This window comes from Channa argus, chromosome 1 (genome assembly GCF_033026475.1).
Source record: "Channa argus isolate prfri chromosome 1, Channa argus male v1.0, whole genome shotgun sequence".
NCBI classification, from domain to species: Eukaryota; Metazoa; Chordata; class Actinopteri; order Anabantiformes; family Channidae; genus Channa; species Channa argus.
The window spans coordinates 21,519,287-21,785,970 of NC_090197.1; the positions used below are offsets into that span (position 1 = coordinate 21,519,287).

General features: G+C 39.6%; 7 protein-coding genes and 3 long non-coding RNA genes across 13 annotated transcripts; 5 read left to right on the forward strand and 5 right to left on the reverse strand.

Annotated features, from left to right (window-relative positions):
• Window positions 1-23,890: 23,890 nt before the first annotated feature.
• Window positions 23,891-26,604, reverse strand: LOC137128719 (uncharacterized). Its single transcript, XR_010914624.1, has 3 exons — window positions 26,511-26,604; window positions 26,092-26,329; window positions 23,891-24,294 (listed from the first exon to the last, which is right to left on the reverse strand). It is a non-coding gene; the product is annotated as an uncharacterized lncRNA (long non-coding RNA).
• A 92-nt stretch (window positions 26,605-26,696) lies between these two features.
• Window positions 26,697-30,581, forward strand: irx1b (iroquois homeobox 1b). Its single transcript, XM_067507163.1, has 5 exons — window positions 26,697-27,165; window positions 27,935-28,177; window positions 28,547-29,321; window positions 29,535-29,595; window positions 30,152-30,581. Exons 1-5 carry the CDS (start codon window positions 26,929-26,931, stop codon window positions 30,198-30,200), a joined length of 1,365 nt encoding a protein of 454 aa, XP_067363264.1. The 5' UTR covers window positions 26,697-26,928; the 3' UTR covers window positions 30,201-30,581.
• A 12,348-nt stretch (window positions 30,582-42,929) lies between these two features.
• Window positions 42,930-46,445, forward strand: irx4b (iroquois homeobox 4b). 2 transcript variants are annotated; one of them, XM_067507184.1, is made up of 6 exons: window positions 42,930-43,549; window positions 43,939-44,098; window positions 44,376-44,482; window positions 44,861-45,017; window positions 45,120-45,273; window positions 45,371-46,445. In XM_067507184.1, exons 1-6 carry the CDS (start codon window positions 43,443-43,445, stop codon window positions 45,952-45,954), a joined length of 1,269 nt encoding a protein of 422 aa, XP_067363285.1. In that variant the 5' UTR covers window positions 42,930-43,442; the 3' UTR covers window positions 45,955-46,445. The 2 variants fall into 2 exon arrangements, with proteins under 2 accessions (XP_067363285.1, XP_067363291.1); XM_067507190.1 differs by having other exon boundaries at window positions 42,956-43,549; window positions 43,910-44,098.
• A 5,029-nt stretch (window positions 46,446-51,474) lies between these two features.
• Window positions 51,475-52,830, reverse strand: ndufs6 (NADH:ubiquinone oxidoreductase subunit S6). 2 transcript variants are annotated; one of them, XM_067507204.1, is made up of 4 exons: window positions 52,649-52,823; window positions 52,275-52,328; window positions 51,909-52,031; window positions 51,475-51,610 (listed from the first exon to the last, which is right to left on the reverse strand). In XM_067507204.1, exons 1-4 carry the CDS (start codon window positions 52,790-52,792, stop codon window positions 51,542-51,544), a joined length of 390 nt encoding a protein of 129 aa, XP_067363305.1. In that variant the 5' UTR covers window positions 52,793-52,823; the 3' UTR covers window positions 51,475-51,541. The 2 variants fall into 2 exon arrangements, with proteins under 2 accessions (XP_067363305.1, XP_067363312.1); XM_067507211.1 differs by lacking the exon at window positions 52,275-52,328 and having other exon boundaries at window positions 52,649-52,830.
• A 1,107-nt stretch (window positions 52,831-53,937) lies between these two features.
• Window positions 53,938-54,318, forward strand: mrpl36 (mitochondrial ribosomal protein L36). Its single transcript, XM_067482572.1, has one exon. It carries the CDS (start codon window positions 53,938-53,940, stop codon window positions 54,316-54,318), a length of 381 nt encoding a protein of 126 aa, XP_067338673.1.
• Window positions 54,319-55,811: 1,493 nt separating this feature from the next.
• Window positions 55,812-77,663, forward strand: lpcat1 (lysophosphatidylcholine acyltransferase 1). The gene is made up of 14 exons (XM_067507224.1): window positions 55,812-56,080; window positions 64,139-64,278; window positions 64,671-64,885; window positions 65,052-65,164; window positions 65,352-65,412; window positions 69,193-69,251; window positions 72,591-72,625; window positions 73,350-73,404; window positions 73,568-73,650; window positions 73,784-73,909; window positions 75,278-75,431; window positions 75,684-75,782; window positions 75,867-76,008; window positions 76,495-77,663. Exons 1-14 carry the CDS (start codon window positions 55,994-55,996, stop codon window positions 76,626-76,628), a joined length of 1,503 nt encoding a protein of 500 aa, XP_067363325.1. The 5' UTR covers window positions 55,812-55,993; the 3' UTR covers window positions 76,629-77,663.
• A 14,559-nt stretch (window positions 77,664-92,222) lies between these two features.
• Window positions 92,223-100,911, reverse strand: nrsn1l (neurensin 1-like). 2 transcript variants are annotated; one of them, XM_067507235.1, is made up of 4 exons: window positions 100,778-100,911; window positions 98,621-98,699; window positions 96,033-96,185; window positions 92,227-94,676 (listed from the first exon to the last, which is right to left on the reverse strand). In XM_067507235.1, the coding sequence occupies exons 2-4, from the start codon at window positions 98,678-98,680 to the stop codon at window positions 94,287-94,289; spliced, it is 603 nt and encodes a 200-aa protein (XP_067363336.1). In that variant the 5' UTR covers window positions 98,681-98,699; window positions 100,778-100,911; the 3' UTR covers window positions 92,227-94,286. The 2 variants fall into 2 exon arrangements, with proteins under 2 accessions (XP_067363346.1, XP_067363336.1); XM_067507245.1 differs by lacking the exon at window positions 100,778-100,911 and having other exon boundaries at window positions 92,223-94,676; window positions 98,621-98,696.
• Window positions 100,912-109,533: 8,622 nt separating this feature from the next.
• Window positions 109,534-195,684, reverse strand: LOC137128760 (uncharacterized). Its single transcript, XR_010914641.1, has 4 exons — window positions 195,413-195,684; window positions 159,048-159,124; window positions 129,418-129,478; window positions 109,534-113,150 (listed from the first exon to the last, which is right to left on the reverse strand). It is a non-coding gene; the product is annotated as an uncharacterized lncRNA (long non-coding RNA).
• A 2,272-nt stretch (window positions 195,685-197,956) lies between these two features.
• Window positions 197,957-202,582, reverse strand: sox4a (SRY-box transcription factor 4a). The gene has a single exon (XM_067507295.1). The coding sequence runs from the start codon at window positions 201,041-201,043 to the stop codon at window positions 199,928-199,930; it is 1,116 nt and encodes a 371-aa protein (XP_067363396.1). The 5' UTR covers window positions 201,044-202,582; the 3' UTR covers window positions 197,957-199,927.
• A 3,724-nt stretch (window positions 202,583-206,306) lies between these two features.
• Window positions 206,307-224,917, forward strand: LOC137128779 (uncharacterized). Its single transcript, XR_010914644.1, has 3 exons — window positions 206,307-206,754; window positions 210,672-210,789; window positions 215,331-224,917. It is a non-coding gene; the product is annotated as an uncharacterized lncRNA (long non-coding RNA).
• The last annotated feature ends 41,767 nt before the right edge of the window (window positions 224,918-266,684 follow it).

Consider the following 266,684-nt stretch of genomic DNA (forward strand, 5'->3'; position numbering starts at 1 on the left):
TTTAAAGAATTTCAAGTAAATTATAAAAGTGGATTAGAAAGAAGACAATAATCAACTGCTATTTCTTTCATGTTCATTCCAAAATGTGCACAAAACTGTATTTTTTCTGTCATTTATGTAAAGCCACACAATTTAGGGTGGATAAAAATATAATCGACTTGTCAATTTTGTCTTTATATATTGGGAATATGACATGTCCTTCAAACAAATGTCTACACACTGGCAAATGTGTCAGGTTGACATTTATTCATGGGTTTCCGTACAGGTAATTACCTTGCAATAAAGTCATTTTGAATTATGGTGAGCAATTGATTTTTCAATTTTTGGCCAGAAAGGGCCTCAAGTCTTTCAAATCTGAGCCGAAGCAATAGAATGAGAAGGAGAGAGGAGGACAGAGAGACAGACAGAGATTGAAAGAGACAGAGAGGACTTATTGTACCAGTGTTAGCAGATGTACAGCAGTGGGATGTGTGACCAAAGCTCTGTCAAGCCTGCGGGTATCAACACAATGGGGACAGACTGTCATCCCCCCTGGCTATTAATATTACATTACTGTCACTTCAGACCAATCTCTCAGTTAAAGTCCTGTGTGTGTGTATTTGTGCGTTAGATGAGTGTAGGAGGCTTCAGTGTGTGTGTGAAAATTTAAAAAAAATAGAGTTAAATGTGCAGCTAAAGGTTTTGCTTTGATCCATTATGCAGGGAGGTAGGACCTGGGTCTCTAGAATTGACTGTTAATTTATGTAAAGCAGCGTGTGTGTGAGGGGAGAGACCTTCATGGAGAGGTGACTATCAGAGGTGCAGATCGGGTACAACATGATGGCGATGATGACATATATTGGCCTGTGAGGTCATGTCTGACTCTCAGGGAAGCCCCCAAAACACTTGAACGCCAGAAGGCATCATCTGGCCAACATGTGGATTTGGTTTAAAGCTGGATTACTGTCTGTCGCTGTGCTTATACACACTGTTTGTGTTTCCCTCTCATCTTAGTTAGTTTTTCTGTGTCATGTATTTTGCTGTTTTGTTGTGCATCTGCATTGTTACTAGTCTATCTGTGTTCTTTATTACGGTTAGGGTTATAGAATTTTGACACCAGTGTTTTTTAAGGAAGCTTCCCATGATTTTTGTCATACAACATTTGAATTTTTTAAATCTTCATTCTTACAATTAAAGTTATTCCCTCAAATACTTAATAGGGCTACTATTAGCCTATTAGCCTAGCAGACACTACTTTAGCCCAGACTCAGTACATGTGCATACATTTTAGTACCAATGCTCAGTACAATTACAAGTACTAAACTGGTTTGCATCTAGTATGAGCTGCTGGACAGTAAAATACTAATATTGCAGTAAAGCAAATCCTACCAGAACCACAATTTGTGCATTCTGGTAACTTTCTGAGTAACTGAGTAACTTTAACTGAAAAGAAAAGCAGAAAAGGAAATAAGATGAACAAAGCATGGACAACAAGGACTGTAGAGTCTATATAGGAATATGAAGGTAAAAAGATTTGTAAAACAAAGGGAACTTCAGAGAACAATCTAGTGACTAAATATTATCCTTGTTGTTGAAGAAGTCAAAAATAATCTTGAGAAACATGATTATGACTGTTAGTAACAAGATCTTAAGACTTTAGCACAGCAGAGCGTGCACTGGCTTTCCTTTTGTTATCATCAGTAATCCTACAACAGCTCTAAACCACATTTTTCCACCTCCATTTACCCATGGAGGCTAACATGGTGTCGAGCTTAGTATTGGAGAATCAGCCCTGATGCCCAATGTTGGTATCGGCATAGGGACATCTCTATCATTAAGTGAACAAAACATTACCATGGCTGTTATTAAACATGAACTGATTTCATCTAAACGTTACCTGGAGAACCTGTATATGATAATGCAATGATTAAATTAGTTGGACTGGATATTAAAGGACCTCATCCTGCCACCTCCTTTAAACAAAATTGTCAGGAGAATTTATAGGGAGCGTGTGGGCATATTGGTGATATTTCTATCTTGTGACTAAAGCAAAAGAACAAGGAACACAAACATCTGAGGTTGACAGCTGGGTACCAGACTCAAACACGGCGCCCAGACACTTGACTGAAAGTTGCCGGCGTTGTGTATAAGTCAAAAATGTTTGATTGCTTAAGGTTTTGCAGCATTGTGAGGCTCAGTGGCTCATCTGAACAAACTTTACTCCTTAATTTACATTGTGATAAAATAAAAATAAAAAAGTTAGTTAGGGGAGTTCAAAAGTACATCTTTTAACATTCACCCTCTTTGTGTGAGGATGAAAGAATTTTGTCTCACCATTTTTCTTTCGAGGATACCTAAACATGTCATCCACCAATGTATAATATAATAAGTGTACAACCCCAATGATCTTATAATGGGATCTTATATTTTAATTATAAGTGCCTGGGTTTCACCCATTGGAACTGGGTGCCCTAGTTCAAAGTACACTGGTGGTCTCTCAGAAGTTGAACCTTTTACCAAGCATCAGAACTTTTGAGGTAAATACTGTATATGTCTGTAAGCATTGGTTACAGAAGTCAACGAAGCAAACCTGCAACCTTTTAGCTGTGAGGCAGCAGCGTTATAAATGCATCTACAGTTCAGCTACAGTTCAGTACAGTTTTATTATAAATCTCAAGTGACTTCAAGTATGCATTCAGTTATTAATTGGCATACGTTTTATTGCACATAAATCACATTCATTAAAATTCAAGTATGGCTCATCACAGGTGTGACAAATCTCAAATGCATTGTACCTTTGCCTCCTGGTGCTCTCCTGCATCTTAGTCCATACTATAACAAAAGTCCATCACACACAGTGGGCGTGCTTGATATGGCCATTTAGCAAATCTTAAAAAATGTTAGCAGTTTCAAATCATAACTCTGCAATATCAAGTAATAAACTGAAAAAATTATATCAACTTTGTTTTTTATTTGCATAAGTTAAAATTAAGAAGTTATAATAATCTCTGGACTTATCCGCGACTTTGCGCTGATTTTTTCAGGTGATATAGACATCCATGGTATCATTATCTGACATGAGTTTCATAGCCCAAACTTCCGTGGTAACCTATAATCACCTCTAAAGTAGAACAGTGAGGCCAATTCCTTTTTTCTGTAGACCGAAGACATTTGGGTGTGACATCATGAGATGAATATGAGACAAGAGATCAACATTTCAGTTTTTTTTTCCCAGATATTAACATCTGGATTGAACACACAGCTTAGAAGATAGCACCCTTTGTTTGAACCCACCCATTTTTCATGTGAGCAAAAGTATTGGAATGATTAGACTTATATAGATCAAAGTTAATAAGACTTAATATTTAGTTGCAATGGCCGCATCAGGCCTATGACCCATTGACGTCGCCAAACATTTGAATTCTTCTTTTGGGATGCTTTTCCAGGCTTTCACCGCAGTCTCTTTTATGAGTTTGTTTTGGGGGGTTAATCCCTTCAGTCTCCTCTTTAGCAGGTAAATGGGGATTTACTTGGCCATTCTAAAACCTCCCACTTCTGGCCTTTCACCTGTCAATTTTAGGCTATACAGATATAAAAACCACAATGGAATAAAAAATAATGATAGAAAGAGTAACAACTTTCAAACAATCTTGTTTGTAGTTTGAGATGTACAGCCAGTTTTAGTAGAGATACAGACACTGTATCTCTACTTAATGCATCCCTCAGGGTTAAGAAAAAGGGTTAATTACATGAAGACGCCAATGAAAGACAGAAGAGAAAATGGAGAGAAGGCTTGGGAATTACTGTGAGTAATAGAATATGTCATGGAACAGCACAAGACTAATGATTTGTTAATGATTAAGTTTATTTTCACAACTTGCTTTTGAGTCATGTCCTGCCTCATGCATGCTCAACCAAGGACTTCCCCACTGCCTAAATGAAATAGTAATTTGTAGCTGCAATCAGAGCCTTAATTGTACAATGTGAAAGAAACTAAGATAAATGGATACTTTTAAAATAAAACTTTATATAGATACATTTATGATGTTGTTGGCAAACATGTGTAATTGTTGAAGACTAAACAGGCTATAGTGATGATGACTGATCTTTTAACCTTTGCAAAGATGCAGATACAGGTGGAACCATTTAACATTAACTGCACACATGGAACAAAGCCATTAATGTTATTAATTACACCTGTGCTTTTCTTTACATGACAAATTCAAATGCTCTGAAGTTTTTACTTTTCATATAAATACTCCTTCTATCCCTAGATCAATGGTTTGAGCAGAAATAAGGAAACTTTTGAACAAGCAAAACAAGTTTAAGAAGAGCAAGAGAGGCCACATCTCTCTTTAAGAATGTGGTGTATGTGCAGAGATTAATTAAACATGGTAAAATTATACTTGAGAGCAACTGATTGATAATATTAAGTGATAAAAATGCAAACACATACAACTTTCGGGGTTCTGCCAAAACTGGCACAACCAGAGCCACCTGATTCAGACTTTCTGGTAATTCATGACACACAGTGCGAAACGACTAACTTCTTTAATGATACTGATGTCATAGTGCACAACACAAGTTTCTTTAAGAAAATTGTTCCCACAGAACTTCCCACAGAAATCCCACTGATCTTTTAAGAAAGACATTACAACATGCACAAGTTTTCAAGAAAACTTGCAACACAGGATAAGCAAACAGACTGACAGGCACATGCACACATACACACACACACAAACTGAGCTTTGTGAGGAATATGGCTGGAATGTGAGATCGTCAACAGAGCATGTGGAAGGGAAGAGGAGGCAGCAGCTTGCCAGAGTGTTGTTATTCAGGTCCACACTCCTCGGCATCTGTGTCAGCTAATGAGAGAAACTCAGCTCTGTTTCATCTAGTCTCTCTGGACCAGGAATTAGCATCTCCAAAGACAGACGCAGCGAAAGGGACAGAGGGAGGGAGGAGAAAGAAAGAGGGGAGGAAGAGAGAAATCGAGGGAGAGAGAGAGAAAAATGTGGAGAAAAATATATGTGATCGACAGATAAATGGGGGGGCGGGGGATTGGGGAGAAGAGAGTGGCTTCCGAGACAGCGGGGTGAATATAAACATAAACTCTCTGTCTCCCTGTCCCTCACACACATGCTGTAGCATATTGACAAGGCAGAGTTAAGTGAGGTGGTGGAGTGTGAGACAGCCCTTAATCGGTCCCTGATGGACCCCCGAGATGAGAGGCCAGCCACTCAACACAGAGGTGGAAATGGGTGCAGGGGGAGTCGGGGGTTACAGGTCAGAGGTCAGCCGATCATTACACCCTCCCCAATGCACCACCACAACCACCCGTTCCTCTCCCACTTGACTGCGCAGTGCCTAATGATTATTAACACGTTAAAACACTTAAGGAGCGCTGGGAGCGAACGCACCCTAGAGAGAGACAGAGATGAGAGGAGAGGAGGGAGTAAAATGGGGAGAGGGATGTATGGTAATGATGTGCTTGCGCATGATTTGCCAAATAGATATCACTAATCACCTCATCCCTATGGTAACACCACTGGGACACACTCATTCTCTTCACTAATACATGCTATACTTTTACACTGTGCTATCAACCTAATAAATATTTCGCATTTACATTTTTATCAAAGAAATTGTGAATATTTAAAGGGGCTGCTCATTTCTGTCTGTGTTTCTGTGTGTGTGTGTGCGTGCGTGCATGCGTGTGTGTATATGTAAAGCATTTGATCTACACATGCACATGCAATTCCTGCCTGTACACATCAGTGTGTACAAATGTATTTCTGCACCCCCAAAAAACTTATTTCTCTTGTGCAGAACCATTTGTGCACCAGGTTCTGTGTGTGTGTGGTGCAGTGGGGAGCCCTCTCATCTGTACTTAGCCCAGTAAATGGTGGGTGATTGAAAGGTTTGATGTGGAGTGATTCAGCGGGGAGCTCGTCTGTCTGCGTTGAGCCCCACAGCTCATAATCCTGTGTAACGAAGCTCTTCATGATTGGGAAAGTGAAGCTGGCAGACATATTTTACAGATGCTGAAGATGAACTCAAACCAAAGAAACCACCCACATTGCTGAAATGGATGGTACCCTTTAGTGATGCAAAATGAGAAAATGAGATAAGAAACAGAAAAATTGACAGTCCATGATGAATATTTAGTTCCTGGGAGACAATCACTAATCAGAAATCAAAAATAATTCAAAAAGGGTGCCCACTAGATAAACATTGTTGTGGTTCACCTCTCTTTTGTAATTTGGTTGAGAAGTCAACCAGATCCACAGCACAACCAACACTGCAAGTCTTTTCCAGCTAACATAGTTTACTCATTAAATATGTTTACTGACAGCTCAGCTAACAACAAAATGGACAACTAGGGTCATTTGACTACAAGTTCAATCACACAATCAGCCCACATCCAAAAAAGCTGTTATGCAGTTATAATCAGGAGATACAAATCTGAGTAAAACTGAATAAGACTGAATAAGACTAAAATAAGATAATAATAATGATAATAAAATAATCAATTTATTATAAAACTATTGCCAATTTGTATTTTTTTTGTTCTTGTTGTTCATTCTAAGATTGCTACATTACCAGATGCAATCTCTAGCCTGTCTCTAGACCTGCAGTTTCACACCCCTGGACTCATGTGTCTCTTAATTCTAGGCCTGCTGACACCAGGAACTAATAAAGTGAAATGTATTCACATATCTTCATTAAATATTTGATGGTAGAAGCTTGGTCAATGGCCATTCATAGAGACTCCCGTAAACCTCTCATAAAGACAATATACAGTGTGCTGTCAGTGCCCCAAAAACCGCCAAGTGGGGCCCTTTCTAGCTACTGGGGCATCTCAATGGGTTTGTTTGCCTGAGGCGCCCCCATGCAATAGCCACCTAGGCTAACACTAGCCAGGCAGTATCTGTTTGAACGTCTCTATTCTCTCTTTTCTCCACTTTTTACTAAAATCTGGCATCCTATTTTGTCAAGCAGGTACACCATTTCAATTAACAAAGACTTTTTGAGGTAGAAAAATTATCTCTCGCTTTTAACGGTCAGACAGGAAGGCTCAAACCATATGTGTAGTTTATTTGTTTCACTGACTCATGAATCAAATCTGCCTGCAAACTGTGCCCATTTTGTAAAACATTTGTGACAGTTCACATGTTTTCCACTAGGGTCAACCCATTTCAGCTGACCTTCCTTTACTGCCCTCCCCTCGCCCAGGGTTAGACAGGGGTCAGACAATGCCCCAGACACTGGTGCTGCTACTGGTGGAGATTCAATAAAGGGAGACTTCACCAATTTTGAACTTGCTTTCTATGTCTTTAGTTTAGGGTGTAAATGTACATTAATGCATTTAATCTTCCCTCTGATTTCCCTATAATAAAAAATATTTCTCTGCTTCTAGCTGAACAGGTCCTCCAGATGACATCACCCGGAGTACTTTTTTATCATAAGAAGTTCAGATGATGTCATCTGGGGGAAAAGCAGGTTGACTATGATCACAATTTCATAGTATGAGCAACAAGTTGACAAAATCTGAATTAGAGGTTCCTCCAAGTGATGTCATCTAGAAGCTTTTTTCAGCTAGACGTAGAGAGATATTTTATTACAGGGAAATCAAAGGCAAGGTCAGTGAAAAAAATCAGTGAAGTCGTCCTTTAAATGATGCAGGCATCATTTAAACAACCCACTTACAGCTGCAAATTGATGATGGTGCAACTAAGATGGTGTCAGTGTCTTTTCCAAGGAACCACTAGGACTCATCAAGAGCTGCATGTGACAATATAAATCCCTAAATCAGTACACTTGGTCATTATATGAACCTTACCCTGCCAGTTTCGTATCGTATCTAAATCCACCCATGTGTGAATGTGCAGAGAATTTACAGAGAGCAAATGGACATGTTAAGCACATTCCCTTTCAGCAGTCTGCTCAGATGACACCAGAAAGTACTGTGCCATGATCACTGAACGAGAGAAGTAGGTGACAATACAAGAAAGTATGGAAAATGTTTCCTGTACCTTGAAGGGGCCCCATTTAAGGTGTGCAATATATAATAATAAATGTATAATTCTTTTATCCAAGTTTAGGGGTTTAAAGTAATCATTGCAAAACATCTGGGGCCATCTGGGGGCACCTTTTTACAAACTATCTTCTGGGGGGCCCCAAATATTTGATAGTACTTTTATTTGATTGATTGCCTCCGGTGACATTACGCTCCTGCTTCTGTTGTGTACTTGTATAAAGGTTGGGTACATGTATGAAGGAGCAACTCTTAACAATGTTGGACCTGGCGCCTCGGACATTGTCCAGAGTTCATGTGAGGAAATGGCTATACAGAATGATGATATGACAGGGTTTAATCCTGAAACTTAATTTGAACGGGGCAAAGGCTTTCAGCTGTCAGACTTCAACTGATTTGCTTATGGTGCTTACACTTAAATAGATGCTTCCAAACCCTCAGTGCTTACTTTACTCATCTACTTAAAATGTATCAGCTTCAGCTGATGCCACCTGCACACAATTAACAATTTTAAATTATTAAACCTGTTTACACTGTTAGCACACCATTTTCAGGATGAACAAAAACTCATTTCTTAAAAATAAAATAAAAGTCAGCATGATTTCCATGCTAAGCAGCCATGGTGAGTTTATATTTAAAGAGTTTGAGGGTTTAGTATATTAAGTGTATTATCCCTGTATGGAATAGTAACTAGAGTCATACAGTATTTGACTAATGGGTCACAGCTCCATCTGTCATACATAGTAACATGCAGCATTTCAGGACTACCACGAAGCAGTTTTGTGTATGTGCCTGTGTCCCAGAGGTGTATTGTGTGAGTGGGGGTCAGCTCAACGGCTGCTGGGGGAGGATCCACCAGTGAAGTGGTCAAGCAGCCCCAGATGGGTTTCTAATAGTCTTAATCCAACAGGTCACCGTAAGGGCTCTGCTTCGCTGCCACCTCTCACAAACCTGGTTTTCCTCTCCTTCTGCTTCCCCACGATCTCTTTCAACTCCCCTCTGCTTTATCTAGCACCCCGCCTTTCCCTCTCGGTCTCCCCCTCTCCTGTCTTGCTCTGCCTGTCTTTCCAGAAATGCTGCAAGAAGCTAATGAGGCTTGGCTGGCGTTTATCCAGCCATCTATCTGTGTGTGTGTGTGTGTGTGTGTGTGTGTGTGTGTGTGTGTGTGTGCGGGTGTGTAAGCACTCTTCAAACTATATTTATTACAGTCAGTCTGTATCAAAATATATACAAGCATGCACTTAACTCTTTCTATAGGTAAATTACACAGTAAAGAATTGATTGTGAAAAGGCCACCAGGACAATCTAAGAAAGAGCAGAAGTGGCTGGGGAGACTGCTCAGGAAACAGGTAGTCACAGACTGTTGGAAATGGGAATTCTAAGGTGGATTTTCAGCAGAGGAAGGAAGTATTTCCACTCCATTAAAACATTCACAGTGCATGAAGATGCACTCCATCCCAGATGTGACACTCTCCATATTTCTCTATGGAACAGACAGATGGAAAATCATTCCCATTTTTCCTGTGTCCATGAGGCACCTGCCTGTTTTCTGCACAGAGGGCCTCCCCTGAGAAACAAACACTACACAGACTCCTGGCACACGCTTTGATGCTGAAAGCTACCATTTTTTTTATCAACCTTAGAATATTCTCAGTACATCATTAACTTCCTATTGTTGAAAATTTGCAGACAGATCCGAGCTAATGAGACACATTTCAGAGAGTACATTTCAAAACCTGTTCACAGTTTGACAGACCACTACGGCGGTGGTTCACATTTGATATAATATACACAGAGCAGCAACAGATTGGAAGTGAGAGGCTGATGCTGCTGTGAGGATGGAGACGGAAAGGAGACCTGTCACACACATAGCAGCAGCAGTTATTAGTGCTAAGTGACAGTTTCTGGTGGCCCCTCAGTCAGTCGGGGGAAGCAGAGGAGAGAGCGAGACAGAGAGTGTGTTGGTGTGTGTCACAGAGGCGAGACAGCAGGATGTAGTGTATTATATCAACAACAGGTTCACTCCAGCACCCCTGCCAATGTGACAGTGTTAATATTGCAGGATTATTATTCAGCTGAGCTGAGCTGAAGGTGTGATGACCTGAGCAGGTGACGGTACTAATTAACCACCGTTTGACCCTACCTGCCTCAAATAGCTGCTCTGTGTGTGTGTGTGTGTGTGTGTGTGGGCACTGACGGTGAGCTTAAGAAGTGATTTTTCATTCCTCTGCCACTGAGGGTGAAGTAATTGTGCATGCGCATCCACTTGTCTGTCAACTGTTTCAGACATCAGATTTCAGGTGGTATCCCACACATGATTTCATTTGCATAGGAAACAAATTTAATGATCTCACAGCTGCTGGCAAAAATAATAGATTTTTGGTTCTAGGTTCTGAATTTAAGATACAAGATGAAATGAGGTGTTAAGAGGTAATGCTGTATTGGGCAGTCAGTCATCAGCAGGCAGGTGTCCATCAGCAGAGAACATTGAACGATGCTGCGACTTTGTTGTGGTTCAGGTTCAAAAGGGCTTGAAGGTGACAGCTTTGAGATGTCCATTTACATATTCTAATTCATTTTTTTCTATTGTAGAGTAGATAGTTTTCTCTAATGATTGGCAGAGAATAAAACGAAATAAATATGAGGGGTAAAAAAGTGACATGATAGAGATATAGATTTTATTATGAATAAAAATGTAAGCAAATAAATAGACAAATAAGTGCACAGCAAAGCCCAAAGGTGTTTTTTGTTTTTAAACATATTGCTATAGACATTGCCTCTTGCCCTATGACAGCTGGGATAGGCACCGGCCCCCCGCAACCCTAAACAGGATAAGCAGAATATTGATGGATGTATATTGTTGTTGAAAAGTCATATTGTTTTAAGATATCTGAAATAGAAAATTTTCTGGAGTTTAGAAACTGCATTACACGCAACTAATAGACATACTACACTTGATATTTTCAAAAAGCACTTTTTTAGACTTGAAGAGCTGGTATTATGGCACTTTTATTAATTCATTGTTATAAATACTAAGCACATTTCAAACATATCAATGATATTCATTTGGTCAAAGTTGTTCTGATGTCTTCAAATTCATCCTTTCAAATATATAAATTGCATTATTTATCAGTACATAGTCTAGTTTGGCTGGCGGTGCTTTAGTTCACTGATTCACCACATTATACATCACAAGCATTTTTAATTAGTAGGTTATTCTGTTATGTTGTCTAAAGCTGCTGCACACCAGCCCACAGTACTACGTACATTTGTGTCGATCATTTTTACAAATGAGCCCCCTTGCCAATAGGACAGTCTCTTTCCATGATTCTAGCTCTTTATTACAGTAGTAATGAAGACAGCAAATAATAATATTGAGTAATATTAAGCTCAAATCATATCAAATTTATTTGACACATTACCTACAATGAGTACATCTGAATAAAACAGAAACATAATAGTATAATTAAGTTTTAAGAGCAATATTTCAATTGCAATTTTTTGAGTTGTTAGTTATTATGCACTTTGCATACTTCATCACTGTGTCACTGTGTTTAGTGGCATTTTGTCTTCTCCTGTAAACTTTAATTTTAATGCCCTCAAAAACCTGAAGATTGTATGGCTTTGTAGTACTAAAATGTGTCTGCCGAGAGCACATATAGTTAGAGTAAAAGAGTCAAAGTCACCTATATAGTATTAAGCTAATTAACTCAGAATCAGCACCTGCTATTTGTTCCTAATAATTCAAATGCACCTCACATAGCAAAATGCCAAACTGTATTGTAGTAATGCTTGGGATAACTGAGGTGCTTGTTATTGGAGAACTGTTAGGAAAACTGGACAAAGTAGTTACTGACTGACCGAAAGTGGAGCTGAGTCATTCATGAGGTTTTCTTTGATTATCTCAGTCCAAATTCCAAGCAGCAACCTGTAAGAGAAACCAAAGCAGACACACACTGAGACTGAGTAAAATGGATTCTTGTGGGCCCCATATGCCCTGCACACTTTAATCTTTAATGACACAGTGATGATGGAGTACTCTTGACCTCCAGGTTTGCACACACAGACAGACACGCACACACATACCCAGCCACACACACTCTCTCTCGCACACACACCTTAAATTTCTGCAGCTCTTTCAGTCGAGTCATCTGTCGTGTCTTTTAACTTCTTAGCGTTCCTACAGATTGGTGACTTCCCCGGTTCAACTCTTTAACAATAGACAGGTCCTACCCAGAGCTGGGGAAAGCTGGCCTGCCTTTGTCCCAGCTGAAAGCCCAGTTATTCATTGCCCGTGAGTTAAAGAGCTGACCCCGGTGTAACACTGACGGAGCTGGCTAACCACACTGAGGCTCTTTGTCTGGCCCTGCCTCGTCTCTGATCACCCTGTAATGAACTGAGAGCTCTGTCGAAAATTTACAGCCTTCACCCTTATTCTCCCTTTCATCCCGCTCTTTGCCTTGTCTTCATTTTTAGGGCTCTTTTTCTTAGCAGACATCATTTTAAAGGGTACCCCTCCCACAAGAGCCCCTTATACAATAACAATGCTGACAATATGAGATGGGCCATTAATTTCCTCTCAATAGATCCCAGTTGTTTTCCCCTCTTCCCCTGTCTTGCCTACTTTTTTAGCTTGCTGTGTTTTGTTCACTTTCTCCAGTTCTATAGGAATAGGTGATGTGGTTTCTTCATCCCATAGGGGTCCAACTGACACACACACACACACACACACACACACACACACATAATACAAGTAGGGGAGAGTCCTAAATGAATCAACTCCCGCTGTTCTTATAATGGGGAGTTAAACGCTTTAAATGCTTTACGACATTTAATCATTACCTCACACAGCCAGTAGTCTTCCACACAAACATTCACACACACGCCAACCGCTGCCTCAAACACTCTTATCTGTTTAAAAATACATTCAGGATGTACTGTATGCAAAACTGTTTTAGGATCCAAGCAATACCCAGACAATTTTTTTAGTCTGGCTAATATCTTTTTTCCCTCAAAAATGTCCCTCAATCTGGAATTTGTGATGGATTTCTGTGAACTACAGATGGACCTACTGTAATAAATCCTCTCCTTGAAGTGTGTGTGAGCAAAAGTATGTGTATGTGTGTGTATTTTTATGTGTTTGTGAGGACCAGGATTTTTACACATTATGAGCGAGGTCATTTTGGGAAACTGAGGATATTTCTTAGTTTGTGACAGTCTTTCAAAGGGCTGGTTGAGGATTTTAGGGTGAAGGTTAGAATCAGTGTTAGGGTTGGAAAGGGTGTAGAAACTGTTCTTGCAAAGATAGCAGTGTGCGCGTGTCTGTGTTTGTGTACTTGTACTACACAAGTTGTAGGGATTTCAGCCTGTCAATAAAGTCACATTGTAGAAAAAAACTGAAGTCCCTAGAACATAATTCATTATATTTCTGGGTGAGGACAAATTGCCCTTTTCCACCACTTGGTATCAGCTCAACTTGACTCTACTCACCTTTTAGGATTGTGGACAGTACTTGGCACCTGGTTATTTTCTCAGTACGACTTACATTGAGGTTCTAAGCAGGCTGAGATAATACTATGTAGTGTTAACTATTCAGGGGATGTCAGTGCCATCTTTTGAGGATCCCACTGTCAGTGATGCTGCCATAGTAGATCAGTAGAAAATAGCTGCCTTTTACCCTTGTAAGTATGAGTCTAGACTGGCTTGTGATATAGCAGGTCTTACATGGAAAATGTATAATGTATGTACAGTATTATGTATTTATCTGTATTCGTTTTTCAGAATTTCCCATCTCCATCAAATTTGAATCTTTAAGCAGCTTTTTAGCTGAACAAAAGCTATGCAGGTGACCCATTCCACTTGAGCAAGCACAGGACCACATAGTCACAAGATGGCGCAGTTTACACTGTGTGATGTAACTTCACATTCTCTATATCTGAGGTAAAAAATTAATTATCTAGTACCAACAATTAGTTGAGTCAGGTCAAGTTGAGTTGAGATGATACCATCCAATGAAAAACCACTATTTGCTTAGGATTATATTTTGGTTTGGGTTAAGCAAGTTCTGGTTAGGTTTGTCAGTTTTATACTCGCTGAAGTGACGAAAAGAAAATAGTTTCTATGTTGAGGGTTGGGGTATATGGAATTTAGCTAGCGTACAAAGTAAGAATTCAGTTATGTCAACTGGGTCCTCACAACTATAGAGAAAGATGATTGTGTGTGTGTGTGCGTGTGTGTGCGTGTGTGTGAGTGAGTGTTATCCCAGGGTAAATTGTTTCCTCCAGGCTTTGAGAGGTGGGCATTCAACAGCCTGCCAAAAGAGCTATAGGCGATAATTAAATGATTCTATGCTTGAAAGGAGAAAGAAACAGACACAGAGAGTGAGAGGGTTAGAGAGAGAGATACTGAGAAAGAAAGGGATGGGGAAAGAAAGAGAGCTGAGCAGAGTGTGAGGAAAGGGAAAAAGAGAGAGAGAGAAAGAGGGATTTAGAAAGAGGAGTTTTTTTGCCCAAGTGTGGGATAGTACCACAGTCAATGGGCCAACACACTGTGGATCCAACCCAGTGCCTGATGCCAGTGTGGTGATAAAGCAACATCATTAATCAGCCATGTTGGAGGAGTTTAAATCAGAAAAGCTCCTGTCAAATGCCAAACAAACACATTTAATTCCAACTCTTTTTTTACCTTTATTTCTGCTGTCTTGTTCTGCAGCATCCTGCTTCAGATCACCATGTTTCAATTAGACTGAGAGATGAATGGTATGAACACAGTCACTAGGGCAGCCAGGGGTTCAGTGCCTTGCTCAAGGGCAACATAAAGGGGGGCGAATTTAAAAGGGGTACACCAGCCATTCCATGTAGCACAAAAAAGAAGTTGGGAGACTGCCTAGAGGTAGATTTATGTTGGAAAAGTAAATATTGCAGCAGCAGAGGTTGAGATACTTTTTGTTTCTAGTTTGGGGCCAAACATTTTGCCATAATGTATAATAATGATGTCCACACATTATGATGGAACATCTGTATTGTCCCAACCCAAGCTAAATAATGTCATTAGCGTTTCCTTTATCCAAACACAGCCAGGTAACTGGTTCTCAAAACCGTCTGTTGGAAAATGGACCAGAACCATTTGTTTTCAAAATAGGGACCCAAGCTGAGGACCGGCAGACCAGACAAAAACAGGCCTGGGATAATTAGACCTTATCCAAAATGTGTTCGGCCTCAGAATGAATTGAAAGTGACAGAAACTAATAATGCAATTCCTTTATATTTCAAAGACAAATGTGCAATATCTAGGTGAAAGTCCTATTCTCAACCTATGCACAGACCAATATGAAAATGGCATGGTCTATTTAATATCTGGGAATTGAGTTCATATAATTTTTGAGGGTGACTGGATATAAGTTGCTTCCATTCCCTTGTCAGGATAAAACTTTGGTGATATGTCAAGTTGTTTGATTCTGTCTTAGATCATGCATCACAGTAGATCCATTCAAGCACTGAACAGTTTGGCACATAGACTCAAGACCTTTGAAAACAAAAATAGATTTGACCCAACCACCTAAGCAGAATTTGAACCCAACCTGGAACCTCATAAGTGGGCCAAGTGAAGACATCTAAATTAACATTAACTTAAACATGAAGTTTAAGTCAATGGCAATAAGTTAAAAATGTTTTGCTTTCATGCAATGGCTGGCTTTTTCAATATTTAACCAAGACAACCACCTTTGTAATTTTAACCTGCTTTAGTTGCTGTGACGGCTCAATGTACTCCAACAGCAGATATTGGAACATAAACACTGAACATTTTGCAGATTACAGATGAAAATTCTACAACTTAACAAATATCATATTGTAACAATTTTTACAGTGTGTTGGTAAGGACATGTAATTGATATGGCATTATGGATATCAGCGTGTGTATCCCAGTGACAACACCTTAACTTTAGTGCCACATCATTAATTTCATTTGTATTTTGACCTGTAACAAAACTCTAGCTGCCAAGTTTGTCTTCATTTAACACAAAACTTGTTCCCATGATGCAGGAAAATTTGTCATACATACATCACATCCAATCCCACATTTTACCTTCTGTAACTTATATTACACGCTGCCTTTTTCTCAATTTCTCTCACCTTTTCTCAACCTCTTCTTCAATAAGCAAACCAGAGGTTTAGTATATGCTCATTTACATTCTGCAAGCTGTCACTCACAAACAGAGAAATTGTTGCTGTATATGCCAGTTTTTTTCAAGACTCAGAGCATTCAGTTCTCATCACTTGACACTCCAAGTTGTTCAGGTTTCAATGCTCAAACAGAAAAAAAAACTCTCTCTCTCCCTCTGTCTTATTCTCTGGCTTGCTCTGACAGTAGGTGTTGCATACTAATGTGTGTGTGTCTCAGGGGGCCGAGATGAGGAAGTCCTCTCCCATTACTCAGTGCCCACCAGCTGGGCAGGGGCAAGGGCTACAGCAGTCAGACAGATGGTACTGTCACCCCCTGCTCACACACACAAGAACATGCTCACACACAAGAACACGCACACACACACACACACACACATACACACAATAGTGTAGCAGTGAGAAGGAAGTCATTAGCTGGGAAAACCAGAAGATTCCTTATTGAACGGAGGGAGGAAGAGGGGTGAGGGAGATATAAAGAGCAAAAGACAGAGTGAGAGAGAGCAGTTTTATCCTAAACTCAGTTCTGCTGAGGCAATCTGTCATGGTTGAAGTAATTGCCCTCATCTTGCGTGAATGAAGTGATCTGTCATCGCCCACTGCATTACTGCATTAAGTATTGGTCTGACACACAAACACACACACACACACACACACACACACACACACACAGTCAGAAAGCCGTGACCCTCCTGAACGCTCCAACTAAGACGCACACAGCTGTGACATCTTGAATAAACCGCCCTTCAAAAAATTTTCGGGGGATGGGAGGAAAAACACCACATGGCAATCCTCTCTTCTTCCTCTCCATGTTTCATAATCACTCTTTGTCTTTAGAGAGACAAAGTCCAAGTGTCCAAGCCTGATTTTGTCTGTTTTATCAGTAAGCGCAGACTGGGTTTGGGTCTCATTAGGTGAATATCCCCTGGTTTTAAAAAGTGGCTTATATGGCTTGGTTGATACACTGTTGAATGAGAAAACAAAGGGGGGGAGAGGGTATAATTGCACTTAAACTGCTGCTATTGGACTAATATTTGTCTAAGTGGTGAAAAGAGACATTAGTCACATTGATTAGAGGTCATTACTGAACTGTGGAGTAGGTAATTGGGCTGAATAGCTGCACACATTGCATGAAAGACTATCAATGTGTACTGAGAGACAAAAAAAAGAAGAAATATGATAAAAACTTTTTGTTTGACAAATGTTTCAATAAAAAAAATAAAAATTTAAAAGACCTCATTAACAAAGTATATTGTTTGCATACTGTGTTTTACATAAGTTAAAACTAAACGGGTTGGCAAACAACACAATATTTGTAGGTTTTTAAGACATTACAATAAGTCAAATATTAGTGTTTTGCTGTTTTGCATTGATTCAACCTGAATATTTAAATATTTTTTCAATGCCAAATAGCCAAAATAAATACTTACTGATGGGTTAGAGATTTAAGGCAAACTCTTCATTGTCCTTCTTACCATGGATCAAAATCAACTCTTTCTTGGCTGTCGCCTTTAGCTTAGTTATAGAGGATGGTATTACAAAGGCAATTCTTACCATAGAACATCAGAGACAGCTTGTGTTTTTCTTAAGGCCAATATGGATATTTGGTGTCTCATAAAAGAAGTTGCTTCCACATCAGTTTTTATTGCAGCAGTTATCTAAGCAGGACCAACCACAAAGTCTGTATTTCAAAAAGTGGTTTGATGATAGTTTTTAAAGATAACTTTTGTGTATTTTGTCTAAATGGATGAATTGCAATGCTTGAGTTTCATTAGGTTCCACTATTTAATGTTGCAGCTAAGTAAAATACAACACACACTGCAGCATCACCATTTGACGTGCTTTTTGTGCACACTGGGTTTTCATTAATGCAGGAGATGTCAGCAGTAGCTGGGACATGCATGCTGTTGTTACAGAGGTCGAAGCTGGAAACCTACAACAATTGCCATCATTGTGTGCCACCTAATGTACATGGAAATTAATGGGTGGATCATAGATTGCTGGGGATTGGCAGACAAGATTTTGTGTCCCGTCAGGTTAGATGAATAAAGGTAAAATAAAATTTAATTTTAAAACATCTTTTAAGCTTTTAATTTTTCCTATATTCAAGAATAACTTAAAGCATTATTTGTTTTATCTACTGAACATTCAAATTCTATAGTTCAGTATGAAGATTAAGAAGCAGTCAGGTTAGCAAAGCTTAAACACTGAAGGCAGACAGGAAAGGGGGTTTAAAAAAATCCACATTACCACATTAATTAACATGCTATATAAGTGAAATTAGGTTGGTTTGGATGGATAGTTCTTTGACTGAGAGCAGTGACTTCCTGGAGCTTCTCACAAACTCAGTGTGTCTCTTTGGAAGAAGGGAATAGGTCTAATTCCCAAATGATCACATTATTACTTTAACCTCATGTAAACTTTTATTAACCTTAACTTTACTTGGCTTGTCTTGATTTTGTCCAGGGAATTAGTTCTGAAAGCAGTGGTACAGGGCATGATCTGAGATTTTACAGAGTTGTGTAAAGACAGAATGCTATTTCAGGTCACAAAATGCAAGGTGTGCTGCCTTTTTTTGTTGAAACCACTGAATCGTTTGCTGGATGATGGTTGCCTTTTTCAAGTTGAGTGGGACAGTGTGACAGGCTGCTGTCAATCATCCAGTTTTTAAATTTATCAGATTGGACAAAGAAAAAAAAACTAATGATGATGCTAATGATGTTGTTGAGGTACTTTTCTGCTTTGAGTTTAACCTTTTTGAACTGGAGGCATCCTGAGAAAAGGCTCAGAGAGCAGAGAAACGCAAGGTGCTATAGCAACACAAGGCAGCATGCAAACACTTCACTCTCATTGAAAAAAATTACAAAAAGCTGTCCCCAACTACTAAAATGTGTTGATTACAGCCTAATTTTGTTCATTTGCAAATTAGTTGTTATGTTCTTCTTTTAAGATACCTTCATTAACATAAATAACCATCTGTTGAAATATTTACCTTGTTAAGATTTTGCTCCTCAGAAAATCCATTCACATGAAGACGTATATAATCAAATGCAAAGCGAAACTCAGTGGAGCAATCCTATGGTAAGTTCTACATTTGTTAAGATTCAAATGTTCAGTTTTTGTTGACAGTGTCAGTCAAGTGTTAATCCAACTTTGTGGACATTTTGAGGAGTTTGTAGAGTTTTTGTAGTGAATAGCATATATTGTAAAGGTGTTAAGTGTCTGCCCCCTGTGCATACAGTACTGTATCTTAAATCTCACAGACCCAGACTCACACACAAACTCACTGCCTCCTCCATCACCTCCACACATGCACACTCGCACAAACAGACGGTCAAATAGACATACAGTCTGTCATATTTGCGGCTGGTAAACAAGCACTGAGAGGCTGTTAAAGCCGGCAAGCTGAGTAAACCAGAGACAACAGTGTGCTTAATGAACTGGGCTGCCTCCCAGCACAACATCTCATCATCACTTGGACTTAAACAAACCACTCAACTGCTAATTGGCCAAGCTGCATGGAGCCGCTGTGAGGAATGTACGCTCCCCACCTCCACTGTTGCTTCTCAAAGGCTTGACAGACAGCAGCAAGAGAGACTCTCTGTTATTGAGTCTTTGCACAGATATGTGACAGTCTGGCCTTCTGTTAGGCATCACTATGTATATCCGTGCATGCATTGAATCGTTCTGTAGTTTTGTGTATTTAGACATTTACACTGATTTAATTTAATATGTTTTAATTGCCAAAATTGCTGAAAAATTGACGTCCCAGACAGCACTTGTCAATCACACAGCAACCATTGCCGTGATAGCTTTTGCTTGAATTTTGTGATAAAATGATAAAAGGTGAGTTTCTGTAAGTATACCACTCTTTTCCTCATCTTTTCAGCTGTGGTGGCCATCGTGGGTAATGCTGACTACCCAGCTCTTCCTCTCGTGTTGATTGTGAGCAAACAATTGAAATCCACCACTTCCTGTGTGCCAGACTTTAGTCATGAAAACCCTACCAGACACCAGGTGTTTAGATTAGCAAATGCAAAGATTCATAAAGTGGGTATAAGCTGAATTATATTATTTGCAAACAAACATTTATTTATATGAAGTGTTTCATAGTATTCCTTATTTCTTGTCTGTGTTATATTCAATCTCTTTTGCAGCTGTACTGTCTCAAGTGACACCTTCTTTTATTATTATATTACAATATTAAACATTTTGGAAATGCACAGTTACATTAATATTTTAAATGATTGTATATTTTATATGTTGACCTAAATAAAAAAACAAAACATTTAAACACAATGGCTACTTATGCAGCAAGCAGTTTAAGCAATCTACAGGAAGGAGGAAGTTGATAAAGCTTAAGGGCAGGAAACACACCCGAAGTACTCGTGGTCAAAGCCAAAAAATGCCAACACACCTCTCCCGTTAGTTCAAGTTCATGTGTCTGTTTGCTTTACTATACCTTAGGTTTAGACAGGGAGTGTGCAGATAGTTGTGACAAGGATATGAATGATATTGATGCTGGAATGGATTTCAGTGCTGATGACGTACTTTAGAAAAAATTTTCATAGCTGGTAGTTTTTTCTGATATTTAATCTCACATACATTTCCATGCTCTGATGTGGCAGAAGTACACAATCTCAAAACTAATGTAAAAGTGCAATTATTTGCCTAAAAACATACAAAGTACTTCACGACTCCACATAGATGTACTGAATCATAATCTTTAATAAAGTCAAACGGCAAAGGTATATACTTTAAAATGTACTTAAAGTATACAAATATACACATATTCCACAAAGAAAACAATTTATTTTAAATAGAACTGAATCTGGTCTGTTGATAACATGAATGTAGAAATGTATTTCGGATCTATTAAACAAACTAAAGTTATTGTAATTATTTTAAACAAGGGTCAAAGCTACTAGCAGTTTAGTGTGGACCAGCAATGGTTGGTAAAGTTCCAGTAGAGGTATAATGCTTCAGTAAAAGTATGTAGCTATGCCAGAAATTCACACAAACTAAAGTAATAGTAGAGCTCTGTTTGTAAACATACCCTGACATAGTTTAATGTATTTGCAACAGACAACAAAACCACAATGTTTCCCTTACCTTAACCAAAGTGCTATAGGTGCCATAATGTAACACATGGGACTTTAGAACATGGGTCTGGGCTTTCTATACCCGCAATCCACCTCTTTGCGACTACATTCATTCAAAAACATGCTGCGCCACAACGTAATCCATCCAGTGCATAAAAACACAAACTTTAAAATTTAGTTAAAGACAAGTTACTTCTGAGGAAGCAGGGGTGCAGGAAGACAGGTGGTAGATCATGTTGGAATTGTTTAACACCACCTTTGATGACCATAATCTAGCAAGTAATATAACTCCTTACTGTTCCTCTTAATGATGTATTAACTTTTTCTAGCGACACATGAGAAATACTTGATTTTTAAGAACCTTATACAACACTGTTTTTCTGCATACCACTATGGGAGCGTAATAAAACGTTAAATTGCTGAATGGGGTTTGGTGCTATGTGAGCAAGCGATAACATTATTTTACTTATCCCGTTTGTATTGACAGGCCAGTGTGATATATAAGCCACAAGTATGTTTCATTTGGATGAAAGAGACACAGCCCCTCCCCATCTCCATCTCACTAGCAGTTAATAGGTGATTAAGCCCTGTTGCAGACAGTGGTCCACAGGGAGCCAATTGATCTGACCCTTAACCCTTCACTCTGATGGAGGAGGGTGGCTGGAGGTCAGGCCTGTAAGGGATACCCTCTTTATCCTTCTCACAGAGCAGGAGCTCAAAGCTGGAGGAGGCACCCGGCCAGGATCGGTGGGTCCCTGGGGCCCCCCACCACCAGCATCATGTTCATATGGTCAATATGGGTTAAAGAGCAAACACCTTGGTGCTCTACGGCCTCCATGATCCTTTGACCTGAACTGAGTATCTTTGATTTTCCCGAGGGTATTTTAGGCTTTGACACAAAACTCTGTTTAGAGAAGTGAACAGAGAAAATACTTCATGTGAAAAACAAGCAGTTGTATACCATAGCTGTCATGTGTGACAAGGTTTGATTAAATTCAGTCTTCTCAACTTGGTGATCACTGTCAGACCTGAAGTAAAGACTAAGCTTTTCCTTCTCTCAGTCAAGGACTTGTGGGGGATTTTCTGAGGAGAGAACTGTGTAATGCCACTTCTCTTTGAGGTATCCATTGAAGTCAGCACTATTGCATTAAGCTTACTAGTCTTGCTAAGGGCACCTTTTCATCACAACCCACACACAGCCACACACACACATCCCTTCCCTATACTCCCCCTTTTAAGTTGAAGTATTGTCTTTAACAGCATTATAACAGTATCAGTCTGCTCCCACTGTGAACAACAAAGACAAGAAACAGCAAATCCTAGAACGCAGCAATCTCTCTCTCTGTGTGTGTGTGTGTGTGCTCTTTAAAGCAATGCTAATGGGCTCTAAGAAGCATTAAAGTGACCCCTACTGTAACAAAAGAGTTAATAATCCGTTTAGAAAACAATCAGATCCCTGGCCATGAGAAAAGCCCCCTGCTAAGTCTTTCTGTAAAGAGGAGGAGGTGGGAATTCACCTTTTTCTTTTCAGTCAGCAATCTTGTTGAACATTGCTTGTTTTCATCGCTCTCTCTACAGGGAATGATGGAACTGTATTTAACGGCTGCTCCCAGCTTCAGTCGGCGAAAGAAAAGACAACGCAGTTGAGTTTCACAAGCGGAGCAACCATTTCGAGCGATTCAAAGTGACCCTTGCTGGAGGTCATGGTTTGTTATCAGGCCCATCCACTGTAAATGAGTCCCACTGGACTTCTAAAGGACCTATTAACAAGCAAATGCTGGCACGCCCGTTAATTGATAATGATAGGCTCTTTGTCTGGTGTTTCCCCTCTGGGTCAAAATGTTCTACCAACAGGATCACTCTCCAGGCAAGTGGCTGTCAGCTCACACTGTTGCTGTTATAATAGGTGATATAAACCATTAAGACTACGAATGACATGCCCCGTGCTGCATGTCAACTATCATGGTGATTAAAAAATGTTATTGAGGGTATGAATGATGAAGTAAGTACAAGCTCAGAGTGAGTGATCATAAAACTTTCGGTAGCTGAATGTATTACCTCAGGCCGGCAGGCTTATCTGTTATGCATCATAGTGATCCATCTGATTTAACATCAGGTCAGTGCTAAATCTATCACTGCTTATCTTTGCTGTCAAGTGGGTGAGGATAAGCATTTTTTCTTTATCTCTCTACTGTTTCTCCTTCCTTCCTTCCCTCCCTCGGGTCTGTCCACAGTCTCGACATCCTGGAAGCTGATCACAAGCCATGAAAAAGACAATTTATTTAGTGAAAATAATTACAAGTGAAGAAATGTGACAATGATAGGAGATCATTTTGCTTCTTTGCAAAGCAAATCAGCTCTTATCAAGTGTCATTTTCCTCACGGCTGAGTGGCCAGACTTGCTCTTCTGCTTTTCAGGAAATTAACAGTTGTTTCAGGAAAATACAGAAAAAACACAGAGAAAAGGAACGACGACTTCACATAATCATTACATTTTTTTATTCACTTTAAAAAACACGATCAGACTGAAGACTGAAAATATAAAACCTCTTTCAATCCTCTATACTTTACAAAATACACTTATTAAAGGGTCTAAATTTTGTGATAATAAAACGTCTTTATTGTTGGCTTAGCATTTCTTCAGGGACAATTATGACTTTTTGAATGTGATCCAAGTGAAGTCAGGATTTTTAAGGTGCACTTGCCCGTGGGCAAAGCTTGTAGACTGCCAACAATTTATGTCCATAAGTTGTCACTTTTTTCAGGTGTTTTGTGTTGTTTTTGGTGCTTTAACAACCCTAACAAGCTTCTTGCTTTACCACAAACATCTTTGTCTTAAGGTCAATCTCATGCTGAAATGAATGACTTCCTCCTAAAGTTGACTATTTCCCGCGGAGGTCAATAGTCTGCCGTCTTTGTCTGCAACCATGGTCTAGTAACGTACGTCTGCACTGGTCAACTTTCAGGTAAAGCAGTTGCTACTGAATAAATCTCTCTGCAAAGACAGTGAATAAGTCAACAGTTATTAGCCCACAATGTCATCACATTGGTCCAGCGTGTGACATATACACATAGTGTAATAAGTTACTGCCCGACAATTTCTTTATTTGAACTTTTTCATCAAAATTGCAAATTCAAGGTGGTATACACAACAAAAGTATTTATCGTTTTTATGAATGTCATATAAGTCAATTATTTAATCATTATTACATTGCTCCTTTCATCACTCTTTTGTTGAATTGTTAGCAAACACTAAAATAATCAGCTTTATGAGGTTTCTGTGTCTTAATTTACCTCACTGTAAATTACCCAGGAGGAAATGGCCAGTGAGAGTGGATTGTGGGACTTTATTCCAATGTTTCCTGCAGTAAGTTATTCCTTTGTCTGGACTGAGCTAATAGCAGGGAATTGGATTCAAATAGAGTCAAGCTGCCTCCTGAGATCCCTCAATCCACCGTCGCCATAAAAACAAGGTCTGAGGCCAGTCTAAATATTTGGTAGTCTTAGCAGGTTCATGTTAAAAGACACACACGCACAGCAAATGCACACACACACATACACATGCAGTGAATGCACAAGCAGGCCGAGGCTGTGAAGTTGAATGGCATAGCTCAAAGCCTTCCTCCCCCTATCCCTGCCTCTTTCTCTCTCTAAACCGCCAAACCATTCTCCCCCTTTCTCCAGCTCAGAGGAATTCATTAACTGCCTCTCCACAGAGACACTATGGAAATCAGGCAGCTACAAAGGCAGAGAGAGAGGGAGAGAGAGCGGAGGGAGGGGTGGTGGTGGTGAATGGGGCTATATTATCCTATTAGATGGTGGATATGTCTCGTTTCCCTCCCCTGCCATGAGAAAAACATTAATTTTAAGTGAGAAACGAGACAGAGGGAGGGAGAAAGGGAGACAGGGATGGAGAAAGAGAGGGAAATGGTGAGGGTCTTTAAGGTTGCTCTTTTATCGAGCTGAAATGGAGAGTCCCCTGGCTCCATTTACCTTGGCAATGAGGATAGAGCCGCTCTCCATGAATGCCATTTAAAATGCCATGGAGATTAAGCATCCTCTCTCCCTCTCTCTCTTCCCCTCTCTTTTCCTCCCTCGCTCTCTGTTTCTCACACTCACACACACACACACATAACACACAGTGGCAGCAGCGGTAGCGTGCTCATCATAATATGTGTTTAGGAAAACAGCTTTGAGATTCAGAAGTAAAGCCCTCTAGGTGACAGCGCCGAGGAGGGAAGAGAAGAGAAAAAGACAGAAAGGACCATCGCTTAGCCAGAGTGGGCCTTTAGCGCTGTAATTAAATCATTAGAAACCCCTTACCAGCACCAGCCCCACCACCTCCCACCTCTTCCTCTCTCCTCTCTCTCTCTCTCTCTTTCCTCTCCCAGCTCAGTCAGGCTCATCAGGGGCTCCAGTGTGAAATGATGAATCTGTATTTATGGGGATGGAGTAATTACACAGCTAACCTCTGCGGGAATCTGAGAGGGCCACAGGGCCACTGAGCAGGGCGCAGGGTTCTCAACCTCATTAGCACTGCCAGAGTATGTGCATATGTGTGTGACAGAGTGTGTGAGATGGTGTCTGAGTGGAGCAGAATTTTGAAAGTTAAATTGTCAACGAGGAAACAATCAGCATCCTTCCAAATATTAGGGTCCACTTTTGATAGATTGCAAGAAAATGATAGATTTTCTTGCACTTTTTATCGAAATATAAATAAGTAATTACCAAAAACGCTCTACAACAATAGTGACTTTGGGCTCTACAGAGTACAGTAGTCCATTCTTCTTACCAAACATCTGTCATTTTCCACTTCACAGCTCGTGTGTGCTCCATATCTCTGCTCATCTCTTATCCTCCTCAATCTCTGTCATTACCTCCAGTCTCCTTTATCTTTTCTGCTCTTAAAAAAATATGCTCCACTGATTTCCGTCAATAATCATGGACATTCCTGTCGGATCTGGTCGACCATATCGATGCCTCCTGGCCCATCTGCTGGCCAGAATGTGCCGGTATATCCTGCCAATCAGCTGTCAAAGCATGAAGGAAAAATAACTCTTAAAATAGAAAGGGATATGTTTAAATTGCAATAGTTGATCATCGCTTGTAGTATTGTTATTATTATTAACACAATATTGTTTTACAACTGAGGTGGTGCGTTAGTTAAATTAAGCCATATTGACCATAAAAAGACAGATTCACTCTACTCACATGCACACAGGTTTCCCTTCTGTACGAAGAAATTAAATCACAAACCCAAACACACACACACACACACACACACGACCTAGGCTAACCAATGCACTAATCGCCTGCCCCGGGCATAGGAGGAGCCTGGTGCTTAAGTAGGCTGCCAATCAGTCAGTCAGCTCCACATCCAGAAGCTCCTGCGGCCACACGTATCATTCCACACTCGAGGTGCCAAACTGCGGCTCTGAGATAACTCCTGGTTGGTGGAGAAGTGAGGAGGCTTGACAGTTTCGGGGGGAAAAAACGGGGTACTCTGGTGATTTAGACACCCCCTTCATCCTCTTCTTCTTCCTTGGGATCTCTACTTTGTGTATTTTTTCCTACCGTCTCTCGTTGTTGTGTGACTTTGGGAGAGATTTACTGTACACGTTCTCCGGACATGTCTTTCCCTCAGCTGGGGTATCCCCAGTTCCTCAGTGCCTCCCACGATGTGTACGGGGGCGAGCGGCCGGCCTCTGCACGGGAAGGAGGCACCGAGGGCGGCGTAAGCTCGTCCGCCACTGCCGCGGCTGTCGGCTCCATGCTGGGGATGTACGGGAGCCCATGGGCGGCTCATAACTATAGTGCCTTTCTGCCGTACAGCGGAGCCACAGACCTCGCCCTCATATCCCAGATGGTGAGGGTCCATACTTGTTCAGCAGCGCATTTGTTACAGTCACAGAGTTTAACTCCGCTTTTGTCAGGCTGGGCTTGTTTTTTGTTGCCTAATGCGCAAGTTAATAAACAGCTTCAAGTAATTAAGATATTTAAACTCTTGTTTACTGGAAAATTTGTAGGTTTGTATTTTTAAAGATCACTCTTTTTTTGTCAGAATTTCCAATTGTTCGTTCATTTTATTACCTTTATGTTTAAATTACAAATATGTACAGGGGTGTATTGAAAAGTAAGAGCTCTATCATCTTTGGTAGCTTAATGCTAAACTTTACAGCTTCAGATTTTCAAGTTAAAATGGATTGTTTTCTGTATATTTTACAAACCCCAAACGAAAAAAAAAACACTGGTAATTTAATCTTGAGCAGCAGCCTATGTTTTAGAAAAATCGGCGTTTATTTTTGGAAAACAAATTAATATTGCTGTCGCTCCTTAGATATTACGAGTATTATTTGTTCATTAAACTGAACCAAAAGCTGAAACATTTAATAAGCTATAATTAAAATAAAATAGTAGTTACATTCTATCTTCTGGTTTCAAGATATGTTTATTATAATCTGCCGTTTTGGTCTCAAACGTATGACTCACTGAAACTATAAAGAAAAAGCATTCGTTTTAAAAATACCCCCCCAAAATTTATAGATTTTTATGAAAACACGCTAAACCCGAAGAAAAAATATTGACAGCACACGTTCTTTCACAAGTTGCCAACTCTTCCTCCGATTACATTCCAGGGTTCCCAGTACGAACTGAAGGACAGTCCGGGGTCCCACCCAGCCTCCCTGCCTGTCCACGCTGCTCAAAGCTTCTACCCGTACGGGCAGTACCCGTATGGGGACCCGTCGAGGGCCAAGACTGCCACTCGGGAGACCACCAGCACCCTGAAGGCCTGGCTGCAGGAGCACCAGAAGAACCCCTACCCCACTAAAGGAGAGAAGATCATGCTTGCGATCATCACTAGGATGACACTCACACAGGTGGGTGTTATGTTTCAGCTGTGACCTGGCTGTAAAAATCTCGACAATTTAAACCAGTGTTTCAAAACTTTGGGGACGCAAAAGATGCACAACACTGCACATGATGCCCAACTCCGTCTTCGATAGTTTCTAAATTTATTTGTCACATCATATATTGTGATATTATTTGTGTGACTGACACGAATAAATCAACATTCTGGCTTGAAAGAAAAGTGTCCAGATATGTCTGTGTCAACTTTTTTATCAGTGACAGGGGTTTTGAACGAATTATTGAAACGTCTTTTACATGTTTAATCGCTTCATGTTAACAGCTGTTTTCTGAATGGTCAAACCAGTGCATCTGATTCGTAATGTGTAAACATTTTTCAGGTCTCGACGTGGTTTGCGAACGCCCGCAGACGCCTGAAGAAGGAGAACAAGGTAACCTGGGGCCGCAGCGCCGAGGACCGGGACGGCCGTATCTTCAGCAGCGACAACGAGGACGAGCACGGCAAGAACGGCAGCGAGGACGAAGACGAAGAGGAGGAAATTGATTTGGAGACAGTCGATATCGAGAGACCCGAGGAGCAGCGAGCAGGGCAGCAGCAGCAGAGCTCCGTGAAAGGGGAGGGAGACGCAGGCCTGTCCGCCAGAGAGCAGGCCTCAGAGCCGAAGAGCTCAGAGAGCAGCAGGACACTTTCTGTGGAGGGTCTCAATAAATCACCTGTTATCAAAAATGCAGTGGATCATTCACCTAGCAGACAGGAATGCCAGAGACCACAGCAGACCAAACCCAAAATCTGGTCCTTGGCTGAGACCGCCACAGCCCCCGACAGCTCTCCTCAGAAACCCTCACCCCAGACCCACGCTCATCACCCGGCTTTGGCCTCTGCCGGCCACCCGGCCTTACTCCCGGGTCATGGGATTTATACATGCCAAATTGGCAAGCTGCACAACTGGGCCAACGCAGCTTTTCTGAATGCCAACTCTCTTTTAAACATGAGGTCGCTTCTCGGAGGGGCGCCGGCCGGACACCTGCCTCTCCACGGCACAGTGCCGGATGCGCGTCATAACCCACGAGTGGCGGCGATGGGCCCAGGAACTTCTGGAACAGAGGATGACAGTGATGTAGAGTCGTCAGGAAGCTTCAGCCCAAAAAGAGATGGTATGGTTCATCTTTGACTGAACAACCTTCTCCAGTTAATTCATTTACTGATCAGGCCTCAGTAGAAGTACTTTTACACATAGGGCAAAACGATCAGAAGCAACAAAACAATTATCAACAGGAGACATAATTTTAATGAGCAATTTAAATTTGGAAACAAGTTCATTGTAACCAATAAAATGTTATTTAATGACCGCGTTTTTCTTTTTACAGAGGAAGACAGCGACCACAGGCCCGATTCCCTAAAGTCCCCTTTCCAGCTGATCACTGACAGGTAACCTCATGCATTTGAAATCAATTTGGCATTTTGACATTATCAACCTCAATTTCCTTTCACATGCCTTCTGCTAAATGAACCTTTAAGCAGAGGTAAACACTGTTACACCTGACTGAGCAGGAGGCAGAACTGGGCACATAAATCATGTGATAGAGTCCCCATTTTAACGCCCTGTCAGGCATCAACCGCCACCACTCCCCACCTATGTTATTTAAATAATCTGCTGCCATTTATTCACGCCCCCCCAGCTAATGTATGTCAAAGAAGCCGCTGATGGCAACATCATGAATGTAGTGGAGGGTGAAAAGACATAAAACAATTTACCTATAGTTGTTTTTAATTTACATAAATTGAGTTTAACACTGTTGTAAAAACTCAACTCGGTTAAAACTGTTTAATTGTTTTAAAATTTGAATAAATGATGACATGCTTTGTAATGGAGAAAGCATGAACACTTTCTGATTATTCTGAGTTTATATTACAGAAAGAATGCATTCCCCCATTTTATATAGCTGCACTTTTATTCACTTTTTTTTGTTCTCTCTCACATCAGACCTCACCATGGGACCGCAGCACAGCGAGTTCTGACTACAACATTATGAGAAGACAAAGAAAAATAAGAAGAAAGGAATAATTTTATTTAATGGAGAACAGTTTAAAGAAGGCTATTTTTTGATGGGGAAACCTGTCTTAGTATTACTGTTTAGCTTCTACTTGCAAAGCAGATTGTTTTTTGTCACATATTTGCTTGTATCTTTAAGTCCAATGTTTTTTCCCGCTCTTCTGTTGTGAATGGAAACTTTAAAATTTGTAAATACAGGATATGAATTTGTCTTTAAAGAGTATATTTTTGGGGAAATAAATAAATGTCATTATAGTCATTTATTATGAAAGACGTTTTCTCCCAGGATCTAATTAGACATTTTTCATGAAAAAGAAAACTGAAGGAAATGAGAGTGTGGAACAACAAGGATAAAGAAGTGGCTTAAACTTTAATTCAATTTTAAGAGAGTTAACTTCACTTTTATAGGTTGATCAACCTTTTTAGAATTTGAATTCATTATATATTTTATCATAATTAATCTGACCTAGAAATCATTTCTATTAAGAAATTCAGTGTTTAGTCAGTATTTGAATATTTAGGAGGAAATAACACATTTGTATCAACATAAATAATACATCACAGTGTATCTCCCTTTTAATTGACCCATTTGTCCCTCTGTTTAGTTTCACATTTTTCATGCCAGCTAAAACTTGCAGTGTCAGCCCTTTTTTTTAAGCAAAAGTCTGAAATCTGCACTCCTGCCAAAACCTACAGACGTATGCCAGTGGCTTCCAAGACACTGCAAATGCTGTGAAAATTGAAATAGAAGATTTCCAGGATATTATGCACCTGTGCCTGTGTTTTCAGCCCAGACCTCCTTGCTTTTATGTTGGATTATACCCCCTCAGCACCACCACTGCTGCCTCTGAAATATGGATCAGACGGCAGGAAAGGCCAAAGCCAGTATGGGGGCAGCAGCTCAGAGGGAGGTTGATGGGAGGGGGTAGGGGGTTGGGTTGTGTCACTCTGAGCTATCATTGACGTTCACAGGCCCAAAGATGGGGAAGAGAATGAGAGAAAACGAGAGAGGGAGAGAAGATAGTGGGGGGTCTCAGAGTTGTTAATAGTGAGTATTTCTCAAAGCTTTGCTCCTATGCTTGGGTTAACACCACATCATGCACTGCACGTAACATGGAGCCTGAAGAGCTTAAGGTTCATGTACAGACAATGTCTAGATTTAATACAAACTTAGTAATATTTTTTATAAACTCCTGGATTTATATGTAGCTGCTGACACATTTTATTTCAATAGTCCAGTGCTGATAGACCATAGCCACTTGACAGAAAGTTGACTATCAGTAATGGATTAGATCACAGAAATGCTTATAATTAAGTTAAAACAGATTGCCATTGTCTGCAAAGATGCAGTAAATGAGCATGTGGCTCTCAGGGTGAAGAGCCACATCCTGTCATGTGATAATTGGTCATCAATAGTTGCCAATGAAACTGAGGTGGTACATGTGTATTTGATGTAATTTGCTTAACTTGGCGATGAAATGGAAAATGGGGATATTGATAATGAAGAAGAGTATACAGTTACTTATACAGTTAAATGGGGATTTAAGGAGTCATCACACACGTAAAGACGAATTCAGATCCTTCAGTTTATGGCCCTGGGCGTGTGACTCAATGCTGCCACCTCACTCTCAGACAAAGTAGAGCAGTCTGAGAGTCAGCGTGTCTAAACATGACACAGACACAACACATTAAACACTTTCACCAGTCCTCTTTAACATGTCTCATTTTGTCTAAGTCGCCACATTATCTGCAATAATTTTAAACAGTTATTCAGTTTGCTCCATTTGCATATGGTTGCTGTCTATTGAAATGCATTTATCTTCACATCTGATTAAGTGTTATTTTGTGGATAATGAATGCAAAACATGATAAGCCATTGTCACTTTTCTCATCAAACATCAGTCAGCTGGAGATACTCAAGCTTCATGTGACAACATGACTCATTCAATCTACTTTGGTTTGAATCAAATGACTAACATATAAATCTAGTGCCAAGTCAGGCTTCATATACTGGCTTTATTGCTCATCCAGTTCTGCCTTAATTAATTGCATGGTGGTGTTTATTATGCCAGAATCTAATTTGTTTCTTAATGTAAGATCAAAACGTATATAGTCACTATCATGAAGGCCTAGACTGCACCTATGATGGTGCATCTGTGAAAAATGTGCAGCATTTCACAAAGTCTGCTGCTCCTCTAACTCTTAAATTGTGGCCACAACATTTGGTTTCATCATTCATAATTTACATTTGTTTACTATTTAATAACCTTGAACTTAAAAAGATTGGTATTTCTAAATGATATACCAGGCATACAGTATGGCTTACAAGCACTGTATTAGTTAAAGCAATTATTACAAAAATAATGGATGTTTTGATGGACAGGTGGCTATTTCCATGTGCTAATCAACAGCTGCACTTATTATTACACCAATGCATGAGTCACGCTTCCTTCTTTTCAAAGGCATTGTTTGGTTTAAATGAGGAGCTGGTGGCAGAAAATGTTACCTTTAGACTTTTTTTGCCTGGTGTTTCCTCCAGCATTAAGTCTAAAGTAAGCTAACAGGGGGCAGATGATTGAATCATATATACTGTAAAAACATGTGATATGGATCATCGCTGGGAAAACAATCCCCAAACTTTCTCTTTAAACCTGACACGTGTGGATGTGGTGTGGGAAAAACAATGTGGCTGTGATTGAGGTAGTGTTTTCATGTGCTAGAGATTTTCCCCTCACTCAAAGGTCTGTATATCTTAATTCATCCATCCATCTTTCTATTCTGCCACCCACGCACCCTTTCTCCAAGTAAGAAAGAGTCAGAAAACAAGAGTTAGAAAGAGCAAACTGGAGTCTAAAGAGAGCAAATGAGAGCGAGAGTGAGATGATGCAGTGAGGGCTGTCATTGATGTGAGAACAGCATGGAAAGAAGCCAGACACTTGAGGCCATTTTCACTTCCTCTGCCAGCTCTGACAGACTGCCATCAGCACCGCTGAGAAGAGTATCCGCCACTCTTTCTCTTATACACACACTTCGCTTTTTCTGCACTTCATCCCAGCCAGACCACACTACTGTTCTTCCAAGTACCCAGACAATATGTTATTCTTTCAAAGTTGGAAATCAGTGAGCTTAGCATGATGGAGCTGAAAATGACATCAAATGGCTGTTTAATCAGTAACACAGCGTGCCCAAAACATGTTTTGTTATAAAAGGAGCGGAAAAAGAGAGCAGATCCAAAATATGATTAGTGTTTTTTGGCGGATGCTTGCAGAAACTTCTTCTGAGTTTCAAGTTTAGGTTTCATGTTGCGTATCACCCAACCTGCCCCAAAACTTTTCTAAAATAAAACTAGTGCACACTGCAAAAAGCCATATGTGGGGAGAACAGCTATTATTAATACTTCTGAATAACACTCTTCTGTGCAGTTTTCAGAGTCGTATCAGCCCCTCAAACTCTCAGTGTGAATAAAGTCTTCATTGGTGCTTTGTTATTCTCTTTGGTGAGGTCTAATCCCTATTAAAGAGGCAGATTATGAAGGGGATTTGTCTTTGATTTCCCTGTCCCACTGCTCTTTTCTCTCACCATCTCACTCTCTCTGTATATCTTTGCCTCCTTCTTTTGCTCTCTGTTGTTCTGTCGTCTTGATGGGATGCTTAGGGATTGAACAATGATTGTCTCCATGTGTCATCCCCCTCACACTCCCACCTTTCAGCCATCCTCCTGTGATTATGGCCACATGTATGCGGGCCTCCGGTCACCTGAATAGATTTGTTAAAGGCTGGCTCCCAGTGGGTGAGAGAAATGCAGGCCCCATAGCCTGGCCCTCGTGTGCGCATCTATCCCCTTTCGAGGCACTCTGCATGGGGGTAAACTCCCTGCCAGTCTAAGCCCCTGCAGCGGTTACTCCTCCTACTCTTCTCCGCTCCTCCACCATGCAGAGATAATCAGGCTTATGTAAAGACGACGTGCTCTTTTGACAGTCATCAGCTCATCAGTGATCCAATCGAGCCCAAATCCACCATTGTTCGCCCCTCAAAGTGTCTCAAATCCGCTTGTGCAGAAGAGAGGGGCTTCGCTCTTTATCCTGCCAATCACTCCTGACATTCCTGTCACTGTTGCCATGGCCTGGGGGTCATAGGTCGTGAAAACAGAGAGCATGAGCTGACTCAAAGAAGAATGACAGAGTGCTAAAGGAGGGACTCTCCGTATGACGGGCCCATTGGTCAGCCAATGGAGGGGGTAAATGTAGACAAGTTAGAACTCTATAGCCCTGCTGGGAAGGCCAGCCGAACAGAAAGAGACAAGGAGGGGATGATGAGGCAGAGAAAAGGCCAAGAGAAGAGAAAGAGGGCAGGAGAGGTGTGTGTGAAGGAAGAAGGCAAAAGAGGGTTAGGGAAGGAGAGTGTTTGATTGCCAAATAGGCTTTACGGAGCTTGACCTCGAGGGGCTCAGAGAAGAGACGTTCTGACTCACAGCCAAAGAAATAATGAACATGTGAGTTAATATGTCTGGAATTTCTAATGGATTTCTGTACTTAAAATGTGGAAATTGAGTATTTTTCCACAGCAAAACAACTAGCAGTAATTAATTCTATAATAATCACCACAGTAGCCAACAAAAAATCATGATAGCAGCTGAGCTGCAATTTGAAATGTAAATGTACCTCCCAGCGCAATGAAGCTAATGCATGTCATTGCAGGATAAGCAGGGCACTGGGTTAAATCTGCTGAAATGTTGTGAAAAGAATAATTTTCTGTACCCAATGTATACGTAAGTGAGCAAATGTTTAGCCTAGACAAGATATCATAGGGAATTTACGCCATTCACTGTTCCTGCATAGGGATTAGTGGAATTAAGCATTTACACAAAAGAGAAGTATCAAAACTCATGGGTAATTCAACAAGCACCACAATACTAAGTTTACCGAGTGCTGCTTCTTAGCCTGCACTTATTGTCGTGCTGCAGGTGCGAGTTCCGTACAGACAAATGGCAAACATTGTCAATGTCTTTAAAAGGAGACAAATTTAATATACAGGGAAAATACACACAACAAATACTATGAAAGGGTGGGAGTGATAAGTCTTTTCTGTTGTTGTCTACTCATTCATTGCAATAATCTGAGGGAAGAAGCAGATTAGGGCAGAGGGAGGGTTTCGTGGTTGAGTGTTCGCATCGCTGGCTCCTTTCAGCCATTTTGAAACAATGTTTATCCATTGGTTTGTTATAGTGCAGCAGCAACTTAGCTTAGTGTACTGCTGTGAGAGTCCCGAGGGGGCTGACGACTCGCTGCGTCTTTGTTCAACTTCCATTGAGACAAACCGATGTGTTAGAGAGGAGTATGGAAAAGCTGGCAATATTTACCTCAATTTGTCTATTATTAAAGTCATGAAAATCCTGTTTTCTTAAAATACAACCCAAGGAGAAATAATCAGAACTTGATAGAAATGTCAATGTTACTTTAAAGAAAATGAAGTAAAAAATGAGAAGTAAAAAATTAAAAATGATAGTATTACAATAATGTAGCTTTTGATACTACTTTTGAGACTGATTTTTAGCCATACTAGCAGCATGGACTGAGGGAGGCAATGTTGTCATGTTGGTCAGCTCATCCACATTAGTCCAGACTGAAATATCTCGACAAACTTTGCAGGTCAATTTGTACTTTTCCTCGAGTGTTTCCAGCAGGTCAAAATTTTTACTTTTGCAACATTATTACATCTATCAGAACGGTATCCAAACTACTTCGGTGATTTGAAATGAAGTAGATGGATTAACTTGAATCCTGGTGCAGATATTTTGTAATTATAAATTTGGGAAGGGCCTTCATTGGGTCAAAAGATTTGAATTCATCCAAAACATAGAATTTAGTGTTTTTTTTTTTTTTTGTGAAAGAACACAAAAAGCAGGATCCTGCTTAAAATTATGACAAAATTATTAGTAGTTATAAAAAAATTCTCAAAATAAGTTGATTTGTATTGGAAATTGGCTCAAATTATTTCCTCATATTAGCAGATTTGGAACATGTTTTAGTAAAGTGACACTTTTTGGACTAAGCGTCGGCAATGAATAACAATGACACAATAAGATGGGGATTTTGGCAGTATACAGTAACCCAGAGAGAAAAAAACCCTCTGCTGCTTTTCACTTTGTGGCTAATGACAGATGACTCATGGGTCACATATCTTCACAGTGTAATTACACATGAGTTGTGTGCATGTGTGCATGCACATACACACACACATACAAACACACACACACACATTCACACATCATTCTTGCACACACACAGTTGCAGAGTAATGTGAGTCCTCATTCATCTGCCTAAGTCGTTTAGGGTAATAGAGCTTAATGGAGTATATTAACCCTGTCCAGCTTGCAACCCACTGTCAGATGTGTGTGTGTGTGTGTACTCATGCACATGCACAGGGAAAACAGAAACCTGCCAACTGGTTATCTGCAAGGGGGCAAACACACACACCAACACACGAAATCACTCACGCACACACACACTGAGGTAGTAGAGATCTGGTTTCCCACTGTCACAGATGCTTACCCGCCTCTCCATTAGTGATGTGATTGGAGTTGACATAGAAAACCAGCAGTCTTGCTCCCACAGGGGCAATCTGAGAAAATTACTGCCCCGCTCCTCTCTGGGGAATGTCAGTGCTCGAAAAAGAAGCACTTAATCGACTGCTATCACAATGCAACTCTCGGTAAACCACATAGCATGAGTTTTTAAGAATTTAGTGTAGATTAATGCTTTGTGGAATATTGTTTATATTGATGTGAGGTGCACAGGAACTGCAGGACTCTATGGATGTAGACAAGAAATAGATGAGACACTTAACAGCGTTTAGTGAAAAAGTAACGAATAAATGATCACTGGAGAATGAAGTTTCTGTTTCATACATGGAGAAAACCACGTGCTTAAATTTAATGTTTAAAGAACATTGCTATGTTAGCCTGGGCTGTTTTTACTGATTAATAATAAGGGATATGACAACAAATATACATTGTTATGATGTAACAAAATGCATTGAAACAATGGGTGTAACCTTTAGTGCAGACACTGCTGGTGGTCAAAAGTGCTGGGAGGTCCAGTCAGAAATGTAACATGAAATCTGTAGCCACGCCCGAGTGAGCGCATGCAGACAACCGGACCCACTGTGTTGTCTTTGGTCAGTCACAAAATTGTGGGTGACCTTTTCACCCTGGTCAATAACTACTGCAAGTTGAGCTGACTGATACTGGAGGCTCACACCACCACACACCCACTTCATCATAGCCAATAAGGTTGTAATTCTTTAAACCACCAGAGGATGGCACCTGCAGTCTGAGCAGTGGGGCTGCAGTTGCTGTGAAGCAGTGGGGGAAAATAAAAGAAGTTTAGAACATAAAAATACACGTTTTTAAGATGAAGTTTTATCCATTAACATATTATGAAATTATATGATGTTAATGCAGATGCAACAACATGTATGCAGAATTTAACAGCTGGATCTGGTCAAAGTAAACCTAATTTAATTATTTTAAATACAGTTACAAAGTTCAGTCCATTTTAATCAGTAAATTATAATATTCTAAAGGGAAAATGTGTAACTGCAATTAGTAGCCATTGTCGATATGACCCATTGTTTCAGGGTCACAAGCTATTATAGTTGAAAACCACTGGTACACTCATTAACAGTATCATGCAGTTAATAATGTCCTTGTTTGTTGTCTTTTTCTAAAGTTCTAGTCTGAAAAGTGACTGAATAGATAAGTTCAAAAGTGGCTGAAAAGAAAGTGAAGTGAAACTGTAGCTTGGGGAGCTCAGGAAATCATTAAGAGTAAGAATTTGCACTTAATTGCAGTACTTGTACTGCATTAAATACATTCAAGTTATTCTTGAGTTTGAATTCAGCATGGAAGTTACAAACCTCTCCAGTAGGTGAAGAAAAAGCTAATTTATCACGGTGAAGGTTTTCAGTCTTCCCGGTTTGGTTATCAAAAGGTTGAATCATTTCAACTGGACTTATTCTTCTGCTTGGTTGGAAACATTTTGCCACTCAACCAAACAGTTTTTGCACTGTCACCTCACAACTTTTTCTTTTTCTTCTTGCCTATAAATGCCATGTTTCAGCCTACTACAAGAAATAAAATATGTTAGACATTATCCTCTCTGAGCCTCTAAGACACTGTAAATCATAATTAAGTACAAGTGATTTTCATCTCCTGTATTTCAGGAATTATATAGATTTTTATGCTACTGAGGTTTTGTCAGGTTTATCTGGGACCTTAAAACTCTCTGTGGTCTTATTGGTAACTTTTTATATGTCCGTGAACAACTCCTGTGATATCACTGTTCATGCATAGCCCATCTTAAATATAAAAATACACGAGAACATTCAGTGCAATGCCAGTATTGGTAGTAACCAGTGGTAAAACTAATAGTAAACCAAAGAGCAGCAACACTTTTATTGGTTTTAATTAGGTCAGAAGAAAAACATACCCCATTAAAAACACAGTACATTTTGCAGTTATATTATCATTATTCACTTCAGTTGCCTCTGTGGTCACCCAAACAATGATGGTATAAAGACATGTGTTATAAAAACACATGGGTTTCATTAAAATAAATTGAAGAATCAATGTCAATGAAATTTAAAAACGTGGACCAAATGACTCTAAAGAACAGAGAGAGAGCAATGACTCTGTTTGTGATGAACAACAAATAAACAGAACAAAGATCAGTGGGAGAGTTAAGGTTAGTTTGTTAAAGGCTCTATCGGTCCCTGTGGACTGAGACTTGGCGAGCTGAATAATGTATGTGTGCTGCTGCAGTAATGAAGTGGAAATGATAGGGAAGAATACAGTTGGCCTCTAGGGGCTCAACGCAAACTGTACACACTCTTAAGAGCTGAGTGTAGCCTAAACCTCTCTCCCTCTCTGCCTGTGTCCATCCACCTCTTTTACACACACACACACACACACACACACACACACACACACACACTCACACTCACACACACACACACTCTCTCTCTCTCACACACACACACACACACACACACACACACACACACACACACACACACACACACACACACACACACACACACACACACACACACACACACTCTTCCACACAGACAGTGCAGCGGCTAAGAGGCTTAGCTTGTCTCTGTACCCGTGTCTTACATCATTGATGAGGAAGACCGGGACATTTATAGTATCCCACTCAGAGTTCAGCAGCTCCAGATCTTCCATGAAGTTCCTATTAGAAAGCAGATAACATGGCTTCTGCTCACTGGTCAGACAGGCACTCGGTCCTGGCAGCCTTGTTTGTGGATCAGATCTATCCTGGTTTGTACTTGTACTTGGTTGGTGCTTAACAAGAAGCAGCTGCTGTAGCTTGTGTCTTGGAGAGAAAAAGAAATTTCTCTTTTCTTTGCTCATGATCCATTTATTGCTTCCTCCCTCAGTCCTCTTCTCTCTTTCTGAATAGCTATGCTTTGTTCCACAGAGCAGAAGATGGAATAAAGGTGGAAAAGTTACTTTGTGCTCCCAGTGTGTTTATTTAGGTAAACCAAATGCGAGAAAATTAAGTCTAGGCTGGGAAAGGCATTTTTCCTAATTTTGTTTCACTTCACTTTAGAAACCCTTAATGTAGCCATTTCAATCAGATTTCAGAAAGAAGAACTTAGACAAAAATGGTATGTGAAGAAATTTGATATCGTTTGTTGTCGTCAAGCCTACAAAGATTTTAAAGGAAGTTGAACTTTAGATGTAACGATCAATTCCACTCTCATATTTGATAAATATAAAACAAGAGCTAGCAGTTGCATAGCTTAATTTAGCATATAGACCAGAAACAGCAAGCTTAAGAGTGGAACAAAATCCACCAATGAATACAAAAACCTTCAACAACCCAACCAAGACTTCCCATATCACATGTGATGCCATGGCTTCATCCATTTGTTGGCCAGGCACACCCACTTTAACGTTGCTTCTATTTTTACTCCTAAAGGCCGTAACACACCAAGCAGATGTGAAAGAAAAGGAACTGAATAGACATGCCTTTTGCCCGAGATAACAAGTGGCACTTGAACACACCACATATGTAGCATATGTTCTGCACTTGACCACATATGTATAACTATAAACAAACTATAACCGTACAATTTTTTTACACCACTCTTGCTCACCACTGACGGTACATAACTACTTCTAATTGTTCTAAATGTTTGATAAATTACAAATACTTGCATTGTTGTTAATTTGGTCTTTTTGACACCAATTTACTAAGGTGAACAATGCTGAATCTTCAATAAAGATGGAGATGGGGATCTGACTGGTGCAGGACACAACTCAAAAACTAGGTCAATAGCCAACAGTTGGCTTTCTGTGTCCTGGCTCCAATGCTAAGCTAGGTTGATTCGATGGTGGCTAAAACTTCATATTTAGCATAGAGACACAAAATTTTGATTTATCTTCTTATTTGTCTCTTGGCAAGTGCATGAAGTGCTTTTGTCTGAAAGCTTTACAGACTGTCTTATCCAAACAAAGCTCAAAAAACAATAAATCCATATTTCCACTCAGGTTTTTAAAAGCTCAAATTAGGCACTTCATCTCCAGACACTAAGGTGAAACAGATAAAACCAAACATGAAGGCTCAAAAAGCATCTACATGTTAAACAGTGATTAAAGTTGCATAAATTTCAGACTAGAAAATACTCAAATGCAGCGCGATGTGATTGAAAGACCTTGCGATTGGAGTTGTTTGGCCCTCTCTTCCGAACACTTGCAGCACCAATTCCTCCGCCTCCCCCTTCTACATTAACATGCTTCTATCATTAACCCTCGTGCCCCTTCTATTGTGTAATAGCTAGAGCTGGAAACAGGAAGAAGAGAATAAAAAAAATGTCAACCCTTTTACTCGTTGGAGCAACTTCAATAAATGATTCAGTGAGGGGACCAAGATCAGAAAGGTATAATCATGATCTAACGAATGCAGAGCCATAAAATATAGGACTGCCCATAAATTTATAAACACAACATATATTAATACATAAGTAGTCAATTGAATATCCAGAGAAGGGTATAACATATTGTATGCACCTTCATATGTAATGCATGCTTTATATTTATTGTCTTTACTAAGGAAGAAGGTAACAAATACGGGGGAAGTTAAATCTATACTCTCCAAGGTCTGCTCTTTCAACTATACCTCGATAGTTATTTTTCCCATAAACTTCTGTACATGAAAGCAAGATTAAACACAATCATGTTCATTGTCACTGGCTAAGCAAATTGCCATTCTCTTTGAGTGACATATGTTTTGTGTGAAGCCGTGCAACACAAGCATGGGGAGATAACTTCATTTCCAGGCTTTGAGCACAGATGAGGGAGAGACAGTTAGTTTGTGTTCAGTATATGAGCACCTTTCACGGGACAAATGGAATGTCAATCAAGTGCCGGTACACAGATGCCTTCTCCCCGCTGGGGCCTAAGATGTTTTCTGGTGATGCAGCTCTGTTGTTTCAGCCTTACTCTGGGTGCACTGGGAATATTTTGTCCTTTTACCCCTCCACATCCCCTTGCACCATTTCAGATCCCCCGACTCTTAATGATTTCCTCAGCTCCCCAAGTTTTCTCTTTGGGCTTTCCCTCTCGTCCACTTGATTTTCTTAATATTGGTTGTCTTATAAAGCTTTTTACCAAACACTCCTTTTGTTTTTTATTTCTTCATTCTCTCCTCTTCCAATATAAGAGAGAGTAAATAACTACTATTCCACTTACAATGTACAGTCACCAATGGGTTAAGTTTGATTCAAAGGCTTGTGATCAATAAGATCGATATTTCACACTGTTCACTAAAATGCTAGTTACGTACCAACAAACACACATAGTAACCTCTCAATTGAACATAACTTTGACTTTTGGGAAATTTTTGTTGGACAGGTGCACATGTTTGATAGTGTTGTTACAGAAATTGAACCCGCAGCACGGAGGTTTGTGGAAGACTACCAGATGAGTCAAAGTCCGCTCATATTTACATGCCAAGCTTTTATCGTACTGCATGTAATATTTGCTAAAATGGGTATTTGACATTGAAACAAAAAGCAATTTAAACAGGGTAAGAATATTTAAATACTTTAAAGCAACTGTAAACCCCTGCCACAAATTTTCCTACAGTTCATTGCTCCTTTCTCGCTGCCTCTTTTGTTTTTTTTGTAGAAATTGATATGAGGATGTTCAACACAATCTACTCTTTATTTGCCCATGTCTTTAACCGCTTAATCATAGAAATAAATAAAAACCTAAGGGTGTATTGAAAAAAAAATTAAACAAGTGTTTCCACTTCATCAGAACAGATTAAGACTGTTACAAAAACATGACAAGTTATTCAGTTGGTAAAGGTGCTTACTCAAGGGAATGCAGAGAGTGTTTATTCTTTGATTAATTTGCTTGGAGGATATCTGAAATTTCCCCTCTCATGAATATGTGGATGACAGGGAGATTTCTCTGTGGTGGCAACTTATCTAAACTGCAGTGCAAAACGATTATGTTAATATCAGGTTGTAGTCATCAATCATCCAGTGTCAATGTGGTGTCAACGCATCAGTTCCTGATCGTCCCCTCTGGCCATAGCGCTTTGTGTGCGTGCGTGTGTGAGAGAGTGTGTAGGAGTGTCTGTGTCTGTCTGCATGTTTGCAACCATGTGTTTATTTGAGAGAAGAGAGCTGATCATATTCTCATTATGCCTAGGGAGTACTGGGGTGGGGCGTGAAGCCCTTTTCCTGCAAACTGGAAAGGAATAAATTATGTGAACTTCTTCATCTAGATATGAACACCGAGCTAGAGAGTCCAGGCTGACGTCAGAGACACGCGCCTTAAAACCAAAGAGCGCATCCCAGGGAGCTGCATGGTTTGATCGCTCACACATGTACACACACGCGCGCACAGTCACGCACGCACTAAACTCGCTATGAATTGAAAGACAACAGAGACGCTACAGAATGCGGGAGCTTTAGGCGAGTGGGGTGGAACTGCAACGGAAGCCAAGAAGTTTGAAACTCCTAAAAGCTGTTAAACGTGATGCGTAAAAGTGGTGCGTAAATGTCTGCGTTTCTCCGTTTGGATACGGCGGTAGATGATATGCATCATTTTAAGACTGAAAAGGTGACAGGCAAACTAGTACTTCAGAACTAGTCTCAGAGGCAACGGTCTACTTTTGGCACGGATGCTTTGGATGTCGTCCCGAGTCTGCGCTCCTGGGTTTGCTTCTCTGATCTTGTTTGAGCCATGGCGTACTCACAGCTGGGATACACGTACTCCACCACACCGCAGGTACAGCCTATATCATTTTTCATGCCTATCGTACTTAGTTATGTTCACCGGATGTTCACCTAATTAAAAGAAATAAAGGATGAAGTTTTACTTCTAGAACAGCCAATATGTATAGTTTTACCTTTGCTGTCTTTATCAAATGTGACATGATGATAAGTTATTATTGTAAACGGTTTGATTTTCATGTATACATTTTTATTTTAAAAATCTATAACCCTGAAACAACATCAGTGTATAACAGCGTATAAACAGCCTTAAAGTTATTTTTATTTCACGCGGTTTTAAAAGACCTCATGGTTTCTATCTCAGTCGTGATCCATTGAGACAAATTAAGCTATGTTTGCGAATCTCTTGCCAAAGTTTTTGATGAGCTCCAGCTCTTTGGCCAGTTGTCTGGAGCCCGGATCTCCTCCGTCCCACCCGGTGCTGCGCTCGCCGGGTCATCAGCTCACCTCTGGCACCGGCATCGGGGTCTACAGCGGCCCTTTTCCAAAGAGCCAAGGTTACTATAATACCTGCACCAGCGACGCCGCGGCTCTCTATTCCAGAGTGAGTTTCACATTTCATCTTTTGTTCATTGTGAACTCTATAGCATTCTTTCAAAACTAGTCAATTGCTCACAAGTGCACTACTTTTGGTACTTTTGATGAAAAGTACCAACTAAGTGTTTGAAGAGCAGATACGTTTTACGATAAGATGGAAATATTATTTGTGAACTGTATACAAGATAATTTTCGAGCTAAAACCCCTTTGGAGTGCCAGCCAAGAGTGCTTATGGATTGTGATTAGCCAAGCATTTATACTAGTTTCTTGCCAATATTTTCAGGGTCCCCTAGATCCCAAAGACGAAGCTGCATCTTTGGGGACGTCTCAGACTCCTGCCTACTATGCTTACGAATACACTTTTGGACAATATCCCTATGACAGATTTGGGTAAGTCAGAGCCTGGGTCGATTGTGCCCTTATTTTGTTGATTTAAAATGTGAATATATTTATACCATGATACAAAGCACTGTTATCTCCAACTGTTATGAAAAATATTTCTAGTGTGTCTATAGCAACCTTGCAGTGACCTCATATTTTTCAGTGTCTTGGCGTTACTACAAGAGTATTAGATTACAGCTGTAATATCCTTACTGGGCTTTAGTTTCTGGAGCTGGTACAGGTTTTACAGCTGGATTTTCATTGCACTTACTCTTTGGGCTCCTATAACGTATGATTTCAGTATCAACAATTACTCATAAATTAGGAAAGTCTTTTTCATAGTAAATTAATTTCACGTGATATTATGTTGATTGTCATTTTGTTAAGGTATTCCTGCTCAGATGGTACTTCCCGTCGTAAAAATGCCACCCGAGAGACCACCAGCACCCTGAAGGCTTGGCTGCATGAGCACCAAAAGAATCCTTACCCCACAAAAGGAGAGAAGATAATGCTTGCTATTATTACCAGAATGACCCTTACACAGGTGAGAATCAATTAATTTTAGTTGCAAATGATTTAGATTTTCTTCTCCATTTCCTGTTATTTAATCTTCCTTCCTGACCTCCTTTTTTTTTTACTCTTTCAGGTGTCTACATGGTTTGCCAATGCTCGCAGGAGGCTTAAGAAGGAGAACAAGGTGACGTGGTCACCCCGGGCTTGTAAAAGCTCTGATGACCAAGGCCACGATGATGACAGGGAGGAAGTGGAGAAGCCATTGAAGAGTGACAAAGACCTTCCTGGTAAGTAGGGCCTAAAACTAAAACAACCTATCAGGACATGTTGCTCGAAGGTTTACTCAACGTTGCACATACTTATCTACATCATTCGTTATTGCAGATCAACAGTGTGCAGACTTGCAGAGCGATCTTGAGGACTTCGACCTGCTAGAGTCGGATGCTTCTGACTGTGAACCGAAACCAGAATTCCTCCAAGAGGACAATGACACAAAGCCGAGCACAGACATTCCACATGGGCACCTTACACACAACTCAGAACCACTGCATGGAAAAGACAGATTGTCCCCAGATTGTCCTAAACTCACGCCGGTTCAACATCGACACAACTCCTTCTATCCTAATGCAGACATTCGAAGCACAGAGACTAAGCCAAAAATCTGGTCTATTGCTCACACTGCAGCGTCTCTGGATGTCAGCTTACAGCCAGAATACCCATCATGTATGCTGTCGTCGACCGGGTCCTCCTCTCATGTGTACCCATCAAATATGGGACTCACGAAGGCAGAGGGGCAACAGGAATCACCAGTCACCACACTCAGAGAATGGGTGGATGGAGTTTTCCATGATTCCCCATTCCAACACCACAGAACAGCTGAGGTGTGGAATGGCTTAAGTGATGCTGCAACAGACAACAGAACATCTGGACAGTCCTTTGAAATGGTTAGATCTGCATCGTCTTTGTAGTCCAACCAATACATCCTCAATGGATTGTTTAGAGGACTTAAAATGTAAAACCTATATTTTGTTGTTGTGATTTGATCAGTTGACTGTTGACTAAGCCTGTCAAGCTTTCAAGCTAAATGATTGAAACTAAAGCAAAAAGTTGGCATCCACACTGCCGACCCATGTAACAGGCTCAAAAAAGACAACATCATCAAAACTCTTTAAATGCAGAGTATTACTTACATCAGTCTTGTCGACACTGCATCGGCAGGTGGAGGAACTGAAAGCTTGGCAGACCCGGTGTGCCCAGCTATAGTTCCTAAGCTATGATTGGACAAATGACGTTTGGAGGGAAGGGGTTTATCGAACGACAATTTACGTCAATTGAAACTCTATGTACCTATGTGGACACAGAGAGGCCCGTACTTCCTGACAGACTCTAATGGCCTGCATAATTAGTCAAATATGAGCAAACAACTGTCACCTTTTCTGCAGCAAGGTTCATACACTTATTCAATATTGTACACTTGCACTATAGCTTGAAGATGCACTGAGTCACGGAAATAAAAGGTGTAATCTATAGCATGGCAAAGTTCTCTGAGTGTGCTCTTACATTAGATGTCCACTGTGCTTAAACCACTAGTGGTGTCACCTTAGAATTTATAAATGGGGCAGCGGTGGACTATTGGTGACTGAAGGTTGGTAGTTTAATCTTGCTCCAGTGTGTGTGTGTGTATGTCTGTGTGTTTGTGTGTTAATGATCCAAACATTCTTGCAAAAGAGAGTGACTACCACAAGCAAATAAAGGTTTGAAAAAAAAAAAAAAGTCCGGCCGAGGAATTGTAGAATATACCTTTGCAGCATTGTGTGTGTATTTTGAGAAAGTGGAAAAGGGGAAGTGGGTGGTATTCAGCTGTGACTAATAGAAACACACAGAGGACGGTGCTGCTAAATTGTTAAATCGATGCCACTTCCACCTCGGCTCCAGATATAGCTGCAATCAGCGATGCGTCCCATTTCATTAGGTGAATTTTGACTTTGTCAACTTGGGACTGCAAGGAAATCCACCACCCACAAAATGCTTCATAAAACCTCTTAAGTAATTTCAAGCAAGTGTCACATCTTTATCCACTTCAGTGATTTACAAGCAATAATAAGAAACATAATTGAAATAAACAAAGACATGACGCTCATCAGGCCTAAATGTTTTATAAAAAATAAATTTCTAAAAACTTCAATTGTTTTAAAAAACTTCCCAAATGTAGCAAACAAAACATCTAAAAGAAAGCACAATATGAAATAATGAGAACATATTTTTTTCACTCCCATCTCTCTCCTCTTGTTTTCGATTTAGGAACAGTGATAAAGTATTTATCAGAACAGAGGAGGGATCTGCCTGGGCTTTGTATGGAATTAACCATTTCGGGTTAAATAATTCAGGATGAATTCAACCGAGAATTTCATTCTGTTTCTGGCTTATAAATAAGTAAGATTTAGGATGATAAATAATGACATCTGATTTTTTATTTCGGTAAAGTTCCTTTTTTCCACTCACTGTCAGACAGGATCTTACTTGGGTTGTATATATGTATTTTACTTTTTTCTTTGTTCAAACTGTCTAAAAACAGATACAATTGTGCTTCCTTTATGACAATCTTGAGGTGGATAGGACTTTAAAAGAAGAGGTGGTGGTGTCATGCAGGATATTCAGTAGAGTGGCAGTCAGATAAGACATAGGCCAAGTGCTGAGTGGGGTTAAGAGGTATAGGGCCAAGCTGGTTCTCCCTGTTAGCTGTTTGAGCAGTAACTCATCTGCTGAGTAGAGCTTGAGGACAATACCACATTATAGTGCACTTTAGTGTCAAACACTAAATTGAATCTATCTTCATTCCAGTTGTTAAAATAAGTATGGTTGTCTTTATTCCTTTTCTTTCAAAAATAATTGGATTTATTTTATAAATGTGAGGTTGTATTAAAAAGTTTTTGAGGGTATGTGGAGAAAGTGCAAAACACTCAAAAACTTTCAGAAGTAAATACGAATATCTGCACTGCTGCCAGTGCTGGTCAATTAGTCACAGTCACAGTAAAGCACCTCTCCACATTTGGAGCACATTTCTAGGAAAAACAAATATTCAAAAAGTCACATACGTTAACTTTAAAAAGGCAATAACGGATTGCAGGACATTTGAAGGTAAAAAAAAGCAAGACCACATTACAAACATTAACATTTACTGATGATCTAGTAAACTAAAAAAACTCCAGCAGGTGTGACGCGATTTTAAAAAGCTATGTTTTGGCCACCTAGTGAATAAAAGACTAAAATATTCATCTTCTTTTCTTCTGTTCTCATGTCTGTGAGCTGAATATCAGGCTCTATGCCTACTAAATTCTCCACTATGTTTACCATCATTACTATGAGTCTCAATTAAAAGATAAAGCTATAGTTACATGACAGAAAACCAAATTAAACCAAATAACAAATATTTGTTCTATTAAGTGGAAGATACAAACCTTCATATTATACATACTGAATTGCTAATATAATTAATTGCTAATTGCTAATATAAAAATATTGATTATAGCTGCTCTAAATCCCTGACATTTGTCAGTGTTCTCCAGAAAGTGTTTAATATCTTTATTAATAACACGTAAAATTGTTTTACATAAACTTCTAAAAAACATTTTGACTGTTTCATTTTAACAATCACACTGCAGGGTTTTCCGAATAGTTCCTCTTAGAGAAGGTTTAAAGACCAAAACTTATGACTTTAAACCACTTTTAACAAGTATTGTGTTGCAAAATCCAGCCAAAAGTAAGTATATGGCACAATTTTGTTGGTAATTTACATTTTTCTCTTGTGAGGATTCTGCACAATCGTCTCTCTTCACCTCAGTTTTTCACACTCTGTAACGTACTCTACTTAACTCTCCCACTGTTCTCCCCTCACTCCCCCAGCCATCACTCAGCTTCCCTTCCCTACTCGTTCCCTAACCCACATCTCTCTCATTCCCCATCCTCCAGACCCCCAACCCCCTCTTCTCCCCCTTTCCCTCCACTTGTCTCACCTCACCTCTGTCTGCTCTCGACAGACAAGTGAGCCACTCAACAGTCAGTCTGACACGAAGGCCCGCTCCCTCGGCCATATAATGTGATTAAGCCTCACTGTGTTGCTGTACTGGTCGGGCAATCTTAGACTCACTGTTTACTTGTCTGATTCACACCACCAGGAGTTATTTGGCTTTGTATGTGTTATGGAAGAACTGACATAAATTGGATCAGCAAAAGACTTTGTTCTGTGCAAAAAAGTAATGCATAAATATTTTTTTATAACATTTCGAATTGTGCATAAAATTATGTGAAACTATTTCTAAACCACTTTTATAATTTATCTTGGAATGTCTGTACAGGAAGTATTGACAACTTCAAATTACTCCTCTCTGCACCTTCTGTCTGACACCTATTTCCTTTCAACACTGTCTGTGTCTCTGTGGTATACTCAAACACACATACATGCACACACAGTTCTAAGTCTCTTGCCTCTTGTCACACACACTTTGGTTTTCTGGGGCTATCAAAGTGCTGAGTGCAAACTCTCTCCTCCAAAAACTGTCACATGTCGCCAGAGGTGTCTCGCTCCCTGCAGTAACCCTCTGAGCTCCTGGCACAAGAACAAGTCATTATTTCCATGGTAAAGGTCAGAAGCTCTGTCACCTGACTCTAAAGTGGAGCTGAGTGGAGTCGCCATGAGACAACGACCAAAGGTCAGTTTTCTGTTTTGCCTCTCATTCAGTAAGTAGGGATGTGAGAAAGATTTGCTGCTCCCAGATCTGCTGCTGAGGTCCTTTTGGTCTCTTTCGCTTCTAGACATGGAGGTTCAGATAATTGGCTGCAGGGAGCTCCATAATGAGCCTCAGGGTCTGTAATGTGACACATCTTCAAGGAGGAATATTTTAATAGGGCAATTAAAGCAACGAAGAGGATGTTATGTGTAGAGTGAGTGATTGTTGTGGAGGGGCATCGTGTTAAAGAATTCAATGGCATTTAACTCCATTATCTATTGTGTGGCTCAGTAGTAAGGAACTTTTTAATATAATTACAGTCTTATCTTTGTTTGAATGGTCTGACCCAACAGCGCAGGTCACATTATGCTTAAGAGTTGTATTTGCAATTATTATTTAATATTATGCAGTGAGTAAGTGGATAACTAGATGTAGCTGTAGACCCCAGTGGTGATTTGACAGTTTAAAAATGGAACCTAGGAATGAGTCTGTCCACAAATTGGTTCAGTCCAAATTTAAAATCTAAAGCTACCTGACATATATGATGTTAAAGAATACTCTATTACAATGAGCGGTGCATTTAAGACAAGTTAATAATTAAAGAGCACAGGTAAATCCCCCACAAAAACACACTGTTGTTTAATTCAACACAATTCATATGCTCAGTTTCATTTCAAGGTTTTGCCCCCGGCAAAGCCCCCATCTCAGCCAACCACCACCTCTGAACCACTCAGACCTATCAACCTCAAGACTAACCAGTGAGCTCTCTGACACTGACCCGGCTTGTCGGCTTCAGTTTAACAATGCACCTCTCTCCCCTTCAATCATCCAAAGTGGTCTGACTATAGATGAGGTTAACTACAGTATAAGCCCCACTTCCAGGAGTCACCAGGGCCAATTATATCAGCCTGACTACTCTTCCCGACCTGAGCTCCATGGTGTGGAAAATGCAGTTCCACTGGCTGCATCACTGGGGACAGAACAGGCTAGTGCTGTCTGGAGCCTGAGCCAAGCGCAGGCCAATTTGGCATGCAGAGGTCTATGGAGAATAAGCCTGATGAAATATATATATGATCTTCTTCAAACATGTATTGTTCAGCGCTGCTGTGTTTTATCAGCCTGGCTCCCTCCTGATGTTTTCCAGGCTTGGCAGAGTGACGCTCTACAGCACCGATTTTCGGAGGCCAATGCACAAAGAATGCTAAGTTTTTCTCAGTGGTTCTGATTGCAATCAAAAGCAATCAGTTATTCATGCAGAAGAGAAATATATCCTGTTCTTTGATACAGCAGTGGAGCTGATGACATACAGAAAACCCATTGTTTATCATCTGGCTTTTGATGGTGGCAAACTTTTACTGCAAACAGAGCCAGCAGTGTCACCTTAAACAAACAACTAGCTTTGGTGTGTTTGACAGGAAAAAAATCCGACACTTTGCTTAAATCTCCAAAGATTCTTTCGCTGTCTTTGTTTTACGCTGATCAATTCATACGTAGGTCGCTGCTGACCTCTGTCTGTCACAAGGAGAACTGCACTCAAGTATTCAAAACTCGTGCAAATGACACCGTTTAAAAAAAAAAATCACACTAATGCACCAGCAGGTGTTCTGCTATGGAAAAAAAAGTTTGATTGCACATAAAATCTTTACGTGTGATAAACTAACCATTATAAGTGGTTCGGACACTTCCTGAAACAGCAGTAGATACAGAGAAGATGTTGAAAGATGGATTTCAACACATGCTATTAAGAAGGATGCAGAGAAGCAGACAATATATAATTTATTAACCAATATGGCAATTTGTACAGGGAAGCAAAAACAGAAGAAATGTTTTAGTGATGATGCTTTTGCTTGAATTGTAATCCACAGTAGCCGCATGTGCCCACTTTTGTGTCTTTATCCTGGAGGTAGAGTTATTAGAAAAGAGAGTTAGAATCTTTTCACTTAGGACCTTTTAAAATAGCTGCTAAAGGTGATTACAGGAATAACTGAACAGTAAAAACACCACAATCACAAAAGGCTGAGGTTCAAAATGCTGAAAAATTTTGGTGGAAAATTGATTTTATAAACCTAGTTTGATTAATCAGAGCAGTTTGTATATATAGAGGCAGTGATTTATTTATTTTAAAAAATGTTTATTTTAATAAACTGACAGACGACTTTATTTAGTTGATCACTTTGAAGTGTGCAGGCCCTTACCAGGTTGATGTAGACTTTGGGATGGCCCAGAGCTCCTCCACCTCCATCACAGGACACAACTCTGTCCTCAATATCCTTTACTTGCTCCTCTGCCACCAACTTGATAGCAAAGTTCTTATTCACCTTGATAGATATAAGACAGTAATGGTCTACATGACTGAAGTTATGATGATGCTTATGTTCATCATCTATTCATTATTTTTTGCATATTGTTTTACCATTAAACTTGTCTTAATGTAACACACATAGTGTGACACCTGTTAGAATGTCATAATAACCAGTAAACATTAATTTGCTTAGAGTTTGCTAGATTACACTTAAATGTCATTTGAGATTTATCAAATTTTTTATTAAGTAACTTGTTACCTCTTTCTGTCTGCCAATGAATCTGGCTCTCCTAGGATCTTTTTCATCAAACACCTGATAGGAACACAGCGAAGTAGTGAATCGGAGTATAAACAACTGCGGCTCACAACACTGCGTTTCTTAATGCTTAACGACACTAACCTGTCGTTTTGCTAACGTTAACTGAAGTGAAAGCTAAATGCATTAGCTGCCCGCCCAGACAAAACCTCTTGCTATTTTGCACCGACAAAAACTTAAAAGGAAACTGGTGTCCGATAATGGCCATAATGGACCAATTGCGTGTGCTGCAATAACACAAAGCTAACGTTAGCTAACATTAAGCCACTCACGATTTCTAAAATCAAAAGGTTGAGGAAAACAACGTGTGAGCTTACCTGGCCGGTGTGAGTGATAGGCTCACCAGTTTTAGCAACCTCTAAGCTGTAACGGTGAGCAGGTACAGCAGACAACCTCGAAGGTGAAACAAGCAGCTTAGCATTTTTACTGAAGGACAGAACTCTACCCACCGTGGCCGCCATGTTTGCAACACTATTTTCCCGAACTGCCTTGCAGAGAACAGTTTTGCCATCTCTTTAAAAAACCCCGAGTTTCGTCTTAAGGGTTCATTTTCATCTATGCTATGTTATATAGCTCTAATATGTCTTTCAGTGAAGCTTTTTATGTTTAGATATTGGCTATAACTTTTATAAATAATACCTCGGTAATAGTGTAGTTACAATATTCCATTAGTTAGAGAGACTGGATTTGCCCAAAGTGAGAGGTAATCTGTCTGTGAGGCTAAACTGAGGGACCAACCATCCGGTACTACCGGAAGTTCCTGTAACCCACAAGCTAGAAAAGCATTGCTGCTGTGTTGTGGCGAATAAAACGCAACATTTTGTGATACAATCTCTGTTTTAAAACGTCAAGAAATTTCGGGAAAGGTTTGGTCACGTTCTTTGATTCTACGATACATTTGTGTCATGTGGGGGTCTTACTTGTGGCCCCCTTGTTTTTATAGCTGTGACGCTAACAGGTCAACGCTTGTCTCCTTGTCATGTTGAGTACTGTCACGTTAGCTATGTGTTTATAGTGGCGCCCACTGTAGTATTGAGCTAAACTTTATGTTACATACAAACAAAAATATTTTAAACTAATATCAAGGTTTCCTAGAGCATTGCATAAACGCGTACGTTTTTGTGGAATTTGGCGAAATAGGGCATGTTCCTAATACAAGAAACTGCGGAGCCATTTTTTCTTTTCGTTGATTAATTGTGTATAATCTTTTATGACCGGTACTGACAAATGCAGATACCAACATTTTCTGATATAGCATGTGCACTTTGAAATAACGTGTTATTTCTGTATGATATGTGTGACAGTATTTTATATATCTAAGGCCTATTGTCATTGTGGAGATTCATTTAGATGTGAGATTAGTTTCTGCCATCGTCCACAGAATATTTAATTTGCCACAGAGTTGAATAACTTGGCATGTATCTGTTTTCTCCCTGTGCTAATACATGTTATTGCATTTGAAGTACCTTTTGCATCTTTTGTGCATGAAAGTTGGCTTTGCTTAAAATATGTTATTAACCAAACCTTGTAATAAAAAATATTTTTTTATTATATCTACTTTTTAAAGTTGTAATTGTGTCTGTCCCCCTCTGCAGCTTTTGACACAATGGCACCCCTCCTGTTAAAGCACCTGGCTACCTCCCTGACTCACCAAGTGGCCCAGATGAGTCGGTTTAATCTGAGATTCTATTCACCGGCAGCTAGTGTTTACAGATGTCTCTGCACTCTCACCACACCTCGTCGCACATTGCTCCTTTCATCACCCAGAACCAACTCCATCCAGCCACCATACACTGGCTCCTTTGATCAGTGTGGCCCATCACTGTTGGGACATTGTGAGCATCTTCCCACCATCCAGCCTTCTGTTGGGATGAAAACCAAGTCTGCTCTAAAGAAGCGCTGTAAAGACTGTTTCTTTGTCAGACGAAGGGGACGTTTGTTTGTGTTCTGCAAGACAAATCCAAGACACAAGCAGAGGCAGGGCTAAATGTGACATACTGAAGAAGTACTAAAAAAAATAGTTTTGGAATTGTAGATATTCACAAGAACTGTGCTGCACTAATAAATTGTTTTACATAAAAACATTTGTAGCTCTTTGCAAATTTATTTTTTAAAATTGTTTTACCTGTGATGTCTCTGAATTGTATTATAGATTTTTACATTAGGTAATGTTGATCTAAAATTTTATTAACTATCATTTTCTTTGAGAGCCAGAATGTTAGGTGGTCAACCTAGGTAATGCAAGAATAGTTTACATTAGGTTTCCCACTTCCAAAACTATTTGTTTTTCCGTGGACAATTGCAAGGTTCAATTAGTAATTTTTAAATTTGAATAATTGAATCTTTTTTATACTCAGAATCACAATACACAGCATACATCTGATTGTAGCTGAAACGTTCTACTAGTTTGATCCTCTAGTTTTTAAAGTTATTACAGTGACTGTCTTGCTTGCCCCCTTGACAAATCATTAACTTCCAGGTATATTTTTTCACTCAAATATTTTCTTTTGTATCTTGGATTCTTTTCCAATGGTCTTCCACATGAGGGAGCCAAAGTTTACATGAAGACAGGATTACATTGGTTACTTGGGTTTCATCTGTCTTAACTAGTGTTACCTATGTGTTTAAACAACCCAGTGTTTTCTCAAAATTAGTCATTTTTACTAAATTATAATTAAATGACTTCATTCTAAAAGACATTAATTCCTCATCATTTTCAGAATTTTATTAAATTACTGTAGGTAGAAGGTTTGATTACCACAGTTTATATTTCCAGAAGCCATTATAAATTAGTGGACATACATTTTTAGTGTGGGGTAGATAAACCATGTCAGCCCAAGGAAACAAATATTTGGATTTGAAGGACAAGAGTGTTTAGACAGTAAATAGACAGTGGCTGTCATCTTGAAGTAAATGAAAACATAAATAAATGGGTGGATCAAGTGCAAAGGAAAGTACTTCAAATAGATAGTTAATCTTCATAAAGACAATCACTGCATCTCAAACTGACATTCCACAGGCTGCCTCCGAATTTTTATCATGTTATTGTTTTTTTACTATATCAGTCTGTTATTCTCAGTGCATTGTAGCTTGCATTTGTATCTTTTATTATAGGACTGAGAAGTCGCTTTAGGAATAACATCGGCGTGCGTGTGTTCGCGTGCGCGCGAGTTCCACCCAGTGCACATTCCCTTCAAAGTAAAAGCTGGAACTTCAAACCTACCGTATAGGTTAGCGTACATGAAATGTGGCCAACATTATGTACAAGTAAGAAAGAAAGGGAAATTGCGGGTTTGTATTGTATTCCAAAGTAACACTATTTTCAGTGAAAACATTTGAAGAACTTATTTAGATTTTTTCTAGTATTTAGACATAAAAAATAATATGTAATAATGGTAAGCCGCATTACCCTCACGATAATGAAGGAAATGCAACACACGGATTTTAGCGTGAAGGTATAACCGGAAGTCACGTCGGTGTATCGCAGCGATATCCAGCTCAGCTCGCTGCTCCCTGTCCAACATTAGGGGTGTGAGGCTCGGGCTGGACAAGGTACTTTTCTCCGGTTCAAGTCAACTCCGCTGTGGTTTCGGCGCATTGCGGGCACGAGCTTTTTTTGTTTTCGTTTTATCTTGACTGCATTGGGTGTCAGGTCGTCAGAAATGAAGCCGTCAAACAGTCGCCGCTCCGCTTTGGGTAGAAACCCCTTCGTCCACGAGCTGAAACTCACCGTGACAGAGAAAATAAAGGTAAGACAATTAAAATAATGAATAAAAAAAAAAGATCATCTATAAATAAACCTCTTTCTTCGGTGATCTAAAATTACTGCTAAACACATCGCCTATGTTGCAACTATATTAAGGGGAAACACATGTTTATTGTATCCAGCTGACTTCATTTCCAATCTTCTGATATAGGATGTAATCAGCATATAATAACTATTGGGACATGAGTCTTTATCTCATCTTGTTTATTTTTCTTTCACGCTGTTAACAACAATGGAGGAAGAGAGGCTGTCTCAAATGGGTAATCATAGGATAACAAACGACGTGTTCGCCAAATCTTTGATTCTCGCACTTCTATGAAGTCATTCCATATACTTTATATCATGTGATAGTCCACTTAATTGTTACATAAATACTTAATGTGGATTTACCTTGTTGTGTTTGCAGGGTTACACTTCCCTAGTTCTTCTTGAGTGCAGTGAAAATACTACCCCATTGATCCACGTGAAATCATAATCTCACTTTATATGTTTTTGTCACAAGAAACTTATACTGTAAAATAGAAATGTTTTAGTTTGGAAGTTATGACTATTTAAACTTCTGAGAAGTGACTACAACCATAGGGAAGAGCAGTGGCTGTGCAGTCCTACAATTAGCTTAGGTGCAGGAAGAAACCCAGTCTTTGCTTTATTCTTTTATTCTTTTTGTTGTTGTTGTTTTCGTCAGTCATTGCCAGTGTAGTATCTTTAGGGCTTTATTGTGAGTGTTAGACAACACTTGTGGTGTCATTATGGGACCAGCCACTATCCCACATTTTCCTGAATCAATCTGCAAAGCCTGAGTGGACTCTTGATTGAATTTGCATGTTAGCCATTTGCATTAGAGTTTGAACTTAGCACCTGGTGATAATGGGAAGTTCTTTTACAAAACAAACTGTGAACTACTCAAACCCACGCATTGTTTTTCTGTGTGCTGCTGAATTGTCATATTGATTCATGCTAATCAGGTTAACATGCACTTTACTTCCTCCCATACTTTCCCTAAGTCAGTCGACACTTCTGCTTTTAGTTTGTTTAACTCATCTCACTGAATGAGACTCTGGTTCTGCTATAGCTAGTATAGCTGTGGCTACATCTTAAATCAATCACTGAAATTGATTTAACTCCTCTGGTGGAGCACAACAGTCAGGCCGAAATGCCTTTACATCAGTCATTCTTAGTGAGTGGTGGGGTCTCTTGACAGCATGAATGACCTGGATACTTCTTTCTAATACATCTGGCTGTCAAGCTGTTGAATAGATGTCACCTTCTCCTAAGCAAACAGTCCATCTTAACTTGACTGCATGGAAACCTGAAACTAGTTAAATGCAATGAAAATAAGAGATTTCTGCAGCTAAACAATAAAACAGAATTGGAGATTGCACTTCCTCTGCTTACCAGGCTTTATATTTATTCCCAGTAGCCCTAAGCCCATAGGTATGTTCATTTATTCAGAGCAAACCACACAAAGTGCAAGGCACAGGAAACTGGCTTTTCTGTTGGCACTATTGGTTCCTGACAATTACATTCCACTGAGACAAGTGGTAAACCCTGACCTTTTCCCCTTTTTGGTTAACATGCTGTTAGACTTTGGGAAAACCTTCTAAACACTTCAGCTTGGCCTGCTGAATACTTAAACTGCATGTTTTTTCTTCCAGCATTGGTATTGCTGAAGAAATGTCTATATTAATACATATCTTTGTTAGTTCTTTCAAGTGCATTTGTAGTAGATTGTAAACAGCTGTGTGCCAGGCGACAACAGCAGACCAATGAATGTAAGCTGGAGCACGTGTCTCAATCAGTCAGGTTTGTTTTTCCACTTCATACATGTGTGTAGAGTCTCACGCAAACAGCTGTTCATGTAAACAACATTAGCACTAGCTTTAGAGCTATGTGCAGTACTGTATATGACTTCATGACATGAAATGACACTTCACACGAATCCCAAGCAAGTTAACCCCCCTGGCAATTTTTCTGCAAATATGTACCTTCCCTATACTTGATGAATAAGCACATTGCTGACCTTGGCCCTTGATCTTTCTGGAAATGTGTATTCTAACTTAAAACAAATTCGATCAGCAGCACTGTAGCCCAACAAGGTCAGCAAGTGAAACGGATGGACAATCCGTAGCACAAATTCAGCTGAGTCACACATTGTTGAACTGTGAGATTCACACAGATATGGCTGCCAAGCCTCCAGTTCACAGTCAAAATACCTGTCACATTTGATAAAGCTGCAGTTTAAAGAGACCGGAGTGATAACCTTCTCAAATACCAAGAAAAATCTCATGTAATTTTTCATGTAGTATTGAAATTCAGGGGCGTAATATCTGCTGCATGCTGAAAAAAAAAAAAAAAAAAAAAGTGGAAGGAAACATTTCCTCACATATTTTATCTTCAGGCAATATTTGCTACCAGATTTGATTTCGAGTACAAAATAGCTCATTTCCACTTAAAGGTTTATGGTAGAGTACTTTCCTTTGGTAGGAACAACACAACTTGGGGAAAAACCAGATCCACAGAATCTACATGAAAATGATGCAAAATTCTATTACATAATCAAATGGTAAACAAAAACAACATTATAATAATTAATACATGATTGTGAAAAAAAAGGAGCACTACCATGGCTGTCTGCCTTGCTGCAATGAATGTACTGCATGACTGACAGGAGTCACACAGTGTCACCTTCTCAGATCAAGGATGAAACAAGCAAATAATTCAAGATCAACTGTGTGGTAATGAAAGAAGAAAGTTCACAACCCAACTTGGCTGCAAATGGAAGGATTTGCACCCCGAACAAGTGAAAAGCTATTTTCAGCCAATTTCAATAGTGCTATAACTCACTGGTGCATCAAAAGTGTGGCGGTTGTTTCCTAGTATGGATACAGTGGGTTTTTACAAAATTCTCGTGTGTGTTGTGTGGTATTTACCCAGTCTGTAACGTGCAAGGATTCAAGCTTTCTGGATCTTGAGGAAGTACTACACTGGTCTGAGACATTTTTGGAGCGATAGAGCTATGCCCCCTGAACTAAATCTATACTGTGGTTCTGAAAATTTAGGTCGAGTAACTAAGCTACTTTTTCCCAGGACAAGGAACCTTTTTATGGGGTATTTTTCTGAATTTCACTGAAGAAAAAAATGCCAAAATTTTGTTCTGGGCCATAGTTTTACCCCTTAGAAAAGCCCCTAGTCTGGATGTAGTACTTAATGAAATTTCAGGTTGGGGTCTGCAGTGCTGTTTGGTGAGATAGCACCTAGCATTTTACACTTGGGCTGAGCTAGAAGGCCTTTTGTTTTTGCTTGCTACAATAAAACATTAACTGCTCAATAGCTTGTAGCTGCAGTGTTTTAAATAATTACAAATAGAGATAGTAGGGAATGAGTGAATGCATTTAGGTAAACTTAAGTCACCTGGTTAGCCATTTTGAAGGAACAGTGTTTACGTGGTAAATGGTCTGCACTTGTATATCGCTTTTCTTTTTGAACCTATTAGCACTCTCAGAGCTTTACACTGCTTCTTATTCACCCATTCGCACTCATAATCACATACACTTCTACATTGATGGGGGAGCTGCTATGCAGCTGGCCAACACTCACCGGGAGCAACTAAGTTGGGGTTCAGTGTCTTGCTCGAGGACACTTCAACATGTGATCGGAGGAGCCGGGTATCGAACCATGTGATATTGGTGGACAACCGCTTTACCTTCCTGCACCACGGTCGCATGTGTAACATGGTTACTGGTAATCCAGGTATACATGCAGCAGCAGAGTAATCTGATTTCTCCACCACCACCACCTCTAACTTATTTTGGAAGCATGGCTCAAAGATTTTAACTGTATAGTGAAAGAAATAACTGCTTTCTGATGTTTTTTGCAGTGTTTGTTTCTAGGCAGAGTGAATGTGCAGGGAGAGAGAATCAAAAGTCAGGGAAGAGAAAATCCTAATACACAGCACGGACTGTCTGAAATTAAAAAAGCGGTGGAAAAGTTACTCATACTCCTACAAGGCCCTTTGTGTTCATTTCATTTTCAGTACCACTTTAATGACAAATTAACTAAGCAGCATCGCTCTGTTAATGATCTATTTATTCAGTAATTTACTTATTTCCTTGTCCCGTCTGCAGCCTTTTTGTTATGTGCATAATTATTAGCATTTTCCCTCATCCTCTATCCTGATTTCGGAAACCAGCTTTCCCATTTAAATGACCGTTGAGAAATCAACTTTTACTAAGAAAGCCAACTTTAACATGGTTACTTAAGTGGTTGGAAAAGCACTGTGTCATGAGTGGAGTTAGTTGGAACTGTGGGGGGCTAACTTGTTTAATCTCCCAGGGACTTTGGTCCTGCTGTGAAATGCAGGTTACAGTGCACTGGATTGACATTTACCCTAAGCGTAGGTGCCAGAAATGATTTGGTAGACTCAGTTCAAAGGTTCATGACCCTCAGAAACTGTTCTTGCAGTGTAAATTAGCCTTGTGTTTGTATATGGTTTCACAGTGTTTTTTTTTAGGGTTGTTATTGCTCCGTGAAAGACGCACAGGTTAAATTTGTACACTTACAACATAATAACCTGTAGGGCACGGGCTGTTTCTTTAGGCTCCTATGTGAAAATTAGAGCATACTCTGAAGGTTTTAAATCTGTTTTTCAAAGTCATTTATTTTAATCAGTACAGTATTTTATACTTTGCAGAAGACATTTTCAGTAATTTTTCTTTAAAACATCAGAAAATTGTAAAATGTACTCATCACAATATCCATTAGACCAAGGTGATGTGAGGAAATTGACCAAGAATTATTTTATCAGAAAAAGTATCACAGAATCATGAGATGATTGATATATTTCTTGGAATATAATAATGCTTAATAGTTTATATGAACAATTCATGGGGCAGCATGGTGGTGGAGTGGTTGATGCTGCAGACTCGCAGCTAAAAGATCTCCTGTTTAAATCCCTGGCTGGCTGTCTGTGTGTGTGGAGTGTGGAAGATCTCTCCCTCCTTCCTTAACAGGTGACTCTTAATTGTCTGAAGGTTGTGAATGTGAATGGTTGTCTGCCTGTGTAAGTCTCTCTGTATTGGTCATGAGATGGACTGGTAACCTTTCCAGGGTGTACCCTGCCTCTCCTGTAATGCCAGATGTGATAGACTCCAGTCCTCTGCAACTTTGAACAGGATTAGCAGTTAAAATAATGGATGGCTGAACAAATCACCTGAGACAACCTATTGACTAATTGTTCAGCTACAGAAAATTACTATATAGCAGTTTTAGTTTTATCAGAATGGGCATTAAGAGTTTTGTGCAGGTGTCCAGTATGCGACTGAAACAAAAAGTAACCCTGATGACATAAATAGGATATCATGTGGCATACATGTCAGGAGACAAAAAAATCATCATGACCATTTAACAAAAGAATGGCCTCACAAGTCGATGAATCTTTCCCATCAGGCCAAAAGACATTAGTTGCTGTTTTGCTTGTATAACCATTAGAAGAAGACATTGGCACAATTTCATTGTGCCTTTTATACTTTTTCTGTTACATAAGTAATTACTGCTGTTCTGTAAACCGGGTGTCTCTTTATCACAGTTAAGTTTTAGACTTGCACAAAGTGACAAGTCAGTTATAGTATACATGTCTTTGGGAGTCACAAGTCCAGTGAAGAAAAAGGGAAGTTGCATAAATTATCAGTGGGAATAGTTGTGTTGTCTTATATAACTGAAATAAAACTTCATAGTTATGTGTCTTACCTGTATTTATTCACACACGACATTTCGTAATTTAATATTGAACACTTGGAGAATTTATTTTCGACTGCTTACAAAAAATCTGCAGAATTACAATATATTCTTGCATATACAATCCTATTATTTTCATTGTACTCGATACTATATAGGATGTTTAGCTTCATGAAGCCAATAATAGAATTTGCATATTAAAATGCATTATGGCTATAAAAATTTACTTTTGTTTTGTTTGTGTTTTTTTTTTGTTTGTTTGTTTGTTTTACCATGTTAAGTTTTATTCATCCTTTGTAGTCTGTTCATTCTCTCTGCTGGAGGTCCGCAGCCTGAGGCTACATTAGTAGCTATAACAATTATATAACTATAATTTATAAAAAACAAAAAAGGATTTTTATGGAGGGCTATAATGGTTCTGTTCGACTTTAGAAACAGTACCATAACAATGTTTTGAATTGAAAGAAAAGAAACCATTGTAGTAGATTAAAAATAAAGTGTAGTATAGGCGAGCCCAGCAATTCTGCTATATTTTTCCACTGCATATTTCTATTATTCAATCATGGAGTCATAGTAGTCTAATTTAAAACACATTTAAATAGGAAAAAAAACAAGATAAAATGCTTCCCTTTAACTAGCACAACTCATTCTCTTTCCATCTCCTGAGAAAATATCAGCAGATTCTCCCAGATGTATTCGCTAAGCTCTTACGTGTGCACTCTTTGTCAGGTATGGGGGATGGGGAGTCCATGAGAGGTGTCAAAGCATCATAAACCACTCCCATTACTGTTTATTTATTAATACAACCCTGCAGTGTGCACCTGGGCTCCTTCAGAGAGGGAAACAGACTAGAAAGAGATAACGGATGGGATAGGGAGGGAGGATGAGGTTAGATATGATTCCTCAGTCATGTCAAAAAGTGAATGGATGCAAAGTAGGAGAAACACAGCTGAAGAGACAGTGTCGTGATAAATGAAGGGGCAGCTGAGTAAATAGAGGGGACTAAAGAGTGATAGGTGGATAATTGAAGAGAGGAATTCCCCTGGGAATGGAGACTGCTTTAAGGCAAGCTGGTTGGTTGATGAGAAGGGAAAGAGGAGAGCGATCAAAGTGATGAAGAGATTGACAGGGGCTTGGACAAGGGGCTAGGAAGGAGCTTAAAGTGTCAAACTGTCTGAATTTACACTGGAGCCCATGACTCTTTGACCCTGTTGGTATACACATATACACACAAGCATCGCATCTCTTCTCTGGGCACAATGACTTTAAAAAAAGGTATTGACACTGTTTATACAATAAAAATAATGCAAAAGAGAAAGGCCTAGATACCAATTGATCAAAAACCGTTCAGGTTTATTGTCATTTTCACATATGCATCACATTTCAACAGGCAATTAAAATAAGGTTCCCCACATTAGCAGAACACAGGCAATACAATAGACAGACTAGAACTATTTGCAAAAAGATGAACCCATACAAACACTAACACTGTTTATTTGCTTACTCAATAGCACAGAAATTAACTTAAAACACTGAGAAATATCAGTGAAACTTTGTTTAAAACTAGAAAAAATGCAATTTATACAATTCTTTCTAAATATAAGGGGACTTGTATGAGAGATTTTAGCCGTAGCATGGCTGGACTGGAGTAGAATGGCTTTTCCACAGTCAGATAACACATGAATGTTAATTTAATTGGTGACTCCGAATTACCTGTAAGTGTAAATAGCTGTGTATGTCTTTCTGTGTTGGTCCTGACATAGAATGGCGACCTGTCCATGGTGTACCTGCCCCCCCATGACAGCTGGGACAAGCCCACACCCCCCACAACCCGAAAAAGGACATGCAGTTACAGATAATGGATAGATGGCTGCACCACTTTGAGTAATAATTCAAGTGTTTTAGTTTTTTAAACACAATCTAATCCATAGTGCTCCAGCCTTTTGTAGCTGCAGGTTACTAGTTTAGTGACAGATAAACATGTAGACACTAGTGAAAAGTGTGCGTGCGTTTGATAAAAGGTTGATTGTTGCTTCTTAAAGACACTTGATGTCTCTCTGTAGATGTCTCTCTTCTTCTTGACTCTGTAGAACATTCAGCATGTTAGTTTTTTTTTTTTCCCCTGCAGGATGGGAGTGTTCACTGTTACTAACAAGTTTTAATAGATGTTTGACAGCTAGAAACCCACAGGAATGTTGATTAATAGTTTGTGGAAGACCAGTAAAATGGAAACAGGGTTGGTATAACTTGTTTTTATCATCCTATAAGAGACTATACTGTATCTTTCTTGTGTTCTTTATCTTTCCAGATAGGACTGATGTCAGTTACAGTGTTTCCTGTTCGTTTGCTGCTGGTGTCCTTCTTCATGCTGCTGGCATGGCCCTTTGCTTTCACTGCCTCTCTGGGACGTTCAGAGTTTGTCATTGAGCCACAGACATGGTGGAGGAGGTACAGTACCTGTGTGTGCTACTAAGACGAATTACTACGAATTCTTCAAATTTCATAGGAACGTGTGAAAATTGCAGCATTGCAAAAACTGTTACAACAAATGAAGCTAAACAAACAAGCCTACTAATTGTTTTAGTGTCCACTAAAAATCATTTACATGTCTGCTAGAGTGTGTATATATTATTAAATTTTTTTTTCTTTTTTTTTAATAAACATAGTGTTTGTAGAGGTTATATGAACACATTTGAAGTGAGAATAATTTGATTAAAGCAACTAGATTGGATTAGGGATGATGGTGAGTAATACTACACAGGTTCGATCAGGTGACCTCTTTGGCTAAAAAGTTTTAAAAAGCTAAGCTTGGCTCCCACTTTCTGTGTGTCCTTGATCAGAATTATAGACCTGTGTTTAAGAGTGCTGATGCGGGCCATGTGGTTTTGTGGTGGTTTCCATTGGATCAAGGTAAAAGGCGAACGTGCATCGCCCTCTGAAGTTCCCATACTCACAGTGGCACCACATTCTTCCTACTTTGATGCCATCCCAGTCACCATGACCATGTGCTCCATAGTAGCAAAACTGGAGAGCAGGAGTGTTCCTGTCTGGGGCAGTGAGTAAACCACTTTGTCATTATCCCTACAGCCTACAGATTTTAAGAAATATAAGTAACAGTATAACATGCAGCATATCTTCCATTTAATGTAAACTGCGCAAAGTGGATTTATTCATGCTATATACTGTGCATCTAAAAATGTTCTTCATCATCATCCTGCCAGCTCTGATCAGCTACATCCGGCCAGTCTTTGTGTTTCGCTCAGACCAGAACTCCAGAAGAAAAACTGTAGATGAAATCAAGCGGCGAGCACAATCTGGAGGGAAGTGGCCTCAGGTAACCTACGTGAATATACACATAAAGGCAAACATACACACACAAGGAACTAAGTTTAGCTCAAACCCATGCGAAATGAAAGGTGATAGTATCAAAACGGTGACATATATGGGTTACATGGATCTGGGCCAAGTTATAATAATGAATCAAACGGTGTGTGTGTGTGTTTGTGTATTATTTTTTCCAGATCATGATATTCTCGGAGGGGACATGCACCAACAGGTCGGGTCTCATCTTATTTAAGGCTGGTATGTGTTCTGTTGGACTTTTGCTTTAGGCTAATAATGTGGAAGGTGTGGGTGTGGGTGTGTGTGGCATGTGTGTTTATTTCCTTGTATGGACAAATCTTGTTTTGGTACCATTGTTAGCACTTATGATGGTCAGAGTTAGGTTAAAGGGCTTTGGAATGCACTGTGTCCTCACAAATATCATAAATGACCCTATTGTAAACATTTATTTATTCCTTGTTACATTATCAGCTATAACTAAATAATGAGTTAATAAGTTATGATTGAATAGTCAGCTAACAGCTAATGTGACACTTCTTTTATTATCATTTGGTGAATCAGTCCACCACTTTGGTTCGGACTCTGATCTCAATTCTCCATCAGTCTTCTTCCACTTTTTTTGAGTCAGGTTGCAGCAGCAGCAAGTCAAGCAAGACCAGAATTCACACTGATACGCCACAAGATTAATACTACAAGCTAGTTTTAATAGAAAAAGGTAGTTCTTTTGTTTTTTGTGGAGTACATTGTGTTCTTTTAAGGAAAATGTTACTGAAAGTACATGTTATTGTTGTATGAGTATTGAATTTGTGAACATCTACCAAGACTGCACACAGTGTAGTGCCAGACTGCTCACAGGGGCCATGCTGACCCTTGTCCTCCATGACATTATTAAGACCACCAGTGTTGATGTTGTGGCTGATCAGTATATAATGTAGACCAGTCTATACATTTCATAATTTCATAAGGAACAAAGGTCACTTGCCTGGGTGCTAAGGCCCCATGCGTCAGCAGGGACATAATAAATAAACTAGTTCAGTGGATCAATTTGACTTATGAAACAACATAGGTGTGTGCAGATGCTTGTGAAACTGTTTACGCAAAATATGCCAAGTTTTTTTTTGTAAACTATTATCATTTAGACAATACATATTTGTTATAGACTCCAAGATATAAATTCCAGATCCAGCTGTAAGTCTGCAGATATTTGTTCAGATGGCAGGTCAGAGGAACCATGAATGATTAAGGAAAAAACGAAGTAAAAGTGTGCCTCCTCCCCACCTCCTAGAACCTCCCCTGGAACCATGAAATCTAATGGTATGAGTGTTTACAAAGACTTTCACTTTAGTTAAAAGTTTAGTTAATAGTTTAGTTAAAAAAAAATAATCTTGGAAGCTACTACTCTACCTTTTGGATTTGGACATACACACCAAATTGAAGGACTTGTGAATCAACTGAAAATAAAACGTGTATATAGACAATGTGCACTTTCTTTTAGCTTTAGCAGGGTTCACTATGCATTTTAAGCTACCTTACGTAATGTGAACAGCTTGGGTGGACCACGTGACTTCATGTGAATGACTGAAGTTAAAACCAAGACATTGTTGTTGAGAGAGCTCAATCATCTGACCGGCGAAGATCTGATGGAGTTCAGCGCTTTATGTAAATTATACCCAGTCATTGAAGGTATATAAAGATGGGTGTAGCAAGGCATCACTTTGTTTGCATTGGAACTGGTTTGAAACTCAAAGTTGGAGCTTACTGTTGGGAGATCCCATCTCAAAGGAAAAAATTAAAAATAAAAAAATAAAGTGGGTTAGCATTCTTGCAATCTAATTTGTAACAAAGTGTCTGACAGAAATTAAGGTGGGCACTTTGATCGTAAATCAAAAGCTTATTATCCTCCAGAACAGCTGATACAATAATTGCACCAATCAAAGCTCGGGACAATATTTGGTTGTGGTTCTGGGTAATTTCCAGCCAGGGGTGTGTCTGTGTGATTACATCGTTCAGCATTAAATTCATTTAATCTGCCTAGACTCTTTTTATGCATGGCATATTCTTCATAGCTGCCAGCTCTAGGTGTAGATGCCTGGCAAGGTCCGGTTCTCGACAGGACTGTTGCACTCATCTTTTTATGGTGTGTGTGCGTGTGCGCGCGTGTGTGTGTGTGTGTGTGCATCCATTCCTGTATCAGGCATTGTTCCCTGCCTGCGCTGTCTGATCCCCTTTCTTCCAGTCTGTAATTCTGTCATTCCCAGTAAGCCCTGTTGGTCCCACCCTGTCCTGATTTGGTTGGGTGTGTGTGTCGGTGTTTGGCCAGCTTTATCTGACTGTGTCTCTTTTAGTTTTGTTTATTCACTGGTTACCAGAACTGTGTGTGTGTGTGTGCGTGCAATGTGGATGGTGTCACATACCCATGACCTGGTTTTAATGGAGGTGTCTGGAGGAGGAGGTGTTTTTTTTTTTTTTTCTCATCTTTACAAGATGTCACTTTCAACTTCAGCTTTTTCTCCCTGTCAGTCCTTTTAATTTTAGTCACATTTTAATACTGTATTATAATAATCATATTTAAAAAAAAAAATCAAATGTCACCCTGTCAACCATATTTTATGATGGAGGTTCTCTGTTAATTAAATGTTTAATGAATTAGTTCTATTTTCCATCTCTTTATTCACGGTATCATTATCACTGACATCACTGTTGATTTTGATAGTATAATCTCTGCTGTGGGAACTATAAGGTATTGTCCTAATAAAACAGTGAAACCAGCCTCATCATGCCTTAGTTACCTGTTAAATACATATAGATACTTTATTGATCCCAATGGGAAATTCACAAATTCAAGCTTATCCACAACTTAACGCAGTAAGGCTAGGTCTACTTAAAATTTAAGTAAATTTAAAATACCTGTACAATCACAGTATTTAGAGTATTGCTAAAAGTATTGTCAAAATGCTAATGCTCGTTTAGACAGAAAGTTGTCAGGAAATGTTTGATGTGTATGGGGCTGGGCCATTGAGAATTGGAAGAAGATGGCCTGGTCTGATAAATATTGTTTTTCTTTTGTTAATATTTTGATGTTATTGTTGACAGTGGCCTCTTCCGCACGATAATACACCCGCATACACTACAAAACATAGCAAGTCTAAATGTTAAAACAAGCCACTTTTTGCTAAAATGTTAGTTGCTGTTGCTCAGAAGATGGTGGGTTATCCACTAATCCAAGGTTTGGTGGTTCACTCTCCAGCTCTGTTTAAATTAAAGAGCAATTAGTTAACTGATCAGGAAAAAAAATTGTGACCAGACAGCTCCTGTGCGGAGCTGAGCTGTGACCCATATAATAAATCTACATGTGTTTTTGTTTGTGACCTTAGTCCTCTTTAATATGGACAACCATCATCTTCAGCAGTTAAGTTGCAACCTCGCACACAATTAAATCAGATGCTTGTTTTGTGCGGAATCAATTTCCCATTCTAGGTTCCATTCTCATTATCTTTCAGCCGAATACATTAAACAAGAAACTCTTTCTTTTTTCAGGAGGACCACATACACATACATGTGATTGGTTTGGCTCTGCAAATTGCATTCATGTCTACCTGAAGGCATACCATAGTGGGCCTTTATTCTCATTTATAATATTCATATCCTATTTTAATCTATTCAGATCCTACACAGAAGCTTGAAATTGGATTTATCTCATAATAAATAGTGTATGTAAGTTTTTATCAGCTTGAGTTCCATCAGTAAGACATTTTACACTCTTTCAAATCTTCCTTTCATGCTTTTTCTTGCACTTGCATCTCATGAAATGTAAACACTTTTCTGATAGGACTACGCTTTGATGTTTTCTCCTGGACTTAGATTTTTGCCTTGTAGATTTTTTGCACTTGTAAGTCGCTTTGGATAAAAGCTTCTACTAAATGTAAATGTAAATTATCATTTCATTTCTTATTTCTTTGCATTCTAATATTGTATGCATATTGTAACAGACAATTTCTCACCAAGTCTCTCTACTCGCAGGGGCTTTCATACCGGGACTGCCAGTGCAACCAGTGGTGCTACGCTACCCAAATAAACTGGTAGATACTAAGTACTAACAAATTACAAAAGTCCTTCTGTATTTGTTCAAAACTTTATACCTGTTCACTACCTTGGGTGTCATTTAGATTAGAAAGCTCTTACATAAATTTGTACCCACACCTGTGATGTAATGGTTTCTTTCCTTCACGTTAGTTAGCATGTGTTGCTCTTGTGTTAAGGATGATATTTCATCCCCCTTTTTTTTCTCTCTTTCTTTCTCACTCCCTCACACACACACTTGAATGCCTATAGTTGTGAGGACTCTCATTGACTAAATGCATTACCGATGCTCTTAACCTCAGCTTAACAATCAAAGCTAAAGGTCTAGCTCCAGCCTTTTAAAATAAACCAAGTTCTAAATGGCTAAGGTTAAAGTTAAACCTTAACCAGCCTTGTGAAGTGTTGACCAGCCTAAATGTCCTGGCAATGATGGTATGGAACTAAAGTGACAGAACTACATAAAGACATGTATACACACACACACACACACACACACACACACACACACACACACACACACACACACACACACACACACACACACACACACACACACACACACACACACACACACACACACACACACACACAGAGGTTTCATGTCTCTTTCTCTCTCTGAACCTCATTCTCATGAATTATACAGCTCTTATTACCTAGTTTTCCTTTGTTTTCCTGGAAAGCTTTTGTCACCATTACTCCTTGTGTTGATTTTAGCAGCACAAGGTTTTTAAGTGATTTAAAGAAAATCTAATAAAATCAATAATAAAGAATCTTTATTTCTACACCACCATCCACATTTTTCAGTGGATGTGTATCTTTTCATTGAGCTGTTGTGGCCTGCAAACTTGAAGCAGAAATGATTGTAATTAGCCACACAATTACACAAGGCTGGTTTGTTATTGAGCCAGCCTTCGTAATCTACAGTACAACTATGCACCACCTACAGGCATGACAAAACCTGATAGCATCAGTTGAATGTGGCCAAATGTCTTGTATGGGCCTGTTGTAAATGTTGTGCCTTTTTTTTTTTCTTCTGAACTGTGTTAGATTTATCTGTATGATTTGTTTGTTTGTTTTTTTGTTTGTTTGTTTTTTGCCATCCTAAAGTTGTGTTCACCCATGTTGTTTCAGATCTTTGTCTAGATCAAAACAGAAAATAAAAGGAGCAGGGCTAGTGTCAGGGCAGAGCAGAGGACGAAGTGGTGGTAGAGGACTAAGGAAGAACGCTGTGTCGTTTTTAGGGAGGAGATGAGACAAACTCTGGGTGGTCAGGAGGTAATTCCAGGTGACTGGACCACTACAGGAAATATGATCAGGGAGACGGGTAGGAGGGTACTCGGTGTGTCATCGGGAAAGAGGAAAGTTTACAAGGAGAATTGGTAGTGGAACGAGGAAGTTCAGGAGTGTATACAGGGAAAGCAGGTTAGGTTGATTAAAGATAAGGATGGAAATGTATTGACAGGTGCCAGGAGTGTGATGGGAAGATGGAAGGAGAACTTTTAAGAGTTGATGAATGAGGAGATGAAAGGGAATGAAGAGTAGAAGAGGTAACCGGTGTGGAGCAGGAAGCAGCAAAGATTAGTAAGAGTGAAGTGAGGAGGATGTTGAAGAGTGGAAAGGCAGTTGGTCCTGATGACATACCTGTGGAGGTATGGAAGTGTCTAGGAGAGGTGGCAGTGGAGTTTCTGACTAGTTTGTTTAACAAGATCTTGGAGAGTGAGAGGATGCCCGAGGACTGGAGGACAAGTGTACTGGTGCCAATTTTTAAGAACAAGCGAGATGGGCAGAACTGTGGCAACTACAGAGGAAAAAAGCTGATGAGCCAAACAATGAAGTCGTGGGAAAGAGTAGAGGAAGCTCGGCTAAGGGCAGAGGTGAACATTTGTAAGCAGCAAAATGGTTTCATGCCTAGAAAGAGTCCAAAAGATGCAGTGTTTGCTTTGAAGAGGCTGATGGAGAAGTACAGAGAGGGAGTTGCATTGTGTCTTTGTCAATTTAGAGAAAGCATATGACAGGGTGCTGAGAGAGGAGCTGTGGTATAGTATGAGGAAGTCTGGAGCGGCAGAGAAGTATGGGTGCAGTGCAGGACATGTATGAGAGCTGTAAGACCATGGTGAGGTGTGCTGTAGGTGTAACAGAGAAGTTCAAGGTGGAGGTGGGTCTGCATCAAGGATTGGCTCTGAGCCCCTTTTTGTTTGCTCTTGTGATGGACAGGCTGACATATGAGGTTAGATAGGGATCTCCATGGACTATGATGCAGATGAAATGTGATCTTTAGTGAGATAAGGGAGCAGGGGGAGGAAAATGGAGAGAGATGTGGGTCTGTCTTGGAAAACAGAGGAATGAAGCTTAGCCGCAGCAAGACAGAATACGTGTGTGTGAATGAGAGGGACCCAAGTGGAACGGTGAGGTTGGAGGGAGCAGAGGTGAAGAAGGTGCAGGACTTTAAGTACTTAGGGTCAATGGTTCAGAACAACGGAGAGTGTGGAAAAGAGGTGAAGAGGTGTGTGATCAGCAAAATGTAAGGAAAGGTTTTCAAGATAGTGGTGAAACCAGCGATGTTGTTCAGCTTAGAGACAGTGGCACTGAAGAAAAGACAGGAGGCAGAGCTGTAGGTAGCAGAGCTTAAAATGTTGAGGTTCTCTTTGGGAGTGACGAGGTTGGACAGGATCAGGAATGAGCACATCAGAGGGACGTGTTAGATGTGTTGGACATAAAGTCACAGAGGCCAGATTGAGGTGGTTTGGACATGCTTAGAGGAGAGATGGTGAAAATATATCGGTAGAAGGATGCTGAGGTTGGAGCTAGAGGAAGACCAAAGAGGAGGTATATGGATGTAGTGAGAGAGGACATGAAGTTAGTTGGTTTCAGAAGACGATGCAGAGGACAGGGTTAGATGGAGGCACATGATTCACTGTGACGATCCCTGAAAGTAAACAGCTGAAAGGAAAGAAGTAGAAGAAGCCCTGTAAGTTATTTCTCCCTTCAGTAGATAAATGTGAAAACAGTCAAACATCCAAGTGAAATAACAATATGGAAAAAAAAAACTTGTATTTGGAGGGGGATTATACATGATGCAAAATTGTATTAACCGTTGAAATGTAATTTGAGTTCCAATATCGGTACACGTCAGAATCACAATATTTAGATGTTAATATGCACTAGTAAAGAATCTGTAAAAAGTGACTGGTTTCTTCGGCCTCCCCAGTACCAACAGACACACACAACTGAGTAAAGTAGCAAACTGAAGTTCAGCAGCCTTAGGAAAGTAGCATGAAGTTGACCGCCTGAGTTTTTAATGTGTTTTGATTTTTTTTTTTCCTCATTCTTCTCCACAGGACACCATTACATGGACATGGCAAGGTCCTGGAGCGTAAGTGTTTTCGTCTCTGTGTCACACACCTGTCGTCACTATCACAAGCCTTATTTAGACAATATTTGCTAAATCGTTATATAAGGATTCAATATTTCAACACTAAACTTATTAGTCTTGAGCAATAGACTAAAGCCAATACAGTGATTGCATATTTGAACCATTTATCTCAGAATACTTTGTGCATTAGTAATATAATGAATTCTTTTACATCAACTATGTAACATTCACAACATGATCTGAGCTGCAGTTTTATTCATGAATTACTCGGTGTACGCAGCCACCAGAGTTTTAAGTTTTATTATTAAATTATTTTAAAATTTGAATAGAATAATATAATAATTATCCTCGTGTTAATGTGACTACATGCTGTTCAAGTTTGGGCCAGATTGGACTCTTACTAGGTCTGAGCTAAAAAGATTGCCGCCGCAACTATTACGGAAACATAACCTGGAAGATCATTCAGTTGTTATCAGATCAATGGAAAGTAGTGCATGTCCATGGAAGCTCCTCCATACGCACATACACAGCTTAAACTGCCTCTGCTAAACACATACTTAAAAGCCTGTAACATGGCCTCCATGCAACAGAAGCACGGGAAGATGCAGTGGACAGACATTCATTATCTACAGTACCAAGTGTTCAGTCTTGTTCTATTCATCATAAGCTTCGCTTATAATGCCTTTTCATGAATACAAATGAAGCCAACTCTTCCTTCTTTCAGGTTCAAGATCCTCTGGCTCACTCTGTGCCAACCTCATAACCCTATGGAAATAGAGGTAAGTGTTTTAGAAAGCTATAAAATGAGTACAATTTTGTTTACTTTTTTGTACCCCAGTGTGTCAAATTGAGAGAAATATCAGTTAAAAGTGTAAATCTGTCTTCATTGTCTAGTAGCTCAAAGTTTAATGACTCTCTTTCTGTCTGTCTGTCTGTGTTTAGTATTTACCAATTTACACTCCATCGAATGAGGAGAAAGAAAACCCTGCGCTTTTTGCCAATAATGTCAGAGAGCTAATGGCCAAGTAAGTGTACGTAGAAGTGTGTGTATAAGAGTCAGATATCTTTGGTCAGTGTCAGATTGGTTGCACATACTTGCTATGGGTGTTCATAAGACACCTTTAAATCTTTATAATCCTACTCTCTACTTCCTGATAGAGCACTGGACATCCCACTCACGAACCTCTCCTTTGAAGACCGTGAAATCAGCCTATCACAGGGCCCACTGCGCATGTATGACTACAACAGTCTGTTGGAGTTCAACCAGCTTCTGTGCAAATTAGGGTGGGTAGACTGACGGATGGACTGGACTGGACTGTCTAGGTGTACTACTGGGTGGAGGGTGGGTGTCCTGTAAGGTCTTGGGGCAATAGAAAGTGAGGAAACACTGACACCTAATGGAAACAGAGCAAAAACACATGCGTGCGCACACACACACACACACACACACACACACACACACACACACACACACACACACACACACACACACAGAGAGGAAGATTATGTCCTTGATACTAGCCTGTTTTACATATGAACTCCAGCCAATGTCAGGAGAAAACATTATCTGTACCTCACAGTCAGAAGTATCCTCGTGAAAGAAAATCCTCTTGATTTCAGTGCGCACTCACCCCCTCTGGACAAAGTAAGGAGAGTCTCAGAATTTCAGTGTATGGGTGAAAGGGGCTACTGATAAGAGGCAGTCAGTTCAAATCAAGTGAAGTACCAACTGGCTGAACCAGGGAAACTGTCAACACTGAACATATTTAAAATGCTGCATGTATTAGTCCTTGGTAATCAGCATTTATATCGGGGATACATGAAAATAGAAAAACTGTCAGATACCGTATCTTTAAAAATAATAACAGAGCATATGATATAACAAAGTAATCCCACAGGTCTTTTAAAGAAGAAGTATGTATAAAATCAGCTGTCTGTACAAGTTTCTCACTTTAGAGTAGAGAAATTCTGAAGTCCCACAAAAAAAACCTTCACTTCCCTTCTCTGTTAATTAGTTTGAATAATTAGAGTATGCACACCTACAGTATAATAATAATAAAATAGTTAAGATCATATACGGGAGCCTGAGGGAATTCTGGTTAATATGACTCATTTAATCATACTTATGAATATTGTACATTAAAACCCTTCTTCACAGGCTCTGAATTGTGATTTTAACACTGTATGCAGAATGGCTCAGTTATGATTTTGATACTTTTCTAAAAGTAAATGCAACATTTTTTTTGTAGTGGTGTACAGTGGTACAAACAGTTTGAGTAAAAACAGTATATAATATATATTTTATGAAATCACACAGTCCTATAGGGTATTTTGCTGTTGGGGGTTTTTGTTGTTTTTGGATGCCTGATCAAGTGAATGATTTAGATATTAAGAAGCTTAAATAATTGATAATGATAATAGTAAGAATTTTGTGGCATTTGTCTTCTAACGCTTCATTATTAGGGTTACATTTAAATTGCATTTGTTGAAAGAAAAATCTTTATGTTTAGAATTACAACAGCAAGGAGTTTATAAAATTATTATTATTATTAGCTAAATTTAGAGTGCAGTAGTAGGCAGTAGGTCACACGTGGTTAACTATAATGTGATTTCTTGAAATGTATTTTTTTCTGCTCTAATTTGTCATAACAGGCTGAGGGCAGGAACTTCAGAGAAAGTGCTGGAGGAGCAGGCCAGTAGAGCCAGAAAGCTGCAGGGAGACAGACTGGGACTGGAGGACTTTGCCCAGTTTCTCAACTTGCCAGTTACAGAAACACTCACACAAGTCCACAGCATCTTTGATGAGGTAAACACAACAAAAAGGGTGGAAGAGACTGAGGGTATAATGAAATTGAATTATTTTGATAATCTTCTCAGACGATGAGTTTCCAAAGTGATACGATGAACATAATAAAAGTTTATTTCAATGCTGTAACTTCTTTATGAATGGAGTTTATATAAGTTCAAAATAGAAATAATTTGCATCAAATTTCCCATGTTATTTTTGTCTCTGCTGCTTGTGCTCATCGATATGTATATGCATATATTTTTCCCACAGCGTGGAGATGGGGAAATAGACATCAGACATTATGTAATTGCTCTGTCTACCGTTCGGCGACCATCAAAGTCAACAGAGACCCTTAAATTGGCTTTCAAGGTAAGCAGGTTTGCCATTGTATATGGTTCGACATCTTGTTAAGTAATTGCAATGATACCACATGTTTTTGTTGTTGTGGTGCAGATGTATGAGAGTGAGGAGAATGGGGGAATCCTAGAGGAGGAACTTGCCACTATCTTGGAAATAATGCTGGGAGTAAAAGAATTGGATCTTTCAGGGCTGTTTTTAGCACTGGGCAGACCTGACAGAGGGAAGATCACATATAGTAAGCTACAACTTTTTTAATTTCAGATCAAAAGTGTCTAGATTAAATGTAATTCCTTGTTACAAATGAAGGCATGATTTTCAGCATGCTCGTCTTGCTATCACTATCACATTTGAGTCCTTCCTGGGTTACCTGTCAATGTCCCTAACCCCCCAGGGTTTTTTTATTCACCATCTGTCTTCTCTAGAAAACTGTCAAAGCTTTTCTGTGCACATAATTTGTCCTTTAACCACACGACAAGCATGCAGATTTCCCATCTGCACATAATGTGAAGCTTTTAATCTTCTTTAAAATTTAAAATAATCAAACTAATTTATCTTCTCTGAAGAGAAAGAATGTTAAAATGCTACACATCTGCCTTAAATTTAAAATACTAGCTTTATTTTCAGATATCATAAATAACCTATTGCTGTAGGGAAATTACATATTTCCTGATGGCGGTAATAATATTATTTAGCAAAATTTCTATCTCTTCCCATTTTTCAGATGAACTTCATTGTGTCATAGAGCAGCATCCAGACTTTGTCACAGACTGCCTTGATTTTAAAGACCAGCCACACAAATCCCACCTTGAGCAATCGAAGAGCTGCAACGGCCAAAACCACAAAAAAGATGACTGACTGATGGACTGGAGATGATCCAAACTTTCTTACTTCTCTATCTGACATAACCGCATCTCCAAATGTGTCTGCTTGCCTCCCACCTTTGTGCCTTTAAGTGCAGTTAGGTAGAGGGAGAGAGAGAAGGAGAACAAATGTTAGGAAGAGTAAAAGTGGATTAGTGCAGCACAGTTAGGAAATTGGAATCTCTACTTATTTTAGTTATTTAAAACTTTTTTGCCTTCCTTTCATTTTAGCCTACATTCAAGGAACATGTTTTTAATGCTCTGCAAATGCATATCTGTTTTTTTTTTAAATTGGGTACAGATACAGGAGTTGTGTCAAAATGTATCCTTGTTTTGCAGGAGGTTAACACTATATATATACACACACACACACACACACACACACACACACACACACACACACACACTCTTCCCATTTCTGGTGTTTCTTATTTACAGACATGCATACAAGCAACCTTTATTTCAGGTTAAATTAAATTATAAACCTTCAAGGTCAATGTACCAAAAAACATGATGTATTATTAAATAGTAGAGGCAAAAGCAGCCCTTAATTCTGAGAAATTCTGTTTTTATGTAAGCAGCTGTCTCACTGCCATAGAAATACAGCCCTAGAAACCTTAAAAAATGTGAGTTATTGACATTGTTGACTGGGGAAGACAAGTAGCCATATTTATCAGTGAAAGAAGAAGTGAAAGTACTCAGAGGAAATTTTGCTCAATTTTTAAGTTATTACCAATTTTTCAAAATGTGTTTTTGACCACTTTCAGGTACAGTAATTTTATTTTATTTTTGTACTTTTTTTGCATATGCATATCAAAGTGAATTTTGATATGCATTTAGCATTTTTGGATGAGCAAATCTTTTTCAGGAGTTAGATGTATTTTTATTCTTCAAAGCCTCATTAAACTAAAACATTTTGTACCTATGACTGTAATCTTCCTGCAAAGCTTAATTTCTCAGTAAGCATTATAAATACAGAAATCGAAGCTCCTTCCTTTTTATTTACAAATAAAATACTTTTAGTGCTGTTGTCACCTGTGTCTTTTTTGTTTTCCACTAGGTGGCGCTCCACTTTCACACATTCACCTCAAGCAGATTTGACCTCTTTGACTCCTTCAAACTGACTTGCACCTAAGATTATATATGAATCAAACCAGTAGCTCTCAAATATTGTCAAGCCCTCATTATTAAAAATATGTTTATACTTTTATGTAATTTGTCAGCTCTTCTCCTGCTCACAGTCTGTCCTTTCTCAGTTTCCTCTGATCTGCATTAAGACCAGCTACAGTACCTTCTATTGCTTTTATAATAGCTCATCTTTTCTTCGTCCACATGGTGGTGCTAGTTCCCTAAACTGTACACTCCAGAGAGCCCATGCACTGCTGCCCATCTGATGGACAGGAAAAGCATTACCTCATCCCTTTCTTTCGTTCCTTCAGGTAAAAATAGACAGATTAAGCCCAGGCTTTGATGAGAGAAACCTACAGAGGAGGTGTAGAAGCAGAGAGGGGGATATAGGTGGAGGAGAGAGACTAAATGGATCGTTCTGCTCCAAATCCAATTCCTAATAGCTGGAGGGAGGGAGGGTGGGAGGAGGGAGAAGAAAACAGTCAAAGAACGAGGAGAGGGGGAGTGTAGATATCGCGTCTAACAATTAAGACCTGCCTTCAGGGTCCAAAGAAGAAGCTTTGTTGAGAACATATAAATTGCTCATTGAGCAGTGCCTCTCTGCAGGGTCTCTCAGATTCTCATGCCTCAAAGGAATCTGCCATAAAAAGACAGCAGTGGCCCGCAGCCCACCGCAGGAGGCCTGGGCTTCGTTCACAGTATTTGGGGATCCATCTTCAGCTGCCATACTAGCCAAACAAATTCCCCCTACACTAAACACAACCTGGGATCTTACTGATCTTACTCATAGCACATCCACTGGAGATCTATTGGTGATAGCTGTACTCTGCAGGTTCAAAAATCCAGCTCAGCCAAAAGTTGTCCTCTTAATTTTAGTTGTAAGGGGATGAGCCTCTTGTAAGCCCATGCCTGGAAGTTAGCCTGTCCGTTTTTCTCTGAGCCCAGTACTGTATGTTTGTTTCTTGCTAAGACTGTTAAAGTATAATACAGGATGGCAACAGAAAATGTTTTATCAGAACTGTCGTCTGAACTATCTCCTACAGTTATTCACAACGAAATACTGCTACCTTTTACCTTTGCAGTCAGCAGTAGCTCCAGTAATTTGGTAAATATGAATAATGATTATCCAAAAGGTGCCACTAAGTGTTAACATTAAACATTCCCCAGCTAGTAAATCAGTTAAAAAGAAAACATTTGCTTCAGTACAGTGGTCTGCATAAATGAATGGGAGTAATTGTTGCCAAATCTGATGTCCACAGCTTCTTTATAAGCCTTGAAAAGCTTTTGCCTCTGCGGATTAAATCCCTGCTGTCATTTGAAGGCAGTAGCACTTGTAAGCATCAGCAGTCTCTGATTTTAGAGGATTGCATATCCACACAGTATATACAACCACACAGAGAGTGGTCGGTTGGAACGGTTTATTGCTATTTAATATCAAGTTTTCTTTTTTTTTTTTTGGTCTAGCTTTAGTTTTATAGCAGTTATACAAACTATGATATTTCACCCCACCTGTTTATTACTATTTGGTTGGAGTTTAGTTGTAGCTATGTTATGCTATGTTGCTTTTATTTGACATCTCTTAAAGTGACCAAACACTTTCATTACTAATAAGGAAGAATAACAATGCTTTGCTTTCTATACAGTACATATATACAGGATTTTTATTATCTCCTTCTTTGTTTGTGTACCCCAGTCTGGCCCGTGCCTGTTCCGATCTGATCATTGGCATTTGGGGGCCCTGTGAAACTCTACCCTTCTGAAGAAAAAAAATCATTCTTCCCTACTCTCTTAATTGACCTTGCAATTGTAGTTATGTTTTGGCTTTAGTTTCACTGTTGAATTCCTCTTCAGTGGGCATTATTTAATTATAGCCTCCTGCATTTCAGTGGGTTTTTAGCTGTGACCTGATTCTGCTTAGCTATTCCCTGCAAGTGTGAAATGTATTTTTGGGGAGTGATTGATGACACATCTGAGCAAACATGTCAGTTTCTTCTGTCATTCTGTTTCATGTTGTGTTTTCATCATGATAATCACCCCACTGAGGTCTTTGACAAAAATAGTTCATCAAATCATCAGGAGTGAAATTTCGTTTTTATAATGAAAGAGATCTGCCAAAACTTACAGGATTGTGTAAGTGTGTGTTTTAAATATTTTTTTATGACTCACTGGGAAAACATTTTAGAATTCAGTGCTGAATTGCAACTTCACCTATTATTAGTGCAGTCAGGCAACTTTATTCAAAAGTAGGATGCAGCTCCTCCTTATGTGTTTATCTGTATGTCCTGCTCCTCTTTAGTCAATGGTATATTGTAGACTTTAAAAAAGTTGTCAATATTTTGGTTTCTATGGGATTGGCCATTGGTTCAACCCACTTTGCTCTAGTTGGGTGTAGAGAACAGCACGACGTGGGCTGCCTGCGGAGGTTTTACACTCTGTATTGTACTGTATTCTTGTTTGGACCTCTGGCCTCACACCACAGACTATACTCCTCTTTTTCCTCATGACGGTTTTGTGCACTGCCTACTCCAAAAACAGAGGGATGTAGGTGTTGAAGGAGGGATGCATGGTCCAAAAGATTCTCCTTTTTTTACAGTCCATTCCACTACCTTTTGAACATTCCTCCTCTACTCTATATTTTATCCCCCCCCCCAAAAAAGATCTATTAAATATCAAAAACAAAGATGCTTAAAAAATTAATTGTGGCAAAAAAGAAAAAGGCATCCTGCTCTTTCAGTCATAACGGTCGTTCTGTATAAAAAAAAAGCACTCAAGAATAATGCTGCTTTTTAAAAAAAACTTTTTTCATTCTCTTCTATGTTACAGCCAAAAGCTTTATATATGATTTTCATTTAGACACAGGCTCAGCAAGCAGCACGCAAGTGACATGCTCATTGTGTTGGGTTGGATCCTAAAAAAGGCTTATTGACAGGCTACATTGTTTTTGCCCATTTAAAACCCTAAGGTAAGACATAATAAAAATAAACAAAATAACAATAAGATCTTGCCATATACCTCAAACTTTATAACCAAGTTGCTGGCATAGTGTACAGAAACATTTGTGCCAAACACAGGCTGGAAGTCAAAATGGGATTCACTTACAAAGGTGGTTGAGAATGAACAAGGTATGATCCTATGGGACTGTCAGATACAAACTGACAAACTGGTAATGGCCAACCATTAGCGCGGTGAAAAATCAGAAGAACTCTCATAGATGTAAGTGATAGCAACATCAGGAAGAAAGAACATGAGAAGCTTGAGAAAAACCAAGTTAGAGAGAATATGCATGTGTCTGCTCTTTGAGTGCTGTATATTGATAATATGTCTGTAATATGTTGTAGTTTTCCTCTGCATAGTATGTGGTGTGGAAACGTGCATGTGATTGAGGGTCCCTCACAATAAAAAACGCTTACATTGCATAGACTTCATGAGCCATTGAGAAAAACAGGGAGGCAACACTTGCCTTCAGACATGGAGGGCTGTAAAGAAAGCAGGATTGTGGTTGAAAGGTTCAAGGCGAGTACCAAGGCAATAAATCAGAGCCTGGTTGATGTGATTGTCAGTGTGCAAACAGGATCTAGAGCCTATCAGGTAAAACAGCCTGTCATCAACCTCGAAGACCAGGCTGGCCGCTGAGGAGAAGCTGCAAGACAAGGACAGTTCCAGTGATGACAAATGTTATAAATGGAAATGGGACACTATGCATCTAAACATGGTAAATGAGGTTTTCATCGAACTAGTACAATGTACAATTTTTATATTATTAGTTGATTCAAAATAAATAATTAAATAAATACATAACACTTCTGACCTTCAGGGAATCCTTTTCAGTTCCATAAATTTTCAAACTGTATAGAGAACATGACAGTCTTGTTAGCTCTGACCTAATTTGTATTATTTTGAGTTATCGTGTAGTGTACTAATTAAATAGATGTCTGTGTGTTTACACAGTTAAATGTTGTAGCATGAAATGTCATTAAAACTAGAATTGAATCTAGAATCTTTTTTTACGCGTCTGCCAACCAGTCAAGCTGCAGTTTACATGCATGTCTGTTCGAAGTCAAATTTTTCAAGTCCAAGTAGCTGTTAATGCCAGATTAAATACAAATTTTTTTTTGAGATATTGCGCTGCAAAGAGAACATTCCCTCAAGGCCACTCTGTGAAATCGTGTTCACAAGAATGAGACAGAAAGATGTAGGAACTGTCAACTTGATCTGAAACTGTTAAAAGATGATCTAATCTTTCAATATTCTATGTAATATCAGTAAGGTAAAACTCATGAAACAATGACTGTCCTACAAAGGATGGGCCAGTGATGTTCTATTTCATCAAGGAACACCACACCACAGGCTTAAGTGTTTGAGCACCTAAATTCCCACTTTCTGCCATGTTTATGCTCATTGGATTCCTAAAAAAAATAACATTAAAAAACGGTAGTTTTAGGAAAACATTACTTACTAGTGGTGTAAATATGGTGCATTTGTTGGGAACAGGGCAACAGCTGGGGCTGGGCCAAATTACAGGAACCTATTCCTCTTTTTCAGTCTATTTCAAGTGTTTTTGTTGATGAATGAAGCTGAAAGGTCCACATAAGAACTAACACTGTGCTGGAGTAGATCAGGGAATAAAAAGACAGGCGGGGCATGTTAGGAGAATCGATACATTTAAAGAAAAACATAAAATACAGTCCAAATTACTTTTGACCTTTGGCGAATTTTAATTAAACAGTGTTGGATTCCACAGACAATTATGTTAATGCAAATACAGTGTATTACAAATACCTCATACATCTATTGTATACCCTCAATTTCAATAAAGAACAGGCTTTTTGGTCCATTTACCACAATTTATACACAGATTAATTTGCTTTATCTGGCCGCAGCATCAAGCTGCTCCTTTAGGCAGTGTTATTAGAAAACACATAATTGTCCATGTCAATGTTGATGACAACCAACTATGTTTGCTGTATCTGTGAAACCAGACAAAACAAATCAATTACTCTAACCTCTAAGGGCCTGGATGTCCTGTAATTTTCTAATCCTCAATTCAGACAAAAACAGATGCTATTTCCTTTGGGCCTAAAATATCAGAATTATGCTTTTGTGTCCATATAGTTACTCCAGATGGCACAGTTCTGGACTCCAACCCTATACTCTGAAGAACCAGGGAGTTACAATGTCCTTTGTCCTTGTACTTATTATAATTATTATTACTTATTATTAATATTGCAAGAATTAGAAGCAGTGATCTTAAAATGATACTGAACCCCGATGCCCAACCCAAAGCTCTACCCATTGACCCACCATGCCCCCAGGCCCCTTACTGTTAGGATGTATCAATGTATCAATATTTGCCTAAAAGCCTCCAGTTAATCCTAAATGCTGCAGTACTGACTGGCTGAGTAATGACTGGAGGAGTAGGGTTCATATTTTTCCTTCTCGTATATTCCAGAATTGAATTTAAATCCTTTTCTTTACAAACAAAGCCTTAAAACTTGAGGTAGACTTGTTTTTATCTATGCACATGCCTGTGTAACCTGGGGCCCTGATGACAACATGCATTTTGATTATGTTGCTGAAAAGTGGAAGTTTAATATGAAGAAATTTTGTTTTTGATCTGGAATGATTAGGCCTAAGTGTGACCCCCCTTGCCCCCCCCCTCCCCGTAGCTGACCTTCAGCTCCATTGTATCTTCATAGTAACATATTATCTCAATAACTCACTTTGATCTCATATCTACTTGTGCTTCCTAGAATTTCCAAAGGTACAATGGGAAGCAGAGCCTTCAGCTATCAAGCTCCATTCCTGTCGAACAGGGTTCCAGTTTGGATTTGGGCGGCAGATGCCCTCCCTACTTTTAAGGCTAGGCTTAAATCATCTTGTAAATTAAGCCTAAATTAAGAACTGGCGCAGCTGGCAGGCATTGCCTGCTGGGGTCTTGCCTTGATGCACTGAGCATGCACTGAGCTTCCTCTCTTTCCTCTCCATGCATTAATGTGTATCTACTTTATACTGTAGTTGTGCTTCTGTGAGCTATGCTTCCACTTTGCAGTTGCTGGCTCTACCAATCTGCTCTATGTTTTTTTTTTGTTTCTGTTGCTTCTTGTGGCTTTTAACTTTTCTCTCTCCACTTTCCACTCACTCCAACTGGTCGAGAGGCAGACGGCCACCCACTCCGAGCCTGGTTCTGTCAAAGATTTCTTCTGGTAAAGGGAGTTTTTCCTTTACACCTCTTCTCTCACCTAGTGCTTGCTCAAAGTGGATTTGTCGAGATTTCCCCATATATCTAAGGTCTTTAAAGTGACTTGACTTGAACGGAGCTTGTGTTCTATATACAAGTACATAATCAAATTAATTAATCTGCTTTTCTTTTTCTATTTTTTTTGTTGGTACCTCTTTGCATCATTCTGTTGTATATTGAGGTTCTTTGTCATTTGTAATTGACATAACATCATTCTCAACATCCTATACTTTTGTGGTATTGACTATCATAACAGCTATGCAATTTTTGTAAAGCTGATTAGAAAGCGGATGCAGGTCTAATTCCAGTTAACAGATTCAAATTCCCATCTCAGTAACAAATGGACAGGTCGTCATTTTGCCTGCAGCATGCTGTCATCGGGACTGACGCCTGTATGTGGTTGAACATGTTGGTGTGTGAGCGTCCATTCTGCCTTCAGCATCAGTCCTTTTCACTACAGCCATAATTACCACTGTCTGAGGGTAACCAACAGTGGCGGATCTCATTATAGCATGATATGGGTCGCGTCTGCATATACAGGCACACATACACTGCCTATTTACATATGAATGGATCCAGTTTTGTAAGCACACCCACAAGCAGGCACACACTCATCTATCCACCCACCCACACACAGACACACACAAACACAGCATTTGCATATAAAAGCGTTAATGTGCGACACACATGTTACATAGTACACATACAGCAGTCTATTCATACATGCACCTCACACATATGGGCTACTCATAAATTTAGACACTTCCGTCAGAAGGGCCTCGCCAGCCGACAGGGATATGAACCCAATATAGCATCCCAGAGATAAGCCACTGACTCTGGAAGCAGAACTAATATTATTTGCATGGTGTCGAACGTTTATCTGGCGCCGCCTGCAAAGTGATGGTTCGGTGTCACTTTTGTTTAATAATGATGTGCCAATAGTAATATGCCTGCAGGCTGGAAACCTATTACAGTTCAAAAGATTATCCAAATACAATCTAATTTGGAATATTGCATTTTGACAGCCTGTGACTGGAGGAGGTGGGATGGTAATGCGATATTTTCTTTCCTTTTTAAAAATTCCAATTAACATTTTTAATGCTCAACAAACCAATGGTGACTGCAAATACGCAGAGGTGTTTGACTGTGCAAAATCTCCTGATGGGTTTCATACAAAGGAAAGGGGAAATAACTTCTGCACAATGCAAACTTTTGATTAGGTGAGAGCTGTGTTTGGGCTCCCGTGTCTGTTGACTTTAAATTGACATTGTGGAAAAAAGATAATCTTTAAATATACTGTAGAAGAGAAAACACTGGAAAACTGTTATACTGCATATAAACACAAAAATCCCCATTTTACATTCATCATTCTTATCGGGGCTGACAGAGCTGCCTTATATTGTCACACTAAGTGAACTAATCGTACATTCATACTTTAATATAAGATAGATTTATAATCACCACCTGCAATTTAGTATTAAAAACATACTGTATACACACTGTTATGACTTGGAAGAAATAAAAAGGGCACAATTGATTTAATGTAACAGAACTTTCTCTGGGTCTTCGCTTATTACACAACACATTTTTCTTCAGACACAATAATAAAATTAAATGTTCCCTGCTATTTTATTAAGTTCTGTCTTTGCACACCTGCAGCCTTGAATTAGGCTACCTTATTATCACCTTCCCCTCATAAATACTTAAAAGAGATGGATCAACACAGTTGATGAAAAAAAAGACTTTTTTCAGTTATTAAAATTAAGATATTAAAATTGGAATTACAATCTACCGCAGATAATCTGACATAGTTATATATCATCAGTATCTAGTGCTTGATATATTCCTGGACTTTTTTGTGATTAAGTGTTTTAATTTACTTATTCTACTTATACCCACTTCCCCTTCAATTCACATGCAATACATCTTCAGTTGGTAATTTCCTGCTTTTACATGAGTGACTTTTGACAACCATTGGAGAAGCAGTGACTTGTTGCTTCAATCATAGTTGCTTTATGGGTGTATTAATATTCTGGCAGCAGGAATATAAGCTTCCATATGGCTTTTGTCAGGTTTAAAATACACAAGCTTTGAATTTTAAAATTTCAGCACTTAAGTCTTATGACATCATCTCTGTTTATGAATTACTTTAATACGCATGGTTTAAAATAGTAAACGCATAGCATGCATGTATGCAAAGCTGTTAATTTCTGTACAGATTGCTTGTATTGTAAGCTGTTAATTTATGTACAGATTTTCTGCCTGTTTTCCATTAAGCTTGTGGTTCTATAGCCTGGATGGTTTGGTGTCAGCCATCATAATTGTTCTTAAGGAAAAAACAAACAAACAAAAAATGTAATATATGAAATGTATGAATTGGAATGAATATGCTAAGGAGCATTAACTCAAATCACTTTAATTACAACTTTAACAAGTCTTCAAAATGAGTTTATAGCTTTTGTATGTTGTACTTAGACACTGCTGTGTTTTGAGCTAAATGCAAACATCAGTATGCTAAATTAAATTAAAAGACCCCTAGCAGCATGTACTCAATACTGTGGGCGATGTTGTTATACAGCCACAAAATCTGCAGTGGGATGAGGCCTCGGTTCGCTGTAAAAAACACAATTTTTGGTTAAGTGAGCTCATGATTTCAAGTTCGGAAAGTTTAACATCAGTTTATTTTATTTGATTACACTGAGTTGATGGTACATTTCCTTAAATATTACTTATTAGGATACAATAGTAAAGAGAAACAAAAACTAAACAAAGTGGAATTTGTTTTCTTCTATTCTCCATCTAAAGAACACAAGTTAACAGCGTGTGATGAAACAGGTTAAGATTAAAAGTTAGCAGGATGTTATAACTTCTGCTGTATAAATAAGCTTGATGTTGACTTTAAATTTGATTTAACCCTGTTGAAGTTTTTACCATAAACAGATGGAATGTCATCACAAAACATTTCCTATTGTAATCATTTATTATTAGAATGATTTATTTAATCTATAGATTTGTGTTTTACTTAACCCTTGTATGGTGTTTGGGTCTGTGGGACCATTTACCTTTTTTATCAAAAGAAGAATTGTACAATTAATTTTTTTTTTTTAACTCAGACTCATTAGCCTTGGCTCATTTTCTGTGAAGAACATATATCAGAACACATTTTCAATGACCACACACTGCAAACCCCCACTACACATTTATATTACATGTAGGATGTTCGGGTCCTGCGTACCTTCTTCCTGCCTGAGCCTGCTGTTAATAAGTGTGTGTGTGTGTGTGTGAGAGAGTGTGAGTTTAGCATTTTGTCCCTGTCATTCCCACACAAATTTGCAACATCAATGCAAAATCCAAGCACTGCTCTGCTCTCACATTCCTGCACATTTTACCCTTTGTATTGCATCTTTATTTGCTCATACTCTATGCCTGCTGAAAGTAAAGGGACTCAATAATTATAGCTTTGCCAGTGTGGTTCCTTATCAAAACTGATCAAGATAACCAAAAGATTCTCTGCTCAGGGGGCCTTGCAATTGATTTTGGAAAAGAGAGAAGAGAAAGAGGTTTCAGAATGTGAGGATCACATTTCTGAAAATTTAGAGTTTGACAGTGGCTTTGAAGAAGAAGATGGGATGAGCCTCAGGACCAGCTCATCAGCAAGCAGCTCCAGGACCAGAACAAGCCCATCAGCAGCAAGCAAAGAAGAATTGTGGATGGATCAAAAAATGGTGAAGTTGAATGGTCTTCTTGCCCCAGAAATGAACCACCCTGCATGGTTGCCAATATGATAAGGATGCAACCAGGGCCAACACGGATGGCAATTTATCATGTGCAGGACATCAAGTCTTCTTTTGAGCTTTTTATCCCAGATTCCATCCAGAAAATGATTCTGGATTGCACTAATTTAGAAGGAAGGCGTGTTTTTTGAAGCGAGGTGGAAGGAGATGGACCAAACCTGTTTGCATGTGTACCTTGAAGTTTTTATTCTTGCTGGAGTTTTCAGGTCCAAAAGCGACTCCACAGAATCCATGTGAGCTGCAGAAACTGACAGAGAACATTTCTGTGTAACAATTTGTCCGGCAAAACTTTCACATAATTTCCAGGATTATCTGCTTTGACGACAGACAAGCTCGATGGCAGAGAGACAGCTGCCATCACGACAGCATGGGATAAGTTGATGCCCCACTACGAGCTAGTTATACTGTAAATGTGGCTTTGCTTCATTAAGTATCACATTCTGTGGCAACAGGGTCCGTTGTATCCAAAGCCCAGTCAGACCAAGTGATAGATGATCAATACAGAGTAAAAATACTGTCAAAATAAGGCTGATTATTAGTTGTTTCACAATAAAAGGAGATCAAAAACAGTATTCATGGTCTGGGCATTATGGATTTACATTATCTACACCAAATTCAATGCTGTAAGTGTTAAGATGTTTAAGTGCAGCAGACGGACTTGTATTTTTGACAACCATTTAAATAATTTTACACTGATAATGCGGTTGTGTTATGATGCTGGACTAATTTTTCATTTGATGTAACGTAATTGCCTAACAACAATAGCAACATCACTTTTAAAACAACCACTGGGATGATTAGTGTCACAGAATGTAGGTTGATCAGTAATCAACATTAATTCACTTTAAATTAATGTTTTATATTTAGTGAATTATTTAATGAAGATCACCTTAATGTGAATTTACCCCTATAAATAATTCAAGAATCAGTCTTTTTATAGTTGATACTTTCCACTCAATTTATCTTCAAATTAACCTTGCACTCTACATTTGTAAACAAAGTGTCTGATTGGAGGAAACAGTATAAGCTATCTTTTTTTAATTTTCTTTCTTCGTAGGGATTTAATAGTTTTTTATTATTATGTTAGAGGTTTTGCACTTGTAACTAGACTTTAAACTGATGAAATAGGGGTCTGGTCTGCCTGCCAGTTTCAGTTTTATCTTCAGAGCCTTTAACATCAGCTAAGCAAAGGCTGATTGGCTCTAGGATGTACAAAATACTGTTTGATCTCATAGACAGAATGTCTGAGGGCTTACTCTATCTAACACACTACATGTTGTACTGAAATGGTTGAAAGCAGAACTGGAAAGACTCATAAAGCAAAATGCTAGTCAATAGAATCTTCCCTAACTAATGTGACTGTATATATTGCTCCACATTGTGTTGACCTCCTGTGTACATACTTTACAGTGGGTGAGTATTTCATGGTGATGGACATGCTGCTCAGATAAGATGTGGCCATTGCAAATTTTTAGATTGAGTTTCAAATGAAAATAACACCTTTCCATGTTGGGATGTGAAATATCAGCATGGTCAACCATGATGAGTTTACTGACAATGTGATTGCCTGCTGTTTCCTCACTCATAAGGTAGCTCCTCTGTGTTTAGGTCTTATAGGAGAAAATGAATTTTTGATTAGGAAGTCATGCTTGTAATGGCAGATGGCAAGTGCAACTCTTTTTACCTCTCTACTTCTCTGCCACATGATTTATATTCACTGTCCAATTTTTATGTTCCTCATAATGGTCACATCTGTCTGATAATGGCATCTGAACGAAAACAAAGTTTGCATCTTTCTTCAATTTGCTGAAATTTCAATTGTCCGCTATTGGTCTTTTGCTCTTGCACATTTAAAGTGAAAAGGTTTATGACCATTTATTGCACCAAATGTAAACTAACTAATAACTCCTTGGATGCTCCCCAAATGAATCCAAGCTGTGCAAGATTCTGAAGAAAACACATAAAATCCCCCCCAAGAGGTACAAAGAAGAACACACATGAGCTGTTGCAGATCGCTGAGATGTCAGAGGCACATTAATGCACAAGGCAACAGATGCCATTGTAAGTGTGGTAATAAGAAGAGAGAGGTGGAGGTGGGGGGTGGGGTGAAGTGAGAATCTAGCAGAGGGTGTAACAGCAGTGAGTAGCAGGTAGAAGTAAGCAGGAGCAGCAGGATGAATGATTGTCATGACACTAACCTCATCGACTTGTGACAATGTGATTGCTGAATTAACCACAAAAATGGAAACGGTGCAAAAGAGTGAATTCTGAGAGTTATTAAGGATCATAGCAAATTTGATACATTTGAACAGTTTTTGCTCAAATGGGTAAGGAGTGGTGACGTTAGTACTTTAGAGAAAAAGCATATGTAAATAGTTCCTTAAGGCTTGAGGACAACTGTCATTGTGGATACAAACAACATTAACCTCAGTTTCCTTTTTATAATTATTATAAATAGGAATCATTATTAATGATTATTTCAGCATAGTTTTATGGATGGCACTTTTAGTCACTCCAACATTTGGGTCAAGAGTAAACTAGCTTACCAACTACATTAAATGACTTATCTATGAAGTTCCCACAAAATGAAGCCCATGAAATGCCATGAAATTTAATACAGCAATTCATTCCCTCAGGATGAGATGTAACAATTCTTGTGACCTCATAAAATGAACAGGACAATGGAATTAAAAGATGCTTATGCAGTCTTTAGTATAGCCATTTACATTTTTTATTTGATCTTCCTTTTATTGTACCACATTTAAACATTTTAAGTCATCTGTTTTTTTTTTTTGTATTGGTGATTTGAAGTTTAATGTTTTTAATTCTACATTAAAACAATGTTCCCCAATGTGGAGATTAAAGCACATAATACGTGTCTTTTTTCTACTGCTACTAAAAACATTCCCATTAGCCTTAGTTGTACTTTGTGTTTAGTGCTAATGGTTATACAGTGTAAATATCAAAATGTTAGCATTGCAGCTATTTTATGATGATGATGTGAGCAGGAAGCCTAAAGCACGCTTTTCTCCAAGTAGAACTTACATAGCTGTGCAGAAGCATAAATAAATATTTTCTTTTATAGCCTAATTTTATTAATGTCTTAATTAAGTACCAACAGCCAAGAGATGACAGGAAATAAGAGGAAAGAGATGGTGAATGACATGTGAAACATCTTAACCCTTTGTCGCCCACTGTCAGTCTTGCTATTGACATGGTCATATGTCAACATGGTATGTCATCTGCGTTGTCATTGGTTCAAGTATGAATCAACAAATTTCACCAATGTAGATGTTATTTACTCAATGTTAAGCAGTGTTTCTACTTTAAACATTGTATCCAGCACAGTTTAGCCCATTGACCTTTATCAGGAAATGAATTATATGTAAGCACCCACACACTAGGATGGATCGGTCTGCCAATCAGCTGAGCAGTCTGCAGTCCAGTCTTTAGCTGTGTGGTTCTCTCCCACAGTGGTGTGACTCACACTCAGAGCTTTGCAGTCACTGGAGTATATCAGCCTCCATCTTCACAGGAAACACTGTCACCCCTTCCATTTTTCTATCTCATTATGCACATACATGCACCTGCTAATAAACCCAGCATGCTCAAATTAGCCATGCAAGGATGAGCTCAGAGCAAGGGAGGAGCATGTTGACAACACGGACACACAATTTTCTCTGTTATCACTGATGTCAGCTCATAAGCAGGCATGATGTGTTAATGATTTTGCTACAGGGATAAAGTATACAACTTCAAAACTAACACACATAAACACATGCTGCATTTCATTCTATTCATCTATATAAATGTGAATTTGAAAAGAATTGTTACTGCAATCAAAGTAATCTCTATGTGAGCTTGATAACAAAGAAAATGTAAAAATGTTTTAAAATATCAAAGAATATAAGTGTATCAGTAACTTACTGGAATACAAAGCAACAGTCACATTTGCTGCAAGACAAATATGATTGTGAGGACAACTTGTGAGCAAACAATGAATGTCTCAGGAGAGAAGATGAGTCACTCTAACGTCTCTGACTCAGCCCACCAAAATAACAGTGTACAAACATAAATACAGCCACTCACACACTCACAGTCCTGATCATACCCACAGCTACACACACATCCCACAGTCAAATTATGCTCATACATTTTGTACTGTTCTGTAGACGTGATGCTCACTGTACTCTTCATGTACTGCTCTTGCTTACGTTATGTCTCGTGTTCATTTGGGAAAATACTGCCAGATATTAACATTTTCATAAAAAAATAAGATTTAGGTGAATTTACATGAAATGTCCAAAAAAACCTTGTTTAGTTTAACACTGCATATTACTGCTTATTGTCAAGAATTGGGAAAAGCTAGACAGAGGACATTAAAACAAGATTATTTTATCAAGCTAAAATTTCCAAATTCTGATTTATCAAACAAGCATTAAAGCTGCTTTGAACCCTTTTTGACCTGTACAAAATTGGCAATAAAACTCCCAAGAAACAGCACACACCAAGTAGAGAAAGGAAATTGGCACAACATTGGAGGTGTGTCTCTGAAGTCCTAACAAACCTAACTCCATTACCCACTTGCAATTTATCCACCAGCAAAGATGAACTCTTGCTCTGTAAAAGCATTTAATATTTTTCACCATTTAGCAATTTATTAATTTTTTCCGTCTTCTTTTGATGGCTATAAGTTCTGTAGCTGTCTGTAGTTTTATACATGCAAAATGAAAACACACAATTTTAAAGCATTTTTAGATATTTCATTTCTCAAGTCTTACTTGTATGAAACTCTTACCTGCACCAATTTGTCATGAATTGCTTTTTTTCAGCTTGATCAGCTGTAAATACCAGGAAATCTGGTAAACAGAACATACGGCATAAACATATCCCCTTGTTGAAATGATAAGAAGCATTTACTAACTTTTCACAATGGTAAAGGAAAGTGTGTTTCTTAGTGATAATGAGTCCAAGCCTGTTGCCTTAATATGTATATAAAGCCTTATGTGAGCTAAAGGTTATATTTGCCTCAGTGATGAAATGTGAGTTTACAAATTAAACTAATTACTATATGTGTTAGAAAGCAGTTTACTACATTGCAGCTTGAGGCTGAAGCCCTGGATGTGGGTTCCAGGAACTAAACATTAGCTAAACAGGGCTACAAACAGCTAAATGCTACATAATGCTTCAGAATTGGGTGTTTTTTTCTTTTCCTGTGAGAAATAATGATTAGATTAAGGATGAATATATATACATCTTAATTGCAGGTTTAAAGTAGGATTGAATTTATGCCACAACAAAATGATAAAAGTGAACATCATCCTTCTAAAAGTTACAGACATGATGCAGATCATAAGTTTATTTTGTGCTTTGTGTCTATGACACTTAACCAGATTTTACTCCATTATCTTGATCAAAGCCAGTAACACAATAATACAGTGAAACACAATAATAACATCAAGTAAATCCAATGCAGTTAAATCAGAATTTTATGCAATTTCTCTTAACTGGAGGACCCAATCAAACAGGTGGCCCCTAAGGAGCCAGTGCAAATTCTTCTCAGCTCACAGCTTACTCACTACTACTGTGGTATGCCTGTAAACAAAAAATCTGATTGGTGTAAAAATAAGAAGAGGGAGAGTGCTCAGCCAATCACAACACAGTATTTGTTCAGAGTTGAAAATAGAGCACTCAAAGTCGAACTGTTGCCTGGAGACACAGATTGCAGGCAATTATAGAGCTAGATTACAGTGGGGAGAAAATAGGAGATATTGTCAATGAAGCACGAATTTGTGTTTATGAGTGAGTAGGTGAATGTAAGTGCATGTTATGTGTGTTGAAGACCAAAGGCTGAACATTAGTGTAGATCTGACTGTTGTCTACAATATTCCATAAACAACACTGCCTCGTCTAACTGGAAGCTGAGACCATTGCTATTTAAAAAATAAAAATAAATAAATAAAGTTGAGTAAAAATCTCTGCTATAATATTTGACTTTCCACTATTCTAAATGAGTGGGAGGTAAAATCTCTACCACCAGGCATTAGGATTCTACTGTCATTGGACATCTAGGTGAAAATTATTTACTGCATATTTCAAATATAACACAGGTGCACTCCACAAACACAGTCTGGTTGACAACAAGATTAATATGTAGTACTATGAAGTGTATGAAAGAGCAACCACCTTTGATTGAAGTCTCTGGCCTCATTTATGCCTTTGATTTTGGATTAAGTAAAAAAGAAAAAAAATCAGATACTATTGTGCTTTAAAAACATGACAAGTGTTTAAAGCAACTTGTTTTGTCTTATATCTAACTATAAAATTCGGGACACAAAACAACCTTCCCTTGAAAACTTGTCATGCTACTTTTTTCTTTCAAAAACAGATAAATAATAATCAACTAATTAAATGAGGCCTCTGGACTAGAAAGAAAAGCCTGTATACCATGTAGCTCTGAAGGGATCTTTTTAAGAGGAGGGGTGCACATTTTTTACTTTGACATTGTGAGAGGGATCTTTCCCTTCACTACACCTGGTGGCTTAGTAATTACATCCCTAGAGTGCTTAAATGCCCTCCACTTTGACCCGGACACTCCACATTGCTCCATGTCCCCAGATCTGTGGTACAGCCTCTCTTTCAAGTTGGCCCTAGGAAGGATCCAAACAACAATACCCATGGCTGCGAGAACCGAACCGAGGCAGGAGAGCCCGATTCCAGCAGCAGTGCTGATGTGAAGCACCTTGTTGAAGCTGACGGCCTGGGTGTCCACAAAGAACAACTCTCCTTCTCCAAATGACTCTATTTTATGGGGAGTGGAGTAGGCAACTGAGAGGCTGCAAATGCCTGCAGTCAGGATGAGGAGACCCAAAGACAAGGACACCTGCAAGGGGAACAGAGAGAAAGCTGAGATCATTTGTTCTTTTCTGGTCTATTCTTATAGGTGGCACTGTTTGCTCAGCTCTCTTCACTTCTTATTAGGAAAGGTCATTCTGTTGTTTGTGATGCAGAAAAATCCAAATTGGGGGCTTACATGCAATCCCTCACCTTTACAAATATCACAACACCACTGCCTGTAGTTCATCATCCAGAAACACCAGTTTAAAATGCAGTGTTTGCACAACAAAACATGAGTATTTCAGGAATGGGTATTTGTTATACTGGTGAAGTTCACTGTTGACAGGTGAAAAAAATGAGTTGGAGACAGCATATGTCACAGAGATGCCACATCTGTGTTTGCAATGCTCGCTGGGCAAGCACTGGGTTTGACAGTGGCAGAGACAACACTACACAGGGAATTTGTCAGTTCACTGCTGGGTAAAATGGGAAACAACATCCTAAAAATACAAATTGATCTACAACTTGAATTACTACATTGGGGTTGTGTTCCTCCACAAACCAGTCAGGTTACAGTTTACATCCAAAACATATTCTAATCCGTCATGTCATACACTAATCAGTTCATCCATGAGTCCAAATAGACATTTGAGACAGATGAAAGGGGCTGCTGTAGCTCAGTTGGTAAGGCAAGTGGTTCACCGACCACAGGGTCAGTGGTTTGCTCCCGGTGGGTCAGGTGAGCACCTTGCATAGCAGCCACTTCCATCAGTGTGTGAGTGTGTGTGTGTGTGAATGGGTGAATGGGAATCAACATTGGAAAGCGCTTTGGATAAAAAGCACTATATAAGTGGCCATTTACGTTTTCTATAAGCATTTCCGAGATTAAGTGTTGACAAGAATGAGTTGGACATGAGTTCACAGTTACTTTGACCCTTAGATTATCAAAATGTAATCAGTTTGTCTGTGAGTCATGGCAGATGCTTGTATCCGATTTAAAGAAATTCCATGAATGGGAGGGATGTGAGGTCACAGTGGCTTTTGACCCCATAATGTAAGGAGTCACAGTAACTATGACCTTTGCCTTTTGTCTGACAAAATCTAATCAGTTAATTACTTTAATAAAAAGTTAAAATAAAATTGGGAACCACCAAAGATTTTCACATTCACACTCTTTAACTGAAGTATTTCAACCAAATTGATTGTGTTATCAAGAAAAACACTTGACAACATCAGTATAAAATAAAATGGGCTCTGATCATAAATCTGTACTCGGATAGGACAGAATAGAAAACTCTAAATACTCTTGACATGAATTTAGAAAGAAATATTACAGTTTATAAAGTAATTTAATCGTTCTTGAGACCCAGTAAGATCACTGTAAACAGGTTGAACAGGTTACCTTCCAGACTGCTGAGTTCCACCACAGGGCTGACCTCTGGCTCTCGAATAACCCCCAGTCTTCTGGGTCTCTCTCCCACATAGAAGCTGAGCACTCCTCATAGAAGTGGTGCAGATAGGAGCGAACACCAAACTGAAGACAGCTAGAACCCGCCTGCAGGTAGGTTGTGACCAAAGTGACCAAATTATATTTGAAAACAAAAATATGTATTTGCAACATGTTCTCATCCCACAGCATCAGATATTGACGCCTCCTAAGACATCAAATTGTGCCGCTTTGCACGTCCTTTGGCATAACATATTGACGCTAAAGGTACCCTTTGCTGTTATTATGGTACACTCTAGAAACAATTGCGTCTGGTATTGACACTGCATGTTCACTTTAGCATAGGTATTGGAAGCACCAGGTCTCCACCTTTTGACGTGACAGGAACGATTTTATATGTACAAAAAACTATATTAGTCATCGGGAAAACAACTGTAGGGCAACATTACGGTAAGAAACAGTTAGGGTTAGGCACAAAAAATTCAGGGTAAGGTTAAGACGATGAAGATGAATTACAAAAAAAAAAAACATATAGTAACCAAATGCTCCAACTCGCACTAGAGTCGAACCCTAGTCTCCTGGGGAAAAATCCTGTGTTTTGTTGTACCATCAACTGCCCCCGTCCTCGTCCCTACGAGACTTTTCCTCTTCTTATTTTATGTCATCTATTTTGACGTCAAATATTAAAGTGCCAGGGTTTCTAAATAACTACACTGAAAGCTCCCAGCATCAATCAGCAATGCAAATGGGGACCTTCAGCATCAGCATGTAACGCAGAAGGTCTTGATAGAGCAGCAATTTTTAACGCCTCGGGAATGGGATTGGGCTGGTATTACCATTGCCCTGCAGTCTACCTTTTTTACGTTTAAAGCACAGATAAATTACACTTTATATTACAATGGTGTACAAATAAATCACTTAGTGGAATGTAGATGGGATGACGAAAAAGGTAAAGGAATGAAGCGGTAACACCTGCGTTTACACTCTGAGCTACAGTACACTTAGAGTACTGTAATTTTAGCTGAATATGCACCTGTTTAATAAATACAGAGTAAATTAATTTGTAATAAAGGAGGAAAGTGAAACACAGGCATTTTCTAAAACAGGCAAGCATTCCTTAAAAGCACTGGTTGCCCACATCCTCAGAAATGAACACTAATATTATAACTTCCTTGGGTGTTGACATGGTTTGTGTTGAGCAAAAATCAAATTAATTTTCTGTTTCTGCCCAAGGAAAAATAGGGCTTAATCGAGCCCCTAGTACTTCTTAATCTTCCAAACACAGCGTACCCACATTATGAGCAAGCAAGGTGACAGTCCTCATGTCAACAATCTCTACAAGTCCATGTGTTGTCTGTGCCAAAAAGCAGGTAATTACAACTGATGGTAAAATTTTAAAGTTAGGTTACGTTTAGCAGCAATATGTGACACACATACAACAACATTTTATTTTTAAATTATTCCCCTTGGGCGACTGTGGAGCAGGAGGTAGAGCGGTCATCCACCAATCCCAGGGTTATTGGTTCAATCCCCATCTCATTGCACATATCAAAGTGTCCTTGTGCAAAACACTGAACCCCAACTTAGTTGCTCCTCGTAACTCGTAACACTGATGGGGCAGCTGCTATGCAGCGTTGTGTTTTACACAAGCAGTGTAAAACGCGTTGAGTACTAATAGGTAGAAGAGAGCTATATAAGTGCAGATTATTAAATGCATTGTTGTTATAGAGCCATAACCTCAGTGAGGAGGTTGGGTTGGATGGACATTGTGTTTTTATGTGTTTTTTTATTTTTATTTATTGTTGTAACCATGAGGACAAAGGTGCTGAAATGTTGTTTTAAGCCAAACCACAATTTTCTTACTAAAGGAAACTAAACCAGATAGATACTTAACCAGGCCTGGCTGCTATGCAGTCGACCAACACTTACCTGGACAAACTAAGTTGGGGTTTAGTGTGTTGCTCAATGACACTCAATGACATGTGACAAGAGGAGCCGGGAACTGGACCAACAACCCTGGTATCGTTGGATGACTGTTCTCCTTAGCCACAGTCACCCCCTACCTACCTACATGTTTTGTTTTTCATATATTAATATTTAATGTTTTTAAAATATTAAACCATATGTGATTTGCCACTGATTTGCCATGTTGTTTGTCTTTGAAATCAGTTGCATGGTATAATTTATTTATAGTATGATAATAATTTTTTGAATGATTAAAAAAAGATCATACTGTTTGGATCGAATCAGTCAATGCTTCCATTAGAGAAGAGCTTTTGTGTCGAATAATTACCATCCGAGGTACTATAATGATGATAAGTGGGTAAGGCAGTAGAAATGTGGATGAAAGCACCCTTATTATAGGGTACGTTTGAGATACGTGTGCTGTAAAATAAAGCAGCACTCTGTTCACTACTTTTACACTGAGTACAGTAAGTTTCCACTTTATGCTTTAGGTACAAGACGGAAATTTGCTTGCTGCAATCTAGAAATTTTTTTAATTAAATAAACCTAGTATATTACCCTGGGAAACTGAAGCTCACCTCACTACCGGAAGATTCTCCTCCTGAGCCAGAGACACAGGCCTCGGAGCGCAGTGGCATGATATCACACCTGGTACACCTGCAGTACAGATACATACTGTGGGTATTCACAGTCCTAAACAACACATAAACAACAGCTGACACATAAACAAAGTGTTTATGTGTCAGCTGCTGGGATATAGCAAACACACTGCTAATGCGATATAGACGCCACTTCAGAGACTGACCATAAGTACTGACCTGTGTAGTCAGGATGCTCCAGTTATTGCTGGGACATGTGAACCACTGACAGCTGATGGCTCTGAGGTGGCTCGGTTTCCACCCACAGATGAGTCACAATTATGCAATTGCACTCTCTTATTCCTTATACACATTTTCATGTGTCCCTCTCTCTTGTTTCATTCCAGAGGTGGACTGATTTCTTTTGTTCTCTGCCTTCAAACTGTTTCTTTAAAGGGCCACACATTACCAATCTCAGCCTGTATCATATAGTATGTTTTAAGATAGCAGATAGAAGAATATCTATAATCGCATGTTTCAAATGGCTGTAAAGATTTAAAATTACCTGTTGGTTTGTTCCATATCATCATGACCTTTTTAGTTGTATTTATGGTGAACATCAACAAAATTCAAAGCAACCTACACTTTGCAAATTGTGAAATTTAAATAAATGTATGGAGTAATGATGAGGGTCGTCATTTGTCCTGAAGTTCTGCAATTATTACAACTTGTTGGTATCAGTACCATTACTGGTTACTTGTTACTTGTTACAGGCCTACATAACAATGTTAATATGTACTTGTTTTCAGCAATGTCACTTTCTTAATTGTTTTTATTGAATAATTGTCAGAAACCTAAGAGGTTAGTATTTAACAGAAAAGAAAAATCAAAGACTAGAGAAAATAAAATTATAGATTTGTGCATAAAAAATGCTTTATGTTTCTGTCTTTCCGTCTTTTTATATATGTATATACAGTGCATCCAGAAAGTTTAGGACTCCGCTTGGGCTGCTCAAGGACATTTACAGAGTTGTCAAGCTGTCTAGTCTCTCAGTTCCTGGCGCTGAAAAACATCCCCACAGCATGATGCACGATTCTTTTCTTGCCTTGATAAAATCCTTAGAGGTTCCTTGGACTCCATGGCTTGGTTTGTGCTCTGACATGCACTGTGGGACCTTATGTAAACAGGGTGTATGCTTTTCCAAATCATGTCCAATCAACTGAATTTACCACAGATGGACTCCAATCAAGTTGTAGAAACAAACAAGGATGATCAGAGGAAAATAATGAATTTAATTCATTTTGGAAAAAGCTGTAACATAACAAAATGTGGAAAAAGTTAAGTGCTATAAATACTTTCCAAATGTACTGTATATCATGTCCCCTCTAATTCCTTTTTTGAGTTCTCCACCCTTAGGTTGAGAAGACTAAACTACCAAACATAATATAAACTGTATTAAAATTGGGCTTCATAAAGATGCATATATAAATATTGATGCTATATTTTTACTGGTGATGGAGTAATATTTACTCTGCTATTTTACTTAGGTGAGAGATCAGCATACCTATTTAACCATTTCTTACAATTAAAATAAACTTTTAATATATTATATATGTTTAACATTTAATATAAAGCAACAACTGATGATAAAATAAGAAGGCGAATATGATATGATTCTCAACTGTAGGGTCTTGAATACTAATGGGATTATTAACTAATTACTTCATCAGCTCTTGTCCAATAAAGCCTTTTAAGCAGAGCGCTGTCCATGGTGCTACGAAGGTTGCGCCTCTCAGCATAAAGACATTGTAGTAGTAATGTGTCTACGCTGTTTGTATGAATACTTGTGTTCACAAAGTTCATCGGGTTTTTTTTTTTTTTAACTGTTAGCAACTGTGCGATTTTTCTTTTTTGTTTTTTAAATGCTACTAAGTTACAATCCGATCCACATCCATCAAACCCGGCACGATGAGAAGAGACAGTGTCATTTGAACTCAACACAGATACTGGCCAGTGAGTCATCGCGGCCACGCAGCCTCTCAGTCCGTCTCTCACTTTTTTCTTCTACAGCGACTTGGCATAGTAATTATTATATTTTTAATCACATTTGCAGCTCCTCTTAAACTCTAAGCCAGTTAGTGAAGGAGTCCGTCTTACCCCCGTGGTCGGAGTGCTCGTTCTTTTCACTGTCTATCCATGTGCTGTCGGACCAGCGGAGCTCCAACGCGGATGCTGAGGTGAATCAGCTGAGCGGAGACACTGAGCATGCGCATGGATGAAGGGAAAAAAACAAAAACAAACATTTTGAAGATACATAATTACATAAAGTTTATTTTTTGAGAGAAGATGCAAAGAAGCATCACTGTGTCACTTCCAATACGACATGTTACAAATATAGTCCTTTTCTGAGAATTTCTCCTACACACATGGCCACAGAATACATGTGCATTTAATTATTACATCTGCCAATGTTCAGAGGTGATGAAGCTGCAGTTATGTTTATTATCTCGATCCTGCTCACTGAAAAAGCTTTAAAATTATATACTGGTATAGTATAAAACCAATGAAATATGTCTACTCTGTCTAGAGCATGGTTTTCCCCAAAAACTGATCGACTGTTCAAGAAAGAGATTGGTGAGGGAGGCTACCAAGACATCCATGACTCCTCTGATGGACTAACAAGCTTTAGCAGCTGAGATGAAAAAGCTGATGTGAGCATAATTGAGCTTTTTTGGCCATCAGACTAGAAACACACCATCAAAAACTACACCATCTTTACTGAGAGCCATGGTGGTGGCAGCATCATGGTGTGGGGAAGTTTCTCTATATCGTCTTGTAAAGTTAGAGGAGAAAATGAATGCAACAAAATATAAGGACATACTGGATAAAAACGTGATACAGTCTGGAAGGGAGAGGAATGGTTAACCAGAACACACACCCCAGAATACAACAGAACCTACAGATGGTTCCTACAGATGTTCTGGAGTTGCCAAATTAGATTTGTGGCAGGACTCACAAAAGGGATGTTCACTTTTGATGCCTTTGCAACTTAACAGAGCTTGAGCAATTTTACAAAAATGAATGGGGAAAGAATATTACAGTGTCCAGATGTTCAAAGCTGATTGAGACCTATCCACACAGACTCAATGCTCTAATTACTGCTAAGGATGCATCTTTTTTGCACCGGTAGCAGGTCTAAAGCTTTTTTTTATAGGCCCTGCGATTAATTCAGGACATTAGAAACATGTTTCAATAAAGATGTAAATTCTCAAGTCTGCCTCACTGTGGTTGACTATACAGTGACAATGACAGTGTGTCAAGTTGGTGGAGACTGTCAGGAAAGTGACGTCAGTGTATTGTAGTTAAACTATAAAGAAGACTTGCTTTTAGATCCCTCATTAGTCTTTTTAATAAGAAAGATATTTTAGCCTTGTGTAGATTGCATGGAACAAAACTATAGTTACAAGCAAAGAGGCAACTTTTGTCAAATTCTGTTTACAGTATCTCTGCTTTACTGTATTTCTTCTTTGATCTTAACATTAGAGAAACAGACTATTGTGTGCTTACCATTTGGGGAAGGCCTTTTCCTGTTTAAATTTTTATTTGCTTCTTTTTTTTTATGTTCTTTCAGCTTATCCCGTGAGTTCAGGGTCGCCACAGCGGATCATTGTCCGCATGTTGATTTGGCACAGTTTTTACGCCGGATGTCTTTCCTGACGCAACCCTCCCCAATTTCTGCCGGGCTTGGACCGGCACTGCACAGCTGGGGATTGGAGTGGGCTGTTAGGGGTTCAGTATCCTGCCCAGAGACACTTTGACATATAGCCGGGACCGGGGATCGAACCACTGACCATGTGGTCCGTGGACGACTGCCTTTACTAATATTGTTTCAATGTTATACATTCAAGATTACCTCCAAGATGGGTTGAATAATAATTTCTCTAGTTTTTGGGGGGGCTAAAAATCTAATTCACCTTATTTGATCTTAGTAAAATTACATCTACCCCACATCTTTTGTTGAAAACATGTTGAATCTACAAAAATGCTAATTCAAATAATCTCAGTTTTTAGTGTTTGTGTACTCAAAGGCTCCACATTTAAAGGTGTTAGTTTTATGGTGATTCTGGACAATGCCTGACTCCAAACTAGTTGTGAGACCTGAAAATACTGCTTGTGAAAGTGAAACTAGCTGCCAAACACTGTACTGTGCATACAGAGTGTAGTTCAAATGTTCAAGTGAAGTAACAATAAGCCAAGCTTATAGCTGTGAGAGAAATTTTGAAATTTAAGTAACACTGTTTCACTGTTTTCACACTTCTGGCAGACCCAGTATAAAACTTGCCTACACCAGAGATTCCTCACCTTTTGCTCCCCAGCAAGACATCCTGTCTCTGGCTCCTCAAAGAAGTGTTCTGTGTCTCCTCTGCTGCAAGTTTTCTCCATTTTGCTAATTAAATTCACCATGACCATTCACTTGTAAGTTGCCTTTTACCTCTTAACTTCCCTTACAGTTTGCACTAGGAGGCATTGCAAGTGTGCTTTCTATCCAGCTCTATTTTGATATATATTTCTTCTTGCGAATAATGTACAACACCCTCGCAATATTGCAATTTTGTCCAGATAGTTTAAAAAGTGTTTGCAAAAGGGTAACTCATTTTTTAAGTTTGTTCAACAGAGGAGAACGAAATTCAGACATTTCATCTCTAAAAAATAGTCTGTAGTTTCATGGCTGAGTCCTTTCAACTTTTCACTAACAATGAGATAAATATTGTAAGGAGAGGTAACTCCAGATCCTTAAACCTGTCCATCAAATGGTAATCTCACAGGATACTCTGCTTAAACTGAATGCTGCATTCAGCCAGCTGTCAGTGACTGATAATGCCACTGGGAACAGAAAGTATTTCTGCCTCTAGCTCTCATTAGAGACTGAAATAATGTTAAAAGAAACAACCTCACATATATGACACACACACATACAGAGTCATAATCCACAGTCAGATATGTGCCAGTACATGCTCTGTAAATATTTCAGTGTTTCCTAAAGATGTATTATTTATGCAGACTGTCATAACAGATCCCAAATGAAAAGAAAACAAATACTGTCATTTTCACATATTTATCCAATTTCTGTGAAAAGAACATTTGCTACCATGCAGAATGTTTGTGTGTGTGTGTGTGTGTGTGTGTGTGTGTGTGTGTGTGTGTGTGTGTGTGTGTGTGTGTGTGTGTGTGTGTGTGTGTGTGTGTGTGCACATGCACTGGGGCAGTGGTTCATTCACCCTGCATTTTTATTTGGACACACAATGGTAAGCCATAAAAGGCGGGATAAGGCTGTTTCCAAGGTGCCCTGGTGAGTAAACAACATGGAAAAGTGGTCTTGTCTCACACGTACACATTTTTGAGAACAATTTCCATGGTTACAAGTCCAGCGAGGTTGGATACAGGAAGTAAGTGCTAGGTTTTAATTGGCTGAGAGATAATTACACTTCCTTTTAAGATGATGTGCAAACAAGATATAGATATTTTTTCATCTCCTCTATTTAAAAGCAGTAAACCATTATCAGTCCTTTCAGCTGCATCCCTTTCTGCCCTTATTACTTCCTTTATTCACCAGCTTGGGAGGGTTATCCTTTAGTGTGAGAAATGATGCATTGTGTTTGTCTGGTATGTTAAAAATAACCTGTGCATCAGCCCACGGCAGTCTATACAGCCGCTGTCATTATGGTGGAACAGCTGAACCATCATGTTAATTAGTTGTGAAAAGCCTTTCATTTATTGGCTCGTCAAATATAAAGGGCAAAGAGTTCTCCAAAGCCACAATATTTAGGTTTGATGACTGAGAAGACAGTTTCAGTGTTTCATTTTCTCCACCTGTCTAATCCTTTTCAGGGCAGTATGTATGGTGGCGGCTGTCCCAGTGTGAATTAAAAGACACTTATGACAAGTTGGCAGTTCAGTGGGATGAATCGAGATATGGAGACATGCGCATTTATGGATAAAGTTTCCAGTCCACCTCGTTTATTTTCTCACCCCTCATTTTAAAACAGCTCTCAGACATCTGAATGCATAAAATTGATATTTTACACCTTACAAACATTGTTCAACTTTCTGCAGAGAGTTTGCTGAGAGCTTCACGCAAAGATGTCTGTATGATTAATATCTAGCTGAAGCCAGCTCCCACTTAGCTTAGTATAAAGACTGGTCACAAGGAGGAAGACCTAGACCTAAAAGTAAAGTCACATTGCGGTGATGTAATTGTGCTCATCACGGTTTGCTGTAGTGCTATGTGAGTGCAGGCTAAATCAAATGTACCAGAAAGAGGGTGCTGAGCCAGACAGCAAAGCCCAGTCAGTCTAAGTTGCAATCTGAACTTTGGGTAATGATTGAAAAATCAAGACTCCAAATAGAAGCAGCTAAAAGGAGCACAGCCTTAGGCGGAGCCAGCAGATGTGGTTTGGGCATCTGATCAGGATCCCTATGATCCCCTATGACCCAAAGAAAACTAATTTGAAAATTTGAAGTCAAGCATATGCTGAGGATACATCACACTCTATCAAATACAGGCATTAAACGTTATCAAACCATCTCTGTTGCTCTCTATTTCTTTATTAAAAGCAGGTACAGTATTGCTAGAGCACAGTTCTGGATGTACCAAGTTGTGGTTAAACCTCAAACTTCTGCTATCTTGCTATCTTCATTAGCAACTTTTTTAGCTCATAGTAAGCATGCAGTTATATTGCCAAATAAAGCCTTTTAAAGGAACAGTTTTCCTCTCTCATTGTATTATTTGAAGACAAGCTTGTGTGGTGCAGCAGCCGAGGTAACGACAGTCCACAGTTCAGAAGGTCACTCTATGTATTTGTGGGTGCGTTGCTGTGGAATGGCTGCATTACATCACGCAGAGCATCACATAATGGCACATTAACATGAATAATGCATCCAATGTTGACAAGCGGAGGGAAAAACACAGAGTCTAAATATTCTATAAGGAGAGAAATTCATAGAATACAATAGCACTTTAGGAACTAATGGGCCGTCGGGTTTCACATCCTATGATGAAGAGACTGAGGAGTGTGTGTATGTGTGAAAATGTTGATATGTGCCTGCATGACCATTCCGCTTGTTATTGTTCAAAATGGGCTATAAAACCTTTCCTCAAAAAGCCTTTTTGAATATATTCTCATATTTGGCTTCATGCTCCTCACTTGTGCTTGTCAGGCAGGAAAGTCTGTTTTTGAAAACACTGTTTGCAGTGCACATGCAGTTTTACTTATAATTATATTTCCAGACAGTGGAAGTCTAGAGGAAAAATAAAAATAAAGCTGTCACAATATGTCCATACATGTGTGAGATTTAGACAGATACATCTATTAAGTTCTTCTGACTTGTCCTCCAGGTGATTTGTTTCTTTACTTCTGTACCCCAGAAGAAGTGAGGGAATTGAGTGCTACTTGACAAATAAAACATATAATCTGCAAAATGTCCATAAAGTGTTAAAAGCTAAAGGAAAATGTATTAAGGCAGAATTTATTCAATATATCATATTAGAATTTTTTAATTATTTGGATATATTTCTTTGTAAGTTGGATGAATAAGGCTGGTGGCTGTGTCTACAGTCATGTAATGATCCCTTCATTTGCACATTTTACTTATATACTTTTATGTAAAACTAAAAAAAGCCAATTATTCGACATACTACAACCAATAATGACAACGTGAAAACAGATAATTTTTTTTGAATGTTTAAAATCGAAATTGCCGTAACAGTCCAAACTGTGGTCAGGTACATCTTTTAAGCCCCAATACCAGATCTTGTATGTCAGGTCATGTTTTTATTTCTAATGCACTTTACATTTAAAGCAAATCTTAAAGTTCTAAATACTGCATATAATGTCCTTTTAGAAAAAAGACTTATAACTGAGAAACCCTATAGTTTCTGGAAAACGTTACTTACATTACTTGGGGATTATTGTCAATTAAGATAAAAATGATCGTTAAGTCAGTATCTTTGGCAATGAATATGGCAAGGAGTCTCTCTGGTAAGATAAAGCAGACAAGCTGCAGGAAAAAGCAGGGTAGCAGGCATAAAACTTAATTATAGTCCAGCAAATGGGTTGTTACCAGAGAAGTGGAGACAGGAAGATGATTCAGGCAGATCCAAGCGAACAAACAAAGTCCTTGCACGATCTAACAAACAGTCCAAAGGGGCAGGCAAGACCAGGGTTTGGAAACAAAACAGGTTAGAAAAAAGATAAGCAAGTAAACAACAACATATGTCAGTTACACCAGGGTTCCTTAGTGAATTATCTGGCTTATCTGGTAGGAATGAGTGCTGGCTGTTGTCATAAGGAACTCACTAGCAGGTGAGTATGAGAAGTGGCATAAAAGAATTATGTTACCAGAGATAATCAAAACCAAATGAGTAATGTGACAAAATATAGTAAATATCCACTGAATAGAAGTAGCACTATATGAAAATACTTCCAAACCATTAAATCTTTACATCACAAGTAACTATAAAGGAAAAAAGGCACAAACTGATATTCTTACGCTACATACTGAAAATTAGGATCAAATTATCATTACTTATTGCAGTCATGTTTTTGCTGCAGGGGAGATGTTTTGCATTGTTAGATTTCACATGTTGGATAATGAAACATAAATGACTAAAACCCTCTTCCCTGAAGCCCTGAAGCGTAGCTCCTCATCATGTTTTGCCTGAAGATGATAAATTTCATCATTCATCTACTGATTAGCATTTTGAAACACTATATTCTGTATTCATATGCACTTACATAACCTTAATAATCACTTAGAACTATCTAGCTATCGATCTATCTACCTATCTATCTATCTCGTACCCAGGTCACATTTCTCCCATCTCAGACAGACTGACCCACTTCTCTTTCTTTTCCCAGAACAGACTGTGCCTGGAGGGGAGGCTAGCCACAGCATAAGGCCGCTGCAGAGCTGACTGGTTCAGGGGTCCATCTCAATGGGCTTTCTTTGCCTCCCTTTCTTCCCTCAAGTCATTACAGCGGCAGATAGCAGACAGTGGCGATGGATGGGTTTCATTCCAGCGTGGCGCTTCCACTTGTCTAAACATTCAAGGTCATATCGAGCAGATCAATAAGACTACACTGATGTATGGGGGGGGAGTAGATAACGTGTGTGAGAGTGTGTCTGGGGGGACGGTACCCAGACACACACCTGCACAGGGTCAGACAGAGTGTCTTATCTAAGTTCCTGAATCAGACACTAGATGTCAGTGGAATGCAGCAGAGAGGAGCTTTGTGTGCACTGAAGTTCAGTGTGAGGTCCTTTGTTTCCTTCAGTCTTCACACAGTAAAATAATATATTTATTAATACAAAGCTTCAGTTTGAGCTATAGTGCTCATACTGAATACTGAATTAAACGTCAGGAAACAACAGGAGTGCTTGATGTGTCACTTTATCATGTTTGTCTTTATGTTTTGATATATATAACTCTTTTGTTCATTTTATATGAATTGAACAATTAAGCCAATTCTAAAATGTCAAATGGGTTTTTTTTTTTCAGAAAAGGAATTCATTTGTAAGCTGTCATTGTAGTGTTTAAACATATGTCTTGATTATTATTGAAAGCATCAATGTTCTAGCTAATCAAATACATATTTAAAAGTCACATTGTAACATTAAAACATCAAAGTCTCACTATATGAGATTCCATGAGTTTCAGTGGAATCACATTCCAAGAGCAGAATTTTTCCATGTTGGGCTAAGGAGTCATTATCACATCAATAACTCCATTTATCCTTGATATAATTAGATAACTGGGCGTATGTCATTCCAAAGTGGCATATATAAATTCTACCCTACACCCCCTCCCCGCCTCACTCCCTAAGAAGTCATTAATGTATTCTAGTGTAATATTATCACATGGCTACATTCCTCCTCTCTATCTAATCTAATTTATCAGTCTAATAGGTCATAATTAATTGCTCCATTAATAATCGAGTGATGTCATACCTACATGCCTGGGGTGAAATGAACTGTCTGTCACCAGGAACATTGCCTTTGAGTGTGTGTCGGTGTGCTGGATGCGGCGGTCAGAGTTTGAGTGTTTTGCCTGATGCACAGCGCTCAGCTGTGTCAAAAGCTCATCACGCTAAATCATCTAAAGATCAAATTTATCACTGTTCAGTGTGACCATGTGATTACTGCTGATTACCTCAGGTCAAAAGGTTCAAACATCATTGAGGAGGATATTACACCACGGTAGGACATGAATATTTAACTCTCTCATTCTGCCAAGGCTCTTTCTTGGGCTAACTTGAGCCAGAGGAGATGATGATTAGCCTCCCAGACAAGGCTAACAACCTGGGAGTGGAAGGTCACTGAATGTGCAAAATGACACGGAGTGGACAGTCTTACTCATGTAAAGAAGAAATCAGGTGTAGAGAGAAGAGGGTTTAACTCAACTAATAAAACATTACAATACTTAACATTGAAATCAAGCCCTGTTTTTGATACAATTTCTGGTCATCATGACTGTCAGCAAAAGCCATTCATTGAGTTTGAAGTCAGCAAGTGCCTCTCTATACATTAATATTCTTAATTAGTGGGGAAGTCCATCATTATCTCTTTGAATTTGCCTGCCTATTAACTAGGGACCAGACAGAAAATTATGCATGGATGTAGTAAAGTGCTGCTGTTTTTATTGTTATTTCATTGATATAAGCCTCACCACTTATTGTTTCTGTTGTGATCATGTATCAGAGGTATTACTCCAAATGCTAATCAAACATCAGAGGAAGTATGGAGCAGCCACGGTTAAGTGCACTATTGACTGTCTTCTTTACTAAAGCAATAGTTGTGTATTCGGCTGCAAGGTGCTGTAATGGGGCGCACCAGTTGATCTTCAACATTTTTTCTTTGTATAAAAGCTGTAGCTGCTCAATGAGTGTTTGGTTGCAAATTGTCACATTAGTATATGTAGGAGTGTGATGGCAAAAGTGTGGAGAGGATTCACATTTACAATTTTATGTTTTTTACCATCAGTAACATACAATACAACCACAGCACTACATGCAGTAGCACAAAAAAACAAAAAACAAGTAAAAACTTTGAAATGTATTATATTGTGCTCTGTCTATACAGTATATGTTTGCCAATTGAGGGTTGATGAGCTGCACTTCTGAGCTATTTTTGAGAAGAGGTTAATCACTGGTTGATCCAATGCTTCACACATTCCGCCTTATTAGTGAAAAGCAAAATTCACCTCAGAATGATTAATCAATTCAGGACACACTTATAAAAAATAGTGTAATAGATATGTATAGAAATATGTCTGAAAGATTATGGCAACCTGTGTAGAAAACCCCCTCCCACCTCCAACTGCTTACTGTATGGGTGGAGCTTCAGAGTCTACATGGGAAGCTCTTCATTGAACAAAAATGGTGGCTGGCCTCATGTGTCGTCATTAGCTTGGACGATATAAATAATATGACCATTTTGTTGATAGTTTCGAAATGTATTCTACCTTTAGAAAACTCTAAAATCAGCTTTAGTGTTTGCCATTAACTTTCAGTGGTATTGATTCATTTGTATGTTTTGGACAAATATTTGTGTTAAGCTATGTTTGTTAAAAGATCTGTTGTTTTTTCCCATTTGCATAAACATTTCTGTCTATTTTGACTTCGCATATTCAAACCAGCACAAACAAAATGACACATTTTATTTGCAAAATAGTCTAACACTAATATAGCATTAAAAACATGCAACAAAAGTGTCAAACAACACAACTTTTACATTCAAATTAAATAAATATAATAATCAGAAACGATTTTTTTTTCATTGTACTGCATCAGATTTCATTCTTTTTCCATATATATACAGTATGGATTCATAATTTTCTATTCAGCTGAGAAGGTGTATTTGCTGTTTGTTTGGCACAGTTACTATAAAGCTGTGGGTCACTGAATGACGTGTGTGTTAACTGTTTAAAAAGAGATGTGAAAACTGTATGAAACCAATAGAAAAATGAAAATTGTGGACTGGAACCCTAAGGACTTTGCTGTACTGTCCGACAAGCTAATGAGTTAATTATTGCTCCTAGAGCCAGAGTTATCTTGGATAACTGTTTGTTTAACCTGTTCTACAACTTTTACAGCCGTTTTCCATTGATCATCGGCAAAGAACAAAATCCTACATGCTTTGGAAAATTGTACATAATCGTTTTTGTGAATGCGCCAAAACATTTGCAATTTGTTCAAAAGATTGAGAAATTGTTTACACGACGGACACAAGTGACTAAATGATGTTGAGGTTAAACAAGTAGTGTTGAGAATATTTATTTCAGATCTGAGAAATGCACTAAATTGAAATACTATAAACCAACCACTGGATTAAGCAGGGCACACATTATAAGGGTAATAACCAATATTAGTGTAATATGTGTATTACAAAAAACCCAGGATTTGTTAATGGGAAGTAATTATAAAGAAATACAAGATCAGCACTTTGATTTCTTATTTCCAAAAGAATGTTTCAGAGCTGCAAATTAGCACAATTTCCTTAAACGATGAATCAACACCAGCGATGACTGTTTTTATAGCTTGTTATAAAATTTCAAAGCATATTACAGCAACTTCTGGCAAAGCAAAGCACTTTGCTGTGGGACTGGAGAGAAACACTAACAGTCCAAATCAAACACACAGAGCTGTGTTCTGTTGGGAGAAGTTTAGACTGATGTTAGCTGAATATTACTCCACTGAAAACTACCTCAGCAAGATGTGTAGGGACATATTCATGAACACACACAAACAAATAAAAATGCATATTTTAACCACCTTGCCAGTTTTGGCACTGTACAATTGTCAACCATCTGCCCCTTTGTTTCAAACAGCACTGTAACCTTTCCCAGCAAGTGTGTCTGTATGTGTGTGTGTGTGTGGGTGTGTGTGTGTGTGTGTATTTGTGTGAGTTGGTGCATGTGTGTGTTATCGCTGGTGCACACATGCTTGTATATCCAGTGTGCATTCTGGTTGCCAAATGTCCATTTGGTTGGGAAGTACTGCCAAGGTGAGATGGAGGTCAATTCTACACAGCTGAATCATTGAACAGCACCAAGCTGAGCCACTGCCAAAGCTGGCAAACCAGTGCATAACACAATGTCATCATCTGGGGACAGAAAATCTCAGAGAGGACTGTGCTTCTAAATGCTAGGGGTGAGTAAAGATTCACAACAAATGACATCTTATTTAATTTTGTATAAAGCCGTGTATTTACTTTGGGTTTTTTTACACTGTTTGAATCTCAGCTGAGTTCAGTAGGAATTGAAAAAGACATTTCCTTGTGTCCTTTCACACAGAGTTGGCGGTCAAGGCTGTTTCTTTTTTTTTCTGTGTGGGGCCAAAGATGCTCAATCCCCACTGTGAGTTACTGCTTTCATCCTTGGATCTTATCAATAATAGATGGAACTCCCACAGCCTCCCAGGCAGGCGTTGCTTGAAAAAAAAAAAAGAAAACGCAGAAAACCAGCCGCGATTCTGCCAGTCCCAGAGCGTCGCACTGAAGACACGGCTCCGCTTGGCCGCCAATTAGCACCGACGTTTTACAGTCGCTTGCTGGGTGTGACTGTTCGGAGGCATGCTCAAAGACAGACACACACACTGACAGGCACCTCTGGAGAGCCGCTGACCTACTCCCCTAACCACTTTATTGATCTGTGGGCCAAAGATGTGAAAGCCTATTGAGGTCATCATTAATGATTCATCATATCCAGAAAATGTCAAATGTGGCTTGGGAGCGTAAACATGAACGCGTCAGATGTTATGGACTCATAAACATGAGAGCTTTGAAGTAATACTTCATGCATCGATATGAATCATACATGTGAGAGAAGAGAATACAAAGTATAGAGGCTGCTATAAGATAAACTGATGCTTGGCCTACTTGGCCCTTTCTCTGTCTACTGTGTTGACCTCCAGGATTGAGCAAAGGCTGGGAACCAATAGGACAGATGTACAGTGAAGTAATGTACAATACATGCTTGATTCCTCCAGTCATATTGTCATCAATATTCTAGTACACACACAGATACGTATGCACACAATGCATTAGCAACTCCACCGAGACCCACACATATGCATGCTATCCCACAGGGACACATCAAATGCAGTAGGCATGCAATCCCTGCGGATTTTCCTACCTTTTAAACAGACATATATACCCTAAATACATTTAAAGACCAAATTGATTTTAGATGCCTCTTTGCTAAGCTTCTGTAGTATGAAGGATTTCCTGCAGTTCCTGGATGAATGTGATAAACTTCTTAAGACTTCTTTCCTACTAGACAACTTGTGGAGGTTCTGTGGCTTGGGGCCCTCCCTCTACGGTCCTTCAGGTCCAGCACAAAGGTCCATTCAGTGTATTAGAAGTTAGAATTTATGTCCTGATCCTGGCACAGGTTGGCCTTGTGTGAGAGACCCAGACGCACGGGACATAAATTAACTCTATGTCCCATTTATGAGGGGAATTTGCTCAACCCCTAAAAAAATAGAAAGAAAAACAAGTTAAAGCTGAACATTATTATTATTATGGGTATATAATTATTATTTTTATTATTATTATTATATGTCTCTAAATTTTACTCTTTCATTCCATATGTACATCAAAATAATTATTACTTGGTTTGCCTACTAAAGATACTAAAATGTCAAATCATAACCAAAAAGCTTTCAAACTTAAAGATCCATCTAAAAAAGACATCACAACATACTGCCGCTGTACCGCTAAAAGTTCCCTGGTTCGAATTCACCTTCCAGCTGTGGCCTTTCTCTGTGGAGTTGTTCTACCCGTGCTTGTGAGGGTTTCCTACAGGTTCTCCAGTTTCCTCCCAGTCCAAAGACTGTCTTTAAAAGTCTTTAAAAAAATTGACATCTGTATCTGCTCAAAGAAACATCGAGAATCTGTGAATACACATTTTTTTTTAAATATTAAAGACATAAAGGTACCTCATGGACTTACTGCATAGACTTGCTGTTATTTTCAAGCTGTTAGTGTATCAAAACAAGCTCAATGTTTTTCTGAGTGAAGCAGGACTTTTTAAAAATCAACTCAGACCATTGTAATATCATAGAGGGGACAACAGGATATGGCAAACTGTACAGGCCATTCACCAGTTATTATCAGCCTCTTCCCTATGTCCCTTTCCTCCCCACTATACAGTGCAAATTCTTATTAGACTGGGTCCATATCTCCAACTGAACAATGACTTCATGTCTCTGCAGTTAATTATCTGTCTGATCCATATACCATAGAGAAGAATGAATGAACTGCGGTGCTGTGTTCCATACATAGGACACACTAATGTTCTTTCCATAGGCTGGCTGAGGCCGTCCCGAGACAGAGCTATTAGACCAATGTAATGAGTTTACGTATGAGTAATGGCTGCTCACTTACTTGCACAGAGAGGTCCCTACACATCGTTTCTAAATCCAAGTACAGCAAACCTTGTGACTAATTCTGGGGGTTTGGGAGAAATTTTGAACACAAAACGTCTGCATGAGAATTGCATGCTATACAATACATATGGTGCAGTTGTATATGGAGGGCATCTAATATCAAAGTCAGCTTTAGCAAGACCTCCAATATCTGATCCAATACCTGTACACTACATTGGCCTGAAATCCCGTTATGTCCCCAGCCATAATGCAGTGTATGTGCTAGTCCTGCATCGGTGCTTTTAAACACCTCAACCATCATTCTGCAGCACTGGTGTTTATTTAAATGGATTTAGCCTGCTTAGGCTGTAAAAGGAGAAGGCATAAAACACTGAGGGCCAGTGAATTACCAGCAATAAAGCTGCGAGCCAAGCCTGTTGATGTAGCTAAGCAGAGGTGGGCCAAACTAGGCCATGAAGGACTACCAAATCCCCCAAGCTTGCCTCTAACAACTGCCTGAATTCCTGCTAATTGTCTCTCCTTGTCATCCCTGTTTACTCAAGCCTCACCACTTTCTCTGCCATAACGGATTCAGGGGCCTGACAAGCCATGTTTGATTGATTTCTCTCCCTGACCACTCAGTGGAAGGACTCCTGGCTGTGTGCCAGCTGTACAGTGGGTTGTCCCCGGTGTGTGTGTGTCTGGGTTAGCACACACACTCTTATGTGTGCGAGCAGAAATGGAGCCACTATAGCATAACCGCCACGCTATAACTCTATGGTAGTATAGTGTGGTGTACAGCGCTCTGCCTGGAGGGTATCATTAACATTTAGAAACAGCACCAGCATCAGTCACACTGCCTCTGCTTAGGTGTGTTTAACCTTTCTGTATGGAGGGATATAGCAGCCAGAACAGGGGGATTTAACAAAGAAATAGACATGCTAGAAAGGGGAGAAGTATGAAGTAAAGTTTAACTGAGGGCACCACAAAGGAACAGCATATTTCCATTTATATGCTTTGACTGTGTACAATTCTGAAAGTCAAAGCAAAGACATTAAGGTTGATGTATGTCCTGGAAGAGCGGAAAAAAACTGGATTATAGCAAATTCAAATTTCAACTTGTTGTGTTCTATTGAGTCAGAGACTGTGCTGGTTCAGGTTTTACATGGGCCTGACCTGAGTGGTGCTTGATGGATGTGCAGGCCTGTCATCTCCGGATCACCTCAGTCAAGATGATAGATCCAAGCCCGCAAAGGGGTCGATTACAGTTCAAGGCTCAGGAGTTAAGTTTGTATTGTGCTTCTACCCCCTCGAGTCAAGATATTGTGCTGATGATGACTCCAATCAAGTCTCATCGGGGGAGGGCAGGCAAGTGTCCAGTCGGCACACTGGGCTGAGCAGTTGTATTAAATGAGTGTTTCTGTTGAATATCTCCAAGTGTGTGTGAGTGTTTTTGTGTGTCTTTGACAGAGAGTAGCAAGAAGAGAGAGAGAGAGAGAGAGAGCTACTCTCATTATCGCTGAATAACTAAGCAAGCCCTGGCACACCAATTATGTAGTGTGACTGTCAAAGTTGTTAACATGTCTATACGCAGATGTTGTGGCAATTCACTTATATCGATATTGAGTAATTTGACGCGTGTAGAATGAGGCTTTCAGGTAACATTTAGCTTTACATTCAACAGCTACATAATTAGATCCCTTACAGCACATTTTCATGAACCAGCATGTAATCCTGACACCGTTTATGTCAAATATCCTAAACGTAGAAGATATTTATTGTTGGGAAATGCCTTAAAATGCCATAAAATGACAGTCCATGGCTCAAAATATGCATCACAATTAAATAGCACTACAAACACTCCAGCCTATGCTGAATATGATACTAAACCCAGTAAATGAATGGTAAATTTTGAACCATGATTAAATAAAAGGGAAGCATTAGCCATAGCTGTCAGCTTACTCTGACTGATAGGTTAGGCTGCAACAGTGGTGGCAGATTGGGTGAAGTGCGGAGTGTAGAAAGCTTTGGACGTGTGTGTGTGTGTGTGTGTGTGTGTGTGTGTGTGTGTGTGTGTGTGTGTGCGTGTGCGTGTGTGTGTGTGTGTGTGTGTGTAGGTGTGTGCGCGTGTGCGTGTGTGTGTGTGTGTGTGTGTGTGTGTAGGTGTGTGTGTATGTGTGTAAATGTGGGTTGATGAGTAATACGACTATTATCAGAGAACTAAATCACTTTGTGAGGTAAGCTTATATTATGATGAATGAACAGTTGTCCAGCCCACACTACTCACTCTGTCATATCAAGAGGAAGGTATGTATATAAAATTGTAATTAGAGGATAATCATTCCATATGTGTAATGAATGGATAAATGGATTCAAAGTTGACTGCAGTAAAGGGTGATTCTGTTTTTGGTTATAAATAGAATTATTAGAACATGTGCTTTTAAAATGTTATCCTTATGTCACTCATAATCTGGAGAAATATATATATATTTTTTTTTAAATGACAAATTATATCTCAATTGCGCTGCTTTTTGGTCACTGTTTCAAGTTGTGTTTTAACTAAAGGGTAACTGTGGCACAGGAGGTAGAGTGGTCATCCAGCAATCCTACAGTCAAAGTGTCCTTGAGTTAGACACTGAATACCTACATAGTTGGGCAGCTGCATAGCAGCTCCCCCATCGGTGTGTGAGTGTGTGTGTGTCATTGTGAGTGTGAATGGGTGAAAGAGAAGCAGTGTAAAGCAATTTGAGTACTAATAGGTAGAAAAGAGCTATTTAAGTGCAGAGCATTTACCATTACCATTTAAAAAGGCCTTTTAGAAGTTCGGATACACACAATAAATGCATTTGTCAGATTTCATATAAACACTGCAAACTTTAAAATGTGAAGTTGACTTTTGCACCTTAGCTGATGAACTGATCACCCTTTGTCAAACATAACAACAACCTTGAGCCATTTAAATAAGATCTCTCCTTAAGCCCTTTTACAAGTAACAAAAGAGGGAATTTTGAACTAAAACCATTGAAAGTTTAGAATATATTCTTTTTTTTTTGACAAATTTGGAGATTGAACCCTTTGAATGACTTCAAATAGACATATTTTAATACGTTTTTGAAGAGATGGATGACTGTGGAGTTTGGCCTCCATAACTTAAATAAGTACATCAGTATCCTCTGTCAGGATTTCTTCCACTGAAAGAAGAAATAATTACACCAAGTGAAAACTGTTTCAGTGTTCATATGACTGACTGTTGTTGTGAAGTGTATCCTTCTTCAGACTGAGAGACCTTTACTACCCTTGTATCCTCTGTTCCTTTCTGTAGCTTTTGCATATTTAGCAACAAAGTATGGTTTCCTTTTGGGAAATACACTTTTTATTTGTTTTTTATTTAGATCTAAATTTCTAACTGTGCCTTAGCTGGTTAGTCTAACTAAGCATAACTGTGAGAAAAGAGTCAGCCTATGTGTGTCTAAAGTTACAAAAATCCAAATAACAGCTTCTCTATCTAGTTTTTTAAATCTGTATATGCCGTAAACAAAAATACTAAATCAGCAATTTGTGTATTTACAGGGTGTTACATAGTGTAGGCTTAACTAGCTATTTCTTAAGCAAACACTTTATCTGCCCTCTCAGCACTTTTACGCAGCATATCTGCTGGTTGTCAATGAACCTCACAGGTGTTAGGTGTATTTTTCATTTTTCCACAGAGCTAAGCTAGCTGTTCGCTCTACTTCCATTTATTTTTTCAAATAATTCAAATGCATTCTAGAGTACAATAATCAAATTCTTGAATTAGTTAGAATTAAAATAATGGTTTTCAGATAAAGTATATATATATATATATATATATATATATATATATATATATATATATATATATATATATATATTTATTATATAATATCACCTGATAGTGTATTCAATTTAGGTCTTTTTGGAATATTTGGTTTGACTGAACTGGATATAACTGAGTTTGGGTCCAAGAGACAGATGCCACAAACACCTCAACACCCTTTTTCTTTTTTCCTGTCCTAAATCTGCCGGGCTGGACTTGGTGGTCTAGTATCGACACCAGCTGTAGAGAAAAAGGAAGAGAGGGAAGGTCACCAGAAAATAAATAATAAATAAATAGAATTAATTAATTAAAGAACGGGAACTATTGTTAATGCTTGAATGCAAAAAAAGAACAAACCCCTGAAGTCTGAACTTGTCTGAGTGAAAGTGGAAAAAACATTGGAAGACTTATTTCCAACAGGAAGGGGAAGATGATGAAGAAGACAGAATTTGCAGAGTCTCTACAATCAGCAACAGTGATGATTGCTTACTGCCACTGCTAGCACTACAAAATGTGAGTTTTGTAAGATGTGGTTAAAAATAATAATCCATTTCTATTCAGGGTTCACACACAAAATAAAGGATATTTACTTTCTTAAATGACCCTGTTTTTTATTGATTCTGCTGTGCTGACATTTGAGATGACTGCAGCACAGAGAGATGAAGATTAACAAACTTGAAGGTGTATTCAAGGCCACGAGAGGACCACAAATTTACAGCTTTAAATGGATATTTCCAATGGGAATTGCATATCTTTTATGACTTCATTTCAACTGCACAACAGCTCTCAGCATGTCGCAAGTGTTTTTTTTTTTCCCCAAGTGCAGGATACTGAACATTGCAGTCAAAGCCCAGCTCGAGATTCTTCATGATGTGCACAAAGAAAGGAAGAACAAAGTAGAAACACAATGAGCTGCACACGGCAGCTTGAAGGGCCAAATCAAGACAGGCAGTCCCAAGGGGTTTGATTAGAAATGCTGCGAGCTTTTTGCCATCACAAACAAACAAGAATTGGTTCAAAGATGGAGTCTAATTCAAAGTAAAGTGAGACACCAACTTTCTTCTTTCATCTGGCGCCTTCATCCCCATTTGACAAGCAAAAAGGTAAATGCTTTGGTTCTGAGAAGATGAATGCTACAAAAGTTCTCTCTTCCCAAATCACTGTTTTGCTTTGACATAAAAGATAAATTGTGCTAATTGAGGATGGTGAAAAACAAAATTCAAACTTGCTGCTGGGTGAGGATGAAGATGCCACGCATGTGTGTGACCTTTGCACCGAGTCGACTCGATTATTCTTGGATATGGAACAAATGAGAATAATTTTCTCTTTGATTAGTTTCTGCTTTCATGCTTCTGCAAGGCATCATTTTTGGCCGCACACTAAAACGCTAAAGGTAAATGTTTTGCTTTTTTTTTTTTTTACTCAGGTCAACTGCTCTTGAGATATTCACCGCCTGCCTGTGGCTCACTCTTTCGAATTACTTGTATGGTAATTTTGGAGAAACTATACATTTAAAAGAGCCCATTTCTATGGCTGGGAGGAGATAGGGGCGATTTAGGTCAGAATAGCTCGTGCACCCATTTTCTCCATCAAACACCCACAGAGTGAGCCATTCAAAGCTATCCAGCCCCGTCCGCTTCTCTATTCAGTGCTCATTTAGCGATAGAAAGATGGGAGGAGATGAAGGCAAAAGCGAGGTGTCACACAGCCAGATGATGTGGGTTGTCAACATCTACACATACACACACACTACTGTAGGCTACTGTTTATCCAAAAGGAGGTAGATCATTTGAAAGAATATAACAGCTGCAACTTAAAGGTGGAGCTGAGCCAGCAGCCAAAAGACTTGAATTTCACTCTTAATCTGGTACTTGCTTTCTTTCTCCCTCCTACCAAACACATTTTTTCTTTCCTTTCCAATCTCGCTCACTCTCCCACCTCATCATCTAATCCAGCCTGAGGGTAGAGGAGTATGTGTATGTGTGTGTGTGTCTATGTGTGTGTGAAAGATGAGCCGGTCTTAGCCTCGCTCCAACCCCTAAGCAAGCACACACAAACACATACACTGTTATAAAATCCAAATCTGATTGTGCACAAGCACTTAATGCACAGGCATCCACCTACACAGAAACCACCCTCCTGACTTACACATGGACATGTTGACACATGCTCGCAGTTGGCATGGCCGGAAAGGTGAGGGCATGCCTCGCCTGTGATTAGAAGGCCAGGGGTTATGATCTAGGCGCAAAGGTGCATGCTGCATGTTTTATACATAGAACAATGAATCTTTGGAGAAAATGGTAATCCAAACACAGATGAAATATTCATGCCGCATGGTTGTGTGGTTCACCTCTTTTTGCTCTTTAACCAGAGAAGATCCATGTGGGGGTTAAGGCAGAGGTAAATGAGACAGAGAGAGGAGGGGAGAGAGCCGAGGAAAAAGGAGAAATAATGTAGTGAAGCATGAAATCATGGCTGGCTTCTGTAATTTAGCTCTGGGATGGAGTTCACTGGCTAGAATTTGACTCCCCTTAGACCTGCTTTTAACACGTACTTTCACGCATGCACACAACATAGTGCATACATTATTAAAAATACATGTTTTGCAAATAATTACTGTGTTGTATTCCACTTATCTTCACCAAGGTCTGTTCAATCTGTTCTTGGAAAACATTGCTCACACATTTCTGTATTGCTCTTTTAAATTCCTTGTCAACAGTGCAACATTGACTGTTGTAGCCTTTTTCTTCTCTTCTGCTTGTCCGACTCTGACAGACAAGTCTATTGTCTGCACCCTTGTATTTGGCGTCGAGCAAAGCCACCTGACTGTATTGCCTGTATTGCCACAGACAACAGATTCGCCTCCATCTGCTGTCCTCAAAAGCAAACCAAAGTGAAACAAAAACAAGAGATAGGTGTTCAGGGTTTTACAGGACTCGATGGATGTCTAGTAAAAGAAACACAAGCCGATCAAGCGGAAAGCGTAGCTGGAATTCAGGTTTCAAGGTAGATGAGTTCCACCAGAGAGCGTTGGCTGGTAAACCTTCATATCAGGCAGGGTCAGGAGGTTGTTACGTTTGTATGTGTGTGTGTGTGTGTGTGTGTGTGTGTGTGTGTTGGCTGTGATTTCAGAAGGAATGTGGTGCATAGGGTTGGCTCCCATCCATAACATTAAACATTTAAGTCAACTGCAGAGATCTGATGGTAATCTGATGAAATATAGTATTTATTCACACAAAGAAATGCAAACATAAAGACAGTCAACACAACACATCGACACACAATCACACACACAGACACACACACTCACACACACAGACAGTATCTATAAAACACCCTATTAGGCCTCATCCCATCATATCTGAGCCCACCTCATCACTGACCTCACACTATAAAACTTTAACACACCTTGGTGTGTGTGAACACATTTCGCAGTGTCATTACAGCAGCTCTAATAGGGTTGTGTATGTGTGCAGCCTCCTCTGGGTTTATTTGCTCTGTGTTTCTTCTGCAGATGGAGGCTTTACAAGCCCAGGTGCCTGTTATTGGCCTCCTATCACTGTCCCAGTGAGCTGTGTTAAATCTATAACCGGCAGACTGCTGAGCAGATATTGAAGGACTCTCCAGAAACAATGGCACAGCAAGAGAAACACTGCTATTACTCAGAAAAAAGCTTTACAAGCTACTCAGTGCACAATGCTAATGATGATTATTATCGTGAGTTTGTTTGCTGCTGTGCTGCCCTGATAAATACCAGGAGAGTTTGTGCTTCTGAACAAGTGTGCAACCAATCCTGTTTGTTCTTGGCCACTACACTTGTAACAATAATATGACCTGACTAATATCACAACTATGCACATACTTTTCACCTTCCACATCAGCCTCTGCATCACCATTTAATGTATGCATGCACAGAGCCAACGGTTCACAATAGCTCTTGCAACACACAATGAGCAAAAATGCATTAGTGGATGAGGCCATGCACATTACAGAGGATAATTGCCTATGCATATTTCCTCATGTGAGCTCCCTGACTCTAGCAGTAGATTGGAATTGAGTGCCAGTTGCAGAACCATTAATAGAAATTAAGTGCCAGCGAGAACTACTGAAGAGAGACCAGTGGAGCCAGAATGAAGTTTATGTGAAAGATAAATACATTTCTCCAGAAGAGTGCCTCTGCTTATTGGTTGGGAAATGCACTGTGATATGATAGAGGGGCAACAAATGAGTATGGAATGGGACGATATGGCTGAGAGAGAGGGGAGTGTTGTGGAATTAAGAGGCCTGACTTGAATAGGAATGAAGAAAATAAAGCTAGGTTGCAGCTTGGATTTTATACTTGTGATGAAAGTGGTGAATTCAAAACACTCAGACATTAATCTGATACAGTAAGAAGTGACAGCGGCACATTAACTATCAATACTGTAATTTAGCAACAAGCAAATCAAGTACTGCTGCCATCCAGTTTGCTTTCCCTGTCCTCTGAATGGCGAGTTATTATCCGTCATCCCTTGAGTGTCTCTCCCTCTTGGCTGGCTGGTGTCAGACAGATTACACACTCATCACACACACGCAAACACACACACATACACACTTTCAAGCGCAAACGGACATGCACAGATTCACTTGAGCTAATGAAAATTCAGCCTCATCCCAGGCTGTCTAATGGGCCTACTAACAGACAGTCACTGGGGGCTTTGCGCATGTCAGACAGATTACAGGACGCCTGTGGACTAGACGGACAGGTCCTTGGAAGCATCACACCCACAGTTACACATACAAACACACACAACTGTCGTTCTCAAGTAAAGCTCGTGTCAAGAGAAGCAACGACCTGCCTGACCACTAGGAGGCAAGGGTGAGCTTTGTCAAACAGAGACAACAATCCATTAAAGCTCCCCACAACAGGCTGAAATGCAGGATTTTCAATTACACACATGACTTATCCCATTGTCATGTCACTGAGCAACAGATCATGCATACTTACTGTATCTTAGCCCTTATTGTCAGCACATGGCTCTAATAAAGTTCTGTTAAACTTCTGATATAAAACTATTCTGTGGATTACATCCTTAAAAGGATGGGTGGACTGAAAAGACCACAGGCCCAGAAATCCAAGGGGTCAAGTAGTTTCTGGGCCAGAGCCATAGCTTTGATTGTTCACATTTCTTTTTAGGAAGTCATAGGAATCAGTTTAAAGTACGAGTTTCCTGCTTTTTACCTTTTTCTCGACCCTGATCATTGAACCAATTCAGTGCTTTTGTTGATTATTTTCAGCTGTCCAGCACATTGGGGCTAGAGTTGCATTAGATTCAAACACAGTTAGATTTGTTACAGTATTTAAATTGATGTAAATCATGTAAATGTCCTGTAGTCCCATAAATTGACAGCAGAACAAAAGTATGCTTTAAGAAAATAAAACCTGGAGAAGTGTGTCATTGTTGACCTGTTGTTTCAAGAAGCTTTGGACAGAAGTACGACAACCTGTTTTTAACTCCACTAAATAGTGAAGTTTAGCTCCACCTGAGAGTTCATAGTGACACAAAACAACTACAAAGTGGCATAAAACATCAAAAAGGACTAAAAAGAGATATACAACAACATAGAGACTCAAAATTACTGTGAAAAGACGCAATTTGGCCAAAACTAATGCAAAATGAGAAAGAGACAAAGCAGCAAAATAGAAATAGAGAGATCATATGACCATGAAAAATAATAAAACGACCACAAAAGAAAGCAAACTCAAAGACAATATTTCTATAGAGTGACAAACAAAATGACAAACAACTAAAAAGAGTAAAAGATGTAAAAAAAAAAGAAAAACTAAGTAGCTACAATACAACATAGTGAGACATATTGTGGAATAAAGTGAAATGACCACAAAAAGACAACAAACAATAAAAAAAAGTACCATAAAGAAACAGAAAATTATTAAGTTAAGTCTAGTTGTCTTGCTCTGTGGGTGTGGGTGTGGGTTTACATGGTGCTCAGAAGCCCACTGTCACATAATCTGTTCATACTAAAAGGCAAAAAATTAAACACAAGTGAGTCTAATGTCACACATCAATGCTGCAGCTCATTTAATCAAACTCAAAGTCCAAGCCACAGGGGACCGAATTACCAGTGCTATTCTGAGGGGTTTATAGTAGAGAGGCCAATCCCATGTCAAGAGGATGCCCAGACAGACTGTCACGTTCCAGCTTAGATGGGAAGAATAGAGAGAAGGGCTATTAGGTCTGTGTGTGAACTTTACCTGAACTCCAAATAACTTTCCCTGTAGTAATTTAAAGTCATCAAGGGAGTGAGAAGAAGGTGGGGGAAAGGGGGTTTGAGGGCTGAGGAAGGGACAGACAACACAGAGAATAGATAAGGGAAGAGTGGCAAAGATGTGACAGAGTGAACAGATGTGCATCATTCCAAAAGGACTGAGGGAAAAAGGAGAGAATGAGAAAAAGGTAGAGGGACAGAGAAGGATTCCAGGTTAGAGGTAAGCACACAAGACCTCCATGAAATACCCCTCAGGCTGCCTTTCTTTCTAAGCTTGAACCTCTATGATTCAAGATTGAGGAATAACACTGCAACAAGTTTCTTCTTCTCAACCACCAGCTGTGTACAGTATACTGACACATGGCATCTAACACAAATGGATTTCTACATACTCATGGAACTTCCCCACTTCCACTATTATTACATGCATGAATTAATTTCAACTGAATATGAACAACTGGTCCCAACTTGATGACTTCTACAGTGACCCTTATGTTTCCTTAGTGAAGCAAGAACTGAGGAAGTGAATGCAAAGAGGGTGGGGCTGAAAATGCTGATAGAAGTAAATTTGATGTCAACAGCTGTCACAATATAGGGTAGAGAGAGATGCTTTGGAATTGGAGAAAAATAGAGGATCTATCTGGTTTACTACACATTGGTTCTTATTTGGCTAGTTTTGGACATTATTTCTATCAGTTATTGTAACACATCAGTCACAAACGAAATTGCTGAGACCTGGTGACAGGCAGGCATTGCTAAACTTGCAATCATTGAAAATTATAATAACATTTCTGCACACTGTAAATTCCAGTGAGTTAAGTTAAAAAAAGAAACTGCAAATGATTAAAAAACACAAGCAAACTGGAATAGGTAAAACATGTGTATTTACTGTAGTACACTTGAGATTATAGCTAAAGAAATACATAAGTTACTTACTAGATGCACTCTTAGTATTAGTACTCTTAGATTAGCACTCTTAGAACTTAGTATAAACTACTTGCTATTTTAAAAAACTCAAACGTGATCACATTTTATCAACAGCTCAAAATGAACAAGGCAAAACAGCATCCCTGCTGTTAAGTTTGACTCCTTTCTATCAAGAAAGATATCTCATATAAGCCTCCTTCCATTTCTCTTTCCCCTCTACAACACCCCCAACCACCCACTCACCTACTTGCAGCTCCACCCCGCCCACACCATGCCCCCCATCCTGTTAGTAAACTTGGACATGCTTCCTAGCCCGCTGCCCACACATTTCTCAGCTCTTCTTCATTTTGGACACTCATACATTTATGTAGTGATTCAGTGCAGTTCTCCCTCCAAGGCACACAGGATTAGTGCACATACTGAGCCATGGCGAGCCGAGGAGTTTTAGGGTGAGGGGAGGTGGGAGGGGGAGAGACAAGAGAGGTCTTGGTCAGTCAAACACAAGAGATAGGAAGAATCTTTAGGTGAGGAATGAAAAGACAAATGCAACTTGGAAATAAAACGATGAGACAAAATTATCAAGACTGATTTTGACCAACGTTGAAAGATTTCTCAGAGAGTACTATGTCTGCACGTGTGTGTATGATTGTGTGAGTGCGCCTTGTTTGAAATATCACTAGTAATTTAAAGCTCTCTTTGGTGTAACACATACTTTTCTCTTGTCATAAAGCACTGTCTATATCCGTGAGCCTGTGATCGCTCCATGTCTGTGGGCATGTGTATGTGAGAGAGAGAGAAAGAGTGCGTGTTTATGTGTGTTTGTGCACATGTGCTGTACTCTAATTAGCACCTAAACACACAGGAGAGTGCTAAAGACAGACAGCAGATAAATCAGACAAGACTATAAGATCGTAACACACTAACACAAGATATCAGCTGTACTGCAGCTTTAACAGACTTGATAAATTGACAACTCAGTGGTAAACTGTAAGCACCTGGCTTTTTTCCCAATTCCGAAGTACTGGATTGTGGGGACAATTTTGTGTTTGCACTGCAACTTTCTTTGTCTCAACTACAGAGATGCAATAAGTAATGAGACATGCACTAAGCCTTTTCTTTTTTTATCTTCACATTCATTTGCTAATACATGCCCACTGCATTCCTATATGTTTCTCTTCAATTACCAGCATTACTCAAAGTCAGAAGCTTACCAAGCACATTTCTCATCTTTCACTTTCCTCACTCTTATTCATTAATTTGAATATCTCAACCCCAACTGCGCGGCTCTAGGCAAACACTACAGTGGCAGCAGTAACGTGCATGCTCCTTGATGTGTGTGTTTTTATTCTCCTTCACTCTCTGGTGCTATAAGCACTGCAAGCATGAAGGAGAAAGATCCCAGCAGTACAGCATTGTCTGGCACTAGTGTGTCCCTGCCCCAGGGGAGTCTGGGAGAATGAGTCCCAGTGGAGGTTTGTTTAAATGCTAGAGGGAGCGTTTGCCCTGGACTAGCCTCTCTCGCACTAATGGATATGTCTGTATTATTGATAGTAGCACTGCAGGAAAAAGTGTATAAGCTTTTTTATTCATTTATTATTGTATTTTGTGATCTTCAAATAGGCCTCACTGTCTTTTAGATGAGATCTTTGTATTACTGCAAACAGCTGAGGCATAAAGAAGTTGAGTCTGATACATGCATCAAAGCTGCTCCACCTGCAGTTAGTTGCTTAAAATAAAAAATAAACCCATAATCAGTCTGAAACAGAAAAAGGGGGTTTTCCAAAAAGAATTTCAAAAAAGATCGTTTAAATGTAGTTTCAGGTATGACCACTGCAGGAAATCCTACCTAAAACAAAAAACCTATTCCATGTTGTTTTTGCACCTTGCAAGTTTGATATCATATTGTTTAGTTTTTTTGTCTTGCAGCTTTAATGCTTTGGTTGCTGTTGCCAACAGCAAAGAAAAAAACTGCAAAGTACATAAAGTGTAAGCTATAAATGTTCCAACACCAGCCAACAGACAGACAAAGTTAATAACTAGTTGGTAAATGTAGCATTTAGCAGCTAAAAAGCCATATATATTTTGTCCGATGGTGGTCAGAAATGCCAAATGAATGCTAATGTCTCATTTGCTACCACATTCTCCATATGAACTTCCCGAATTGCCAAAATGTTTTGTGTGTTTACGTTTTTGTACTGCTCCCAAGTCACCAAAGACTGCAGATTTAATGCAATAGTTTGGCATTTCATTGGCTTTCTTCCTGATTTGGATGAGAAGACCAACTCAACGCTCGTGTCTGTATGCTAAATAGAACCAGGAGGCAATTAGATCAGATAATGGTAAAAACAGCTGACTTGGCTCTGCCAGAAGTAAAAAATAAATGCCATTTTAAGATTACTAAAGGGATATATTAGTAAATGGTAAATGGTCTGTTTTTATTGCACTTTTACCCAAAGCTCTTCACAATGTTCCTCTTCGTTCACTCATTCGCACACACAATCGCACACCCTGTGTTCTGTGGACGACTGTCTTACCGAGTGCAGTCCGAGATATTGCTTCACAATGAAATGTAAAAGTTATAGTCCCTGCAATGTCAGCTAACATATACATTTACAAGAACTTTACAGGTGTTATGGTGTGTCAATGTGCTGGTGTGAAGCTCAGGTGTTCAGCTGTGAAACCGTGTTGTATTCATTTGCTCTATTGTCAAACGTAGAACACAAACAGTAATAAACAAGAAATTATGTGAAAAGCTGTGATGTGAAATTGACTGCTACATACAACTTTGCTTTTCTGATGATACAGGGGTGTTGGCACATACCACCAGTATGTTTACAGCAATAAAATAAGGCTTTGTGCTTAACATTCAGATTATAAGCTGAAGCTGGAAGTACCCGTTAACATGCGTTAAGCACCACATTTTGTCTTTTTCACTTTGTCAGACTGTTTGTTTTTTGACAAGGCTGCTGTGAATGCATGTTTTTCACTGTACTTGGCTGTACCTGACGTTTATGCTGAAAAGCCTTTATCTCTTTGTCGGTAGAGTTCAAACTGATTGCGTCTCTCTGGAGTGGTAAATGGCAAGATAAAGAAAACACGGCAAGAGAGAGGAAGAGAGAGGAACTCAGAGTGAGAAAGAAAGAAAGAACATCCTGTAAGTGAGAGTTTACTCAAGAACAATGCTGTCTGCTTTCAGCTGAGGCTGTCTGCAGGAGACATTACATCATGAATTACGCCTGCGAAGGCGAGAAGCCGGTGTAGTCAATATCTTGCTCTCTCCTTTTCTCTCCCCCTCTCACACTGTGAGTGAGGAACCTGAGGACTGGTGGATGTAGTTGCAAACTCTTTGCTCTGACACAATACATATTCACATGGACCTCCTCAGCGGCAGCTCTCGATCGCTGCTGGCAAGGTTAGCTCTGTTTATGAAACCATCAATTACACATATTTAATTTAGTAAGAGAAGAAACGCCGCCACACTGACTGAATCCAGACCGAGTGTCCCCCTGAGCACTGGGATAAATAGAGCAAGGGAAGAGGAGGAGGAGGAGGGGAGAGAGAGAGGAAGGGTGAGATAGATCTGGAGAGACTGAGAGATAGACTTCATTAATTCTGTCGTCCATCTAATTGGAACCCTATTGGACCCTACAGCTAAAATGAGGTCCGAAACGAGTTCTAATGAGAGAATGAGGGAAAAAAAACGTGAGGGGGGGAAGTTGGAGCTACTCATATCTACAGAATAACCTGGGGCGAAATAAAGACTTCATGTACAATACAGACCCTTGGGATGTTCCCAACTCCCTCAGTAGGACCCTGATTAAAATTGGATGGGATTCATCCTAAATAATGAGACTAGAGGCCTACCTGAACTTTGTAATCTGACAAACTGATGTAGTGAAGTAGAAAATGTGAATGGGTGTAATGTACGTCAGACATTCACCATCACTCTGTGATTTGCATTCAAGGTGTAAAAGCAAATGGTAAAGGATCTGCAGATATATGTCGTTTTTCTACCTTATCAGTGCCCGAAGTGCTTTACACTGTCTCTCATTCACCTGTTTGCACTCACACACCGATGGGGGAGCTGCTACTGTATGCAGCTGGCCTTCGCTCAACAGGAGCAAATACTTTGAGGTTCAGTGTCTTGCGCAAAGACACTTTAACATATGCCAGGAGGAGCCGGGACTCAAAGCAACAACCCTGGCATCAGTGGATCAGTGGACTGCTTTAACTCCTGAGGCCACAGTCGCTCCCCCACAATATAAAATATATGTTGGCACTTCAGCACAGTAAGTTGTGTTTAACATATTTCCGTATTCTAAAAAAAAAAAAAAACTACTTACTGTTGCAGACACTTCAACTCATGCAGCATCTCTAAGTTCTGCTTTGGACCTTCTGACCTTCCTGAGAAGAAAAGCAAAGGAAAAGAGTCTTCACCTAGTCTCTTTTATGTAAAAGATTTTCCACTCTTATAAAACATTGTTATATAAGATAAAGGTAAGCAAAAGAAAGAAACAAACAGGCATTTTTGAGTAATTACCCTTTCCTGCATGCATATCATTGCCCCACCTCAAAGTCCCAGCCATAACAAATGTGGCATCAGAGGCGACTCTGGTTATAATGGCATCAGTGCATCAAGTCTTTGTCTTTCATTATGGCTGTGATCAAAACCATACACCAGACCGCAAATTAAAGGAATCTGAGCTAGGAAACAAGGAAAACAAGCACAGCCAAATAAACAAGAGAACTGTGTGAAGCAGAGAAGATGATATTAAAATAAAAAAGAGTGGGACTGGACTGTTGTGTAGAAGAGAGTAGAACAAAATAAGTTAAGTACAGCAGAAGAAAGACAAGTAAAATGGAATTGGGCTTGGAAACAAACAGTAGAGAAAAGAGGAATAAATGGGCTGGAGGGGCTAGTAGAGTGTAGAGTATTTGGATAACAAGCAGTCAAACAGAGAAAATTAAAATTTGATCAAATTCAAAGGACTAAAGGAGTAAAGTAGGGCACAATGCAGTAAAGTAGAGTGCCACAGAATTAAATTAAGGTACAGTAGAATGGAGTTTGGGGTAGAGTAGAGTAGACTAGAGTAGATTAGTAGTACAGTAGCATTAACAGTAGCTGTACAGCTGAGTACAGTGAAGTATAATACAATAAGAACCACAGCAAATTGTGTACAACAGAGCAAAGAAAACATAATGCGCAATATACACAGATCATCCATAACATAATGGCTACTGACAGGTGAAGGGTATAACATTGATTATCTCGCTACAGTGATAGTAAAAGTGTGACAGGGTCACGAGGGTCCAAGGCTCATCGATTCATGTGCATAGCAAAGGCTTGTCCATGTAGTCAGATCCAGTAGAAAAGCAACAGTATCTCAAATATCTGAAAAAAAAAAAGTGAATACTCAGATAGAAAGGTTTCAAAACAGCTTATTGCAGCTTGTTGTATACGGGGCCATTCAGGATGCCCATCGCCAAAAGCACCTACAATGAGCATGTGAGCTGGTCTGATGAATCATGTTTTCTTTTACATCATGTGGATGGCCAGGTGCATATGTGTTGATTACCTGGGATCATAGTGCACATAGTGCAGGATGTACTATGGGAAAAAGACAGGCAGTGTGATGCCTTGGGCAAAGTTCTGCTTTGACACGTACCACCTACCTAAACATTGTTGCTGACTATTCATTGAAACAGTGTTCCCTGATGCTAGTGGCCTCTTTAAGCAGGATAATACACCCTGCCACACTGCAATAACTGCTTCAAGAATAGTTTATACAACAAGGAGTTTGCAATGTTGACTTGGCCTTCAAATTCTCCAGATCTTAATCCAATCAAGCATCTGTGGGAAGTGCTGGATAAACACATAGAGGCCCTACTTTGCAACTTACAGGACTAGATAGCACAGCTTCAGAGGTCTACTGGAGTCCGTGCCTTAGGGGGTCAGGGCTGCTTTAACGGCAAAAGCGGAAACTACTCAATACCAGGTGGGTGGTCATAATGGAGCAGAGCATACTGAAGTATATAGAGCAATAGAGTGAAGTAGTAAAAAAGCTAATGCTGAAAGAAGAATATGGTAGAGTAGTACAAAGTACAGGGAAGTAAAGTACAAAATAGTACAACCAAAGCTAAGAAAAGCAATAGGACACTACACAGTAGCAAAGTAACATGGAAAAAAGTACAGAGCTACAAGCAGAGTAAAGTGACATTGAGTAGAATGGACTACAGTTAAAAAGTAATAGTGTAAAAAATCATAGTAGTAATAGGGAGGGAGTATAGTGCAGGGAGTGAAGAGAAAATAGTGAGGAGAAAAGTACAAAGGAGTATATTACAGTTAGATGCATCACGGCAGACATGTACATCACATCAGAGACAAGCTGTGTTCTCATAGTGCTCTGTGTAAGCGCTGTGTGCAGGCTGCTGTACACTTTGTGACTTGTACAGGATGTTCGCTTCATTTGTTTGTGACGCGACAGCAGTGAAGCCTGGCTTCTGCTGACTGTCAGCATGTTGCAGCCACACCGGGAGCCAGCCTCCACGCCAAATCACCAAACCTGAGCTCTCATAGTGAAAATGATTAGTCTAATCTAATTCATCACTGAGTGTCGCCTCATCTCCATCTCCATCCTCATTCACAGAGACAGACCCACATGCATACACACAAACACACACACATTGTCCTCTGCTGTTCGTCCTCTTCCCAGGAAAAGAGACACTGTTCAGTGGCATACCTATAGCAATCCAATTAGGTTTGATTTCAATTCAATTACTGGACTGTTAGGGGAGTAGAGTAGAGATCCATTGAATGAACTTTACTCAGGAATTCCATTATTACTGAGAAAGTCATTCAAGTCCATAATCTGGATGGGAATAGGGTAGTGGAGGACAGAAAGGCTGATATTAACCTTCACTATTTCCTTTGGAATGAAGTGGAGCATTAACGTCTACAGTCTGCTCTCTGCCGCAGTCAAACTGCGAAATCATTACGGCTCTGGTTCAACAGACAACTGCAGAGTCTCACACAGGAAGACATCTGCTACTTGTAAGACCACAAACAGCAAACTGTCAACAACTATCTACCCGCACCGCCTCCCTCACTGCGCGTGCTCATGTGTACACACATGCAGATCTGCAACGCTGTGACTGCAAGAACAACTGATAAGCATTAACGCATCTCTGTGGCAGTGTGTGCAACCATAAATTACAACCTCCTGAAGATAAAAGGGTGCCATTGCTCCAACCCCGCTGCAAAAAATGCCCTATTTTTGTTGTTTAAAAAGAAGCTTTTTTTAACGCTTTTTTTTCATTGCTACTTAAAATTTCTTTGTTTTATTTATGGCGGACATACAAACAAGACTGTGTGACATCAGTGAGTTTATTTTTTTCAATATTGTAATATACCTGCAGGCATAAAGGAAGTTTCGTTACAGTGGAGAAAACCGTTTCTGTCACAGATAAGATCTGATGTAGAGCCAAGACAATGGCCTGTTTATGGCACTGGATCTATCTCCAGAAGAGGAACTAACTTTTCAATATCACAGTTTAAAAAATAAAGTATTGTTTGTGTGGCAAACAGTAACATTAAACCCGTTTTGTTTTTCTTCCTGAAAGCTTCTTCCTTTTCATCTCATGCACAAACACTCTATTGAGAGCTCTTATATTTGAGTTTATCCATTACCCATATCCATCAGCATCAATCACTCACCCCATAACTGCTCCCTGTCTACAACGACACACAGGCTCAGGTACACACACACACATAGACACACACACACACACACACACACACACACACACACACACACACACACACACACACACACACACACACAAAACAAAACTAAGGCACACTTCACTGCGGGTGAATAGACTATCAGTGTGTTTTTTACTGGAGTGTCTGAGGTGCTGCCACCTCTGCGCTCGCTCTATTGATTTTGTTGTCTTATCCTAATGAGCCTTGCGTCATCCATCACTGCTCCACCAGTGGCACTCAGGCAGCTGGGATAGCTGGAAGGACTGAATTAAGGACGGATGGGGACTATCATCTTGCCACTGGGTATATATCAGTGAGAGTTTCCTGAATACCAGTTTTGAGAGACATCAACAGTAATAAAAAAGACATGTTGGAGACATGTGATGTGGGGGTTTGCAGTAGGATAAGTGCATTTTGACATGATTTCAGGCCCCTGAGCTGATGACTTCTGACCCTGAAGGCTCTTGCCTTTAACACTTGCCTTCTTGTGTCATGAAAGTGCTTTTAGGTTGTGATTCTGTGTGTGTGTGTTTGTGTGTGCACACAGGCATGAATGTGTAGGTTGTGCAATCACAAGTGCTGGTGTTAACTACAGTGATGATGGGGATGTTAGAAAGCAGCTATCACCCATTACTTACTTACACCTTTTGGAGTACAGACTGGAGATGAAACACTTCCACACTGTAGCTCTTCTACTCCATCCATCTGTTCATGCACGCAGCCGTTATGGCGGCTGTAGCCAATGCTTTAAGTCCTGTCTGTGACGCCAAATGGTGTTTTGATGTTTCTTCTCCACTCTGTGCTGATGCATTAAGAAGTCATCTTCTATCATCACTCGTGAAAGAAACGAAAGAAACGTCTTCTTTGTTGTCAGTCTTGATGCTAGTGTTTGATTAAAATAAACACTTCTGCATTTATTTATTTGGATTTTCTTTGTGTAGTGGAATAGTATTGTGTGGTTGATTTTGAATCTCGGTACAAATCAGATATATTCAGCAAGGTCATCAAATATTTATACAGTCTATATGAAGCGTGGTATACAGGTATAAACTGTGTAGCCTGTGTATTATGTCCTACAATTTATATCCTGCATCTTTTATTCTATTGTGCATCTGTGCCCTATATTAAATCCCATTTACAAACCCCCTTCCCAGAAAAGTTGGGACATTATGTAAAATGTAACCAAAAAGAACAAATGACAATGTAATCACTTGCAACATATTTCTGGTTGCAAATAATACGAAGATAATAAATCAAATGTTGTAACTGATCAAAGTAATTCTATTTTTTTTATTTATTTTTTGTTCATTTAGAATTTTATGCCAGCAACATGTATTCAAAAACATTGGGCAGAGGCAAAAACAACTTTTTAAAAATAGTACATGAAGTCTATTATTGCAGTAGCACCGACCGTGGTGACATTCGTACTGTAAGATGGCACCTGCAAGTTCCATGTCCTATATGATTCATTCTGTACCTTACTGTTTATCAACATCATTCATGCTGCATCTCTGATCCAGTTTAAAGCCTACACCCTATAGTCCACGTTTGGGGGGGGACATAATCCAAATTCTCTTACACATCACATGATAAATATACATCCTTTATCATACATTCTACATCAACCAAGATTAATCAAACAACACATATAAGCAGTTTTTAACTCAACACAATTTGATACAGCAGCTTTTAAATGCACATGCCTATCATCACACACACTGGCACCAAAAATCCAATCCACGATGAGAGAATATTTGTGTGGGATGGAAAGAAAGACCAAAATACCCTGTCTTCAGGGGCCACTTTGGTGAAAATTACTGGTTTAATCATATTAAACTCTAAGTGTTCCAACTATTTACTGGTGTTAAAGAGGATAAGCTACTTATGTAGTGCTGGGGAGCGAGGAGAAATTGTGTTGAGAATATCTCTCAATGTCACTCATCATGTACACAAAGCGTTCACCCACCAAGTCTTGCTAGCACATCATACACCAACCCAAGCCAACTACTATAGTTTACAGTGTGTGTAAAAAGACTGTGCACACACTGTGCTGTCGTGTGACTTCAGTTTCGCCACAAAAAACAGTTTGTGACATTCCCGTAACACTAGCAGGCAGGGTTTCATACACCCTTAGGCTAACACACATAGAACTGCCAACACACACATTCAAGGAACACAAACACATGCATGCACAAACTCTTGCACCCCGACACACACAGACACACACACATACAGGCACCAAAGAACCCAGCAGCCTTTGGGAGTCATGCCCTGACCTCTGGTTCCCAGTCAAAGGGGTGCTGTTCACCAGCATACAACAGCACAAATGATCCCCTCTGTTACTCTTGTAAATTTTGCTCTTTCTCCTCAGGCTCAGAAGAGTCCTGTGTTGTTTTGTGAAAAGGAGAAGGAGGAGGAGGAGGAGGAGGAGAATGGAGGAGCCGAGAGGCAGGAGAACAGAGGAGTGAAGCCACTGTCTATGTGCAACGGCTAAATCACTGTGTCTGCATGAAGGCCGGGATTGTGCATGTGTGGTGCGTGACCCTTTGCAGTACATATGCATATAAAAAGAGCAGAGAACAAGGGGCCTTCAGTCTGGGATGAAAACATAGACCAATGTTACAGGCCAAATGAGATTAACTAGTCTAATGGACACACTTATTTTCATTATTCTGCATCGCTGCTGCAGCCCGGAGAGAACAGGCTCACTACTACTAGCATCCCTGCGGCAATGACGTCCTGATAAAGAAGTCTTCACTCCATCTGCTTCCAATTTCCAAGAATTCACCCATTCATCCTACCATTTAATATGTTACCTCATCAGGATCTTCCATCTGTCCTGATAATTTATTTATTTAAAGTACACACAGAAGCTTTTTATATTATTTGTGGCAGTAGTTTACTGTGATGTGTCCATGAAACTGAATATAGTCCTTTGCTGATTACAGATAGAAATGTAGATATGTGCAGTGCACTTAATGACTATGAAATAAATCAGTGATGTTGAGGGAGGGGCCACTTACATATCCCTCCTACCCCTTCTTAATTTAGCCTTTCTCATTAACACAGGCGTAAATATGTAAATGAGATGAGACAGCATGGAAATGTACAAGCCTATTACACAATTAACATGACTGCTTGATTAAGTAATATAAAGAGGCTTTATTATATTGCCCAGCACACATGCATATACGCTTGCACATCGAAACTCGTTTACTGTGTGACTGATTGTTATCAGTGCAATCTCCACAGCATCTACTGGTATGCTGGTTTATTCTCATTCAAAATGTTTCTTTGGCTTAAACACTCTCTGATTTACACAGCAGTTTAACCTTGAACCCAACACAAAAGCATCACATACAGATATGTCAGACTGTACATCCCACAGCCTCATGATTAACAACATAACCATATAACATTACATCTAATCCCATTCTCCCCCTGATTACCTAAGAGCTAGATAGCATCTAGATCTGCTCAATAATTGCAATGCAGATGATGATCAAGTGTAGTGGAGAAAGAGTGACGGTTAGGGGTACTGCCAGTTTGACATGATTACAGCACTCGCCTCCAGGGACCCATATCTTGATTTAGATTAAACCACACTCGTCAAACGAAAAGCAACCATCTTTAATACAGTCATATATCAGCTGTAGTGTAAAATTCCAAGGTTCCATCAAGTCCATGAACAGTCCATGAAAGAGCTGATTAAATGAAGAAAGAGGGAAAGATCAAAATACTGAAACACTACACCTATAGAAGTATGCATATGGCAGCAGACGGGATGCAATAAGCACTCATTCATTTGTACATTTTTGCATCAATTCATTACACCTAGATATAAATATGGTACTAATATCCAACCCAGTCTGCTCGAAATTAGACTTTTACAGGGCTTAACAGCAAATATGAACTTCAATGAATTTTAATGTTCTGATACAACAGATTTTTCAATGAAGGAAAAGCTACATTTGGTAATGGAAAGCAAATTGCTATTTGTATGAGATTGTATGTGAAATAATGATTATAGTAATTTTAAACCACCCCATGAACTTTCTCTTTTTGAACTTTCTTTACCAAGGGCTTGTGTACATAGGTAGTACAACTGGTCTGGTACAACGCCTAAACACAAGCATTACAAAAGTTTAATAATGGTGTATTCAGACAAACTAAAAATTATTGATACTTTCAGTATCAACGTATTCATGGCTTTACATTTATTTGAACATTCGTTCAAATTTGTGTTTACTTGGCCACAATGACGTCGAGTAGTGACACAGATTTTCTTTTTTTAAATATCCCTCTATTCAAGAATACATCATTATTCAGTATTTACAATGGGATTATAATCCTTTTCTACTCCTTTACTTCTTTTGTGTTTGTACGCAATATGAATTTCCACCCAGTGGCTAACACATGCCACAACCAGATCGCCAAACACTAATTGCCACTAACAAACAAACAAACATGGTCTGATGAAATGAAGCAAAAAAATAAATAAATAAAAAAAATACTCCACCAACAGTTTGCATGCAGTGAATTTTTCTAGTGCTACTGTTACAGCGAAGAAGAATTAATGCAGGAAATGATCACAGGACAGCACTCCTTTCTTTTTCTTACTGCAGAACACACAAGGGGCCCAACTCAACCATCAGATAAGTATTTCCTATGGTGGAATAGCCTTGCCTAAATTATTTAAACATCAGATTTGGTGGTGGTGATGGTAGTGGTGGGATTGGGGTTCTATATGCAATCATTCGACATTAACAGCCTTGTCAAACTGGCAGGACTGTGTTTAGGTGAGACTTAAGCCAGGGATTGAACTTTTATTTCTACTATTCTACTAGATATTGCGTTTGTACAACTTACAACATGCCATACTATAAAATATAACCTGGAGAGACTGTCAGTATTCTCATACCATCATGTTTTTTTTAATTACAGTCAGCTTTTCCCTTCACAGTGCGGTTGGTCAGATCATCTAATAACACTTTTAATTTCTGATCGGTTCAGACAACATGCTGTGAAAATTTCACAGCATGTAGTATAACCCCGTAAAATAAACCTAACTCTGTTCTTCAGTAAATTAAAATTTGATTTCAGTATTTTCATACAGGCAGAAGAATAAGTCGAAATTAACAAGTTTGCCATTTTTTTCAAAAAGTTATTTTCACTGTGGCTCATTTGTTGCTTATTAAATTGAGAATCAGGTTTGAACTGAAACGAGACAGCATGAATTCCTCTGAATGAAATGAAATCGTACTGAGGCAAATGAATAATAAGATTGCCAAGGATTCCATACAACTAAGGTTTGTATTTCTACCCCAACGTGGGTTTTCCCTGGAACTGATTTCCAGTAAAAAAGTTGACACAAACAAAATTCCATTTATCTTCATATTGTGAAATAAATCTGATATTAAGAAATCCAAAACTATGTTTATAGTTATGTATGTCCCAAAAGAAAAAGAAAAACTGTCGTCTTATTATAGTTGAAGATCCACATTCAGACCATAAAAACCTATAGAGGCCTGTCTTTGCCGTCACAAATATCAGCTGAATGGTGCTATTTGACAAAGTAGAACCAATACAGACGAAGCAACACTTGGGGAGAAACACACAACATTATAGCACGAAAGAAAGTCTGTGTGGGGGGTGACTTTATGAAAGAAAGAGATGGATGATAATCACATGAAAATGCCCTTCCACATGCAATACATTAGCAGCGCATCCACAGAAAAGAAACTGTGGCCTGAGGAGCGAGGAATTCATGCTGACTATAAGAAAACAATGGTGTGTACTGTGAAAAAGAACAAACTGCACTAAATGGTGGAAACAGAGGGACTGGGTAACACGGTTTGTAATTCACACAATGATAAGTGACCTGCAGATTGGAATTAGCCTATGACAAAGTGATACCAGTGTGCGTGCTGGAGGCACAAGACCAACTACACAGCCCCGACACCAACAGAAGAGCTGCAGAAGTATCAAGACTTGTTCCACGTCTCCTTCTACATCTATCTTTCTATCTATTCTCCCTATCCTGTTCTTTTTTGCTCTCTTAAGGAAAAAGAAAACATCTATCAGAAGGTGTCAGGCAATCAATATAGTGATGAGGGTTGTTGTTTTGAAGCCTGATATACTACACGAACACCAACACAAGAGTAATGACTACTATCCATGGGCACTGTAACAGTCATGAATTATACTTTATTGGCTGCACTTTGTCAGATATATGACTCTCCTGCCTCCTCGTATGTATTCTGCAGCTGACAAGATTTGATACATGCATGAGCACACACGTACATCCATACGCTTGCAGGTTAAAAAATAAATAAAAAAATAAAAATAAAACACTGATCACAGAATATTCTATAAATTCCCCAACCATGACCTGAGGCCCTGCACCGGCTCAGAGAGAAAAAACAGATGAAAGCTTTTCAAAATAACAGAACAAGACATTTTCAAATCAATACATGTTTCTCTCTTTTTTTTTTCTTCCATCTTGAACAGTGCTTGATGACCCACGCCATTAGAGCATACCGGGAGGCGCGTCTGTGTTGCACTCAATAGGCTGAGAGGCATGAACAATGCTGGAGCTGATTTTAAGAGCCTGTAGGCTCCTGGGGTGGGTTAATAAAGGGGATTGTTCTGTGTTGTATTTGCTCTTTATTCATTTATGTTCAGCTAGGTGGAGATCAGATATAGTGTCTCTGAAGCCACACAGTAGTGTGTATGTTTCAGGAGGATGAAAGTCAGTGGCCTTGACCAGAGAACAAAACATCAGTGTGAATGCACACTCTCTGCTTCACTGACTAAATCAATCTTTCATAATTATCTTTCTCTTGATGCCTTGTAAGAACAGCTTAGAAATGAGAAAACCATGGACCATGTGCTGTATACAGTATGTGTACTCTGTGTGTGTGTATGCCGACATGTCTGATTGTTATGTGGAAAATAATAGCACATAGTGCACTTAAATGTTGAGTAGGTAAGGCAGTCGTCTACAGGGTCAGTGGTTCAATCCTCGGTCCCGGCTATATGTCAAAGTGTCTCTGGGCAAGACACTGAACCCCCAACAGCCCTTTTCCCCTCCCCAGCTGTGCAGTGCCGGCCCAAGCCCGGAAGAAATTGTAGAGGGTTGTGTCAGGAAGGGCATCCAGCGTAAAAACTGTTCCAAATCAACATGCGGACGATGATCCGCTGTGGCGACCCTGAACTCACGGGATAAGCCGAAAGGACAAAAAAAAACAAAAAGTGCACTTAAATGTTGAAAGCATGGTATTTTATAGCAGGTTCAAAGGTTGAGACATCCCCATACCTCACTCTATGCCATAGAAACTCACAGCTGCCAGGTCAGCAGCATGAAAAATCTTCACACTCTGGTTGTAATAACACCCATGAACTCCCGTCTGGACTGACTTGGCCACAAGCTTTTCAGTCGCACAAAGTACCTCTACTAGGCACAGCTCGAAATATCCGATCGCTCCAAGCAGCCAGTTCATTCATTTACCCTGCTTGGCTGAGAGAGCTGGCTAATGACATGACAGAGGCGCTCCATGCAAATAGCCAACATCTGTCACAGTGCTAGCACCACTCCAATATATTTATTTGCTGATCCTACTTAATATTTCTGCATATTACCAGCTGTGTGTTGGAGGTGGACAGTGATGCATGTTTCAGCATGACCCCATACAAAAGAAAGCAATCTCCTGCAACCCTTGCATCCACTCCTGGTGCTTTTTCTAAATGCATATTTTGTGCTGGCTGTGCAGCCCGCTGAAGGTCAGGGGAAAGTAAGTCTCCTTTATAGTGGAAAGAGGAGAAACACATGTGGTTGAGCTAATGTGTTCTGCATTTATCACCAACACAATAAGGAGGGATAGATAATATATCTCTTGCAATGTGAAGGGAATAAATTATATGAAGGTGCTGTGATGGCGCATCTGGTTTTTGTAGTATCTGAGCGAGTTATCACAGTGACATTCAGATTCTGAATATTCAAGGTGCCCGCTGACTTGATTTGAAATTATTTCCCATGTAAATGTGGATGTTTATATAACTGCACTAAAAGTTTAAAAACTCAGTTGCATTGCCCTTATCATCAAAATAGGAGTCGGTCAGATATCAAATCCTCCTGACAACCTGTATGGCATTTAGCTGTCAGTACCTCATCACCCTGCTCTGCTGTCTTCCCCGACTTCTTTTTTATTTCTCTACATGGGGGTGGGGTCAAACGTCGACACAGCTGGTTTTTTTTCCTGTCTCTGATCCAGTGTCAGCCTTCAGAAATGATCCTAACCGACACCGGGGCTGTCTCAGGTGCCCCTAGCTCTGACTGGCAGGCCTTGGAAGTGGAGAACTGCTTTAGCCCGACGTTCAGTCAGCCTGTGTGCTCCCTGACACATTCAGACAGATAGATCACTGAGGGCCAATGACAGCTCGTTATTGCTAGAGATGATAGAAGCTCACCATAGGGAATTGAATCAAAGCAGGTATGTTTGTGTGTGAGTGTGTGTGTGTATGTGTGTGTGCGCAGAGGCATTAGATGAGAGGTGAAGACATGAGGTGTGAGGACTGCCAGCATTTTATTTTATTTTTTAATGGAAAATGGGAACAGGAGTCCCGAACATCTAACCAGCATTTCAACTCAAATACATGCTTCTTTTTTCTTGCAATTTGAGGTCCTGGTAATGGAAAGGATGTTTCTACCTCTGTTTCATGGATACTAAAATTACATTTGCAAGGGGTAACTACCGCAATTAAATAATTTCCTTGGCTCAAGTCCTAACTGTCCGTTCACTTGGAAATGTGTTCACATTCAATAAAGACAATCAAATTATCCAACAGGAGATAACCAGAACCATACAAGTACGAAGGAAAGAACTGTGACTATATAAATACAGCACTTCTATTCATAATCTATAATATTTAGTACCTGCAGTACATACATACAGAGTCATCTTAAAACTACTGAATGTATCAGTAAAGCCAATTTACTAATAGTTACGAGCTTAAAGGACTACTAAGGAATATTTGTAAAGGCTGATAACAGTGGGTCAAATGTAATGTGTAATGTGAAAATGATCACAACAAATTACCACCACAAACAGTGGATCTCTAAAAATTGTATTCAATGTTTTGGATTTATAGCCTACAACTTTCTTGTTTTGGTTTTCCATCCCTCCCCTCATAGAGTCATTTTTGCAACCAACAGGCAGCTGTAGTGACAAATCTCTAAAAAACCCACTAAGCTACCTGCCAATCACTCAACAGCAGAAGATTAGGCAGCTAAAGAGGTACTTTTTTAGGAGCAGGATGAAAATTGAAAAATGAGACAGTGGAGGTAAAATTGGACTGGAAAGCTACAGGATGTACCTATTCTTTATGTATTTATTTTTTGTCTAACTATGCTCCAAAACTTCTTAATGTGGAAAGGTGTTATCAAACACTCTGTGACCCAGATTCATTCAACAGTTTGTCAGCATTGAAGTGATATTCCCTCTTAAAGGATTTTGAGTGAGACTTACCCAGTATTGCCAGCTCTTTTTATTGGAAAGTAGCTTAAACTCACTTGAAAAGTATTTTGACCTCATTAGATGACCTCATATGCTAAGTTTGCCTTTCCATGACATCATGATGGAACTACTATATTTACAAAAAATAAAAATCAATGTCAAAATTTAAATGAACTTAAACTTGACAGAGCTATAGCCCAACATTAGGTACTATTATTTACAAACTGCTATCACCACATCAATGTGTGTCTAATTGTACTACAATGTAAAGTACTTTGTAGTACATAAAGTACCATATAGTGTATTGGACATTGGATATAACTCAAATGACTTAACTCTTGTGTTTGTTTTGTAAAAATAATATTAAACCTAAATTGTCATTTACCTTTAACTAAAACAAAAGGGGAAGTAGTTTACTGGCAGAAAAAATAGGATCAGCAATTGATCATCGCTGTATTATTTGTAGTATTATTATTATGGTGTGAAATGCATCATAATAGAAGATGCTAACACAGGATTAGGGACATGTTAGGACGTCTTATCTCTTTATTTATACAAAGGCAAAGTAACAAATCCTCGTTATTTGGGGACTTACTGTTTATATATATTTAAATAAGAACATGAGCATATGAAGACCTGAAGGGTGACAAATGTGCTGTTGTTGTAAAATCTAGATGTAAAATCTGACTAATACAGATATTAAGGGTAGCAAAGGGTGGGAAAAAGGAGGTGAATCATGACCTTTTTGGCTTTCAGTGTTCTTGGTCAGAGCAATTCCTTCTTAGTGATGTTTAGAGGTAAGCAGATTTTTTTTACTACAGATAATCTGTTTTCATCCAGTCTTCACGCTAAATTAAGCTAAGCTAAGCTAAGCTAAGCTAAGCTAAGGTTCTGCTGACTTCTTGAGACCTGTGTGTGTATCTTCTTTTTGTCTCAAAAGGGAACTTACAACATTGTTTAATTGTAATTGTAAAACTTGTTTACATATCATGTTAAATCAAGGTTTATCTTATTATTGTTAGTGTATATATATTTTCATGCCTCTCTATCTCTCTCTTTCATGCCATCCTATTATATTTACTGCAAATTGATGAAAGCTTTTAGGCTATATTTCTCTGTGGGTGGGTGTGGGTGTGTGGGACACGTCTTCATCATTATTATCATGCCATAAAACAGTCCATCCAGGCTACAATCAGCCCTTTTCATGGGAAGGCCAAGGCAAAAATGCAGCTTTCATGCTCAGACAGTGAGGGCTATTGATCTCAGCTATGTAATCCAAAATGACTTCTGTGTTATTATTTCTCTTGTACTCTGTGACCCAGATACAGCATGAAATGACTGAGTGTGTGTGTGTGTGTGTGTGTATATGTCTCTTAGGGGATGATGTGCCTCTTTTTATATCTGACCTCAGTTAGTTATGCAACACAGGTTATTCAACATGCTAGGCCATGCCCTGGAGTTTGTGAGTGTGTGTGTGTCTGTTTTATATTTTTGGATGATTGGCAGTAGGTGATCAAAATGTACGTTTTCCCTTTTTTATTTATTTTTTTTAAGAATCATTTTCACTTACCCGTTTAGGATCAAAAGTGTCGAACAGCAGAGGACAGCGGAGGAGTGATGAATCATGTTCTATCTGAATCTGTGATACATATATAACCACTGTGTGTGTGTGTATGTGTGTGTGTGTGTGCGTGAGAGAGTGAGAGAGGGGAAAGAGTCCTGCTGTTAGATTGACTGTGTGAATGTGATAGTAACCAGATCCTCCATGGATTAGCCTCTTTCTCTCTATAATAACTTCCACTGCTCTCTGCAGTCAGACCAAATTGCAGACACAGTCGTGACTGCAAAAATGAAACAGCTTCATCATATCTAGATTATATCTCATTTTCATAAATAAATGTCAGTGATCAGTCACCATCTCCCTTTTCACAATCATGATTTCATCTACATCCAGATTAAAGTGTGTTCCAAAATAGTGTCTGTTAGCTCTTTCTGGGAAAATCAAGTCATTCAAAAAGTGTGTATAATTGGCTAGTCAGCAAAAACCACAACAGCAGCATGGCCATGCTGAAAAAAAAAAGAGAAAAGTCACTCAGAAATTCAAACAAGTGGTGAGCACGTTTTTAAATATTTCCTTGATTAAGAAGGGAAAAGATTAGCTACATAATTATGGTGCCCTATACTTTAGGCGTAACAGGCCCTCTGATTTCTTCCTCTGAGTTTCTCAGCAGGAGGTCTCCACACTGCCTGTGTTTTAAGTTTTATTTTAGTGCTGGAGGCACTTCTGGCTTAGAGGTCCATGGGCATTGGCCCAGTTAGCCAGGATCAATACAAGTGCTTTGGAATATGTGGATATGAGAGGAATCTCAATGAACAAGCAATGCCTGGCCAAATACTGTAGAGTTACACCAACTTGAAAAGTGTGTGTAAGAAAGTTCTGTGCTTATAAATTATGCATTCTTTATCATATACATAAAATACTCAGAGATGTTTGAAGAGATGGTCAGTATTAAAGAGTTCACACCCATCATCAAGTTCACACAGTTTACTTAACTGGGGTAATACTAGACATTCAGGGTCTTCACATATGCACTTTATTTTGAAAAAGATATAATTGCATATTATGCTCAGTCACTGTTTTGCTGCTACAGCTTATACAGAATGTGGTATGTCCTAGCCAATGCAGGGGGAATATTTGAGAAAATCACTCACTTGACATTTGTTCATCATTATGGTTATTATATTGCTGGTATTTTCATTTGCTTGTGAGTTGATAAGGCATTATATGCTCCAAAATACTGCTGGTGTTATGTGATGTCTGCACAGAAGGCATTTCAGCATATTTTAATCAATCCAGCTGTCTAGTCAGCCCACGGAATGGCTCACGCTTCACTGGTGCTTTATACACATGGAATTTCAGCTAAAAGTGTATTTTTACACTTCAAGTCTATTTTTCTTCGTTTTATGTTTCAGCTACAGTGACTCTGTATTTAGGCTGTGAGCGCTTCCAAAGCGCAGATGACTGACCCTCAGTGTTGTGCCCAAATGCTTCTGATGACAGTCTTTTTGTGTCAGCTGCATTATGTCCATCCAGTTCGGGGGCTGACTGCACTCGGGTACTCTTTAGATTAAGTTACAGGACACTGTAACTTCACAGATTTTACCCAGTTTTAAAAACAGTAATATAAAGCTTTTGTGGCTCTAATTGTAGTCAGGAAACTACGGCCACAGAAGTTGCTATAAGGTGAATGACAACATATAAGGCAAAATGTTTGATCTGCTAGAGATCTAATAGGACCCAAATCACAAAAAAAAAACTATAGTGGTTAAAAATCTGACACTAAAAGTCAGATCACTTTTTAAAAATTGTTTAAGTCATAAATGGAGTCTTTTTAGGAATCCTGGTACACATTTCAGCTGTTGGAATGTGTGGTATTAAAAGGTTACAAGAGTCAATTCACCATCTTGATTCTAGGCACTGTCACGATGCCAGTGCCACGTATGCAACCGAGTCTCCTGAAAATTACGTTCATATGCAAGTAAACTGCAAATGCAATTACATTTTCCACTGGAATGTAATTACAACCACATTACCTTCTCTGTAAACACAATATGTTGACATACATAAATAAATGGTGAGTTGCTAATACACTGAGATCGAACATATCAAAAACTTTTACTAGACAAGGTATTTTTGTCTGCCAAAATATGTGGAACGTTTACAGCGAAATATCTACAAAATACACAAGACTCAGTAACTGACTTTAGGTCCTGCAATTTGTACACCCACCACTCTCCACAACCACCGCCTTGCAATTCCCTTTCCATTATTAAAAGCACATTCAGTCATTCACAAAATACGTTACATTGGAATATAACAATTAACTTATGTTAACTACAAACACGTCATAGCATGTGCAGTTTAATTAGAAAAGAATTTAATTTTTAGGAGACAGGATTGAGGTACGTAGCCACATCACCAGCACACCTGTAGTAAGTAAGGAAAGTAAAAAAAAAATCCTTGTGGGTGTTGCTGCAGTAATCATGCATGACTTCATTTCTGTATTTCATCACTTGAATGGTATGTGTGTGACTTGATTTCTCCATATGTGAGCATGTTTGGCATCCTTTGGGAAATGGGACTGTCAAGCATGCAGAAATCATAGCTTTAACTATAAATACTGCTGATGTCCCATATTTCAGGTGAACAAACAACAGTCAGCTTACAGTGCTGGTTTCAGCTCTGTACTTATCAGATTAGTCAAGTTTAAGTCTCTCAGATGGGAACTGAGTCCCATCATCCTTTTCATGGGTTTGTTTTTGTGCACAATTTCAATCACACAGGGACCAGACCACCATAAATGTGTATGTGTGTTAATGTCTGCAATGCTCATCAGTATTCATCTGCTAGAAATATGCATTTTCAGAATGGACAGTTGTCTGGCTGTGAAAGTAAGATAACAAGAATTTTCCACCTTTTTGAAAGAGACTGAAAAGGAGACAAATCTTTAAGAACTTGACCCTCTGCCCTGCTAAAGAAAATGGCTAAGTATGTAATTTAAAAGTGTGAAATGTGATTGCATGTTTTTCTTGCTCTAAAACCACTTGCAAAACCATTTTGAGATTTTCCCCCTGCCTAGATAAGGAGACTTTGAAGAAGCAATTTTATGTGATGTTAGTCCAAATCCATTCCCCCGAAGCCTTTAAGCTGGGGCTGAAATCTCACTGGTGTGAGGAGTTTGTGTCTTACTGATCAGCTAAGCCCTGTGCCTCTTTAGCTGCCACTATTCACACTGGCACTCCTTTATTGGGACATACTTACAGTAGCCTCACATACTGTAAGTCATGAGTTGGGGTGGTAAATGTCTGTCAGACAGGTTCAGAGTCAACTATGAAGCAAGGAAAAGAACTCTGATATTTTCAACTTTTTGAACTTTTTAAATAAGAAAGGGGAATGCAATGACTCAAAACAGAGCATTGGTCTTCACACATTATCAGCAAATCAATTAGAAAGAATAAATGATGAGGAGAGTGAATTAAAAATAAAGAAATACAGATGATTCAATTTTGATTCAAGAATCAAAAAGCAGCTGTGCCCACTATGTATTCCATACGATCAAAGAATCCACATTTGTTTTCATGTGCATGCATATATCACTCAGAATTCTTATCACAAGCTTGCCTGAACATCATGCATGTTGAGCTACACTATTGCTTGAATGTCTGTCAACCCTTCAAATTTGATCTATTTCTGCATAATATAAAAGGTGATTGGATATTCCTGTATTTGTTCAACAGCTCTTAGGCAATAGCATTTCAACCCATGCTTCAGTAACTCATGGGACCCAATAATTACATGTTTCCAGTAACTGTTTATCAGCCCTGCACATCACTTCAACGTGATTTTAGCCCATTCCTCCTTAGAGACCAGCTTCAAATAGAAGACACTGGTTATCTGCAGGAACTGCCTGCTTCAAGTTCCTCCACAGCATTTCTACAGGACTAAGTTTAGAACTTTTAATCTGTCATTCAGAAACATTACATTTTCATCTAAATGGTAAATGGTCTGCCCTTATATAGCTCTTTTCTACCTATTGGTACTCAGAGTGCTTTATACTGCTTCTCATTCACCCATTCACACTCACAATCACACACATACCAATGGGGGAGCTACTATGGGATTGGTGGACGACTGCTCTCCCTCTTGCCCCACAGTTACCCCTGCTCTAACAATTCCTTGGTAAAAATAGATTTGAGTTTAGGGTCGTTGTCTTGAGCTTCAGTTCAAGATAGATACATTCAAAAATTTCTGTGCAAACATTGTTCCACCAATAATGCTAAGCAAAGCAGACTCAAGAAGTGGCACTGCTGTATTTCACTCATGTGATAAGGAATGCTGTTTATAGTTCTCACCACCACATAGCACTTTAAGCCAAGAAGTGCTACTTTGGTCTCATCCATCCGTGGTACATTATCCCAACTGCCTCCTGACTCATGGTCTTTAGCAAACTGTAGCTGGGCAGTAATGTTCATTTTAGGACTAGTGACTTTCTTATTTCAGGTCCACTGTGCACACCATTGTTTCCCGAGTCTCATGCTGTTTTTACCTGGATTTGATTTACTATTTCAATGTCTGCCTTAATTGACAAACGTTTACAAATTATGTTGTCTCTCCAGTAAGCCATTGTTGTTATCATCTTTGCGCAAATGAATGTTCCTCACCATTGACGTTTGTATTTGTTTCCTTTTGCGGCATTCGTAGTATATAGATTTCATCAGCACACCCACTTGCTCACAGTGAATTCACCTGGTAATTAGCTGCTCTATTCACACAGACACTCAATAGGACATTGTCCAGACTTTGTATTAAGGAGCTGGCTGGGTAAAATCTAAATAATGTCTGCACCACCTGACTAGGACATTTGCGTTCTCACATACAGCCCCTGTGGATAATATCTAGATGATCTCTGGATTCAAGTGCGTTAACCCAGGCATTACCATGGGGCGTGGCCTTATTGCAGGCCTTGATCTTTGTGTGATCTTTGTTGGCCGACAACAAAGTCTTTTAGAGTGAAGACCCAGATAATTCCTTCTTTAAAAAGAACGGGGCCTCACACTTGATTGTTGTTCCTTTGAATGAAACACTCGACTATAACGTCACCTAAAAATGATTGGAAAATTCTTGAATTTGACATGCTTTTCCCACACAACAATTTTTAAGACTAGTTTTTTTTCAAAAACAAAAAATATTGTTTATTTAACTAGATTCCTTTTGTCTAGTGTTAGGAGTTAAATGGAATTCCTATTATGTTTTAGGTCACTTATTGAGAAATAGAGAAAAATCTTAAGGGTTTACAAACTTTCAATATTCACAGTATATGCACACAACCTCACAATATTTCCAAACACACTGTTTCTGCTCTCCTTTGTCACCCTGTTTTGTTGTTAAATCTCTATTAGTTTCCTCTTGTCTCGCTCCTTGATGACATGACACAAGCAAGAAAAAAAAAGCTGAATACAGTTGAAGCATGCATAGTATAAGAGCCTCTAGAAACAAGTATTGCAGAGCAATTGCATGAGACACAAACAACCCAACAACCCGCAGCAGCAGCACATCAGCTTCCAGATTGCATTTACCTCAATTTACACTTTTAATAGAAGGGCAGAAGAAGAGAGGAGTGAGAGATTGCAAATGACATTGCATGTTATTTGTTGTGTCTGTGCTGTCAAGCCAACAGGAGAGAGAAGGAGGTCAGATGGTTAAATGAGTTTAAAGAGTGTGTATGTGAGAAAGACAGAGAGGGAGTCCTCCACAGACAGTCATGCCAGTACATCCGCCTTGAGGAGAAAACATAACGGCAAACCTGATGAACTCATGTTATCTAATCCCTACTGGAGTCCGCACACTCGCGCACATTTTCCCTCTCTCTCTGTCTTTGGCTCTTCCTAAACACAGCCTTGGCATTCTGCTTTCAACAAGAACACTTTTTATCAGTCCAGCACTGATGAATCTGTTCTCCCTGCACCCAGTGATTATGACACTCTGGCTGAGGCCAGGACTAAAGCGTTAAAGTCAGTAATTGATGATGCACAGTCTCCAATAAGGATGCAGTTAATGGAGCTTCCAATCAGGGAGGAAGACCTGATGTAAGTAAACATTTGCTGGTACATACAATAAATAAATAAATCAAAAGTTAAATCCGAAGGCTGTTGCCAAATTTGTGGTAGAGTTGCTGCTGTTTTGCTGGCTTGTCTCCATCTTTTAAAAGAGAACAAAAAGCACTGCCCCTTAGCACTTGAGTATTTGTATGTGTGTGCGTTTATGTTCCCTCATCTTTCATTTGTACAGTCAAAACACTGAAGTTCAGTAATTGGATGGACATACACTATGTACCATAACTCAAGCTACGTTTACCTCACCACCTCGTGCCCTCGGGCAAGGTTTGAGCATATATTAGTAAAACTGTCTGCAGATCCCTGCACTCAGCTGCAGCAGGGGCTTTAATAGGGAATCTAAAGGTTTCAGGGTCAACTTATCTCTGACAGCATGTCTGGATGTATTATTCAATGCCAATGGAGCCTTGCGCAGCAGGAGGATGGACGCATTATTACAGGCAGGCCGGCCTGAAAAAAACAATCCAAACTTATGTCCTTCAAAGATGCAAGAGCTGAAGTACATAGACAAAAACAACAACTCTTCAGTGTCATGGCACATTATGCAACAGATTGAAACTTCGATTGAAACGTCAATCCGCAGAGTGGAGTTAAAAAAAAATAAGAACCAAATATGGTGTCAGAGCCATCCAGGGTCACACTGAAGTTCTGCTGAACAGATCCTGTTACAGCTTACGCATAAGGTCTCAACATTTTAGTTTTATTGCCATCATGTTCAATGCGGCTCCCCTGAGAATTGGGTCACCCCCTCCTTCTTCTCCTCCCATCACTCCATCTCCATCCTTCAATCTGAGCCTCCATCGCTTTCCTTGACACAAAGAGGTCTTCCCTGAGACATAAACCATGCTGTTAATTAAAAGATTCCTCAATGGGCATCTGTGCAGTAATCAGTATTCACGGCATCCCAGTCGCACATGGATCATTTGACTAACGCACAACAACCCATGCATTAATGAATGTATAATCATCCATATAGAACTGCTTTAGTAAGAGAAGATGGAAAAAAGGGGGGAAGAGATTGATTGTTAATAGTTTTATGACTGATAAACAAAGCAATCGATCAATCTGTGTGTAGCAGGAGAGGCATTTACATGGATTCCTGGATGGCTGGGAATAATTTCTCGTCTCATGGTGTTAATCCTCCCAAGCGTGGAGGATGTGGATTAATTGTGAGATGGGTGAGAGGGATGGGCGGATTTCTCCACCATGCAGAAATGATTAACTCTGCAGTTAGGCTGCAGCACAAACATAACAGCTGCAGTAAACGTCTGAACGGATATGAATGATTTTGTCTGTGCATGTGTATGCGTGTGTGCAATTATGAGTGTGTTATATAAAGATGGTGCTGAGAAGAAATTATACAGGATGTGTAAGTAAGTAGGATTGTGAGTAAGTGTGTGATTATCTGAAACAATGTATTGTAATATTATCTTCATTGATTTTAGAGATGGTTAAAAACTATACATAGTACATAATTTAATGGAATGTCGGATATTTTTCACAAATGATATTGCATGATTTGGGTAGGCCTGAAACTGTCCCAGTAGAGGCCAGATCATGCGACCATCTGCAACATCCCATCTGGGATAGTTATAAATCATCATAAATGTTGATTTGGCCAAGAACACACATGCTCTAAACATAGTGCACTTTGCCAAAAAGAACAGTTGCCAAGACAAGGGAAAACATTTGCACAGTTTTCACAGCTAATTGTAAAACATCATCATTAGGAGAAGCGCACTATGCCAAGTCAGTCAAATCAGCTTCAGACAACAAGGAAAACTTTTCGTCAGGAGGACTGTGGAGAGGTCTATTGAGATCACCGGGGGGACAGAAGTGGTGTCTTTTTTAACATGTGCTCACCATTTAGTAATTAGCATGACTGAATTAAACTCATATAGCACACATTATTTGAAGGATAAATTAGTAAGTTATCAATTGATCAGGGTTGTATACCTGATATTTAGTTTAGTTAGTTTTAATATGAATTGAATTTTTTATTGATATGATGCAATGTTAATGTAATGCTTTTGATGTTATGCTTTTTTGTGTTGCTTCTTCTGACAGGTTTCTGCCCAGGGCAGAACATTACATTGAGCTCTGTAGCTAATTCTGGGGCAATCTAGGACAGCATTTATCATTGCACATCATTAATCACCACTGGCAGCAGAGCAGAGATGCGTATTCGTCCTTCGGACCAGTTAGAGAAACTAAACAATTTTTATTCGATCAGTAAGCTTTGGAACATTCCTATTTATTGTACATTTATAAAGGTTACTAAAGGTAAATGCTCTGTTTTCTTACAGTACGAACCGATGACGGCAGCTGCAATGCAAGGTGCTCACCTCACCCACCAAGAGCAACTCAGGGTTCAGTGTCTTGCCCAAGGACACTTCGGCACATAGCCGGGAGAGACTGAAAGTCGAACCACTGTGATCCATGGAAGACTGCCTTACCAACTGAGCTAACCTGAGAACTATATAAAGCACTCGGCAGAGCATGGCTGAGTGCAGCACGGTGATTGACTTTGAGTTTAATGCTAACACTTAGTTTTACATTGTTGAAAATGACAGAGCTCAGAAAGTAACATATTGATTGTGACCACTAAACATTTATATCACCTTTGCTTTAGCTTAACCAAGAATTTGTCAAATCTGCACCTGAAAATGAGGAACTCTGGCACTGAGTTCATTCCTTCACATGATCACATTGGTGCCATTTGTTCTCCTCAGTTTAACAGTCGATTTTAAAAAATTTGATCATATATCAAACACATTTTCAGAAATACTGACAGAGTGTCTAGACTGTAAGTCGTGTACTGTAGCTGTACACACTGAATACGACTGTGCAATTTGATGTAATGGATCACAAACAGTAAACGCTGTTAATGCTATGGATGATCAAATCAACTTTTACTTTACAACAAACAGAACAGAATGTCTTTGTTAAAGCCGGGAACTACACTTCTGACTTGCCTTGTTGATGTCGACGCATGTTTGACATCTCAAAACCTTAAGGATTCATTAATTACCCATAGTTTTCTATAGCTGAGTGCACACTCAACACTTATAAACTTTTTTCTTGAGACTTTATCCATATTGCAGAGCTTATGTGGGAATTCACGTTGAAAGCAAGAGCAAAGTGCACTACAAGCACTACTGAAGTGTTTGATCCATCCAATCCACACTGACTCCCATCTCCATTCAGCATCTTTGTTGTCAGAAGACTGGTCTGTCTCTCCATGGGACGAAAGAAACAATTGCACAATCACTTCACTGAACGCAAAAATGTTTTGGTCATAAATAATTTTCAAGTAGGTGTAGTAGGAAGAATTCAGCATTGTTTTTATGTACAATTTCATGTTTGTTTTTATTGTCTCCTCTGCCCTCAACAGAAATCCGGGGAAAGTGAAACTCAAAAGACGTCTTATTTACAATGTCTGTGATGTTGGTCTGTCACTTAATAAAAAATAGTGTATATAAAAAAAGCAAAAGTATGCAAAACAAGTCAGTTAACTACTGTTAACAGTGCATCTAGTACACATCTGCACTGCAGCAGAGGTTTGAAATGGTTTGATACAAATACTGGTACCTTTACACCCGAACTGAGCATTTATTCATTTACATGCAGACAAATCACAAGTTTTGTTCATTAAAGAAAAATGACTGGAAAGTAGCACAAAGTAAATCTTGAGTTTAAAATACTATAGTGCCTTCTATGAGCATAAATATACACATTACAGTATATCAGAAATATGTATACAACTTTCCCAATAGTTACTAGGCTCAATAGCAGTCAGAATTATATTATGTGTTCCATTGAAAGCAACATTCTAAATAGCTTTTCTTTTAGAAAATGTATTATTAAACCTACTGTAAAATACATTGTCAAGCTTATGTTGTCGAAATACTGACTCCCCTGCCATGAGGAAATTAGCATTTAAATTGGACTACATCCTTTCATGTGCACAAGAGCAACTGGGCAGCAGAAAGTAATGTTACGCTGAGAGAGAGAAAAAGCGTAATGTGCATGTACACCCACTGGCAACCAGCAGAGTTATTCCAGCACTTTGGCCACGAATGTAACAACAGGCGTGGTCATGTTGTCAGCAGCCAATAGGCTCCAAACATGACACTAAACTGTCTGTGCTACTTCTCACCACACTACTGGCCAGATTCCGGCAGCAGGTGAGCCATCTAACAGGGGCAAAGACTGTTGACAATGAGTCAAAGTGACAGACAGATCGCACTTTACATCATCAGCAATCCCAAACCACAGAGCGCCAACCCTCTGCACCGCCACCTTCAGTTTCACTCCAATGTCATCACCCTGCTACTCCCTCCCACCCTCTCTCACCTCACCTAAATTTACCCCTCACCCTCTACTGCTCCAACAACTCCCTCTAAACACACATGAGAGGGAGGCCAAAGGGCATGTTCAAGAAGAACAGCACTTTACAACAACAGTGTTCAATGTTCACAAATGTTCAAACACTAAGACCCCCAGGGCACCGTATTATTGATCGCACATGATCAATGCCTTTTATTTTTTTCTGTGTTTAAAAAGCAGCATTAGGTATACACACTGGGTGGGAGACTAATTACACATTCCAACAAAGAGACTAATCACTGGTCTGGCCGCAGCCTCTTGTCATGAATACTTCATCTAGAATAGTTTGTATTCATAAAATCCAACTAATGACCTCAACTAAATTTACACTGCAGAACTGGGAGCCTCCTGGGGCTGGGCTGGTTTACTTTCCGCTTCAGCATTTGTGTGTGTTTCTTCGCTGCATACTAGAAACAAACACAAGTGCTCTCTAAAAACATCCATCTTAAAATGTTTTACAGACATTTCTATTTTTAAATTGGTGTGCTATGTTTTGCCTTATTTAATACGACAGACATACAGTATATGGTTAATTTATTCTTATGTGCAGTGTAGTGATGTAAACACACACTTACAAAAACACTATTCCTCACGTTGTTTGGTTGCACCTGTGCTCGTTCACAACGCTAACAAAATCTGTTTAAATTTGAGCTGGTGTACCGGAGGTAACACATTCAATACCATTTCACACATCAAATCAACAGCATAAGCCCAGGAGAATCACACTGTGCCAGACTTCACATTATTTAAGTTTTGTGATGGCTGATTAAAATAAACAACAGGTTTGCACAAAAATTCGCCCTCTCTTTTTACCTAACCTACTTTCCATTACTTTTATTAGCTCAAAATTAAACACTGTTTTAATTCAACTTGCTAATATGGACTTTTTTTTTGCAATATGCATCTAAGTTTTCACATGTGGCTACTGTTTTATGAACAACATTGTCTCTGTGCAACAATATCAGCTCATAGCATGGTTAATTTTAGGCACACAAAGTATTTGATTAAAGAAGATATAATTAGATTTTATACTAACAAAACATCCACATATTTTTGCAGTGATGAACCCGATGAGAATAATCATTCGCCTCTGTAGTTCTCCATATCTCTACAGACCATTACAGCATCTTCCAGCTTAGTGTTGTGATTTTAAGGCCCACAGATGTATTATGTTGGTTTACTCTCACCACTATCAGCAGCATGGCTTCTCAACACCACAGGCAGCTGTTGTCAATGTAAACACAGACAGTTTCTACCTTTCCAGTACCGAAAGCTGTCAGACACGATTAGTTAATAGCTGGTGATCACAGTGAGGCATGTAGCACATTGTGAATTGGTAGAGACCAAAAACAGAGCTCAAGGAAAAGTAGATATCTGACTTATTTTTTTAAATTACAAATGCGTGACACACCAAGCCGACAAGTCAAAGAACTAGCACAGCATGTACTGTACTGTAGCACAGCAAATTCGGTGTTTGTTTAAGAGTTGCTGCTGGTTCAACATGTAAAATCTGCTATAAAGCCGCTGACAAGGGTCTGACTAGGGGTGGCAGTGTGGGACACAACACACATATTAGGCTGAAGGACCCCGCCAATTGCGTAACACTAATTGATGACTATAGGCTTGGTGTCCTGGATTTAAGAAGTAAAGCTTCCTTGTCTGTGTGGCATATGTAAGTTTGAACTGTTTGACAATAGGTTTCTGATTACCCCTTTCCAATGAGGCAGTTTGAACACCAGTTCTAGTCAAGGTCTAATCTTAAAGCAATTATTCTTGTTTCAAAAGTCAAAGTAGAGGTTCTCAGCCAGGAAAACCTTTTCAAGAGCAGCACCAATTCTTTGCTACTCTAGAATCAAAGAACTAACTTTGCAGGGAAAACAAGGATGTATACAGACAGAGTGTAAAAAATTGATCAGAAATCCATATTTCTGTGTAAACCCACCCCAAGCCCAACCCAGCTGAGTTGGTGTGGTGTTTGTACAGTTCCTCATGCTTTACTCTGGGGAAGATCTATGAGTTAAATGTCTCTATTGATAAATAAATAAAGCAGATATTTGAGTGCAAAAATCGTCTTTTCATTTAAATTTTAAATTTTTTGGAATTATCAAATCTGAACCCAAATCTGATTTCAAAATATCTTGCCAAACTTGATAAAAACCTACTGGTGTCAGTGGATCCCATTGGCTTTAATGTAGGTATCCACCCTCTACAGGCTCTCTAATCCATAAAAAACAAATCAATTCTTAGATGGTTTTCAAGGTAAACTTGCTTGAAACTGGCACTACGAACTTTGGACCTTTTTGTGGAAAGGTGTATAAGTCACCTTAAAAGATGATAATATGTCTGTACTGTGTATACAGCTTCCATTTGCTGCCTCAAGTGGCAAAAAAAAAAATTAGTTGGTGCCAGTTTAACGTGGGATCATACTAATCTATTGGTTAATTATAGGAAAAAAACGAGACAACTATTTTAATAGTATAGTATTTATAATATATTCATTATTTTTGGGTAAAACTGCAAGTGATCTTGTTCTTACAAACAAACTTAGATACAAACCCAGATTTCTTGTGCATTTACACTCAGAGTTCTTCCATCACTGCAAATCATTGAACAGAATAAAGGCAGCACATTGGAATAACACTATAAAATATTTCGCAATACAAATTGAGTATGAACATGTTTTAGACAAATAATGGTTTATATACAGGTAAGATTCTTGTTATTTTATTGAAAGTCTTTAAATCCAGAAACACACATCTAATAACATGATGGAAAGATGGTGCTAGAGTTTCTTCTTTAACTGACCTGTACATTTAGATTTTGATTAACACTGCAGCGTGGTACATGGAGAAACTGTTTCTGCTGTGTCTCTATAGCCTTCAAGCCTACTGTCTTTCTATTCATCTCACCCTCCTTCCTTCTAGGGTCTTTCCCTCCCCTTCTTCCAACAGCAGTAGGGAAACTGGGGATGTGAACATTCACCTCTTTGCCAAGCCTCACAGCTCCCCTGGCACCGCGCTGCAACATAACACCTTCCAAACCTTCCTCCTCCCTCGCACTGGTCCCCTTTTCCTCTCTCAGCACGGCAGAGCAGCATGTTTCATTTTTTAGGATCTAACTCTGCTAGGGTTTGACCTTTATGGGTTTTCAAGGCTGATATTGATATTTTGGGTATTAAAATGCTGATAGCAAAAACGTAACTATTTCCAGCAGCTCCTTCATCATTTTCTCAGTCCAGAAAAACATGTGAAACCGATAAGCAAAGCAACTTTAACACTTTATTTTGAAAATGTGAAGCTATTAGAAGAAGGCATTATTGCTACAGCAAAGACAAGCCCATTATACAGCCTGTTCTAGTCTTGTAATTCTGATCATATTAACCATGTTCTAAACAAGCTAATATTTAAAAAGATTATTTAGATACTTTAATTTGAAAGTAACACTAAATGTGAATGCACTCGAAGGCTTAGTAATTGATGTTTTTAGTGCCATTGCCATATTCCAAAATCTCAGTAAATAAATGATGAGTACAGTATTACGTAACTGGCAGACACGATGACCCTAAATGATTAAAAACTCTCAAGCTGTGACCTGGGAAAACATTTCTAATATCTGAACATTGACAAGGAAATAAACTGACAGGCCATTATTGGCTCTATATATTGGTCTAAACCAAAAGTCACGAAGCCAGCAGCCCTAACAGGATGTGCTCTCTTGCTCACATTTTTCCCTAACTCTCTCTCTCACTTGCACCTCACCAGCTGCCTCCAACACAGTAATGACAGTTTTATCAGTTTAACCACGTTTGCCATCTCCAGGACTGGGCTGCTCTCCAGTCCTGCCCTGTGTGCTCAGCTCTGCTCAGCTAAAACCAGACACTAACAAGAGCGCCTTGTACATCCATTATGCACATCTACCATGAGCATCCATGTGCTGTACTGTATGTGTCCTGAAACCTGTCCAGGTTTAACATATGGAACCTGCCTGCCAACACCTATTTCGCTGACACCTAGTCTCTTCCAACTACAACTGGACTGTTAAGTGCACTGGGACATAGGAGCCAGGTATAGTGATTAAAATTAAAAAGAATTAAAAAAATCATAGTATGAATCATATTAATGAGAAGCACATTTGCGAGTAATCTGGGATAGATTTTCAAGAGAATTACAAGAAATAGAAGAGGTGTGACTGTATTGCGTCATTGTAACAGAAAATCACCACTGCCTTTCACATGGTGGCTGCACTAAAACCACTGCAAACACTTCACCGAGAGTAGGAGGTTGAATTCCGATTATAGCTCAGGTCAATAAGATTTAAACTCTAATACTCTTATTATATCTCGAAATCATCTTTATATCTGAACCTGCATTCACACCACAGATCTATATCTAACTCTCCTCCCACCTAAAGATACACTCAAGCTTTTTTATAGAGGACTGAACTGCAGAATTACATATTCTATTTCAGACAGCCCAGGCTCACATCATTGTTTGCTTTAGCAGGCTAACCTTCCCCATGTATTTATAAGTGTCGAGGCCAGAAGAAAGACCACAGTAGCTCCATAAATAAGCTGCCCGAGCCTCCAGCGAACCTCCCGACCAACAAAAGTCCAGTCATTTCACAGGCCATTTACCTGGAGCTGCCTCGGAGGGAGGTTGGCCCAGCCTCAGGGGCAAGGGAGGGTCGTAAGGCTTTGAGGGCGACTCGACCCTGTGGGAGGAAGGGAGATGTTTGGATTAACAAAAAATATGGTGATCTGTTTTATGTGAGCCAGAGCCTATGAAAATGCAATGGGAGCAGATGGAAAACAACCAGCTGCAACACACTACATCTAAGCCTTTTCAACACCATGGCTCACACCATTTTATCCACTTTGCTTTTATTTACACAAGCTGCCACTAGCACCTCACTCTGTCTCTGTCTATATTTCTCTGAACTTTAGGCCCCAGGATCCTGTTGGAACCTCACCCAGATGCCCTCGGGCTCTTAAAATAGATGAACCAAAAACATCACACACACGCACAGACACACAAAACCCACCATGACGTCATACATCAACAAAGTGTGCGTCTGTGGTATGTGTGTGCCGCTGCTTATCTCTGCCTCCACAGATGCTGTGTAGTAAAGCCAGTGAGCAGAGGCCACAGCCAGCGCGCTCCACAACCTCTCTGGCAGCCAGACCTTGTGCGCTGAGGAAACTGCACCCTGCAACACAAACAACCCATCAGCCACAGCAGCTCTTCAACACCAACTGCTAATCCCAGTACCTCCCTGCGAGATACAGAACAGCAACACCCACACAGCTTTAGGAAATGAATGCCATCTTCCTCTTGGCTTTAATATGGCTTTTCAGACTGATGAAATATTCAAAAGCATTGTTTTACAGGGCTGTTAGACAGTGGCATTTGTCCTAAATATTGCTGCGCTCATTTGCTGGGTGGCGACAGTGATGGTTCCATAAAGCATGTGAATGGAGAGAGTTGTCATGTGGATGTGGCTGAACACTAAGGCTCATGATCTTAAATCAGAGGGGAGTGCCGCTGACTGGCACAGTGGGGGTTCCAGCAGAGCGAATACAACTGCTAATTTGTCTCAGAATGGGCCTTTACGATTTCACCATAACTGTTAGATGAAGACGTGTTTTTTATTTTGCAATCATATCCTAGCAGCACAATGTGGCAAGGTAAGATAAGAGTATGAAGGCCATTTCTTAGCCTTTCCTTGTGATATGTTCAGAAGTACCAGCAATTCAAATATACTAGCTTTCTATGACTGCCCATTTACTGTCACTGCTAGTTTAATAGAAAAATGTAGGTCAAAGAAGACATATATTGGTAAACCCCCTTGTAGAGAAACAATCCTGTATTTATCAGATGAATAATAATCTCACTCTTCATCAAAATGAAGCAAATTTAACTTTCTGTGGGCAAACTTTGTCATTTGGCTGAGATAATTATGTGAAAAAATTATTTAAAGGCAGGATAAATAATGACAAAAACAAGATACCATTGGTGCAGTTGCACCACAATGAGAGGGAAGCGGCCTTGGTCTGGCCACCCCATCTGCCATCTGGTATTTAAAAGCCTATCAATTGGCCGCCTTTTTTTATTTGACCAGTATCTTGGTGCCCATTTTACAGTCACCATTGTTAGAATGAGTTACTGATCGAAAAGTGAATGGCTTACTTTTTTGTTCTGTGGCATTGAACTGTTTTGTTCTAAAACAGGTACCATTTCAATGTGAATACTAGTTTTCAGCTTGTCCACTATTATTTAAATTGCCTGGCTCCACCAGTGACGGTAAAGGGGCCAAAAGCTAAATGCTTTTTATTGTTTCAAAAGACCAAATGTGCTGTAGTGAGTGACACGTTCACCACTGCAATATGTATTCATGTGCACTATTACTCAATAATCATTTCGTGTGGTTAGAAATTACAGGAAATGTAAATATGATGTACATTTCCACTTCCACTTGATGGAAGCTGAAGTAAATAAAAGTAAAAAGTAAGTAAAAAAGTAAGTAAAAAGTATCTGGCTTTAAATTCACTAAATGTATTTAACTTTGCAGAACTTAGCAGGTAAATAATGTTTGAAATCTATTTTGCTGAACAAATATAGTAATAATATAGTAACTTTGTTGGCCATAAAACAAAACTATGAGCTGAAAGATAATGAAAACTTCTTATGAGAAGCCACATCAATATAAAAACATTGATGACAGCTGCTTCAGTGTTGCCTGTGCCCTTGGCTCAAGCCAAAGTAAACAAAAGCTCAACACTAAAACATTTTTTAAAAACTTTGTACTTCATCAATGTTGGAGTACAATGAAGTAAAATCTTATTATATTCAGCTTTCACATAAATAGGTAATTCAGACAGACAGTGATTATAAAGTAGTTTTTTGTCTGTTTGTTTTGCTAAAAATATTTTAGCATTAAAAATCTTCTCCTGGGTGTAATTTCTTTGTGAATATACAGATCCTGCCGTGGGAAGGCGATACCTCCTAACAAATACACACACAAATGGCCTCAGAAATGTCAATCCAGCCCACACTTTTCTTTAGAGAGCGAAAAAACAGCCATTAGAAGATGTAATGGATTAGCCATAGACTGAGTGAAGGCAGACAGAAAAGAGCGGGAAGTGGGGACAAACCAAGATCGAAATGATGGAGATTGGCAGATAGGTAAAATGGATTGGATAGACCACTCTACGGATGAGAAGACAGGATGGAGAGCTGATGCCTACCGCCGCGGCAAGAGATAATGGAAACTGATTACAGAAAAAAATCAACAAGATTTCTCTCATTCCAGGAGCACTGCTCGAGAACGTGGCAGTAATATGATTGGCCAGGTCCCAGATCCTGGTTAAAACTGATACTGTTACTGAAATTGGTCCACAGCAGTAACAAGTTCTAAATATAGAAGGAAAAAAACACAAGGTGACAAAGCAACAAATGTGAGCTAGAGAGTCCTAGCTGACAGGAATTGTGGTTGTTTTTAGGAGTTCTTTATGCTTCCGTCCCCCCTTCTTCTCAGAAACTGCCCTTCTGTTTATTCCATGCCTCCCTGGCTTATGTTCATCTAAGGGAGCAAAGGAGCTGTAGGAGACAAACAGGATGTCTGTGGGAGGACAAATGAGAGAGGGTAAATCTGACAAGGAAGTTTGTGTGTGTGTGTGTGTGTGTGTGTGTGTATTAATCCCAGGAAGGACTTCCTCTGAATCTGAGCTGCTTGGGAGTTCTGTGGGAGTTCCAGGCGTTGACACGGGAAAAAGCAGAGGAAGAGAGAAGAAAAGAAAGAGCAAAGGAGAGAGAGAGAGAGCTGTGAGAGAGTGAGAGGGATCAAGGGCAGTAGCACTACTAGATCCCACTTCTAAGACTCACATGAAGAGGAAAACCACCCACAGAGAGAAGTTGCGAGAACAGCGGCAGCACTGGTGTCATTATGAGCTGATGATGATGAGTATAGGCCCACCTCAGTGACACACAGTCTCAACCCATTTTGCCTTAATCAAAGCTAGTCTAAACCTCTGCCTGGACATACACAAAGTGTGACACAGTGTCATTAGAAGGCAAATATTATTAAAAGTAAAGCTTAAACTTGCTTATGACTAAATGCCTGCAAATGTCCTATCAGCCTCAGTTATTCTCTGTGCTTTTGTGCAGATTAGCAAAAAAAGCAACTGAGCAGAAAGTAGTTGTACTGTATATTGTTCTTGGTAGCCCTGATGATGTCATAGTGAGGACATCAGGATTGTGTTGACTTACAAAAGCATCTTAAAGAGTCACTGCAGTCTGGTCAAATTTGGCTAGTTTGGATTTTTAGTATTATTCTGCTTAATTCTCTGGCTCCTCCCAAATTGTGATGAAATAGACCAGATTTTCGGGACTATTACATTTGAGGTGAGGAGTTTAATGACGGTTGTCAGAGAAGCTAATAGCATGTTTAAGGTAGGGAGTTAATTTTAAAATGGCCATTAGTGAATTATTATTGTAGGTTGGCTTGTTTATTAAATTACCAACAATACCTTTCTACCCCCATATTGTTGATGTGCCTCTTGAAGACCGTCCCGTATTAGGGCAAAAAAAGGAATGAACCAACCTTTAAGGGGATTGCTGGAGCAGGTTATCTAGGAATCACTACCAATCATCTGTCCATGTTTCAAAGTCTCTTTATTGATGATTGAAAGGGTACCTGTTGTGTCAAAATAATACGGTCAAGGATATAAAAAGCAGCACAATTTGATGCCCAAAAAAGCCTTATTATCTGACGCTACATGCTGTATATGCATATAAAACTATTGGAAAACCTTAGCGAAGTTTAGGTGTGCTCAACCTCCTCCAACTATAACCTTGTACTGGAACCAAATCTATGAATAATTTACCCAGATGTGTCACTTCTTCACCAGGAAGTATTTAGAGGTTACATAACAGGCGGAACCCACAACGTGTCCTCTAATTAGAAAGAAGGAAAAGTTTGGCATGTAAAATGCTGCGTAATATATATTCCAAACTCCCTCATGAATCCTGCCTCTCAGTTGCCTCATGGCCATGTGTCAGGCAGAGTACTGGATACCACACACATACCCACTCCATCATATGTGTGCTTACTCATCATCACACCACCACATCAGAGAGAACTGATGCACAATACACTTGTCTGCCAGCCAAATGTAGAGAAACCACAGCAAGGAGACCAAAGAAACTGGAGAGGCCAACCCCTCCGCCCTCTTCTCACCACCTTCTCGCTCAACCTCCTGAGTCATAAACTCTCTCTGCCTCAGAAGTTCTGGGTTCATACACTAACTCTGCTCAGTCTTTAACCCTGCTTTAAAGACCAGTGCCTCCACTGTGATTGCATCTGTTGAGACAAAAATAATGATAAAGAAAAACACTAATTTACCACTTATCCTTGGCACACAAGCGGAAAGAAAGTGCAACATTTGATGCAGGAAAGTGCGTTTTATGCTAGAGCTGCGTGGTCGTGAGATGTCAACAAGTATGACAAGGTTAATCAGTGCTCGTTACTTTCTCTCCCAAAACGTTTTTAGGGCCTGAGTGAACAACATTTTTCCAAACCAATTATCTCTTTTGAATAAAGGGTGTTTGCCTATCAAGAGTGAGCCCACTTAAACAGGGTCAAATACAATTCGCTGTCACGCCACTTTCAAACAACATATCAAATTGTTGTCACTTCCATTTACGACAGTAATGTGTACCTAGTAAATTGCATTACTGCCTTTGACTGCTGACAACAGCTAATTGTAAATGTCAGAGTTATTCATGCATGTCTCACCACGGTACATGATTAAAAATCACCTATAGTTCTTTTCAAATGTGTGATAGAGAAGGAGCTGTAAACATATATTTGAGTGGGAGATAGTTTACCTAGTAAGAATCCCTCATTAATTTGCTGTGATGTATAGAAAGCAGACTGCAGCGCAGTGAGACAATTAAGACAAAGTTGCTCTCTTGTGTATCATCTCCTCACTTACTGGAAAGTGTTAGCTTTGCTCCTGGCAAAAAAAGAGACAGATGAAAACAACATTCTTGTGTTTGTATTTATATATTTTTTTATTGTTTCTGGTCATCCGATATTTTTGTTCTGACCAGGTGTGTGTCTGTGTGTGTGTGTGTGTGTGTGTGTGTGTGTGTGTGTGTGTGAATGTGTGTGTGTGCCCACATGTGGCACTGATTTGTTTCCTCTTGTGATTGCAGGTTGTCAGCCATGCTTTTACTAGAGCTGATGGGTAATTTTCACTCTTTAATGGTTTAGTTTTGATGACTAGATTGGCACGCAAGCTTACACATGACACAGGAGCAAAAAATAAATAAATAAAATGCCGGGTACATGCAGACTTGAGCACTCAAGGCCAGACAAACACATGCATGTACACACTGACAGACAAACAAATCAAGTGCTATGTCTATTAGAGTGGACTAATCAACTAGGCCTACATGTTCTGTCGCAACATTATGGATAATTTGTGTCTATAAACTTGCACACAATTATTACTGCATACGTTTAATGAGCCAAGCTAATTAAATATGGAAATTAATGAGATACAAAGGAAATAGGGAAAAGCACAGTCCTGATGCATTTGAAGGAGCTGCTAAAAGCCTTTCATTGCATTAGGGACTGCAAGGGAAATGTGCCTTCCTCTAAGGAGACTATGAATAAACACAGTGATTAGCCCAAGCTAAAAACACCACAAACTATTACATATGTTATTCTCAGAGCAGAGTATTAACATCACTATACACATTCCAGGCATGAAATATTAAAAAGTAAACTGCTTTTATGCTCTTGTGTTTCTCTTTCCTCTGTTCTTTCATTTTTGTTTGTTTTTTTTTTGTTTGTTTTTTGATAATGAATTATGGTGTAACTGGAAAATCAACATGAATCACCTTAATTACACTGTTTTCTTGTATGTAAACAGGAAAAACTATGTTTCTTGTGGATATACAACAAAGCTTAGCAAGATCGCTGTATGTGGCAGAGTAGAATCATTGCCAAGTCCTCCTGTGAGTGCAACACTTATTTTTCTACAATTGCTCCTTCTCACATGCCATATCCTTCTGCAAGTGTGGCAAAAGATGATGAGAAGCTCGTCTTCCTATCAAAGAGGCCTTTCACAGAGAGAAGAGTCATCTCATCATGCTGTATGCAGGGTGCACCCCACTGAGGAAGCATTTTTGTATACATACGTGTGTTTTTGAATTGGGTCAACCCTCTAGATACACGAGGTTAGACACAGTTTACAGACGGGCTGACTCCCCCCCCCCCCCCCCCCCCCAAATAAAAACAAATGCCATGGGACAGACGCTGGCCTGAGGGTGTATGAGTTCAACTCAAAGCAAAAGGTGGGCAGAGGGAGGCCAAAGTTTTTCTAAAATTGTCTTTCCTGTAGGGAAGTACCCAACAGGCAGCCCCAAGGACACCCACTGCTGCCCCATGAGTGCCTTTAAAAGCAAACAAAGCAGAACACATTTGCCTCTTAGGTCTTCCATAAATTCTGAAGGCCCTGACTCTCATCTTCTCAGTGAAAACAAGTTATCATCTGTTTAATCTCTTCCTGATGTCTCTCCTTCCCATTTGATGCTCTTTTTTCATCTCTCCTCTTGTCACCTCACCCTGTAAAGACAAGTGATGGAGGAAAGAAGTGAGGAGGTGGAGGAGGTTGGAGGTGTTTGGCAAGTTTCCCATAGGGCTTACCTCATCCTTCTTTCTGTTCCCATTCCTCCCACCTCTTACTCTCTGTCTTTATTTGTACTGGAGTTTTTTCCATCCCTATTCCTTTGTAGTTGTGCTGCTCTTACTTGGGCAGCTCTCCATAGCTGGCAGTAGAGAAAGTGGTACATACATTTAGTGTATACTGTATAGCACATACAGTTATGCATATAAAAGAAAAATCACCAGGACTATTATTTAAAGCCCACTGAAAACTGCTGTTCCAAGATCAATTCATTCCAATGGAAGTGACAGAGGTAAACTTTGACTTTCACTAGAACTTCATTTAATGTCCCACTGATGTAATGACTTGGCAATGAAATCTCACAAAATAGTCCTACTCAACAGTAACTTATGTGGCTCATTCCATATGTCTACAAAGATATATAGAATCATTAGTTATAATAGAGATGCATTATAATGCGAATAAAACATACTACCACTGTTAGTTTGCAATCTTTTTTTAAAAAAGGTTGGGACACTGTGTAAAATATTATTAAAAAAAGAATGCAATAATGTACAAATTACAACTTACTGAAAGTAGTATATATAAAACATATGAATTTGACCCTCTTTCCTCTCCTCTCACCCCACAATTTTCACCACTGTATGCCAATAACTCTCTGTGATTTCTCCCGTAGTGGTCTTTGACTTTCTCTGTCCCCCCTCTGCCCCTTTCTGCAGGTGTCCCCGGGCTTTGAAGCTCTGTGTTTTCCAGTGTGCAGCTACTGGTCCTACTAACCTGCCCGATGTTTTGTTGTTGCTTTTTGTGGCTCATTTCTTTTCTCTCTTCACTTTCCACTCACCCCAACCGACCAAAGCAGATGGCCGAAAACCCTGAGCCTGGTTCTGCTCGAGGTTTCTTCCGTTAAAGGGAGTTTTTCCTCTCCACTGTTGCCTATGGCTTGCTCCAGGGGGAATTGTTGGGTTCTTTCAATAAATCTATAATCTTGACTCTATTCTGTAAAGTGCCCTGAGATTACTTTGCTGTGAATTGACGCTATATAAATAAAGTTAAATTGAAATTGAATTGAATTGAATTGACAGTTTAAAAAATGCTCCTTTTGAAATTGATGCTACCACCATTTTTCAAAGTTGGGACAGGGGCCAAAAAAGACTGGAAAAGTTGTTTAATGCAAATAAAACCATCCCAGAGAAGATTCCTTTATAAGTAACGATGGAGTGAGGTTTACCACTCTGTAAAACACTGCATGAACAAATTGTTCAACTACTTAAGAATAAGAGTTCTCTTGCTAAAATTGTAAATAATTTCCTCATTTATTGTACATCATATCATCTTTGAAAGAATTCAGAGAAATCTCTTTATGCAAGAGATAAACCAACATTGAATTACCTCATGCAGTGATTTATAAATAAAAAAAACACAATCCTGTAGTGGAAATCACTGTATGGACTCAGGAACATCTCTACACATTGTCAGTGAACACAGGTTTATCTCTGCATCAACTAACACAGGTTGAAAATCTACAGTACCATGAAAAGAAACAACCAAATATAAACAAGATCCAAATATGTAGCTGTCTTCTCTGCGCCTCAACTCATTTAAAATGGACTGAGGTGAAGTGGAAAACTGTCCTGTTGTATATTATATGCTAAGTATTACAACAGCACAGCCCTGTAAGGAAGGAGCCCAGGTGCTATTTTCCATCAAAATATATTAAGTAAATTGCAGGAAACAGGAACTACTAATGTGTAGTTTTGCCAGGCAACAACCAGGCTTACGTTGGCTGCCACAACTAAGGGGTTTTTTGGAAACAGTATACTTCATTTGCATCCACCAAAGCCTTCATAGAAATTAGAGATCTAATCATTTTAACAAGCTAAACACAGGGGGTGTTTGTGCTGGAATTTTCTGGTTTGCTAGCAGTTAGCTCACCAAAAAGACAACATTTACATTTTGTCATTTGGCAAACTTGCAGTACAAGAAAGGAGCACGCAAACACACTAGGAGAAAACTGGGCTTCGGAACTATTGATATATGGACTAGAGGAGCCAGGGACTGAACCACCAACTTGCGATTAGTGGACACCCCTCTCTGAGTGCAGTGGCCAACAGAAAGCAAGCACTATACTACCCATGTGAATAATAATTAAACAAAGGTCTTATCTTGATTTCACTGTCATTTTTTTGGTTGTGACTAAGTATTAATATCAGTCAATAACAGATTATGACAGATAAATTAATAATTAATATAATAGTAGTTAGCAGTAATTTACTTCCTTAATCCTTATGTAAATTACAATGCAAAATAATGCACTTTAATGAGTGGTTAATTTCAGTTCAGGTGAGTTTATGCTGCACAGCATTTCTGAGTAACACTAATAACACTGATAGTAATAAGAGAAGTGCTTGAATAAGTTTGGCTGTGGTGGCACCTCTCTGCGACGCTTCATTATCAGTCTTCTACAAACAAAAAAAAGCATCATTAGTCTCTTTTTTATTCTGTGGCAGGAAAAAAATCATTAGTGGGTATCTCACTTACTCTTTCACCGCCTTCAAGACTGCTTTTCTTCTCAGCCACTACTGTTAAAGGTATGTTGAACATCTCTCCGTGAATCCCCTTTTTGCTCGCAAACACATACACAAACACACTGATTAAAACCATCACAAACTACCGTATTTGCATAGATAGCAAAAACAAGTGATATGAAAGGGAAAAGTTATTGCCGCTATAGCTTTCATCCAACCACAGAACCCTATATATGCTAATTAGTCATTTAATATGAATGTCTAATTAATGGAATGCAAATGAGAAGGTGCCATTATTGGACCTGTTTAATATGGGGATGGATGCTGTATTGAAAATCCTTGGGAAAACAGACAATCAATGCTGCCGCTCAACACACACAGGAAATCAATTTGGTTAATTGTCAAATATGCAAACATGTAAATTGAAGTCATGTATTGCCTTGGCCGAGACACCAAGCCATTGTCCCTGGAGCATGAGTGCGAACACACAAAAAAACACAAGTGTAAACACACAAGCACACACTCCTCTTATCTCATCAGCCCTTTAATGTCGTTGGTATTCGGTGCTCTGTCCTCTGACACAATGCATGCCACTAATTACCAATCCCCTTGATAACAGCATTGCCCATAGAATACACGATGGAAGATAAAGGGTCTGCCTGCTAGGCCACAGCTATTGAACATTTTGACTACACACCACTTTGAAAATTGGCTTTCAATCAACATAGTGAGGACTGCCACCGTTAGGACGCCTGTCTGTGCTGTCTTCACACAATGGCCCTCTAAAACAGCTGCTACTCAGCATACACAGACAGCTAATGACAGAGGACAAATACCTGACAGTCTTCTTTATAAAGTGCGAAAGCAAAACATTCACATTCTCCCTGAGCAAGGATGTCTGGCTGTGCTCTGAACTGCATCACCTTGCAAGAAACCATAAAACCTCCATCAACAAGGCCAAAAAAGAGAAAGTCACCGAAACTATTGACATTCTCCTCCACTGACTGTGACTAAGATAAAGATAAAATGCAGAAACGGTAGACATCACACAAAAGATTTGTTTTCTTTTTTCTAATTCTTTTTTTTTTTCGTGGTAATGAAAGTTAATTGAATTTGTATGGTAATGAAGGCTGTGCATCGCTAACGAGCTCAGTGTGCGACCCATTAACATGTTGAATGATTGTTTTGCCCGGGGCAAGAATCACCTATAGGAGCTCAAAACACAAAGACAAAGAGCCAATCTGAATACATTATATATTCATTTGCATTTTCATCTACATTACATAGATCTCACAAGTATTTTCATACCTCAATTCAATAATCAATAAACCTGACCTACAGAAAAAGATGTGAGATGAGAGGGCAGCTGAAAAGGAAAGGAAAGGAAAGGAAAGGAAAGGAAAGGAAAGGAAAGGAAAGGAATGGATAGAAATACTAAGGGTCATTCAGAAATCTGTGCAGTAATTTGGCCTTTACCCACTGAGAATTTTAGCTCAAAATCAACAAGGTCTCACCTTGCTGGAGAATTGGTGTGAATAACCCACCCCCACCCTTCATCACTATGACAATATGTGAAACAAAGTGAGCTCTCCCAAATATCATTATGATGAAAGCAACACTTCTTTAAATAGCGGCTCACTGTGAGTATAAAGAAAAACAAACACATTTCCATCAGTGTGTAATAAGAGCCACTTACTACCACTGCTGCCCTAATGAAGAGCAGGAAGTCTAGTAGTTGAGGTGTTATTTTGTTATCTAACATTTCATCAGTGGAAAAAAATGTGCAGGCAGACTTATTGTCCTGAAACTAGTAAAAAAAAAAACAGCCTTAGATAGAAGATCTGACATTTAAAAAGAATAGAGTTATGTAGCACTTGTAAAAAGTCTGACCACAAAGTCCTTCCACTGAAATTTGAAACAAATTGGTACAATAATGATAAAAATGGCAATGCTCTTTTATAATGATGTCTCTGGAGCCAGAGCCATGGCTCTGAGTGTGGCTTTGTCCGTTTCTCTATTGTTTGGGCCACCCCATTGGTCCAAACTGAAATATCTCAACAACTACAGGATGGATTGTGATAAATGACAATCCCTCTCTGTGCCTAGGTGTCCATTTTCACAAAATCCACCACGGGTGAGGCCTGTGCTGACTATGTATGTTTGGTAAAACAAGCAAGTATCTGGCTTTAATTTTTTAGGAAATTAAGATTATATTTTTGTTCTCTTTTAGATCATAGTCACTTCACTAAAAAAGAAAAGTGAAACAAATGAACAGCAAATACTATATCCCTATAATCTTTCTTTATCCTCCAAAGAGATGTGCAGCATTTACAGTTATATAGCACATGACATAGTGGCCTCTGCTGTGTGATCTACTTAAAACAATTAGACTCAAAAATTATGAGTAATGTAATGTAATGCTGTAACATTGGTAGTAAATCTGCACTACTCATCATATCCATATGGCAAAGGTGAAGTGATACTGTGTAGGCTATACAGTATCTCACTCTCTTGTGTGATGCTTTGTTTGAGATTTGACTCCTGCTGTTGGACTGTTGCATAAGGCCACTGCAGCACTTGGACTGCAAAGCGAATATGAGCCTCTTCATAGTTGCTGTACAGCAGATAATAGGACTTTCACTCTGAATAAGTCTAGACGTCTTTGCTCCCCTGGGGTCTCATTCATATCACAGAGACATAGACCAGGCTAATCACCATGGGCCTTTATAATGCACACACTCAAAGCACATCAAAAGGAATGGAGTACCTGGAAAGTTCAGATCAACCGGGATGCATCATTCATTCCTCTCTCACTCACACACACCTCCCTCGCTGTCTCAGCAGTTATATAAATTTGCTGTGCATATACCAACCCTGCCCTCCCAGCTCTCGGTTTTCAGGTTAATAGCAGCGTGTGTATGTATTGACACAACTCCTCAAACCCACACAGCGGTGTGAGGGCAGCACAGTCCAGCTGGGGGTCAGCTTAATGATAAGGTTAATGAGGGTGGCTGTGACTTAGTCATGCCTCTGTAGGCTATTACTGAACAGAGAGAAGAGGAAAATAAATGAGACGAGAAGAGAGGAAGGGAGGAGACGATTGATAAGAAAAAGCAGTGGGAGGAGCAGAGAAGAGGAGAGAGGAGAGGAAAGGAAATATCAAGAGAGAAGCTGAGTAGACAGGGAAGGAAAGAAAGGTAGGGAAAAGAAAACACATATATGAAAGAAGAGACAAGGAAGTAAGGAATATGAAGAAGAGGAGGAAAAAACAAGCTAAAATGAGAGTAGAGGAAAGGCAGAGAAAGGAAAAGGAAAAGCCTAAAAAAGAAAAGGAGTGTGAGGACGTGAAGTGGTGGTTGAGAAGAGGAAAGAGAGGAAAGGAGAAAAAGAGAGCGAAAATAATGTAGGTTATAAAGGGGACCAGAAAGAAATATGGGAAAGGGAGGTGAGGAGCAGGCAGGGAAGAGTAGGAAAAGAGAGGAATAGGAGGAAATAAAAGGCTGAGGACAGAAAAGAGAGGGCTGCAAAGGAAATGGAGAGAAAAGAACATAGTGGTCAACTACGGAAGAAGTGGAGAGAGCAAAAAGCGAAGGAGAGAAGTGGCCACATGCAGTAAACATGCTTAATCATTCTCAGCCAATAAAAATCCCCCCACTGTAACGTGCCTTCCTGCTCTCCACTTGTGGTTCATTTTACTGGATGGACAATAGAAGGAACTTAATGAGCACATGTGTCACTTAATCATCAGCCCAGCTGCTGGTAAAGAAGCGGTCATGCTTCCAGCAAGATTCTGGCAGACATACCCTCAAACTGATTGACATGCTGGCAAACACACACACACACACGCACACACACACACATGCTTGCAGAGTGCAACATGCTCCTCTCTGTACCAAGAACATGCCCCTGCCCAGACAGCCCTGCAGGTGTAAATCCTCAGCTGACAAACATATTGTAGGTGTCCAGGCAGAGATTAAGATTTCCTTACTTCTGTCTGGAAAAAACCCTGAGTCAGCTTCGGAATAATGCTGATGTTCATCTCTAATAGCCTAATCTGGACTAAATTCTCATCCTGTGCACTTGTGTGTATGTGTGTGAGTCCAAATCCCTTACATTCCCCCCTCCCCGCCTTTTCTTTTGAGATTAACACCAAGGTGTTTGTGAGAAGAGATATAGATACGTGCTTTAGCAAAAAGTATCGCAAAGCTTTATGGATCAGAGCAATAGAAAGCATTTAGAGAATTTCTGTTTGTTATTTATGTATTCATTTCCATTTCAGGTTCTTTATGTAGAGGTGCTCTTCTCCAGAGTGACTGAAAATATGTACAACTGGAGAAAATGTTCAGACTTCTAGAGAAGTTACAAGCAAACAAAATAGGCAAAGTTCAGTGTTGTGGAAATATTCTGAAATTACATAAAATGGGCAAATGTATGGGGAAACAAACTAGAAAGTTTAGAAAAACTTTACTTTATAAAGTAAAAAAGTAACTGACGCTGATGTGATGCACATTTGCAAAGACCTGCAGCCTGCAGGGGAATTTGGGAGTAACTGCTGTTTTTACTGCACTACACATTAACAACACACAAATATCTAATCACAGACAGGAAAGGGTTAATTAGGGGTGTCCAATTTATTCTAATAAATGATTAACAACCTAACTGACTGTGGCTGCCTATTTACGGTCTGACATTCCAGATGAGTGAGACTTGTCCATGACCTCCAGCTGTCTCAGACTCTCATAAACAACACTTCCTCATTGACTAACCTCTGAACAGTTCACAAACATGCCTAGGGCTCCAAAATGTTTCCAATCAAGTCACTGTTGTCCCTTTGACTGCCTTGGTGAACAAAGATTCATAACCCCCAAATTTTGTAAAGAAATATCTATTTTTTATCTTTTGGCTCCTCCTTTATATGGAGGTTTACACCACTGATGAAGTAAATACTTTCCCAGCTTATTCAGTTCGGAAAGTACCCAAGCTGATAAACAAATGTATGACAGTTCCCAACTATTGAATAATGTGAGGGTACTGGAGTGAATCATCTATTTAATTCTCTAGTATCATTTCTTCATTGTTTGTCTTTTCTTTTGCTCAATGTGTCATAGATATCTGAAATTTTGCCTATGATGCATGTCATCGATGCAATCTAGCCTTTTAATCTTTATGTTAGTTTGTCCAAAACAGCCCTATATACTGTAAAAACATGGGAAATCAAGGACACATGCTTGCCACTGATTGGCCCAGAGATGGATTGCATCACATACATATTAGGGATGACAAGTTTTTTTGTTAGTCACTGTCATGTATGTGACTCATGTACTTCAAAAAATATATAGCTTATTTGGGTGTGAATGCTAAAAGCAGGAAAGCAGGCTTGCATAGTTAACATTAGAGGAGTCACCGCAGGATGTTCATCAGATTTGGGTTGTCACACAAATGTTTAGACAGGCATGTTGAGCTGTCCTTATCTTTGGCACATCGTATCGGTGTTGTCACGTACAGACCTCTTAGCTGCAAGTTTGGTGTTTTTCAAATTAGAGTGTAAGACAAAGAAAAACACGGTCATTACATGAAACTATTTAGTCAACATTCTTGGAAAACCTCACATCTTAGAGATGTTTTTATTAATAGAGATTTTCTCAAAGTCCATAAAATCCTGTAATGTCAGTTCTGACTTTTTGTGCAGGGAAATGTTAAAAAACACTAGAGCTGTTGTGTATAACTTTCAAAAGCACAAAAGCAAGAAACTATAAAAAAATATATGTGTCTAAACTTCAGGACAGAGGTGGAAACAGCTGGGGTGCCTCTGACTGGAGATTGCACCTCAAATGTTTCTTTCCTCCATATGTGTCCAGATCCAATGTACAAGTTATGACACCATTCGTAGCTGTTATCTGTTCTATTATGAGTTCAATAGAGTGCTATAATGTGCCCGTCTGTTGTTGTCACAGTTTTAAAATCAACCTGGAAGTTTACTACAAAATGTTTGTGGTTAGGTTTAGATACAAAAAGCCTTCAGTCATTGGCAATAAAGACATGCAGGTTGGTTAAGGCATTAAAAACAGGCATTTCTTTCTACCAACACAACTCGAACTCCGGTCTCTTGTAGGAAAAGTTCTTTGCTTTATTGACCTATCCAACCAACCCAAGCTTCTCTGGCAACCTTTTTTTTCTGCAATCTCTTACGTTCACTACAGCCGCAACGCATTGCCCCATGTTAATATGGTTGTGTTGGTTGTTTTCCACTGCTTATACAAACAACCTTCTTTACTAGGTCATATTTTACAGGGGGACAGTCTTAGGAGGGGCATCACGTTGCATAATGAAATGTTGCAAATTTGGGAGGCCTTTATTATGGCACATTAAATAAAGAAGAGTTATAGCTAGAATAAATTGTCTTCTTTTCACTGGTCACAGAGTGATGGCAAATGACTAGACTCCCTAAAATCACAGAAACAGGTTGACCTGTAACCACAGCTTATTGTACATTAACACCCAATTCAAATAAAGGTTAGGGTTAAGCATGCATGGGCAATGTTTTTTTTTTTTGGCTGCCCACACAGGCATTTCACACTTTTGAATGTGTCCTTGAGCAAGGCACTTAATGCCCAATTGCCATGGATGAGCTGCTCAGTGGACAGAAATTAAATGCACCATGAAGCTGCAGCATGCTAATAGGTGAAACATGACATGCCTAAAAAAAAAACACACATTCCAAAGCAGGATCTGTAATAAATTTACTTGAGAAAACTTTGATCAGACCATGCGCTATGCTACCAAATATGTGCACAAGCCTGAATGACCAGCCTTAATGCCCAGGCAGATTATGCACATCACTAGACTGCTGGCTTCACAGATTTAGTCAGGGCCTATTGAGAGGAAATAATTGAGTATGTGCGCATAGTCCGATATACACTGACACTTCATATGAGCAAACCCAAAGCCTGATCAAACATGTGAACTTTGTGATACAGAATGCTGATTGGCTTTCTATCTTCTGTGTGTATCTTTTGTGTTTGTGTGTGTGTGTGTGTGTGCGTGTATGAATGAGCTGCTTACATTGATGCTTTGTGCTTTGTACGTGTTAATGGGACTTGCTGATCAAATATACTCTGATCATTGAGACGGATATGTGAGTGATATGAAGTAAATAGGATCTCATACATCACAGTGTATGTTGGCATCTGTGTCAGCATACAAGTAGTGTGTAAAAATTTGTTTTTAAGCTTTATTTAATGAGAAAACATTGCCTTTTTTTACATTTACCCTAAAGCCTATTAAAAAAGGGAGCTGCAAATAGAATCTTCTTCCAAGCATCCATAGTACCTCCAATTTTGGGACAGATTTCAGTCGGACTTTAACCTTAGAGTCACACTGAATTTTCCCAACAGTTTGGGGGTTTTTGAGTTTGTGATTACAAGCCAGCCAATAAAATTCATACACCATGAGAAATAAGAGAAGAGGGTCAGGGTTCAATAAAAATAAAGAAAGAATTTATATCCTTCCTGGTTTGGAACCTAAGGGAGCAGCAGTGTGTTTGTCTACTGTCAGCAACAGGATGTGACGACACAAACCTGTTGTGTGAAACTGATCATGGCTTGTCACACTGCTATTTATCCTGTGAGAGCTAGATAAATATTTATGGTTGCATGACTTAGCCTGTCCTGTTCATAAGCTGATGGGGGTGTGAGAGTCTAATGTGGGAGGAAATAGAACCAAAAATAATTAGTGTTCCCACAAAAAAAGACTAATCTAGATAAATTGCATCCTTGAGGATTATTTTGCCCCAGCCTGGATCTGATATCAGCTTAGCAGGTAATTCAGTCTGACCTGGGCACCTAGAGGACTTGGAGTAGCTTCAAAACCCTCAGTGGGCCAAAGACAGAAACATACTAACACAGCATAACAGCCTAACATGGGGAGAGAGACAGATGAGGAGAGAGAAGGAGGTGATGAATGGTGTTGTTTTTCTCTGTAAGGAGGATAACTGTATCCTCCTCTGGGAGCAGCGGAGCCGGAGAGCGTTGGTGAGCACCAGTCATGTGTCTCAGTGACAGCCAATTGAAATAAGTGGATTTGGTTCATACGCGAGTTTACTGGGTCAGAGTCATAGCAGCGGAGAAGGCTACAGCCAATAAGAATGTGAAGCAGCGCCTGGAGGATTAGCCAATGAGGTTGGAGTCTGGTGTCTGGTACCAGTTGATGTCTGACAGTTAGACAGACTGTATCTAATTACCACAGTCGAGGCTCAGCATGGGTCTGTGTGCACGTATGTGAGTGTGTTTGTGTATGTGTGTGTGTGTAGGTGGGTGTAACTGAGGAAAGAGGGAGTGAAAATTAGAATTAGAAAGGAGGAAGGTGGTTTGGAGGTTTTGGCAAAAGTTAAAAACAAGGCATCAGATCTGGAGAGCTGCCACATTAAATGAAACTGTGCCAGAAGACACGGAAGATATAAATATACAAGCCCTGAATACAAAATTAACTTATTAAATTAGCCGTATCAGGCAGTGATACATCCCATTGCACTACATGCCTATTATTAAATAAACTCATTTCTGCTTCAGTGTGTGAACAAAGGAAACGTGTAATGGAGGCATGTGTGTGGATTTCTGTATGTTTCTCCATTTCCTGTATGAATGAATAGGCACTGAAAAGAGAGTACAGTTTCCCACAGTGTAATGGTCTGTTATTGTCTTTAACACAATGTTGCCCTGACTACAGGCAGCTTCATCCCATTCAGCCACTCTGTTAGTGACTGGACGAGACAGAGACTGCCAGGTGTTAATGGCACACACACAAGCATACTGTACATTTATATATGCATACACACACACACACACACACACACACACACACACACACACGCGCGCTTACATACAAACACACACAGATAGACAAACACATACATGCATGCACACATGTGCAACCTCAGGCAGAGGTGAGTGAGTGTAACAGACAAGGGCAGCTGGCGGGTAGGTTTTTCCTGTTTTGACTGTTTCTGTCTCGGCACACAATGCTTTACACACACATACTTTTTTTCTTTAGTTGTGAGGACACTCACTGAAACATGACATCCCCCAGCCCATTACGCAAACCTAAACATCTACTAAAACAACTGAAAGCCTAGGGCCAAACCTTCCCCTAACTAGACCCTAACTCTCAAAATAGTCCTTTAAGGATATCTGGACTAGCCAGTATGTCCTTACAATAATAGTATCAGACTAATAATGGCTATAATTCCCTGTATTCACTATTTGCTTACTTGAAAGATTTGATGTAATGATGTAATGTGTAGTTTGTTATGCAAGTTAACAAAGGGGAAATGGGAAGCTTGGTTTTTACCATGTCATTATAACAAATAGTAACATTATAATTGATTATTATGTGGATAGCTGAAAATATCAATGTAGCTTGATTAGAATTTACAGAGATTAGCAGCCTATTGTGATTGTCCATATTTAACAAATACATGTGGGAGCTGTATCGGTGTCCTCAGCTAACTCTTGGGAAGAAAGCAAATAAGTGCATTTTCCAAAATGTTGAACTTTTGCTTTTTAAGTGTTACTGTGAACTTCAAAAGCCAAAACACTGTAGATTTTTCCTGGCAGTTTTAACAGTAACTGGTGTAACAGTAAAAAACACAACTGTAGTGAATTCAAACCAGTACATGGTGCTCTCTGTGAGAGCACCATGTGTGAACACTCATTTATGTACATACAGCGCCTTGCAAAAGTATTCATAACCCTTGAAATTTTCCATATTTTTTTCATGTTACAACCACAAACGTAAATGTATTTTATTGGGATTTTATGTGATAGCCCAACAAAAAGTGGTAAATAATTGTGAAGTGAAAGGAAATGATAATTGGTTTTTAAAATGTTTTACAAATACGTATCTGAAAAGTGTGTTGGGCATTTGTTTCAGCCCCCCTGAATCAATACTTTGTAGAACCACCTTTTGCTGCAATTACAGCTGCAAGTCTTTTGAGGTATGTCTCTACCAGCTTTGCACATCTAGAGAGGGAAATTTTTGTCCATTCTTCTTTGCAAAATAGCTCAAGCTCAGTCAGATTGGATAGAGAGCGTCTGTGAACAGTGACTTTCAAGTCTTGCCACAGATTTTCAATTGGATTTAGGTCTGGTCTTTGACAGGGCCATTATAACAGATGAACATGCTTTGATCTAAACCATGCTCTTGCTGTTTGTTTAGGTCTTTTTGTCCTGCTGGAAGGTGAACCTCCACCCCAGTCTCAAGTTTTTTTTTTCAGACTCTAACAGGTTTTCTCTAAAATTTCCCTGTATTTGGCTCCATTCATCTTTCCATTAACTGTGACCAGCTTCCCTGTCCCTGCTGAAGAAAAGAATCCCCACAACATGATGCCACCACCATGTTTCACGGTGTGTTCAGGGTGATGTGCGCCGTTAGGTTTCTGCCACGCATAATGTTCTGCATTTAGGCCAAAAAGTAAAATTTTGGTCTCATCTGACCAGAGCACCTTCTTCCACATGTTTGCTGTCCCCCACATGGCTTGTGGGGACTTCTTATGGCTTTCATTCAACGATGGCTTTCTTCTTGGCACTCTTCCATACCGGCCAATAGTTCTCCAGTGCACAGATTCTCCCACCTGAGCTGTGGATCTCTGCAGCTCCACCAGAGTTACCATAGGCCCCTTGGCTGCTTCTCTGATTAAGGCTGTCTTTGTCCGGCCTGTCAGTTAAGGTGGACGGCCATGTCTTGGTAGGTTTGCACTGTGCCACACTCTTTCCACAGTGCTCTGTGAAATGTTCACAGCGTGGAATTTTTTTTTATAACCTTATCCTGTTTTAAACTTCTCCACAACTGTATCACTGACCTGTCTGGCGTTTTCCTTAGACTTCATAATGCTGTTTGTTCACTAATGTTCTCTAACAAACCTCTGAGGATTTCACAGAACAGCTGTATTTATACTGAGATTAAATTACACACGGGTGATATTTACTAATTAGGTGACTTCTGAAGACAATTGGTTCCACAGGATTTTAGTTAGGGGTATCAGAATAAAAGGGGCTGAATACAAATGCATGCAACACTTTTCGGATATTTATTTGTAAAAAGTTTTGAAAACCATTTATCCTTTTCCTTTCACTTCAGAATTATGTGCCACTTTGTGTTGGTCTATTGCATAAAATCCCAATAAATTACATTTACATTTGTAGTTGTAAAGTGTTAGAATATAAAAAAGTTATAGGGGTATTAATGATTTTGCAATGCGCTGTGGAAGCATGTGTTCGGTTCTCTATGTGACTTCTGCCTTTGACAGTGTACAGAAGTACTTCGTCCTAGCATGACAATACTATATTTGTTGCTGTGAAGTGTAATTTAAACATTCCTTTTGTTTTTTTGTTTTTTGTCATATGTTGGCCAGCCTTGGCATCTACATAACGAGCTTCAAATCCATCTGGCCAAAGACCTTCAATTTAACTCATCTCTCCACTCAGCCACTTGCTTCCTCTCTCTAGGATCACTCTCTTCCTGAATAAAAACTTGGATCATTTCACTAAGCAGCAAAAGCCATGATCGAGGATCAGTATTAGAGAGATGAAATAATAATCCTGTGTTATCCAGTCAGTAGAGAGCATCAGTACTGGTAGTGCTCCAACCCAGCAAAGGGCTGTTGTTGTTATTCTTTGATCAGACCAGCAGGAATAACAATCTATAATTCATAATGCTCAGTCTAGTCTGGGAACACTAGGCACTGCACCTTTAATTATTGATCAAACAGAACAGATTTAATATCAATCACTGAAGCATAGGCAGGAGTAAGCAAAGTGGGAGAACTAGAGGAATCTCTTGGGAGCTGCCATCTAACCCTCTAATGAAAACAAAAGAGAAACATAGTGCAGTTAATTCTGTGGTGCTGGTGTGGAAACAGAAACTCAGGTTATCTTGAACACATATTCACTGACACTAGATACACACTCTTTGAAGGCTGGTACTGAGGGTTTGAGATCTGAGGCTGCCAATAGTCAGTAGATGTACAAATCAGTCCACATCATTCAGTGTTTTCCATGAATGTGAGTCTGTGAGAGGAACCTTAGAGGCAACAGACTATCCACTGTAAAGCAAACATACAACTACTACTAAGAATGCAATTACTGTTTCTACTGCTACCTTTTACTAACTCTACTACTACTACTAGTCCCCCCACCCCCAAGTGCCACTCTTATTTCTAATGTTATTATTTCTATCACTACAACTACTTATATTAATGCTTGTAGCACCGCTTCCAAAATTAATATTACCAAGATTACTATTACTACAACCACAAATACAACTATTATTTTTACTACTGCAATACTACTGCAACTACTGTTTCGTTATAATTATACCAGTACATCGGTGTTACCGGTTAAGCTTACACTGCTACTACCACTATTATAGTTAGTACTACTAACTATTATTCTTGTCTGTTACCACTAGCTGCCTCTGCAACTACTGTTAAGTGTAGTAACATCTAATACCATTACTATTGCTACAATCAAATATTGCTGCTACTGGTACTTCTGTTACTATATCACTACTACATCTAGTACTATTGCTACTCCTACTCTTAGCATTGCTTCTTCAACTAACACTATTACTTCTTTCAACTACAGCTGTAGTGCTAATACAACTGCAACATAACTCTAATCATACTAACACCCACTACTGTAATTACTATTACTACAACCACTACTATTGTTACTATTAATAGGTAATACTACTTATTATTATTATTATTACCAATAGTAATTAGTCAAATTAATGTGTCTTTTTGAAATCAACTTATAATAAGGGTTTTACGGGTCATTAAGGGTTCAAATAGGCTTTCAGGTAAATTTGGTATATGTTCATGTAATCCGACTATTTATACACATTTTTAAAAAATGTTAACCTTCATCTCAGTCAGAAGTATTCCAGTGTACAGTATTGTGTACGTTTAACTCTAAATTAAGACATCAGTATGGAGAGAAGCAAGACAAAATAGCTTTAGTACAGTGAGTTGGAGAAATGTGCAACTGAAGTACTGATTACACTGTAAGGACTTTGCAGCTGTAGAAGCAATTGAACACACGCGCACACACACACACACACACACACACACACACACACACTGTAAAACCCCAACATATTTGCAGCTTCCTGTCTTTTACTGTCTATTGTTATATTTAGTGACACAGCTCATAGAGGCCATGCTTAACTCTCAGGGTTGACAGGCATTTTCTCACACTTGCACACAGTTTGACACATACAAAAACAGTAGAATTCCTGCAGTGTGAGGGGGCCCTTGCCTTCTACTCAGTGCAGCAATGCAAGGAAAGAAATAGAGAGAGAGAGAGAGAGCAAACGGGACTTTCCCCAGGATCCCAGAAAAAGGAGGGAGTGAGGAAGCAGACAGTGGGAGCGAGTGAGGACAGGAACAAATACAGGAGGAGGGAAAATGGATGGGTTGTCTTGTGTATGGACTTGGTTCTCTTTCCCACAGTGGAAATGACCCAGTTATTAGACTGCTGCACTCTGTGAAGGAAGAAGTAAGCAGAAGTAGAAGATAAAAACAATATGAAATGTATCAGAGACAACTTTCCCTTCACTGTGGATGAAGTTCTCTGGAGCTGCAGAAATCTGTCTCACTCTCTGTCTGTCTTTATGTCTCTCTGTCAAGGTTAATGGTGTGTCTCCAGAGCCCAGTACAGCTGCCACCGGTGTTCCCACTGATCCCACACACAGCCACCAACGCTGTTGCCCATATGGCTCTGCTGAGGCTGTGTGTGATAGGGATCAGTACTCTTGATTGTGACTCAGTTTGTGGCATGTGTGTATGAGTGATTGTGTGTGGTCTTCTCAGTGAGCCAGCTGCTGGCATTCAGGGTTGTATATATGTGTGTGTAATAGTAGAAGAAAACCTCTCTGACATTAGCAAACTTGCCATGTCATCTCAATCCAGGGCGGCCTCAGTGGGATAAAAGAACATCAGTGTCTGCGTGTGTTCACATTAGTGCATAAACATATTTTTGGTACGTATTTGTGTGTGCATGCATTTGTGTGTCTGGTGTATGTCCAGATGCTGTAGAATGTGTGTAGGTACAGGCATGTCTGTCTGTGTGTGCTTATGCCTATACATGTCTAACTGACTTTACATCTGTGTGTGCACATGTGCACACATTCAGGGAGGGTGGTCTCCACCTGTGGATTATACTGTATAGTCCTGTATGCTCTTGCAAAGGGGGACCTTAATTTCTCTCCAGAACACACAGCTCCTTTCTCAACAAAAATCCAAACACTGTAAGTACTGTATGTTTAAGCTAAGTTATAGCGGCTAAGACTCCACAGAAAGAAAAGGAGAAAGTGAAGACAGAAGGCAAACCCCTTCATTCTGCACATACTAGAAGATTCATTTTAATCCTGTTTGACAACTTTTACTGATTATAAATCAACAGATTTAAACAGGAATGTGTGGCTTTGTGAGTACTAGCTATTGGTTTGTGTCTTGGGTGTTCTGCAAGAATGCAATGTAGGAAGTGGACCCAGTGTTGCAGGATGGCGTCCATTCATTCCAATTACAGTTGATCACTCAGCATACGCTCCAAATTACTTTTTGGTTTGACTTCAAATTCTGATGATATCACAGAGTAAATCACTTTTCCTGACTCTGACAAAGTTTTAAAACTATGAAATCCTTCAAAGTTTAAACATTTAAATTAAAATTAAAACCACCTCTGTATACACATCCATTCAGGATGTGACCAGTTTTACAAATAATGGTGTAGCAGTGCTGAACTATGAAGGAATGTGTTATAATGGCTGATCCATTGCACTTCAACTTCAGTGCTGATCACTCAACACACACTGGCCCAAAAGGTATTTTTCCCATAGAGAATTAGTGCAACAGCTGACAGGAAGTTCAAACACAACTCATCAACAGAAAAACTGAAAATCTCTCATCACTGTGGCAGGCACAGGTAAACAGACCACATCAACCACAAGATTGAGGCCGCATCCTTCAACAGTTAATACAACATGACATCAAATTCACATTCTTTACTGAGTTCGGCTACAGTGTCAGAAACTCATGGGAGCTGGAGTTGTCAAATACCAAAACATTTCTGGTCTTTTGTGGCAAAATAATCTTAACTCTTAGTATTATATTTGTTTTCTAGCTGTTTTTGGATTTAACTATTCCTAAGTACATTTCAGTCTTTAATTTTCGCTAAAATTATAAAGTCACTGTTTTTAAAAACAACTAGACATCCAATTGAATGTAGACAACAGGAACTGGAAGAAGACATTCCAGCTTTTTTTAAAGAATGACAACAAAAGCTCTTTTACATAGAGCAACAGCTATTAAAGTTATACAGAGGGTAAAATTTAGTGCCAGACGGATTTTCTATACTGTTAAAGACTGAGGAAACTGCCAGCAGGAAAAAAACGCCGATTACTATCATGATGCGATTCTCCTTGACCAGGGTGAATATATTTTGGCATTATTTTTTGTTGTCCTAATAAAACATGCCAAACTCTTTCAGACATAACCTTAGTGTGGTGTGAGAGGATTTAGGGTTGGCTAATCCACCTATAACAACTCCACCAGTGATATAGTTGTACAGGGAATTCTCTGACATTGAAACAGTTACAGTGAAGACTGAAAAATATCACCCCCCCAGCCCCAAAAAAGAAGCAGTACTGGCCTTCAAGAACTCATATTCGTCTATCCCCAGCTGGCGTGTGAGAGAGAAGAAGAAGGAGACTGCAAACCACATCTTAGCCTGCCAAAAATCACATTTCCCCTTCACAGTATAGCTGGTTTACATTAACTCTCACACATGCATGGCGAAGCTCGGGTCCACCCACATCACATTTCATTATGAAGAAAAGCTCAAACTGTTATACCAGCCCTTCCAAACCAGCAGAAATAACTAATGGGGTTCATCAAAACTTAAAATGAAAAAGAACTGTAAAAATTGAAGGTTAAGTTGTGGGAAAAAGGTATTGGATGGCAGAACTATTATAAACCTACTCCAAGGAATTAGAAGCTATGGAAACTCGCAAACCTGAGGTCAAACATGGCCACTATACAGTATGCGTGATCTATTGCCCAGAGCAGTGTAAACTGGTTATACGGCTGTATTACAATATGTTCACTAAATGAAAGTGATTGTTTAGACTTGCAACACAGCAACAGACATGGAGGTTCTCTGGTGGCATGTTAGAAAAAATGGTTTATTTTGTATTTAGCTATATTCAAAAGGCTATTTACATTACATGGCCCAACATATATGAAGAGCCAAACACTGCTCTTGTTAGTGATTGCTCTTTCCAAAACCACAACCAAACTGACTCTCAGATTATGCGATCAGGGAGATAACTCCAGATGATGTCATCAATCTGATCTGAACCCATGCAGTTAGAAAAAAGGGAGGGGAATGAAATCTGATAAGATGTGTCTACTTTTGGTTGGATTATATACACACAACATGTTAAAACCTAACATTTCTAAATCCAACACACACCACATACAGTAACACTGTACTGCTGCATTTCAAAGTGTGTGTTTCCCACTGCATATGGATCAGTTTAAACACATCCTAGTTTGATTCAGGACATTTGCTCCCTTCTTCCTTTCTCTACCTTATAGAGAAATGGCTTTTACAGATGTGCTCTTTCTGTAATGTTCCTCCCTCTCTCTGCCACCCCCCGACCCCCACCCTCCCTCTCTTCCACTTTACTTACATAGTTGTCTGCCTTGTGCCTCACTCTGTGCCTGTGTACACTTATATAGCTTTCCATCTGGAAAACATATCCGTCCACTTGACATATAGAAGCACAGAAACAGAGGACATTCAGCGTTTTCTTTTTTCTCTATGTTTTCTCCTTTCCTAATCACAGCTACAAGGAAGGGTTAGAAAACTAAAACCAATGTACCAGCCTTCAACCCAGCTATGGGGAAATGTATGATACGATGATGCAAAAAGTGATGTAGTATAAAATGGCATGTAGTGTAAATCTGGTGTAAATCTGGTTAATAATTTTCTGAAACTAATTGTTACTGATATGCTACTATTACTACATGGCTAGTGATCATACGCAAAAAAAGATTGATAGTAAATGCTTTTGTCACTAATACTAGAGCTAAGAGCAAACCACATAATTTTCTATAAGTAAAGGTTTGCTTTCTCTGCTTCAGTCTCTGCAAACAAGTAGCAACTCAACCTGCAGCCAGCTCATGAAAGCCTTTTGTTGAAAACACCTCAGGCTCTGTGAAAGTGATACATTTTGCTCTAGCAGAAGCACCAACATCAATTTGTTGGAAGTACCAAGAGAAATATGGGTTTCCTCAACAGGAAACCCAGAAAAGAAAAAACATTTCAATACTTATTAAAGGTTATGAAGATCAAATATATCCACCATCTTAGTTCACTGTAATCTTTTATTTTTCCTAGCTTAATGTCCAGGTTCCTCTAATAACTCACTCAGAGCTCAACACAGACAAATAGGGACAAAAAAGCAAACTAGGGACACAACTTTACCAGTTTGACAAAACAGGAGTAGCATTTAGAATCAGAAAATCACAATAACAAGTATAGCCCTGTACTTTAGCTGTCACAAATGACAATATCTAACAATTACTGTGGCAAAGTGTGCGGAAGCACTGTTGTTCCCATAAAATTAGAAATGTCATTTATCTTCATATTAATTAGGAAAAGAAGCTGAATCACTAACCTACAAGCCAGAGACGATATAAATCTCAGGAAATGCAACCTAATGACAGACATCTAAAACATTCGAACAGGGGCAGAAGCCTATGAGAAGAACTAAACTCCTGAATTGTGTTTCTGTTGGCTGTTGTACACCTCATGGTGATCTGTCTGTATTGTAGTACACATACTCTGGCCTTTTTCTTTATCAACCACATCTCTACTGCTATCCAACTTAAATACTCTGCCTCTGCTTCCAAACTCTTTTTTTTAAAAAAACTCTGAAGAGCCTCTGTGTCAAGTCTCATAAGTTTGCCAATATTCAACTTTGATCAGCGTCTAGACATTCCGTGACATGCAAACAAAAGCCGAATGCTTCGCCTGAGTGTTCTGTATCAGATGTAATGACCCCGCCTGCCTCCAGTCCACTTATATAAGGAAAGATTACACAAGCAAAAAACAGTGCAAGGCGCAGGCAAGTATAGCTCAGTATATTTGATCAAGCGTGCAAGCTGCAGTGTATGTGAGAGAAGCAGTGAAGTGTTTGAGAGAAAGAAAGGATGTGCATGAGTCTATATGTCAGAGAGGGGTGGAGGCAGACGGAGATGGAGGGGAGAGAAGCAGGGGGTAGCAAACGTTCTCTGTGGTTTGGGAGAAAGAGCAATTTATCATCTCAGCGCAGCTTGAATGTATAAACTGTTTGGGTTGTTGGAAATTTACATTTTATACAACTACTTTTGCAGTGTAGTTTCTGATAAAAGTCACAGCAGTCAAGCTAATGCATTGAATTAGTGTGAGAACAAAAAAGGAGTTGAGGGGTACAGGAGAAAGGGAGAAGTAGAGGAGAAGGAGGAGGTGAGGATTTGACTTAAACAGCAGGATTGCTGGAGCTGCTTCCACACTTCAAGGGCTTTAGTGACAGGGAGGCTGTAATATTCAGCACTGTCAGCAGTTTTGCTCATGTGTGTGTGCATGTGTGGGGTACATGTGTGCTTATCCACAGGGAATGAAAACTCCCTGTGTTGTTGTTCTATAAAGCAAGGACACTTTGCTACATAGGCACAAAGGACAAAGTACACACTTACTCTATGGTCACAGTATGTTGAGCTGATTTTGCCCTTTTATTAAAAAAAAGAATCAGATCTGCTCTTTTTCATTCACCTTTCAAATGATGAAATGTGTTTAATTTAACGTTTGCTGTATAATCATTAAGTCTTTCAGTGGTTGTCTTTGGACAGACCATGCAAATAATTAATTACATTTTGATTGGGATCCCTATAAAGATGGGGTCATATTTACTGTATTAAAGATAGTCTGTGTTACATTGCTTAAAAAATGTAATTACATTTTTATTACACATTTCTCATTGAAAAAGTAAGAATTGTTTTCATGAACTAACAAGACGCAATTTTTGGTACTTGTCCAACCCATTCCAGTTTTGTCAAGATGCCTTTCATTTGCCAAATGTTATGTGTAATGTATCCATCAATGGGTTCTCATATAGGACTAGTTGTAATAGTAATACACTGTGGTAATGAGTCAGAATACCTGAGTACTTCTTCCATCGGTGCTATATAGAGCCAGAAACACACAGATGACAAAATGTTTCCCCTTCTTGTCACATTTTAAGTGGGAAAACCTGATGTTGCACAACTGGGGCTTCAACAGGATGCTGCCGAATGGTAAGATAAGCTTCCTAACAAAGTAACAGTCATTTTTCATACATAGCTCGAGACTTCTATCATATAGATTTCATACAGACATAATCCTTCAGCTGCACAAAGGAATAATGCTTATGGTATGCAGTGTTTACATGCTTGCACTGTCCTGTCTTGCTCCTCACCTGACTGCAATGCCAACTCCATCTACATAAGTTATATGCTCCATTCTACTACACCCTCAGCCTAAAAACTGGGCAGATTCCAACAAACTTAAAAAGACCATGGAGACAGAGTTAACCCATCTGACATCACAGCAGGGTGATCACTATCACTTTATTTAACCCCAAAGCTCATTGTTCTTATTTAACATAATCTTTAACAAGTGAATTACCTAAAGCAAATAATTAAGAGTTTTAATCTTGCCACTGGTTGGTGAGTTATCACCCATTATTATTCCTATGTTTATAGTTCAGTAGGTATCCTTACTACCTGCCAGGGCCTTTACTATTAGTAAAATATGTGGAAAACTGGTGACATGCCAACACTTCCTCATCCAACAGCGTCAGATAACAATATATCACTAGGCGTCGAATTGCACAGTTTTTTACATCAATTGAAATCCCATATTGATGCCAAAGGTACCTTTTGGTACCTTCACCTCCACTATTTGATGCCAGGGTAAAGTTAACCCACAAGACAAATTACTTTGATACAGTGACAACTGGTCACATGTAATTCTGTGTTATGTGTTGTTAATTTATTGTTGATTGAGTTTATGTATTTTAGGTACTTATACCAAAACCACTATAACCTTCTCATTTTTGTGCCCAAACTAATCAACATAGTGGCACATATTTTTGGATGATAATGACCTACTAGGCCTTCTATTACATGGAGCGGGTACCTACTGGTCCATATCAATGGGTCTTATACCAACACATAACAGCCATTCAATGAGGTTAAAGGTGTGGCCTACAGTTAGGAGGTAGTCATTGACCATCACTAGCTAGCACTAACACTTACAGTACATTTGTAAGCAATAAGGTGTGTCAAGCTGAGATGTCTGTAATTTGTTTGGACATTCCCTCTCCATCATTTATTCTCAACCAAATGACCAAATACTGAATTGTAATTAGTAAATTAAAAAAAGTAACGTCATCACAAGATGGCTGCTACTATAGTGCCCTGTGATCCCTGTTGTATTCATTTAAACTTGAGTGCGAAAATTTCCACTTTAAAGAATAAAATTCTTATAGTTCCCAACTAACATTTCACTGCATACTGTACATTTCACACAGAAACAAACACCCACCACGTGAAAAGCCCTTTTCTGTGTAGTGTTGTCAGATCCACATAGACTGTTGCTAAACGATAGCACAGGAACCATAAAAGAACACTTTGTATAATTCCACAGTGTATGATGAGTGAAGAAAAATTACCGTCAAAACACACACTTGAGTGCAAGCGAGTCTATAGTACGGTGGCACAGTGGCACCCAGCAGTAAAGTGCAGCCATCCCTGGCTGGCACATAGGACACCCATTCACTCTGTGACAGGGTGTCACACCACATGATTTATGACGGGTAATTATGGTTATGGAGGTGACATCATATCCTACTCGCTGGCTCCCGCATGTACCCATGCTGTGTATATGTGTGCCTGGGTGTTCGCATGTGTGTTCGTGACTAATTAGTTATGCTGTCTGAATCCAGCAGTGACTGTCTTTGTTTTTCTACAGAACGGAAGACAAGGCATGTCACAACAACATATCTCACAGTTCCTCCAGACATGCAGCAATGCATCCCCATTCTACCACACAGTTCAACGCATAACCAGACGACATGTGCACATATGGACCCACAAAAAAGTCCCTCTACCTGTTTTTCTTGCTTAAATTGTTATTCTTTATTCAACTGAGGAACAGATATGTTTTTTTTTTCATCTCAGGAAGGTTGAGGATGAGTGAGGAGTACAGAACAGACACGATCACTCTCATTTCTTGACAGACCTAACCATCAGTTTACCACGGTCTGAAATTGGCGGCACTGAGAAGCATACAATTAGAAATCATTACTCTGCACCTAACTGCTGCTGACAGGCATGGGCACGACAAATGAGAAAATGGAAAGATTATAACACAATTTCTCTCTCCTGTACACATCTGCTAATTCACTTGCCAGTTCTAAATAAATGCATTCATTTAAAAATGATTTGACAAGCCTACCTCTTGGATTACAGACATGGAGGCTGCTGGGAAATAAAAACATTTAGATATTTACAGGAGTCTTAGGCAGTTGAATTAAATCCATCCGCAACCTGTAAGGTATTTCTTAACTCATATTTTTGTTAACCCAAACATACTCTGGTAATTGAGGATTGGTGATTGATTGAACCCTTAAATAACATTTTTCTTTTGAAGAATAGTGTATTCTTTCTTTTGCTTGCAAAGTTATTTTGTAACTTTCTCCAGCGCGGACATTATCAGAAATCTTTGTTTGAGTAATGACACAATTCCACAAACCTGTGTTGTCAAGATCAGTTTTGATGGTGAAGACATAGATTACTCTTTTTTGAATAAGACTAAGACTAATGCAGTTTAAAGAATTTAAAGACTAAAACAAATTGAAGAAAAAAAACTGAAAAGGGAAATTAGATTAGACTGACTGTCTGTGGGTCAGCATAATAAGTTAGGCCTTTTTTTTCATGTGTGGACTCATTTCTTGTATTTTCTTGAAAGATTGGTCATCGCTACATAGGCTTCATCTGGGAATGGACTTTTAAATTCTATATTTAAACAGTAAGCTGCTCTTAAGGCAGCACAGAAGAAAATTGAACCACCATAATTCTCACTAAAGTCACTACAGGTCAGCATACTGTGTAAAAAATATACATCTCTTTGCTCTATGACCCTGCAAATATTTATTTTAAAAATGACCTCTCCACCCATGGCTCAAGCACAAAGGAAAACTTCACAAAACCCCAGGCCCTCAGTACTACTGTTTCGTCAAAGCTAAACTGCCCTGAATTTAAATTCAGGTCTTGGAGAAATAGTGTTAATTTACAACTGCTGGGCTGATGTCCAAAAAATACTTTTGTCTATGCTTCAATTAATAACTGAAATATTACAATTACAAGACAAAGACAGTACACTGTACCTGATGTGGTCTGGTCCACCTCTCAGGGGCTAGTATGGTTCCTGGTAAGGCAGCAGTATGTGTGGTTAAGTCTCTACTCCCCTGCTCCCTCACTTTTGCTCTTAGATGCATTGCTTTGCTCTTTCCCCTCCTCTGCTGCCTGAGCACCAGAGTCTGCCTCCTGCAATGCTCCTGTCATAATGTGTAATTTTGTAGACGGCACAAACACTGAAAAATTATCAGTCCATATAGCACCTTACTTGTAGCCGTGCCCCTGTGGCATTACAAGGTATAAGCAGAATACCAAGGTAGGAACAGGTTACCACACTTTGAATGCTTGATATTATTGCACTGAAAACAAGAAACACAACCTTGCCTTTTAAGAGCTGTTTTGCATTTGAAGTCTATTCATAAAAAGGAAATGGGCAGCCCCTCTTCATAGGAGAATAATAATAACTTAAAGTTGAACATTGGAACATGTAGGAAATATGGAGGACTCACTCATCATCCCCTACAGATGAAAGGGCCCAATAGTGAACTGAGTCAAGTCTTTCATGTTTTGATAGTCTCCCATCATCTCTCAAACAGTGTAAGGACATCTCCTAAAGCCCACCAAAGGATGTCTTTTCTAAAGACCTTGCACATATCTCAGAGCTTCAGAATTGATTCTTAGGTTTAGTGATCAAAAGTATCTTCACATCATCCACCTGTCTGACTCTGCACTAAGCCTCTCTGTATTGCTGCTCAGTGAGCAGCCAGTTGAAGGAAAGGACAAGACAGATTGTCATCAAGTCTCCTATTGCTGTGTTTTATCTTAGAGACACCACTGATCTACTGAGAGCAAAACAAACCACAACACCTGAACAGTTTACTCAGGTGTTAGTCTGTCTGCCTCCGTCTGGTATTGACAACCTTCCAACCACCTCAGGCCCCTATGGAGCTGTAATCCTACTTGAAGCTGTTTAGCATATTCTGTTTATTACTAGTCAGCTTTCACACCCTCCTGCATTCTTCCTAATCGCTGTCTATATTTCATTTGAGCTCTGTCAGGGTGTAATTTGCAGCATATTCTGCACCAATTCTGCAGTGTTCGAATGTGAACATTTGCTAATTAGGGTTAAACATTAGGTAGAGTCAAGGCTTTGGGGCCTGGAGACTCAACGGATAGAGCATCGGGTTGGGATGCAGAAGGCCCCGAGATCAAATCTCACCCCACCAGGTGTGGCCTCATCCAGCCATCAAGGGCAACCTTGGTGCTGGTCCCGAGATAAAATTGGACGGTTGCTGCAGGAAGGACATCTGGTGTAAAAAGCTCATGCCAAATCAATGTGCGGAACATGTTCCACTGCGGTGACCGCTGAAAGGACAAGCCGAAAGCCATTTACTAAGAGACGAGGCTTGCTGTCATTTGTTGTGCCACAAATCAAATACTGGACAAATTTAAATTATGAGATTTTTCACGCATTATTATATCACAGTCTCTAAATTGTTTTGGTAGAAGTCTAAAAACCTACAATTCTGAAATATATGAAAACCAGGTACAATGCATGTCTATAGAATATATAATGGAAACCCATCCATTAGCTGTCAGGATGTTTCCCAACAATGGTAATCTGCTGGTGGTGATAAAGGTAAAACCAGGGATCATGAAACACAGCACAATTGATCTTTTCGGCACAACATCTCATGGTAATCCATCTAATAAACACAAGATTAAAGTGGTGCACCAACCAAAAAACAGCTATTGCTATCACTGGAGCAAAGGTGCTAGCATGAACTCAGACTGCACTGTTTTATTTATATGTATATATTTTTTTAAAGTCAGCACAAGGATTTTTAGGGGACACCAATGCACATTGGGTCTTTAGAAAGTGCAGATGCTGTGATGCATGCAATAGGTTACCTACTGCTTCTTTTCTCTTCCAGGTGAAGAGCTGAACTACGTCTGGAGTTCACTCTACCCATGTGACAAACATGGTTCCTTACTGGCTTCCCAACAATTTCACACAGTGATTGCATTCACTGCTAGCCAAACCAAATGTACTTCTGAAAGTACTACACTTACCTTTTACAATCTGTGTGTGTATTGTTTTTTATTAAAGTGTGCTGAATCTGCTTTCCGTTTTCATGTTATTGTACCTTTTGTCATCCTTCGTGTTATCACAGGGTCAGTCAAACTGATTGCTACAAATATAACAACTGTCCAAGGAGATGATGCAATTTAGGTTGTGTCACAGTAACAATGACACATTTCAATTTGAGCATTTACATTCAAGCTGCATGTAGGTCGCCCGTCTTTGGATGCAGTTTTGTACCACCGATCCATATGATTCAGACCAAAACTGAAAAAGCATAATTTCTGTGTCATGTCTGAGGAGACATGATAATACATTATAATGTCCTCTTGTAGCTGCAGTGTCAGTGTTACCTTTCACAGCCATGTTTGCACAGTGTTCTATTCTGCATGAACCAGACTGTTCATTTGGTCCACGTAAGCCTTCTGAAATTATCATCCAAGACTCAGTGTTTTCAGAACTTGTCTCTATCTTTTCAAGCATACTACAGTGCAACACCTACCCCTATGACTCAGAATTCCTCTGTCATGCTAAAATGTTTCAGCACAGTGCAGAACAATGCACTCTCTGTGTGCTGTACACAGTGTGCCACAATGTCTCGGCACGGTAAGCCCAGAGTAGGTGGAGTGATACTGTCTCGTGTGTCCTACAGCGTTGGTTTGCATGTAATATGAAGACCTGCTGCTATTTGCCACTGTCTCTACTCACGACTTCTCCTTGCACCCTAGTCACCCAGATAAACTGTGCAGGACTTGATGTACCAGGTAAACAAAATGATTCAACACTTGATGTAGTTAGGGACTGTGTGCTAGTGGTTAGAGTGGACGATGTAGTCAAGGAAGGAAGGTTTTATATTTAAGGAAGCTTGGTCCAACTTGTAAGCAGAGCAAGGACATTTTTTTATTTTCTCACCTCGGCTCTTTATACTTTATAACTTGTTTCAGAATTTCCTTGCAAAATTAAAAAAAAAGGATCAAATAGTAAATTGCGATTTTAGTGTTTACAATGTGTATTACAAGTATTTAGGGATGCAAATAAGGATTATTTTCATTACTGGTAATCTGCTGATTATTTTATTCAGTTTAAATAATTGGCTAAATAAACCACATTGCTGGACAATAGTAAAAAAATGCGATTTAATTCCCCATAGTGATGAATTCAAAATTAGGTGATTAAAGCACTCTAAAATCCATTTATGATTAATTTTCTATCAGTCAACTAGTTCGAAAGTTATGCTTCACTAACTCCAGAGAGTGTCTAAAGATGAAAAATTGTTCTTCACCCCCTCCCTATCCTAATAAATTCTCAACAGTCCCTAAATCATCCTGACCGTCATTCACAAAGCATATGGTGCTTGAAGCCTTCAGGATAAACCTTCAGGATTTATTTTGACTAGCCCTGCTATTGACAGACATACATGTGATGAAGTGTCTGTTAACTGCAAGGACCGATTGTTTGTTATAGAAAGCAGCCCACCATTAAAGAGCCACAGTCGTGTGTTTACAACTGTTGCGATGCAATGATTTGGCAATTTGTGTCAGTCCACAGTTTGTCTACTGATGGAACTAATGGGGGCAATTCCCTGTTTATCCTGCCACGAGCTCCAGAGGCCAACTATCCCCCCCCCCCCCCCCCCCCCCCCCCACCTTCCCCCCATCATTTAACCCTTCACTATGTGTCTACTTGTACAGTAATGCTATGTGCATCTGTCAATTCAAGTCCCCACCCATGAAACGAGTGAGGGAAACAAGTTGTAATCACTGCTCTATGTACAAATGTATTAAACCCACACAGCCAAAGACATCGTGCCAGGGAGCCGCTGTCCAGCCCTTGGTGTGCTGAAACGGGCCAGTCAGAAGACACAACAGCGTTCATTTGACACAATCATCTACTGCACTAAAGTTGGAGCATGCAGCCACCAGTTATAGGCAGCATTTGGTGAAGCGTGCCTGGCACAGGTTGTGTTTATAGCCGAGAATCATTATCAGACGCCGTATGATCTAATAAGTTTCAATACAGTTAGAAAAGCATGCAGTCCCTTCCCTTTATGAACTTCAACGATCATCTTTAACATGACACGGCAACATGTGCCACCCAAGTTGGTGGCACACTTAAAAAAAGACCATGTGGACAAATATTAAGTCTTAAAAAATGATTATAGTAAGTTAAGTGCAATAAAGAGGTGGTTCCAGCCTACCTGCCCCCTTCCAGCTCTCGCTGCTCCAACTCACCCGAACTTTACGCATTAACATCCCGAGTGCTGCCTCTCTTCCTTTGTCTCTTCTCAGGACGCTAACAAGTGACTGGGGATTCAAGTTTAGTCTCACGTTTCAAACTTTTTTTTTTAATCGCAACACATCTATCAGATTGTTTTTTTTTATATACCGTTGTGTGTGCTTTTTTAAATCAGCCTCCAAGCTGCAACGCAACAGGAGCGCAAGTGGCTGAAATTAAATGAAACAAAGTTGGGCTGCATGCCCGGGCAGCGCGTCTTTTGTATTTCTCGTGCTTTATGACTTTGCGTCCCGCCTTCAGTTTCGAACAATCACACCAATGCTCCTACAGGGACAGTGATTACTCACATGGTGTGTGCATTTCTATTGACTAAACGCTACTTTATTTTCCTTTTATTGCATATTTATCTTCCATCTTATCATTGTAACGTTCCGGGGGAAGTTAAAGCTACAGCTACTCTTACATATAATTCCTTATATGTATTGGAATACATACATTATATAAGTATACATTATATAACTATGAAGCTTGAGAGTTGGATATAATGCTTTATAAAATTATAAAGAAGCAACATAAAACAATTCAAAATATAAAAATGAAAAATAAAATACAACAAGCATCACAACACTTCCCAGAAAAGGCACAATAGTTGCCTAATATTGGGTTGAAATTCATTAAGAACAAGAAAGTCACTGTTGTGGATTACAACATTATAAAGCCCACATAAGTAATGGTACATCAAAATGTACTTAAAGTATCAAAAACAAACACAAACACAGAACTGTCCCTGTAAATAATTTGCTAATAATTTGTGTTTTTTGCTTTACAACATTAGCTGTTTGTTGACGAGCAATAGCGTTTAACTACTTCACATACATTTATATGTAAGATTTTAGAGGGGACTCGACCCCTGGGTTGGGGAGTTTAGATGAGTGCTTACCGACCCAGAGGTTGAGTCCCCTCATCATTAGACAACTCTGAGACGCCATGAACTGGTCAAAGGGGCATAACGAAGAAAAAATAAACTTCTTCTAAGCGATCCTAAGCAGCTGTTTTAGTGGTGTACATTGTCCAACATATTCGTCTTACCTAAGTGGAGTAGAAGTAGAGTAGAATTGGGTTTAATTGCATTACTTTGTTATTTGCACACTAAAGGTGTAGGAAATATTACAATTTAGATTTTTCAAAAAGGAAACAGTTAATTCCTCTCAATCAAATGCTGTCACAACTCAAACAACACCATGACATAATATATATGTTATAGTTGTAAATAGCTCAATTCCCTTACTTTTTTAGTAAAGGAAGTCAAAAAAAAAAATCTGTTCTTTTCTTTTGAATTGCATCATAGTCATATAACTGCATTTGCTATCAGCTATAGTTCAAGTGTCCAGCACACTCCAGTCCAGCTTCTGTGTTTACACTCACGTGTCATTATTTAGGTCAGTGTGTGAACGCATGTTTGTGTGGATGAGGCAGGCATCCAGATCTTTTTATCTTCATCAGACTCTGAGGACAATTGGACACCTCAAACACACCTCACACACTATTTCCTGTCTGATGTCAAGCTTACTGCAGGCATCTATGGGGCTGGGAGTGTGTGTGTAATGACCATGCCTTATCTTTCTCATTACCCAGCCCGAGATGTCAAAGGAAAGCTGGAGACGACCCTGCTCTCCTGATAGAGAGAGAGAGAGATGGAAATAATTACCAATGTCTCTTGTGGAATAGGGCGTAAATTGATACACACTAAATACTGTACCTTAGGGGTCTCTTTCTCTCTCCCTTTCTGTTTCTCGTCAGATGTACTAGACAAATGAACGCATCCAGAAGGAATTAATTGGATTTGGGAGCAGTCTCCTGCACGATCCACCAGGACAGACAAACACCCCCTCTGCACCCTCCCCATCTTTGGCACACACACACACGCACCTCCTCCTCTTCCTTTATTCCAGTCATGCCTTCCAGAAATGTCTGACGTGCCCCCCTCAACTCACCCCACCCTGATGGATCAGTCTGTGTCCCTTCTCCCCTGACACACACACACACACACCGAGAGCTGCACACTCCTCCCCAGCGAATTTCAACCTCTCTCTTGAACACAGCGTTTCCATGGCAGCCACGTTTTCTGCACGTGTAGAATTAGATGGAGTAAAGGGAGGGAGAGAGACCACTCCCATTGATTCACTGGCTGGCTTTGATTCACAGCTGCACACTTACCTACAGCAAACACGAACGCATCCATATTCACATGCACGCACCGGCCGAGTGTAAACATCCGACATCAGATTGGAGCTTCTTGAATGAGGCTCAGCTACAGAATGTGATAATGAAGGCTCACTTTTCCTTCAGCGTGCTTTCAGCATTGAAAAGGAAAGTCAGTAGGTGTGACTGCTCCAGTCATCTCTTCAGTGTACATCTAACAGTAGCCACCACTTGATGGTGCTTACATTTTCTCTTTGAAAAGTTTAGATAGTGGAAAAACCACACAAGACAGAGAGAAACACTGTACTTTTCAGTTCCAGCTGATTTTATTTCCTTCTTGGAAGAAAAGAAAAACAAATCTTAAAAAACGACAATCTGTACAGAGGTCTGAGAGGCAGTGATTGACCCAAACATTGGCTGGTTTTCGAGCAATAAAACATCAAATGATATTGACATAATTGAACAATGGACATGATCATACACTATTGCACAAATGAAAAAAAAAAAAAAAAAAGGGATGATAGAACAGATGTCTGATAGGAAAAAAAAGAAAAGAAATAAAACTCCTGGATCACAATCATCTCCAACATAACAATGTCCAAAGATGGCTGTCCTAGTGCCTGTCGTTGATCATCATCATCATCATCATCATCATACATAAAACACACAATCTTTGCTTATAGTACAGTCAGTTTACATAAATATCTTCATGTTATTATTCTTTTAAAAATCTTAAACACAACAGCTATAGCTACATATACCTGAATCTGAAATACAAATGCTATTTGCCATGCCATAATATAGGAAAACAATTAGCCTGCTATACTTAGCCAACAGGTACAGAAAGGTTAAATACTATTTTTTGATGCCATTTGCGCAATAACAGATGAAGCACTTCATACATCTCCCTCCCTCCAATGTCTAGGCAAAGTGGAATGAGTGTGAAATTCCATCCAGTGGTTCAAATAAAACTTATCTTGATAAAAAGCACACAGAGGTATTAGCTCTATCCAAACAGTGACTCTCTGGGATCTTCCACTCATATCCTTTCGGTCTAAGTGTACTGGAAACACAGTCACCACTCAGACTGGGAGCCTCAGTGGCGCTTTGTTTACTTGGCTGGTGAAACTGGAGTCACTGTGCCATTAAGAAGCATGTGGGTAAATACTGTAAACACTGCGTGAGGTCAGATTGTGCCAAACAAACCCCCATCTGCACGTCAAAACACCAATGTAGATCCAAACAACAATGTCGTAGGCTACCCACTTGCCGGAAACCCCCTTTCTATAGATTTTGTACAAAAATACAAGTAGAAAATCATGACACACTCAAATCTCCTTAAAAGTGAGAGAAGTCAGACATTTTTAAATAAGATACACTTCTAGCCCTTCCGCGCTGGATACAGACAGGTGTATGTGCACAAACACAAAGGAGACCTGTACGAGAACAATACTTCTATGTATAAAAAAGTTTGGCCGGTATAAATACATCGATATAAAAAACGTCATCTGACACAGAGGAACTACAAAGTTGAAGCACTAGGCAGAAAGGATGCGCGTCGGGGAAACATTGATCCTGAATTGTGCACTGAGTGTTTAAAAAGGTTCAGAAAAAGGTTTCTGAAGTTTTGAGTCAGTCTTTGTTTAAAGTCCTGCCGTTGAAAGAGAAGCTGGTGATCGTGAATTGTGTCCTATGGTCACACAAATTGCGTAATTACGCAGCAATGAACATTTTACGCATTTAACAACAACAAAATCCTCCTTATCTCGGAGAGCATGCCTGTTGATACTGAAACTGTTTCGAGTTTGGAAAAAACTACACCTGAATAGCAATTTGATGGTCAATATGAATTCGCTATATCTTAAACAAAACCGAACATGACTAGCTCGTCGCCAAGTGTCTTTTTCCCCGACCCAAAATAACATTAAGATTTAAAGTTCAGTCTCAGTCCTTATCCTGTGCGGATTGGGTAGAGTCCGCGTGTTTCACCGCTCTCTGCTTACATTCACTCCTCCTCTGTGTCCAAATGCAGACTAAGCATTTCCCCCGTCTGCGCGTGCCCGTCAAGCTCTACGAGCGCTGTCCAAGTCTGTGAGCGGCGCGTGCCTGGGCTTCAAAGCGCACACAGGCCACCGATTCTTTCCTGTTTCACTCTCCTCTATTTAGTGAAAGAATGAAGGAAATATTCTGGTCTGGACTCACGCGCCTGTTCAAGGGGGGGTTGAAGAGTTCAAAACGTGGGGGGACATTGCGTTTCCTGTCCACCCTGGTCCTTTCAGTAGGTGAACACCAGGTTGGAGATGGTGGACTCAAGCCAGTCTCCCGAGATCATCTCACTGACCTCTGGGGTGCAGTAGTCAGGAAAGTCGAAGTGAGAGCCCGACCCGCACTCTCCGAAGCTCCAGTCCAAGTCCCGGTCCAGCTCTGCATCGGAGAAGCCCATACCGCCCAGGGACATGCTCTCAAATCCGGGACTCGGGTTCAGATCGACCCGCTCGTCTTCAAACTCTTCATCTGACGATGAGGATGACACAGATGAGGAAGAGTGTGAGGCTGATGGTGTTGGAGAGGAGGCGCGAGTGTACCTGAGGCGTGCGGTGTGTGATGACTCGCTGGCCGCCGGACTCTGCTCCTCGTACAAGCTGAGCGGGTCGCTGGACTCCGCCGAGCTGCTGAGGGTGGGACTGCCCGGGACTCCCACAGAGGGAGGCCCGCTTTCCAGGCTCCCTGCACCGCCGAACATGTGGCTGCGTCTCGCCTCTCCGCTGCGCTTCTCTGGGATCTGCCTGGCCCCAGACACTGACCTGGATTTGAAGAGCGCCTGGTGGTCACCGGGAGACACATAGTCCTGCCCGGGAGCGCCCTTTACGCTCCCTGGTTTGTGCGTCCTGCTCACTCCTTTGGACGCTGGGCTTCTTTTCACGCCCGCTTTGGCGCTGCGCTCCCCGCTCTTTTCCCCGCGGTCCGCCTGCTTAGTGGCTCCGCTTCCCGACTTCACCTTCTTCCTGGGCCGATACTTGTAGTCTGGGTAGTCGGCCATGTGTTTGAGTCTGAGTCGCTCCGCCTCGCGGATGAACGGGATCTTGTCTGTGTCTTTCAGCAGCTTCCAGCGCTTCCCCAGCCGCTTGGAGATCTCCGCGTTGTGCATGTCCGGCGATTGCTCCATAATCTTCCTCCTCTCGATCTGTGACCAGACCATAAAGGCGTTCATGGGTCTCTTGATGTGCCCCGTTGGAGTTTTGCACCACGCCAAGTCGCTCCTCTCCCCGGATGACGGGGACTCAGGGGTCGGAGATGCATCCATCTCCAAATCCATTTCTCCCGTGTCCGTGGAGTCCCCGCCGGGGGAGTGCGCGTGGGCGCTTTCTGTCTGGCTCATGTGCTGCACCATCCTTCCCTCCAAGCGTGTGGACTCACTCTGCTCAGTGATGTGCTTTGACAAAGTTCAAGTGAGCAAAAATGCCTTCTAGACTTCGAAAAAAATATTCCTCACTGTCTTATTTCAGGCGCTTCAGAGCCAGGACACTGATGGATTAAAGTCTTTTCAAAAGTTCACCCAAGTCTCTTCACTGTCTCTTTTTACTTCAGTCCGTTTGAGAACTTTTACAACTGCGCTTCACGGAAACAAAGAAAAACAGGAAATTCCCGTAACTATTTACCAGCAACTTTCAGCTGCCTGTGCGGCTGAAAACTCGGTCAGCAAGACTCGAAACGCGCCGTTGTGGGCACCAGCACTGCAAGTCCCTTATGTGAACCTGGCTGTCTGCAGCGCAGCTTGTCTGTGCGGTTGAGGAACCATGTGGTTGAATGGAGCAGCTGAGCTTTCTCATAGTCTCCCTGTTTCCCGTGCGCTCTGCAATATTACTGTAAACATAACAACGAGAACCTCGCCGTTATATAGTCTCATCGCGAGATATAAACACCAATCAGCGTCTGTCTCCATCCTGGTTTTTCAGTCGAGCCACTCCCCCTGGCCTCCTATTGGCTGAATAAAAGAAACGGGCAATAATAATAATAATGTGCAATGAGAATCGGTGTGTCTGACCTCATTCCTATCAGACTCCACTGGAAGAAAGACGAACTTGGTGCGTTTACGTGTGTGTGTATGTGTGTGCTTTAAATGAACAAAACGTCCTTACTCCTGCCGTAAGGGGAAGTGTTCAAGGATATACTTAGAACTACATTAGTTTCATGTGGATGAGCATAGTGACTAAATTTAGATCCACTGTAATTTGGGGGCAAGGAAATGCTGAGAAAACACAAAATCAGCCACAACATGTTGTGTTAGTCACTCTGCAGTGTGGTGAGCAGGGATGTAGTGGAGGGTAAACCCACCCAAACACAGCTCACCCAACCTGGTATTTACAAATCATTACGACACCCAGCTTGCATCATTACATCACAGCAGGCAGAATAAACAGATGCAGGAGAGGTGATGATGGTTTTTATTTACACTCTCTATCTGTGCATTTATGGTAAACCAGCAATGTGCACACCAATAATTATGAATATGAGGAAAGGGAGAACAATCATGTTATCAGTGCCTCTCAGAAACAAAACAAACTCACTGCAGGAGCTTCTTTTTCTACAACACACAGATTCGTCTTCATGCCGACATGTTACATGAACATGTCCATTCCATGCAGGCTCACATTACAGTCTGTGTCGCTAGATGTCAGGCTAGAGCCAAATGGAGCTGATGAGGTTCACATTGTGTGTGTGTCGTTGTCTGTCTGTGTCTGTGTGTGTGTGTGTGTGTGTGTGTGGTGTAACATGTACAGCACATCAATCTCCGTCCTATAATCGGCTGCTTTGAGCTGCCATCATTAAAATCCTTCAGGTGATGTCATTAGCTGGTAGTGAGAGCTCCCCTCCATCCTGCAACAGAAGTGACTGACGTGAGTGTTTTTCACACCTGGAGGTAAACACAGCAGACTGCTAAATAAAAAGTGGGCAAACTATGTCCTTTGCGTAATGCTTGCCAAAAGGGCAAGTAAGAAATATCTTAGTTTGTTTATGTGATTATATTCTTGTGTACCATAATTTAACATCTAGCTAGCCAAGGTGCCTAGTGTGTGTCTTTATTTATGACAAGATCTATGTCAAGCTTAAAGAAACAGCAATAAAGTCTATAACATTTCACAAATCAACCTCTTCAACCTCTGGTGATTCCATAAATCAAGCAAATAATATTGAACTCCTTTATCTGCCTGTATCTTAATAAACATGCTTGCTCTCTCTCTCTCTCTCTCTCTCTCTCTCTCTCTCTCTCTCTCTGTCTCGTCTAAACAAGTGTAGCAGGTATACCTGTAATATTATCTGATGTTTGAGAGGCAGCTGTCAGGTAGCTTTTCCACTCTGTCCCCGGCAGATGTGTGGCTCCGGCAGAGCTGGGAAAGTGAGACCACATCCCGCCGGTCTATTGCTCTGTCATCTGCAAAGCTGTGCCGGAGCCATGTGTTTACCTCAAACACACCGGCACTTTGTCTCAGCTCTTTTGACGCCTAAAGGCACAGTGTCATTATGAGAGTGTGCTGTGAGAGGCTGGGGCTCCTTTCAGAGACTCCTTAGACCTAAGGTGAAGATGGTGTGATTCTGAGGGTTTTAAAAAATAGAAACAAAAAAAAAATATTTGCACTAACCTGTGGATATTAAACCCCTCCATTAAAGGTGAAATCTATACAGGGATTTAAATTTAAATAAATTTAAATAACATTTAAATCAAACTTGCTAAAGCTGCGGTCATGTCAGAGGTGAACAACACTGTGTTTAATATGCGATTGTTAATAAACCATTAGCATTAACCTGATATGTCCGGGTAACCCTAGAGATAACTGCAGGCTGAATGAGCATACAGCATACTGCTCTGTGTGTGTGTGTGTGTGTATTTATGCCTATTTCCCGGCAGTCTGGTTTATTATACACCAGGGCAGTTGTAGATGTTGTAGTTGTAGATGGGACTGGAAAATATAAGGGGAGGGAGAGGTCACAGTCGTCACAGTGTGTCGTAAGAGCTTAAATGAAGAAATTGAAGACGCAGGGAGCAAGCTGTAGTCAAGAGAAAGTGCGTGTGAGCGCCTGCATGCTGTCAAACAGAGGTACTCATTATCATGTACTTGCCTTTTTCAACCGCCTAGGAATGACGCGCCTCTTTGACCTGCATGCTCATCATCCGGGGTCAAACACAATGAGGCCTTTGTGTGTGTGTGTGTGTTTCTATGTGTGTGTGTGTGTGTGTGTGTCCAGCCCTAACTGAACTGGAGCTTATCCAAGGATTGAAAGTTTGAAAACCAGTGGGAAGTCCCCTTCCACCCTGCAGTTAAACAGAAAAACTGAAGACTAAGCACTGATTTGCATACACACACTCTGACTCTCTCTCTCTCTCTATGTGTGTTTGTGTGTGACTGTGAATCATTCACAGTGACTTTGTCCGCGCTGTGTTTTGTGTGGATGTGGCAGACAGCACAGGTGGCCATCTCACAATATCACCCACCTACTGCTGTCACCCCTTTACGCAACAACACAAGCAAGGCCAGTTATTTATAAGTTGTCAGGGAACATGCAGTACCTAATATTTCCATGTTTAAGCGTGTATTTCCACTTAAACTGTAACAGCCTGAACTAAAAACAGATACACTGTACAGAGACATAAAATCACTGCTTTACAAAACTTTTTAATTACATTTTAAAACTGTTATGTGGACAAAATAAATGAAACACCTTATACTATAATGTAATCCAATGTAATGACGCCAAATTCGTCTTTTCATCTCTTGTTATTATTTAGTAATTATTAAAAAGTGTTGCTGCACTGGATTCCATTACATAATACACGTGTAAGGTGTATCTATTACATGGCACAAATGCACTCTCTTAACGACCAAAAGTTTTACTCTACTGTTTCCCTCTTTACAATTAATAAAAAAGAGAAAAAGTCGATAAAGAAAAGAAACCTCTGCCCTTCCCTATACTGTTTTACAGTCTAGACTACAGAAGACTACAAAGTAGAGCAGAGGCAGGCAAATGGCCGAATTAAAATGTGTAGATGGGAAAAGAAAAGAATAGTTAAAGAATCCTTGCTTCCTCGCTTGCTTTTCCTTCATTCATCAGTGTAATCCAGAGTCAGATTATGAATGAGTGCACAGCGAAGGTGTAGTCCAACTGGCGATGCCACGCCCCGGGAACTCCCAACATCTCCGAATAGTGACGAGGCAGGTCAGATGATTGCTGTGTCATGGGGATGCAGACCAACACACTCATGACCAACACACAAAAACACATAAACACATACAAATTCACAGTGAGGCAGAGCCAGCTAAGTACCAGTGTACCGCAGCAGGACCCAGACGTGCTGCAGAGTCATACCAAGAGCACACACAAACACACACATATACACACACATACACACACACACACACACCAAAACTCGCTCACATACACTCAGCCACTCTCACAGCTGCACTCTACTACACTCAGACACTCTGATACAATGATCGTTTTTTGGGGGGATGCATTGTCTAAAAGCCAGAGGAGTGGGAAGGAGCGCGGAATGAGAGCAGAGGTGAAGGAGGAGGGAAAGGAAAGAAGAGCAGAATCAGGAGATGAAGAAGTCATCAGCAGAGCTTTTTACTCTTTTACAAGAGGAGTCATCGTTCTTTTGCCCGTTGGTTTCCATCAAAAGGGCATTCAGCAAACAACCAGCGGATGATGGACACTTTCAATAATCAGCATATTCGGGAGAGGATATCTCTCATACCTGGATCTGCATGCAGCGGCGCAGGAGTGGATATGCTGCAAAAGAAGACAGAAAAGTGTTTTTTCAATTCTTCTTTCTGTTTTTTTGGAGAGGGAAGTTGCGTTCGGGTTTGGAGTTTTCTGGGTCGCAGTGGTTTTTGCAGAACATTGACGGGCTGCAGGCACAGAAGAATCAAATCTGGGAATGAGACATAAAGCATCATGAAGTTATGTATAAAGTGGAGAAAGACGCATACAGGGTATTTAGAATGTGTGTGCAGGAAGCCAATTGGGCAGTAAATATTGCATGAAACATTTTCTGAAAAAAATGATCTCTGTTGTGCTGCATATCACAGAAGAGAAACAGACGACTGCACTGACTATTTCCCCTCAATGTCCTGCATTTCTTCCTTTTTCCTTTCACTCATGCTCTCTGCATATGTGTAGATGTGTATATATATATATATATACATACATACACACACACACATATACACACATCTATGCATTACATCCACATGCAAACAACAGGCACTGACTAAAAGCTTTCAACTGTACACAGACAATCCATATCACTCTGCAACCACCCCCACCCCACCTCCACCCTCAACTCCTCCTCCTCTTTCTTTGCAGGCATATCCTCCTCCAGGCAGGTCAGGTCAGGCGAGCAGGTTCAGTCCTCACGTAGCACAGAGAGCATGGTCCTCAGCTCAGGCACGGAGGCAGCTGCTGCAGGGGTCGATGAGGACCAGGCGTGGAGCTCTGAGGCTCTTTGCAGCTCCAGACAAGCTCCAGACACACTGACCTACATCAGCTTCAGTCAGACTGCAGGAGAGATGCAGAGAGAGTGAGGGATGTAGGGTGGGGGTGGGGGGTGCACAGAGAGAGAGAGAGAGAGAGAGAGGTTGGGCATGATAGAGAGACATGTAAGCAGGCAAATGGGTGCAGAGGCTTGTAAAATAGAAAAATGTACTTTAAAAAAGAGCATAATTATGGAACAACATTAATAGGAAGCTGGGTTTGAGAATAGAGAACAAAGGACAGAGTAAAATAAACTTGGTGGATCTAACTTCTAACTTACTCCAAACCCTCCTTTCATACTAATAACGATTCAAAAAAATCCCTTTTTGTCTTCATCGTTTTGCTAATTTTTATCGTCGCCTCACTTCTCCCCTTTCGACTCTCATCTCTTCCCTATGCGTCTTTCATCCTCTCCCTCTCTTTCTCTGTCATTTCAGCTCGATTTTCATCATACACCAACCGAAACGTCTCTCACTGTGGGAGGATTAGTCCGTCTCTGGCTGCCTGCTTATCAGTCTGCTCTGGCTTTCGGCTGTGCAACGAGGAGGAGGAGGCGGAGGAGAAGAGGTGGAGGAGGATGTACAGTATGTGTGTGTGTGTTTGGCATCTCATGTTCAGTTGTTGTGGCTGTATCAGCCCAACTCAGCGTATTGGTCGTGTTTTTCAGTGCAACAGAGTCTCAGACAGAAAACGTTTTGTGAAATGTGTGTGTCAATGCAGGTGCGTTTGTGTGTGTGTATGTTCATGGAATGTGTAACTGCCTCCTTAAAAACCTGATTGTGTCTATTACTGCAAAGCTCTGATGTGTGTATTTGACAAGTTGTGTGAGATCATTACTCCCCAGTGACGGGATTGACACTAAACAAGGATCAATACCAATAGGTTAGTCTAACGTTAGTGTGGCTCCCCCAGGACTCTATGTGGCAGTTGAAGTCAGCCTCTAAAGCAAAATACTTCAGCCACACTACCAGTGTCTTATCCTGAACATCTGAGGGATTTAGAGAAAAAATGACGAGTATATTAGAAGGTACAATAAAATCCAGCTGGCTCAGTGTGACCTAGTAAGGTCAGCACCTCACACAGAAAGTTGAAAATTTAAGATGGTTGAGGCATTTACAGGTTTAGTTTAGGTTTGCTCTCTGAAACCCACCTAATTTATCATGGAGCTGCCACTCTGCACAGGTTATCTATGAAGGACTAACCCCTGGGCTTTGGCTGTGGAATTGGTTTGCTGAGGAGATTTCTGGCAATCAAAAAAACAAAAACACAAACGTGTCTGCCCATTCTACAGAGGTCAAAAGACTTACTGTATCACATCACCTGGCAATAACTGCTTGTAACACCATAGCCTGTCATTTTTACATTCATGTCTGATTTAGCAGAAAAGATATTGCTTGGTAATGAGGCGACTGTGGTCTTTGTGGTGTGTTCAAGTGCCCCTTTTTGGGCCAGGAATGCTGACTGTTGCGCCATGTTACGTTGCCTTCTTTCTAACAAAGTTCTTTGATGCCGGCTCTGTGTGTTTCAGCCATAAGAAATGGAGGAGCCCATTGCACCAACTGCATTACACAGTTTAATTTTATATATGGTATCTTAGCTCAAAAAAATGACAAGCTCCAAATTCTGAAATGAGAAAAGCTAGCTGTATTCCATTGTTTGTAATCTTTATGCTAAGCTAAACTAATTGCCTCCTGGCTCTGGCATATCTACAGTGTTTACAGTAATTTTTAAAATTCCAAAATATTTCTTTGTTTTCCAGGAAACTAGAATTTGGTTCCAATGTTAAACACATAACACATGTCATGTGACATTAAAGAAATGGTCATTAAGGCTAACTTCAACCACTTAACCATCTCTTTTAGTGCCAACACCTAACCCTGACGTCTTTGTATCTAACTTTGTGTCTAAAATACATTTGCACAGTTTTCATCCAGTGTTTTTGACTGTAAAACACAAAAAAATAGCATATAGACTACAACTATGAAAATCAACAACACCACTTTAGGAAGATTCAGGGATTTCAAGGTTCTGTTAGATGCTACTTCAAAAACTGGGAGTGTATCTTTAAGAAAACCCTCATGTTAAAAATGAATGACATGTTTGAATTACAAAATAGCAACATGTAACCTCAGTCCACTCAAAACTAAACAATGGTGCAATTTTATTCTGGATGGGTTGAAAGAGCTCTGAGTTCTTTCCATTTGTATAAATGTAAACCACCCACTTAAATTGCAAAAACAAGAGTAGCTTTAAAAACCACCTCGGTCCATATTCTAACCGTATGTTTCTATAGAGCATGGTGAGGAATGTCTTCCTCGTCTCACTTGGCACTCTCCCTTTAATGCCTGATTACGGATGAAACTTCATACTGCTGCCGCCAAGTTTCAGTGTCAGTTCAGGCTGAGACAGATAGAGATGTCACTTTCTAGATCTCTTTCCCATTACTGCTTGAGAGGGGAGTTATAAGGTCCAGATGCAGAAAAGAAGTGGGTCACCACAGTAAGGGTGTGCCAGACCCTATACTTCCCCATATGTACAGGGACCTGCTGCTTACACCAGTGTACTTACGCACACTTGCCAAGACAGACTGTTTTCTTCCTGAACTCCCAAAATAGCACAGGGCAAATTCAGAAGAGTGTCCAGGTCCATCTGGCATATATCTTACAGCTACACATACATCCCTGGCTCTGAGCATGGTTCCCCTACAGTAAATCTCACAATTTAATCATAACTACAGGGTGTGCTTTACATTGGCTTTTAAGTTTTGCCTGTTTTCCTCTCTGTCTTTTGTCTTAATGTCCTTCTCATATCACATCCAAACTAGTAGCTGCCTTAAACCCCTAGACCCTTTCATGCTGTGTCTCAGCCATCACAAATAACAGCCATCTGAAGGCAGTGGAGGAGTGCGGTTTGGCCCACAGATGTTTTAAATGGAGAGTTTACAGGCAAACAAGCAGTTTATTTCACTGAGGGAGTTTAGTGTTTCTGTGCTCTAGAGGTCATAAAAAATCTGTTGGGACAAGGCCAGCTTGACTTCAGGGGGATTCATCATGCAAAGCTCTAGAAAAGTGTTTTGTTGGGAAATTTGACACTGTTTGTGATGGCTTTATTTGGATTTGAAGCCACGGTATATCATCAGAATGGCTTAAATAGCTTCAGGCACAGTACTGTTTGTGAGAACAGATGTATCTAGGGCCAGGAGTGTTCCGTCAATGTCTCCCATAGATTTCTAAGTACTGCCCAGCATGACCTCTTTCTCAGAACAAAATGCTGTGCTACTCTGTTGAAATCCATGACACACTGTCTTCTATCCTGTTGCCTTTGGCTCTTTTTCTTTTCTGAACACTTCACAACCAGTGACAAATTATGTTACTGGAAACACTACAGCAATGTCTAGATGAACCCAAAGCATGTAAACACCTGGGCATAGACAAACACACACCGCTGGGTTGGCTGAGAAGAGTAATATGATTGGATTGGACAGCAAGTGTCAACCCATGGGACAAATCAGCTGTGTTATGATGCGTAATCGGTAAGCTGTCTGAGGAGGTGTATATGAGTGTGTGTGTGTGTGCACGCCTGCCTGTGTGCACTGTATGTCACACTGGTACCCATATGGGTCATCCCCTAGCAATGCCCAGAGTGTATTGCATTGATTAGCGTCTGAGTGTTGGTCACTGACGCTAGCAATGTAGCATCACTGACATGACAGGAGAACCCTTAGAGAGGTGGCTTGTGGTCAGTTCCTTTGGGCTGATTTCCTGTCGTGTGTGTGTGTGTGTGTGTGTGTGTGTGTGTGTGTGTGTGTGTGTGTGTGTGTGTGCACATGTGTGGTAGAGAGTGGCGGGGTACACCCTGGACAGGTTTCCAGTCTATCTCAGGGCCAAAGTAGAGACACATACACAGACAGACAACCATTCATGCTCACATTCACACCTACAAGCAATTTGGAATCAGCAGTTAACCTAACATGCATGTCTTTGGACTGTGGGGGAAAACTGGAGTACCCGGAGGAAACCCACGCAAGCATGTGAGGAACATACAACTCCACACAGAAAGGCCGCAGCTGGCAGCTACAGTAGTTTCAAACCAGGGACCTTTTAGCTGCAGTATTAACCACTTCACCACAGCATTGCCCTGTATCTATCTATAAATCTCCCTTTTTAATACAGAATTAGGCCATTGTACTCGTTTACTATCGAGATTTTGGAATTTGGACTTTGGAATAAGACAAGAGACACGCAGTTTTCAGTGGAAGTAGTGTAAGTTTCAACGGACAGTGTTGAGCAAGTTCACACTTTAGAAGAGCTACCCCAGAGGTCATCTGATAGAAATTAAAATGAACTAGTTTATCCTCCAAATGACACTTGTTTCGCTGGGAGGGGTCGGGGTTAGTGATTTGCAATGATTTGTCTGTGATTTCTAAAGACCATCCTGCTCTTATGAAAGGCAACTGATCTGCGTTTGTTTCATGGTTTCTGTAGACATTCCCTACTGACACATGGAGTGAATATCAGAGAGGTGGGATAACAAAGAGCCAGCGACTGACCATGGTGTTGGGATGCACCCTGAACAATCAAGCATTTGCAGCTTTGTTTACTGGTATGTATATGATGCTCATATTCATGTTCTGCAAATACAAAATGATCTGTTCAGTTTCTGTTTACCGTAAGATGGTTGTCTTTTAGCATGACCAGCTGTAGCCTCACCCTACTGAAAAAACGAAGCAAAAAAAAACATAACCCAGCTTAAGATGGTTTGTAGTTTCTCAGCAGGGCACTATCTACATTATTATTGTAAAACACCACCACTTCTGAAATTATCTATTATAGCATCACTAGTTGTAATGTCACTATCTGTAAATGTATTAGTCGTGTCGTCACCAGCTGTAATGTCATTAGTTATAGGATCACTATTGTAAACATCAGCAATTGTAGTCTCACTAGTGGTAACGTCATTAGTCATAATAACTAACTGACTAATGACATTATGACTAATGTCATTAGTCATAATGTCATCTTCTTAAAAGCAGTATATTTGTGGTGAAAGTTTCACCTTCTTTTTCGAATGAACGTCACATAACGATTTTGTTAATCAAGTGGGTTTAAATCTAATAATGAAAAAAAATTAATGAAACTTTATATGGCTGAATCCAAAACTAAGCACCCATGATAGAATAAATGTTGTTTACATTAAGATTAAGTTATTTTTTTGAAGGTGCTTCTCCAAAGTTCTGAGAGAAGGGCATTATGCTGCTTATTATTTCCACCACTGCAGGGCTGTATGGGTGCCAGCACAAGCAAAGCAATGTGGATTGAATCTGTCTGTTTGTTACACAACACTGAGTCAACGGTGTGGAACTGTATGTACAGTAACAGCAGACTGCTGGCACACAGAGCGAACAGGTGTAATAAACAGTTTTCTGATGACAATTAACATACATATGTGTGTGTATGTGTGTGTGTGAGTGTGCGTGCGAGTGTGTGTGCCGTATGTGTACTTAGAAGCATCCAACCAGTTCACATTGGCCCCGACTGACTGGACAATAATAATAATACAATACAAAGGCCTTGAGGGATTCCACGAATAGAAACTTTATAGAAACAGAAAAGAAGTGGTGAAGGAGACAAGGAGAGGAAGGATCAAACAGGAGCCAAAAAATAGGTTGTCTGTGTTTGTCTCCCACATACAGTATATATATGTTTGTGTGTGTGTGGGATTATTTGCGGAGAACAGCGCATTCTATTTTTTTGCCTCCGAACTCGCAGAATGTTTCTACATGTCAGACTCTTCTCCCGAGGCTCTCTGTTGCTTTTATAGCCCAGGCAGTCTTATCTAACCCGATCTCTAGAGAAAACCAGAGACAGAAAGGCTGCAGACTGCAGAATATAGAGGAAAGTAGGAAAATTAAAAACCATATCAACAGTGCTGCTTGGCACTGAAAACACATCCATCCTAATTAGTCACACAGTCTAGCGTCTGTCTTTAAATTCTGTTTTCTCCTTCATCAATCTATAGAACTGAGTGAGTGAAATGTTGAAATTTCTTAGATGACACAATGGTCATTTTTTCCCCCCTCATCATATAAGTCTCTGTTTGTACAAAACTGCTGAAAAAGGCAAATGTTATTTTATAACATGTGGGAACAGATCCATGAAGGAAACAAGCCAAGTTAGTAAAACATTTTTTAAAAGGGGGATTCTAGGCTGTAGAAATGTTATGCTTTAAAGAGTCAAGTCATGTTTGTGTAGGCTTGTTGGAAACTAACCAAGCTGCTCTAAGGTAACTCTCAACCTGTATGGCTGCAATTCACAGCAGTAGCTCATTAAAAAAAAGCTGCTTGTGCAAAATGGCCTAGTCATAGACAGGTGAGAATGGAGCCCTGGGGCTGTTCTGTTGACTCAGAGTGTAGTGAGGCCAGTTCATGGTTTGTGGTTTCCATCAGACAGAAGCAGACTGCAGATGTATTATCCACTATCAGTTTATAACTATTCGACACATTACACACAAGAGCAACAGAAAACATAATAGCAATGGTGTTGAATCAATCAAAGGCAGAACTAACTCAACCAATCGTCAACTAACTAACCACTCGTCTTTTAACTTCGGATACTGCTGGTCAGCAATGATCGTACAACATACAATTAATTAAAAAAAACATTAGACAAGCAATGTTCTATTTACTACAGACATGTAATTTGATTGCTAGTCCTTCTATCAAAGTTAATTAAATCAATGCAAATAAAAAAATAAGATTATAGTTACATTCTAAATAGATTCAATATAAGCCTAGACTCCACAAGACTCTGCATAAATCGCTGGCATGCAGCCAAAAATGCACACTATAGATTAAGTTGAAGTGTCATTTACTTTCTGTTGCAATATTTTGATTTAAAGGGGTTTTAGAGCCAAATTAAGTAAAATTTGATGTACATTTGCATCTAAATTTAAAATATTGTGAATGTGTTTTCGTAATTTAATTAAAAAAAGTAAAACTTTAAATTGCACAGAGTGAAATATTTCAAGCTTTTTTGTTTTGATGCTGATGATTAAGCCTTACAGGTCATAAAATCAGAAATCCAGAGGAATATTTTCTTTACTTTAAGTAAATTACTCCTCATACATTATAAATAGTGTTTCTTTCTGCTTAGTTGAGCAGACATAACTACAATCATGTGGAGGACTGCTGACTTGACAGTTTAGAGGACAATCATCAACACCCTCTATAAGCAGGGTCAGTCACAAAAGGTCATCTTGAAAGGACTGACTGTTTGCAGAGAGCTGTTTGAAGCCTATTCGTGGAAATCTGGCTGGAAGGAAAAAGTGTGGTAGGAAAAAGTTGCACAAGCAACAGGGATGATGGCAGGCTTACGCTTGTCAAACAAAGCCAATTAAACTTGGGAGAGCTTCACAGGGAGTGGAGTGAGGCAGGGCATCAATAGCCCCCACACAAACATCAGGAAATGGGTCACAAGTGTTGCATTCGTAGTATCAAACCACTCCTGAACCAGAATGATCAAATTCATCTTAAATGGGGTAAGAAGAAAAAGTACTGGACCTGCTCAGTGGACCAAAGTCGCCCTTTGAGAAATAATGGTTCAAGAGTTAAGAGGAAAAGTGGAGACGTACATACGTAACCTAAGTTGCTTTAAGTCCGGTTTGTGAATCTTCCTACGTCAATGATAACTTGCGGTGCCATATCATCTGCTGGTGTTGGGCCACAGATTTTATCAAGTCCAAAGTCAAAGCAGCATCTACGAGGAGATTCTGCTGTATGGGGACGCTGGTTTTGTTTTTCAGCAGGACTTAGCATCTGTCCACAGTGTAAAAACTACCACGAACCTGTTTGCTGACATTTTAAGCAGTTTGCCTGATATTGCTCCACTCTCTCTCTCATAATAGGCTTTTTAAACAGTGTTTTCGCACAACATACATTTCAGATTAGACAATTTAACTTATCTCTCTTAATTTTTATCGGAAGTCTTTCACAAAAGTGCCACTTTTTTCAACAACAAGAATACAACCAAATTTTTAGGTCTTTTTCTTTACCAGTTTTGCTGGAAGTGTACTGTAATGAAGTTATTTGGTTCCAAACATTGTCAGTCTGAAACATTTATCTGTAAAAAAAGTATTTAAATTAGACAAGTTCAGTGAAGGAATGATCAGACAGCCATCACATGCAGACAGCTTTAAATGTTTGCATGTTTCCTCTTTCTCGCACTGAGATGCACATTTATGTTAATGCCACGATACTGAACCCCAATGTTGCCTCAGCATCACATTACTGGAGCGTGATGTTCCCTGCTCCAGGGCCAGTGTCCCTGACTGTGTGTGTGTGTGTGTGTGTGTGTTCTCCAAATCTGTTTGCAAACTGCTGAACTCAAGCCAGGGAGTGGGTTCACACTGGATTAGCCCTGAGTTGGCTAAACACCAGATAGCAGAGATAACAGTGTTTGTGTGTGTAGGTTACTGTGTGAGTGTGTGTGTGTGTGTGAGAGTGTGTGTGTGTTTGTCTGTGTTCGTGTGTGGTGATAGAGGGGGGAAGCTGATATCAGCAGGAATAAGGGAAAACACTGATAAGGCTTTTTCAGGCTCTGTAGTTGTAATGGTCATGACAGTTAAATGCTAATGAACTGGGCTGATGTTTATTGACTTTTATTGTGAAATCTTGTTTACAGAAAGCAAAGAAGAAAGGCAGTTAGAAACAGACAAAAGAAAAAAAAGGGGGAGGATAGGCAAAAAGGAAAGAAGAAAAACTGGAAAACAGAAAAGAAAGAAGCGTAAAAGGAGGAAGGGAAAAGGAGCTGAAAAAAGTAAAGGAAGCATTATATATCAAGGAATGACATCAATGGGAGGAAACACAGGAAGAAAGAGAGAAGCAAATAATCAAAAAGGTAAAATAGAAAGGAAAAGGGAGTAAAAATATAGAAGGATCGATGAACAAAGGAGAAAGAAAGAAAGAAGGACAAAAAGAAAGAAAAAAAACAAAACAACAGGAAACATATTCTCTTCAAAGATGTTTCCTTTTTTTTCTTCCTCCCACCAGCTGCAGACAAATCCAGTGGGAGGAAACCGTCATCTTCGCTACTTTTCCCTCCTTCTTCCTCTCTCTCTGTCACGTTTTCTCCATCTTTTCTCCCTAGAATTGCATCCATCAAGATGAGCGTACATCCCCTCGTTTTGTGGGAGGGGAAGGTGAATCTATAAAGGCTTCGCATGTTCCCCGAACATCGATTGAGGTTGAAGTGTTTAACTCACAAAAGGCTGCACAAACAGCTCAGCAGCCTGTGGTTTATGCATAACACCAGGCAAATCTTTAACAGGACGCCACTGATGTTGCTTGTTTTACCTGAGAAATAGGATGCTAATCCCTTTGATGTGCACCAAACGGAGAGGAGGTGATGTATGTGGGGGCGAGAGGGGCGGACTTCCTGTCTGTCACCTTCACATAAGACGCACAGCTTCGCCTCTAAGCCATGCTGCATGAACCAGAAAGGATATGCCAATAGATCTGAAGATTGCTCTTCAAACAGTCAACATATAACAAAGTGGTTAAACATTCTTTGTGACAAATAAATTATGGTACAGCATTTATGGCACTAACAACAAACTGGATGTTATGTACAGCATGTTACAAATGTCATCAACAAAGAAATCATCCTGTGCATTTTTTCGAGTTTATATTTTTATTTCAGAGCTCTGCTGAAATGGATTAAGATGATTCCATTACAATTCTTAAAACTACTTTTTTTCTTGCAATGGTCCTTTGTGCACTACCTCTTCCCCTTTTTCAACCAGTGTTAAGTTGGTGCTAATGCTGGGCTGGTGGTGGGGCCAGTTCAGAGCTGGTTTAACTTGCAAACCTCTTGGGAATTGTTTTATGGTAGTAATAGCATGATAATAATATTGGCCTTTATTAGCCTTTGCTTTTAGCTATCTAACTAGCATTGACTGCGCTGGTATCTAATATTACAGTTATAAAAATCAAAGAAATGATATATGAATTTTTTTTTTATTTGGTCGGTTCTTGGTTGTAGACCAGCCAACCAATTGAAGAACCAATTTTCCAAAGATAAAACAACCCAGGAACTGCCTCAGTAGAACAGGGATATGTATAAAACCGTTTGTTTTAGCTCCTTTTTGTAAGGCCCACTTTTCCTTGATTCCACTCTGTTCTGGTGGGCCAAACAGAGCAATGAGCCATAAGTAATAAAGAAACACATGCGTGACTGTCTACTTTGTTTGGGTACAGTAAAGACCCTAAATGGAAGTCCATTTATGGATTGATACAATTTGAATACAGGGCTATCTGGAAAGTTTTGGAAAGTTGCAGAAAGAAACGGAGTCACCAGAAAATACAGAAGCACAAGATTTTGTTTTTTTGCGATTTCTATTGCCACCCCAATACTTTTTCCAGAAACTAAGGAACCTTACCGACATTTCAGATAACCCAGGGTCAAATTTTTGTCCTTAGGCAATAGGCCATGTCCAAAAAAGGCTGGACTATAAATCAAAGTTTGCAGTGTCACTGACTAGTCAAACACAATCTCAAGGCTGGTAAAACTTGTCTACGGTTTCTGGAAGAGTGAGCAGGCACTGGTTATTCTGGTTCCAGACCTTCCAAATATGGAAGAAAAAGTCCATAGAAGTCAGGATTTGTACCCCCAAGCCTGCTGCCCCACCTCCCATGCTGGCAGAGGCCATGCCTTTGAAAAACTCCCAGTGTACATCAGCCTTCATACAAACACCAAGAAATCAAATGAAATCAGTGGTCCCAGCATGCCCTGTGCCACTTGAAGCAGTATTCATGAATGCCATTTGGGACAGTATTTAAAAAAACCTTCTCGCGACATAAAAATTTGTAAAATGAAGTAAAAATTACTAAACAGTCCTTTGGGTGTTACAGAGCAAACTCATCATTCATTGACCCTGCAGTGTTGAACAATGTATTAGTTATTTAACTGATTGAAGTTAAATAACAATACATTAAAACATTCTTACACTGGCTGCAACAATTGTTATAAAACCAGTAACTGAACTGGTAAGTCAATGGGTCAATGGCCTGTACTGTGGAAGCAAGCCTATGTCAAACCTTTGCTTGAATCTGGGGATCTGTCGGATCTGAATATTTATAGACCTATTTCGAACCTCTCTGCACTTGTCAAAATGTTTGAATCTCTTATGTCCGATCAGTTGAAACCAGATCTGGACACTTGCAGTATTATGAACCCTTTTTAGTCTGGTTTTAGATCTGGATAGTACTGTGAGTGATCCAAGTTTTGGATGACATTAGGTGCGCATTTGATGAACATCACTATGGTGTATCTCTGTTCATATATGTAAAAAAAGCCTTTGATACGTTTGATCATACCCTTTTGCTGAACATCTTTGTGAAGCGTGATCTTGGTGCTGATGCTGTCAACTTGTTTCAGAGCTATTTAAGTAACTGTGTAAAGTTTGTCAGGATGGGTAACATAATTTCTGATCCTGCTGTCTTATCAAAGGGAATACCTCAGCATTCCATTCTAGGCCCACTGCTTTTTTTTATGTTAAAAACATTTGTTTAACTTATTACAGCATTCTCTTATTGACTATTAATTGCTTTTAAATGCAAATAAAACAAAAGCCATGATATTTTCACCAAGTCAAGCTAAAACACCATCCATCTCTATTAAAACCATAAAGGTATTCATATAATTTGAGGTTGTAGGTTCATACAAATATCTTGGCTTTTGGTTGGACAGATCTCTCAATTTTAAATACCATATTGAGTCATTATGTAAAAAAATTAAATTCACACTTGGTTTCCTTTCCAGGCTTAAGTCATGTTTTTCATATTCTGCTCGTAAACTTTTGGTTCTAGTTTGTTTCTGTTGAAGCTTGACTGTGGTAACATTGTCTATGGTTTTGCCTTTACTTCATTTCTGGCTAAAGTTGATCCTCTATATCATTCTTCATTGAAATTTATAACAAACCCTGGTTACAGGACTGCTCTATAACCTGGTTCGTTTGATTTCTTACTTACTTAATCGTCCTGTATTTTTGTCTTAATAGTTGTGTGATTAACATTCATTTTTAAACTTGCCGTCTTCTTGCAAAGTCACCATTGAAAAAGAGATTATATTATCTCAACTGGTCTTTTTTGACTGGGTAAATAAAGGTTAAATAAAGTATAATATCAACAAAATATTTACATTGTCATTTTTGGGTTATTGACAGTGATTCAATAACCCAAAAATGAAATTACTCAGCGGACCAATCAAATATCAAATTTTTTTCCAATAAATTTTCTATCAATAATATTTGAAGATTCAACTAAATATTTCAGTTCTAGAGGTGTCTGGGGTGTCTAGGGACATATAACAGGGGTCAATAGGTGCCTAAGTACAAATTATTGCCCCAGGGCCTCCTTTAGACATATCCAAAAACACATACGCAAAATACTCAGCTTTATATGTGAGGATGGGAAAAGAGATGGCTTGAGTCTCAAACAAATCCCTAAAAGCTGTCATTGACTTCAAACACTGTGAATTCTTCACAGTAGAGTGCCTCTGCCAGGCGACAGAGCTGCCTGTCTTTAATTTTCTATAGGTTCCTTTTGATATGGCCTCAGTGCTCTAAGAGCTGAAAATTCAAAACTGTACCATTTAATATACACAAAAACACATGCTGTCCATTTTTTGAATACACAACCAAAACCCAGACAAGTAAATTAACTCCTACTCAGATATGGATATTTAGAAAGTTCGTCTAAAATAAAAAAACATATACCAGTAGATGCTGAAGGTTTATACAGCAAAAAGAGAAACAGCTGTGCGTACAGTTCAGATCATCACTCTTCAGAATGATCATTTACCATTTTAAACAGTGTATTAATTTTCATGAAGCATGTGTAATTTATAAGTGGTGTGAGATTGTGTGTATCTATCAGTGTCAGACTGACATGTGTGGGGCGATAATCTATTCTGTGACCCAAATTGTTGAAAAGCTACAAAGCCGCGCTCCAGCTCTCCCATCCGATTTCACAGCTCATCACTGTCAGTACGATACACTGCGCGCTTGTGTTTGTGTGAGTGAGGGTATGATAAGACGAACGTGTTATCCATCTTATCCAGAGGAGATGTTTTGAAAGGAACTCTGTTATTAATAAATGCATGAGAGCCAACAGAAAAGGGAACATTCTGCGGCTTTGCAAAAAAAAAATAAAAAATTGCTGCTTGTTAGCATTCTATCAGACCCAACTCGCACTAGGAGCTACGTCCTCAATGAGAGACATATTATATCTGGTTAGCTTTCCTATCTATTATTCACAGCTCTGTGAGAAACACTGGTGGCGAGATCAACAGCAGTCACTTACAATATATCCCGAAGCAACATCATCTTATTCATGTGCAGAAGAATCCTTAATAACCACGGCTGGAGATAGTGGAGGCTGCAAAGTTGGCAAAAGCTTGTGAAAGAGCGGGGCTTTGATTTTCAGGGTTAGTATGGATCCAACACAAACTTGATTAAGCAAAAAAAAAAAAAAAAAAAAAAAGGCCGGGGGTTGATGTATTATTCATTTTAAGGTAATGTATGGGTTTTGTATAATAAAGCTTTTCAATAAAAGAGAATCTTGTTTGTCCTTTGAGGAGGGAATCTCCTCTTACTTTTTTATTTATTTTAATCTATAGGTGGCTTTAGAGACAACAAACAACTTCTGCAGCTTATTGCTTTATTAAAAACGCCCAACCTGCACAGAAGTATGCACAAGACATATGCGTCTATGAGTGCTCACGGATTGAGGATTCACATCTAAAATGTTAATAAATTCAAGAGGAAATTGCTCTGTGTTTATCTGTAATATGACAAAACACCTCGACTTTGATCCCTGCCGCATGTTATAAGCTCACAAACACACAAATGACATTTTAAATGCTAATTCCCCATTGTGCATAGGCTTATTAGATATCATGGGCATGCAATATGTGCCTACCTGGACAATGAAAAATGTGACTGGATATTTGTCTCTTTGTTTTATTGAATATTATATTATCCGCAACTTGCCACCTTTTAAAGACGCAATGCCTTTTTTGTTTAAATAAAGTAGATGCACTGTTTTCATGTTCATGTTTGATATTCCACAGATAAAAATGTCAATAAAGTCATAGTTTGGAGAGAAAACAGATGAAGTGTTGGTTTGTGTTCAGCTTCCACCTTATGTGATTTTAAAAATCTGGTTCTATGGAAACGCATTTGGCTTTGAGTGCTGTCCTGGCAGGCAGAGAATATTTAACAAGCCAAATAGCCATGCTTTTTTTTTCTTCTAGGTACTCAGCTGCTGTCTGTTGCTATGCAACCGCATCCTCCAAATTGTCAGGTTCAGGGCCACATTTCCCTCCCTTTTCCTCCCCCCTTTTGCTAAAAAAATTGCAGAAGGAGAGGTACTTTGTACATAAACCAAGGCGTGCACACTGCAGCACCACCATCAGGATTCCTCATTTAAATAAATCCCAGTATTTCAATATTTGACTTCTCCTCACATTAAAAAATTCTAGACTTGGTTTGTGTTTTAACCAGCTCACTTTTGTTCAGCACGCACCCTATTCACTCTGTATTCATTCATTCAAGGCTCATGATTTCTCCCCCTTTTTTGTTGTGTTCTTTTCATCAAATATCACTCTCCCTCACTGTGCTTGTCTTTGTTTGTCTCCTACACACACACATACACACACTTCTTTCTACAGTGTATGTCTGTGAGGCAGACTGTCTTTATAATTGGGTTATTCTTCTCTTCATTGGTTTGATGCACTGAGACAAACATGCACTTGTGCACACACACACTACTTTGATAGGTGGAGACGTTTCCATACCGATTGTTGCTGAGGTAGGGGAAAAGCACCCATGCATGTGTTTTTATTTTAGCATATAGGAAATGCTGGATGCGCAGTCTATTCTGTTGTACAACAGTGCAACCAATCAGCCCAATAGATCTGACAGCATATCAGGACCGTGTGTACTCCAGAGTCGTTGAACAAAAATACATTTGGACAGATGCACACAGGAATGCAGTGATAGTGAAAGGCCACATTTTCACAAGGTATATTGAAGAGGTCACTTGCATGCAACCCCTAACCCCCATCTCCCTGCTCTTCTTCCTCCTGTCTCTGTGTTGCTCTACTACAAACCTGTATCTCAGCCAAGCGGCCCGGTTTTAACACTCGTTGAAAACATCACTCCGGTTCTGCCCACTGATTCAGAAAGACTATCCTAGGCCAATATGCATGGCTGCACTTAAGTGTAAAATGTTGAACATTCACTGTTGACACCACAGACAACCCTACCTTACACACACAAGTAAAAAGTAAAATGTTAAATCACGGGCAATAGTAGGTCTCACTGAGTGTCAAACCTAATAACTAGGGAATTAAACCTGTTTGAAACATCCTGATTTTTAGGGGTTAATGAGGAAAAAGAGAAAGAAAAATAGGGCAACTGCAACAGAGCCAAAATGTGATCCAGGGTGGCAAAAATGAGCATTTGATGGATGGTAGCATATTGTACAGGAGGAAATCCAACCCATTTGCTTTTAATGATGTTCATACATCTGAAACAGATTTGAAAACTGTAAATTCATATTACATGGACATTTAGCGCCTGATTTGACAAAATGATGCGGGCAGGAGCTTTAGGCACCTGCAGGCATAGCTTCGACTTTCAATTCGGCTGTGGATTTACTGTTCACTGGCAAATCATCTACAATTATGTTTCACACTGTAACTGTAGTCCACCTGTGAAACCCTTTTTTGATTTACCGTACTCCTGTGTTTCAGTAACAGCACTATATAGTGCACATGCCATGTCCATGTCCTGTGGCTTTGATGGTGGTTGCACAGCGCAGTGAGAGCATTAGTATGTATTAGATGGTAGATGGGCTACAGTGCTCCCCTGGTGCTGCCTGTAATGATGAGCCATGTTCCTGTTTATCAGACAGGACACACTCAACTCTCCCCTCATCTGTTTTTGTCTCAATCACCCATTTCTCTTCCTTCTGTCTTTATTTTTCTCTCTCAGCTTACCCCTCGATGCCTCCAACAAATGCTGTTCCACTTTCAAGCAAAAGAGTGTCTCTATCTTTACCTTTAAACACAATCATCAGGTGCATGTACAACACAAAAATGCAGCATTGGTTGCATGACAGCTTTGCTGAACTCTAAGGGAAGGCAGGATTGTGCAAGCAACACCATGTGTTGTTTTAATTATTCCCCCCAACCCCAGCCCAATGTGTCACATCAAAATGTGTCCCCTAATGTAAGTCAGGAAATCCTTACAGTTGTGTAACACAGATGGTTTACTAGTTGTAAAAAATACAGTGACTATGAAAGCTTTCATGGCTTAGGTACAGTATGTTGGTAAGTTGCTGAATGTCACTCATCAAGTAGGATAATGGAACTAATGCTACTTCATAGTATTAGACTTTTAGTATTAGTATTTATTCTCTTAGTACTTCTCTAGAGCTCTGTCAGGTTTAAATCGCTTTGAAACACTACTGTGACATCAACACTCTGATCTTTGATCTGGAGAATCCGGTCACGCAGAATGATGACAAACTACTGATGTTATCAGGAAGTAGGAAATTAGTTAGTTGTTAATTTCAGCAGAAGCTGGACCTTGAGCTGAAAATGAGATTAAGTGGTAAGGCTTAGAAAAACGTCTTAGTTGACAACATCTAGTTGAGTTTAAAAGTTGCCCATGACGGAACTGTTTTGTCTGCAGCCAGGTTAGGTACCTCTCAATTTCTTTGCAGGTTTTTAAGACTAATGAAAGTGACAAGTGTTAAACAATGACGAGAAATCAATTAAAGAATATCATAAATAATTCAAATTCCACATAACAGTAGATGAACAAACACTGATTAACCCTCATAAGAGCCACCCATCCATCCATTATTTCAACTGCTTAAAGCCTATTAAAGGTAGAGGGGGTTCTGGAGCCACTGAACCCAGCTGTCACTGGGCAAAAGATAGTGTTGCCAGTCAACATCACACTCATATTTAATTTAAGGAGAACAGAATCTTGCGTTTAAAATAAAATGAAACATCAAAAAGTCATAAAATACAACCATTCCTCAGTTCAGTACTTGGTCTAGTATGAGCTGTAACTTTTAGTGACTAATGCTAACAAACTTTCAATACACACTGCAGTATGACTGACATCTGTGAATTAGTTCACTAAATGTACGACTCTATTTCTCTTTATTATAATTTTAATAATTGCTACATGTTCGTTCAGTTAAAATAAGCATCCAAGTAAATGCTACATTACAGCACACTGAGTGGTGAAAACAGGGCTAACAGCTTGTTCAACAGACTACAAACACACTAGAGAAAATGAGATGGCACATTTTATCACAGCTTCAGTTTTTGCCTGTGGTACAGCCTTGTTGTAAGTACAACAGCACAGTCTAACTTAATATAGAATATAACAAACACCTCTGATTTCCACTGTTTCATGCATTAAACATATTCTTACAACAATACTGTATGTGAACCAACCAAGGCAACATATACTGTATAAAATACTGTCTGTCACTTCCGTTATGAGTGTCACCACTATGAAAGTGTTGCATTTTAGCCTAGCATATCTAATATAAATGTGATAGACAAAACAATAGAAACATCTGTCAGTATGCTGCAGCATCCCAAACTGCACCCTGTATATGAATAGAGAGTTGATATTCTCTACATATTGAGACGCAGTGGTCAAATGTTTAAGTTATTTAAATAATTTTAGATATAAGATTTTGGCCTTTCATTTCTCTGCAGGCCCAGTGCAGTAGTGTGTTAATTTGTCTTTATTGGTCCATACCTTGTGGATTATTATTGTACATTGCCTAATGCACACCTATATAACAGTACATCCTACACATATTGTATCGCCTTTCACTCTCTCGACTTACACAAGCAACTGCTCAGTTTACCAGTCCTCACCCCCTCGGAGTAGTGTGTAAACATCCTTGTTTTGAGTGATTATCCACAATATCTTTGACAGACAGTGTTGCTGAACCTGAGGCCTTTACATCTGCCCCATAACACACCATTAACTTTAACCACCAACACTGCTTACAGAAGCTAAGAAGTGGCCTGGTAACAAGTGTGTGAATTTACTACAGCAATCCCCAACAACAAAGCAGGCAACGGTAGACAGTGGGGAATACAGTCGATTTTGACAGGAGAGCAGAATTAGCATCATACAGGAACAGATGGTGGATGTAGCTGCGGGCTGAAACATATGGACAAGCAAAAGCGCAACGATTGGCCATCAATTCAAACACAACTTGTGCTGTGCTTCCAGCTTGTACACAAGGGCCTACACACACATATGCCCATGTGCACACATAAACACATACACACACACACACACACACAAATATCCCGTCTGTCACCTCAGTTACAAGTGCCTTAGGGCTTCCGAAATGTTGGGTGGACAGATGATGCAATAATGTCATATTATGGATCAGGTTAATAAATGTAGGCCATACAAGGCTGATATCTCAGTTTCTACTTCGTAAAACCTACGCCGGGAGAAAATTAGCAGCTGTGTAAGTGGAATCACGTGATACATATATGGAACGATAATCCACACGCAATTGCCCCCACACTAGGGACATACTATTTCTTACACACATACACAGACACATCATTAGACTCACAGGATCTATATACTGTATGTCATAACAAGTAAACATTCACTACACACCTTCAACATAGTTAGGGGCAAAACAAGTACAAGGTGGAATCTAAAGGAAGACGGTTGTCACACGAATGGGTGTGATGATTTTGGCATCCATACATTGCGCAGTTAAAAGGCATGGATGTTGTAGATTGACATGCACGCCCACAGCAGCTCCAGCCAAGTTGTCTTTGCGTCTTGCTGAGGAGCTGGAGATGATGTCTTAGTCATAGACCTGGAAGACAGGGTGGCACTCGAGCCCAGTGGCAAATTTCCTCAACAGCTCATCATGCGCTTCCACGTAGCTGTAGAGGAGATGTGACATTTCTTACAACACATCAATATCTGAATACATCAGAATCTACAGCCATGACATGTACATGACAAGAAGTGGGTGTTGGCTGAATGATGAAAGAATGGGAACACGGGATGTAGTGGAGGATAAACTAGAAAAAAATCTTAGCTTTTTATTTGCGGAAATTGATTTTACCAGCCTTTAAAGTGCTGCCATGACCTAAATTCATGTAATACATCAAAGGAAAAGGCATTAACGGTAATGGAAGCGGTGTCAATATCTTATTCGTGTTATATGAAGATGGGTTGTTTGGTGAGGGCATAAATGAATTCTTCTCTAAATGGATGGTTGACTTTTATCCAAATGATGATCACTGAAAGGAGCTTACATTTTCATGCACCTTTTTGTTTAAAAGAATATATGCGATATATGTTGTATTTTGTCTTATTTACATGTACTGGTGTCTAAATATGCATTTTTTTTAGACATCTGCTTTTGATGGGGTCAGTTTGCTTTAAAGAAAGAGCTTGTGAGATGGTCAAATTGTTTGAAATTCTGTCCCAAAATGTGTTTCTTTCGTGCTTTTTCTTTCTTTCTTTAGCTATTTAGACCTAACAGCATTTCTGATGGATTATATGACAAACGCAGACCTGGGATCAAGTCATCTGTCATGCAGCCAAGAATTACCCACTGTCACAGCATGACATGGAGCTCAAAAAGACAAAGAGTCTGAAAATGTTAACAGCCAGTGAAAATCATTGACTGCTTCAAGAGTGTGTCAAGAGAGAGAGAGAGAATGTGACTTAACAGACAAGCTACACAAATGCTTTAATGGCTTTTCATTTTTGTGTTTTATAAGCAAAAGAATGTGTCATTTATGACAACTATCTTGTTTTTGAACTAAAAGTAGCCAGAGGAAACTCTCCCAATACACCAAGTCTGAAAATTTATCTTCAAATAGTCTTTCTATCTAAAAGTATGTTGGATAATGGAAGGATGTATTTTAATCAGTTTGATTATTTAAGCCAATATGGTTGTTGGGTGTACCTTGGCCTTGTGATTTCTGACACCAATTCAGTATCATTGAGGTGGCCCTCAAACTACTGCAAAAATGCCTATTAAATACTCTCTTTTTAGAAATGCCTTGGAGTCCACTTGTGTTTTCATTTGGACTATTTCAATTGTAGAAAATAATTTTAATAAACCTTATATTTTAAGGCTGTTAAACACTGAACTGACCTTGAACACTTTATCTGTAGATTGGAAAATGTCTCCTACTACTGTACACAAAGTGTGAAGAAAAGCAGCACATACAAAAGGTTAAAAAACAGAATTTTGATAAAGTACATTTTCCATAAATAACAACCCTAATTAGAAAAGCAATGGCCACTACTGCATCTTTATGTACAGTATGTGCTATAGTATAAGTTTTAGAAGTTTGCAGAGAATACAGAGATCAAACAAACCCACGCGCCTACAGGTGCAGTACACGCAGACAAACACACCAATATGTTGTTGCATGGACTTGGCAGACTGCCCTGAGCATGTGGAGGAAACATAAATAAAGAGATTGAGGTATCAACGTATAAATGAGGCTCGACACTCCTTTCTCTCACAATCCATTTCCCCATTACGATGGGGGACACCGGTACCAATTGATCTCCTCCATCTTTCCACAGGCTCAGAATAAAAGTAGACACCAGCAACAATACTCATTTACCTCCCATCTATCTAATACAAACAAAGACGCAGGCTGCCGCTGACCTGCCGCACAAATTTGAAACTCACTCACTTAGTGAGAAGGACAAAAAATAACTCATCTGAACCCACTGGACAGTTTCCAATTATTTTCCGACAGAATTTGATATCATAGCCACATCCTGCTTGTTTATGAAACCAGATCCCCAGAAAAATGTTACAATAGAGAGAAACCACTGGAGTAAACAGGAAAATGTACCAGTGAGAGGCAGGCAAGCCACGGCCTGGCAGAGCTCACCCTTACAGATTATGGTTTGACATTTGGAGTGTGAGCCAGTGAAATGTCAGATGGGTTATGACAGGAATGGTGATAGGCAGATTATGGCTGACCTCTGACCTGGAAGTTCTGAAAGGTCAGCTCACTTTGCAATCTGATGGCAAATGTGCTTTCAGATCACGAAATGGAAAGTAACTGAGCCAAACAGGGATACAGAGTAAGGTTTGTAAGGAGTATTGATTTATGATCAGAATTTTTTGTTGTTGTGAGGTTATAAACCATAATACCGACTAAGACTTCCCCAATCTCCACTCCCTTAGTTACTATTAGCGGCTTTTTATTCCTGCAGGGCACCCAACTGTACACCCATGTATGGATTTTAGCATTTTGGTTGTAGATTCACAAGTAAAAATTAATTGTAATTTCCAAAACAATGCTTTCTTGAGTTCAAAGATAAGATAAATAAATGTGAGTCCCACCTTTGTGCTAATAATTGTCAGTTTTGTTTATAAACCTTCACTTTTATACATTTTGCTGAAACACTGAAGGAAACACCACTTGGCACAGGTGAAATAAGACATCAGCTTTACCAACTGACGATCAATTATTGCGTTTACAGGCACTTAATTAACCAGGATACTCTGAGAATTCAGCTTTCTCGGGTAATCGGTTACTGGTGTAGGTAGTAAAGAGGTAGACTGTGGCTCGTGTTACATTTGTAAATACAACTGAATCATTCTCTTGCAATGCTGTTTTTGTATTTTTTGGTCTTGAAACAAAAGAAACTTCGAGCCAAACTATTAATAGAATGGTTTCCAAGCGACATCATCAGTGAAAAACAAATGTAAGGAGGAAGTAGAAAGGTACCAAAATAGCTTAAGAGGATTTATGAGAAGATCAACATGCAAAGTTGGTTTTGTGTATAAAATCACAAAAGTAATTAAACATCATCTTAAAAATGCAGGCTACATGATATTTCAGGGAGAGGAACTACCTTTTGGTTGCAATGATCTGTGCAGGTGAAAACTGACAGAGAACCAGTCTGATAAGAAATATAACAAATATAACAATTAGCACAAAATATTTGCCATTTTTGCCATGATGAGTCATGGTAGAAGGAGCAGTGGTGCATGTATTTCTCTAAGCGTGGCCAACCACAAGTTCACTCTTTTTTAATCAATTCCATCCAATATGGTTTGAAAAGTATATAGCTATTGGATTGTTTTAATTTATAGACAATCTTGCATGTTGGGAGCCAAGAGCACCTAGTGCACATGCTCAATGGGCCCAAAAACACAGAACCGTGACGATCTTCCAGTTAGTTTAAAGGACTGTGTGAATTATTTTCAGTGCATGCACCACTTAGCAGCTTTCATAAGACTGAATAGATGTTTTGATGTGGTATCCATTCCTCATTCTAAGTCCATGCCTCCAACCAAAGAGCTAAAGTCCAAACAAGAGGTGTGCTCTTCCTTAACGCAGACTAACAAATGATCATGAAGAAATAGAACAGTTTTTGGTTGTGCTAATCTATTGGTTCTATGTCCACTGAACTACAAATAAAGCATAACTGGTAGTTAAGAAAAGGACAAAGGTCATTACCAGACAGTAAAGTTAGAAAAATATGTGTGTAAGTATGAATTTTTTCAATTTTTATTTATGGCACTTAACTACATTATATGTATGACACTATGGAGTTCTGCTCCCTTCATTGATGCTCTGCAGGCATCCTTGATTGTTTGGTAACCAGAAACCCTGAAACTATACGCGAAGTATCACTCTTGCTACTCAGAGGTGGGCCTTACTGTATGGTCAATTGATTCTTGCTTAAATACCATAAAAGCATGATGTGCCAAACAAACAACCTGGGGAGCCTTTAACTACTTTAGGTTCAGCAGAGTTCAATTTAAAGGCCTTCTGTCCCTCAGCGCCATGATACTAAACAGATTACCTTCTGCCATTACGTCAGCCTGCAACAATCAATAAGTACCATTAGTGCTAATCACTCTTTAATTTGTGATGTATGCAAGGCCTCTGGTTTTCCTTATGTGTGTTTGTTCTGGCATGTGTTCACGTTAGATCCACCCACAGTGAACACTTCCAGACACCCAAATCTCACATCATTGCAAAGCAGTCTATTAGGTTACTTAAAGAGATCTGAAGTCCTACTTGTTTCACCTGGGGCAGTCCCTTACCTTAATCTATAAAGCAAATTTACTAAACCCACAGTTCCCAATCATCCAGCTAAGAGTTCTCCTTTGTTGTGGTGCAGGGGTTTCCATCACAAGACACTGAAACAACAAGAGTAAACTCAAAAGCTCAGCAACTGAAAAGCAAGGCATTAGCAATGCCTTTTATACACTATGAATGATCCACAACACCGACTGAAACTAAGGGAGAAACCACTCGCCTTTGGGCATAAAGACTGTGAGCTTTGATTATTGATTCACTGCCTCTCTTCTTTACACATAAGGTACCATTTCAACCTGAAAGAACTTGCAAGCTTAAAACAAGAAGAGAGAATAGAAGAAAGGGGGTGAGTCCTTCGAGGGAAACGTGTTGGGGGATTTAAGCCCAGGCTGAATTGAAATAGTAAAAAAAGTTTGATATAAAAAAGAAAAAGAAAAAAAAACCCAACAGGTCAACTTTAAATCCATGTTTGGTTCAGTTGGGATAAAAAAGCAACAGGTAAAAAAAAATTATCTTAACATATTTAAAGTAACAAGCCTATTCTGTTTAAGGTAAAAACACACAAGTGTTGCAGGGTGGGTTTTTTTTATAACTGTGAAAAAAAAACTGAACGCTTCTCTCCTTAATTTATTATGTCTTTGAAGAGGCACTAATGGTGTCTGGTTTTCTGATCCTATGTGTGTGTATTTACATATTATGTTATGCTAGAAGATCAGAAAAAAATGATGTTTTTCATTTTATGGCCATGGCTAAAAATAACCAGGATGTTGCAACATAATGGCAACATGCTGCTGTTTTTGATTGCTGGTTTATGCTGCCCCCAGGTACTGGCCTGAGATCAGTTTTCCCTTTACAAACACTCCAGAGCTCTAGACGAGCCGATTAAATAAAACTGACCAGATATCAGTGTCTCTGTCTGTTTGTATCCCCTTTGATTTTGTGTGGTGAAAGCCTCTGGATTGAAGATGAAAGTGCTCAAAGTCGTCCTATTCAATTAAGAAAACACTTCAAAAAAATGCCTCACAATCCCTGTGCCCTATTATGCCCAGCTTAAAATACATTTGTGTCGGATGAACAATGGCGAGCCTACATTCTTACATAGCTTTAATGATGCTGCTAAAGGCCACAATGTCCCAGCTCTATAGAGACATCTAAATTAGATTTGCTGGGGCAGAGACATTGTGTGTTTTTAAGGCGGCCTTGTGGCTTGTGTTTATTTTCTCTGCTGATGGTTCTATTCACTGCAGCTCAAGGTCACTATCTTTATCAGCCTATTTCATACAGGGATTATTTGCTGTTTTTCTTGACAGTGCTGTGTATGTATGTATGTATGTGTGTGTGTGTGTGCGTGTGCGTGTGAGGCTGGTCACTCATTCTGCCTCTCTCTCAGATATCAACATGGGGTAAATGTGAGTGGCTAGCAAGCCATGTTGCTAAGCAGAAATGTCTATTATTTGAGTGTGTGTGTGTCTGAGAGTTGGAGGGGGGGGGCGGGGGAAGGACATCAGTGCAAAACCTATTAGTATGTCTGAGCCTGCATCTCCAAATCTTGTTACTCTAGAATGATGCAACAGGAATGCAATACAAACTCCAGCTCCCTCCCTCTCGTCTCCATCTAGCTCTCTCGGCCACTACCTGTGCTCCTATTCCAGTGCTTTTTCCTCGCCCCCTGGACACTCTCTTTCTCTCTCTGTTGTTCCTATTCCCAGCTAAAAATGTTTCTTTTCCCCTTTTTCTTTACTCAATCAGAATCACTGTCTCTGGGTGCTCTCTAGTGTGTGTTTCTGTTTCTGTGTCTCAACTTCTTCCCATAGCTAAAAACATGTTATTTTGTGTGTGTGTTCCAGAGTTCTGCATATTTGATACAATGAGTTTTATCAGATTTGTTTGAACTAAATTACAGTTTCCACTCTCTATTGTGTCATATTGTGCCAACCATGTTGTAATATTTTTTAGTATGATCACTGCTTTAAAAAAAAAAGAGTTTAAAATGTCTGTTAGTGAAAAATATAGCACTGTTATCTATTAACATTATTTATTTGTGAGAAAATGAAAGTTATTAGACTTGATGAATCTGTAACACGTCTGTGATTATATCAGGTTACCTTGAAGGAAACTTAAAATTTTACCCATTGACCACAGCTTTTAGTTTTTATGTGCTTAAATTTAGACAACTTCATTGCGTATTTGAGATTTGATGAAGTCTGATAGTAAATTTACTATAAGATCGTGTGTAAGCCAATATGTATTTTCTGTCATCACTTACATACACTCTTCTCTCACATACATATGAAAGGGCAGAATTATGCTTTAAATAAATTTCAACAACATGGGTTGTGCGTCGAGCAGGTTGATTGGTTAATATCCCAAAGTCAGGACACAGGATGAAAACAGAAAAAGAAAAAGAAAAATTGGAAGATGGAGCACCTAAAAATGCATCTAACTGTCAAAAGCCCACTGCAGATGAGTTTAGCAAATATAAACACCTCTTGCCCACGTTGTGTAGCAATTTCTTTATTCTGATTCTCTTAATTTCCATACTTCTGCATACTGTATGTTTTCTACTTTCTCTCACCACCGCCATGCAGAGGCAGACATAATGTAAAATATGCCTTAATGTTTGATAGGAGTATGGCAGCTCACTCGAGCTGCCCGACCAAACTATATTTCTGCCTTTAGTCACAAGGGGGCATTACTGAGTGGACTTGTTCTTGTGCATGGGTAAGATGGTGCCACAAGTCTGTCATCTAAATTAGTTGGTAATTAAGTGCATATCCTATTAAAGTATGCACATACATTAAACACTTTAAAGAAGTTATCTGTAAATATTGTAACGGCCCAGCAGGCCAACCAGTTTGGGGACTAGCATAGTGAGCCCCAGGGCATTATGTGTAAAGACATGTAAGTAGTTCTGTGTGCTTAAAGTGTTTAATGTGCATGATTTGTGTTATGATTATTGATTCCAGGTGTGTTTAGCTGTTTGGATTTTGTTGATTGTTTTGTATTTTAACAAAGTGAGTTTGATTTTGATAGGACTAAAGTCTAAGGTGTGAAAAGTTTTGGCACATGTGGTCAACCAACGTATTTGGTATCATGACAGTAAAGTCTTTCAAGTCATCCAGTGAGGTTATCTGGAAGTTGAGCAGCGGCAACTTGACTTCCTTATTCTCACCAATGGCACAGAGTGGCTGTTGGTCCCCTCCATCCATCCACCAGAAAGACTATACTTAATAACCTATTTTGGAGGTACAGGGATTGTAGGACTCTCCACTACTCTCACCCTTTCTATTATCTGCTTAACAAGTTCCATTTCTCCAGGTGAGAAATGGAACCACCCTGGTGGACACATTTGGGATATGCTAGCAACCTTCCTCAGATTAAAGAAGCTTTTGTACTTGGACACTTTAACAAGAAAGACATCCAGTTGATACTGCTCAATTGCCCATTGCTATTGTATCGGGTTAGTGGGGAAATGGCAAAGATCTTAAATTAGGGAACCACAGGTGGACTTAGTTTTACTCATGTCATTTTGCTCCATGGTAAATAAGTAAACTGCATTAAGAATGAAGGTAATTAAATGTGACTTGCAGCTTGTTCCTCACGGTTTGGAGTTTGTAATCATGGTCAGCCTGCTTTTCCAAAGCTCCCCAGGATGACATTAACTAGACTCCTAATGAGGAAAAACTCCACCGGGTGATGTCATCTGTAGGAGTTTTTCAGCTAAAAGCAGAGAAATATTTTAATATAGGGAAGTCAGAAGGAAGTTTAAAAGCATTAACGTGCATTTAAACCTAAACTAAAGACATAGAAAACAAGTTGAAAAATGGTGAAGTAACCTTTTAGAGAAAACCACTGGTAGGCGTGCCAGCTTCAGGTCTTCAGCACTAAAGTCTGACACTGGACTCCAGCTATTCATTACAACCTCCTTCCTATTTGGTCTTGTAACAGTATAACAATGCTATTCTATGTCTTATGAGGACAGGCTGAACATTTTATCTTGAACATTTGAATAAGAGTGGACAAATGTTTTTTTGTTTCAAAGACCGAGCCTTTACGCTGAAGGCAAGTGCACCAGCTGTGTGTGAATTCTTCTTTGCCACTGACTCAGTCGCCTAAGGCTGCTTGAAACCATCATTCCTCCTTTGTTTCCGTCCACAAATCAACGATCAATAACCAAGTTATTCATAAAAATGAGAAGGACAACAGAACACATGTGATGTGGAAGCTGATTATGCTCAATTAATCACACCCCTTCAACAAGGCTGAGTGCAGTGATCCTTTACTAAAAGGGGCTCTACAAATAATGTATGTTGGCTGTTATCTTTAGGCTATATGACAAGTCACTATGGTGTCAAAGGCATGTAGGTGACATATCCATCTTCCCACTGGGAAAACCAGTCACTGTGAATCTCCTTGCATCTACAAAATATTCTTCTCTTTGTATCCCCGCTGCAGGGATTTCTTTAATGCTCTGTATTCCAAATATGGATTGTCAGTATTTCCTCAAAGCACATAAAGCCCCCTGTGGGGGAGCACCCGCCCGACCCGGCTCATCTTGTCACCACACCTCGAGGATGCTGCTCTCTCCCTGGGAACCTCTCCCCTGAAGTTGGATAAGCTATGGAATGTGGCAGCTCCCTTTTTCTTAATAATTATTCATGGGCTTCACAGTGCCAAGGCCTATTTCTTTTTTATTGACACATATCTAATATCTGTCTACTTTGAAATATGTTTCCATTGTTAAGACCTGGTGTTTCTTTGTGATGAACTACTTCATCATGTTAGCAGAGGATGTGATTAAATGTGTGTTGTTTTATGACGAGGGTGTAATTGAGGAAGGGTGTAATAAAGTTGCCCAGGGCTTTTTTTTTTCCTTTTTCAGCTGCTGAATGTAGAAAGGGCTAAATAAGTAGTGAGATGCTGGAAATATAGAGGGTTCTCCTTACAACTCCCCTGGCACGCCTGCAATGCCACAGCTCTCAGATTTGAAAACAGAGCAGGTATCACACACAAAGGCCATGAATTGTGTCCTGTCTGGGGATTCGGTGAAATAACCTTAGCAGAAGTCATAAATCTGGCTGAAATTGGTCTTATATACAGCTAAATAAAGCATTCAAGTGCCAGCGCCTGTGCATTCGAATGTATGTTCACCCTTGGCTGGAGAGAGAGAAAAAAGCAGACAAACATGTAACAAATAATTTGGGATATGCATTATACATGCTGTATGAGCAATATTTCAGGTCACAGAGGAGCACGAGGAGTTCACTGACACACGGGCAAAAAAATCTAAAGTCACACATGCACTGACATCTAAAACTAAACAGTAAAGAAGTAAGGAGGGAAGTCATTTACCTACCATTGCCCTAGAGAGTGAGTAAAATCATTTATATGAGACCTAGACAAAGCCCATTTCACAATATTGAAACAGAAAACTGCACTCACACACTCTTGTCACTCTCATAATCCAGCATGTTTCACAGAGGCCAGGAGTTGGCTTGTTATTGAGTTAACTCAGCTTTGCTTTGCAGCACTCTCGGATCCACTCAGGGAAAAGTGAAATAGAGGCAGTGGGTGTGTATGAGTGCTGAGAAATGATATTTTCTCCGGATTGGGGAAATATTATTATACTGAGTCAAGAATTTCCTCATTACCGAAAGATTTTCCGCTTCAGTCTTGCTCAGCCTTGCACATCTCCACCTCTGCCTTTGACTTTACTGTGTGTGAGTGGAGGCAGCAGTGCCTGTCTTCAATTATTCACCTATGACGGCTTTTCAACTCAAGACGATCTCCCAGCTCCCCCTCATGTCGTGCTCAGCTCAGCCCAACTTTCTCTTTCGTCCTTTTTTCTCCTTTACTTCACTCTTCCGTCTCTTTTCACCCCATGTCTGCCTTACTTTCATGCCTCAAACCTTTCATCCTCTCCTGCAATACACACCGCCACCGCCAACCCTCACCCACCACCATCCCTCCTCCTTTACATCTCTCCCAATCTTGAGGTATCCCACCTTTACTAGGGGTTGACAAGTAATGGGTGTGTCTCCCCTCCTCTTCTCACCTCCTCCTTCCAAACTCCGCTCTGCCATCGGTCTTCCAGCCGCATATTTTCTTCTCATGTCAGGGAAACCTGTAGGCATCCGAGTGCTACTTTTGATCATTGCTTTTACTGGGAACCCTCATCGCCTTGCTCTGCCTTAGGGTGGCAAGGAGAGGCAGGGAGAGAAAGAATGAAAGGCTGAACAGAGTAAAGTTCTGTCAAGTCTGGCTGACGTGAAGTGCAACCACTCAGCTGCTGCATGCAGAGAATAGCAAAGCTGGCACATGCAGCCCTCGGCAATGAGTGGTAAATAAACCTCCTGTTAGAGCTTTTGTATATAACACAACACAGGATGTCACACGCACACTCTGATATTCTGGTGACACACTTTTCCAGGTATTCAGATCTAATTGAAGGGAAGATAATAAGGAAGAGGGAAAAAGGCGAAGTGTAAACATGGGGCTTTTTTTTCCTTTTGTATCTTTAGGATTGTGGACAAACCGTTATTTAATAGTAATAAAAAACAATAATGAGATGCATCATTTTTCTTACCAGTGTAATGGAAATCAACAATATTCACTCTGCTTATTTATTTTAGAAAGAGGGCAAAGGATGGCTACAAGGATGGATTCTAACAGTGTGTCTACACTAGAGGTGAGCAATTCTTTACAGTTTTCTATCTCACACATCTGACAGACCAGACACCCTCCTATTTTGGGCAATTTAACACTGGCCATGCAAAAGTTTACTTTTCACTTGTAATATATACACATGGAGGCACAGTGTTCTTTTGCTCTTTACTCTGATTTTCTTTTGTTTTATGTGCATATCTACAGTGATTAAATGCAAGTGTTCTGCTGCCAAAACACGGGTAACACTTTGTACTGTAGTTGAATCAAGCCCTGTTGATCACATGACACTAGTCCAAGCATGTTTCCAACAGACGAAAAGATTAACTGAAAAGAGATACATGTTTGTCTGAACAACACAAACTCTACACATTGACCCTTTTTATCAGAATATATCCATCTTCCACCCCAGTATACTAGAGCAGTAAGATCGTTTTTTTTTTAACCCCATTCTTGTGTGCTCAGAGTAGAAAAGAGATACCTCAAAGAACTGAATATGACCTATACGTATAAGAAGTAATGTTTGGGTTTGGGTAAGGTTTTTTTGGACTAATGCTAAATTGTAACACAACTATAGTAAACAAGATAGACAAGCTGGATCGTTCAAATGTCTGCATCTTTGGGCCTATTGTTTGGTTTTTCTACATTAGAACAGTTTCCAACAGTAGGGAGCTATTTTCAGTACTAAAAGTATTAAAAACCAGCTGCATGCTACCTGCTTAGCATCAAGCATCAAACAAAGTCATCAACAAGGTAGTCAACAGCTTAATGATCTATCCTACAGAATAGGCATGATTCCTTATGAATGCTTATGCAGTCTTTGTTTCAGCAGGATGTGTATATATATATATATATATATATATATATATATATATATATATATATATATATATACACACACACACACACACACACACACACACACATACGTGTTCAATGTTCAAAATGGCAATTGGTGCAGGTTTTAGATCAACTAGAATTTGGCTTTTCCCAGAACAGACAGTATTCCCAATACCTTTTCAAGAAAAAATGGTGAAATATTAGTGGCTTTCTTTGGCTCACACAAATATTCAGTATCCAAAGCTAACCATTTAGCTAAATGTTCAAACAACTTCCAATGAGAGATACATTAGTACTATCCATGAAAAAAATGGTCCTTTGAAAATAGAAAAGTTCTCTTTAGTCTGTTGTGTAAGACACAGTGGGAATCTTACTGTGTACAGGCTACAACACATTTAAACTTAAATACAATATAAAGACTTGTTTGTCTCCAGTGAAGTCTAGTTGCATTTCTGTTCCAACTGATTGCATGATATAGTTATCATAAAATGCTTCTGCCTTAAGGAAGTGTAAAAATGTTTTTATGTGAGTTCCAGTGCTTCCATCCAGTCTAATTTAATACCTCATAAAAGACTTTGGGGGAAAACCCGGATATTGACGTTATCTCTAATGATCTCGATTATGTGCCAAAGGGTGGAAATAAAAGAAATTTACAAAATGATCTCTCGTTTACCTAGATTAAGTGTCGATTAAAGACTTAACACACAGGAAAGCAAAATTTCTATGACTGTGAAATTCACTGTGAATAATTCACTTAATGTAATACAATTCTAAAGGATGTCAGAGAAGCAAGAGAAAAAGCCAGCAGTATGGAGTAAGTAAAGGCTCACGGAGCTCTAGTCACAGAGGCATTAAAGTCTAACAGAGGTGTTAAACTTTGGACGACCTGCAGGACACGCTGCATAAAACAGCAATAAATTATACCAATGAGGAGACATGCAGACGGCTGGAAATAAAAAGTTATGGATGTGGCTAAGGGTGTGAGGTGAAAGTGTGCACATACGCCCCTCCCTCAACACACAGATGTACAGAGTCCTCTCTGTCTGTCAGGTGGAATAAAAGGTTATGAGTCTGGCTAGGGACGTAGTGACTGCCACAACCCGACCCTCTTTATCACATTCTTGGATCAGGTCCTGCATTGCCTTCACACTTTACATCACATTCAAAATCCCTACAATAGAACATAAGACGTATTCTAGCTGTCCATAACCTGTGGGGGTTACATGAACAAAGCTCACAGTTTGACTGCTGGCACTTTTGGATTACTTCTTAACATCTGTTAATAGGACTTACAATGACATGAAAAAGATCTTCAGCATGTGAGGGAACCGACAGAAGACACACGCTTGATGTATTTAAAGCCTATTATTCTATTAATAAAAGGAATTTATGGAACAGTCACATAAAGATGTTTTATGTAACAGCCTGAAGCAACCGTCTTCACAATGAATACCAAATATAAGGGGCTGTTAGGGCTGTTTGGTGCGTCCTTGTGGACCTTCTTCTTTCCCTTGTTTCTTGATAACTTCAGTTCTGGGCTGTTAAATCACATGTCATCAGATAGACAGCTGTGCTATGTTGTGCTTTTGGAAAGGCAGCAAGCTCTTCAACTTTAATGTCTGTATAGGTCTCTACCCTCTCAAGTGACCCACAGAATTATTTGTGGAAATAGCGCCCCCATGTAGAGAGCCAGGCCTCGGTTTAAACTGCACCCTTTTAAAGCCAGGCATCCAAATAATGGATGCTTTCTCTTGGCACCAAAATGGCAGCTGGTTTTACACTACTTTTCACCCTAAATGCTTACATATCATACACTAAATGACTGTCAAGACAGCCTGTTCTCATTCTCATCAAAAAGCGCCGCTTTGCACAGTCCCTTCTACGTTAAAGGCTGACGCTTAAGGTAAGTGTTCGCGTTGGAGATTGATGCCCGGAGCTTTCAGTGTAGTCAATTTGAAACCCTGGAGCTTTAGTATTTGAAGGCTAAATTGATGACGCAAATGAAAAAAGAAAAAAGTCTCATCAGGAGGTGGACGGGGGTGGCAGCTGGTACAACACAGGACTTTTCCACAGGAGATAGGGGTTCAACTCCAGTGTGACGTGATTTGTGGCACATGTGGTTACTATAGTAAGGAAGTACATTTGTGCTGTTGTCAGTGTTTGTTGCATTGTTTTTTTCTGTAATTATTCTTCAAATTTAACCTTATCCTGAAGTTTTTATGCCTAACCCCAACAGTTGTTGTTTTCCCTAACCCAAATGTATTTTTTTTGTGTATATATACTCCTTCCTATGGCATTACAAGTTGACGCTCCTGGAGCGTCCAATAGTGACACCAAAGTGCAGCTGCTGCATCAATACCAGATGCAGTCATACCGCCAAAGGGTACCTGTGGCGTCAATATGATACGCCAAAGGATGTACAAATTGACGCCCTAGGAAGCATCAAAATCTGACCCTGTGGGATGAGAACGTGTTGGTCAAAACCAACTAACCCAGTTGATTAGATTGAAAAAAATGGTAAGTGGTCTGCACTTGTATAGTACTTCTCTACCTATTGGCATTCAAAGCGCTTTACACTGCGTCTTATTCACCCATTCACACTCACAATCACACACTGATGGGGGTGCTGGGGTTCAGTATCTTGCTCAAGGACACTTCAACATGTGACTGGAGGAGCCAGGAATCGAACCAACAACTGCTAGATTGGTGGACGATTGCTCTACCTTCCTGCGCCACAGTCGCAGTCAAAAAAGAATCTAAAAGGCCAGTCACCACTTCTCTAGTTGTCTTTGGACAAAGGTAGGATACTAATTGATTTTTTTCTTAAAAGTTCATTTGCAACATTCAACTTGTAACCTTAGAAAATAATAATTTGGCTGCCTGTTATTAGCTCTTTTTCAAAACTATATTAATACACATGGACAAATAAAGACAATGCGAGTCATTCTGCTTGGTGACATAAACAGTTACATGGCTGACTTCACACATTTATTTTTTGCTTTTCCCCCTCTGCCGTTATTCTTCCTCCATCACCTCTTCTGCCGTGAGTGAGCCATTTAGCTGTCTGCTTCTCAGAGCTGTCAGACCCCTCCAAGACTGAAAGGCAATTATTTACTCCGTCCTCCCCTCCTTTAGTCTTTTTCTGTCTTTTTTCTTTATTCTCTACTCTTAATCACCATACCTCCACAAACAGCAAAGTTTGCGACAAAGCCAACCTGTTGTTTTTAGTTTTGACGAACGCCCTCCACTCACCCTTCCAATCAAAGTTAATGAGCAAAGACACAAAAACCCGAACAGGCAATCAGCAGACAAATAGTGATGCGGTCGTGGTTTGCATACACAAACACATTCAGGGCCTAAAGTTTTATGGGTGAGTGGTTTCACAAGCTTAAATGGGTACTTAAGTTCAGGGTATCCACCGTGGTCACCGTTGAGACCAGAACATCAGTCACTCAGTCATTACTTAGTACACGAATATGTCACACAATAAGTGCGTGTGCACGTTTTCTGACCTGGATGAGTTTCCCCTGCCCTGTCTCTACCCTTCTGTGCTCCCCTCACTTCTCTTATCCTTAACTTTCCACATCCCCCTCTCTTTTCAGTCACTGATCCCTCCATTCCCGACCATACAGAGTTCACTGTTGGTGTGCCGCTGCTGTGTGTTTTGGCAGGTCACATTGAGCCTTTTACAGTCCAACCAGAGTCAGCTTAGCATGGGCTGGAAAACCTCACAGTGCTTGATGTAGGCCATGTCACACAGACACATCTGATGCTACACACACCCATGCACCTACACACAGATTGACACACGTAATAAACACTCTTCTTATTTTCCCAGCAAGGTTTCGAAAGAGAGGCTTCGAGGTTGACCTCTCATTCGTCACTATGCCACTTTGGCAAACGGTCATGGGAGACGTGATTTTTCCACAGATGCCATGTAAAACCCACACTCATATTTGAACGCTGAAGAGCAGAAAACGTGGATTATGTGCAATACTTTAGCCTGGAAAGCTGTGAGTTGTAGCAAATGTCAAGCCTACCCTTATAAACCTTGTCCTGTGCTGGGGATCATAAATACCATCATTGCACATGCATACAAATGGCTTTTTACGTCATAATTAAGCATTCGTATAAGTTTATGATTGATTGTATGGGAGAAGAGCTAGAATTTATGTATCCTGAAATTTTAGGCTGTATGATGACAACAATTTAAAGTTGAATTGAAATTTAGGTGTTGGAATTTAAAATTTAAGGAAATATTACCTATAATGAGGTGCATACAGCTCGGTACACTTTTTATAATTTGGAAAACAGTATTAACCCACTTCTGGACACATTTGTGGAAACAGCTTCAAAGCCCCAAGCATCTGGGTGGGTGGCTCCCATGGCAGTTGCTGACTGACAGCTGAAAGCCAAAGTTGCTCCGCAGATGTGTGCTGTCAAAAATTCTGATGCACTATGCACATCGGAAAAAACAATTCTGCATATGATTTGAAAATTAACCAAATGCCAATTTATAGTACTGCCTCCTGCCCCCCTGACTTCGGATGGACAAAGAAACAAAGGCCCCCATACCTCAGACCCTCAAACTAAAAGAAATGACCACATATTAGGCTGTCACATCATTTGGATCTAATTTAGGGTACAGTTAGAAGATGACTACCAGATGACCTGAGGGGTCTACTGGACCATTTTCAGTGAGTATTTCAGTAAAATACTGAGGATCCAAACCACTAAGTGCTTTATAAAACAGTGATAGAATTTGGAAGTCAATAAAGACAATTTATAATTGGAAAAATATCTTTGTATGTAGTCCAGCAAAAAGAGCATTTTTTATCTAGTTTACTGGAGATGAATGCATGGACTAGTTTAACTTTAAATATATTCTTTAACTAATAGAAAGCTGTCCTTGTCTTGGCACTTATTAATTTTTCAAAGCTGATATTAGTATAAAGAATGACTCCAAGGTTCTTGGCCACACACTGCAGAGACCGTGAAGCTAGATGTGACTATACCGTGTTTGTTTTTTGAGGACCTACAAATAGTATTGAACTGTGGAAAGCTTCTAGACATCCAGCTGTATCGTCAATGCAGTTTAGTAGTTTGCTTATTGACTTAAGACTTTCAGAGAACAGGGAGACATACAGCTAATAACTCAGCTAAGTAGAAGTATAAATTAAACAGAAAACAAAAGATTTTTGTTTCAACAGATTTAAAGCAGCTTACATAAACTTAAAACATCTACCCTTTAAGAAATATATAATTAACCATGGTAAGTGCAGTAAGATCAGTCATAACTAAAATGGATAGTCTTTTTGAAACACTTTAAGGAGCATCCTTTGAAATAACTCAATGAAATGATGTTGTGAAATAGCCTTTGGTGGATGGTGTATTGGACATTGGTTTAAAAGTCAGAACAAAAAACTCTTCACTTGAGTTCACTTGAGAACACCAATATATGGGGAGCTGGCCTAAATTAAACATTAGTATTTTTTAATAATAAACATTTTTGACCAAATATTTTTCATATCAGTTTGACTTCCCGTCATGTTCCTGTATTAAATTTTTATTATTTTGAGCATAGGACAACCTATTAAACAGTGCTTCCAACATAATAAAAACCCAGTGAGATAGGTGCTCCAACAAAGTTTATAAGAACTGATCAAAATGCTGCATAACTATATCACCAAAAAAATGTCTTCCTACTGCCAATTGGCATCATATTGATCAGTTGCACAAAAAAATATCTGTAATCAAGCAACTGCCAACTGTTGAAGCAGGAGGACTGCAGACAGCACAGATTGCCTGCTTTTTAGACAAGGCCTCCAGCATCATATTGTGATTCACTCTCTGGAGATAAAGACGGACTCGCTGGCTGTCTGTTTGTCTGGCGTCTTCAATGTGACAGACAGATGAGTCATAACTGTGTCCCAGAGCTAACAGGCTGTTGAGACGAAAAAGTGGAGATGTGAAACAAGAGGTTGGACAAGAGAGGAGGAAGAAGGAAGATGTCTGTCTGCTTTTCGCTGTAGATGGGTCACAGAGAAAATTACGTGAAAATGAATTTTGCACCTTGTCATCTTATTTTTATATTCCCCCCCCCAAAAAAAACAACAACATTTTCCTCACTATTTGTATTTTAAATTTACCTTATTTCCTGGAAGACAGCATACTTTCTGTAGTTGTTACATCACATATCGGTGGACAATTCAAAGCAATAACCCATCAAGGTTTTGGAATAATCCTTTTGTTCCTCCAGTCCTGTAAAAGCTTACTTAATTTCACTTTACTGTGACATCAATGCAACACAAGAAACACCATATTCACCCTTTTTCCTTTATCTAGTGAAACTCAGAGCACTGAAGAAAGACGAGAAAGCATACAGCATGGACATATCCTCCTGTGTACGGTTTATGCATTAGTGGAATTAATATAATAAAAATAATACAAGTATTATCTGCAAAATGATAATTTATAGGCAAAAGTAAATATGTTTCTTATGTAAAGTATACAGTATATCACATAACACAACACCAAGTCCTCCTGAAAAATATGTGTAGTTAATATCCATCATACAATGTATGCTTTTCACCACACTTCTAAGGTAAAAACTACTGTATTTCTGCTTCCAGGTGAGAACTGTTACATTCCATCCAATCTGTTTAACATGTGACTTTGTGTAAACAATGTACTGCTACTGCATCTCTGTTGTATCCTCATTTGCTTTCATGCCAACTGTCTGGGACGTTTACCTCGTTATGTCTGTGGCTTTTCTGCATGAGCATGCATTTGTGTGAATGTGATTATGTGCACTTGTTTGTGTCTGTTGTTACTAATCTCAGTGGATATGTGAATGAATGTGTGTGTGTGTTTCTCTTCAAGCCCCGAGGCCCGACTCAGGGAGGTGTCCCCCAAGGCCTCTTACTAACATCCAGCCCTCGACTGATTTCCCCTGTCTAGCTACCTCTACATCCTCCTCCTCCCAGTCCCCCTCCATCACCCCTCCTTTTGCCCTCTTTAGCCACGACACTTTGAATCAAGCAGAAATTAATGCACATGACGCACACTGTCTCATTGTCTACACCATCCTGTGGATGAATATCAAGATGACAAAGACACTGAGGAAAATACTGACGTTGAGCTTTTTGCGAGGCTGTGGGGTGTTTATGTACAGTGTGTGTTAGTGCAAATATGTGTTTGTGTTTATGCATGTGTATGTGTGTGTGTGTGTGTGTGTGTGTGTGTGTGTGTGTGTGTGTGTGTGTGTGAGAGAGAGAGAAGGAGCTGGCCTTCTCTCTCTCTCACTCACACACACACACACACACACACACACACACACACACACACACACGTCTACATATCTGTGCAAGTGCACATATGCTTTTGTCTAAAATGTGGATATCTTTGAAAGTGTGTTTTCAGATTGAGAGCTTTACATTTGTACATATAAATGTGTATGTGTGCACGTGTGTGAATATGACTATGCTTGGTTGTTCCACTGTGTGTTTGTATGTTCACATCCATCTCTAATATATAGTGTGTGTGTTTTTCGTAAATGTGTACATTTGTGTGTATGTGTGTGCATATAACTACACTTGGTCTCTTCTATGCATGTGTGTGTACATATGTGTAGGTGTGACATTGTAATCCACCACCTGGAGAGAGCAGAAAAGGGTTATGGGTAATATGCGAACTGCTGTTTGATTGATGAGCCAATCAGAGTAGCACAAAGGATTTCATTAACAATAGACACTCTACCACAAATCAGCAATCATCCACACACACTCACTTATCAACACTTATCAGCATACACATGCACACATGCACACACACTCGCACACACACACAGCAGTTGGTGGGGTAGGCTGACACACTAGAAAGTGTCAATAAGTGACTGTGTGTGAGTTTGTGTGTGTTTGACATCAGTAACACAGTGTTATCACAAAGTCACCAGTAATACTGTGGCTATTTCATCAGACCAGGCTGTGGGTGAAGAGTATGGGTCAGTGGTTTGCTTTTGGGAAAAACCATGCACACCAAATCAAAACAGAGAATGTGTTCATTTTTTCCCTGCACATTTGGCCTGTTTCTCAATCACTGTGCTTTTGATGAAGAGTATGTCTACTTGACGGCTGGAAGAAAAAAGGCAGAAACCCAGGCGGGAGAATTACTCTTTTTTTAAAGTAAATTAGTTTTTATGCCCCGTGAGCCCTTTGCTCTTTTTTGATCTTGCTTTTAAAGAAGGGGGACACAGCTGCTAAAACACACACAACAACACACGAAGCATGGTAATAGGCTATACTTTCTCATTAGGGTGACAGCGGTGTTATTGTGTGTGTGTGTGTGTTCATGTGTATTTGGGTGCTTCGTTATTATTGATTGCAATAATAAGATATGTGGACGCACAGATTATTTGCATCCCTGAGCAGAGTTATTGTTATCTGGGGGATGATGTGATTATGATGGTCATATCCACACTGCCTGGGGCAAAATGCTGTCTGACTGCCAACACGTGTGTGTGTATGTGTGTGTGTGTGTGTGTGTGTGTGTGTGTGCGTGTAAGAAAGACAGAAAACAAGCCTGTGTATCTCTGTACACCCTGCCATCTCAATAGCATGTCTATGTCTAATTGGTTCAGGCTAATTCCACCCCTGGAATCTATTTTATGTCGTAACCAAGGTGACAGCATCCGTTGTCTTTATCGTTGGGTAGACCGAAACATGTCAGCTTGTACATGTATGAGCTTGCACACACACACACACACACACACACACACACACACACACACACACACACACTGATAGGAACAGTGGCAAACTCGCAGAAGCCCCAATCCCTTTTAATTAGCTCCATCTATTAGCAACAAATCCACTAATTAAAGCTGAGCCAAGGCACGACCCAAAGAAAGCTATCTACATAAGCCATATGGAGGGCTAAATGTGGAAGGGACCCAATAATAACAACACACACACACACACACACACACACAATAGTAATGTACCGTATGTATCAAAGAAGGTCAGCAGAAACCCTTGGCTGTTTTTATTTGCCAACCCTTCACAGAGCTGAAGGATATCAGAAGTAAACTGCTTCTCTAAGGTGGCTCAATAGATGTCATACAGAGGTGTTTAGTACTGTAGCCTTGGTTCAGCATGTCATAAAACACCACACAGCACCATGTAAGTTAGAGATGGCTGAAGAAAAAAATAAAATGTAAGAAAAAAGCGAATACAATTAATAAATGTTTTCTAAAAAAGCCTTTTAACACAAATAGCAAAGACTCAAGGCCGCAAAGGGAGACTCAGAAAATGTTCCTCTCATTTATTCTTATCTGGCATCTCTTTGGAAATCAAAATAGCCTCATGTTGTCGTGTGCAGAAAAGTACCTATCAGTGAAAAGGTGAACTCAGCATGAAAAGGAAAGGTATGTTTTCGCTTTTAAGTTGGGTTCTTTCTGCTTTTGTTCGCAGGGGGAGCAGAGAGGTTCCTGAGTTGGCTTTTAAGGCGTCGCGCTGTGATTGAAATCCTGATGCTGATAAATGGAACGGAGGCCTGCTGTGAAGCTCTCCTGTCCCCAGGACTCTCCCTCACTTCCTCTCTCCCTCCCCACACACCTTCAATACAGACACAAAATGAATAAGAACAAACCAGGGCAATAGCAGAAGGACACAACATGAGTGATCAAAAATATTACAAGGGAAGATGATGTTGGAATAAACAAACATGGGGGGATAAGTAGAACATGCCTGTGATAGGAAAGTTTTCTTTTTTAAAATGGAAATCCTGACAACAGGATGACATTGTTCTAATTCATTCAAATAAGAATCAACTCTTTGCCTTTTTTGAATGAATACTCTAGTGATCTGCTGCTCTTTTCAAAAGCTACTGACAGTTTTCTCTGCAAATTTCATCTCTAAAACGGTATAAAGTGCATTATAACCAAGCTGAAACTGCCTTGTAATTACAATAATCACTTCATGATCTAATAAACATAATGTGCTAAAAATTAGACTTGAATATTTTATGGGGCAAACTGAATAATTAACAATGTACCATTAACTCAAATGTAATTTTCAGACGCACACGGCGAGTTTGTCATTGCTTTTAATGCGTTTGAAGTCTACTTGTGATGCATCCATATGCAATTCAAGCAAAGTGTGAAAATGATGTTTACCGAATAAACATTTTAAAACTCACCATTAGACTAAATGTTCTGGATGGATATTTTATGCAGTGTCAGATCACGAGCAGAGAGAAAACAGATGGAGAGGAGAGGAAAGGGGGAAATTCTTTGGTGTTGGGGGTTGAAAGGTGGTTGGTTGCTGCATGAAAGCACATTCAAGTGTCAATCTCCAGGAGGAATTAGAAAACTCTGCAGGATGCCATCAGCACACTCTCCCTCTGCCTTTCTTTCCCCCTTTGTTAATCAACTGATTAGTGCTGCAATAGTCACTGTATTACAGTGACACATCCCCCTTCTATATCACAGTGCACTGACTAGCTACTGCACTTTCTACAACTATATTCCAACAGTTTTCAAAAAATGTTCGGTCTGTGCACTCCACAGTCCTTTTTCGTATTAGATGTCATTTGGCAAAGAGGTTGAATAAAAAATCATAGATTATTTTCACTTTGCTATCAAATACATTATTAGTCAAACATTACTAGGTTAATTATGTGTGGTTGCAGTTGATGGTTTTCATACTGTAATTCCAACAATGCCAAAAGCTAAGACTCAGAACCATGAGAATGTCTCAGCTCATAAGCAAAGTTACAGATTGTAAATAGTACTTAAAGCTGCACTACTAAATATTTCCATAAGAACAACTAAAAAAATGACTATATGTTATACGGAAGTACATGCTTGTTGTGAGAAACCCACACTGAATTATCATCCGACTGGACAATTCTCCTGTCTTCTGTGGTCTGTTTTAGCTACTTTAAAGCTGCAGTATGTAACCTTTTCTAATATTCTTTTTATAGAAATATGTCCCAAAATTTATCTTATAGAGAAGACCTGCTGTCAAGTTCTCCTATTGAATCAGAGTCACAGAAAAGCACACTTTGAGTCAAGTAAGAGGGATGCTGATGAAGGCTTCTCCAAATGAGTCCCAGAATTTAGACTATTTCTGTTTATTAGCATGTTTTGCAGCATCCAATTTATTTTAATTTCATAATTACTAATACCTGATAGGCTTGGAAACAGCTTAGTGGAGCAATTACACCTTCTTCAAAATCCCTGTTCACCAACAGCAAACAGACCAAAGTTTGAGGTAGCTGGAGGAAAAAAGTGGGAGAATTTAGCCTCTCACACTCTTGCTCAAGAGTTGAGACCAAAACAGAGCTCATTGGATTCATCACATAATAATATGGCAGGAAACATAATTCCAATGAATGCTAACATTAATACATGCTGTATAAATAAGCCATCCTGTCAAAAGCATTATTATTAGATTCAAGGACATAGTTTTTAAAGCAGTGCTCTATCAGTTTAGCATCACACACATTGTTGAACACACAATGATCAGAAAGTGTCTTTTATTCCGCTTCTTTTGTCTTGTCAAACCGTGCAGCCTACATTACCCACATTGCAATTGCTATTGCTATTGCAATTGGTCATTTATCTACAGATTCTTACTGAGGAGAGGCCGTACATATGCGTTCTTGATTTATATAAAGGAGGTAACTTTCTTAATAATGTACTTGAGGGAATAATGCAAGGGTGCTTTTAGTGAGTGAGAGATGTTTTTGATAGCAATCAACAGAATGGTTCTCTCCGTGGAAATACATACTAAATTATTTGGACAAAACATACTGAAGCAAATTAAACGTCAGCGGACATACCTCAAATAGCTTAATTACATGGCAGCAGAGGGACAGCTCATGTTAGATGTTTCGGAGATAAAGTCAGAGAGGCTAGATTGAGGTGGTTTGAACATGTTCAGAAGAGAAACTGTGAATATATCGGTAGAAGGATGCTGACGTTGGAGCTGCCAGACAGGAGGTCTAGAAGAAGACCAAAGAGGAGATTTATGAATGTAGTGAGGGAGACGTAGTTGAAGTAGTTGGTGTGAGTGAAGAGGATGCAGAGGATAGAGTTACATGGAGGCACATGATTCGCTGTGGCGACCCCTGAAAGGGAACAGCCGAAAGGAAAAGAAGAAGAAATACAAAAATAAAAATCCATCTTGGAAACTATGCTTCTCCACAGGCTGCCATTATATAATATTATGATTATTATGACAGCACCCTGTGAAGGCAGAACATGACGTAACTACTGATGATGTAAGATTGTCATATTGTTTCCCACTCTCTGCTTACTGACTAATCAGTGTAGTATTTTTAGCAATGTGGGCGAGTGTCAGAGCAACAGGCCTGATTGTTGTTCCAGTCCTCCCACAGATCAAGTCCCGGCCTTCTGGGTGACAAACAAAGTGATGTTGAATTCAAATCAGCCTCTTCCTCTTCCCTCCCAACTCCTTCGTCTGCCAGGCAGCCTAAAGATCCATCACTGTAGGAGAAAACAAAACATTTTTCTCAGCCCATTTCCTCCTCCGTGTATCTCTACTTTAGCTGTCAGCTAAAGCACAGGGAAAATAAAAACATTCTGGCAGATTATAGGGAAGAAGCGCAGATGGAGACCCTGATGACCTCCACCTTACACCCAGCGTCTGCCTTTTTTCCACCAAGCTCAGCCTGAAGAATGTTGAGAACCATTCAAGGATGCTACTTAAATTGTTTACCATGGGGCCTCACATGCATTTTCTGTTTAATGGGCTATGTAGAGGTGGCACTTATATGGTGCATAACATTCAAGACTATTGAACATGACCCTGTCTTTCATTCGGGGGCTGGCCTCTAAAGCAGTCACTCCGCTGAAAAGGGGGCTACAGGTATGAGCCACTATCTATGCACTTCTCCACGCTGAGCCTTTTCAATTCTTTACACACCATTGCTTTTTTCCTTTTCTCTCCTTTCAGCCGACACAGCAGCACTCAGTCTCACTTCCCTCATATCACCGTCTCCATCTATGACAGGAGTAAAAATCAATACAACACCAAACAATAGCTTATACGCCTAAGGGTGCAGTGTGCAGAAAGGTCACCGCTATACATTATGTATGGTAGCCAGCTAATGGTCAGTGAGTTTGCAGACAAATGGACTCTAAGCATCTCCCTTGTGTGATGATCGCACAAGGGAGATGCTTAAACACAGCTGCAAACAAGCACAATAACCTATAAGCATAAATGGATGTAAACAAGTACATGTAAGCACATGCCTATAAGCATGTTTAAAGGCCACACACATGTGCACAAACGCATATACAATGTATCCATCATTCTGGTGCACAGCTCTGATTTACTTAGCAATATATCAGTGGGGTTGGTGATATTTTATATTTTTCTTACTCATAACAAATTATATAAAAAGACTGTGTGCCTGTGTTAGGCAGTATTGGAGTGGTCAGACTAGGGATGGGCAATACCATTAGTTTATGGTACTTGATTGCACAGTGTTCATCAATAACTTTATTGCAAGGTCAATATGAACTATAATAAAACTCCTGAACATAAATACATGAAGGAAATGCTTATAAAACTATAATAAAATTAGATTAATGTGTAAATTAAATAAAAATAAGACAAACATAGGTTTACATATTTTAGATTGTTTAAATTGTAATTGAATATTTAGATTACAAATTAATACAAAATTAATACAATTTCTTAAAATTAAATATTACCAACAACACCAGCATCATCATATATCATATATATATCATCATCAAGAACAAAATGCAAAATCATAATTTCACTCGTTTTTATTAATCTGAAGGAGAATTTGGACGGCTTGCTGCTATGTGGCACCACTTTATTGCAGATGAAGCACATGGCATTACCTTTGGCCATGGTGAAAAACAGCATAACACTTTGCTTCTCTTTCTCTCTCGGCCATCCATGCTGCCACAGCACGGCTGACTATGAGCTCACTCTGAGCAGCGGAGTGAAGATTGAGGCAGTTCTCGACTGACGCCACGCAGTGAGCCTTCAGCGCTGACATCTGATAGGCTGCCATAATCATGTGACACAGAAGAGCATCTAAAAAATGCCTGGTTTTCACACACAAGTTGAAATTTGTTGTTAACTGTGGGACCTTTTATAGACAGGTGTATGCTTTTCCAAATCATGTCCAATCAATAAATCAATCAATAAATCAATCAATCAATGCCTAAATTTAATGCCTAAAACTCAAGTGAAAACGAATTGCATGTTTTGTATAAGCACAGTGGTATCATGATATTTAAAAACATATCGACTTAAAATCATCCTCCAGCGGGTATCAATACCAGAGAATCGATATGCCCCTCCCTAGGCCAGACTGGGGTACACAATCAGAGCTACTTCCTGAAGAAACACAGAAGAGACAGACTTTGTAGTGTCTTTGAATGTATCTCATCTGCAGACCTGCAGTTTGAATAAGTCGCAGATGCTAAACTAGTGTTTATTTAATGTAAACCCCACATAAAAAAGGGAAATTATCCAGTTACAGTCTAGTTACAACAAGAACCTGACCATCCACTACCATCCTAAGTTTAAGGTACAGATACATGTAAAATCACCTGTTTGATTAGTTGACTCACTATCACTTTTTAAACAGCATTAGCCATAAGATAATCATACCATAAGTCAACAGCACAATTTAGCATTTTCTATGTGTCCCCAGAATCGCAAGGCAATAGGCTTCACAACCGTCCAATGAGCAAATACTGTGTGCAGGTAGAGCTCATGGGAGTCGCAGCCTCATAGTGTTTGGCACAGAAAAGCACAGACTTAATCACATTTTTTGCTCATGAGCTTTTCCACAACATAAACAAAAGAGATTCAAAGAGGTTCCTTTGAGATCAAAGCAGAGAAAATGGCAACAATAACGTATAAATAGTGAGAATGGAGATGCAGGTAGTTCTGAACAGGCCCAGTGAGGTCTAAAACTTTCCACTCTTCATCATTTTGATTTGAGCTGCTGCAATATACAGGATCGCATCAGCATAAATGTAGCATTCATTTCTGACAATGTGGACAATGCTCCAAATCACTGCAAGCTACATCAGAGTGCCATTTTCTGTAGATGCACGTGTTGTTAACACGACTAATATGTCATCTTCAACCTCATCAGATGTCAGCACAACATGCACAAATGGTAGTTTCTGACTCTGAAGTCAGGAGCCCTCTTACTTGGCTCAAATAAGAAAACCCACCACCACCTTTCTTTAACCTCTGCTGGAAGGGCTGAAATTTCACAAAGTATCATAAATGCTAATTAATAAAAAAGTGACATTTCTGTTTAAATACTGTTTTTATGTTGATTACAAGAGGTCAGATTACAAATGCATGTTAATCAGTAGAAAAGATGCTTTAATGTTCCATGTGGAAGAACTAATGAGAAAAGGAAACTATTTGGACATCAATGCTTTTTTTATTTCATATTACTACATTTTTGTTTTATTTCTTTCCATTTTATGTGTATTATTATTATTATTATTATTATTATTATTATTTCAAAGCTGAGTATATATTTTTGGGATTGAACATTACTATTCTTTTGTCCCATATTTTATTAATTTCACATTTGTATTACTTTCGTAATGTTATTACAGGAAAAAAAATAATACAATAAAACTCCCAGTTTACAGTTATTGGTTGGATGTAGTCACATAATATTGCAGTAGCCTTTCTGCCTCTAGCTACAGTGCACCCACAAAGTATTCACACACGCTATTCCCTTAACTTTTTCCACATTTTGTTTGTCAGCGCCTTATTTCAAAATGGATTAAATTCATTATTTTCTTAAAAATTCTAAAAACAATGCCTGATAATGATAATGTGAATAAAGTGTGTTTGAAATCTTTCACATGGAATCACATGCACATAAAGTATGTAGTCACTGCTCTTGCTTGATACTTTGTTGAAGCACCTTTAGCACCAATTACAGCCTCAAGTCTTTTAGAGTATGATGCCACAAGCTTGGCACAACTATTTTTGGGCAGTTTCTCTCATTCTTCTTTCTCTCAAGCTCCATCAGGTTGGATGAGCTTCAGTGCCCATCCATTTTCAGATCTCTCCAGACATGTTCAATCGGGTTCAAGTCTGGGCTCTGGCTGGGCCACTTAAGGACATTGTTCCATAGCCACTCCTTTATTTTCTTGGTTGTGTGCTTAGGGTCATTGTCCTGTTGAAAGATGAACAGTCACCCCAGTCTGAGGTCCAGGGCGCTCTGGAACAGGTTTTCATGAAGAGTGTCATTCCTGCATCCATCTTTCCTTCAATCCTGACTAGTGTCCCAGTTACTGCTGCTGAAAAACATCCCCATAGCATGATGCTGCCACCACCATGCTTTACTGTAGGGATGGTATTGGCCAGGTGGTGAGCGGTGTGCCTGGGCTCCTCCTAACATGACACTTGGCATTTAGACCAAAGAGTTCAATCTTTGTTTTATCAGACAAGAGAATTTTGATTGTCTGAAAGTCCTTCAGGTGGGCTGTGCCTTTTAAAGAGTGGTTTCCATCTTGCCACATCTACCATACAGGCCTGATTGGTGAAGTGCTGCAGAGATGGTTGTTCTTCTGGATGGTTCTCCTCTCCCCACAGAAAAATGCTGGAGCTCTTTCAGGGTGACCATCGAGTTATTGATCCCCTCCCTGACTAAGGCCTTTCTCCCTCAATTGCTCAGTTTGGCCAGCCGGCCCACTCTAGGAAGCGTCCTAGTGGTTTTAAAATTCTTCCATTTACTGATGATGGAGGCCACTGTGCTCATTAGCTCAAAGCTGCAGAAATGTTTGTGTACTCTTCCTCAGATCTGTGCCTTAATACAATCCTGTCTCACAGGTCTACAGAAAATTCCTTGAACTTCGTGGCTTGGTTTGTGCTCTCACGTGCACTCTTAACTGTGGAACCTTATATAGACAGGTGTATGCTTTTCCAAATCATATGCAATCAACTGGATTTCCCACAGGTGGACTCCAATCAAGTTGTAGAAACATCTCAAAGGTGAGAATTGGAAACAGGATGGACCAGGGATCAATTTTGGGTGTCATGGCAAAGGCTATGAAGACTTATGTACATGTGACTTTTATGTTTTTTATTTTTAATACATTTGCAAAGATTTCAAACAAACTTCTTTCACATTGTGATTATGGGGTGTTGTTTGTAGAATTTTGAGGAAAATAATGAATTTGATCCATTTTGGACACTTGGATACCTTCTGGATGCACTGTAAGCTTCTACTAATTTTTTGTCCAGTGCTGTTGTTATCAATAGTGTACTTAATAGTAATTATCCATTGAATTTAAAAAGCTATAAGGAAAAAATATAAAATGCATTGAGTGATGTGAGCTCTGGCTCAGAGATGGACAGTAGCATCAGCTGCAATCAAGGAACGAATGTTGGGCCTATACTTGGCACCTTTGTGGCCCCTGAATGAAAAAAATCCTAGATTCACCCCTGAGCAGCTATGATGGTGACCATGGTAACAAGGGCAGAAACCTGCTGCCACCAAAAGCAAAAGGAAGAAAAAAGAAGAGAGACAGAATGACTAAATTTACAATGATTGCCTGGTGGGGAGCACAGTAGATGCATCAGTATGATGTGGTAATTGCCTGGACATGTTAGTGGGGGCAGAGAGCACATTATTTATAGAGGAGACGGGAACAACATGACAGGAAACAATTTGTATGTAAGTGCTTGTGAGGCTGTGTGTGTGTGTGTGTGTGTGTGTGTGTGTGTGTGTGTGTGTGTGTGTGTGTGTGTGCGGAAGCCAATACTCCAACAGGAGAGAATTTGACCTTCATGTAGGAGAGCTGGAGTTGACACAAGCATGTCTGCACTGGGACAAGAGTTCAGGTTTAACAGGCATATTGAAAAGGTCAGAGCTGTCACTCACCCAAACACAAACACACTGACACACACAAAGATGCACACACTACTAAAGCCCATATGTGCATATGCACATTCACAGAGACATACGTGCACACACACACTTACTTTCGCTCCCTCAAACTTGGAGAGGCAGCAAGTGCATGCCAAAACGGTGATCCATGTCAAATTAAAAGAGAAGCGTGTGCGCACTCTGCTCATCTCCTTTCTAGACTGACTTAAACAGATACACACACACACACACCCCAACACAATTTGGGCAGCTGCCAAAAATCCCTGGAGCTGGCAGTTTTTGCCTGGTATTACTTTTCACCCTCCTTCCGCACACACACAAACACACACCCAGACAGGGTCATTGGTGTATAAAGTTGTTTTGGTCTGTTTATGGATTGTGATTGGTTGCTGCGTTGCTAGCCAAAAAAAAAAATCCATGTAGTAACAGCTCCAACTCACCCCCTGCAGCCCATCCAGTGTGATAATCTGCTTCCTGATTGGTTGAGGAGGTCCCTCACTCTTTCTTTTCTCTGCCTGTACCTTTTCAACAACAACACTTCTCCCATTCACACACACAGGCTGGTGCAATGTTGACACATGCTGGCACCATCAGGAGCACATACAAAGACACTAGATTGGCACTCACACAATAAAAACAGGAGATGGAGAACAGGAGAGGAGCTCTAAATATAGGCAACATTGTTCTGAACATCTGTATATCAGAACTTCACTTCCAAAATAACTGATTTTGTTAACTGACTGTTTCAATTTGAAAGCAGACTGCTATACTCCTAATGTTGGCAATTTCTCAGAGCAAACAAATTCAAACATTTACATTTAGTCATTTAGCAGACGCTTTTATTCAAAGCGATTAAAAGTGAGGTACAAGGCAGGCAAAAAATCAAGGAGAAAAGTTCAAAGCAAAATCCTATCAGAACACGTGTTTCTGTTTCATGAGATGCAAGTGCAAGAAAGAGAATACGTTCTTTTTATATATTTGAGGTGGAGTTGTTAAGAGTGCAGTTTGGTAGCTCAATTCTACCATCATGGGATCACTGAGCTGAAGAGTCTTGCTTGGTGTCTGAACGAGGGAGTGACATGAGTCCTTTTTGGCTGATTAAAAATTAGGCGCGCTGCCGCACTTTGGATTATCTGCAAGGTTGTGATTGTGCATACCGGTAACCCCATTAACAGGCCATTGCAGTAATCAAGATGAGATATGACCAGCACCTGTACAATGAGTTGGGTTGTATATTCCATGAGGTAGGGTCTGATCTTTCTGATGTTGTAGAGGGCAAATCTGTATGCTCTAGAGACTGAGGAGATGTGGTCCATAAAGCTCAGTTGGTCGTTGATGGTGACCCCCCAGATTTCTGGCCGACTTAGTAGGAACAATAATTGCAGATCCAGTGTTGATGTTGATGTTGTGTTGAAGGTCTATTTGAAAAGACAAGAACTTCAACATTGGAGAGATTGAGCTTAAGAAGTCTCTCTCTCATCCAAGCAGCGATGTCAGAGAGACAGGCAGAAATGTGTGATGAAACAGTGGAGTCATCCGGTGCAAAGGACTGTTTCTGTTCTAAATAAACATAAATAAAACACTAAAACACGAGTGATACAACCATAACAGACACCCAAATAGATGGCAAGATGTGGATTGTAAAAAAAAGTAAACATATTATATTTATGATTAATTTACTCCCTTTTCTGCAACTGACATTCTTGTCTAACAAAATTGTGATTATGTTGTGATGCTGCTCACAGATGTAGAAAGTAACAAAAATGATCGCAAGTGCATGTTCCGTTGAGCTGTGTGTACACCCAATCATAGGTATAGGTACAGACTTAGAGTAACCTGCTGGGTTTATTTTACTGCACTTTCTACTGAAGGAAATGATTTTGCTTTTTGTTTAAATATGCAGATTGTGCAGCTCTTTGCTTGAAGAGTTTTGACACTGAGACACTAAGCCAAAATAATAACACAAAACTGCTACAAATCTGCAGTAAGTGATGACTTCATAAGAGTGATATTGTTAAGTTTTTGTTGAAACTGTTCTAAAGTCTAAGGTGTACCCCTATTGATATAAATGCAGCAGTTTTTTTTATTGTGTGGTCAATAAAGTGCCAAGTACTATATATATTTATTCATCTATGACATTCTAACAAAGATCAATACTGTTGTATTAACACACCTAAAAAAACATGTATAAAGTTTAAAATTAGTATGTACCAAGAAGCATTTTCAAGATAGTTTTAAGTTATTTTATTGATTTCATAACTGTGGATCTTTGCAAGTTTTTATATAGATCATGCTTTGTCAAATTCCAGTGCTTCTGAATGTTTGAAAAACATGTATTTTTCAAAAATATTTATAGGGTTTTTATCTTTATCTAAACTAGTAGCTACATCTTGTTATGTTAAAAGTTAACATCAGCAGGAGCACAAATGAACTTCATTTTCTGATGTACATTTACTTAGTCCTTTACTGATATCCATGATTTCTTTATGATATGTCTCACAGATATACTCTCAGGGTGTGCTGCAAAAACAGCTTGTTATGGCGAAAAAGTATTTGACAGATGGTGACTTACATACTCAAGATCATCTCATTTAAAAAATGTATTTTGAAAATTATTTTTGACTAATGTGGTAAACAAGTGATGTCATAGATCGGATTTTCCACATTTGCTTTGTTAGAGTAAGCATCAGCAGGTGTAATATGTACAAATAAACTTTCTTGTGTGTATAAATAGTGCCTCTTACTGATATCTATGATTAGCTTTGTCAACTAAGACAATATATCACGCTTCCAGAGCCCTCCCGATTGTGAGTCAGAGAGAAATATAAAGGTGCAAGCCCACACATGCTCCTCAGAACACTGTGCCACACTCTCAAACACCTTCTCCAGTAATAATCTGGTGAAGGTGATAATTTATTCTCTGTCTTCAAAACTGCCCCCCTCCCCCCCTTTCAACTCCCTCCTCTCCAGCTGGCACAAAATCTACCCATGGTGCGTGTCAGATGGGCGGGACAGTGCATTTTTTGGAACAAGTTTCAGTGCCACAGACTAGAAGTAATTGTCTCACATTTGCTGCCTGACACTGTGGGTGTTTTCGAATGCAGAGTGCCTCCAACCTCGCCAGCTGTCGACATGTAGCTGAACTGGATATTTCCACTGGATGCCATAAAAAGCTGGCATTAGGCCAGGTAGTCTCTTAGACAAACAGACGGGCAGACAGGAATACAAGCGGGCAGGCAGGCAGCAGGAATAGAAATGTAATATTCATCAGGTGATACCTCTAGTAACATCCTATTATTTATTAAATCTGAATCAGCTCTGTCATCATGCACACTCTAACAGGCTGAGCCTCGAGCACAGCCATAAGGAGGAGGTACGCAATATCTAGATGGATTTCCCAGATGAATCAGTGGAACCAATGCATTCTGGTCCAAATACAGCTAATGAGAGTTTGGGCTTCATCTAAAATCTGCTGCAAGGGGATTACACATGTTCTAATGCAAATATTTCATATCTCAGCTGAACTTGCTCGTTTTTCTGCTCCCTCTCTCTCTCTCTCGTTCACTAAGGTGAACAACAGTATTCTTCCTGCATAATTTCTTTCTATTCCTGCAAATGGCATTAATCAAATGATATGTTCCTCTAATGCACTTCTACCTCTCACTGTGTCACTGAGTCTGGCCATTAACACGTGAAACCTCCGTCCAAATAGTTAATATGCGCAGCTTTAAATAACCATGGCATGGATTAATGATGGAGGTAATCATTTATGGTATGCTTTATTAATCAGCTCTCCTGTTATTAGGACAGTTATTAAGGCTGTCAGTCGTTCTGGATTCAGTGGTGATGGTGGATATGGGTTGGGCAGGCTAATTTTGACTTTGGGTATCTTTACTATTCAAGAAATGTTTTAGCCTCCATGTTGTCACCTTCACTCACCCTCACATTTTTCTTGCTCCTTACTGCTGACAACTGAGCTGACATGCTGACTTATATACAGTATCAGCTTCTGAGCCCCTATACAAGATGTCCAGACTGTATCTGTGAATAATTTACTAAGGAATCAGCATTAACTTTTAACAACATACAGCAAATAAGATGGGTAAACAGTAGGGAGACAAGGTGATGATAAGTGCAGTTAGGTAACTAAAATGCGGAATGAAAAAAAAATTTGTTTTCAGTTTGGTACACAGAGGACACATTACTTCCTGCATTGGCACTCCACATGAGGCAGCTGTAGCTTAATTGGTAGAACATTCATCCACAAACTACAGGGTTAGTGGTTCAGCTCCCTGTTCCTCCTGGTTATATGCTGTGTCCTCGGGCAAGTTACCAAACCACAATTTGCTCCTGATTTGCTCTATTGTAAGTTGCTTTGCATAAAAGTGACTGTGGCACTGAATAGATGTTTTGTGCAGACTTTTTTTTGATACAGCTTTTTTTAGAGCTTGACCTCTAAAGATAAAGTGCACGTTCCAAAATCATTACACATTTTGTCATATTCAGCAAAGCTTTCCTCACATTTTATATGCTGCCCCTTCATGGATGCACTCATGTGGTTATATACAGTCCTATATATGTCTCTGTAAACTCTGTAAACAGGTGGGGAAACAATGTGACTAACCCAGGTAATTCCATCAACAAACAGAGAGGGATGCGGCAAGGAAAAATAGGGGCATGTTCTGCTGTTTAGATTCTTTAATGGAACTTTTCCATGGAATGTGTGGGAAGGGTGTGGTAACAACAAAAATTGATTGGATCACTCCAAAGGAAGTTGGGTTTTGGCAAGCAAGCAAGGGTATATAGGGTGATTTATTGCCAGTTCTGCATGATTTGGAAAAACAAATAAATTACACCTTAAGCATGCAACATTTTTACAATGTCTTGGTAGCTGACATTTATGGTAAATCTACTTTTCTGTTTAATAATAACACACCTTACTCTTCCAGCTGCTTCAACATTGGAGCTAAGAAGACTCATGATAGAGAGAAATTCTATATGATTTTTTTGACATTGTAGTCCAAAACTAAATTAACAACCAACCCAAATATCTGCAAATCTTGGTATTCTAAAAACAACTGTCGTTCATTTGTTAGGATGCTGATAGCACATTTCTCTGCAATGATTTAACTGCTTGCCATGTTTTCACACATTGATATCAATGATGTTGCACATTTTTTAACTCGTTAACTCGTCCACAGATTAATCACTTCATCTTGGAAAGGAGGAGGAGCCCTGACAGGGAACCTGGAGCAATAAAAACTACAGGAACACGACGGCACTCGCTTCAAAGTTTTTATTGCTGCACCCAGAGGGCCTCAGCATCCTGCTGAAGATGGCCAAATAAGTTCTTTCATGTGTAGTTTTATTGCCATGTCTTTGATTTAAAGCACCCAACGGAGGACATAAAGGAGTCCTATGGTGTGTGTTGTGTCTATATTTAAGGTAGCAGACAGGAAAGAATAAGATGTGTAAGTATGAAAGCATGATGTGGACTAAAACTACAACCTCAATTCCCAAAAAGTTGGGAAGATGTGTAAAACATAAATAAAAACAGAATACTATGGTTTGCAAATCATATCAACCCATATTTTTTCATAATAGAACATGAAAAACATATCAGATGTTGAAACTGAGATATTTCACCATTTCATGAAAAATATTAGCTCATTTTGAATTTCATGGGAACAACACATCTCAAGAAAAGTTGGAACAGGGGCTGGAAAAGTAATTGACGCAATTAAAAAACAAATGGAGGGGCATTTGACAATTAATTAGGTAATTTGCAACAGGTCAGCAACATGAATGGTTTTTAAAGGAGTATCTCGAATGTAAAGATGGGCAGAGGTTCACCAATCTGTGACAAACTGTGTCTAAAAACTCCAACCATCTACAGTATATAATATCAAAAAATTCAGTGTACAAGGGACAAAGACGAAGGTCAAAACTGGATGTGCCTGATCTTTGGGGTCTCAGGCGACTCTGCATTAAAAACAGGTATGATTCTCTACTGGACATCACCTCATGTGCTCAGGAACTCTTCCAGAAATCAGTGTTTGTGAACACAGTTCACTGTGCAATCAACAAATGTAAATTAAAGCTGTATCAGTAACCAAACTCGGGCTCCTTTCACTGTCTTTGTCCTTCTCTATCCCCCTCTTTCTGTCTCTCTCTGCAGGCTGGCTTTGAAGCTGTGTGTCTTCCAGCGTGCAGCTACTGGTCCTACCAACCTGCCCAATGTTTTGTTGTTGCTTTTTGTTGCTCTTTTCTTTCCTTTATTCACTTTCCACTCACCCCGACTGGTCAAGGCAGATGGCCGCCCACCCTGAGCCTGGTTCTGCTGGAGGTTTCTTCCGTTAAAAGGAGTTTTTAAGTTGTGGAGAATATAAGTTGAATATCATGCAAAGAAGAAGCCACATGTGAACATGATCCAGAAATGATGCCCAGCTTGTTATCAGCGGACAGTTCAAAAAACTCCATCTCTGACAATGTAGGTCTGCATTAGTGCCTATGGCATGGGCAGCTTCATTTAGTTGGTAAAGGCAGTTGTCCACGGACCACAGGGTGAGTGGTTCGATCCCCGGCCCTGACTATATGTCGAAGTGTCCTTGGGCAAAACACTGAACCCCCAACAGCCCATTCCCATCCCCAGCTGTGCAGTGCCGGTCCAAGCCTGGTAGAAATTGGGGAGGGTTGCATCAGGAAGGGCATCCGGTGTAAAAACTGTGCCAAATCAACATGCGGACAATGATCCGCTGTGGCGACCCTGAACTCACGGGACAAAAAAATAAATAAATAAAAATACTCCCATCCCACAAAGTCTCTATCAGGGAACGCCTTGCATATTTCAGCAAGACAATGCTAAACAACATACTGCATCCATCACAACAGCATGGCTTCGCAGGAGAAGAATCTGGGTGCTGAACAGGCCTGCCTGCAGTCCAGACCAAAGGATCATTTGGCACATCATAAAATTAAAAATCTGATAACAAAGGCCCAGAACTGTTGAGCAGCTACAATACTGCATCATACAAGAATGGGACAACATTCTTCTCCTCCTTGTCACTTCCAAGACATTAACAGACAGTTGTTAAAAGAAGAGGGGATGCTACACAATAGTAAACATCGCCCTCTTCCAACATCTCCAACTTGAAAAGTGTTGCTGCCATCAAATTTAAAATGAGCTAATGTTGTTAAAAATTTCATCTGATATGTTTTTTATGTTCTATTGTGAATAAAATAAAATAGGTTGATGAGATTTGCAAATCATTGCATTCTGTTTTTATTTACGTTTTACACATCATCCAACTTTTTTGGAATTGGGGTTGTAATTAAATGTACTTTAATTCACAATTAATAAGCTAAATGTGGATCTGCTCCATGGTGCACCTGACTGCCCACTAAGATGAGCTTTCAGACCCACTCAAGTGTGCGATGTTCGGGCTGCTGTGTGCGCATACACTATGCATGCAGTTTTGCTTCGGTGCCCATAAATTTATTCAGAATGTAATGAGACCATCCGAGATTGTCTAAAAATGTTTTTCCGTTTCCGTTTGCATGTCTTTAGGAATGTCTATATGTTTAGTTGTTCATACTGTATATACATGACATCTCACAAGGTGAAGCATCCCACCCATTCACCATGCTCATTTACTCTGTGTTTCTCCTGCTTTCCCCCATTACTATTTCTGCACCACCAAATCACCAGAGTCAGTGAAGCATGGGGAGTTATTAGAACATTCCTGTTTTGAGAAAAAAAACATGTCTTTCTTGAAAAAAAAAAAAAAACTCCTGTCTTACGCAGCATCACCAATGTGCATGCAAGTTAGATGATGAAAAGCCTCCTTTCAGTGCAGCACAGCTGCTAGAATTCACATGTAAGTGTAAAAGATAAAGGGCTCTCTGATGGGAAAATACATAAATGCAAACAGGCACACAAAAACACACAGCCTATGTGTCAAAAGTAGTCCACATTGTGAGAGACCCTGACTCCACTTCAAAGCACTTTGGCTGACGGTGGCTAATGATGAACACTCAGATGAAGAGCAAAGAGACAGCGATCCAGACTCAACATTAAAATGGCCTCTTCCCATCTTTCACGCCGAGATAAAAGGCCAGAAATCATGCCTGACTGCAGCTAATGTGCATTTAAGCACTTTCATACATACATACATAAATGCATACACAGGGAGACACACTTATCATGCAAATGTAGAATAATTACAGTTTTGTGTGAGGGAAGGAAGCTGGATTGCCTTTTGAAGATAGCGATCCTCAAAAGATTCATTGATGTTATGCTAGTTAATGGCGGACAGATAGGAGGCTCGTGCTTTTTTGCTCTCGTTTACAAAACCCACATATTCCTCATTGCTCAGGAAAATAGTGTGTGTTTACCTCTGCTGGGATTATGGATGGACACAGTGGGCAGGTGTACAACCAGGCATCCATTACTGTGCACCAAATGGTATAGGTTCTCTGGAATCTATAGTCAATTTAAACAGTAAAAAGAGAATACATTTTAGAAGCACAAGTCTACAGTGGCCCTGAGAGTTCAAAGCACTGCAATCTGAGAAATCACATGCAAATACACAAAACACAAGCAAATTTAAAAAAAAAAAAACAACTTCAATTTGGGAACACAGGTGATGCATTAAGCCACAAAAGCCACAACACAACATAAATGACTCCGGGAGCAACTAAAACTACATTTACAAATCTAGTCCATCACTTTTCAGTGTCTCTAGGAACCTTTGTAGACAACTATGATAGCAATGTTTTCTAGGGGAAACAAAGTGATGGACATTTAGATTTGTAAATGTATATTTAGTTGCTCCCGGAGCCTTTCCTGTGTTGTGGCTATTGCAGCACATTTCTTCACTATTCACACCTGGGTAGTTTAGCATCACTAACCTAACATGCAAGTATTAGGACTGGTGGGAGGACACCCACGGAAGCTCGGAGGGAACATGCAAAGTCCACACAGAAAAGCTGAAGCACGCAGGGGATTCGAACCAGGGACCTTCTAGTTGTGAAGTGGCAGTCCTAACAATGCCAACATTATGCTGCTCCCAATTTGAAAACCAGCCAATCCAAAACTTATCACCACATTAAATAGGCGTTAGCAGTTGTTTTCACAGCCATAATTGTGCTTCACTAGGGGAAAACCCCAAGTGTCAGTAGGCCAGAAGGTGTACAGTATGTTGTCGGTACATGTTAATTAGCAGTTATTGTGACAGGAGCAACAGCGTCCATTGGCGATGTTCTATAAAGAACAATTAAGTCAGCAAAGATAGGAGGTCAGTGTGGATGGCTTGGCGAAACAACTAGGAGCACAGGACACATGTTAATTGCCATTTTTTAACCAATAATTTGTGTTATTACTTTAGTAGGTTGTTATTCTAACAAAAACGTTCAGCTAGTACAAATGATTTTCATCAGAAATTAGTTAATTTAATTAATTTATGAAGAGAGGTTCAAACCTTGCATAAATATAATTTTCATTATTTTAATAAAACAATTGACACTTGACCATTTTTATTACTCCTAAAGATACATTTGTAGCAGCTGAATGTGCATTGTTATTATTATTATTTTTTTAGGTATAATGTTAGCTTTGCATCCCCTTACATAGCCCTTTAAATGTAAGGGTTATACCAAGGTAATAGTGCAGCTACTAATTCAGCTAGTACAAATGTTCTTTCATTATCAACCGTAACATACATTTTTGAAGCAGGGTATAAAAAGAATATTAAAATAGTGACATTTTTATTGGTGCAAAAGTCTGCACCTCCTTCATACATTGATGAAGGAACATAGCTGATAGTGCATTACATCTTAAGTTGATGAAATCTACTCCTAAATTCAAAGCTGAAAAAATAAATGAAATAGAGTGGGTAGGACTTAAACTACCTCCAGGCAAATGGGCATAAATCAGTAACTAAGAGGAATATTTCTGGGAAATGCATTCAGCCATCTTATGTTTCGCTGAGAATCAAATGGAAAGATTGATATCACTCTTTTGTCTGTATACTAAATATGAAGCGTGGTCCAGGTGACACTCTCTGTCCTTATTCTAACTCGTAATCGTGCGAAGGATCTGGCTGCAGACAAAGATCAAAGAATGCCAACACGTGGTCGCCTTTTAACCTCTGGAATTATAGGCTGACTATAGACTATAGGTTTCCAGGTCTTATCACCTAGACCAAAGGGCCTTCTCCAACTCTGGCCACCTGGATTTATTGTCTAACCCTGACCCTCTCCATGTCAACTTAAACTAACAAGTTTTAGCTAATCTTTTATGTATTATGGTTTATAGTCCACCACGTAGTACAACACCCTCTGGACAGTTGTCCCCAGAAACAGGAGAGAAAAGCTTGGCTATCGTGTTGATTAGCTTTAGAAATCCTGGCTGATACATTTTTGCACTTGTACAGAACCAAGCTTGTTGTATCTCCTGCTATGAGTCTTAATGCAACAATAAGCTAAGTGGGCCACAGATTAATAGTAAAGGTGGATTCATGGTCACGGTGGAAGGTGTGCTGCGCAATTACGTTATCCAGCATGAGGTCCCCACATGGGCTCCTTGTCATTTTTTAAAACTCTGCATAGCTCTAGCATGTGGATGCTTTGATGATTGGCTCACTGGTCGGAGCAAACACTGATCAAACCACTTCCTTTTCCGCCTCCTGTTACTGTACAATGATAATAGGAGAGCTCAGGTGTTACCTGACCAAAAACATAAAAAAAACAAAAAAACATAACAGCATAGAGGACTCGCACAAGCACATGCTGCTTTAGACTCATTCACAGCACCAACTACTGTGTCAGAAAGTAACAGCAATAACGAGAGCGGAGCTTGAGCGAGTATTAACACATTGCTTATTGTGAACAGCGCACACCCACACAGGGGAGTTAACATGAGACCCTTAGCAGCGAGCTGTCATGATCCCTGGCCCTGGACTTCATTTGCTCTTGTCTTCACTTCCTGTCTTGGACAGGAAGTGAAGACAAGTGAAGACAGGAAGACAGGAAGTGAAGACAGGAAGTGGTACCATTGTGAATGCCGGCAACTTCACACACGTCATTAGTTCTGATTGTCACCTCTGTCCCGGTCTATTTAAACCCCCAGCCAGAGTCTCTCTCTGCCTGATCCTTTCCCCTGTTATTTCCCTGAAGAAACACAGCTTTCTTGCTCTGCCTGACACTGATTCTCTCAACTCGGTTTCTTGTTGTTTTGGTCAATGGTTTCTTTTCTCTGTATGTAATTATTATCCAAGGACCTGTTCAGACAGAAGTGTGCGCACCTTTGATATTATTTACTCCTGCTCTCACTTTTGACTTTTTCGGTTACTCACTTTACTGTTTTCCACATGTACACACTGTTTAGTATTCTGTATATTTAGCTCACGAGCATTCCTGTATATACACAGTCTTTAGTTATTGTCAGTCCACCTTTCTAGTCTTTTTATGCATATGCCCTTTTTTGGTTTTACACCCAGACCCGGTTATGTCCTTATGGTTATACTTTGGTACTGTGTAGATTAGGTCTATCTTCCTTCAGCTTGGTCCCTGTTTAGTTTTCCTTGGTTTGTCATTTTGTTCGCATTCGGTCTAGTTTCTCTTGCCTTGCTCATGTTAATTTTTCTCATTCTCCTAGCTGTGTTATTTTATCTAACTCTGGCTCTGCATCATTGTGTTTGCTTGTCTCATAGTCTTGGCTTTAGTTCAGGTCAGTTGTGTCCTCCCTCCTGGAGTGATTTTTGGTTAGCCTTGTCTAGACCTTGTGTTGTTCGATAAATCCTTTATTTAGCACACCCCTCGTACAGTCTTTTACTTGGTCCACTCTCATACACAAAGCCTGACACAAGCATGTTTTAGCCA

Coding starts and splice junctions, on each gene's coding strand:
- irx1b (XM_067507163.1), top strand. CDS start 26,929: ATGTCTTTCCCTCAGCTGGGGTATCCCCAGTTCCTCAGTGCCTCCCAC. Junction 27,166..27,934: donor TCGCCCTCATATCCCAGATG/GTGAGGGTCCAT, acceptor ATTACATTCCAG/GGTTCCCAGTACGAACTGAA. Junction 29,322..29,534: donor CTTCAGCCCAAAAAGAGATG/GTATGGTTCATC, acceptor TTCTTTTTACAG/AGGAAGACAGCGACCACAGG.
- irx4b (XM_067507184.1), top strand. CDS start 43,443: ATGCTTTGGATGTCGTCCCGAGTCTGCGCTCCTGGGTTTGCTTCTCTG. Junction 44,099..44,375: donor CCGCGGCTCTCTATTCCAGA/GTGAGTTTCACA, acceptor CAATATTTTCAG/GGTCCCCTAGATCCCAAAGA. Junction 45,274..45,370: donor GAGTGACAAAGACCTTCCTG/GTAAGTAGGGCC, acceptor TCGTTATTGCAG/ATCAACAGTGTGCAGACTTG.
- ndufs6 (XM_067507204.1), bottom strand. CDS start 52,792: ATGGCGGCCACGGTGGGTAGAGTTCTGTCCTTCAGTAAAAATGCTAAG. Junction 52,329..52,648: donor CTATCACTCACACCGGCCAG/GTAAGCTCACAC, acceptor TGTTCCTATCAG/GTGTTTGATGAAAAAGATCC. Junction 51,611..51,908: donor CCAAAGTCTACATCAACCTG/GTAAGGGCCTGC, acceptor CTCTACCTCCAG/GATAAAGACACAAAAGTGGG.
- mrpl36 (XM_067482572.1), top strand. CDS start 53,938: ATGGCACCCCTCCTGTTAAAGCACCTGGCTACCTCCCTGACTCACCAA.
- lpcat1 (XM_067507224.1), top strand. CDS start 55,994: ATGAAGCCGTCAAACAGTCGCCGCTCCGCTTTGGGTAGAAACCCCTTC. Junction 56,081..64,138: donor CCGTGACAGAGAAAATAAAG/GTAAGACAATTA, acceptor TTATCTTTCCAG/ATAGGACTGATGTCAGTTAC. Junction 73,651..73,783: donor GTCAGAGAGCTAATGGCCAA/GTAAGTGTACGT, acceptor ACTTCCTGATAG/AGCACTGGACATCCCACTCA.
- nrsn1l (XM_067507245.1), bottom strand. CDS start 98,680: ATGCCACTGCGCTCCGAGGCCTGTGTCTCTGGCTCAGGAGGAGAATCT. Junction 96,186..98,620: donor GAGAATCTTCCGGTAGTGAG/GTGAGCTTCAGT, acceptor ACCTACCTGCAG/GCGGGTTCTAGCTGTCTTCA. Junction 94,677..96,032: donor GGAACTCAGCAGTCTGGAAG/GTAACCTGTTCA, acceptor TTCCCCTTGCAG/GTGTCCTTGTCTTTGGGTCT.
- sox4a (XM_067507295.1), bottom strand. CDS start 201,043: ATGGTGCAGCACATGAGCCAGACAGAAAGCGCCCACGCGCACTCCCCC.